General features: G+C 51.2%; 23 protein-coding genes and 2 long non-coding RNA genes across 69 annotated transcripts in view; 17 read left to right on the top strand and 8 right to left on the bottom strand.

Moving 5' to 3' along the window:
* CD37 (CD37 molecule) overlaps positions 1-2,922 on the top strand; it is a 5,534-nt gene extending 2,612 nt beyond the window's left edge. Inside the window, exons 6-8 of the mRNA XM_081273185.1 lie at positions 350-589; positions 1,117-1,200; positions 2,152-2,922. Of these exons, the coding sequence (XP_081129311.1) occupies positions 350-589; positions 1,117-1,200; positions 2,152-2,232 (405 nt within the window). The 3' untranslated portion in view covers positions 2,233-2,922. The remainder of the gene's footprint in view (positions 1-349; positions 590-1,116; positions 1,201-2,151) is intronic.
* TEAD2 (TEA domain transcription factor 2) lies at positions 2,699-17,376 on the bottom strand. Of its 6 annotated transcripts, none has more exons than XM_081273183.1 (13): positions 17,254-17,318; positions 15,352-15,589; positions 14,916-14,980; positions 14,422-14,484; positions 13,484-13,495; positions 13,147-13,254; positions 12,979-13,037; positions 10,600-10,664; positions 9,461-9,603; positions 6,718-6,891; positions 4,694-4,825; positions 3,916-4,068; positions 2,699-3,250 (listed from the first exon to the last, which is right to left on the bottom strand). In XM_081273183.1, exons 2-13 carry the CDS (start codon positions 15,581-15,583, stop codon positions 3,137-3,139), a joined length of 1,320 nt encoding a protein of 439 aa, XP_081129309.1. In that variant the 5' UTR covers positions 15,584-15,589; positions 17,254-17,318; the 3' UTR covers positions 2,699-3,136. The 6 variants fall into 6 exon arrangements, with proteins under 6 accessions (XP_081129309.1, XP_081129305.1, XP_081129304.1 ...); XM_081273179.1 differs by having other exon boundaries at positions 2,713-3,250; positions 4,655-4,825; positions 17,293-17,376; XM_081273178.1 differs by having other exon boundaries at positions 2,713-3,250; positions 4,655-4,825.
* A 51-nt stretch (positions 17,377-17,427) lies between these two features.
* On the top strand, positions 17,428-23,784 carry DKKL1 (dickkopf like acrosomal protein 1). Of its 2 annotated transcripts, none has more exons than XM_081274820.1 (5): positions 17,428-17,979; positions 19,009-19,180; positions 19,797-19,937; positions 20,060-20,149; positions 23,435-23,784. In XM_081274820.1, the coding sequence occupies exons 2-5, from the start codon at positions 19,028-19,030 to the stop codon at positions 23,735-23,737; spliced, it is 687 nt and encodes a 228-aa protein (XP_081130946.1). In that variant the 5' UTR covers positions 17,428-17,979; positions 19,009-19,027; the 3' UTR covers positions 23,738-23,784. The 2 variants fall into 2 exon arrangements, with proteins under 2 accessions (XP_081130946.1, XP_081130947.1); XM_081274821.1 differs by lacking the exon at positions 17,428-17,979 and adding an exon at positions 18,379-18,773.
* Positions 23,785-34,257: 10,473 nt separating this feature from the next.
* KASH5 (KASH domain containing 5) lies at positions 34,258-56,021 on the top strand (the record flags this gene model as incomplete). The annotated part of the gene is made up of 17 exons (XM_081273671.1): positions 34,258-34,345; positions 37,361-37,465; positions 37,916-38,102; positions 38,556-38,620; positions 39,734-39,800; positions 40,062-40,223; positions 40,790-40,907; positions 41,224-41,274; positions 46,749-46,826; positions 47,117-47,173; positions 47,458-47,517; positions 48,262-48,326; positions 48,488-48,575; positions 49,255-49,371; positions 55,517-55,581; positions 55,667-55,774; positions 55,877-56,021. The coding sequence occupies exons 1-17, from the start codon at positions 34,303-34,305 to the stop codon at positions 56,019-56,021; spliced, it is 1,581 nt and encodes a 526-aa protein (XP_081129797.1). The 5' UTR covers positions 34,258-34,302.
* Positions 56,022-59,725: 3,704 nt separating this feature from the next.
* Positions 59,726-60,522, bottom strand: PTH2 (parathyroid hormone 2; the record flags this gene model as incomplete). Its single annotated transcript, XM_081274226.1, has 2 exons — positions 59,726-59,900; positions 60,401-60,522. 2 exons carry the CDS (start codon positions 60,520-60,522, stop codon positions 59,726-59,728), a joined length of 297 nt encoding a protein of 98 aa, XP_081130352.1.
* A 2,475-nt stretch (positions 60,523-62,997) lies between these two features.
* GFY (golgi associated olfactory signaling regulator) lies at positions 62,998-65,974 on the top strand (the record flags this gene model as incomplete). Its single annotated transcript, XM_081273668.1, has 3 exons — positions 62,998-64,165; positions 65,179-65,352; positions 65,775-65,974. The coding sequence occupies 3 exons, from the start codon at positions 62,998-63,000 to the stop codon at positions 65,972-65,974; spliced, it is 1,542 nt and encodes a 513-aa protein (XP_081129794.1).
* A 398-nt stretch (positions 65,975-66,372) lies between these two features.
* On the bottom strand, positions 66,373-77,970 carry SLC17A7 (solute carrier family 17 member 7). 2 transcript variants are annotated; one of them, XM_081275662.1, is made up of 12 exons: positions 77,750-77,970; positions 72,400-72,652; positions 71,325-71,443; positions 70,970-71,084; positions 70,792-70,879; positions 70,505-70,591; positions 70,271-70,413; positions 69,522-69,671; positions 69,238-69,370; positions 68,487-68,597; positions 67,972-68,099; positions 66,373-67,755 (listed from the first exon to the last, which is right to left on the bottom strand). In XM_081275662.1, exons 2-12 carry the CDS (start codon positions 72,511-72,513, stop codon positions 67,462-67,464), a joined length of 1,482 nt encoding a protein of 493 aa, XP_081131788.1. In that variant the 5' UTR covers positions 72,514-72,652; positions 77,750-77,970; the 3' UTR covers positions 66,373-67,461. The 2 variants fall into 2 exon arrangements, with proteins under 2 accessions (XP_081131788.1, XP_081131787.1); XM_081275661.1 differs by lacking the exon at positions 77,750-77,970 and adding an exon at positions 76,852-77,736.
* A 2,229-nt stretch (positions 77,971-80,199) lies between these two features.
* Positions 80,200-85,544, bottom strand: PIH1D1 (PIH1 domain containing 1). Of its 5 annotated transcripts, none has more exons than XM_081273949.1 (10): positions 85,405-85,544; positions 84,498-84,591; positions 83,794-83,860; positions 83,148-83,327; positions 81,844-81,905; positions 81,676-81,757; positions 81,252-81,381; positions 80,960-81,035; positions 80,444-80,587; positions 80,200-80,323 (listed from the first exon to the last, which is right to left on the bottom strand). In XM_081273949.1, exons 2-10 carry the CDS (start codon positions 84,585-84,587, stop codon positions 80,282-80,284), a joined length of 873 nt encoding a protein of 290 aa, XP_081130075.1. In that variant the 5' UTR covers positions 84,588-84,591; positions 85,405-85,544; the 3' UTR covers positions 80,200-80,281. The 5 variants fall into 5 exon arrangements, with proteins under 5 accessions (XP_081130075.1, XP_081130077.1, XP_081130076.1 ...); XM_081273951.1 differs by having other exon boundaries at positions 84,498-84,604; positions 85,405-85,535; XM_081273950.1 differs by lacking the exon at positions 85,405-85,544 and adding an exon at positions 85,081-85,248.
* ALDH16A1 (aldehyde dehydrogenase 16 family member A1) lies at positions 85,437-97,674 on the top strand. Of its 6 annotated transcripts, none has more exons than XM_081273936.1 (17): positions 85,437-85,559; positions 89,721-89,823; positions 90,194-90,320; positions 90,857-91,035; positions 91,126-91,203; positions 91,368-91,549; positions 91,633-91,785; positions 92,112-92,297; positions 92,449-92,544; positions 92,748-92,884; positions 93,031-93,136; positions 93,233-93,363; positions 93,686-93,853; positions 94,034-94,235; positions 96,411-96,456; positions 96,818-96,940; positions 97,396-97,674. In XM_081273936.1, the coding sequence occupies exons 1-17, from the start codon at positions 85,470-85,472 to the stop codon at positions 97,485-97,487; spliced, it is 2,199 nt and encodes a 732-aa protein (XP_081130062.1). In that variant the 5' UTR covers positions 85,437-85,469; the 3' UTR covers positions 97,488-97,674. The 6 variants fall into 6 exon arrangements, with proteins under 6 accessions (XP_081130062.1, XP_081130060.1, XP_081130059.1 ...); XM_081273934.1 differs by having other exon boundaries at positions 96,788-96,940; XM_081273933.1 differs by having other exon boundaries at positions 96,411-96,596.
* A 3,128-nt stretch (positions 97,675-100,802) lies between these two features.
* FLT3LG (fms related receptor tyrosine kinase 3 ligand) lies at positions 100,803-110,193 on the top strand (the record flags this gene model as incomplete). Of its 7 annotated transcripts, none has more annotated exons than XM_081273947.1 (8): positions 100,803-101,472; positions 102,641-102,707; positions 103,162-103,272; positions 103,459-103,512; positions 103,812-103,955; positions 104,332-104,470; positions 106,949-107,121; positions 110,012-110,193. In XM_081273947.1, 7 exons carry the CDS (start codon positions 102,675-102,677, stop codon positions 110,168-110,170), a joined length of 813 nt encoding a protein of 270 aa, XP_081130073.1. In that variant the 3' UTR covers positions 110,171-110,193. The 7 variants fall into 7 exon arrangements, with proteins under 7 accessions (XP_081130073.1, XP_081130072.1, XP_081130070.1 ...); XM_081273946.1 differs by lacking the exon at positions 100,803-101,472 and adding an exon at positions 101,784-102,322; XM_081273943.1 differs by lacking the exon at positions 100,803-101,472 and adding an exon at positions 107,219-107,287 and having other exon boundaries at positions 102,477-102,707; positions 110,012-110,151.
* Positions 110,194-111,166: 973 nt separating this feature from the next.
* On the top strand, positions 111,167-114,899 carry RPL13A (ribosomal protein L13a). 2 transcript variants are annotated; one of them, XM_081274836.1, is made up of 8 exons: positions 111,167-111,250; positions 113,040-113,112; positions 113,375-113,440; positions 113,562-113,663; positions 113,858-113,943; positions 114,118-114,177; positions 114,522-114,644; positions 114,787-114,899. In XM_081274836.1, exons 1-8 carry the CDS (start codon positions 111,236-111,238, stop codon positions 114,871-114,873), a joined length of 612 nt encoding a protein of 203 aa, XP_081130962.1. In that variant the 5' UTR covers positions 111,167-111,235; the 3' UTR covers positions 114,874-114,899. The 2 variants fall into 2 exon arrangements, with proteins under 2 accessions (XP_081130962.1, XP_081130963.1); XM_081274837.1 differs by lacking the exon at positions 111,167-111,250 and adding an exon at positions 111,318-111,483.
* A 1,462-nt stretch (positions 114,900-116,361) lies between these two features.
* On the top strand, positions 116,362-119,003 carry RPS11 (ribosomal protein S11). Its single transcript, XM_081274819.1, has 5 exons — positions 116,362-116,505; positions 117,179-117,310; positions 117,497-117,572; positions 117,850-117,979; positions 118,826-119,003. Exons 1-5 carry the CDS (start codon positions 116,491-116,493, stop codon positions 118,947-118,949), a joined length of 477 nt encoding a protein of 158 aa, XP_081130945.1. The 5' UTR covers positions 116,362-116,490; the 3' UTR covers positions 118,950-119,003.
* Positions 119,004-126,516: 7,513 nt separating this feature from the next.
* On the top strand, positions 126,517-138,823 carry FCGRT (Fc gamma receptor and transporter). Of its 6 annotated transcripts, none has more exons than XM_081274885.1 (7): positions 126,517-126,564; positions 127,032-127,118; positions 127,521-127,772; positions 127,889-128,164; positions 136,991-137,260; positions 137,904-138,125; positions 138,313-138,823. In XM_081274885.1, the coding sequence occupies exons 2-7, from the start codon at positions 127,046-127,048 to the stop codon at positions 138,420-138,422; spliced, it is 1,203 nt and encodes a 400-aa protein (XP_081131011.1). In that variant the 5' UTR covers positions 126,517-126,564; positions 127,032-127,045; the 3' UTR covers positions 138,423-138,823. The 6 variants fall into 6 exon arrangements, with proteins under 6 accessions (XP_081131011.1, XP_081131012.1, XP_081131015.1 ...); XM_081274886.1 differs by lacking the exon at positions 126,517-126,564 and adding an exon at positions 126,570-126,703 and having other exon boundaries at positions 137,904-138,014; XM_081274890.1 differs by lacking the exon at positions 126,517-126,564 and adding an exon at positions 126,632-126,703.
* A 540-nt stretch (positions 138,824-139,363) lies between these two features.
* Positions 139,364-153,432, top strand: RCN3 (reticulocalbin 3). The gene is made up of 7 exons (XM_081274577.1): positions 139,364-139,502; positions 139,875-140,122; positions 142,947-143,149; positions 144,813-144,985; positions 150,152-150,212; positions 152,170-152,369; positions 152,919-153,432. Exons 2-7 carry the CDS (start codon positions 139,881-139,883, stop codon positions 153,024-153,026), a joined length of 987 nt encoding a protein of 328 aa, XP_081130703.1. The 5' UTR covers positions 139,364-139,502; positions 139,875-139,880; the 3' UTR covers positions 153,027-153,432.
* A 1,009-nt stretch (positions 153,433-154,441) lies between these two features.
* On the bottom strand, positions 154,442-157,366 carry LOC308637934. Its single transcript, XR_014019703.1, has 2 exons — positions 155,422-157,366; positions 154,442-155,172 (listed from the first exon to the last, which is right to left on the bottom strand). It is a non-coding gene; the product is annotated as an uncharacterized lncRNA (long non-coding RNA).
* Positions 157,367-160,429: 3,063 nt separating this feature from the next.
* NOSIP (nitric oxide synthase interacting protein) lies at positions 160,430-179,295 on the bottom strand. Of its 3 annotated transcripts, none has more exons than XM_081274877.1 (9): positions 179,189-179,295; positions 165,215-165,285; positions 164,573-164,678; positions 163,000-163,081; positions 161,501-161,660; positions 161,293-161,411; positions 161,003-161,190; positions 160,815-160,923; positions 160,430-160,541 (listed from the first exon to the last, which is right to left on the bottom strand). In XM_081274877.1, exons 2-9 carry the CDS (start codon positions 165,282-165,284, stop codon positions 160,470-160,472), a joined length of 906 nt encoding a protein of 301 aa, XP_081131003.1. In that variant the 5' UTR covers position 165,285; positions 179,189-179,295; the 3' UTR covers positions 160,430-160,469. The 3 variants fall into 3 exon arrangements, with proteins under 3 accessions (XP_081131003.1, XP_081131005.1, XP_081131004.1); XM_081274879.1 differs by lacking the exon at positions 179,189-179,295 and adding an exon at positions 178,803-178,865; XM_081274878.1 differs by lacking the exon at positions 179,189-179,295 and adding an exon at positions 173,746-173,825.
* PRRG2 (proline rich and Gla domain 2) lies at positions 179,211-185,668 on the top strand. 4 transcript variants are annotated; one of them, XM_081274883.1, is made up of 8 exons: positions 179,211-179,341; positions 180,105-180,159; positions 180,715-180,879; positions 181,179-181,360; positions 181,549-181,588; positions 183,541-183,688; positions 184,483-184,617; positions 184,944-185,668. In XM_081274883.1, the coding sequence occupies exons 3-8, from the start codon at positions 180,795-180,797 to the stop codon at positions 184,960-184,962; spliced, it is 609 nt and encodes a 202-aa protein (XP_081131009.1). In that variant the 5' UTR covers positions 179,211-179,341; positions 180,105-180,159; positions 180,715-180,794; the 3' UTR covers positions 184,963-185,668. The 4 variants fall into 4 exon arrangements, with proteins under 4 accessions (XP_081131009.1, XP_081131007.1, XP_081131006.1 ...); XM_081274881.1 differs by having other exon boundaries at positions 179,263-179,341; positions 180,783-180,879; XM_081274880.1 differs by lacking the exon at positions 179,211-179,341 and adding an exon at positions 179,549-179,598 and having other exon boundaries at positions 180,783-180,879.
* Positions 185,669-185,757: 89 nt separating this feature from the next.
* Positions 185,758-211,074, top strand: PRR12 (proline rich 12). Its single transcript, XM_081274871.1, has 14 exons — positions 185,758-186,325; positions 187,842-187,954; positions 188,955-189,116; positions 189,201-192,511; positions 192,979-193,645; positions 195,045-195,505; positions 202,250-202,366; positions 202,607-202,740; positions 203,024-203,508; positions 206,655-206,780; positions 206,903-207,000; positions 209,522-209,668; positions 209,760-209,855; positions 210,086-211,074. Exons 1-14 carry the CDS (start codon positions 186,240-186,242, stop codon positions 210,230-210,232), a joined length of 6,150 nt encoding a protein of 2,049 aa, XP_081130997.1. The 5' UTR covers positions 185,758-186,239; the 3' UTR covers positions 210,233-211,074.
* Positions 211,075-215,871: 4,797 nt separating this feature from the next.
* On the bottom strand, positions 215,872-219,734 carry RRAS (RAS related). The gene is made up of 6 exons (XM_081274884.1): positions 219,543-219,734; positions 217,586-217,673; positions 217,385-217,487; positions 217,184-217,292; positions 216,314-216,432; positions 215,872-216,240 (listed from the first exon to the last, which is right to left on the bottom strand). The coding sequence occupies exons 1-6, from the start codon at positions 219,693-219,695 to the stop codon at positions 216,156-216,158; spliced, it is 657 nt and encodes a 218-aa protein (XP_081131010.1). The 5' UTR covers positions 219,696-219,734; the 3' UTR covers positions 215,872-216,155.
* A 1,511-nt stretch (positions 219,735-221,245) lies between these two features.
* SCAF1 (SR-related CTD associated factor 1) lies at positions 221,246-236,099 on the top strand. Of its 4 annotated transcripts, none has more exons than XM_081274873.1 (11): positions 221,246-221,283; positions 223,911-224,024; positions 224,280-224,337; positions 225,050-225,144; positions 225,390-225,517; positions 225,613-225,728; positions 228,558-231,398; positions 232,122-232,204; positions 232,458-232,676; positions 235,249-235,377; positions 235,677-236,099. In XM_081274873.1, exons 2-11 carry the CDS (start codon positions 223,917-223,919, stop codon positions 235,866-235,868), a joined length of 3,969 nt encoding a protein of 1,322 aa, XP_081130999.1. In that variant the 5' UTR covers positions 221,246-221,283; positions 223,911-223,916; the 3' UTR covers positions 235,869-236,099. The 4 variants fall into 4 exon arrangements, with proteins under 4 accessions (XP_081130999.1, XP_081131001.1, XP_081131000.1 ...); XM_081274875.1 differs by having other exon boundaries at positions 221,263-221,283; positions 225,417-225,517; XM_081274874.1 differs by lacking the exon at positions 221,246-221,283 and adding an exon at positions 221,290-221,747 and having other exon boundaries at positions 225,417-225,517.
* Positions 236,100-237,121: 1,022 nt separating this feature from the next.
* On the bottom strand, positions 237,122-241,828 carry IRF3 (interferon regulatory factor 3). Of its 4 annotated transcripts, none has more exons than XM_081274149.1 (8): positions 241,671-241,828; positions 240,765-240,937; positions 239,621-239,792; positions 239,466-239,536; positions 239,127-239,316; positions 238,632-239,012; positions 237,641-237,756; positions 237,122-237,355 (listed from the first exon to the last, which is right to left on the bottom strand). In XM_081274149.1, exons 2-8 carry the CDS (start codon positions 240,927-240,929, stop codon positions 237,188-237,190), a joined length of 1,263 nt encoding a protein of 420 aa, XP_081130275.1. In that variant the 5' UTR covers positions 240,930-240,937; positions 241,671-241,828; the 3' UTR covers positions 237,122-237,187. The 4 variants fall into 4 exon arrangements, with proteins under 4 accessions (XP_081130275.1, XP_081130277.1, XP_081130278.1 ...); XM_081274151.1 differs by lacking the exon at positions 241,671-241,828 and adding an exon at positions 241,021-241,659; XM_081274152.1 differs by lacking the exon at positions 240,765-240,937 and having other exon boundaries at positions 241,671-241,826.
* Positions 241,829-241,937: 109 nt separating this feature from the next.
* Positions 241,938-248,026, top strand: BCL2L12 (BCL2 like 12). 2 transcript variants are annotated; one of them, XR_014019642.1, is made up of 8 exons: positions 241,938-242,094; positions 242,677-242,791; positions 242,993-243,135; positions 244,196-244,282; positions 244,368-244,459; positions 245,748-246,035; positions 246,705-246,811; positions 247,801-248,026. XR_014019642.1 is itself a non-coding variant. In XM_081274153.1 (7 exons), the coding sequence occupies exons 2-7, from the start codon at positions 242,685-242,687 to the stop codon at positions 247,849-247,851; spliced, it is 768 nt and encodes a 255-aa protein (XP_081130279.1). In that variant the 5' UTR covers positions 241,938-242,094; positions 242,677-242,684; the 3' UTR covers positions 247,852-248,026. The 2 variants fall into 2 exon arrangements, 1 of the variants encoding a protein (XP_081130279.1); XM_081274153.1 differs by lacking the exon at positions 246,705-246,811.
* A 3,306-nt stretch (positions 248,027-251,332) lies between these two features.
* Positions 251,333-261,873, top strand: PRMT1 (protein arginine methyltransferase 1). 4 transcript variants are annotated; one of them, XM_081273421.1, is made up of 11 exons: positions 251,384-251,484; positions 253,709-253,762; positions 254,314-254,415; positions 255,393-255,548; positions 255,692-255,755; positions 257,583-257,725; positions 258,297-258,384; positions 258,481-258,596; positions 259,426-259,576; positions 259,938-260,059; positions 261,560-261,873. In XM_081273421.1, exons 1-11 carry the CDS (start codon positions 251,449-251,451, stop codon positions 261,641-261,643), a joined length of 1,116 nt encoding a protein of 371 aa, XP_081129547.1. In that variant the 5' UTR covers positions 251,384-251,448; the 3' UTR covers positions 261,644-261,873. The 4 variants fall into 4 exon arrangements, with proteins under 4 accessions (XP_081129548.1, XP_081129547.1, XP_081129550.1 ...); XM_081273422.1 differs by lacking the exon at positions 253,709-253,762 and having other exon boundaries at positions 251,333-251,484; XM_081273424.1 differs by lacking the exons at positions 251,384-251,484; positions 253,709-253,762 and adding an exon at positions 253,988-254,068.
* LOC308637185 lies at positions 260,067-261,047 on the top strand. The gene is made up of 2 exons (XR_014019581.1): positions 260,067-260,315; positions 260,542-261,047. It is a non-coding gene; the product is annotated as an uncharacterized lncRNA (long non-coding RNA).
* Positions 261,874-263,625: 1,752 nt separating the features above from the next.
* The window catches only part of CPT1C (carnitine palmitoyltransferase 1C), a 22,666-nt gene continuing 16,058 nt past the window's right edge, over positions 263,626-270,233 (top strand). For both annotated transcript variants that reach the window (XM_081273419.1, XM_081273420.1), the window contains exons 1-4: positions 263,626-264,554; positions 265,049-265,093; positions 265,271-265,423; positions 269,194-269,333. In XM_081273419.1, the coding sequence (XP_081129545.1) occupies positions 265,283-265,423; positions 269,194-269,333 (281 nt within the window). In that variant the 5' untranslated portion in view covers positions 263,626-264,554; positions 265,049-265,093; positions 265,271-265,282. The remainder of the gene's footprint in view (positions 264,555-265,048; positions 265,094-265,270; positions 265,424-269,193; positions 269,334-270,233) is intronic.

Genomic DNA, 270,233 nt, shown 5'->3' with positions numbered 1-270,233 from the left:
AGTCCCAACAGCTCTGCATGACCCAGAGTTGGAACCTCTGACTCTAACAGATCCCAACCCTTGGAGAGACTCCACTCCCTAGATATGTAGCTCTGCACCCATCCACCTAACCCTGTGGGAGGCAGTCTTGCACCTCCGACCCAATCTCCGGTTCACAACGTGATGCTTTCTTCTAGCCCCAGGTCACCCCATGACTCACATCTCTCCTAGTTCTTAAGTGTCTCTCCTGGCCCTAGCCCTGGCTCCATCGCGGTCCCAGCCCAGCTCACCTTTCCCTGCCCTTCACGAACCACTCAGCTCCCTGCTCCCCGCCATGACCTGATATTCCTGACTGGTATCCCTCTCTCAGCTGCGCTGCTGCGGCTGGCATTCTCCCCAGGACTGGTTCCCGGTCCGCGTCCTGAGAGGCAACGGGTCGGAGGCGCACCGCGTGCCCTGCTCCTGCTACAACTCCTCGGAGGCAACCAACGACTCCGCAATCTTCGACAAGATTATCTTCCCCCAGCTCGGCCGGTTCGGACCGCGGGCACGACCCAGGCACAGTACAGACATCTGCGTGGTCCCTGCAAATGGCCACATCTACCGCGAGGTAAGAAAGGGTTGGAGGAGCTGTGGCTGTGGCTCAGCAGTAGAGTGCTTGCCTGGCACGTGCGAGGAGCCGGGTTCGATCCTCAGCACCACATAAAAATAAATAAATAAAATAAAGGTATTGTGTCCAACGACAACCAAAATATATATTATAATATATATAAAAGAAAGAAAGGGCCTGGAGCAGAACTCGACCAGACTGAACAGGTGGGGTGTGGCTTGGGGTGTCGCCTGAGGTGGGGGGCGAGAGAAGGGTGGGGCTTGAACGAACGGTACAACGGAGGGGCGGGAACCTCCAAAGGGGGCGGAGTCTGATGAAAGGGCGGGGCCTTAACACTGAGGTCAAGGGCGAGGAGACATTTGGGAGAGGTGAGGCGGCTGTACAGGAGCTGACTAGAGAATCCGAGCAACAGGAAAAAAAAAATGGATCGGTGTCTGAAAGGAGAAGGCCAAACTGTGGAGAATATTAGGGTTGGGCCTGAGGGCGAATCCTAGAAAGCTGCCTTTAACCTTCCCCTATACGTCCAGGGCTGCGCACAGAGCCTCCAGAAGTGGCTGCACAACAACCTCATCTCCATAGTGGGCATCTGTCTGGCCGTCGGTCTACTCGAGGTGATTTGGCTCCGCTCACACTCGCGATTGGCCCTAGTCTATAGACAGACCTACCTTTAACCCTAAATCCTCGGGTAACCTGGGAAGGACGCATGCGTCACGGAGTCCCGCCCCTCCTGGCTCTAGCGCTGCCGCCTCAGGATGGGAGGGGGCGGAGACCTAGCTTCGGTGATCCCTGATTGGCCGTAGCAGGAAAGCCTCCTGTTATTGGCCACACTATCGCTCCCCTTTCCTCGCAGGTGAGTGTGATGGTGCTGAGCTTACAGCTGCGGCGCAAAGCATCCCGCCGGGAGCCCGAGCCGCATATGGGTCCGGGTACTTCAAGCCCTCCGCCCTGCCTTAGTGCCGACAGCGGTGGCGGTCGCTGTGGCGTCCTCACCAGCAGCGGACGTACCGGTGCTTCGTGGGGTGGATGGGGCATGGCCGGTGCTTGCCCCAACTGGGGGGGAAAAGTCCCGCAGGGCAAGCTTCCCATGGCCCTGGGGCCCTGGCGGCTTTCGGATCAAGAGGAAGAGCAACCTGATACTGGGAGTTCTAGCGCAGAGGTGGAGGCTGAGGTGGACGTAGAAGCTGAAGTGGAGGGGGAAACAGATGAACCTCCAGAATAAAGGACCCTAGGCTTGCTTCCGACCTGACTCCTTCTGGGGCTCAACCCCGCCGCCTCCCCACCTGTTGCCACAGGGCTTCCCCTACTCAAGGTTCCTGGACTCATCACTGCTGTAGCTCAGCTTATCATTCTCTAGCTCTCAACTTACCCTCTTCTTCCTCTAGCCCCACCCATTTTCTACCTACCCCCCCCCCACACACACACACAAACACAGGAGCCTAGGAGCCTTATTTTCTTACCCTAACCCCACCCTCTGACTTTTCTGCTTCTAGGGCCAAAGTCACCCCTCACCCCCTTCACTGGAAGCCCTTTGTCATCTCTGATCGCGTCTCCTTTCTCCATAGCTCGGCTTCATGACGCTCTCGATATTCCTGTGCAGAAACCTGGACCACGTCTACTACAACCGGCTGGCTCGATACCGCTAGACCCCTCCCCAACCCCTTCAAGTGCCCTGGACTTGTAAATATTTGTTTCCCTTGAGCCCTCCACCTCCTCATTCCCTTGGGGACCCAGATGTCTGCCTGGCCACTACCACCACCTCCCCCGGGGGACCTGGGGCTTCCTGCCCCACACATGCTTCCTTTCCTTGACTCATCTGTTGGCCTACCACCTCCCACAAGATTATTTTTCACTCAAACCTCAAATAAATCCCCTGCATTTTGGTAAAATAGCCTTATTCTTTGTCAGAACACAAACCAAAACGCTTTGAATGGGGAAAGCAGCAATCTAACCCCAGGCTCACATAGAAGAAGGGAGATGAGATTAGAAAGACGCACCCCTCTCCTTACCCAGCTGCGAAAAAGTCACAGCCTAACACCCACATATAAATACTTCGTTATATTTTTTAAAAAACAAAATATTTTCAGGGCCCACCTGGCTCTGCACAAAAAGGTTAATCCTCAATTTGTGACATCACAGATCAGAAGGGGGGGCAGATATTTAGGGGAGGAGACAGCTGGAAAAAAGGAAGGAAGACAAGCCAATGTGGAACCAGGGCCTGCCAAAACATCCAGAAGAGAGTTAGAGGCCAGGAAACCAGTGGTGTACCTGGGGGTTGTCTTATTCCTGTCCCCAATCCCTGATGCTCAGGAGTTTCAGACACCCCCTGTGAGGTCCCAGTACTGGGGTCTATCTTCAGTCCTGGTTTGTTCAGCTCACCAAGCAGGTTTGGGGGTCCTTTCTAATAGGAGACAGTCCTCGTTGTTCAGGCCTCTGTGGTCAGCCCCTTTCCATCACAGCCCCCTTCCCAAATAAGAATCATGAAGAGAGCTGGAGGGTCCTTCCTAGGAGGAAGGTGTTCTGGGGCTGAGCCAACTGTGGGCTCCTTCTTCAGTCCCTGACCAGGCGGTAAATGTGGTGCTGGGCCCCACGCTCACTGGTGGAGACCTCGAAGACGTAGGCGGTGCAGAGCAGCAGTTCCTGGGTATCTCTGTTGGTCACCACCTGCCAGGGAGGCCAGGAGAATGGGCTTATGCTTAGAAGGATTCCTGGGGCCTTCCCAGGCTACCAGGGGACCCCCAGCAGGCCTCTTTACCACCTGCCAGTAAACCACATTATGTTCCCCCAAGTAAAAAGGTGCCCAATGGGTCAGGTTCCCTGGACAACAGGGACTGTCCCTAAGCTGAGGATCAGCAGTGGAGAGGCCTCGAATCCTACGATGTCATATTCCCCAGGTTTCAGAGATCTCCACCATGTCATAGGTAAAGAGAGTCACCAGTTGCCCCAGTCAACAGGTCTCTACCTCAGCACATCCCCCAAATTAAATGGACTCCCTTTAGCTCATGATCCCTGAGCCAGGATAGATTCCCTGGGAAACTGAGAATCACCTTGAGGTGTCCCCCATGTCAATTTCCCCAATGAGAGGGATCCTTCTATGTGAGAGTGCTGTAAAGTCCCCCATCACATCAGCTCCCTAGGGGAACAGAGCCTATGAGCTAAGGGTCATCTCTGGAGTCCCTATTGCCTCAATTTCCAGGATGAGGGTTCCCTCTGGAGCTCCCTCTGCATCAGTCCCCTGGGTAAAGGGATCCCCTAAGCTAAGGATCTGTGGAGAGCACTCTTCTCTACGTCAGGGCCCCTGTTCCAGCCAGACCCCACCCCCACGTCACCTGGAGGATGGTGAAGTTCTCAAGGACGCTGTTCATCATGTATCGCTCGGGCAGCTGCCGCAGCTTGTGCAAGAAATTCACCAGGTACTCGCACATAGGTGAGCGCAGCAGGCGGTACACGAAGCGCCCGTCCTCCAGCTGGGCCCGCTCTGTCTGAATGGGGGCAGGGAGTGGGGAGGACAGTGGCTAAGACACACACAGGGCACCTAGGAATGGAGCCCAGCATACCCCTCAGATTGCCACACTCACTCCCACCGCCGTCTCCCCTCCAGCAACCCACCCTCAGTGCCCAGAGACCAAGCACTGAACACTCAGTGTCTTCTGATACAGGATCTGAGCAGGCAAACCAGAAACCCCTCCACGTCCTCTGAACTCTCAACAACCTTATTGGACCTCCAAACCCTCCAAGACCCTTGCCCCATGATACTTACAAACTGTACTTGAAACCCCCAAGGTCCCAGCAAGCCCTAAATGTGACTTCTGAACCTCTTTGCCCTGCAAATTCTTCATATCCATAGAGTCTTTTGAATCTTACTGACAATCTTCACACCTTTCCACCCTCAAAATGCCCCCATCTGTGGCTTCCAAAGCCTGTGTTAGCTCCAAGCTCACACACTAAAACCCCCAGAGGCTGCGACTGCTCCCCACACCCCACACCCCACAAATGTCTGTGCCATCATGGCTCATGGTCTGTGTGGCACCCCCAGAGCGGAGATGGCGCCCACACCTCCAGCCTCACCTCCACCTTCTCCACCACCTGCTTGCCAAAGGAGCAGACCTTGGAGGAGCAGGTGAGGGTCATGTGCTCCAGGCTCTCGTACTGGCTGCTCACTCCATAGAAGCCACCGCTGCTGCCACCACTGCTGCCAGCCCCCGCCTCCTCACCACTTGGGCCCCAGTTCAGGTCCGCCTGGGAGATGGGGAAGCACAGGGTGAGTAGGAGGGGACATCTTTATAAACCCTGCCCCAGAGCCTGGTTTCCTGTTGCCCCTGTAGTTGTCCACCATCTTCCTCAGCTTTCAAAGTTCCCGTATCTCCATGAGCTGGTTTCTGGAGAAGACCCACCTATCCCATCAGTGTTGGAAAAGTCTGGGTCCTCAAAATGGTCCTGACACTCTCTCCCCAGTAGCCAAGGAATTCTGGAATTCATATTTTTCCCCTTGAAGCCCTAACATAAGAGTTCAGCCCCTTCCAAGGGCCCAGTTACTAAGGAGGCAGTTACCCCTAGCAACAGGTTGAGACCCAATGGCCTCCCTCAGAGCCCTTCACTACCTTGGTTGCTAAGGTAAATACTACTCCCTAGCAACAGGGCTGGACTCCTCTCCAGAACACTCTCCAGCACTTTCAGCTGGTGCTCCCAGGTAAGGCCCCCTGCGTCATCCCAGATGCCAAATGTGCAGACAGGTGGTCAAGTGTCATTAGACCAGGAGGGGCCTAATGAAGCCTGAGTCTGAGCCACCTCCTTGGGAGGTAGAGGATACCTCTCTTCTTCCTAACTTTAAGTTGTTAATACCTTGCCAGGTCAGTCTCCTCAAAAGCTTGACTCCATCCTCCATCCTGGCAACAGGACCCTGTGAAGCCAGGCAACACCCAAGCCCTTATCAGCAGGCTTCCTAAGTAGGTGTCTCTCCAGATCTGGGAGTTAGTGGGGCCTGTCTTAAGCCCTAGCAGTGCCCAAGATCTCTGCAGCACATACCTAGAGTCATCTTGGGCCTTCACACCACAAGCCAGAAAGCTTTAAAACCATAGTCAGTCATACCCAGCAAGACCAGGACAGCTCAAGGCCCCAGCAGACTTTCTCCTGAGAGACTAGATCCCTCCACCACCCTGGTTACCTCAGGAGTTAACATCCCCTTGACATTCAGAAAACATTTGTTGAGCCCCTGTAGTGTCAGTTATTGTACTGGACACCAAACCAAATAGGCCTAAAAAACACCCAAGATGGATCCTTAGTCACAATTATATACAGTCATCCCTTGGTTTCCATGGGTACTGGTTCCAGGATTCCCCATAGATTCCAAGGTCTGTAGACCCTGAAGTTCCTCATATAACCTACACACATGCTCCTGTATACTTTAAATCACTTCTAGGTGACTTATAACACCTCATACAATGTAAATGCTATGTAAATAGTTGTTATACTGTATTGTTTAGGAAATAATGACAAAAAAAAAAAAAAAAACCTGTACATGTTAGCACAAACACAACCTTCGTAGGCCTAACTACATTTTCTACCTGCAGCTTGATGTGAAATCCAGATACACCAAGGGCTGAGTATGCATAGCACCTGGTATCAGGTATAATAAACGTTCAATAAATGATTGTTAAATATAGAACTTTACAATGCCACTCCCCAGCTCCTTTAGTCACTTCCCCAGGGCAAGACATTCTCTAGCAATCTGGTGGAAACTAGCAAAGTCTCAGTCCCACCTATAGAGACCAGAATCCTCCACAACTCCATGGGCTAAGGGAGGTAGCTGTTCCTTAGCAACAAGGTTGGTGTGGTCAGGTGGGGCCTGGAGTGACCTGAACGTGGAAAGCCAATCCTAAGACACATTAGTCCCATGACTTGGGGTGGCAGCCTAGTGAGTTCTGGGGAGTCTCAAGTGCCTCCATCCCGCTCCAGGGGCTGGACTCCTCAGCATTCCTTCTTGCAACAGAGACTGACACTCAAGCCCGGAGGACTGACCCATAAGGCCCAGGCTGTCCTGAGAAGTCCTGAGACTCTTCCATCTAGCCAGTGGCCTTAGCTGGGATGTCACATGGTCTTTAAGCACTTTTGGTTTTGCTTCCAGAACTCACCCAGAACTTGACCAAGAAAAAGGCATGGGGAGGGCCTCGATCATACAGCTCCCGCAGACCACCCTTTTTCTCAGGAAATTTGTCGTAGATCTGCCGGACGTCCACACTCTCCAATGGCGGTGCTCCAGGACTGGGACAATGCTGACTGATGTGCACAAACAGGTGCCTCTGGTACTGAGGAGGGCCAACCGTGAGTGGGGGGTGGGGAGTGGGCTGGACTCCTGACCTCACTGCACGAGGCCATCCCACACTGTCACCATCCCCACAGCCCCTACCTGGTGCTCCACACTGTTCACTGGTACACTGTTCACACCCATCTGGCCCCAAAAGCACTCCCAGTTCCTGGGCCCCCAGCACGACCCCAGCCTCCGCTCTGAATTCCCAGTCTCCACCGTCTCCCCTCCATCTCATTCCTCACAGGGCTCTCCAGAGAGCACACCCTGGCCCTCTCCTATCCATAGTCCTTCCATGGCTTTCTAGTGCCTCCAGGAAAAACCCACAACCCAGCCCTGTGTACAACAAGTGCTCATGAACATTCAATGGATGGATAGGTGGTTGGATGGATGTATGGATGGGAATCCACATAACCCATATCCAAGACTCCCTATCTGTCCCCATTCTCATGATTTCTTAATTTCTCCTATCTTCTCCTCCAGTATAAATCTTCTGTCCATCTTTCCAGACCCAAGTTAATCAAATCTGCCTAACTCTGGAAGCCTCCTTTGATCACAGTCAGACAGGATCTCTCTACTCCCAACCTTTCCATGGTTCCCCAACTGCCCTTAAGAGGAAGCAAGCTGAAAACCAGCAGCACCCACCCATCCCCAGCCTCACCCCCTCCCCACTACTCTATTATTTGTTTCCCTGGAAATTCCATGCTCTGCCCATCTCTACGCTTGGAGCATCTAATGCTGCACATGGCAAACCCCTATGCAACCCTCAAAGCTCAATTCAATTACTGTCATCTCAGGAAGCCTTTGCTGACTCCCTGGGGAGAATTATTCCTCTGTATTTCCACAAAAACTCAGTTTCCTCAATGCCAGCACATACTCATTATTCAACAGACATGCATTGAGAAACCTGCTGTATGCAGACATTATTCTGTCCTGGCACTACAAGACAAAGTCTATGACCTCATGGATTTCACAGTTTACTGGCAGAGAAAGAAAACTTAAAAATCAGCCTACAATTAATGTAAATTTCAAGGAGCAATGTATGCTATGAAAATAAATCATAATAAAGAAGCTGAAAGTGATGGCACCTGAAATTTCCATCAAGTGGTTTGGGAAAGCCTATGAGAAAATAAACTGTCCTGAAGGTATGTGATTATGAGTCACGACGTGGTCTGAGGTTTGCAAATTCCAGACAACAGGAACAGCAGGTGCAAAACCCTTAAAGCAGGGGTGGGCCAGGTGTGTTCAAGAAAGAGCAAGCAGGTTGATATAGCTGGAGCAAACTAAACCAGTAAGAGAGGACAGGAGGTCCAAGCAGAGAGGGAATGGAAAGATACAGATGTCTTTTTTTTTTTTTTTTTTTGGTACCAGGGATTGAACTTAGGGGTACTTGACCACTGAGCCACACTCCAGCCCCCCCCTTTTTTTTTTTCCTTTTTTTGTATTTTATTTAGAGACAGGGTCTCACTGAGTTGCTTACCACCCCGCCCTGTTGCTGAGGCTGGCTTTTGAACTCACGATCCTCCTGTCTGTCTCCCTCCTGTCTGTCTCCCGTGCCGCTGGGATTACAGGTGCATGACACTGCACTAAGCAGGTGCAGATGTTTGTGGGCAACTGAACGGACTTTAATTTTTCCCTCAAGTGGCATGGAAAGATTTTAACCTAATCCAACTCAAGTTTTAGCAGCATCACCATTTACTGTGATTGGTGATTCCATTGGTGCTTGTGTGGTTATGGGTTCAAACTCCTTTTCACTGCACTAAACTACATTTCCCAGGTCCCTTTGCAGTTAGCTGGGACCGCATGATAAAGTATTAGCCAATGGGATGTAAGCAGACTTGATCAATGCCACATCCAAGCCAGAGGCAAAAAAAAAAAAAAAATACCAGAATAATCTTGCCTCTCTCCCTTCCTCCATCTGCTGGCCAGATGCAGAGAATCCAGCAAACGATTTTGAAGTCCTAGAAAATGGCAGAACCATAAAATGGAAGGAGCCTGGATCCCCAAATCACCATGTGGAAGATTCCTGCTGAACACCTACATTGAAATATGAGTAAAAAATGTTTATGGTGTTCAATGCCTGAAAGCTGAGAGTTGTTTCTTCTAACAGCCAGCCCATCCTGACTAGCACAGCATCCATCTTCATCCTATCCAAGGAGAAATCTGAGCCCCCAGCAATAAGATCTGCTTCTCCAGGTTCCTAATGTGTATCTCAAAACCTATCAAACAGCAGGAATTCAAATGTGTTTGGTGAATGAATGAATGGATAGATGGATGATGTCCTGGGGAGTTTCTCTGCTCTTCACAACCTGAGACCCCATGACCTTCCAGTTCCTTTATGCTAGTGGTTCTCAAAACGTGGTCTCTGGGACCAGCTGCCTCAATATCATCTGGGAGGTGGTTGGCGATGCAAATTCTCAAGCTTCTCATCTAGATCAGAAATTCTGGGGGTGGGGCTCAGCAGCCAGTTTCACACGCCCTCCATTCAGGGAAGCACCGCTCTATGCATTCCCTCCCCATCACCCTCAAGTTCCCAAATCCCCCAGTGACAATCCCAAAACCTCACTCACAGAGTCAACTGCATCGGGTGGTTCCACAAAGGCTGAGAACTCCACCAGCTGCAACCGGGCAGTGCCTAGAGCCCGAGCCTGCCAGGCTGGGGGTGATGGGGCAGGTGGAGGCAGGGGTGAGAGGGCTTGGGGAGGCTCGTACCCTAGAGAAAGAGAAGAAGAAACAATAAAAATGGCTAACATTTACTGACTGTCTCAGGCACTGTGCTCTCTTGCCTGCCTCCACTTAGAAGCTGAAAAAGCTAAATACTCACTTTCCCAGCCTCCCATGCAGCTAGAGGTGGCCATGTGACACAGTCCTGGCCAATGAGACGTTAGGGGAAATCTGCTGGGGGGCTTCTGGGAAGGAGTTTCTTCCTGAATAAAAAAGACAGAACTTTGGGAGGAGAAAGTTTTTGGCCCTGGCCAAGTCCTGCTTGAGAATGTGATGTCTGGGGTTAGAGAAGCCATCTAGCCACAGTAAGACAGAGGCCAAGGGAACTACAGAAATGCCAATCCTGATATTGTTGAGCTGCTGAACACAAAGGCAGCCCACCTGCAGAGTTGTTATGTGGAATCATTAAAGCCTTTACCATGTAAGGCACTAGTCGTTTGGATATTATATTACTTGCAGCCATAGGTATTGGACTTGCTCTTTCACCAGTTAATGTTGATGTTGAGGGTCACATCAACATGGACTTCTGAAAACCATCTTGGCTGCCAGGTGGGAAATGGAAGTGCCATTGAAGAAAGCAGATGGAAGTAGGTCCTGGTGCTACCCTAAGAACCCTTGGATCCAGCCATGCCTGAAGCCACAATTCTGGGCTATATGTTAATTGAAACCAGTAAATTCTTTTTCTCCACTCTATTCAGTTTTATTTGGGTTTCTTTCTCTTGCAACTGAAAGAATCTTGACTAATACACTTCCCAATGTCTTATAAACTAGCACGTGGCAGAACACGAACCCAGGATGTTTAGATACAGAAGCTGTGCTCCTAACCATTGCAAATTCTGCCACTTACCTTTTCAAAACACCCTGCCCCCGGCCAGACACCCTGCCTCGGTAAGAATGTGTCCCGAGACTAATGGAAGGTTGAAGGAGAGACCTGGGGTCAAAGGTAGAGAGGACACACAAGGAGAGGAAGATAACAGACTCTTACCTGGGAGGTCAGTAGATGGGGGAGTCAGTGACAAGGAGAACGGTGTCTGTGAGAATGGCTTCACGCTAAGGGACAAAGGAAGCCAGGGTCAGCAGAGTGGAGAGGTGCAGGGAGGCGGGGACTGCAGACCCTGCGCTAACAAATTACATGCATGGTCTCACTGAACACTCACACCCAATGAGGTAGGTGCAATTACTGCTCTTCTCATTTTGCAAATGAGGAAACTGAGGCACAGAGAGATCAATCAATCTGCTCAAAGCCACACAGCTAGGGTGCAGTGGAGCCTGGACTCAAACCCAGTGCCTTTCACAAAATGCCAGAAAGAGAAGAGAAAGCAGGTCTTAAGAGATGGGAGAAGACACAGAAGATGGAGAGTTTGGAGAAAGGACAGACTGAAGGGTGAGGAGTGTTGGAAGAAATGACTAGACATCCAGCCAAAGGCCAGGGTGGGAAGGCAGAGCCGTCCAGTGGAACTTTCTGTTTGATGGAAACGTTCCACGCAATGCAGTAGCCACTGGCCACATGTGACTGAGCAGCAACGTGGCCAGCGCACCTCAAGAACTGAATTTCCACATCATTTAATTTTAATGTAAATAGCCACCTACGGCTAATGGCCATAGGTTCAGACACAGCCCCAGAAGCCCAGAGGTAGCCCAGGAGAGAGGGTGGTGAGGAAATTTGGGAGTCAGAGGTCAGGAGAGAAGTCAAGGGTCAAAACACCAGAATCAGAAAGGAGCTCCAGGGACCTTCGGACCCCACCTCCCGGGCCCTCTGCCCCAGTCCTTGTCGTTTCAATTCTGAACGCTAAACTCCAATGTTCTGCTTGTTGACATGATTTTTTGTCATCAGGGTCATTACTCTAATGCTACCTTCTCAGAAAGGGCTTTCCTGACCCCTGTCTAAAACAGAGCTCTTGGGGCTGGTGGGTGGCTCAGTGCTGGAGCTCTTGCCCAGCAAGTGGGAGGCCCCCCCCCAAAATAAACAAAGTAAATAAAATAGAGCATGTGTACCCTGCTTTATTTCTCATAGTTATTCCTTTTCTTCTTATTAATTCTTGATTTTTACATGTTTACTGTCTATCTCCTCCCCTCCCCAACTATATAAGCTCCATGAAGATGAGGATTCGGTCTCCCTTGTTCACTGTGGAGTCTCAAAACTGAACACAGCACCAGGCACTTTATAGGTGCTCAGTAAATACCTGACTGGCCATTTGCTAAACACTGGCATCTCTCACTTCCTGGATCTCACCACTGTCCTACTTCAGGGCCTTGTCACATGCTCTTTTCTCTGCCTGAAATATTCCACCCCCCTTCTTTACCTGGTTAAGCCTTCCTCAGTCTTCAATGTTATCTCCTCAAAGAAATCCCCAGAACTTTCTCCTCCAACCTAGAAGCTCCCGTGGTTCTTCATAGCACTTCACACATCTCATTTCATGTTTTTATGTAGGTGATGATTTAATTAACATTCAGCACCCCAACACACACTTGAATATCGGCTCCATGAAAGCGGGGAGTCCAGCACTCAGTATGTGCTGGTGAACGGCCCCTCCTGTAATGGCTTCCCCACAAACCTGTGATTCCTTCAGCCCCAGGAACTTGTTCTGACATTCTCCTCTGTCCACAGTTTAATGTCTCCACTCCCAAACTGGATACCCCAGTCTGTCACCTAACCCTTTCTCTGCCAATACCCTCAACACTTCCCTGGGACCACACTGCCCTTCCAATACCCAGGCTGGGTCCACTGGTTCCTCTCTGGGATGGAAAATGCCCTTCCCATGAGTCTCTGGAACTCCCCTCACCAGTCCCAGCAGCCTCTGGACTTACAAGTGCCTTCCCATGAGCCTCTGGGGCCCAGACGATCCCTCTGGGAAGCTGTTTACTCATAATATCCTCCAGGCCAAAACCCACTCCTCTCGCAGGCTGCACGTCTCCAGACAGCCCCTCCAACTCAAGTCATCAGCCTCCTCCCTCTGTCCCAGCCTGACAGGGCCCATGGCATCCCTTCTCCTCTGGGCTCCTGCTGCCCCACCCCCTCCCCACTAGCCCAGCTCAGACCCGGTCCTGAGCACTTCCTATATGCAGGTTCTACGCTAAACATTATACACAGGTTAAACTCATTTATCCCAACAGGGTTAAATCCCAACAAGGGTGTGAGACAGGTATTGTTATTGCCCCCCATTTTAGAGATGAAGAAACTGAGGTTCTGAGCATTGAAATCACCTACCCAGGGGCCCACGAACAACAAGGAGCAGGACGAGGATTCACATCCAAATAGCTTGGCTCCAGAATTTGTGTTCAAAAGAGAGTTGGAAGGTGTAAGGTGGGGTCATAAATGTGGAGGGTGGGGGTCAGGTGCCAAGCCAGAACACAAAGTACTCACTCTGGAACATTCCAGGGTGGGCCAGAGCCCCCTGACCAAAACTGGAAAAGTTCAGTGGCCTAAAGAGACGACAAAGAAGGTGGGGGGGGGAGGGGTCAGGTGGTCCTCTGTTGGCAACTGCAAGCCCACCCCTCCAGCCCAACCCCCACAATTCCCAGCCTAGGCCACCTGAGGACCGGCAGGACCCAGTTTGGCCTGTAGGGAAGGTGCTGAGATGAGCTGGGCAGAGGACATGGTAGCCATCGTCTGGAAAGCCTTATCCTTAGAAACCTGGTCCTGGGGGGAAGTTGAAGGTCCATATTAATGGGGGACACCAGTCAACACTGCCAGGGGGGGACAATAATGAGGCGGGGCAAGGATGGGAGATACAGACCCAGGGAGTCAAGGCAAAGGGTCAAAGGAGGGTTAAGCCCTTTCCACAGCGCCCTCTACCCCTCCTGGTCTCCTTAGGGATGGGGCAGTTGTCTGGGGTAAGTGTATGTGGGAAATGGGCAGGGGCACTTACCACATTCAAGGCCTGCAAAGAAGTGAGGGAAGGTTCCACAGGAGGAAAGAAAACACCACTTAGGAAGGAAGCCTGGACTCCCCCACCTCCCTACCCTACCAGCCTGCCCAGCCCTGGCACCCTGAGCTGAGCAAGGGGGGAGTGATGGATGGATATGGATCAGCAAGCAGAGGTGGCCAGCCCTAGAGAGGAAAAGGACTTTCTGCGACCAGAATAAAAGACCCTAATGAGAGTTTCTAAGTCAAGAAAAAGCCGGAAATAGAGGTTTCCAGATGCCCAGGCAACAGGAAATGAGAATTACAGAGCCCCAGGGAATAGAAGGTTAAGTGTTTCCTAATCCCAAGCAGAACAGAGAGGGAACAGACACGGTATAGAAAAGGCCGGAAGCAAAGGTTTTAGACACAGAGAGAAAGGAAGGGAAAGCTTCCTGGTACAAAAAAGAAAAAACGAACAGGAAGTGATTATCTCCAAGTCTAAACGAAGAGGCAGAGAAGACCTCATACCCAGAGGGACAGAAAATGAGGGTCTCAGACTAAGAAGAAATAGGAAATCCAGAAGACAGAAAAAAAGAAAAAGAAAATGGATATGAAAATCTCCAACAGGAAATGAAGCTTTCTGAGCACAGAAAGAACAGCAGGCCCCATGGGGGCTGGAGATGGGGGGATGAACCAAAGGAGTCAAAGAGGAGGCCCTCAGAGCACAAGAGGGGAAAAGCAATGAGATCATCAGGAAGGGCCAAGAGCAGAGGGAAGAGGGACAACAGCACTAGCCTCTGGGGAGTCCGCACAGCCCTGCCTTCTTCCGAATCCCAAGCTCAGGCTCCTCCCTTTCTCAGGTCTCTCCCTACCCAGGGTCTCCGTACCCCCAGTCTTCTGGGTCTCCCTCCCCATCCCTCTGGGTCTCCATCTGCCCCTCAGGGTGTCTGCCTGGGCATTTACCTTCAGTTTGGACTGGATTTCCCTGGATTTCCTTCGAGCCAAAACCTGGATATGACTAGAGACCTGCAGGTATTGACGGAGAAGCAGACTGAGCTCACAACCACCCATCTCTGTCCATTCCCCCTTCCCTCCCTCAGGTGCCCCACAGAGCTGCCAGCACTTGAAGGGTGACAGGCAGACAGGTCATTTCTGCAGTGTTCAAACACGTGGTGCCCACAAGCTGTTTTTCCCAGGAACTCACTAACACCACTCATCTTTCCTGACCCAGCAAATCCAGGCTCCTGTTCTGTCTTCATCCTTCCCTCTTTTTCCTGGTCTCTCTGTCTGCTAGGAAACTGCTGCCAAGCAGATAGACCAGGCCTCCAGACATGCCAAGGACACAAGCAAAAACACATGAACCAGAGCCTCCTTTTGAGCCTGAATTAGCCCATACAAAGATGGCCCTAAAGGGACAAGCTGGCCCCAGACAGAAGCCCAGAAATGGGTTCTGAGACCTGTTTGCGAGTCCGGGTCTTCCCTGTTCTCAGCTTGATGTAGCGGGCAATCAGTTCATTCCGACCTGAAGAGTCAAATTAAAAAGAGTTAGACCATTAGGAGAACTTCCTGACAGAGTGAACACCAGGAAAGAAGAGAGTAGCAACAGTCCCCAAAGGGTTATAGCAAGCTGGGGGGCTGGTCTCCTCACTTCTATGGGGCCAGACTGCCTGGGAGTACATCCCATCCCTGCCACATACTAGCTCTGACCTTAGGCAAACATCTTGACCTTCCCAGGCCCGCTTCCTCACCTATGCAAATGGTGATGCTGGTTTCTAACTGAGAGTCACTGGGAGGGCACAATGCATGTTTACAGGGACAATGCTCAGAGCTCCATAAGTGTTGGCTACTGTTATTACTTTGTGGGGGTCAGGTCAAAAGACACTGCGAACTCACCATACATCTTGCCTTCATCAGACAGAATGATTTTCCGACGGCCACATGGCGGGTAGATGGCCAGGGCTTCCTGGAAGCTCTGCTCAATGTCTGGGCTCCAGACACCCTCTGCATCTGGGCCCCCGTCTCCCCCAGCCCCCTCGCTGCCGCCGGTGCCCTCTTCACTGCCTTCCTCACTGCCTGTCCAGCCGCTGCCATCGTCCAGGGGGGCCCCAGCCCGGGGTTCCCCCATTTGGGCCTGGAGGAACACAGAGCTCAGCGGCCTTCCTCCCACCCAAAGAGGCTTGCAGCTGTGAGGGCTAGGAGTCAGACCCCCGAGCCTGAGGGAGGAGAGCTGGGTCCTGAACCCCTCTCTGGGTCTGAGGGAGAAGGGCTAGGGGTAGGACTCCTAGGTCTGAGGGACAGGGACTGGGCCTGGACCCCTGGGTCTGAGGGAGGAGGGCTGAGGCCAGGACTCCTGGATCCTAGAGGAGAAAGGGGATAGATTTCTGGGGTAGCTTAGGAGAGCTGTTCTCCCCTGAGTTTCCAGAGGAACTTAGATTAAGATGAAGTTCGGAATACCCCAGAGTAATGCCAAGGGCCATGAAGGTTGAAACTCTGGGTGCAGATTACTGATTTTAAAGAGAGGAGCCGTGTTATTGTCGAAATGGAGAGTGGTGAAACCTTCTAGTCCCATCCAAGAACAGGTGCTAGGATGCCAGCGGCAGCTGCTAGAAGAGAAGGGGGAGGGGCATCGGCCCAAGGCAGGGTGTGCATAGACCCAGAGAGAGGGGGCAGAGACCAGAGTGAATGAGACACATCCAGAGAGAAGCGGACTGACATCCAGAGAGAGGAAGAGGAGGAGGAGGTCAGAGAGAGAGGCAGAGAGATCAAATGAGATAGGAACAGAGACTAGGCCGAAACTGATACGGAGGCCAGGAAGGAGCCACAGAACCACAGGCTGGGGGACGGGGAAGCCCACAGAACCACAGGCTGGGAGCCAAGGGCACCCACAGAACCACAGCCTGGGGGACAGGCCGCCTGGCCATCTGGAGTGCCAGAACAAAGGGCCCAGGCGTCCCCTCCCCCAGCTTCCCACAACCCCCGTCGGGGAGGGGCTGGCCAGTGAGGGCGCCTCCCCTCCGGCCCTCGGCCCCGCCTCCTCCCCTCCCCCCGCGCCGTGGGCTCAGATCCAATCCAAGTTCCCAGTGACTTTCCAGAGGCCGGGAACAGGGAAAACTTTTTCCAATACAGCCCGATCCCGCCTCCTTGGAGGCTCCACGTCTTTCCCAGGACCCCAGAGTCCCAGGTTCCCATCCCCCTCCTTCTTCGGACCCTGGACCCGGGGCGGAGGCAGACAAAGACCCCAAGCCGAGTCCAGTGGCGCTGCAGCATTCAGGACCCCTGTAGGCCAAAATCCCAGCCCAACCCTCCCCCATGTGGCCAGACAAAGGGACGGAGGAGCAGGGTAAGAAAGATACCCCCTAATTTACCGCTCCAGTCCACAAATCTCCGAAAAGACAAGAAAGAGCATCCAGGACTCCAGATAGTTTTTTCCTCTACCACCCAGGACCCTTCCTCTTTGGTAAGGGAGATCAGACGCCTATAAATCACACGAGCTCACCAGTTCGGTCAGAAATACGCAAGGGGTCTTTCTCGCTACAAAGGGACACCGCTCACACTCACGCACCGCACGCCCGTGCCTGGGTCCGCAGCTCTCAGCCACTCCCGCGCGCACACTCCCAGACCAGACCCGTCATCGACACCCTAACTCCCTCGAAAGTTCCAGCTCCACACTTGGGCTCGGTCACGAACGCAAACTCGGGCCCCCAGGCAAAAAGAGGGCGGCGAGCAGTTGCGAGACGGTCCCACAAACACACGCCTCACCTCATCACGCATAACTTCCCACCCCAACTCACACACCCCAAAGCAGGATCCCGACTCCCGCCGGCGCCTTCCTACCTCCCGGCCTGGGGCTGGGGAGCCGCGGGCGGGCGGGGCGCTGCAAGGGAGAAAGTTGCCGGGAGCTTTGTTTGGGAAAAGTGGGAGGGACCGGAGGGGGGGCGGGCCCGGGAGGCCGACTGCGGGAAGGGGAACTGTCGGTGACAGTTTGGGGAAGGATTTTTGCTCCGGGAGAGACGGAGTCTTTCTGGAAGCTGGGAGGAACTCGGGATTCGGATGGTTGGGCCCTAGGAGAGGAGGGGGATTGGGAATTTGTGCTCCTGGGTGTGAGGGGGGCGATTGGTTGGGAGCCGAGAAACCTGTGACTGAAGAAGGGGGCTGGGGCCGAGACTCCAGGGTCTGAGGGCGGAGGCACCGGGATCTGGACTTGTGGGTGCGATCGCGGAGAGGTCGAGTCCCGGGCTCCCCGGGTTTGTGTCGGAGATGTAGAAGTGATGTGAACACAAAAGAGTCGTATTGCTATCCCCAACTTTATTTTTGAAGACTAGTGTCATGGGATGGATTTTAATTGATTTCTTATGACAACACAGCATCTTTGTGACCTTACCAGAATTAAGAGTCGTGAGCAAGGCCCTCGGAATTTATTGGAGGTCCACAGAGGCGCACACTCCCCCATCCCCATGCACTAGTGGACGATGGCAGCTGACCCAGGACCCCGAGAGAGCCTCGGAGGCTAAGGGAAGAGAGGTAAGGTCCCTGACTCCTTAAAGATGCAGGGCTCAGTGTTCTAACTCACAAGACTAGAGGAGGATGGCTCCAGACCTTTGGGTCCTGAAGGAGAAGGGAGTTCGGGTTTAGGGTTCCTTGGAAGATGGAGTATAGGACTGTGTTTCTGAAGAAAACGGGGCTTTTTAAGTGGGACCGGAGAGGGGAAAAGAGAAGGGACACGTAGAAAGGCTCAGAAGTAGATATCGAACTGAAGAGTAAGGGAACTAGAAGAACCACTCAGACTCTGGAGTTTCCAGAGCACAAGGAACTTGAGAATGAAACAGCGCGGGAGCCAAATCTGAGGCGCTGAGGCGGGGCCCAGGTGCGGGGGCGTGGCTCGACGTTACGGGGCGTGGCCATCTGCGATTGGTAGAGGTCTCGGATGGGCGGGCCGGAATCAGAGAACACACACAGGGCCGAGGTGGACCGATAGGGGCGTGGTCCAATGAAAGAGGCGAGGCCCGGGAATGAGCGCGCAGCTCCAGGCTAAGGGGTGTGGTTAACAAAGAATGTGGGCGTGGCTCTGTCCTCAGGGGCGTGTCCCTGAAGCAAAGACCTGAGCTCTTGGGTGACGTCAGCAGGTGGGGGCGTGGTCAGACAATAGAGGGTGGCTACGGCTCGAGCGTGGGCTCGAGACCAGAACTGTTTGGATTTTAACAGTCGGTGGCCCGGAGTGGTCTGGTGACCGGAGTGGTCCTGGAGTCCAGTGGCCGGCCGGGCTGTGGTCTAGCATAAGGGCGGGGCCCAGAAGAAGGGGCGGGGCGTGGGCAAAGGTGAGGAATGAGAACCATGTATGAAGCAGAACCCAAAAGAGCTGGGTCCGGAAGGCGGGGTGACTAGGCCGGATGGAAGGGATGGGGGTAGAAGAAAAGGGGAGTAGGGGCTAATCGGCATGGTGTGGGGAGTTGCCTAGACAGGGACCGGGCAAGGGGCAGGAAAGAGGTGTCTTGGGCGGGTGATGAGTAGCCACTGCTGGGATGAGGGTTCTAACTCCTTCCCTTGCCATAGCCTCCTCTCCCATCCCGCAATGTGGCATCCGCTGATTCTGCTGCTGCTCCGGTCCGCCCTGGCGCCCCTCTCCTCTGCGGCCCCCATCCGCGAAACTGACTCCCAGGAGATATCCTCGGGTTTTCTAGGCCTCCAGAGCCTATTCCAAGGCTTCAGTCGACTTTTCCAGAAAGCAAGTGATGGCAAGGGTTGCTTGGAAGAAGTAGTGAAAGGTTTCAGGAAGACAGTGAGAGACAGGTCAGGGCCGGGCATGGGATCAGACCGGAAAAGACAAAGAGACAGGGCAACAAAAAATAGAACTAGAGGAAAAGTAACAGTCAAGGAAAATGGAAGATGAGACAGGAAAGAGAAAAAGGAAAGGAGAAAAAGGAGGAGGAAGAGGAGGAGAGGGGACAGGGACAGAGAGACAAATTGACAGGTGAGGATCAGGAATGGTAAAGCAATTGAACAGGGGGAGGTTGTGGCTCAGTGGAAGAGCGCTCGCCTGGCATGCTTGAGGCACTGGGTTCAATCCTCAGCACCACATAAAAATAAACAAACAAAATAAAGACATGCTGTCCATATACAACTACAAAAAAAAAACTTTATTAAAAAAAAAAGCAATTGAACAGAGTACAGACCAGACAAATGAAGCTGGTAAATGAAAGATTAGGTTCTAAGGATCAAAGCACCTAAAGGAAAGGTGATGGGAGGGACTGGGAAAGACCTCTAGGGCATCCTGGCAGGGCTGCAAATGCACTGGAGAGATGTGAGGTCCAACAGCTTACTGGTTACCCCTCTGGCATTAGGATGACCTGCTGCGGGGTCTGGACAGCCTCTTCTCTGCACCCATGGACTTCCGGGGCCTTCCCAGGAACTTCCACCAAGAAGAGAACCAGGAACGTCACCTAGGGAATAACACCCTCTCTAGTCACCTCCAGATCGATAAGGTGAGTATTCAGGAAAATCCCTGGCATCTCCCCATCATCCCTCCCTCTGCAGTACCTGTTGGGCGGGAGGGCAGAGGAGGAAAGTGGGTTTGCTTTCACTCTCTTAACTCATCCTCTCACAGGTAACTGACAATAAGACAGGAGAGGTGCTCATCTCTGAGAAGGTAGTGGCATCCATTGAACCCGAGGGGAGCCTGGAAGGTGACTGGAAGGTTAGTAGTACATGCCCTGTCCCTAAAGTGTCAAGTCCCCAACATTTTCTATAGTTTAGGAGGAGGGAGGAGGAGTTGATCCACCTCCTCTCTCTTTGTGGAACTACTTCTTTCTAGGCCTCAGCTTTGTAACCTGCCAACTCAGAAAATGAGATTTACTACCTCAGAATACACCCCCAACTATTTACTAAACTCCAGAGGGTTTTGTGAGCTCCAAGTGTTTTGAAAGTAAGCCAAATAGGATATTGTGGCACACCCCAGACTAAGGCAGGAGGACAGCAAGTTCAAGATCACTCTAGGCAACTTAGTAACACCCTGTCTCAAAACAAAAAAAAATTAAAAAGGGCTGAGGGTGTAGCTCCATAGTTAAGGGCCCTGGCTTTAATCCCCAGTACTGAAAAAAAGGAAGGGGGAAGACTGCTGTTGTAGTTCAGTGGTAGAGTGCTTACCTACCATGCATAAGACCCTGAGTTCAATTCCTAGCACTGAAAAAAATAAATCAATCAATCAAGAAGTGCTTTTGATTGCAAGAGCTTGGTAAGCTCACCCTTGTAAACTTCAAAATGTGTAAGTATTCTGAAATCCTCAGAATATTTTTTAAAATCTCAAAGTTCTTTGTCAACCTCTACCTTATAAACTGTAAGATGTGTTTTTTAATCCAGTTGCTTTATGAACTCCAAATACTTGTTGTACTTCACCTTTATAAACCTCTATGTGTGATTCTAATCCCAAAGTGCTTTGCAGTCATCAGAGTATATTTACCTAAAAGTTTTAAGAATCTCAAAGTGTTTGGTGTATCCATGGGGTTCCCACATTCTTATATAGTTGTTTTAAATTTTTCAAACTATAACAATTATATACTGCAAAAGAGCCAGTAGAGGGATTTTTTAAATATATTTTTTTTAGTTGTAGATGGACTCAATATCTTTTTTTTTTTTTTCAATATTTTTTAGTTCTCGGCAGACACAACATCTTTGTTGGTATGTGGTGCTGAGGATCGAACCCGGGCCGCACGCATGCCAGGCGAGCGCGCTACCGCTTGAGCCACATCCCCAGCCCCTCAATATCTTTATTTTATTTATTGATTTTTATGTGGGGCTGAGGATTGAACCCAGTGCCTCACACTTGCTAGGCAAGTGCTCTACTACTGAGCCAGAACCCCAGTTCTGGGATTTTTAAATGTCCCCAAACACAAAGAAATGATCAATGTTTTGAGGTGATAGATATACCAATAACAAGAAAAAAGTACAAACTGACAAAAAAATTTTTTGTTCTTGTTGTTTTTTAAATAGTATAGTCATTGTATTCCCTTTTCCATAGGCCAAAGTTTCTCAACCTCAGAGCCATTAGCATTTGGGGCAGGACAGTCCTTTACTGGGGGCGGGTGCTGACCTGGACACTGTAGGATTTTTTTTTTTGTGTGTGTGTGTGTGTGGTGCTGGGAATTGAACCCAGAACCTTGTGCTTGCAAGGCAAGCACTCTACCAACTGAGCTAAATCCCCAGCCTGGCACTATAGGATGTTTGACAGCATCCTGGCCTCCCATTGGAAGAAAGTAGCACTCCCAACCCCTCCAATTCTGACAACAAATGTTTCCTGATTTGGATTGAGAATACCTGGAGTAGATTCATAACTTGTTAACATTTTGTTGACATCTGGATACATCACCTCTAAATATATCAACAGAATCTACTAAGAAGAATACATTCTCCCTCAAGACCTAAGTACACACCTCAAATTTAATGTTGTTATCACTCTCTCTCTCTTTTTTTTTTTTTTTTTTTTTTTGTGTGTGTGTGTGGTGCTAGGGATTGAACTCAAGGGCACTCGACCACTGAGCCACATCCCTAGCCCTATTTTGTACTTTTTTTGGAGACAGGGTCTCACTGAGTTGCTTAGTACCTCGCCATTGCTGAGGCTGGCTTTGAACTCCCAATCCTCCTGCCTCAGTCTCCTGAGCCACTGGGATTACAGGCATGTACCACTGTGCCCAACTCCCAAACTGTTATCTCTTTGCTAGGACTGCCATAGCAAAGTGTACTACAAACTAGGTAGCTTAAACCGCAGAAATTTCTTGTCTCAAAGTTCTGGAGGTTGGGTATTCAAGATCAAGGTGTCAACAGAGATGGCTCCTCCTGAGGGCTGAATGAAGAAACATGGCTTCAGTGTTTCACTAGAAGTCTTTGGTGTTCCTTGGCTTATATATGCCTTGCCCCCCAATCTCTGTCTTCTCTTTGCCTGGCATCTTCCCATTGTGTCTTTCTATGACCAGATTTCCTTTTTTCAAGGAGTCATCATCCTAAGACCTCATCCTAATTAAATCTGCAATGACCCTTTTCACAAATAAGGTCACATTCTGAGGTATTGAAGGGTAGGATTTCAAAATATGATTTGGGAAGCTGGGCACAGTGGTGTGCGCCTATCATCCCAGCAGCTGGGGAGACTGAGACAGGAGGCTTATAAGTTCAAGGTCAGCCTTAGCAACTTAAAGAGGCTCCCAAGCTACTTAGTGAGACCCTGTCTCAAAATAAAAGATTAAAAAAGGATTGGAGAGGTAGCTCAGTAGCAAATTGCCTCTGAGTTAAATGCCCAGTATCTCCCCCCATCCCCTGCCAAAAAAAATATGTTTAGATAGATAAAAAGATATATACATATGTATATGTGTGTGAATTTGGTGAGAATAGACACCTCCTACAGGGCTTCTCAGACCTCCGTTTGTTACAGATGCAGACGCTGCACTGCTTGGGCAGGTCCAGATGGGGTGGAACTCACTAGTTTACATGACTCACAACAGCAGCCCGCACACTGAGTAGCAAAGACCAATAAACAAATCAGCCCATATTCCCATTTGCCACTTGACTTAAAGCTGCCCTTGAAATCTGGTTTCATTTTTGATCCAGGATTCAATCAAGGATGACACGTTGCATTTATGGCCATGCTTGTTTAGTAAGCCCAAAAGCTTTTAATCCCAAAGTGCTTTGTCCATTTCAAACTGCCTTCAAAACCTCTGAAAGTGCTTTGTAATCCCAAAAGGCATTATAAACTCCAAAGCACTCTGTTATACATCCCTTTTGAAACCCCTCAAAAATATATTTTCAGTCCCAAAATGTTCTATAAACCTGAGTATTTTTAATCCCCAAGTGTTTGCAAACCCAAGTGTGCAGTAAACCTCAAAGAAGCTTTTCAAAGTCCAAAGCACCCTATCAGCTGCATAGGGGGTGGACAATCCCATGGGGATTGATTGCCCTGGGTGTGCTATTTGGTTTCCTTGTTCTTCCTCCCCAGGTACCCAAGATGGAAAAGAAGGAAGCCCTGGTTCCCCTCCAGAAATTCATGGACAGCTTTCACCCAGAACCGCATCCCCGAGTATCCTTCTGGATCATGAAGCTGCCACGGAGGAGGTCCCACCAGGATGCCCAGGAGGGTCACTGGCTCAGTGAGAAGTGGCATCGCCTACAGGCCATCCGGGACGGGCTCCGAAGCCATGAGGAAGACCTGGAAGATGGGACCCAGGGCTCCTCCCACTCTAAGCTGCCTGCCCGCAAAACCCACTTCCTGTACATCCTCAGGCCCCCCCAGCAACTATAAGAGTGGGGACCGGAAACCCACACCAAATGGAAATAAAATTCTTCTTACATCAAGCAGCACTATTTCCTTTGGGGATCTGTCCCCAAGCCCTGGCCAACCAGACCACAATAGTTGCCCCCAGTCTGAGCCTGAGCACCATGTCCAGCTATTCTAGCTCTCACATAAGTCTCCAGTCTTGGTTTTCTCATTCATATTCTGTCTCCTGGTTGAGCAGCTCCATCCCCTGTGGTCCCATTTATCCACTCAGTCCCCTGGCCTGTTACCTCCAGCCTGCTCTGTCCTCCCAGCCCCTAACTCTCACTCCAGTTCTCTCTGTCCACTTAGTCCCTGAATTAGTTTCCTCTGGATGCCCTAACAAATGACAACCAATTCAATGACCCAAAGCCACACAAATGTTCTATTCATAGATCAATAGGTAGGAAATCCAGGATGGCTCAGCTAGCCCTCAGTCTTGAGTTTCAAAATCAAGGCATCAGCTGGCTGGGCCCTTGTAACGGGGCTCCGAGAAGAAGTTGCTTCCCACTCAGGTTTTTGGCAGAATTTAGTTAAGTCATGAGTGAGCTATGCCACTAATATAGACCAAACATATATTGTCTTTCCACAACGTCAGAATTTATGAAATAATAAGTTAACAGGGGCTGGGGTTGTAGCTCAGTGATAGAGCTCTTGCCTCACATGTGTGGAGCACTGGGTTCCATCTTCAGTACACATAAAAAATAAAGGTACTGTATCCATCTAAACTAAACATCAACTTTAGTTCACAAAAAATACTCATGGTTCCCTTGGTGTCATGGCCAAGGCAATTATGCATTCTTTTATTCCATTCCAAGCTTAATTTCTAATATCTGTAACTCTCAGGTCATACATCATACTTCACACAATGATGTGGATTACAGAAAGACTAAGGAAGGATTAAGGCAACCACAGGGTTACAGGATGCTGTGCCCAGAGCAGAGACTGACCCTAGCTATGAATGGAAAGAGTCATCCTAGGTGGTCAGACAAGGTTTTTTTTTTAATTTATTCTAATCAGTTATACTTGATAGAATGCTCTTCAATTCATTGTACATAAATAGAGCAGATTTTTTCACTTCTCTGCTTGTACCAAAGTAGGGTCACACCATTCGTGCAATCATACATGTACCTAGGTTAATTAATGATGACTGTCTCATTCCACCATCTTTCCTATCCCCATGCCCCCACCCCCCCTTCCCTTTCCCCAAACAAAGTTCTCCATTCATCCCATGCCATCCCCATTATGGATTAGCATCCACTTATCAGAGAAAACATTCAGCCTTTTTGTTGTTGTTGTTGTTGTTGTTGTTGTTTTGAGATTGGCTTACTTCACTGAGCATGATATCCTCTAACTCCATCCATTTACCTACAAATACCATAATTTTATTCTCTTTTATTGCTGAATGATACTCCATTGTGTATGTATACCACAGTTTCTTTTTTAAATATTTTTTAGTTTTAGGTGGACACAGTATATTTTTTAATATTTATTTTTTAGTTCTAGGTGGACACAATATATTTTGTTTTTATGTGGTGCTAAGGATAGAACCCAGTACCTCAAGCATTCTAGGCGAGCCCTATACCATTGAGCCACAACCCCAGCCCCACAGTTTCTTTATCCATTCATCTATTGAAGGGCATCTAGGTTGGTTCCACAGTTTAGCTATCGTGAATTGTACTGTTATGAACATTGATGTGGCTTCATCACTGTAGTATGCTGTTTTTAAGTCCTTTGGGTATAGACCAAAGAGTGGGATAGCTGGGTCAAATGGTGATTCCATTCCAAGTTTTCTAAGATTGGCAGCACCAATTTGCAGTCCCACCAGCATTGTATGAGTGTGGCTTTTCCCCCACATCCTTTCCAACACTTATTGTTGTTTGTATTCTTGATAACTGCCATTCTGACTGGAGTGAGATGAAATCTTAGAGTAGTTTTGATTTGCATTTCTCTAATTACTAGAGATATTGAACATTTTTTCATATATTGAGTTGATCAATTGTATATCTTCTTCTGTGAAGTGTCTGTTTAGCTCCTTAGCCCATTTATTGATTGGGTTGTTTGGGTTTTTTTTTTTTTTGGTGTTAAGGTTTTTGAATATATATATATATATATCTCCTAGAGATTAGTGATCAATCTGATGTGCATGTGGCAAAAATTTGCTCCCAAAATGTAGGCTCTCTGTTCACCTCATTGATTATTTCTTTTGCTGAGAAGAAGCTTCTTAGTTTAAATCCATCCCATTTATTGATTCTTGATTTTATTTCTTGTCCTTTAGAGGTCTTGGAAAGGAAGTTGGGGCTTAATCCAACATGATGAAGATTTGGGCCTACTTTTTCTTCTATCAGGCATAAGGTCTCTGGTCTAATCCCTAGGTCCTTGATCCACTTTTTGAGTTGAATTTTATGCATGGTGAAAGAGTTTAGAAGCTGGGTTGGACTCAGTGGTAGAGCACTTGCCTGGCAATGTGCGAGGCACTGGGTTCGATTCTCAGCACCACATATAAATAAGTGAACAAAATAAAGGCCCACCCAACATCTAAAAAAATTTTTTTTAATTTATTTAAAAAGATAGGGGTTTAGTTTCATTTTGCTACATGTGGCTTTCCAGTTTTCCCAGCACCATTTGTTGAAGAGGCTATTTGTTCTCCAATGTGTGTTTTTGGCTCCTTTGTCCATGATGAAATAATTGTGTTTATGTGGGTTTGACTCTGTCTTCTATTCTGTACTACTGGCTTACATGTCTATTTTGGTGCCAATACCATGTCATTTTTGTTACTAGAGCTTTGTAGTATAGTTTAAGGCCTAGTATTGTGATGCCCCCTCCTTCACTCTTCTTGTTAAGGATTGCTTTGGCTATTTGGGGGTCTCTTTTTTTTCCAAATGACTTTCATGATTGCTTTTTCTGTATCTATAAGGAATGACATACAAGGGTTTTAACCAAACAATTCAGCAGAGATGAAAAGGAAAGAATTCAAATGGATGGCAGTTACTACAATGTCAGCCTGAAGTGTTAGCTTGAAGTGAGGAGTCATGCATTACTGTCACCAGTAGCATAAACCTCTCTTGAGCTGAAACCCAGGGTCAGAGAGCTAGAGGTTCATCCATGTTGCAATTTTCTTGTACAAGATTCAAGACAAGTAAACAGGTGACAGGGTCAGGGTGCCACTGTGTCTATTCTTGGGATACACTTTATTTTATGGATCTTAAATGAGATGGTTATGTTTGATTAGGTTGACAAGCTATTGTCTGTTTTTTTTTACATGTGCTCATGATTTAATTTGGTAAGTTGACACGAGTTATCAAGTATTGTTTGTTTACTTGCATAAATAAGATGTAGAATCATGCTACCTTGGCACCTGTGGAGTTACTCAAAGTGGAGTAACTCATGGCACATTACTGCTTTATAAAATGGAGTAACTCTGTGTTAAGCACAGCCTGAAAACTGTTGTTTTTTTTTCTTTGTTGTTGTTATTGTTTGTACCGAGGTTTAAACCCAAGACTGCTTAACCACTCAGCCACATCCTCAGCCCTTTTTTATATTTTTATTTAGAGACAGGATCTCACTGAGTTGCTTAGGGCTTCGCTAAGTTGTTGAGGCTGGTCTTGATCCTCCTGCACTGCTGGGATTACAGCTGTGTGCCACCAAGCTCAGCCTGAAAACTACTGTTTGATAGACCATGGAATAACTCTCCACACTTGGGCTTCTGGGACTGAGACCTGCGTGTATTTTCACTGGTAGCTGGGTGTCACCTAACTGAGAAGAAGCCCTTCTCCAGTTCTGTCAGGCTTACCAACATCTCAGACCCGGCAATCCAATCTCATACTTGGAATCCCTCTCCCTTCCCCTCCTACCCTGTCTCTAGTATGCCTTCTCTTCCTCTTCCAGCAAGAGACAGTTCTCTGTTTTTAGGGCTCTTGGAATTGGACCTGGACACCATATTCCCAGGCTTTCAGGACTTAGAGGGCAGTCACCTTTGGAGGACCATTATTCTGCCTACCTCAGGTACTAACTGAGTTATCGTTCATCTCTTTCCTCTCATTCCCTGACTTTCATTTTACATACCAATTCCATCTGTGGCTTCTTGTTTCTCTCAGTATCCCTGTCTGTTTGGATATGATTTGTCCCCCAAGAGTTCACACTGGTTCCCAATGCGGCTGCATAAAGTGTCACCAGCTGGCTGGGCTGGCAAGTAAAAAAAAAAACACACAAACATAGAAATACCTTTTTTGGGGGTCAGGATGGCCATGAGACCTCTGCTCCCACGCTGGAGGGCAAGGGGAGCTAGGGAGGCAAGAGGCAAGAGAGCAAGCACAAACTGAAACTCCCTTCTTTATGGGAAAAAGCCATTTGGTAGAAAGTTCCTCCCAAATAAGGTGAGGGATTGGGTTTTGACAGGTGAAGTCTTGCTGGGTGATGTCTTGTGGTCAGCAGATTGATTGACATCTTAGAAAGCCACACCCATCTCAAGTGCTGTGTGGGATCACAGGCAGAGCAAGAGAAAAAGCACACATATGTCACACAGCCCAATCAGGCAGTAATGTCAGGCCAGTCCACTCATACACTCAAATGTGCATAGCTCACACACACAGCCCACGGATGGCTCGCAACAATAAAGAGGTGGTGGGCCTTTGAGAGATGGGACCTAATGGAAGATGATCAGGTCGTTTGGGCCACTGCCCTTGAAAGAGATTTAGTAGTTCACATGGACCCTCTTAGTTCTGCAAGACTGGGCTGTTGTTGAAAGAGTGAGGCTGGCTTCTCTCTACTCCCTGGCTTCCTGTCTCACCATGTGATGTTGCCCTCTTTAAATATATTCTGACCACGATGTGCTGCAGTGAAAGGGGCCCTTACCAGAACCATAGCCATGCAATTTGGACTTTTAGCCTCCAAAACTATGAGTTAAACAAAATTTTCTTTATTAAATACCCATACTTGGGTATATCTTTATTAAATACCCATGGGTATTTTGTTGGAGCCATGAAAAATAATACCTAACTCAGACTCCATCTCTGCTATGCCTGATGCCTCAGTCAAACCTGAAAGTCATGGGACCCTAACTCTGGAGGCCTGCCCACTTTGTCCTTCCCCAGAACATCTGCTCTACCCTGTGAGACTCCCCCACCATGGCCTACCATCCAGAAGGCAGATCTGGGTCTCCCAGTACCGAGTCCCACAGAGGACCCAGACACAACTTTCTCTATTGAAACCCAGTTTCAGGGTTGGATCACCCCACGGACAGATGGGCATACTCAGGAACCCAGGAATGCCCATGTATAAATAAAAGTGACCTTTTTTTGAAATTATATATTTGGTAATTCCAAAAAACATATCAATATGGTCCTCATGGGGAACATCAGAACTTGATGAAACGTTCACTTTCCCCATTCACCTCTGTGCCATTAACAAATATATATTCTGTTGATGTGTGTCTTTGATAAGTGTATTTGTTTGCTAGGGCTGCCAGAGCAAACCCATGGACTAGGTGTCCTAAAAAATTATATTCTGTTGTGGACCTAGAAGACCAAGATCAAGGACATTTGGTTGCTTCTGGGGTATCTCTACTTGGCTGTGTTCTCACTCTCTCCTCTTGTGGTCTCTTTTAGGTGTATATACGTGCCTGTGCCAAATTTTTTCCTCTTAGAGGGACACCAGTTAGATTGTATTAGGGTCTACCCTACGAAATTCATTTTATTTTAATTATTTCTTTAAAAACCTTATTTCTAAATACAGTTACCTGCTGAGGCTAGGGCTTTCAACATATGAATTTTAGGGGGTGGGCACTATAAAATTTGTAACAATAAATACTCTTGCATATTGTGTTTATGCCTTATTATGTGTGTATATTTAATCTACATCAGTGGTATTACATATCTCATTTGATGGGGCTTTTATTTTTCTCCCAGCACCATCTTCAAGATTCATCCTCAGGGCTGGGGATGTGGCTCAGTGGCAAAGAGTTTGCCTACCAAGCAAGAGACTCTGGATTTGATCTCTAGCATTATTTTTTAAAATTTTCTAGCATTATTTTAAAAAATTATTTATGTAGCACTGACATGACATCCATCCAATCCATGGCTGCATGAGACTCTGGGGCTAATCTTTGCCACATTTGACTTCTCCACCCTCTCAACGACAACGCTTTATTGGGTTATAGGATATGCCAAAGAAGAAGAAGCCAAAGTGGGTGCATGTGAGACTGGGAGAAGAGGATGCCCAACTCCCTATCCCTTTTGTAACTAACCCACTCCTGATAGAAGCCTTATTGAATGGTGGGGGCGGGCACGACCTAATGCCCTCCTAAAGTTTCCACTCAACACTGTTCATTGGGGATTACGTGTTCAAAACATAGCAACTGCCCTACATTTTCTTTTATTAACTTTAGGGTTTTACCCCTTGCATTTAGGACTTCATTAGCAACTAGTATCCACCTTATATTATTATGTTCTCTTGTGGCAGGGGCACAGGATTGGGGCAAACCTCAGTCCTTTTAGTGCTCAGGATCCTTAAAGGCCTAACTTAGACCAACTAGAGGAAGAAAGCAGTAAAGGATAAAGAGCAGAATACTCATCTCTCTTGGACTTTAATTCCTCCAAGAAAACCCCACAGGATGGCCCAGTCACATCAAAAACTGATCTCAGCATCTTACACTAGTCTATAAAAATCCCATTGAGCCATAACTTAAGATTTATCACTTTATGTATGTTACAACTATTCTAAAAACATTTTTTTCCAGATTTTACAAAATAAGCCTGATCTCAAAAGGGAAAGAAAAGGAGAAGAAAAACTGAAGGAATAAACAGAATGAATAATAGAATAATAATAAAGGGGCTGGGGTTGTGGCTCAGTGCTAGAATGCTTGCATTGCATGTGTGAGGCACTGGGTTTGATTCTCAGCACCACATATAAATAAGTGAATAAAATAAAGGTCCACCAATAACTAAAAAAAGAAGAAGAGAAAGCTAAGGGATTCCATATACTTGCATATATATTGAGAAACCACATGACATGTATTTTTATTGAACTCACGCAAGACCTCATGAGGTGGATATTTGTCCCAGTTTAGAGAAACTGAGGTTCAGAAAGGTAATGTCAACCATCAAGGTCACACAGCAATGGCACTAGGTTTGCCTGATTCATCATCTCACCTTTTTAACCACTGGACACACCACCTGCCCAAACAGGTTCCTTTCCAGGCCTTATAACAAAGCACCATCTGATATTCAAAATAATAACTACAAATTAACAAGATGTTCTATAAGCCTTTGATTAGCACCTTAACAAGTCATCATGATTTCCATTTCTGGTAAGAAAACTCAGAAAGGGTAAATCATTGTGTCAAGGTCACAGCTAGTAAGAGATGGAGCCAAAATTCAAACCAAGAATATCTGACTTCAGGCCCACTGCCTTATCATCACTTTCACTGCCCAGTAGTTAAGAGGCCTGAATTTCACTCATTCATTCATTCCAACAAAACTTTTTAAGCGCCTACAATAGGCCAGGCCTGTTATAGTTCCCAGTCTCCTCATGCACAGAACAGAACTAGGGGAGTAGGATCTGGGATGGTAGATACCCAAATAGATGAAACATGTCAGGAGGACCGAATACCACAGAGTAAGTGGACAGTGCAGCAGGAAAAGGGCTTTCTGAAGAAGTGACAGCTGGTCTGATGGTTGGATTAACAAGAGGATTCTTTCTCGGAGTCTAACCTAGCAAGGGGGCAGAGTGGATGGGACTGTGTGTGTTTGTGTGTTTGTGCACGCGCAGTGGTGGAGATAGAACCCAGGGCTTCATGCAGTCCACCACTGAACTACGTACCCAGTCCTTCGATGGGACATCTGTCTACCCATAAAATCTAAGGGTTTTTTTTTTTTTTTTGGTTCCCCCCCCAAAAAAGAGGAATAAATAGTTTAAGAAAGAAGCCTACAGGGACCTATTAATACAGCGTGACTGGAGTCATAAAAGGGCCCAGGAATGGACTGGGTTAAGGTGAGGCTAGACATCATTGTGACGGTGCAGGGCGACCAGGCACGGAATACAGGGCAAAAAGAGCCCGGCTTGTTGGCTATAAGAAATGGGGGATGGACACAGAATCCCTCAGTCCAACTCTCCGCTACTCGGCCCTATTTCACCAATGCTCAAGGCAGAAAGGGACACAGCAGAGCAAGCCACACAGCCACCTACCCTTCGCCCCACCCGCAACAGACCGCGGAGCAGTCGCGCGCCGCGGCCCTGGACACCCTTACGCATGCGCGCCCACAGCTTTACAGGTAACTGACTAGAGCGAGCCGGCGCCGGCCCGCGGTGTGCGCCTGCGTCTAGAGGAGTCCGGACGGGGCGGGGCTTAGACACCGCCCTTCTCGGAACCGCCCCGCCCCTTTGAGTTTCTGGCGGGAAAGCTGCACGCGCACTTCTCTCCCACCACGCGCAACTGCCGTTTGTCGTTCGTGGCCTCCAGCCGTGTCCCGAGACTGGGACACGACTCCAGGTACGCCCTGCGTGCAGCAAGGTTATCCAGAGTAACCCTTTCATAGTCCGCCTGAAATCCTGGCAAGGCTCCCCCAAACACAGGACAGGTTCCCCAATAACAGCACCTTCCGAATTCTGTTAAAAGACCTCTTGAAAGCCTGACCAAACCTCCTCAAGTGCTAAAAGGAACCCCCTAGGAAATATTGCTGGTGACCCCTGAAATCCTGTCAGAATCTTCTAGAAATTCTGGCAGACTTGTGAAATCCTGCAAATTCCCTCCCAAGACCCAGAAATCCAGTCAGAAATGCAGGGACTTCCCAGAAATCCAGAGCCCTCCCCCCCAAAAAAAAACATCCAATCAGAGACCCCATGAATTCCAGCCCAGACTTTCCTCTCCAGAATGCCTCCCGGGACCTCCTGCTGCCCTCCACCCAGGTCCCAGGCTTCCAGTGTATGGAGGACATGGCCTCCCTGCTCCCTCGGGAGCTTGTCCCCGGGCCCTGTGGAGCTCCAGGGCCTGTTGGTACACTTGCAGGGACATGGCCCTGGCCCCTTCTGCCCCCTCCAAAATTCCTGGAGAGGTCTCTCTGTAAAGACCCCTCATTTTCTAGAACCTTCTAAAAGCTTCGGAGAAGTGTGCAGTGCCGGATCGTGTCTGGAGCAGGGAGAGCAGGGTCTTGGGAGCACTTGGTGAGGAGAGAAGAGCAGAGCAGCTCAGGGGCGGACACAGCACCCTCCTCCCATCTTTGGCCTTGGCCCAGGGTGTCCCCTTCAGCCCCAGGGGCTCGTGGTGTGGTTTTAACTGCTAATGATGTCCCTTTTTCTCCTGAAAGTGTCCTGGAGTTCAGACTAATGGGTAGGTCAACTGGTTATATTAGAGGAGGGACAGCACTTTCAGGCACAGGGGAAAGAGTCCCTAGCTCTCAGGGACCTCTAAAGGCTCCTCAGGGGCCTGTGAGGCAGAGCTGGACTTGAACAAGGAGAAGGGTGGGGTGGGTCTGGGTCTCAGGGGACCAGGGGTCATACTGAGCTGGAACCTGGAGAGCAGCAGGTTCAGAGGACAATGCTGAGTTCCCATGGCCCATGGAGGGCAAGGGACCTGAGGTGGGCTAGTGAAAGAAATAGTGACAAAAAAGAGGCAAGGAGCTTCAGACACCTCTGTGTGTTTTTCCAGCCTGAAAGGCTGGGGCTTAATCTGGAGGCACTAGGGATCCATCAAAGGCTAGGAGCAGGAGAGAGACAGGGTCAAACTGTTTTGAAAGGACAGTGGTCCAAATACAGGATAAAATTGCAAGAATGTCAGCTGCTGGGGCCATCTGGGAGCCAGACGCAGCACCTCATTCAGCCAGAGGAGCAGAGACAGGAAGGCAAGAAGGGTGTCCCAGGCAAAGACCAGAGATGGGAACAGCCAGTCCAGTTTGAGGAGTAGTATATGGTTCAGAGTTGCTAGAAAATCAAGTGATTTGAGAAGTTGAAACAGCTGCCCAGGCCATGCAGGGCCTTTGTTGCCACATCCAACCAGGCAATATCCCCAGAGCGCGGGGAAGCTATGGAAGGACACTGAACAGGGAAGGGGGCAGGTCTCTTCTGGGACCCTATGGAGCTAGACTCGGCCCTATGGACAAGCCCAGGGAGAGGACATTGCAGGCCCAAGGCAGGGGTGTGGGAAAGAAGAGTCATTGGAAAAAAAGGATGGGGCTAGGGACTTGACAAGCTGGGGGAAGAGGGAAGGCCACATTATCTTCCTAGGGGGAGTAGTGGCTCCCACCCACTAGCGCCCCCATTTTGATCTCTGCTTACCCACTCCTCAGGCCCCCTTTGCCAGCCCGCACTTCCAATCCATAAAACAGGTCGGAGCAGGAGCTGTCAGGTTGAGGCGGGGGTGGAAACAGGTTCTGAGAGCCCAGAGGCCTGGAGCACAAGTGGGCGGGTAGATCCCCACCTAAGGGTGATAATCTGAGAAAACCATTCCCCTACTTGTCCTTCCAGGAGCTCTCTGGGCAGCTGGTCCCTTTCCCATCCCTTACAGTGATGGAGGGAGGCTGGTAGCTTCAGTAGCAGCTGTGGAGCGTCAGGAGTGGCCGATGGACCTGCCAGAGGGCCGGGCTGGTGGCCCCGCTACAGAAAGTAGGTGTTTGGGCCTTTGTTTTTCTTGGAGGAGGGAGAGAGAGCTGGGGGTGAATGGGCATCAGGCTGTGACTTGGACTCTTGGGAGACATGGCTTGGGTCGCTGAGCAGGCTGGGCAGGAAGAAGCGGTGGTGAATTAAATGCCTACTTTGTACAGGCCCTCCTATCTCACCTGCTCTGGGAAGGCTGAGCTGTGCAAGAGCAGAGATCTTTGCACATGCTGTGCCACTCACCAGGAGCACCCTTCCCCAGTTGCCCACATACTCACCCCTCCTCCAACTCAGGTTGATGCTGGGATGGCACCTCTTACTCTAGGTAAAGCAGCTACTCTGTCACTCTTTTCCCTTCCCTGCTTCCCTTATCTTCAGAGCACTGGCATCTGTTTGTCACCTGTTTAGTCTCTGTTTCTTCCCTAAAGCATGAGCTCCACAAGGCAGCGTCTGTTTTATTCATTTTAGTATTCCCAGTCCCCAGAGAGTGCTATCTCACATAAGTATCATGCCAGTAATATGTAATTTTTAGTTATATTAAAAGGAAAGGAAACAAGGGAAATGAATGGTAATAATAGATATTATTTAACCTTATATATTCAAACTAGTATCTTTTCTGCTTGTAACCAGTATTAATATGTACTGAGGTATTAAGTCTTCAGATCTAATGTATACTTTATACTAACAAAACTTCTCAATTCACACTCCACCCAGTTCAAGTGCTGAAGAGCCACATGTAGCAAGTGGCTGCCCTATCAATGGCATTGCCCTAGAGTAATGCCTGAAGCATAGTAGGAACTCAGTTACTGTTGCCAAGCGAATGGATGGATGCAGATGTCTGGGTGTGATAGCCTGCTTGGAAGGAAGCTTCTGGGTCACCCTCTCCGCTAACCAGGAGAGCTCAGTCTGACAGGAGAAACAGCAGCCTTCTTAGAGGCTCTCAGGCATCATAGAGCACAACCTTCAGCTTTTTTCCAAGGCCCCAGAACTGGACTCTGGCCCCAGTCAGAGAATCAGAGGCAGACACTAGGATGGAGGAACCCGAGCACAGGCTGATGGCCTAGTGACCACAAGCTAAACTTCGCCCACGCCAGCAGAGGGCGTGCGGCCACCAGGAACCATGAGCAAGAGCTGAGCCTCTGGGAGGCTCTGGAAGGAAAATGAGGGACACACCCAGAGATGGAGATGGAGAAAGCAGGTCCGGGAGGAAACAGAGATGCAACAGAAGAAGTAAAGAGAAGACTCAGGGAACAGAGTCACCAAGACATGGGAAGAGAAGTACAGAGATGGAGAGGCAGAAAAGAAAGTAGGGGCAAGGGACATGGAGACAAAGAGGGGGAACACTGGTAGTAGAGATTGTGGAAAAAATGGAGAGAAAACTAGAGAAGAGGTAAGGACAGAGAGACACTGAGGACAGAGATTAAGGAGAGAGAATAGAACAGAAATAGTGACATATTCCTTCAATGCCCTGCAGATGTGCTGGTCCTCAGAGACAGTATGATCTACCCAGCTTGGCTTTTCTTGGGCAGCAGATTTGGGCAGGCGAACTCACTGGGCCACAGAGTCCTTTTCTATAACATGGGGTGGACACTAAGGAAGAAACCAGACTGTAGTTAAAACCTTACCTTCCCTATCCCTGGGTCCCCCGTTTTCCTTTCCAAGGGCTGAACCCAGAAGAATAGGTTCAACCAGAGGGCATCAAATTTTTCCCACAACAAAGAAAAGTTAAGAGGGATGAGAAAGATGACTCCTGTTTTGGACAGGTGACCTTGGGTAAATTTCTAAGTACTCGGTGCCTCAATCCCTCATCTGTAAAGCAGGGCTAACATAGCAGCCTCCCCTGGTTCATGTGAAGCCCTCAGAAGAGGCCTGGCACCCACTAAATACTCAATAGATGTTCAATTCTATTTTTGAGTCTCTATCACATGCCAGGACCTCTGCCAGGCAGGGCCTTTCAAGATTTTGCTTCACTTTTTCTCTTGGAGGGAGGTAATATCACCCCCCCTTTTTCCAGAAGAAGCAACTGAGGCTTAGAGGGATCCTTGCCCCATTCAAACCTGAGCCCAGGTTACCCAATCCTGCAACCTGTGCTCAGTGAGCTGCTGACTCCAGGTGTCCGAGGCCAAGGCAGGGACCTGAAAAGTTACTTCCAGCCCTGAGAGAGAGGTTGAGCCCGTCCAGTGGTGCCTGGAGAAGAGAATCTCCTCATGTTGCGGAGCATATTTTGAGTTCCTGCTGTGTGAAGTCATGGTGAATACAGTAGTAGGCAAACAGACCCTGGGAAACAGACATCCACATGCTCTTCACATACACAGATCTAGCCCTCCTAGCCCTGGGAAAGGGGGTTGCTCTACCCATCCCCCACTTTACCATTGTGGAGACTGAGGCTGCAAAAGGAGAAGCCTCTTGTCCAGAGACACGCAGCCAGGCTCTGACCCCAGGTTGGTCTGACACCTGATGCAGGTCCTAACCATTCTGTCACTGCCCACCTTGCTGGAATTGTCCCACCCCTCCACATCTCAGAACTGTGTTATTGCCACCCTTGCCTGGGGATGCCAGGTGGAGAGAGACTTGGTCCCTGGGGCAGACTGGGAGACCGGAGATGCAGCAGGCAGGATCGATGCAGGCTGCCCGCGCTTTATTGGATTGTTCCTGGCTCCTGGGCCCCCTTCACACTCTGCTCCTCCCAGACTCCTCTCTTTGTCCTCCCGCCTCTTCCTCTGAGCTCAGCTTGGGAGGGTGGAGAAGAGAGGAGGCTAGGGTGATCTCAGAGCTTGTTATCTGGGCTCCTGACACATGGGATACACAGAGTTTCTGGCCTGAAAGAGAAGACACACATGGCAGGGATGGGGAGAGTTATTCAAAGACCCTCATGTTGCCTCCCCACCCAAAGCTACCAGCCCCAGCCCCAGGCAGCTCCCAGTGAACTCCCTCCCCTCTGTGGAGCCCAGGGACCTAGGACCTGGTGTCACCCTCTTTCCTTTGGTCCTCTGACTGGTGGGTTGGGCCCTCTTGTCTCCTCAGTGTACCTCTGGGAGCAGCCTGAGGAGGTGAGCCCAGGACCATTGCTCAGCTTAGAGGAGCAGATACTCAACTCCACGTTTGAAGCTTGTGACCCTCAGAGGACAGGTGGGAGAGGCAGGTTGGGGGTTTGGGGAGCAGAGGGAGAGGATGGGGGTCTGGGAACTGGAGCCATAGAGAGAGGACAGGGCTACAGCTTCTTGGAGTAAATGGGTGACTCCGTGAATAAAGGAATGGCGGCCTTTCAGAATGAGAACTGGGGCCCTTGACAGAAGAGGGGTGGGATTTCTGGTGTCTAGTGGGGAAGGAGGCAGCCACAATGCCTGGAGAGGTACACAGTACTGCCCTTGACTTGATCCTCTTTGGCCCACTCTGTGAGGTGGGGTGACTAGGTTTCATTTCCAGGTGGAAAATTTGACAGAGAGGAAGGGACTTGCCCAAGGTGTCTCCACCAAGCTATGGGACAGGAATGCCACAAACCTAGCCAGTGACATCCTGTTCCCAAGCCACTGCCTGGCCTCACCCACCCAATCTCTGTCATGGTATGCTCTGTCCCAGGCACCGTGGCTGTGACCCACGTGCTGGCGTACCTGGAGGCTGTGACAGGCCAGGGCCCCCAGGATTCTCGCCTCCAAACATTGGCCCGAAGCCTGGACCCCAAAGGGGAGGGCCCTGGGGCCACTGTGGACTTGGACACCTTCCTAGTTGTCATGCGGAACTGGATTGCTGCCTGTCAGCTGCGTGGGTGAGTCGCTGCATGGCCAACCCCCTCCTTTGAGAAGTCCTAAAAGCCAACCTCATACCTGGTTTTGCAGCTCGCATCTGCAGACCCGGGGACCTACTGTGGTTGGAATAAGACTGAGGAAGAGAAAAAGCGAAGAGATGGGGTGGGGGGGCCTGAGGACAAAACGCCTGGGATAAAGAGGCATGGGGGGGGACAGAAATAAAAGGGGGCTGAAGATATGGGGAGTGCTTTGGGGGGCTGACAGAGGTCCCCCATCCCTTCACCAAACCCAGTCCCTGCCCCTCCTGCTCTTCCATCTGGCCCTGGGTAGTCACCATCTGGCCTCACCTTCCTTCCCACAGTGCCTCTCTCACCTGACCTGTCCCCTCCTCCCACCCACAATCCCCCTGCAGTGACAGGTCAGGATTGTGGGTTGGCTGCAGGGGGGCCCTAAGCCTCATCCCTTTGATACAGGGGATTAGAGCTTGGAGAGGAGACCGCCTTGGAGGGAGCCCTGACCTCCCAGCAACTGCCATCTGGTGAGATTGCTATATATAGAATGAAGCAGGCAGGTCCAGGGTCAGCCAGTGGGGGGACTTCCCATGGGGCAGAGCAAGAGATAAGGTACAACCAAGCAAGGACCTTTGTTCCAGCCTGGAGCTGTGAGTTTGGCTTTCTAGGTGTCTCTGTGACTGCCCCCTGCCCACCGCCCACCATCCTCACTTTAACTTTTGGGTTTTTTTCCCTCCCCCTTGGGGATTATTTCTAACCCCTCTCCCCAAACTAGCCCTATTACAGAGGCCTACAAGGCCCTGCCTACTTCCTCTTCACACCCTTGTGGCCGAAGGCCCACTTGCCTCGGGAAGCCAAGGAATGCCCCAGGCCCACCTCCCGGCTCCCCACCAGCTCACCAGCCTGCAGGCCTTTCCCTCCTAGCCAGTCCTGCTCACCTGGTGAGGCCCCTTCCTTGTTGTTGGTTGGTTGGTTTGCTCACCATCCTGTGCCCAGGATCTCACAGCTAGGTGGCTGTCTGCTAAAAAGTGGCCATGTGATATTTCTCTCTCTCTCTCTCTCTCTCACACACACACACACACACACACAAAATGCAGTTTTCTTGATATTATCTCAGACCTCCTTCTTCAGCCTTGGAGCCATGGAAAGATTATGAGCTGAGGAGAGACAGGTGAACTCTGGGCCAGTAGGGGAAGGACAGGAGGAGGAGACCAGAGGCCAGGAGGTTAGGGAGGACACGGGGCAGGGGGCAGCAGGGGACAGAGAGCAGGAGTGGAGCAGAGAATCAGGGTACAGGGATGGACCTGGGTTCAGGTTGAGGAGGAGGGGGGAGCCAGGTAAGCTCAGGGGCTCTTGGATGGCATGGGAACTGGGAAGAGGAACAGGTTTGGGGAAGTTGATGTACTGCCCAGTGTTGGGCATAAGGAATAGGAAAGTGGGGCTATTCAGAAGATCCAGTCTGAGCTCAAAGTAGATGAAGAGCAGTTCTTCATGATGGGGGTAACTAAAGCCCTGGGAGCTCAAAAGATCACCCAGAGTGAAGGGAGCAGCAGAGGAGCAGTCAGAGAAAGGGCGAGCCCGGAGCCCTGGGGCACACTGACATTTAAGATGGAGTCCAGTACCCTCTTGTCTCCCTCCAGGATTCCCAGAAGCTGAGGAGCCAGCCAACCTGGAGAGCTTTGGAGGCGAAGACACCAGACCCGAGATGTACCTATTGTCAGACCCCTCCCTGCTTCTCCCACCCCAGCCCTGTTTTCTCCTGCCTGCCCAGGTCAGGGTAGGGATTGGGGTCCTCTGGGTCATGGGCGAGGCACACAGGCCTGTTGATAGCTTAGAAAGAGCACAAGAGTCTCACTCCTGTTTCTGTTTCAACAGAAGAGCCCTGTCTCCCCACCACCAGAACCTCTACTGACCTGGGAAAGGAGGCAGGGACTCTGGCAGTGACCACAGCCCCTTTGCTACCGCCAGGCCTGCCACAGCTGACCTTCTGAGCAGCCTGGAGGACCTGGAACTCAGTAACCGGCGTCTGGCTGGGGAGAATGCCAAACTACAGCGCAGCGTGGAGACAGCCGAGGAGGGGTCGGCGCGCCTCACGGAGGAGATCTTGGCCCTGCGCAGGCAGCTTCGCAGGTGGCTGTGACCCTACTCTGCCTCTGTCTTCTCGCAACCCCAGCCTCTCTCTCTGCTCTCCTGCTTAGTGACTTTGACTCTGCACCTGTCCATTTCTTCTTCCCCCTCTGTCTGTATCTTTCTCCCTTGTTTCTCTCTGAGTCATGTCTCCCAACCTGTCTGTTCTAGTCTGCCTGTCTTTCCCTCTGGGTTCAGACTTCTCTCTTTATTCCTCTCCAGCTCTCTCTGACTCTCCATATCTTTGGTTTTTTCCTTTCTCTGTGTTCCTCGTGCCTCATGTCTGTCACAGTCCCAGTGTTTTAGTCTCCTACTCTCTGTAGGTCTCTGTCCCACCTCTTCAGTCTTTTAAGTTGAAACTGGATCTCTGTCCCACCCTTATCTCTTGGTCTCTGTCCTTTCTTCTTTCTGGGTCTTTGTCCTGCACCCTCTATCTCTGCCTCCCCACCTCTAGGTCTCTGTACTCGCCACTCCAGCCTGAGACTTCTCTGTGGCTGCTGTCTGAGTGGATCTATCTGCATTTCTGCCTTCCTCTCTTCTTGTGGCTCCTCTGCCCCTGCACTGCTCAGTACCCAGCAGGCTCTGCAGTTTGCCAAGGCAGTGGATGAGGAGCTGGAAGACCTGAAGTCTCTGGCCAAAAGCCTGGAAGAGAAGAATCGCGGCCTTCTGGCCCAGGCCCGGCAGACGGTGGGTGCTGGCCCTGGCAGACAAAAGATGCCCTGCCTCTTCTCTCCTTCCTGGAGTGAGAGCAACAGAGCCTAGCAGTGAAGTGGGACGGGGCGAGGTCACCTGGTTTCCTCTTTCACTCCAGGTCTTACAGTTCCCAGACTTTCTCAGGCCTACCTACCACCATTCTCTTGATAATGGCGACATTTGGAGCTATTCTCCCAGCCCTGTGCCTCAATGACCCCAGGCCCTGATGTGTTCCCTGGGTGGGAAAAGGGTACTATGAGAGCAAGGAGACTGGAACTGAAGCCTTCCTCCTCTCTCTGGGGTTGGTCAGGAAAAAGAGCAGCAGTACCTGGTGGCGGAGGTGGAGACTCTGCAGGAGGAGGTAAGCTGAGGCCCGTATCGCCCCTTCTTCCCCAGTCCTCAAGGGCTTCCTAGCTCTAACCCTGCCTCCTCTAACACCCTAGCAGCCTAAGTTCAAACTAAAGCCTACAGAGGGAGACCTCAGCATCCCAATGATTTGTGAATATCCCTGAGATCATTGATGACAAGAGCTTGGAGCACAGGGCCAGTGCCTGTGTTCACAGTAAAGCCACATTCATAATAAGCATGTGCCATTCCCTCCCCTCTTGTCATCTCACTGTCTTCGTCTGTACAATGAGCAAAATAGTGGCATCTCCCTTGGGTTGTGTGAGATTTAAACCAGAACATAACTTGGAAAGTTTCAGACACAAGGTAGGACACACAGGAAATGCTCCCTAAGAGTTAGTATGTATTAGCATTTTTTATGGTAAAAAGAACAGATTTTGCCAGGTATGGTGGTGTGCATACCTGTAATCCCAGCTACTCAGAAAGCTAACGCAAGAGGTTCACAAGTTCAAGGCCAGCCAGGGCAACTTAGCAAGATCCTGTATCAAAATAAAATGTAAAAGGCTGGGGATTTAGCTCAGTGGTAGAGCACTGAGTCCTGGGTTCCATCCCCAGTAATATGAGAGAAAAAAGAAGAACAGACTTTGAAAGGTTTTGAAGTGAGTCTTGAATGTAGACCCCATCTTTACCAATGACACAAGAGGCAGACTTTCAGTGTGTGGCTTTTCCTTTCCAAGCTTTAGTTTTTTGTTTTTGCTGTACTAGGAATGGAACCCAGGGCCTTATGCAAGCTAGGCAAACTCTTTACCATTGAGCTACACCCCAGCCCCCAAGCCTTAGTTTTATTCTCCAAGACCAAGGAGGAGGATTATCTGTTCAGTAGGGTGGTTGAAAAGATTAAATTTTGCCCATTGCCTACCATATCATATGAAGTTCAGTCTAATTCTAGCTCCATTCCATCTGAAACAGGAAACATCATCTTAGTTCATTGTGGGTCTATCTAGTTCTCTTAGGAAGAAGCGCATGCATCAATTGATGAAACTCATCACTACTGCCTCCACTCCCCTGACCAAGGTAGCATCCAAGTTGCAGGCGATCCACACAGGGTCTCCAGGAAGCAGAAGGTCCTCAATGTCTGTCCCCTCTGCTGTTCACAAGATCAGTGATCTTCATTCCATCTGTTTCTCGGCCTTTGTCACCACTACATCCATGGGGAGGCCTGCCTGGCCTTCAGATCTCTGGACTTAACGGTCCTAGCTGCAACTCCTGGCAGGATCCTTATCAGGGCTGGGTCTCTCACTTGGCCATTTCTCAACTCTTTGAGGGCCACAGAGAAGGTTTGGCCACTTCTCTGTGAAAGCCCACAGGGATTTCATTGGGGCCTCTCCCTCCATTCCCGACACAGCCATCTCTACTCTATCATTCCTACCCCTTCATGATTCTAAGACTGAGCTGAGAAGGGGACACAGGGCCTCTCAGATCTCCAGACTCTCCAACAGTTCTGTGGTCTACTGCATACGTCCTGTTTGCTCCTCACGGGTAGCTCAGGGCTTAGGGATGATGGCTCAGGGCTTAGGAATGGTTCTGGCCCACTTTCAGTCTACTGCTATGTGTTCTCACTCTCCTGCACCCTATTGCAGCTCTAAGGATCTCTGCCTAGTCTGAGCACATCATGTATTTCTCCCAAATCTCTTTGTCCAACATCTGGTTTATGACTTTCACACTGAAATCCAAAATTTTTCTACTCTTCTGTGGCTTTTCCTTGAAAAATCTCCCCGATGGAGCAGTGAGATCTCACAGCAGGATGGCTGCTGCAGTGTGAGGCACGAGTGTAGACAGGATATGACGAGTTCTTGCAGAACATTTTTTTAAGAATGAGGAAAAAGTTTTCCCTGGAAGAACCTCCTTCCTCACAGCTCATTGGCATCCAACAATTATAGCCAACAGCTCCCCGATATAATATGGCCACCGATGGGTTCATGATATTCCAAGGAAGAGAATATCAAAGAAATTGCAACTTCAATTTGAAGGACATGCATTTCCTTCACCAAACCCATGGCTGGGCATGGTGGCACACACCTGTAGTCCCAGGTACTTGGGGGGCTGAGGCATGAGGATCACAAGTTTGAGGCCAGCTTGGACAATTTAGTGAGATCCTATCTCAAAATAAAATAAAGGGGCTGGAATGCAGCTCAGTGGTGGAGTATTTGCTTAGTGTGTGTGATGCCCTGGGTTCAGTCCCCTGTATGGGGCTGGGGTGGGGGTGGCTTTTAAGGAGGTGGTCTCTAGGTTGGTTTGGTGACTCACTGGGCTTTTTTGTCTGCTTATGGCTTCATTAACACAAATGACTACAAGAGCTCCCAGCCTCTTGTTCTCATTCAAAGCAGGACCAGGAGGTGCCAAAAAATACCCCTCTGATGGCTTTTTCCTTCATCAGAAGAAAAAGCTTCTCTAGAAGCCCTTTGCCCCATGCCTCACTCCTCACCCCCAGCACACTTCTCCTATCTGCCAGCTAGAACTGGATCACAGGGAGGGTCAGAAAATCCTCAGCCTCTCGCTAGGCTGGAGGCAAACAAGAAAGGATAAGAATGACTGCTACGTTTGATAACCAGCCATATCCCCCAGATCTGCCAAGATTTCCTTCTTCTTCATCCTCAAGTCTGAGGCTGGCACTCTTCTTGACAGAGTGAATCCTTGATAAAAGCAAAAGGAACAAGAAGGGTGAATGGCAGCCAGTGGTCTCTAACCCCCCACCCCCACATCTCCCCCCCCACCTTAAGGCCCATTGCCAGATCAAGTGCCTTGAGCAGTGCTGGGGACATCCTAGGCGCTCGATAAACTAGAGCTATTCTTGGTTCCTTCCCCTTGCCCACAGCTGCCTAGCGAGCATCTATAGATTGAGTTCTCAAGTTACAGAGGATAATGCTGGAGTAACAAGACACTCAGAGCTCTGAAGCTCTGGGCAGCCTTCCTTTGGAGGACCCACAGAGCCAGCTTAGTTTACTGCAGAAGGAGGCAGGAGCAAATGAGTAACCAGGCTCCCTGCAGAGTGGCTCAGGATCTGGCCTGCAAATCCCCAACCAGGTGGACAGATGTTGACACAGCACTCCTGGCCTGTCCTTCCTCAGTCCTTCACCTGGCAGCCCAGGCCTGCTGAGACAGCGAGGGCGGCTGATGGAGGACATGGAGCCTGGCTGGCTGGAGAGAGAGAGGAACTTGCCTGTGTCCCCTGGGGCACCAGGAGTGCTTTGGGTGAAAGGGAGTTCTGAAATGCCTCTGTGCCGCCTGATATGCATTTCCAGGGAAACTTGGGAGGCTGTTGGTGCCTAAAGACTTAAGACTGGAACTTGAGTCTGGCGTGGGCTGCCCTCTCCTGGCCTTGGTTTCTTCCCAGATAACTCCCTTTGTCCCTGAGGACAATCCAAGCACTGCTGCCTCAGGAGGCCTCTGGCTCTGTTCCCACTTTCAGGCCCTGGGCCTCTTCAGAACCCCTGGTGCATTAGCATCATCTACTCTGAGCTCCTTATGGCCAAGGTGAAACTGATTCTCTCTGTGCCCTGTTCTCCCTCAGAGATGCATCTGACTCAGAGGATTTAGAATCACACAGACTGAGGTTTGAGTCCATTTTTCCTCCACATAAACTTGGCCAAGTTTCAGTGACTCTACCTCCCATATCTTCCATAAAAGAAGGAATAGTTAGGACAGTCAGACATGGCATTTCTCCTGAAGGGTATAGTGTGGGGTGTACAGCACCACCTGTGACTTCTTCTTATGAAAGCACAGAACAAGAGTTTGAAAAACCCCAACATGGTGTTGCACACCTGTAACCCCAGAGGCTCAGGAGAGTGAGGCAAGAGGATATCAAATTCAAAGCCAGCCTCAGCAACTTAGTGAGACCCTGTCTCTAAATAAAAAATAAAAAGGGCTGGGATGTGGCTCAGTGGTTAAGTGCCCCTGAGTTCAATCCCTGGTACCAAAAAAAGTCTGGACAGAGTCCTGAGTATACCGACCTGCTTAAATAATGACAGGGGTATTTGGTGAGTATCACCATAGAGAGCAAGAATGATATTGGCCAAATGCAAATGTACCAACTCTACAGGGCAGATGACCTGGTTTCTTCCACAGATGAAGGACCTATAAAGTACCAGGGAGAGATAATTGTTACATTAAAAGAAATGAAATGTTTCAGTTGATGGTAGGCCTTGTTTGGATCCTCATTCAAACCAACCATTAAAGACATTTGGGAGACAACCAAAATGAAAACAGCGAACACTGAGTATGAGATGATACTATAAATTACTGCTAATTTGGGAGAGGGTAATAATGGCATTGTGATTTTACTAAAAGAAATAAGTCCTCAAGTAGGAGATAAATGCCGGAATGGCTGTGGTAAAATAATATGATGCCTGGGGTTTGCTTTACATCTAGTTTAAACTCTAAAGAAAGGGAATAAAACTGGGAAAATGAATATAATAATTGGAACTGGATGATAGATAATATGGATAATTGTGCTTTGTTACACAATTCTTGTGTGTGTTTAAAAAATTGTGCCAGGCTGAGTGCAGTGGCACATGCTCGTAATCCCAGTGTCTTGGGAGGCTGAGACAGGAGGATGCCTGAGTTCAAAGCCAGACTCTGCAATGGTGAGGCACTAAGCAACTCAGTGAGACCCTGTCTCTAAATAAAATACAAAATAGGGCTGGGGATATGGTCCAGTGCCCCTGAGTTCAATCCCCGGTACCCCCCCCCAAAAAAAATTGTGCCAGGCACAGTAGCACATACCTGTAACCCTACATACTCAGGAGGCTGAAGCAGCAGGATCTCACTCAAGTTCAAGACAAGCCTGGGCAACTGTCTCAGAATTTTTTAAAAAATTGTAAAAGGTCTGGGGATATAATTCAATGATAGAGCACTTGTGTAGCAAGTAAGTGCAAGGCCCTAGATTCAGCCCCCAACCAAAAAAAAAAAATATAGTACAAAGGTAAAAGTTTATATATCATATAATTTTTAAAAACCTGGTAAATATTATTTAATAAATAGATACGTAAATGTTAACATTTATCCAACATGTGGCACATGCCAGGTGCAGATAACACTATTCTAAATGATTTGTTCCCACTAATGTTCATCAACATGTGTTGGCGTGAATTACTACCTGGGACAAGTTGCTCAATCCCTCTGTGCCCAAGTTGCCTTTATCTTTAAAACAGAGGATAATTAGTACATTAACATATGCAAAGTGCTAAGTGTTAGAAAGTTTTATTAACCCATTTAACCCTCACAGCAATCCCATGAAGTAAGTCCTGTTTATCTCTCTTTTTATTGATGGGAAGCCACACACAGAGAAGATATAGCTGAGGTCTCACTAGGATGGCTGAAGGAATTAAAGGGACTAAATTTATATAAAGTGCTTAGGATGCACATCGAGTATTTATCAGATGTCAGCTGTTAGTGTCATGAATGTGACTGGTGGGCTCTTCCTTCCTCCAGAATGGGAAGCTACTGGCTGAGCGGGATGGAGTGAGGAGGAGGAGTGAGGAGCTGGCCACAGAGAAGGATGCTTTGAAGGTGCAGCCCCTCCCTGGTGCCCGGGAACTTCCCACCCTTTCTGGGGCCATTTTCACCACCACCAGTTAGAGCCACTGAGACCTGCTCAGAGCAGGGGTCTTCCATCAAGATCAAGCTCTCAGGTTCCCAGGGCCACCCAGACAGCTGGGCTGAAATTCCCTGCAGTGCAGCTGATGCTCAGGAATTGGGCATTTGAGGAAAGAGCCCTGGGAGAGTGGGGCAGGCCAGAGGAGGGAAGGCCAAGGGGAACCAGGGAGGCCAGAGAGATGGACAGGCTCCTTCCTTGGCAGCGGCAGCTCTATGAGTATGAACGCCTCATTTGCCAACGAGACGCCATCCTGTCTGAGGTGAGGGGGCTGGGGAGGGAAATGGACTTGCCTTCCACGTACACCTGCTGTTCTCTGCCCCTAGTCTGGCAAGAAAAGTACCTGGATCTGATTCCTGGATACAGAAACCAGAGGGGTCGGAGGGTTTCCCCAGGTCATAAGTGTGACTCCACAGGATCTAGAAGCTCTTTTCCCTAGTGTTCTACTTGGGCCCTAGCTCTACCCCCTGAACCCCAGCTGGACCCCAATGCCAGCAGCCCTGGTCTGGGGAGCGCCCAGTCTCAGTCAGCTTTGGGCTTTCCCAGCGTACTCGCCACACGGAGAGCTTGGCCAAGACTTTGGAGGAGTACAGAATGACCACGCAGGTAGCCACTGCCTTCTGTCCACCTTGGCTCTCTTCACCTCCATCATTTCTGAAATTTTGCTGCCTCTCCTTCCCGTGCCTCTTTCTGTCTTCATGGATCTTTTTTCAAGTCTGCACATCTGGTTTCTTTCATCCGTGCTGCATGACTGTGGCTGTCTTCTCTTTCCATCTCTTTTTCTTTGCACTTTTTCTCTTTTCCTTCCTCCCTCACTCTGTATCTCTCGGTTTCATTCTCTGTGGTGTCTTCCCCAGCATCTCCCCCATTTCTGTGTCTCTGCTTGGGCTCGCTGGAGTTCTTGTCTCTGAGGCTGGGTCAAGGCTACCAGTCTTCTCTGGGCAACTCTGGTCTCTGGTCTCACACCCTGTGTTTCTCTCTGAGTCTTTCACCATCTGTGTCTCCCACTTTTCCATGTCTCTGCTTCTGCTTTCCTTCTCTTAAATTTCCTGGCTGTTTTACGTTCTTGGTTCCTCTTGCTTTCTGCCTCTCTCTGATTTTTTTTTTTTCTTTTAATGGTGCTGGGTATTGGACCCAGGGCCTTGTGCATGCAAGGCAAGCACTCTACCAACTGAGCTACATCCCCAGCCCTTCTCTGAATTCTTGTTTCTCTCTGCTTTCTTTTCCCTGGTCCTTTGGTGGTATTTGTCTGGGGAAGTGAAGGGGACACAGAAGAGGAGCCCAGTGCATGTTGGAGCGGGTGGATCAAAGTGGCGAGATAGGTATCACCATGTTCCACCTCCCTCACAGGAACTGAGACTGGAAATCTCACACCTGGAGGAACAGCTGAATCACACCAGTGAGGGACCAGAAGAGTGAGTGGCATGTTGGAAGTGGGAGGAGGCAGGAAGGAACCCAAAGGCAGGGACACCCTGGCCTCCAGCTGAAGGTGGGCAGGGCAGAGACCCCAGGCAGGCTTACTGACAGTTGCAGACAGGCCAGGAGATAGCCTTCCTGTGCCTGTCTGTGTGGCCAGGTTACTGGAAGAGGCCCAGGCAAGAAGAGCAGGCTGGACGACGCTGGTGCCCACATCACTGGGCTTGGAGATTGAGGCCATTTGTCAGGTGAGCCTAGTACCCTTGAAATATCCTGAGGGGGGCTGGGGATGTGGCTCAAGCGGTAGCGCGTGTTGATCGCCTGGCATGCATGCGGCTCGGGTTCGATCCTCAGCACCACATTCAAAGTTGTTGTGTCCACCAAAAAAAAAAACCCTAAAAAATAAATATTAAAATTCTCTCTCTCTCTCTCTCTCTCTCTCTCTCTCTCTCTTTTAAAAAAAAAAAAAAAGAGAAGAAAAAAGAAATATCCTGAGGGCCACCAAGACAGAAACTCCAAATGTCTCCCCACTTGACTCTCACACCTGGCCCAGCCTAGGGCTTCAGAACCCCGGCAATTGGCTGCCAAAGAGACTCCCAATCCTCTCAAACTCTCTCTGTGTCTCAGATCCCAGCCCCAGAGCCATTGCCAGTGCCAGGCCCAGCCTGACCCAGCACTGGCCATCTCTATCCTGTCTGCCCCCCATGGCCATCTATTCCTTAACTATCACTAACCCAGTCCCCAGCACCAAACCCTTTCCTATTCTTCCTTCCATGCCCTCCCAACCTCAGCTCCATACCAGGCCTTTTCCACCTCCCATCCTATTCCCAGCCCCACACTAAGCCCATCTGCAGCTCCATCTCTAACCTTATCTTGTGCCTTAGTGTGACCCTCTCTGACTCTGAAACAACTTCCTCACTGAAACAGGAAATGGCAGGTTCTGATCTCTCCAGTCCTCTGTGTGGAGTATGGCAGTGGGAGGAGGTCATCAATGAGCCCCAGGAGGAAACTGAATTTTTATCTGAAATCCTAGCTGGGGCACAGGTGAGCAGGGAAGGGTATCTGAGACCACAAGAGTCTAGGAACTGGAAAAGGGGAGAACAACTCCATGGGCCACTCACTTTGGCTCCTCCTTTTACTTGTTTCCCATTCAATGAACAAATGTTTATTGAGGATCTGCTGTATGCTGGATATCCAGCCACAAGCCAAACATGACCCCATCCCTGCCCTCCAGGGATTGCCTGCTGTCATGGGAGACACCAGTGAACAAAGTGAACATATGACTGGGCTGTGGCTTTTGGTGTTTTCTTTTTTCAGAAAACACTGTCAGGAATCACCTTACTTAATTCTGTAGGAAGATAAGTAAGTTGTATATCCTGTGACCATAAGGATACATTAAGCATTTGTGTTTTTTGTTTTTTTTTTCCAGTACTGGGGATCAAAACCAGGGTTTTGCACATGTGGGCAAGTGCTACCATGGAACTACCTCCCCAGCCCTTTTTCTTTGTTTTGAGGGGGGTGGGGGCGGCGGGGGCAGCAGGGGGGGGTCTCACTCAGTTGCTTAAGCTGACCTTGAACTTGAGATTTTTCTGCCTCAGCTTCCAGAGTAGCTGGAATTACAGGTGTGTCCATCATGCCCAGCAAGCATTTATGTTTTGAAGAGGAGACACTTTTTTTTTTTAATTTTGACTCAGAATCTGGCTAATTTGCTTAGGGACTCGATAAATTGCTGAGGCTGGCTTTGGACTTCTGATCCTCCTGCCTCAGCCTCCTGAGCTGCTGGGATTACAGGTGTGAGCCACCATGCCCAGCCAGGAGGCATTTTTAAGAAAAGTTTAGCAAGCTCACTATTAGATCTTGACCTCAGAAATAATCATTGTCTTCTAACCCCCATAATTATCTGAACAATATTTCAATATCATTTGAAAGAACTGAGTTAAGTTTTCCTCAGTGTCCACAACCTAAAAAGGGGGTGTTAATCAATTCATGACAAAATAATTTTTTTATTAAAATATTCAGTAAACTTGAGTCTAGCTCAGTGATGAAGCACTTACCTAATACACATGAGACCCTGGGTTTGATCCTCACCCAGCATTGCAAATGAAAAAAAATATTCCCAGCTCTATAAAAAATACTGGATTTTCTTGCTGGGCACAGTGGCGCACACCTGTAATTCCAGCAGCTCAGGAGGCTGAGGCAGGAAAATTGTGAGTTCAAAGCCAGCCTCAGCAACAGCAAGGCGCTGAGCAACTCAGTGAGACCCTGTCCCTAAATGAAATACAAAATAAGGCTGGGGATGTGGCTCAGTGGTCTAGTGCCCTGAGTTAAATCACCCCCCCCCCAAAAAAAATGTATTTTCTTAAAAACTCTACCACTTCAAACCTTCTCACTATCCTTAAGGAGAAATTTGTTCCTCTGGTCACTTTTTCCCTGGGTTGAGAGGCCTGTCATCTCTCTTTACACCAGTGCTTTTCACTTAGCTCTCTTGCACCTCTGTGAGGTGGGCATTCTCAGACCTCATCCTAGAATTCATGAGAAAATGAGGCTCAGAGAAAGATCACAGGTCCAGTCTCAGCCTCTTGGGGCAGAGCCACAGCCCTCAAAGGAAATGAAGGTTAGATTGGACTTCTGGTTTGAGCTCTCAGGTGCTCCTGAGTGAGAGGCCTGAGAGGGGGAAGGCTGATCCAGGCCTCAGGGTGCCACTGGGCTGGGCCAGGACACACAGCTGGGTCACTCAGGTCCAGGCCCTTCTATGCTGAAGGCCTGATAGAGCATGCAGATGGGCCACTCCAGTGCAGGACAGGGGTGCTCAGAGAAGGAGTGTCTGGGAGATGGGGATGGGGGTCAAAGGGAAACTGACATGAGAACTTATTTTGAGAAAAGATGCTAAGTTGTTCAAGGAATGAGGCCTTCCTGGGAACAGCCGGTGCAAGGCCTTGGAGCGTAAGACCAGTACTAACTTGGGAGCACAGGGCAGCTGTGGGGGAGTACAGGGTAGCTAGAGGGGAGTACAGGGTAGCTGGCGGGGAGTTCAAGGGATGAGGCTGGGAAGTTAATGAAAGGAACCTGACCAAGCTACAAGATTGGACTTTTTTCCATAAAATCACAAAATAGCTGTGAGCGAGGAGGTACTGGATCAGCTCTGAGCATAGAAAGAACCGTCTGGGACCAACCAGAGGCAGTAAGGCCAGGGAGGAGGCTGGGGCAAGGAGGATGGAGCCTGTGTCAGGGCAGGATCCTAGAGATGGAGAAAAAGGGACAGAGAGTTAGGGTAAAGGGACAGGGCTGGGGACAGATGGGCTACAGAGAGAGGGTCATGATGAGAAAAGAGAAGGAAAGACACTGAGCTTATCTTGTGACCGTGAAGTGACATCTTGAGGGACAACAGGGCTATCAGAGGCAGTTGGGTACACAAGGCCAGAGGCAATGTATTTAGAAAACAGTGTCAGGTTGGCAGTTGAGGTCATAGGCAACAATGAGATGTCTGTGGAGAAAATGGAGGTCCCTGGGTCCTGAGGGAGAGTAGATGGGGCCACCCAAGACTGGGAACCAGGGAGGAGAAGGGAGTTGGGAACTCTGACCTCCTTGTGGACCCAGGTGAGAGTGAGAGATTTTGGAGGTGTCCCAGGGATTTAGAGGACCTGGTTTACTGGGTCCTACAGCAAAAGGAGCCTTAGCAGAATCAGTAACAATGGCATTTTTGGCTTCTGCCCCTGGAGAGATAACAGAGTCATCACTAAGTGGGGAAGAAGAGGAGAGCTTAGAAGACAGTGGTCAGTTCATGGTCAGGTTGCAGCCAGGAGAGCCATTGTATATGGGGTCTGGGACGTGGGGAGAGTGGGCATGGCATAGGATGGGTGTGACTGACCCTCAGGGATGAGCATCTGAGTGAGAAGGGTCAGGGGAGAGCTGGCCTTTTTTGTTGTTTGTGGTGCTCTGGGGATTGAACCCAGGGCCTTGGGCATGCAAGGTAAGCACTCTACCAACTGAGCTATGTCCCCAGCCCTAGAGCTGACTTTTTTGTTTGCACAGAGCAACCCCGAGGGAGAGACAGCACATCTTGAAGAAGGAACAAAGGCGCCATTGCTGCGGTAAGAAGCTTGTTCCCCATTGAGTCTTCCCTCTGCCTCTGGGCGATGTCCCATCCATGGATGTTCACAGTGGGGACATGCCCCTCCGCTCACTCAGTCATGTCTTTGCTGAGGGGACCCTGAGGCCTGTGGACTAGAAGATGAGTCAGTCCTCCGTGCCTCTGGGTCTTGGGAAGACAGACCCTGACCCAGACAGTTCCAGAAGATTCGCACCTGACTCTGCCAGCAGGGAGGCTTCTTGAGGATGTGATGCTTGAGTGGGCCCTGGAGGACTGGATCAGTCAGTCCTGGAGACATTTAGACAGGAAGACACAATTGTCAGACAGAAAGGACAGCTCAGTGTCTCAGTCATTCTCTCCCTGAACACACCTTTCATGAGGCCTCCAGGGAACCCAGATCAGGCCCTTGGAGAGTTCCCAGTGAATTGTGAGATCATGTGGGGTTCTGGTGAGTTTCTGGCTGTATTCCTGAATTCCAGCCCTGCGAGTCCAGGCCTCTGAGCATGAAGAAAGCACTAGATGTCTGAACCTACCCTGGAGCCCCTGGTTTCTTGTGGTGCCTCCTCTTGCCCCTCCCCTCTTTCAGGCTCCTGCTGCAGCAACTAATGAGGCTGCCTGCCATGGCCTCTAATTGGACTTGTCTGGGAAGAGCTGAGATTGGGCGGGCTAGGGGCTCTGGAGCTGTGACCTCCACCTGCGTCATCAGGAATAGAGAGAAGAAGGGGCTGAGCAGTGGGGTGGGGGCGGGGGTGCTGATGCCATCTGCATTTCCGGAGTCGGGGAGCTGTGTGACCACAGATTGGGAAGCTGGGAGTGAGGGGGTAGTAAATACTGTGGCCTCAAAGGTAGCCAAAGTTGAGGGTTTGACTCCAAGAGAGGATAGAGATGAAACTGCCTGGGTCTCAGTAGATCAGAGCTCCGTCTGATGGAGCAGGGCTGGGCCTACAAGCTTAGGTCCTGTATTGGGTGGGAGTTGAGGAAACAACTACAACCCTGAGAATGCTGGTGGTAATGGTGCTGCAGGGCTGGATCCCAGGCCTCAGTGAAGGTGTGGACATCTGTGGAGCAAGGTCTCTGGAGCAATCAGCCTGGGTAGCTTGAGTCCCCAAAGAAGCATTGCAGGGACTCAGGTACCTGTGACCCAAGAAGGAGCAGAGGCAGGGAGTTTATACAACCTAAGAGAAATGACCTGGAGTGGGGCAGAGTTCAAATAGTTGGATTCTAGGGACAGGGGGATCTAAGCTGAAGTCCCAGTCCTCAGAGACCCAGGAATTCTGAGGCCTCCTTTGGAAATGGCACAAGCCACTGGGAATCAAGAGGGCATCTGCATGTGCCCTGGGTCTGAGAGAGCCAAGCTTTAGTTCCTGGCTGGGAGATAAAGGAAAAGTAGCAGCTGAGAAAGTGAATTGAGCAAAGAGGCCCCCTTACCCTTGGGGGGGGACACAAAAGATTTGATGAAAATTCCCCTGCAGGGCACCCCCAGGGCCATCCATGGGCACTCTGTGTGAAGACCCTGCTTTGAAAGCTACCTTCCAGCCCCACCACAGGCACACGGGGAGGGTGTTTACAGTGACTTTGTTGTCAACTCAGGTTGTCCAGAAGAGAGGAAGAGGAAGAAGCGGAGAGCTTGGTCACGGTAGGCAGTCCCAGCCCCACTCCCAGCCCCCAGAGGCTGACTTGTCAGCTTCTCCTCGGCCCCACCCCACACCCCCATTCCTCAGGAGCACAGAGAAAAATCATTTGGTCAAGAGATAACAAGGTCCTCACTGTAGCTAATGAGAGCAGATGGTGAGGTAGCGGGGAGACCAGGAACCCAGTGGGCGGCCAGAATGTTCCCAGGAGATCCCCCAACCACACGCACAGGGCTGTAGCCACCACACCATGGCCTCACAGACGAGGCTACACCCCCACATTACATAAATGCATACGTACATGCACCCACACACTGAGTGCCCCCCTCCCCAGCCAGCCTCAGAACTCCCTCCAGGGTGCAGCACCCTGTAGTGAAGGAGCCCCACACTCTGGCTCCTTCGCTCCTCACAGTGTAGGGCAAGGTGGATGCACAAGCCTGACTCAGGCAAAGGAAGGGAAAGAAATGGTGAGAAGAGGGAAGGCAGTCACAGTCCAGACCGAGGAATCCAGAGCTGGACTGGAGTTTGCTTGGTCAAATGTCTGGCCGTGTCCGGATACTTGGGATTCCAGGGTCCAAACTGGCCACAATGGTTGTCCTTGAGGAAGCTTAGCTCTGAGCAGCCCTGTCCCAAAATCCACCTTCTCCATGCCTCCCCAGAGGCAGGCCCCACCCCAGCATCCCCACAGCTAACACAGCAATGACCTCACCTAGCTCTCATGGTTAAGGACCACATGGTAAAAGGCCCCGCTCCATGCCTGGCCCAGTAGCCAGTAGTAGTGAGGATAGCAATTGGAATTAGTATTCTGGTTTTATTGGTTTATTTCTGTCATTGTCATCGTCTATGGAGCAAAGGGGTTGGGGGTGGGCAGGCCAGACCTATAGAGAGGAGTTCCTTCCAGGGAGACGAGGGGGATAAGGTAGCAAAGTGGGCTGGACCTGGCCCTTGGAGGAGTCTTTTGGGGCTTTACTCCTAAAGCACCTGCTGATCCTGGCATCAGCAAGAAGACTGTCCCAATCAAGGAGTGTCCATGCTGTTATTGGCCCAACAGAGGCAGGGGCACCTGTGGAGGCCTTCTGCCCTCATGGGCCTTAGAAATTTCCAAAATCAGATGGGGAGATTGAGAAGATAATATTGAACCGCTCCCACAGTTATCGATTAAGCGCTCTCTGGACCAGTCTCTGTTCTGAGCCCTGCCCACTTGCATTCACTCATTTAGTCTCCATGGTAAGCCTATGATGTAGGGGCTGTCATCGTCCCTGACCAGCAGGAGGGGAAAGCAAAGCATGGAGAGGCATGGTACTTGCCAAGGAACACACAATAAGAGCTGGTGCAACTGGGAACCCACCCTGGCAGGGTGTCCCAGAGAAGCAGCTGCACTAGCTCGTGTGCTCCACCAGTGGGCTGACCCAGGGCCTCTCCCACTCAAGGACCCAGTGCCTCAGCCTTGTCTCCTTTATCCTCCCAGACTGATACCCCGATCCCTCTGGGAGACCCTCACCCTGAAAACATCCCAGGAATCCCTCCTGAAAGGTAATGGGACCCATGGTGACAGGAAAGGAACTTGGGGGACAGACAAAAAGCTCAGCAGTGATTCCCTTCCCTTTTGTTTTCCCAGCAGCTCTGTTGAGTCAGAGTTCCAGCAAGCCCTGGTGCCTGTGGTGAAAGAGCTGGTCCCAGTCAGGAGGCCCTGGTGCCAATGCTGCCTGCACCCCCAGCGACTCAGGTGTGCCCTCGAGGCATTTCCAGAAGCGGGGAGATGGTCAGACATTGCAGAGACCATGGCTCCACTAGGACCCACTCTAAGCCCTTTCTTCTTCCCCACCAGGGTCACTCAGCACCCGCTGGTCCCAGCCCCGATCCTGGGCCTGCTGCTACTGCTGCTGCTGCTCTCAGTCCTGCTGCTGGGCCAGTCCCAGCCCCCCACCTGGCCCCACCTGCAGCTCTGCTACCTGCAGCCCCCACCAGTGTGAGGCAGGGCTGATCCTGCTTTCCTTCCCCGGGGAGCAATGTCTAGTTCCATTGCTCCCTCAGGGAGCTTTCTCCTGTTCCCTATATTGTTATGCCACTGTTATTTGGGATCACCCAGAGCTAGTACATAGGGATCCACATCCCATCTTGAGTTTTTATGTGAAGTCTCCTGGTTTTCTACTGTTGGTGACTCTGTTTCTTAATAATAGCAAAACACACCCAGCAATGGCTTCAGTACTAAAAATTATTTCCTCACCAAACAAGTCTGGAGGAAGGCAAGCAGCCACGGGCTCACAGCTGAGTCACAGCAGCCCCAGACCAGGGTCTCCGGGATTCTCTTGGCCCTTCCCTCATGCTCAGAAGATGGCAGTTGTTGTAGCTTCCTACATCACATCTGCAGGGGGAAGGAGAAGTGTCCTTGCTTTTCATAACAGGGAGCCGCCGCCTCTCTAGAGTCACCCACAGTCTTGTGTTGAAGTCTCATTAGCCACCCGTTTCTCAGGACCATCCCTTGCTGCAAGGCAGGCTGGGAGACCTGGGGCTCTGAGCACCTTTCCTGGGGCTGGACATGTTGCTGCCCAAACTCAATCTGTTAGCAAGGGTACATATGGGGAACACAAATAAATACCTGCCACAGCAACTCATTCAAATTATTGAAAAACACTGCATGGCATGGACCATAAAACAGGCTTAGTGGTCACCTATAGACCTCTAGTTTGTAACCTCTGAGGTTCTAGCCCCAAGCATTGCCAGGCAGCCTTGAAGGGGCTCCTGGACACTTCCCTGATCCCCCTTTCCTTCTTGCACTGTCCTAACATCAGAGTCTTAACTCTGTCCTGTCATCACCCCATGGGTAGGAGCCTGGGTTGGCCAAGTCCTAACTGCATCCTAGGTCAGTAATGGGCAATCTTCTGTCTCCTACAAAACCTCTCACCCTTGTTGATATTTACCATCTTCATTGCTTTGATACATTATAATGCTATAAGCCCCTTCCCACCCTAACAACTTTAGTACATGGACTGAGTACTGGACACACAGTAGGTGCCAGTAATATATTTTGGGAGGAACAGGGGAATATATGGAGACTAATAACCTCCCCCCCCCAAAATATATCACGGGACACCTACTCTGTGTCCAGCACACAGTCTTGGTACTGAAGTTATACAGGGAATTCTTCCCAGATAACTGACATTCTTTGGTCTTGAAAGATAGGTTCTGACTGGTTACAGTGATCAGGGGAGGGTGTCACTGACAGAGGTAACAGTCTGAGTAAAGAATAGGTGGTAGAAGAGAGACCAGTGTGTGTGGAAAGAGGCAGGCAGCATCCGTTTGCTGGGATTTATTTATTTTTTATTTTTGGTACTGGGGATTAAAAAAAAAAAGATTTGCAGCCAGGGAAGGATTTGAAGCTGCTGCAGTATAGTGGAAAATAAAGAAGTGGGAAAGAACCCATGAAGGGCTTTGAACCCGACCTGAACTTCATTTCCAAGTGCCTGTGAAAGGGCATGAGCAAGGGAAAGCAGAACCCACTCGGGAGAACTACCTGCCAGGGTCTGGAGAGGGGATGAATGAAGGGGTATGGCTGCAGGCAGGGAGGTGGGAGGAGTTGAGCTGTGGTCCATCTAGGAGAGAATGAGACCTGAGCTGGGCTGGGCAGGTGGATGAAGAGGCAGGGAAGAGCAGAGAGAGGCAGGGCAGGAGGCATGGGGCTGGAAACTGAAAGGCTGTGAAGGAGGGTAAAGAGAGAAGGACCAAGGACAGCATCCAGGGTCTGGTCCAGGCCTGGTGGACAGTTGGGTCATTCCTAAGACAGGGAAAACCTTTGAGGAGTAGTGGGTTTGGGGAAAGAGCTCATTTGGTGCCTGGACCCTTGTGCCCTCAGTCCTGAGCTCCTGGTCTGGAGGAGGAGTCCAAATGTGATAGTAATCAAATCTGGGGATGGCTGAGTTTTCCTGGGAGTGGAGTGGAGAGGGAAAGAATTCCAGGTACTATTTTGTGAAAAGGCCTTTATTGCTAGGCAAGGGATCCAGGAGAAATTAGAGCATGGGAAGAGCCCACACAGGTACCCAACTGCCAGGCTCTCCAACAAACAGGAGTTTTCTTGCCAGGTCATAAGATTAAAAGAGTAAATACATGTGCAGCACTTAGAATGAGTGCCTGGCATCCTGGCCCTGTGGGGTACACCTGTAACCCCAGGGAGGGGCGGCTAAGGCAGAATCCCAAATTCAAGGTCAGCTGTGGCAATTTAGATTCAATATTTTAAAAGGACTGGGGTGTAGCTCAGTGGTAGAGCACTGGAGGTCCTGGGTTTGATTATCAGTAAGTGGGGAGTTGCTGGCATGCAGCAACTGCAGTTTAACATTTTAACCCATTTCCTCTTGAGAGTAGTAGGGAGTCTAGACTTTAGAAACTGTGCAGTTTAGATTCCAGTTAACCTTCTGTCTCTTACTAGCTCTGACAACTTGGGGAAATTGCTCCTTTCAGTCTTGTTTCTTTATTTGTAAAATTAGGCCAACTTAGGCTGGGGGATGTAGCTCAGTGATATAGCGCTTGTCTAGAATGCATGAAACCAGGGGGGTTGGGGTGTCAACACCGGACCCTTGGTTTTTCGGTTGACTCAGATAAGCATAGTCCCGCCCCCACAGCCCGAGTAAGGGCCAATTGGGACTCCGACCGCCTCCCGGAAAGGCGAGTTTCCACAAATCTGACAGCCCCGCCCCTCTTCCTGCACGCCAACTCTCGGCTCCACCCTCTTCTTAGGCCAACCAGAGCCCGGTCCGCACGAGCTGTCTCGGCCCCTCCCCGCACCCGGCGCGGGTTCGGTGAGCTCCGCTAGCAGCCAGGAGTGAGTTGTCGGGTCTCGATCGAGGGGCGGAGCTGGAGGACGGTCAGGCCTCTGGGGGAGAGGTGGATTTTGGTTGTTTCTCCTTCACCTGGACCCAGGGGGTCTTCCCCATCCCCTATCCAACCCACCCGGAGACTGGTCCGGATAGTTTCCCAAGAAGGTCGCAATTCAGAAATCCAGAAGAAACTACTGGGAGCTGCTGCGAGAGGCAGCTAATTAATGACACTTTTCTAATAAAAGCGTTTTTCTGCGTGTCAGGCTGTGTTGAAGGTTTTGGGGGGGATTTCATTTGATCCCAATGACAGATGAGGAAAAGGAGGTGCACAGAGCTTAAACCCTTCCCAATGACTCAAAGCTAGTTTCAGGGGAGTCTGGGCTCAGATGCCAGAGTCCGCGTTCTTTCCTCCGCGCCCAGGGAGAAGCCTAGAGGTGACCAGAGAGGGAAAGTGCGAAATTGAGAGAAAATAAGCGCTGAAGGAGAGAAATGGAGACCCGAAGGAAAAGGAAGTCCTGAAAAGTAGAGCAGAGACAACGCGGAGAGGGTGATTAAGAAGGAAGATGAGTTTGAGAGGCAGAAAGAAGAGAAGAGAGAAGAGGCGGAGGTCTGCACAAGGGTGGGAAAGCAGGAGGGTGAGCAGGCGGGGACAGACACCCAGAGAGGAGAGAGACCCAGAGAAGGAGGCAGAGGGGACTGAGCTAGACACCCGAGTGGCCGACTCAGTGCTGCCCGCGCGCTCTCACGCACACGCGCACACACACACACACACACACACACACACACACACACTCGGGTGGCGCTGGAAGAAGGCACAGGCGCGAGCTCGCCGCAGAGTCTTTATTAATGTGGGGTGGGCGGGGCGCTCAGGGCGCGTCCAGCAGCAGCAGCTTGTGCATGTACGAGTTCAGCCAGTGGCGGCGCTCGAGGGCGGCCAACAGCCTCGCGCGCTCTCGGAAGGCCGCGTCGTCCGCCAGCGCCAGACTCCGCCGCAACAGTGGGGTGACTGGACCCCACGAGGCCCGGCCGGGGGTGCGGAGACTGTAGGGAGACGGAAGGACCCATTACCTGAGGCCAGGCCCCCGCCCATTGCAGGCGGTCCTTCCTGCGGTCTAACTCGAAGCTCCAATACTGCACCGTGGTCTCCCTCCCCGCCCCTGTCCCCTCTCCTCTCAGTCGGTGTCTCTGTTTCTGTGTATCTGTCCCCCGCCACCCCTCCCCAGGTCGGAAGCACTCTTAGAATCCAGACCGAGTCCCACGCACTTGTCGCACTTGTCGGGCTCCAGCGCTCAGCGCACTACCTGGCAAAATAGAACCCAATAAGCGTTGCTCCAAGAAGGAATCCGCTTCCGCACCGAGTCTCTCTACACCTTTCTCGGCCTTTGGAATCTCTTTCTCTTGCTGATTCTCGGTCCGCCCTCCCCTAACATCCCCTCCGCCCCTTCAGGCCAGTCTCTGTCCTCTCTCTGGGTTTCTTCGCCCGCTCCTGGGGTCTCTCCGCACGCCTCGGGTTCCCACCCCTCGCAGGACCTCGCACCTACCTGAAGATCCCGGCAGGAGGCAGGGCCACACCTGAGGCAGTGCGGGTGCCCCAGGGCACAAGCAGGAACAGCAGCAGCAGCAGCCGCACCCTGGGGCTCCTGGTCACCTGGCGGGTCTCCATCACCTGCGGAGGAGAGAGAAGGAAGAGCTCCTACGGTCTAACCCGGACCAGAACCCCGGACCCCATCCTCCCTCCACCCCAACAACCTCCTGCAGGTCCCCTACCGCTCAGTGGGCTTGGGCAACGACGCCGTAGCCCCCTTATATCTTTTCCACGGCCCCCGGCGGGAGTGACGCAGGCCGGGCTGGGGGCGCTCGGTCAATTCCCCCCACAGGCTCATTAGGAGCCGCCTGCGATAATGAGGAGCCCGGGGTGGGGGCCTGGCCGCTTCCTTGGCGGCCACCAACTAATTGGGACCAGAAGCTGAGACCTGAGAAGAGGAAGGGGGAGAGACAGAGACACAGAGGTGGGCACAGGGTGGGTGTGTCAGAGGGATAAAAATAGAGACTGCAGAGGGACCATAGGAGCAGAAATCAGAGACACAGAAAGAGCCAGGGAAAACAAGAGAGAGGAGGAGAAACAGACAAATGGGAGAAACTGTCACAGGAAGGAAGGACAAAGAGGGTGACCAAGCAAGGGAAGGAGAGGAAGAAAGGAAGCAGCAGAGGAAGAGAGGCACAGGCAGGAAACGAGAGAGACAGAGCCAGGCCCCTGTGGAAGGTGGAGGGAAAATGCTCCCAGAGAGAAGGGAAGGAAACATAGCAGTAGAGGGGCACAAGTTCAGAGACCCCCCCAGGGGAGAGAGCAGACAGGGAGCAGGCCCCACAGTAGCGGGGAGGGCCGAGGCTGGAAGTACCAAAGGGCTTCACATGGGACATGAGCATCTGAATCCCAGTTCCCCAGAGAGGACATATACAGAGCTTGGATTCTATGGTCTACGATTGGATGGGACAGGGACCCTATTTCCTGACTTTGGGAAGGAATTGCTGGGGACCTGGATTCCTGAATCTGGGGAAGGAGGGAGCTGGAGGTCTGCATTCCTGGGTCTGATAGGAAGGAGATGGGAGCCCTGTCCCAGCGGGTTCAGGTAGGAAGGTACCAGGACCTAAATCCTTGGCTTTTGGGGGGTGGGCAAGGCAGAGAGCCAGACCCTTGGTTTCAAAGGGAAGGTAGTTTGGGTCACATCCTCTCCACATCACTCAGTCACTAACTCCCTTCTCCACTCAAAGGACACAAAAGAACTATGTCCTTTATCTCTGTCCCTTTAAGAACCTGAGTGCTGTTGCTAGGTTCCCAGGATCCCTGGGGAGGGGGTCAGGTGCGTCACTGTGCACCTCTGGGACCCTAGCTCCTGCTGCCCCACCCAGAGTCATTCTGCAGCACTGACAGGTCTTTGCATCTAGCTCTGCTCACCTGCTGTTATCTTGGACACCGTTGAGCAGGTAAGAGACCCCAAGTGACCCTGTCCCATCCAGGCATCTGCTGCCTCCACCTGCACCTGACCACAGAACAATGCATCTCTGCTCAGACCAGCCCCTGAAGTGTGGACATCCTAGCTCCATCCTTGATAAACAGGGAGACCCAAAGCTCCTGCCCCAAAGCTCCCCCTGACCCAGCTGAGGAGTCCAGTCCTCCAGAGCCTATTTCTGGAGGGCCCAGGACTCAGGGCTCCCAAACTCCTTCTAACTGGGCCCAAGAGTTCCAGACCCCTATGTCCTTTCTCCCCCTATTCTCCAGCCCTGCAAGTCTTACTCTCTCAAATGTCTAGCATTTAAACATTCAATCTTTTATTTCTTTATTTATTTTGATACCAGGGATTGAACCCAAGGATGCTTAACCACTGAGCCACATCCTCAGCCATTTTTATTTTTTTGAGACAGTCTCACTAGGTTGCTTAGGGCCTCCCTAAATTACTGAGACTGGCTTTGAACCTGCAATCCTCCTGCCTCAAGCTCCCAAATCTCTGGGATTACAGGTGTGTGCCACCATTCCCGGCTTGAACTTCCAGTCTTCTAATCTCTGGAAAGAACCAGGGATTTTTTTTTTTTCAAGAGGTACAGTTTGTTTATTTTAGTTACCATAGACAGAACCAGGGATTTAAACGTTAGCGCCCTCACCCTGCAGTATCCAGGATCCTGAGCCCCCCTCTCTCAGATCCCAGATTCCAGCCCAAAAGCTGTTTCTTGGGTTCCATGTAAACAATTGTTGAGTCAAGGAGCTCTGGAGGGTTTGTCCCCTGGGAGATCTCACACCCACCATAGTTAAAGTGCAGGATGTAATGGGGCTTAGAGAGGTGTCATGTTTTTCCAATTTTCTGGGACCTCTTAGAGAAACAGGTAAGGAAATTAACCACCACCCCCAAGAAGCCCAGCGCCTCTGTCTTCCTTAGCGACGGCGGCGCTTACAGCCCTACAGCCTTTGGGGAGCTGCAATGGGGTTCTGCTCCTTTCCCTGGCACCAAACAGGGCCCTAGAGGGACCTGGTCCACTTGGGAGCCAGTAGAAGTGGCCTCTGGGAGTGGGTGGGGCTTAGGAGGCTTCGACCTTAACCCCTTCCTTCCTGCTCCTCCAACAGCTACAGGCATCTCCCAGAGCTATGAAATCTTTCAACCCGATCCTCTTCCTCCTCGTCTTCCTCCTGGCCCAGCTGGGTTCCAAGGCCGCCCCCTCAGCCTCTCCACCTCTTGACTCTGACTTTAAGGGGATGGACCATCCCTCTGAGACCTCCCCTGGTGCTTCTGAAAATTCCACTAAAGACTGGCCTAACCCAGAATTCCCTGGGACTGTTTATCCCGAGCCCTCTGAGACCCCTAATACCGTTTCTCCTGAGACCTCCCCCTTCCATGTCACTGAGACTCTCAATCTTCACCTCCAAGAAACTTCATACCCCAAGTCCCCTGAGACCCCTAAGCCTGAATTATACACAACCTCAGTGTCAGCTCCCCTGGATACCCCCAAAACTAACCCCTTCAAAGTGACAGAAACTTCTGAGACTCCCAAACCTGACCCGACTGGAAATCCACACCCAGGATCCCCTGAGACCCCCAAACTTAATTTCTCAGAAACTTCACACCCAGAATTTCCTGAGATCGCAAACACTGACCCTATACAGACTTCACACCAAGAATTCCCAGAGAACCCTCAACTTAACACCACTGAAGTCTCACATGCTAAAACCCCTGAGGCCCCAAATCCTGATGCCACCAAGGCCCCTGATCCCAAATCTCTAGAAACCCAGGACACTGATACCACTGAGATCCCAAAGGCTGAATTTCCTGAAACAAGCCATCCTGACCCTACTGAAACCCCCCATCCAGAGTCCCTTGTGATCTACGCCAGCCCTACTGACATTCCTCAAACAGACTCCCCCCCAACCCACTACCAAGATGCAACAGAGATCTCTATGACCTCTGAGCCTGAAACCTCCACTAGTCTTCACCCAGAAACGCTTATGGCCCTGGAGGATGAAGTCACTGCCTTAAATGGACTGCACCTGAACCCCCCAGCAGAGACCCATACAGCCCCACAGCCTGACCTCTCTAAACTGCCCACCTCAGATTCTCCAGGGACCAGTGAGCTGAAGGCCCCTCAGGACTCTGGCCCTAAAGGGCCGGACACTCCTCCTCCCTCAGCCAGGATCGCAGGTCCCCCAGTTTCTCAAGAGCTCCCCAATCAGCAGGCCCCTGCAACACCCCGACCTCAGAGACGCAGCCGAGGTGACAGAGTCAACACTATCATTGTGGTGGAGCGAGTGAAAGAGACCGGTGAGGGGCTGGGCCTGGACCCCCGAGTCTGAGGGAGGAGGCTGGGCCTGGACCCTGGGTCTGAGGGAGGAGGGCTGGGGCTGGACCCCCGAGACTGAGGGAGGAGGCTGGGTCTGGACCCCCGGGTCTGAGGGAGGAGGCTGGGGCTGGACCCTGGGTCTGAGGGAGGAGGCTGGACCTGGACCCCTGGGTCTGAGGGAGGAGGCTGGGACTGGACCCTGGGTCTGAGGGAGGAGGTTGGACCTGGACCCCTGGGTCTGAGGGAGGAGGCTGGGCCTGGACCCCTGGGTCTGAGGGAGGAGGCTGGGCCTGGACCCCTGGGTCTGAGGGAGGAGATCTGGGCTGAACCTCTGGGTCTGAGGGAGGAGGCTGGGCCTGGACCCTGGGTCTGAGGGAGGAGGCTGGGCCTGGACCCTGGGTCTGAGGGAGGAGGCTGGGCCTGGACCCTGGGTCTGAGGGAGGAGGCTGGGCCTGGACCCTGGGTCTGAGGGAGGAGGCTGGGTCTGGACCCCTGGGTCTGAGGGAGGAGATCTGGGCTGAACCTCTGGGTCTGAGGGAGGAGGCTGGGCCTGGACCCTGGGTCTGGGGGAGGAGGCTGGGCCTGGACCCTGGGTCTGAGGGAGGAGGCTGGGCCTGGACCCTGGGTCTGAGGGAGGAGGCTGGGCCTGGACCCTGGGTCTGAGGGAGGAGGCTGGGCCTGGACCCCTGGGTCTGAGGGAGGGGGCTGGGCCTGGACCCTGGGTCTGAGGGAGGAGGCTGGGCCTGGACCCTGGGTCTGAGGGAGGAGGCTGGGTCTGGACCCCTGGGTCTGAGGGAGGAGATCTGGGCTGAACCTCTGGGTCTGAGGGAGGAGGCTGGGCCTGGACCCTGGGTCTGGGGGAGGAGGCTGGGCCTGGACCCTGGGTCTGAGGGAGGAGGCTGGGCCTGGACCCTGGGTCTGGGGGAGGAGGCTGGGCCTGGACCCTGGGTCTGGGAGGAAGAAACTAGATTGGATTGCCCCTCTCCTGCTTCAGGCGTGACTCTGGTGGGACGCCCACGTGGCGCGACAGGAGGGGCCCTGTGCCTGTTCTTTGCGGGGACGGGGCTGCTGATCGGCATCTTCCTGCTGCTGTGGTGTCTCTACCGCCGGGTGGCCCAACAGCGGCCCTTCGCACACCACCGGCTCCCCGACGGCGGGGATGAGCCAGGTGAGTCCTGCTTTCCCTGGAAGGTCTGCACGTTTCCTTAACCTGCTGGGCGCTTTAGGGCGCCCTGCCAAAAAATGCAGGACCCCATTCAAGACCAATAAAAGCCCCCTCCCAGGCCACGTCCTGCCCTCTAGTTATCTGAAGTTTCACAAACACACCCCAGGTCCTCCCCAAGGCAGTTGGCACCGGCCGCTCCCGGGGCTCTGCAGCGGCCTTGATTTCCCCGCCCCGGTCAAGGCCCCGCCCCTTCCCGCGGAACCACACCCCCTCCAGGTGCCCTCAACCTTTTCTTTAAAACCCAGTTCCAAGGGATGGTCGGAATCTCTCCCATCTCCTCATTGTCCCGAGGCCCAAGAGACCGACAGGCCCCGGTCGCCAGACCCCGTCCTCCTGGGGATGACCCCTCCCCTTTGCTTTCACAGTTTTGCATTTGGACACCCCAAAGGACCCCTACGACCTCTACTTTTATGCGCCGGATGCCTGGGTCCCTTCACACATCGCCACCAAGCAGCCCCCTCCCACACCCCCACTACCACCCAAGCTGCCCCCGCCGCCACGCGGGGGTCGGCCCCAGCGCCTGGAGTCGCTGTCCCCGGCCACGCTCCCCAACAACTTCGTGTGAACCCCTTCCGGGCCCTCTCGGACCCGTGCGTTGCTAAGGGGAGGGAGAACCCAGAGGTCCTGTCCTCCTGGAAGGCTTGGCTGCTTAGTGGAGCTCCCCAGTAGAGGATCCGAGAAACAGAAACCGCTTTCGCTGATCTGAGAATTGGGCTGAGGCCCAATAAACCAGGTGTTCCCACAGCTTGAGACCTCCAACCTGCGTTCTGGGCGCCAGGGGCAGGGGTCAGAGTTGGCTGTGACTGGGGAAGAAGGGAGCAGGTTAGTGGCTGGTACTTTGGGATCTGAGAAGGGGGTACCTGGATCTGAGGGTGGAGGACTGAGGCCTGCACCCCTGGGTCTGAGGGAGGAGGGCTGAGGGTCAGAATTCCTGTGATCTTACAACCCAAGACAACTGAGTCTGTACACCAAAGCATTTTATTGGAGTGGGGCAGGGCAGGATTTACAATCACAGAGACAGACACCAAGACACGACCCTGCCCCAGGAAAAACACTCCTTTCCCCAGTCCCACTCCCTTTCCTGGGATTCTGTGACTTCTCCTACATATGTTCCCCAAATTCTAAACTGAAAGAGGGGTATCTGAGAGGGGAAGGATCCCAGACTTTAAGTCATTTAGCCCCTGAGGGACACAACAAATGGCCACTGAGAAACTTTGGATAGTCTGATACCACCCAGGAGAATAAAGTGCAAGGAATTGGGGGAAGTGGGAGCATCTTGAAACCACCATGGGGAAGTTCAATGGTGGTGGTTTCAAACCATTGAATTAATAGACTAGAGCAGCCACTATTTAGACCTGAAAACTGTATCAGAAAAAGTGCACGGGGGAGGGGAGGAAGGCATGTTGTTAAAACTGCCATTTTGGTTGTTTCCCTGGACGTTGTGCAAAGCTAGGGAGAAGGTTGGTGAATTTGGTGCATCAGCAGAATCTGCTGGTGGTAGGGGGGAGGGGGAGGGGTTGAAACCGCCGTTTTTCCCTCAGAAACGCTGGTGAGAATGAATCCCTGGAATGGCGGGGATGGGGAATTGGTAAACCAGCCTAGGAAATGCAGAAGAGTAAGGAGAGATTTGGAAATTCTAGAGGAGGACCTTGAACTTTTCTGGGGAGGGGAACTGAGGAATCTCAGGGATTAACCTGAGAGTCTCTGGGGTTAAAGGAAAGGAGGGGGTGCCTCAAAACCACAAGAGTAAGAGATTGAACTGTCGGTTCAAATAAATCCCTGAAAGGAGAGATTTGAAACCACTGAGGCAGAACAAGTAGAGAAGGGAAACTTCAAGGGGAATTGGGTATTCTTGAAACTGCCAGTCTGCAGCTTCACTCCCCCTGAGAGGCAGTTGGGAAGGAAAGAGGTTTTGACAGCACTGGGGATAAGGGAAAGTGCCTCTTAGGCCTGGCAGGACAGAGAGGAGTGGGGTTCCTTGACACTGCCACTCAGGCCAGAGATGTATGAAGTGGAGGTCCTGGAAACTGCCATTCAGTGGGAGGCACATGGTCAGTAGTCCCGGACAGGGGGTGGGGGCCTGGGAGGCTGAACCGTGCTGTGGGTTGCCCCATAGGAAGGAGGGGGAGCAGGGGGTGCTCCGGGGGGCTCCGCTTCATCCTCCATTTCACTTTCATCACTGCCAGCCAGCTGGTCATGACCAACGAACCCACACTTCTCTTCACTCATCTCTTCGGGCTCTGCCCATGGCTGCTTCTCTCCAGAGGCAAAGACCCCATAGAAGATGACACCCCCATAGTGCACCAGGGAGGCAATTAGGAACACGTACTGCCACTCCTCCCGAGTCTGTATGTGGGACAACAGAGGATCAGGTCAAGTAAGAGGACAGACAGACAGGGGTAGAGCGTGGACAAGGTGGGGGCTTTGGGGGGATAAGCAAAGAAAGGGAGGCTGAGGTTCTGAGAGCAGAAAGGGCAAGCAGTGGAGCCCAGGTGACACACGTGGTCAAGAAACAGCCAGGCATACATCTGGAGGGCAAGGGAGCCAGGTCTGCACACTGACCTTGTGCTTAGTCATGGCACCCACGATGATAGGGCACACCATGCCTGACAACGTGCCCACGCCGTTGGAAATGCCCATGAGGATGCTGGCATAGCGCGGAGCGATGTCCAGGTGGTTTACGTTGAACCCTGGCATGGAGGCAAGCCACCAGGCTTCACACCAGGGACTCCCACGGGATGTCCCTGACCCCCAGGGCAACTTCCTCTTTTTTTATGGGGGGGAGGATACCGGGGAATTGAACCCAGGAATCACTTATTCACTGAGCCACATCCCCAGCCCATTTCATTTTCATTTTGAGACAGGGTCTCCATAAATTGCTTAGGGCCTCTTTAGTTGCTGAGGCTGGCTTTGAACTTTATTTTCCTGCCTCAGCCTCTGGAGCCACTGAACCCCCCCTCACACACACACACACTTTTTAGTCCACCTTTTGTAAGGCAGGAAAGTCCATTTCTGAGCCAGGAAGCTCCCTATATGTCTGACCAACACCCCACAAGCTGTGGATCTGCGGTTCTCACCAGAGATGGCGAAGCCACTGAAGCCCACCGCAAGGACCAGGAAGGAGATGGCCACACCTTTGGAGTGCGAGTAGCCGACCACCAACAGCAGCGTGGCTTCCATGCCAAAGCCTAAGGAGGGCCGTGTCTCCTGAGTGCCCCCCAAGGCCGGGTACAGGCTGCCCCAGACCCCCTGCCCAGACCGGTTCCAATCCCAATCTTTCTCTGTTCATCCCAGATGGGTGACCTCTGTACTGGGCCCAGGATTTTTCTCTCATTCCTCCAGACCCAGGAGCAGGCCCCTGGTTTCCCAAGACCAGCCTTTGCCACAGTCCCCTAAGTAAGCCACACCCGGAAGCTGCAAGATCTGAACCACATTTGTGCACCTTCATGCCCTCCCTCTGTCACCGCCCCCCAACACACACACACACACACACACACACTCAGTAGACAGCATGCCCCCTGCAGATCCCTGCCACTCATAGCCCCTAATGTCCTGCTCTGCCCAGTCACTTGAAGGCCCACCCTTTCATACCCATCTTGGTCTCCAACACCCGCCTTGCTCTTACACGCTTGGCCTCTGAGACTGGTGCATGAGAATCTGTTCCCCGCAGGCCTGCCTTCATCCCTCCAACCCCGCTATGCCAACCCCGCGCTGTGGCATTAACCGCTCCTTTGACTACGCCTTTAGGCCACGCCCATCACAGGACACCCACTCATTGCATTTGCCAAACACCTCTCTGCTCCGCGGGGGAGGTCCCAGACCACTCACCCCCGCAGTTCATCAACTTGCGCACGTTGGTGGTGGACATGATGCGGCGGCTCCGCAGGAAGTCTGCAATCTGACCCCCGATGGGCACGATGATAGTCATGACCAGATGGGGCAGCGCTGACACCAGGCCCACCTGCAGGAGCAGGTGTTGGGGTGCCGTCAGAGATTGCTGATTCGCTGTCTCTGCCTGCAGATGCTCCACCGGCTTCTCCCTGCCTGGGAATCCCTCTCTCACCCCCCCACCCCCCCACCCCCACCGCCGCCCGCCCTCCTCCTGGGCCTACCTTGCTGATCTCAAAGCCAAACACTTCTTCAAAGTACGCGGGCTGGGAGATGAGGAGCAAGTAGAATGTCCAACTGCGGCAGAAGTTAGCCACGATGATGGCATAGACTGGCATAGATGTGAAAAAGCGCCTCCAGGGTGTGTTAAATTTCTGGGGGTTGGGGAATGGGAGAGGCCGCTAAGATGGAGACAGAGCTAGGTGCTTCTCCGTGTCCCTCCAGTGACCCCACTATAGTCACGTAGAGATCCGTGGATCCTGAACTCACTGAAGCGTCTAGGGATCTAAGGGCACTGGTCATCCTATTTCCCCATGGGGACCCCAAGGGATTTCAACCTCACCACAATATTTCAGGGATGAAGGGGTGGATCCTGGCTCTCCTGTGGCCTCTCAGGTTCTCAGGTGCAGCCCTATGAGACCCTCAGGGACCCATATACATTGAGCCCAGGAGTTTCTCTATTGGTCACACCCCCTAAATCTAAATTCATCCACCCCAAGGACTAGCAAACTCCCCACCTTCGGATCCTCCTCCGGCTGCTTTGAACCCCACCTCACTAGCAGTTCCAATTCCACCCACCTCCCGACCTAACCCCGCCCCCAGCACCTGCTAATCCCGTCCTCCAGGGAGCGTAATGGGCTCCTAGATTCTAGTTTTTGTGTTCCAGTCCTGTCTCCTCAAGTCTACAGGGACCCGCCGTCACGTCACGTTGGAGCCCAGACATCCCTCCCGCCCGCCCAGCTTGGCCCCGGACCGTAAGAGGGTTCATGAGTTTGGCGCTCTCGCCGATGGCGTCCTCGATGTACTTGCGCTCCTCCTCGGAGATGCTGGGGTGCAGTGCAGGGGACTCATAGGAGACAAGCAACCAGAACAGATACCAGAAGATCCCGAAGCTGCCTGAAGGGGGTCAGGAGGGCATGGGAACGGGGTGACGACAGGCCCCGCTCCGCCCCAGAGCCACCTGGAACCAGGCGTCGGGGGCCCTCACCGTAGACGTAGAAAACAGAGCTCCATCCCGAATACTGCACCAAGACCCCGGCCAGGGGCATCGCGACCACCGCCCCAGCATAGGAACCTAAGGAAGAGGACGCTGGCTAGAAAACTGGCTCATCTTCCCTGGGCTCACAAAGTGGACCCTCGGACCTCGCCTTTCTGGGACCCCAAGGGATTTCAACCCTTAAATATCGCAACTTAAAATAGCGGAAAGTCTGAAGGAAAGACCACACCCCTTCTCCCTCGGATGCAGGAATTGGGTCCTCAGCTCCTTTCTCTCACCGCAAAAGGCTGTCGTTGCCAGGCGACTCCGTTCTAAGGGAGGGGCCCATTTGCTCCAGATCCCGTGGCAGGCAGGGTAGGTGACCCCCTAGGTAGGAAAAAAAAAAAAAAAAAAACAAGGTCAATGAGAAGAGGCAGAGTCGGATAGGGGGCGGGGTCGTATGAGGCTGGGCTTTACCTCTACCAACCCCTGCAGGATCCTCACGAAGATGACACAGCCATAGTGGACGCGGGCAGCTGAAGGGATCAGCATGTTTAGAGTGGAGGTAGCCACAATGGCAAAACCGAAAACCCTGATGGGAAGGGTGGGAGAGAAAGATTTCTAGGATGCCCTCCCCGCCCACACCAGGCTAGGCCCTATGTTCACTAGAATCCCAGGTCCCACCCATTCCGTGATTCCCACCTTCCACGATTACAAGCCCTGCCCCAAACTCAGGCTCCTCCCATTTCCCTGGAGGCAGATCCCCAAGTTCAAGACACACTAACTCCTCTCAACTGTAGTTTCCAGCCACCTTGAGTCCCCACCACCATACCTGTTGGCTGCGAATTTTTGGCAGATAAATCCTCCAGGAATCTGAGTGACAATGTAGCCCCAGAAAAAGGAGCCGTGTATGAGGCCGACAGTCTCTGGATCCCAGCTGAACTGGGCTTTCTGCGGGCCAAAAGGCACATCAAACCAGCCGCCCTGCCCCAGGCCCTGCCCTCCACCAATCACCGTCTACAGAATTAGCCCCTTGGCCAATCAGCCGCAAGGATACCCTCCCACCCCCAAACACATGCCAATCAAATATCAGACCATCTTCTGTCAGTCGACTAATCGCTATTCACGTTGCAAGGACGAGTACTACCACCTTAATAACGGGCCCATTGCTGCCTAGAATGTTCCTTCCGCCTGCTTTCCTACCTCAGTACCCTTCCCTGAATGTTCCAGGGCCCATAGCATGCGTGTGTCTCTCTATTCATCTTATAACCCGTTTGTGGGATGACCTGGTTACGGTTTGGGCAGGGACAAGGAGCTGCTAAATTAGGCATGGTCCTGATTGGAAGGAAACAAAAGGAGGGCCTCTGGTAGGTAGTCCACAATCCAAACCAGGATTTTTCCCTGCTAAGGCAGGGGCATGGCCTCTACTATAATGAACTTAAAATAGTGGAAAGTCTGAGTCGGGGCGAGGTTTTAGGACAGCCAGAGCAGATGGGACAGAACTTAGGGGGCAGCGGGACTTCAGAAAATACAGGATCAAGTTTAGGGAGGAATTTGAGATAGGCCTGGGATTAAGTAGATGTGAGCCAGGAACATGAGCGTGGGGCACAGGTGTGAACAAAATTACTGGTAGGTACGAAATGGAAAAGAGATAACACATAGGGGACCTAATGGTGGGACAGAGTCTATTTTTTGCAATCAGGGACCCAAAGGGGGGCAGAGCTTCATTTAGATCTGGGCGGAGCTTAGGAAGTGGAGAGACCAGAAGCCAGATTAGAGCTAAGGAGTGAAACAGTCCAAGGCACTGAGGCTGTGGTTGGGAGGGGCGTGGCCTGGACCGAGTGTAAGCGAATGTGACATCATCCGGGTGTGGGCAAGGTTAACACCCGGGCTCGGTCCTGAGCTACCTGCACCACCACGTGACCCCCGCGGTGGGTCGTGCTGTTGTTGACCATGGAGACGATGGCCACGCCCAGGTTGCAGCGGATGCCAAAGCTGATGCAAAAGCCCAGACCGCTCATGATGGCGATAATGTAGCGGCGAGGGAGGCCAAAACAGGTGCAGTCCACAACTGGCGGGTCCCGGGTCTGCGTTGTCACCGGGCGCCCATCAGCACTCAGCTCCAGTGTCTCAGCACCTTCCTGTCGCTTCTCCAGAAGGCTTTAGGGCAACAAGAGTCAAAGACTCAGAAGTCCTCACCCACCGCCCCCAACTCCCTGTGACATAGGAGTCCAGTGCAAAGGCTCCTGCTTTTGAGAACCAGAATTCTAAGCCCTCACCCCCTTCTTTGCTAGGAGTCCAAGTCCCTGGATCTCTTATCTCCTCATGATCCAGGAATCTGGTCCCCATCCATCTCCCTTTAACCAGGAAATGGGATCCCCAACCCTCCCCTCCCTCAGGCTCAGGCATGAAGATTCTTGCCCTGTTAACCTCCAATGCTGACATCTCTCTCAACTCAGGACTTCTAGACCAAAGATCCCTTTGAGATCCAAGAGACTATGTCCCCAACACCCACTCCAGGGCCCAAATACTCTCCCAGCCCCCTCTTCCAGACCTCAGTCTATTTAAGGAAGCAGAGGTGCCAAGGAGAAACCTCAGCAAAGGTGTCAAAAGAACAGATGCTTCCCAGCTACCCCTGCCCTCCCCCGTGGCGTGCCCTTCCCTGCTTCCAGGCCCCAGGTGTGGGGCTGACACCCAGCTGACTCCACCACTGCCACCAGAATCCCATTGCCCGGAACAAGGGGGTAGGGAGAAGGCCAGCAGGCCCAGGAATCAGGCAGCCCAGCCTGGGCATCCCTGGGGGACCTGGAGTTCAGACTGTCAGCCTAGGGCATAGGGAGGGGGAATGGCGGGTGGTGTCCTGGCAGGGGACAGATGGCCCTGGTAGGGAGATTGGCTCATTCCCCAGCGTGATTCTCGCCCCCGCCCATTCTGGATCCAGGATTGAGTCTGTGATGATGGATAGGGCACTTGGAGGGCCGCCTCAAACCCAGAGAGAGGCTGCAGGGAAAAAAGAGATGCCTTGAGATAGGTGGGGAAGACCCAAAAGGAGCGGAATAGAGAGAGCCAGGTCAGAAACACAGGAGGAGGGAGAGAGAGGGAGAGTGTGGAGGATACAGAGAGGGAGAGTGTGGAGGACACACACCCCGAGAGAGGGGCATAGAAACCCAGAGAGAGTGAGACAGAGGCCCAGAGAGAGGAGGCAGAGAGCCAGAGAGGAGGACAGATAAACAGGGAGGGAGCAGGACAGAGACCCAGAGAGGGAGGCAGAGACCCAGAGAGATAAGAACCGAACTCAGGACAGAGGACATGGATGCCGAGGGAGGGGACAGACACTCCAAATGTTGAAAGATGGAGAAGCTAGGAGACACAGGCGAGGCAGGCTGGGGACTGATGTGTGAGGTGTGGCCCCTCTCTGAGGCGGGTAAGCAGCCAGGGTATCGGGCTGGATCCCAGGAAGGGGCTAGAACAGATGGAGGCGAGGGAGACTGGGACGGGGGAGGAAAGAACAGCCAGACGGTCTGGGGGGAGGGAAGTGGAAGAGATGAGAAAACACAGCCATGCTCCCATCCTGGAACTTAAGGAGTTGGGGAGGGGCGGGTAAGAACAGGAGAGGTTAGAAAGAGGGAAGAGTGGACAGACCTGGGGGGAAGAGGACTGAGACCCAGAGAGAGGAGACAGAGATCTGAGACAGGTGGAACTGGAACCCCTAGAGTGAATAATATGCAGGGACTCCCCTCAGGTACCCCCTGTCAGAACATGTCACCCAATGAGACTAGGTCTTGACCCATCTGGATATCAGATATTTGACCCTGAAATCCAAGATGTGATTGCAGCTCCTGAAATGTGATATTCATGGTGTATATTGTGAGATATCAGATCTCAAACCAAGATTTTATAATTGGGGGTCTCAGTATTCCACATCTATAAAATGGGGGCAAGATTAGCAAGTTACTAAAGAGGAACTGACAAGGTGATGGTAACTGTTTAGAAGACCAGCAACGCAGACAATAGAACAGAGAGGGAAGAGTCTGGGTGGAGATCCCCCTCCTGTCTCTCTGGGTGTCTGTCCTCCACACATTCCCCTCTTTGGAGAGATGCCTCGACCTCAGGCATGGGGACTCAGCAATGAGGAGAAGCAACATTTAAGAGGTAGTTGACCAAAATGGAGAGGAGGTCTCAATTGCCCTTTCTCAGGAATGCACACTCTCTGTCTCCTTACGTCCTTTTGCTTTTCTCTTCCCATTGTACAACAAGGAAAGTGAGGTCCAGAAAGCAGAATCAAGGTCATCACAAGAATAGCAATAGCAACGGGGGCTGGAGATGTGGCTCAGTGGTTAAGCATCCCTGGGTTCAATCCCCCACCAAAAAAAAAAAAAAAAATAGCAATGGGGCCTGGTCCTTCTTGGCCCTCATCTCCTTAGCTTTGCTCCAGCCAGTGTCTGACTCTCAGAAAGGAGGTATTCTGGCTCCTCTCTCCCTGCATTCCCCTTCCTCCCATGTCCTTGTCCCAAGTCTCTCTGGGTACTGTCTGTTTCCTGGCCCGAGAGTCCTCCACCCACTCTAGCATCACTCATCTCGAGGAAAATCTGCAGCTTCTGTACCAGGCTGAGGAGGGAGACTAGACTGATCTGGGTTCAAATGACAGGTCTTGTACTCAGCCATTGACACCCCCACTCCCAAGTGAACCTAGAGGATGACATGGGATGTTGGGTTGGAAGAGGCATTCTCCCCTCTTCTCCAGCCTTCAAAGGGGACCCTGGGCTTTGGATGCAAATGCTCTTCTCTGCACCAACTAACTCCTTGCTCAGTGTCCTGGCCTGAGCTCTGAACTCTGGGGTCTCTGGGGACCGAGGAAGCAGTTCAGAGAGGTGAGGGTAAGGCAGAGATCGACTGGGAGAAACCCAGACACAGATGAGGAACTGAGAAGCACAGACTGAGGGAGGGGGCCTAAGGAGCACATCCCTCCTGCTGCCGCCCCCCCAGCCCCCTCCACCAGCACATCTCTCTCGCTCTCCTGACTTCGCACTGATGTATTTTGAGAAACTCGTGAAAGGAGGCGAGAAAAAGGGTGGGGAGGGGATGGAAAACTGGGAAAAAGAAGGAGTGAAGTGCTCTCAGCTCCCCCTCTACACCCCCCCAACACTGCGCCATCCCCCTGCCTCCTCCCTCTGTCCAGCCTTATTCCTGTCTCTCATGTTACTAAAGGGTGGGGTAACTTTGGAGCTAGGAGGTGATCTGCAGCAAGCAGGACTAATGTCAGACTTAGAAAGGACTTGAATGGCGTAGTGAGATGAACTGAGGATCAACCAAAGGTGGCATTGGGGCTGTGGGTCAAGGGCACAGGGTCTGAGGGCATGGGGGCAGAGGCACAGTGTTGAGGAGGCTGTCTCCTCCCTGCACTGTGGCCAGGTATTTTTAGGCTTCTCCGCAGCTGAGTAATTTCTCTGACTTGGAGCCAGAGCTGGGGTTGGGTGAGAGACTGCAGGGGATGTGTCCATACTACCCTGAGGGACACCCAGGCCACTGGAGTCACCACCCTGGATGTGAGGAAGTCCCTCTCAGCTCTAGCCTGTATCCTTTGGGAAGTCTGTCCTACCCCAGAAGCCTAATTTTTTGGACTGCAACTGCCTTCTCCCCCAGGGACCCAGGACACCCTGGCCTCTGCACCCCCCAGCTTAACCCCCCTCAAGGACAAGGACCTGTGGGCCCCAATCCGCTTTAGCTTCAGATTAAACTCCCCGAGAGACAGAAAGTGAGAAAGACACAGAAAGATGGAGATACCCAGGGTGGGGAAATACAACTCAGAGAGGCAGGAAGCAGAGATCCAGATAAAGAGGGGACAGAATCCCAAAGAAGGTGGTACCATAGATTCAGTGAAGAGGAAAGACCCAGAGTCAGGTCCAGAGTCAGGAGTTTATAATAGAGACCTACTGACAGCAATGGTCAGAGAAGAGCCGGAGGAGCAAGCCCTGGGACTGGGATGGAGATTAAAAAAAAAAAAAAAAAAAAAAGAGGGGACAGGAACCCAGAGATAAATGTGAAGAGACCCAGAGAGACTGGTACAGAGACCCTCGGAAACAGAACAGTGACCCTGAGCAAGGGAGATGTACAGTCCCCGAGAAAGAGCAGCGCCCAGGGTGCCGTGAGGTGTAGAAAGAAATGAATGAGGTAATGGACAGACTGGACCGGGAGAAGGGAGCTTTTGGAAACTAAGCGAGAAAACTGGACAGATGGGAGGACCCCCGACACACCACCCTAGGGTATTGCCTTGTCTGTTTGTCCTGCTACCAGGTGGGAATGAGCATTCTCCTGGGACCCTCACACTCTTCCCCTCCCAAGACCTCCACCAGGCTCACCGGTGCAGCTTCCCGAGGGCGCGACCCGCTAGCTTCCGAAACTCTTCCTGGCGGAACTCCATGGTGACTGCCCCTGATGCCGGTGCCCCCACCGATCCCCCCCGCCCGCGGGCCCGGGCGGCCGCGTCCGGGCTCCCGGGGTCCGCCCCGGCCCGGCCGGCCCCGCAGCTCCGCTCGGGGGGAAGGAGGCTGCGAGTGCCGGCTGCCTGGGGGCTGTCACAGGACTCAGCACCGGGGGCGGGGCGGGGCAGGGGCGCAGAGAGGCCCCGCCTCGGCACACGCTAGATCCCGCCCCTTATATTTCAGGCACGCCCCTTTCCCAGCCCTCCCACCCTCGGTCTCCGCCTGTCCATTCCAAGACTGCTCCTCTAATTTCTGAACTCACTCGGAATTACATCGCCCCCCAAGATGCCTCCCGCGTTTCACCCTCCCTGGGTCCTTCCACCCAGATTTTCTCTCCGCTTCTGAATTCTCTTCCCCATCCTAGATTTGGCTCCCCACTTCAGCGCCCCCCGAGTTCCCTCCTGCACTTTCATCCCCTGGATTCCATCCTTCCACTCCCGTCCCTAACTGCTTCTGTAGCCCACTTCCACCTCGCCCCGAATTCTGGCCCCCACTCAATTCACTCCCATCCCGCCCCATCTCCGGGTCCAGCGTTCTCATACAGACGTCGTTTTCCTCTCCTTTAGGGAATTCTCTCTCTCAGTTCCCGCCCCTTCATCTATTCACACATTGTCCCCTCCAGTTTCACTCCACCCAATTTCTTCATCCTTGGGTTCCATTCCTCCCCCCCCCCCAATCCCGCAGCCTCTCAGTTCTACTTCTCCGCTCGCCTCGACCCTCTCCCAGTTCCTTCTCTCCCCGAGTTTCATTCCACCCTCTGAATTTCATTCCTTACTGTTATATCCGCCCCCATTGCCCGTAGAGACCTCCGAGGTTCTCTCCCTACTCGGTGTTCTCTCCCCACGCCCCTGGAATGGCTGCGCTTTGGGCTCCGTCCTAGCTCCCTGGGATCTACTCCGCTCCTTAGGTGGTGTCCTCACGGGTTGAACGCGGGCTCCGCCTGTGTCCCCGCCCCCTAGGTACCCCCGCCCTCAGAGTTCTCTCCCTGCCCTCAGGGATCTGTCCCCTTCCCCCGAGCCTGTCCTCCCGTGGGGTCTGTCTCGCCCTGAGTTCTGCTTTGGCCCGGGACTGTCCCCGCCCTCTGAGTTCTGCCTCCACCCCTGGATTCCAGCCCCGCCCCTGACAGTTCTCCAGCCCAGCCCCTCTGGGCTGAGTATACATCCAGATCCAGGCTCCAGCTGGGTGCTCCTTTCCCCACCGCCTCCCCGCATCGGGTCGCAAATGCATTTGAGATTAAATTTTCAAGATGCGGCCAGCCAAGAGGTGAGAGGAGCAGACGGCGCGGCGGGCGGGCGCCGACAAGCCGGGAAACCACCGACCACCGTGTCCTCTGGCCTCCAGGAGGGACTGGCTGGGTCTCTGGTTCTCACAGTTTTGTCTGTGCTTGACAAACTCCCGGATCCCCGGGAGAAGACTGAGTCGGAACTCCTGGGTCCGGGGAGAAGCGGCGAAGCCATTCAGACGCGCCACCCTGTGGTAGCGAGTCCGGGGCTGGGAGCGGAGGCGGCGGCCGGGGCTCGCGGCCAGGTGTGAGGGAGGAGCAGATGGTGCAGGGGAGGGAGTGGGAAGGGGGCCCCCGTCGCTGCCAAATCCTGGCCCTCGCCGGAACCATCACCATGGAGACCAAGGAAAGAGGAAAGGACGCAGCTCCACACTTTTTCCAGAGGTAGGAATGAGTTCCTCGGCTGCTGAGGGAGGGTCCCCATCCGAACTACAAGTCCCAGAGGCCGCTGGACCTCAGGAGAGTTCCATCTGACCCCATTTCTGCTGGGGAAGGGCAGTTGGGAGATGTAGTCCTTGGAGCCAAACTGATGAGGGTGCGTTGCGCCCTCTGGTGGACACAGCAGCCACATTCGCTTATTCACTCTGGGGCCACAGACCTATCTGAGGGCTACTCCCTCCAGCCCCAGCTCACTTGGTTCCCGCCACACTGGCCTCCTCCCTATTCTTCCAAAATTTACCAATGAGGTTCCTCCTCTTATTTATCCTCCTAGTGTTTACTATGGAAGCAGAGTGTTGGTAGTAATTCATTAACAAACACTGAGTTCCTACTAAGAATCAGGCATTGTCCCACTGAGAATTCAACTCAGCCAGGGAAGATCAAAGTATAAAATCTGAAAAAAAGTTTCAGGCAATGTTCCAGAAAAAGGATGTGGGTGGCTAGGATGTAGCTCAGTGGTGCTGGATGAGCTTAGCATTCCAGTGGCCCTGGGTTCAATCCCCAGCACCAAAAAGGGGCCTCTGGGACAATGCATGTGTGGGAGGGTGGAGTGGAGAGCACATCTCCAACACAGGAAACAGCACTTGCAAAGTCAGGAGGCAGAGGACAACCTGATGGCTTGAAGTCTCAGAGTTTGGTGTAATTGTGATATGGAGCAGGGTTCCAGGAATGGGAAGCCCTCAGGTGAGGGGCAGGAGGCACTAGAGACAGTGTGATTGCCAACAGCCAACAGCCTTTTCTCTACATTTGGGTGCACGGGGAGAAATTCTGGTCAGGAAGTGCCCCCTTGAATGCATAACCACTGCTTGGGAGCTGAAGAGAACTGAAAACTGGCTGATGAACTGGAGGATGCTAAGTGGAAGTAACACAGAAGCCAAGAGAAGGTGGGAATAAAGGGTGTGGCCACTATCAGTGTGCCTGGGTCCCAATAAGAAGAGATCATATGGAGGCAGGAAGCGGGCCAGGCCACACAGAGCCTTGACTACTAAGGAGCCTGGACCTTCTCCTGGGGGCTCTGGGGAGCCAGAGGGCTGTGAACCAGAAAAGAACAGGGTCAGCTCAAGACGAATGAAGAGAAAGAGAGAACAGGAGGCTGGGAAGGGGTCCATGGGAAGAGGATGAGGCCTGAGCTGGGGTGGGGACTCTGGGACTCCAATCCAACGTCCCTCTTCTCTCCCGGCTTTGTGTGTGTGTGTGTGTGTGTGTGTGTGTGTGGTGCTGGGATTGAATCCAGGGCCTTGTACATTCGAGGCAAGCACTCTACCAACTGAGCTATGAGCCAGCCCCCTTTTTTTCTTTTTTGGTACTAGGGATTGAACCCAGGGGTGCTTAACCACTGAGCCACATCCCCAGCCCTTTTTTTTTCATATTTTATTAAAGACATGGTCTTGCTGAGTTGCTAAGTGCCTTGATAAGTTGCTGAGACTGCCTCAAGATCCTCCTGCCTCAGCCTCCCGAGCGGCCCTCCCATTCTTCACCCCACATATACCTAGCCAGAGACAGAACAAAGGCAAATATCTTTTTATTTCAAGCTAGAGAAGCCACCGGCCTTTTCTCTACATTTGGATGCACGGGGAGAAATTCTGGTCAGGAAGGCACTGACAGAAGGGGCATGGCCACCATAAGTTGCTGAGAGAGTAAAAAGAATGAGGACTCAGGACCTGGAAGTCAGCCCTAGCCCCTTCTCCCTCAGACCCAAGGGTCCAGGCACCCCATGTCCCAGCTTCCTCAATCCCCTCCCCCAGGTACCTTTCTCTTCCGGTGAAAGGCTGCCTTGCTCTCCTCAGAGTTGATCCGCAAGGGGATATAAGCATCCAGGTGATACAGCTGCTGAGGGCCCCCCATCACCAGGCGGTTCTCCCCGATCTCCAACGACAGCCCCAGGGCTCCATCCTGCAGATGTGGTGTAATCAGCTCACCCTCTCCAGCAATGGGACCATAATAACAAGGCCCCAAAACAGCAGCCTCACATATTGGGAAACTACATTTAAAGGGCCACAGCATGTCTGAGGCCCTGGTTTTAATTCTGAGTACATACATCTCTCTCTGTCTCTCTCTTTCTCTCTCTCTCTCTCTCACACACACACACACACACACACACACACACACCTATCTCCCAGAAAAAAGGCAAAAGACAGTAATTAAGGAATTCCCTCGGGCATCCTCAAGGGAGCAGCAGAAGGCAGGCCTATTGGCCTCCTGGCACACTTACACAGGGCTGGCAGTGCGCATCACCCCACCATTCCAGAGTAGCTCTGCACTCACCAGTTTGGGGAGGTCAATTTCAGCCAAGAGGAGGTCAGGCGCTTCCAGCCAAAGGTTCAGGTGAGGTTTCTCAGGGCTGTGGAAGAGCCAGGTCCAGAACTGAGGACAGCTGCCAGGCCTCTGTCAGCACCGGTGCCTGGCCTGGCTGCTGTTCCCCGTCTGCCTCCACCAGGCCCTGCTGCCACAGGATCCCCAGGCAAGAGCACCAGGGCAGAGCCCAGTGTGGGGAAGGAGGACCAAAAGAGGGGTTCGGCGGTGGAGGGGAGTCTTGAGGGGATCCGCGAAGGCCCACCCTTCCTCAGCTGGCCGGGAGCTGGGTGTATATAGGTTCCCCAGCTCCTGGATCCGAGGACGCTGCTGGGAGCGGATGTTCTGCTGCGAGATGGAGCCCATGAAAGTCCGATTCTTCAACATGCGCCATTCTGAGGGTGGATTGTAGAGTGAAAAATCACTGGGTCCCTTTGCTCTCTCAGGAGGTCCAGCCCAGCTGACGGCAGGGCCAGAGAAGCTCCGCCCCCTCCCTGGAGGCCTGGGTTCAGCCCACCCTTCCCAGCATGCACCAATAAAGCCCACCCCAGATGTTCCAGGCCCTGCACCCATCTGAATGCCCTGGGCTAGCTCCACCCCCTCCCTGGCCTCCAGAACCAAGCTAATCTCTCCCAAGGGTAGCACTCTGGGCTCCATTCCTTTCCCAAGGCCCGGGCCTCGACCCTCACCTGGATTCAGCTGCAAGCCATATTTGTCCTCAAGGCCCTCCCTGGCGATGGTAACCACGAGCTCCCGCAAGAAATCGCTGTTCTACATTGAGAAAGAGAAGAGTTGCAGTAGGGCTGAGGGCTGGAAGGAGAGGCCCCTACCCAGGCCTTACCCACAATTCCACCAACCTGCATCCTCCTGTAGAAGTCACTGTTGACAGCCACATCGTAAGCGGTACAGCCCTGGCCTTCTGCAGGGAGAGAAAGTGGATGAGATTCCTCCAGCCCCCCAGAGTAACCCCACAGCCCAGGCACAGGCAAAGAAACACCAACCAGGGATAGCAGCCACAGGGACCAAAGACAGAGACATCAGGGAGTGACAGTTCAACACACAGTCCAGTGGACTCTCAAACTGGTGTCCAGTCTTCTAGCCTCTCACCACTGGTTCCAAAGATCATGTCCCCAGGGCAGACCCTGCCCTTCCCCAGCTTACAGCCCTCAAGTCAAGGTCTGAGGCCTCCTGCCTGGTTTTGCGTGGCAGGCCCTGTGCTGTGTATCCCTCCAACCTCTAGGGAGAAGCTTATTCCTCCTCAGTAACCTCAGCCTTTTCAACTTCTTTCATTCTTGATTACTAGCCAGTGAAATTTAATCATTCTATCTCCAGCACCTCTAAAATCCTGTCCCTTCAAATCTTATATCAAGAAGCCTCCCTCCAGGCCACCGAAGAGTCCCTTAGGGCTGCATCTCCTCCAAAGCAGCCCAAATCACGCCACATTGAAATAACATCCATCCCTGGGCACAGTGGCGCCTGCCTGTAATCCCAATGGTTTGGGAGGCTGAGACAGGAGATCTCGAGTTCAAAGCCAGCCTCTAGGGAGGTGCTGAGCAACTAAGTGAGACCCTGTCTTTAAATAAAAAATACAAAATACAAAATAGGGCCGGGGATATGGCTCAGTGGTTGAGTGCTCCTGAGTTCAATCCCAGGTACCTAAATAAATAAATAAATAAATAAATAACACCCATGCCCTCTGCCTGTAGCCATGACTGGGAGTTTCTCAAGGGTGAGATCTGGGTGTGATAAGTCCCATTCCTCTGGCACTGCCCAAAGCTTAGTCCCGGGCTTCTGGAGACACATGTGAATTGCAGAAAAAGATACAGAGGCAGAAACAGAGACAAGACAGAGGTGGAGATAAGGGAGAAGGGCAGAGGAAAAACCACAGACAAAAGAGTGAAAGCTGGCCTGGGACTAAGGCCAGAGAATGAGCTGATGAGTGTAGAGCCCTCTGCCCACCCCTCCCCTCTCTGGGCGGGGCAGGAGCACCAGTCTGACAAGGTGGGCAGAACCAGATCTCCTCAGGAGACTAGGGATGTGCCACCCACAAAAGTACTGGGGAGCAGATTTCTAGGGAAAAGGATCCTGGGTCCTGGATCTTGGGTTTTAGGGAAGAAGGGACTTAAGAGGCCAGACTCCTAGGTCCTCTGAGGGCACTGACTTGCATCTAGTTCAGCATGTGGCTCTCCCAGACTCATGGGGATGCGAAACCCAGCCTGGTCCTCCTCCAGCATTTGAAGCAGCTCGTCCTCGGTCACGTCAGCCGGAGGTGGGATGGAGGGAGAGTGACAGATGTTGATGAAAACCTTCCCTTCTGAAGAGTTGGTCTTTATGCAGAAACCTGTGGGAGTGGGTTTGTCCTGACCATCTGTCTCTGCACAGCCTCAGTCTCCATCCACCCTTTTGCTGGGTCTGTTTCCCCTTCTGCGGGGGCTCTTTATTCTTTTTCTGGATCTGTTCCCCTTCTCCTTCCTAAGACCCCTGACCCTCTTGCTGAGTCTCTGTCCTCCTTCCACTGTGCTCTCCATCCTCCATCAGCTCTCTCTGGGTCACCAGCCCTAGTGACTTCCCTGGGCATCAGACACAAACACCAAGCCTTTATATTCTAGTGTTTTGCTTCTTTTTGTTCTTTACCCAGCTCCCTGTGGTTCAGATGGGGATGCTAGCCAAGCTCTCTACCACTCAACTACATCCCCACCCCTTCTTTCCTCCTTCTTCTGTCCCCTGGCCTCAGAATCTATACTTGTTCTCTCTGGGTCTCAGTTTCTCTCTGAGACTCTTCCTCTCTGGGTTTCTGTTTTTCTCACCAGCCTGAGGTTGGATCTGTGTAGATTCTGATCTGGTTGTCTGCGCTTGATGGAGTTCTTTGGAAGCCTGTGGAGAAAACAGTCTTCAGGCTTGGAGTCTGTATAATCAGATCCCTCATTTATTCCTTAAATATTTATAGAGGGTTTTTTTAATTTTATTTTTTTAGTGCTGGGGATGGAACTCAGGCCTTTTGCAAGCTAGGCAAAAACTTTATCACTGAGCTTACATCCCCAGCCCTATAGCAATTCTTATATATGAGAGTTATAGTTGGCACAAAAGCCGGGCCTGATGGTAGACACCTGTGATCCCAGTAGCTGGGGAGAGTGAAGCAGGAGGATCACGAATTCAAAGCCAGCCTCAGCAAAAGAGAAGTGCTAAACAACTTAATGAGACACTGTCCCTAAATAAGTACACAATAGGGCTGGGGATGTGGCTCAGTGTCCTGTGCCCTGAGTTCAATCCCCGGCACCCCGCCCCCAAATTAGACATTCTACCTCCTCCTCCTCCTCTTCCTTCAAGTACACAAAGAACAACCCCAAACCCATTCCTATCATTTCTTGGAACCTAGCAAACTTTAAGCCAAGCAACTACAATTCCCATAGACCTGTTAGCCCCGTAGTGCATCCCGGGAACTGTACTCCCATCTCTGAGCACCAAAACATGTCCCAGTTCACAGGGACCCAGAAGTCCAGTCAGTCCGCACCTGCAGCAGCAGCTCCTCGAACCGCGCCGTCTCATCATCCATCGTCTCTGTCTCGCTTAGCTCTGGCACCAGCAGCTTCGAGTCCGCCATGGCCCTAGGAAGGAAACCTAGGTATCCTCAGTACCTTCGACGTGGCGAGCTTTTCCCAGGATCCGAACTCTGGAGCCTACTTCCTGCCCCTCAGTCGACTACCTACTCACTATTCTACCTACTTTTCTATTCGAAAACCTAAGAAACTGGCCTGAGGCAACAATTTCATTCTAAATCAGACACGGTCCTGAAATCCTTTGGGAACCAGTATTCCAGGACGCACTCTCGATCCTACTTGCCAAGAGTATGTGAACGGAAGCCATACTTCCCATCCTTTGTAGCCGAGCAACCAGAGTTAGCCACACTTCCGACTACCCCAACGCTCATTCACCAAGCAGGCAACCTTTAAATCACGGGCCAAGTCTGCAGCCACGCCTCTCCCCACAACCAATCAAAAATATGTCCTCAGGACGATGTCCAAATGCCACCCTCCCACCTTTGCCTAACAACCACTGTTGACCAGACGACAGCGCCTTCAGGGTTAGCCACACACCAGATCCGAATCTCTAGCACATGTATTTGGAACGAAAAGCTGCACTTCCTATCTCCAATGCAAAAAAGGGGCGGGAAGACACATCACTACGCGCCACCCTTCTAAACCCGGAGCCCTAGTGTTGGCAGGACACCCTCATTTCCGGTCTCCACCGCCTCCAGGCTTGCGCTCACATGTTCCAAACTACATTTCCCAGCGCCAGCCTGTAGGCGGGGTCACCTGCCCCCAAGGCCGGAGGTAATGGACGGGACACGCCCCATCCCGTAGCCCCGCCCCTTCTCGTTGGTCCCGCCCTATTGGAGGGGGCGGTGCCGCCCTTCGGACCTTCAGGTTCCTTCTTTTGGCCAGAGCGGCCAGCAGTTCTTCGCGGAAGACGGTGCGGGTAGGCGATGGCTGAGACGCGCGCAGAGCTCCGCGCGCACGAGATCTTCACTACGCTGGAATACGGACCGGTGCCCGAGAGCTACGCATGCGCAACGGTGAGGACTTATGGCCGGCACTGCCCACTGCCTTCCCCTGACCTCGCGGCCGCGTCTTCCGCGCAAACTCCCGTGATCCACCGCGGCCGCAACGCAGCTCCGCCCCTTTCGGCTCCCGGGATTCCCGCCACTGCCTAGTACCCGGCGGCTGCTGCTGCAGATCCCTAGTGGTTCCTGTGCTCCACCGTCCTTAACTCCCTGTGGTGAATCCTCAGGTCCCCTCCTTAGCATCTCTGTGTAGCTCGCTTGATCACCTGGAGACCTGCAGGACCTGCGCGGCGTCTCCGTGCCTCCTTAGAGGCTCGAAGGAGCTCGGCTCTTTAGATACTTCAGAACTTCCCGTAATTGACTGCAGCCCCAGACTTCCTCCGAGGGCTCCCGTGATCTCTCTGGCTCTCAAAATACTCCAGGAGGTCCCATGATGCCTCAGGGCCCCTTAAGTTCCTCTTGAGGCCCCTGTACCCCCGGGTTTCCTCAGAACTTCCTAGGACTCTCGTGATCCCTCAGGGATCCTCCTGGACTTCCCGTGGATAATTAGAGCACCTGGAATTTTCTGTAATCCCAAAAGTAACGCAGAATTCCCTCATGGGGCTCCCTTGATCTTGCAGAGTCCTCCAAGGTATGGGGAGCCCAGACTTTAAGGAGGAGAGCAGGAGTCTGGGGGGTCTGGAGAGGAGGGGTCAGCATCAGGCTTGTCTTCAATAGGGGTCCTCACTGCTCCTCCAGGTGATAACAGCTGAGATGGGAAGGAATAAGATTACATGAAAACGTGCAGGAGCCCCACACATCCCAAAAAGAAACATTGATATTGTCTCGTGAGCATTGCTTCTAGAGTGCTGGGCAGGAGCATGCCCACTTTCAAGATCATTCCAGGAAGCCCCAGAGCTCTGGCTTCCTGCTGTGGGTACAGGTTTGGAAGATTGAGAGGGCAAGGACTTGTCCTGGCATCTGGTCAAATGGCTGGGTGACTGACTGTCCCTGCATGGCGAATCCAGGAGGAGCAAAACTGGAGGAAAGACTATGAGTTGATGGTGCCATGTGAGAGCCCTGGAGTCCGCCAAAGCTGTGTGCCAGAGTCCAGTGCTACTTGGGCCTGTACTTCAGGACAGAAAGAGATAATTGAACTGTAGGAGGGACTGGAAGTATCACTGTATAGATTCAGATAAGAGGATCTGGGACAAAGTACAGAGAACCCCCACACTTGGAGGCTGGTTAGAAATAGGATGTCCTGAAACAGCAATAATGGTATAATAGCTGATGTTTATTGGGTACTTTCTGAAGTGCCAGCCTCTATGCAAAACGTGATCTCATTTAACCCCTAGAACAATTGCGAGATTATTGTCATATTTTTAGTAACAGCGCCCAGAGTTGAAGAGAGAACTAATCTTGCCCATAGTCCACCGGGCTTAAAAGAAGTGAAGATCTGAACTTGAACCCATGGTTTCTCCCCCACCAGCAAAGTTTCCAACCTTTGCTGTGCGCCAGACTCAACAAATGTTTTCTCTTTGGCCTGAGCTTCCTTTTTTGAAAATGTCCATTACTGGCCAATTATTTCCATGTAAACATCTGGTGTTCCAGCTTGTCTTGAAAAAAAATTCCAAAATTCGGCAACCTTTGGCTCCACTACCCTGACAAAAATCATCTGGGACCAATTGCCACTGTCATAAATTAAATAGGTTGTAAGCTCTTAGTCTCCAGCAGGCCCTCTTCTATGTACTTGATCTGCCAGACATTATGGACATTCTTCTGGGTTTTTTCTTTTGGGGAGAAATTTTCCATAGAGTAATAGGCACTCATGAACTCCACTGACCCATCTCTCCACTTGAGCAGTGATCAACACTTCATCCGATGTTGATTCCTTTTATCTCTTTATTCATTTTTTTTCTTTTTAGAGTAAACAAATCCCAGATGTCAGGTTATGTCATGTTTCCTGTACTTTTTTATTTTCTTTCTTTTTTTTTTCTTTTTTGGTACCAGAGATTGATTGAAACCAGGGCACTTAAACATTGAGCACATCCCAAGTCCCTTTTTGTATTTTATTTAGAGACAGTGTCTCTGAGTTGTTTATGACCAAACTAAGTTGCTGAGGTTGGCTTTGAACTCACAATCCTCCTGCCTCAGCCTCCCCGGCTGCTGGGATTACAGGCATGTGCCACTGTGCATGGCTACCATACATTTTTTAAATCTATTTCTAACAGATAAGGACTTATTTTGTTATATAATCATGCCATTATCACATTTCACAGCATTAACATTCTTTAATATCTAATGCCTAGTTCATGCTCACATATCCCTGACTTTCAAAAATGCCTCTTTCCCCTGTGGGCATTTGTGTTCGTAACCTTGGGTGCAGGGTAATGTGTTAAGAGGGTGCTAAGAGAAGAGTTTGTAGGAAAAAAGTCAGAAGTATGCATTGGATTTAGCGACCCAGAACACATGAAGGGTGAGATCCAGTGAAGGCCAGGGTTAGAGTAGCATTGCTGGGCATGAATTGTGTGTAGTTCCTTTGTTCTTCACCACAGCCTTGTGAGAAAGGCACTTCGATCTGCCCCTGTTCCAGGGCCTTAACAGAGGCAAAGAGTAGTATTATAACCCCCTGGTTAAGGTTGCATATCAGGAAGTATCGGAGCCAGCACTGAAACTCATGCTGACATCCAAATTCCCCTGGGCAACCTGTGTGTGTCACACCGAGTGCTCAGGTGGACACTTCACAGCCAAATAGGCTGCACAAGGCAGATCAACATCAGGCTCGTCTTCACTAGGGGTCCTCACTACTCCTCCAGGTGATAACAGCTGAGATGGGAAGGAATAAGATCACATGAATAGGTGCAGGAGCCCCACATCCCAAAAAGAAACAGATATTGATATCGTCTCGTGAGCATTGCTAGAATGCTAGTCAGGAACATACCCACTTGCAAGATCACTCCAGGAAGCACCAGAGCTCTGGTTTCCTGCTGGATATTTATGGTATATTTCCAGTCTTCCTAGACCAGGTGCAGTGGGCCAGTCTGGGGTCACTATCTCCTAGCTGAATTTTGTCAGGTTTCCAAGGAAACAAAATTAACCTGAGGTCATTTCTTCATGGATGAGAAAAGATTTTTATTAATTTTTTGTTCAAAGTCTTCATGTCATTAAAAGTCCAAAGGACATCCTTCCTGTGTCACTGGGAATGTAAAATGGCACAGATGCTGTAGAAAACAGCACTGTTAAGCATGGAATTGCCATGTGACCCAGCAATTCCCCTCTATAGCTACGTGTACCCCAGAAGATCAAAGACATATATTCAAACAGTTTTGCACATGCGTGCTCACAGCAGCATTACTCATGAACCAAAAGACTAAAGCACTGTGAATGCCCATCTACTGATGAATGGATTAAAAAAAAAAACTGTTTGTCCATACAGTGGACTAGTATTTTACCTTAAGAAGAAATGAAGTCCTGATGCGTTCTGCAATGTGGATAAACTGAAAACACGCTAAGTGAAAGAAACCAGATGCAAAAGGATCACATCATATGATCATATTTATAGGAAGTGCTCAGAATAGGCAAATCCACAGAGACAAAAGGAAGATTAGTTGTTGTAAGCGGAAAGGGGGAAATGGAAAGTGTGTGTTCTGAGAATAGGTTTCCTTTTGGGTGATGAGAGTATTCTAGAAGCTAGACACAGTGGCACACACATGTAAAACCAGCTACTCAGGAGGCTGAAGGTCACAAGTTGGAGGCCAGCCTTGGCAACTTAGGAGGGGCTGGGGCTGGGAATGTAACTCAGCTGTAAAGAGCTTGTCTAACAGGTGCAAGGCCCTGAGTTCCATCTCTAGTACCACAAAAAAAGGAAGAAAATGTTTTACAACCAGAGAGAGATGATGATTGCACAGGCTACTTTTTAAAATTACTAAAATAGTAAATTTTATGTATATTTTACCACACACACACACACACACACACAAAAAAAAAAAAAAAAAAGATAACAGGGGTGGGGTGGGGCTGGTAGTGTAGCTCAATAGAAGATCATGGGCCCTGGGTTTGGTCCCCAGTGCCAAAAAAAGAAACAAGAAGAAACTGATGGACTGAGGATACAAGTGTCTCTTCCCAGAGGACTCAGGGTGGAGACTGAGCTGCTCCAGTATGGTCACAGTCCCTTTCCAAACTCTCTTCCCCTAGGCCTGGCTGGATACTCAGGACCGGTGCTTGGGCCACTATGTCAATGGGAAGTGGTTAAAACCTGTGCATGGGGACATAGTGCCATGGTGGGACCCCATCTCAGGTAGGAGATGTCCCCTGGTCATTAGGGGAAGGAGAGACCTTTGTGCCTTCCCAGCTCTTTGCTTAGGGCCAGAGGGCAGGGAGTAAGCGGGGAGGGGCTGCTATCTGGTTCCTCCTGGTGGTAATCCTGCTAACTGTGGTTCCAAGTCCCTACAAAGGCTCTTTGAAGTTGCTTTCTACTAAAGTCCCTTCCTTGCCTGTGGGAGATGATCAGAGCAAAGACCAGTGACAAAACAAGCCCAAAGGGAAGCTGGGGACCAGCTTCACTGCCCGAGACCTTCCCAGGCTCCAGGCGTCTTAACTTCTGTCAGTTCTCACACAAACGCCCCACATCTCTGCTCCCATCTCCGTACCCCAACTTTTCTCCCCAGGAGAGAAGTTGGCCACTTGCCTCCAGGCACAGAAGGAGGATGTGGCTGCAGCAGTGGAAGCAGCTAGGAACTCCTTCCTGAGCTGGAGCAAGCTCCCTGGAGCTGCGCGTGCCCAGCACCTGACCAGGTGATATAGTTGAGGTGTGGCCCGGGAGGTGGGGAGGAACTGCATCCCCCGGCATCCACTGGGGACTGGAAATGGCTACTCCGTTTCCCAGTCTCCCACTGAATTGATTGGCAGCTGAGTCTCATATTCCCAGCGTGCATTTGGGTCTTTAGTGGGCACAACATCCATTTCCCACCATTCACTGGTAGGCACAAAGCCTCTGTTTCACAGAATGTACTTGGGGTTCATCATGCCCCCATTTCTCAGCAGTTCATTGGGGTTGTTCTCCAGCACGCATTGGGGGCAGTTAGGAACAAAGATGCCATTTCCTAAAATACAGTTGAGATTAGAGAACAAGAGTTAAGTTCCCAATATGTTTTTGGGGGGCACTGGTGGCCAAGACCCTTCCACAGCACTCTCAGGGTTTGAGAATTTCCCCAACTGCATTTCCCATAAATCTTGGGTGCCCTCTGCCTCTGGTAAATTGTGAGGGTCCCCAGAGGCTCGTGGGCATCCATGTTGTCCGGGGTTGGACCTTCCCCATACTTCCTCCCCAGGCTGGCCAAGATGATTCAGAAGCACCAGCGGCTGCTGTGGACCCTGGAGTCCCTGGCGACTGGGCGGGCCATTCGCGAGGTTCGGGATGGGGATGTCCCACTGGCCCAGCAGCTGCTGCAGTTCCACGCAGTCCAGGCATACACCCAGGAGGAGGCGCTGGCAGGCTGGGAGCCTGTGGGTGAGAACCCGGATCCCTGCACCAGTCCCCGCCTCCTGCGTGACACAGTGTGCTGGATCAGTCCTCTCATTAATTCTCTTTTCCTTGCAGGCGTTGTTGGCCTCATCTTGCCACCCAAGTTCTCCTTCCTTGAGATGATGTGGAGGATTTGCCCTGCCCTGGCCATGGGTAAATGATGAGCTGGGGTCCCAGCTCTTAGATCTGAGAGCGGAGGAGATTGGGGGTCTGGACTCCTGGGTCTGAGGAAGGAGGGCTGGGGCCTGGACTCCTGGGTTTGAGGGAGGAGGACTGAGGGCTAGATTTCAGTGTCCTAGAGTTGTCCCCTTCCTCAGGCTGCACTGTGGTGGCCCTTGTGCCCCTGGCTTCTCCAACACCCCTCCTCCTGGCCCAGCTGGCAGGGGAGCTAGGATCCTTCCCGGGGATAATCAACGTGATCAGTGGCCCTGCCTCCCTGGGGCCTGCTCTGGCCTCCTGGCCTGGAGTCCAGAAGGTGGCCTTCTGTGGAGCCATTGAGGTATCTTCAGGGTTGGAAGTGGGGTGGGACAGGCTGGGGCCTGGAGTGTCCTGCCCCAGCTGAAGCCTGCAGGGGTCCCTCAGGAAGGACGTGCCCTGCGACGGACGCTGGCAGGTGAGGGGGCTGAGCTGGGCCTGGCGCTGGGCACAGAGTCACTGCTGCTGCTGACAGACTCGGCGGACGTGGACTCAGCTGTGGAGGGTGTTGTGGATGCAGCCTGGTCTGACCGCAGCCCGGTGAGATCTGTGCACTCGTGTCTCCAACATCCTGGGGGACCGCTGTGTCTCTGCAGACCTGGGGGTTTAAGTCTCTGTTCACTTTGTTGGTTCCTTGGGTCTAAAAATGCTGTTTTTTTTTAAAAGAACTCTCTTCATTTTTCTGAGTGTCCATGTTCCTACTTTTCCATCCTCTGACTTCACTCTTAAGATCATCACTTTTCTGTACTCTTGCCCTGGGTTTGGTCCTCACCACTTCTCCATGACCCTCCTCCTCCCTCAGGCCCAGCCCCCTGTGCCCTCCAGTCTTCCCTATGTGGGCCCTGACCACGCCCATCTCCTATCAGGGGGGCCTCAGGCTCCTTGTGCAGGAGTCTGTGTGGGATGAAACCATGAAGAGGCTCCAGGTACGCATGGGCCGGCTTCGAGGTGGCCAAGAGGTGGATGGGGCCGTGGACATGGGGGTCAAGGAGCCTACTGCGTATATCCTGGCCCGGAACTATGTGGAGGAGGCCCGGAAGCAGGGCGCACAGGTTAGCTCTGGGACATCCGTTGTGGTACTGAGGTGGAGGAGCCTGGAGACTGAACTCCTGGGTCTGAGGGAGAAAGATGCGGGGCCTGGACCCCTGGGTCTGAGGGAGGAGGGCCTGTGCTGACTTCCAGGTCTATTTCTCTCCTTCTTAGGTGTTCCAGGCTAGTGAAATGCCCTCAGTTAGCCCATTCTGTCCCCCAACCTTGATCACTGGTCTTCCCCCTGCCTCCCCATGTGCCCAAGCAGAGGTGAGTCCCTAGGGTGCCTGGAGTCCTGTTCCATCCACTGTCCTCAGCCAGTCCTAGGCAGCAGCATTCTACCTGCAGAAACCCTGGGGGGACCTGGGACCTGGGTCTGGGGGCTGCTGCCTGCTGTAGGCTTATCCCCTGATGGGTGGGGTGATCAAAGGGGGCATTTGCCCAGCCACTGAGCTTCCTGACACCCCTTTCAGGTGCCATGGCCTCTGGTCATGGCCTCCGCTTTCCGCACAGCCAAGGAGGCCTTGGCCATAGTCAATGGGACGCCCCGCGGAGGCAGCGCCAGTGTGTGGAGTGAGAGGCTAGGGCTGGCGCTGGAGCTGGGCTATGGGTCAGTACTGACACTGTCCACCGGGGCACAAAGGGCAGCCTGCGAGCATGGTCCAAGCACCTCTTCTCCTCCATCTGCTGTCTCCCTTCCCTCTGGGCCTCTTCCTCCCCACTTCCTGTTTTTTGATATCTCCATCTCCACTGCAGGCTCCAGATGGGCACAGTGTGGATCAATGCCCATGGCCTTCGAGACCCTGCAGTGCCCACAGGCGGCTGCAAGGAGAGTGGGTCTTCCTGGCACGGGGGCCTGGATGTGAGTGTCTGTCCTCTGGTCACCACCCCTACGTCACTTTAATGCCTACTCTCACCTGTGTCCATCTTGCACCTGCTGATACCACCCCTCTCCTAGGGTCTGTATGAGTATCTGCGGCCCTCAGGGACCCCTGCCCGCGTGCCCTTCCTTTGTGAGAATCTGAACTATGACACCTTTGGCCTTGCTGTGCCCCCAGCCCTGCCAGCTGGTCCAGAAATGGGGCCCAGGTGAGCCATTCCAGGGCTCAGTGGTGTGGGGAAGAAGGGGAAAGTTCCATCAGACTCCGCCAGCCAAGGGTGGGAGGGCTGGAAGGAGGCCTGTTCGTGGCACTCCTGGGTCCCCAGGTCCTGAGCTGCCTTCTGGGTCTTAGTGCCTCACTCCCTGGGCCTGGTGAGTCTCAGTCCTGCCTGACAACGGTCTGTGCTGGTTCACAAGAGCAGAAGTTGAAAGTCCCCCAGAGGCTCATAGGAGCTGGGGTGGTCTGTGCAGCGGGGTAGAGCCTGGGGTCTGAGCAGACCCAGGACCCCCTCATGCTTCACTGGCACACAGCCCAGCACCTCCCTATGGACTCTTCGTGGGAGGCCGTTTCCAAGCCCCTGGGTCCCGGAGCTCCAGGCCTATCCAGGATTCTTCTGGCAACCTCCATGGCTATGTGGCTGAGGGTGGGGCCAAGGATGTCCGGGATGCTGTGGAGGCCGCTCACCAGGCTGCCCCTGGGTAAGAGGACTCACATGGGAAGCTTTGGGCCATGGGGTGGCAGGGGTGGTCATATGGGACCCCCAATAGGTGGTGGACCCTGGGGCCTGGATCCCCAGGGTGGGGGCTGCAGACAGAGGTGGGTGTCTGGAAAGCACTCGGACCAGGACACTACTCCCAGTGTGCATTGTCCGCCCACAGCTGGGCAGGCCAGTCGCCAGGAGCCCGGGCGGCCCTACTGTGGGCTCTGGCAGCTGCACTGGAACGCCGGGTCCCCACCCTGGCGTCGAGGCTGGAGAGGCAGGGAGTGGAGCTCAAGGCAGCCAAGGCGGAGGTGGAGCTGAGCATTCAGCGACTTCGGACATGGGGAGCCCAGGCCCAGGCCCAGGGCCACACCCTGCAGGTGAGAGGGGTCTGTGGACAGAGCCGGCAGCCAGGCGGAGGGTCAGGGCAAAGGCTGTGGAATGAGCCGGGTTTGGGTTCAGGCCCAACTCCACCCCCTCCCAGCTGCGTGGTCATCAGCAAGTGGCGTCACGTCTCAGCACCTGTTTCCTCATCTGTGTAATGGGCATCCGGCCACCCCCCAGAGTAGTTGTCTAGATCATGGTCATTGATGCATTACTGACCAAATCCCCATTTAGCAGATGTGACCATGACGGCTTTTCTATCTTTCCTTTCTTTTTTAATTGCTGGTACTCGGGATCAAACCCGGGCTCATGCCTGCTAGGCAAGCAGCTCTACCACTGAGCCACATCCCCAGTCTATAATGACTTTTTTTTTTTTTTTTTGACAAAAGAGAATAGAAGATAGGAAATAATGCACTTCACAGAATATTGTCTCCTGGGATTTTTGTTTTATTTATATACACATATTATTTGGTTAAATATATGTACGGGCTTAGGCAGGCATGGTGGCATGCACTTATAATCCCAGTGACTCTGGAGACCAGGGCAGGAGGATTACAAGTTCAAGGTCAGCCTCAGCAATTTAACAAGATCCTACCTCAAAATAAAAATAAAGAGCAGTGGGGATGTAGCTTAGTGTTAAAGTGCCCCTAGATTCAATCCTGGACACACACACACACACACAGTTACACTCACACACTTACACTCACACACAGGTTTGATGTGAATGAATCATGGACCAGTGTCCCGGGGCACCACTGGAGTGCTCAGGAATAAGGCTGATAGAAGGATGGCGAGCCCCTTGACCTGTCCCCATGTCCTCCTCCGTAAGTAGCATGCAGTTGGACAGTTTTACAGTTGTGATCAGTCTCATGCATTTGTGAAAACTAACTGAGTTAAGCGATCAGTGCCTGACAGACATCCAAGGACTCCAAAGATGTCTCCTCATGGCCGGCCAGTGGGCACGGGAAAAGACCCTGAGGTGGAGCCCTGCCTAGGCACTGATGACACCTGGGTTCCAGCACTGGAAAGGGCGGGGGGAGGAAGTCAGGTATGGTGGCACTTGTCTGTGATCCCAACTGCTTGGGAAACTAAGGCAGAAGGATTGCTTCAGCCCGGGAGTTCAAGGCCAGCCTGGGCTACACAGTAAGACCCCCACCTTAAAACAAAGAAAAAGTAATTCCTGGGTTTTAACCCAGGAAATGAGAGCATATACCCATACAAAGATTTATGCACAGATATTCATCATAATAATGTTCACCACTATCTCACTTTCTTTTTTTTTTTTTTAAGAGAGAGTGAGAGAGGAGAGAGAGTGAGAGAGAGAGAGAATTTTTTAATATTTATTTTTTAGTTCTCGGCGGACACAACATCTTTGTTGGTATGTGGTGCTGAGGATCGAACCCGGGCCGCACGCATGCCAGACGAGCGCGCTACCGCTTGAGCTACATCCCCCAGCCCATGTTCACCACTATCTATAAAAACCTAGCATGCTGCAGGTCCTGAGTTCCATTGCCCACACAGAAAAAAAAAAAATTTAAAAAAAGCAAATAATACTACAGTGCAAACAGTAGGACTCCATGGCTATACTAGTCTAGGATATAAAAACTAATCTCTAAGGGTAGAAGGCAGATCAGTGATTGGCTGGGGACATGGAGGGCTCATATAGGGTAGCAGGTGGCAGGTGGGGATTAAGAGGCACAGGAATAGGGGAGAGTTCAGGGAAGAGTTCATATGCATACTGCCAAAACTTGTCAAATTGTACCCTTTACAGTGTGTAGTTTGGCAAATGTCAATTATATTCAGTAAAGCTTTTGCAAAACACACACACACACACACACACACACAAATCAGCCCACAGGCTGGGTTCTCAGCTCTCTGCACACATTAACTCATTTTATCCTAATAACAAATCTGTAAGGTTGGCACCGTTATTATTTTGAAGGTAGGCCACAGGCTCAGAGAGGTTAAGTAACTTGTCCAACATAGCTGGTGAGTGGCTGTCTGGCTCTGGAGTTCTGTACCCTACACCATCACGTGGCCATATAATATTGGGGTTTCTATGGAAAAGCAAAGATGGGGATGTGAAGAAGAAAGGGGCAGGTGACAGAGAAGCCTATGGGAGATCAGTCGGGCTCCCCTGCCACACCCTTGACCTAACCCCTGTCCCTCAGGTAGCAGGGCTGAGAGGCCCTGTGCTCCGGCTTCGCGAGCCACTAGGTGTGCTGGCCATCGTGTGCCCTGACGAGCTGCCCCTGCTTGCCTTTGTGTCGCTGCTGGCCCCTGCCCTGGCCCATGGCAACACTGTAGTCTTGGTGCCTAGTGGGACCTGTCCCCTGCTTGCCCTGGAGGTCTGCCAGGTACAGTCTCACCTGCCTATGCATTTTCCTGACGCTCCCCCCAGGTCTGCAGGAGCTCTGCTGTCTTCCCACCCTCTTTGGTAACCATAGTAACCCCAGTCCCAGCATCCCAGCCTAAGCCGGTGCATTCCTCCCCGAGCCCAACAGCCACTCCCCATGCACACTCCTGACCCAACCCCACTCCCCCCTAGCCCTGGGTGGCCCACTTTCTCACCCCCTAGGATATGGCCACCCTGTTCCCTGCTGGCCTCGTGAACGTGGTGACAGGAAATCGGGACCACCTGACCCGCTGCCTGGCCTTGCACCAGGACATTCAGGCCCTGTGGTACTTCGGATCTGCTCAGGTACCCTTCTGGAAGCACCGCCCCCACGCCCTGAGCACTCCTGTTGTTAAAGGCAACGAGGGTTAGTGGTTTGTCCCTTTAGAACCCTGGTTGGTAAGAAAGAGGATCTCCTTAGCAACAAAGACATTGGTTGACCTGTTGCTAAGGATCACACCCTGGCAATAGAGTCAGGTCCAAAGTCTACCCTCTTAAACATCCCTTTGGCAACCAATGGGAACTCCCAGTCCACGGGGCCTGGAGCTCATTCCTTTGAGCGTGGGCGTTGAAGAAGAGGAAATTCCCGAGCCACAGGGTCAACCTCTTTCCCTCAGCATCTGGAGGGGTTGTTTGCTAGGAGCCAAGCATCCAGCTAGGTCAAACCTTGAGGTCTCTCCAAAGAATCCTCATTGCTAAGGAAGCAGCTGCTTAGCAACCAAGCCTCTGGCAGTGCTAATCCTATCCTGTCCCCATCCCAGGGCTCCCAGTTTGTGGAGTGGGCCTCAGCAGGAAACCTCAAGCCTGTGTGGGTGAACAGAGGCTGCCCGCGGGCCTGGGATCAGGAGGCTGAGGGGGCAGGCCCAGAGCTGGCGCTGCGGGCAGCACGGACGAAGGCCCTGTGGCTGCCCATGGGGGACTGATGTGTGAGTGCCATGCACCCCACCTCAAATGCAGAAGAGATGGATTCCAGCAGATGCTAGATGCCTGGAACGTTCCTCTCGTGGTTCCTGGGTCCCTCAATAAACTGTCTGACCTGACCTGCTGTGTTTCTGAGGGAGGAGGGGATAGCAACTCTGATTTGTATGAACCCCTCCAGTTCAGCATCACAGTGGGTGGCTCCAGAACAACACAGCACTTGTGAGACAGATAAAGGGGACTCTGAGAGCCCCCATGCAGGGCAGTCTGAGGGGGCAAAAGGAGGAGTCAGAGGGAAGTCCCTGGAAGGCTCTGTTCCCGTGGGTGGTGTCAGGGTCCTTCCCGTTAGGTCTCCCATTGCTTACCCTGGCCAGAGCCAAGTGTGCAAGCAGGTCTGAACCACAGCGTCTCACGACAGGGAAATCTAATTGGCCAGCCTGAGCCAGGGATCTGCCTCCGTCCAGGCTCTCCAGCCAGCAGATCAATGTGCCAGTTGCCACCTCAGGTCAGGCATGTTCAGGGCACCGGGGGAGGCAAGTGCCAACAACGAGGCAGCACCAGCCGCCCAGAGCCCATGTGCTTGTGACAGAGGTGTGTGAGCTTCCTGTCACTGCTGCCACAAATTCCCACAAACTTTGGGGTTTAAAAAGAATGACAAAACGTTATCTCACAGGCAGCACGTGGTGGTGCACACCTGTAATCCCAGTGGCTCTGGAGGCTGAGGCAGGAGGATCGCAAGTGTAAAGCCAGCCTCAGCAAAATCGAGGCGCTAAGCAACTCAGTGAGACCCTGTCTCTAAATACAAAATAGGGCTGGGGCTCAGTGGTCGAGTGCCCCTGAGTTCAATCCCTGGATACAAAAAAAAAAAAAAAAGTCACCTCACAGTTCTGGAGGTTAGACTGCAATGAGCTTTGGTGAGCTGAAGTCAAGCCACAGGCTGCGGTGGTGCTTTCTGCAGGCTCTGGGGGACATGTCTTGTAGCTTTCCAGCTTGTCCAGGCCACCAACAGCCCTTGGCTCATGCCCCCTTCCTCCGCCTGCAGAGCCAGCAGTGGCTGACATCGCTCCTGGTTCACACTGACACCTTTTCTTTTGACACACTTCTGACTGGTTCTTCCTCTGTCATTTCTAACGACTCTTGTAATGACATTGGGTCCACCTGGATTGTCCAGGTCATCTCCCCATCTCAGGATCCTTAATCACCTCTGCCAAGTCTCTTTTGCCACATGGGAGCCAGAGGCACTACAGATTAGGATGTGGACATCCTTGGGGGCCGTGGCTCTGCCTGCCACAGGACAAGAGAGAAGAGGTCAATTATCATGAAAAGGTGGCTCCCTGGGCTACATGAGAAGGGAGAGGAAGAGAGCAGGGAAGAGAAATGTTGCTGGGCACAGTGGACCAGGCTTTGCTGCAGTGGGAGTCACTGTGTGTTCTAGGGCCACAGAGCTCCTTTCGCTCACGTTGCCTGTCCATCAAGGATTGCAGGGGGGGGGGCGGCTGGGGCTCAGCGGTAGAGTACTCGCCTAGCACGTGCGAGACCCTGGGTTCGATCCTCAGCACCACGTATGAATAAATAAATAAATAAATAAATAAATAAAGATTTTGTGTCCAACTACAACTAAAAAAATATTTAAAAAAAAAGGATTGGCAGGGTCCCTCTGCCCTGGGAGTCAGCCAGGGAACTTGGCTGAGAGAGGCTGGTTTACTCCACTCTCTGTTGCTATCCCTGAATGAACCCAGGGGTACTTAACCACCAAGCCACATCCCCAGCCCTTTTTATTTTTTGTTTTGAGACAGGATCTGGCTAAGCTACTTAGGGCCTAAGTTGCTGAAGCTGGCTTTCAACTTGTGATCCTCCTGCCTCAGCCTCCAGAGTCACTGGGATTATAGGCATGTGCCAGACTGGTAATTTGCAAAGAATAAAGGCTCATGGTTCTGGAAGCCGGGAGGAACTGCACCTGTGGAGGACATCAGCAGGAGGCAGAGGACATGGCATGGCGAGGCGGTGCTGGCCTGCTAGAGAGCTCGCTTTCAGAGCAAAGCCACTTCCTCCGTAACCTGTCCTCCATTAATTAATGAATGGATTAATGTCCTCATAACCCAGTCATCCCCCGCAAAGGTCACACCTCTAAATGCCATTAACATGAATTTGGGGATTAAATTTCCAATCTGAAATTTGGGTAATGCAATCAAGTCATCGCAGAGGCCCCTACAGTGCACCTCTCACCATCACTGTCCACTCCCAGCCTGGGCAGCATCCACCCAGAGGGGCCTGGCACTCTCACTCTCAGTAGTCAGCCAAGCAAGCCACACGACCCAGCCTGAGTTCCACGGGGCGGGTAGGCCCTGTCAGCACCAGAGCACCCAGGGAGGAGCTGGGCACCTTGGAGAGAAGAAATGGGGGAAGGCTGCTCATATCAGGGCCTTCTTATTCATTCATTCTAGGGATTGGACCCAGGGTTGCTCTACCACTGAGCTACATCCCCAGCCCTTTGTATTTTGAGACAGTGTCTTGCTAAGTTGCTGAGGCTGGCCTCAAACTTGCCATCCTCCTGCCTCAGCCTCCTCACTGGGATTATAAATGTTTGCCACCACATCCAGCTAGTGCCTTCGTTTTAAAGGCACATAATATATCTGCAATGAAATCATCATTTCTGGGTCAACTTACTCAGAGTCTGCCAACTTCATCAGGGCAAGAACTGTACCTTTCATGCAGAGCCACATCCCCAGCACTGAGCTGGCAGCACCGTGGGTACTCAGCATTGTAGTACCACAGCACCAGGTGTGTGCTCCGTTCTCAGAGTGGGGCCCCGCCCCACAGGGTAAGGCTCAGTCCTAAACAAGCCTCTCCCCCAGACATCCACAAGCCACCTGTACTTCTGACCCACTGACTACAAATCCAGGGCTCTCATGACCTCTTCAGGTTCGAGAACTCTGGAAAGTGCTATACTCACAATCACAGTGTCATTAGAAAGAATACAGACCAGACTGGGCGCAGTGGCGCACCCCTGTAATCCCAGAGGCTGGGAGGCTGGGGCAGGAGGATCAAGAGTTCAAAGCCAGCCTCAGCAACAGTGAGGCGCTAAGCAACTCAATGAGACCCTGTCTTTAAATGAAATACAAAATAGGGCTGGGTTGTGGCTCAGTGGTTGAATGCCTCTGAGTACCAAAAAAAAAAAAAAAAAAAAAAAAAAAATCATGAACACTGAGGGCTGGCTGTACCAAACCCTCATCCCCCAGGGAATCAGAGCAAATATCAATCACCTTCCTGGTGTACTGTGCTCACCAATAACAAGAGCCTCAAAAATTTTTTTTAAATATTTATTTTTTAGTTTTAGATGGCACAATATCTTTATTTTACGTTTATGTGGTGCTGGGGATCAAACCTAGTGCCTCATGCATGGTGGGCAAGCACTCTACCACTGAGCCACAACCCCAGCCCCCAAAATCCAAAATTGTTACCCAAGCTTCCTCTGGTAGACAGGTCCCCAACACTTCCCAGAGTTTCGCAAGTCTAGCTCAAATCCCCAGCTCTCTAATCACATAATTGGTCTTTCTAGTATGACCAGCCTCCCTCAGTATAAACTCAGGCAAGTCAAGGTGGCAACCATGAATAACAATGACACTCCTAATACCTGGGAAATTCCAAGGTTTTATCTCCCAGGAACCAGCAGCAAGAGCCAGACACAGTCTCTATAATTCAGCAATGGTGAAGAAGGGAAGAGGTCAGGATCCGTTTGTGAGATCATTCAGCCTATATCTGTGGAGCAGCTGCTAGGGCCAAACAGTTCTAGAAACTCAGAAGGGGTAAAACAGATATCCTACTGAGGACCTCCTGGAGCCCATGTCCCCTGAAAAAAAACAACCATGAAGATCAGAAAGCCACATGGTGCGTTAGAAGGTGACAAGTATGAAGTAGGGGTGAGTAGGAATGCTGGGGGATGGGGCGGTTTAAAAAAGGGGTGTGTGGAGAAGTGCGATTTTTAAAGGGTGTGGGCAAGCCCCTGCCTGTGAGTTAAGCAAACACCTGACTGAGATGGGGGTGCACCACATAGGTGTCTGGGGCGAGGCCAAAACAGCCAGTGCAAAGGCCTCAGGCAGGAGTCTGCCCACCTCGCACACAGCAAGGAGGGCTGGTGTTGGAGAGGGACAGGAGGCGAGGTCAGAGGGGAGATGGGACCAGATCCTGCAGTTCCATGTGGACCATTGTTCTGAATGAGGGGAGCCACAGGGAGCTGACAGGTCTGCATGGACTTCTTTTGACTGCTTGGAGAGCCACTAGAGTCTCTGGGGCGGAAGCAGGGAGCCTAGTGAGTGGTGTCCCAGGCCGGAGGTGGTAGCAGGACCCAGATAATGGCAGTTGCAGTGGTGAGAATTGGTAGAATTCCGGCTACATTTTGAAGGTGTAGCCAATCCATTTGTTGATGGGCCTGCCATTATGCAGTGAAAGGCGCAGAGGCGTCCAAGTGGACTCCAAGGCTTTGGGCCTGAGAGCCTGGAGGGATGGAACTGCCATCTACCTTGGGGCGTTGAAGAAGATTTTTGGGTGAGGAAGGAGGTTTCAGGGTGGCCTGCGCCTGGCTTGGTGTGCCTTGGGCTCGGCGCCTTGCACGCCGTCTAGGCGAAGGCGCCACTTGTCACCACCAGGGGGCGCCCTCTGCCTCGACCCGATTCCACCCCTGCTCGCGGTCTCCCCCCAAAATTTCCTTTCACTTTCGGTCTCTGGCTGTCACCCAGCTTAGCCCTTCCACACCCAGCTGGGGCAAGCCTAGTGCGTGAGGAGAATGGGACTCCAGGTCCCCGAGGGGCGGGGCTGGGGTCCCCGTTCCTGCGGCTGAGGGAGCATGGCATGGGGAACCCCGTTCCCGGGTCCCTGACCTGAGGAGGGTTTCGGGGACCGGACGTCGGGGTTCTTGGAAGGGGAGATGAGTTTTCAGTGTAACTGGGGCTCACGCAGGAAGCCTGGGGGAGTAGGAGGCGGAAACTTAGCCACATCAAGGGCAGGAGGGAGGGGCGGGGAGGCGAAGGGGCGGGCGAGAAAGGGGCTGAGGGGTGCGTGTCCGAGACCAGCTCTTCTGTCCCTTCCAAGACCCGGCCACAGGCATGAGGGGCTCTCGGCAGAGATGATAGTGCTGGCGCCAGCCTGGAGCCCAATTGTGCGTATACCTGGGAGGAGGGGAGCACCAGGTCAAGATGGGCGAGCTGAAGGGGAGGTGGGGAGGAGTTGGGGGAGGTGGACAGGTGTAGTAGGTGGCAGAGGTGGGGAGATGGACAGAGGTGTGAGGTCATGGGCAGAGGTGGGGAGATGGACAGAGGTGTGAGGTCATGGGCAGAGGTGGGGAGATGGACAGAGGCGGGGAAAGAGGTAGGGAGGGGAGAGATGTGGAGGGAGGTGGAGATGGAGAGAGATGAGACAGGATGGATGAAAGTGGCCAGTTTCGGTTTTGGACAAGAGACAGGAGTAGGCCATGTTGGGGAGAGATGGGGACACATCAGACAAGATGCAGGGGAGAGAAGGGACGGGAAGATCTGGAATGAGACCTGAGAAGGGGACAGACAAGAGAGGGTGGGGGAGGTGGAGGGGCGCTGACTGGCCCGTGGCCCCCGTAGTCCTCACTGCTGCTGCTGCTGCTGCTGAGCCCTGGCCTCTGGGGGACCCCCGACTGCTCCTTCAAGCACAGCCCCATCACATCCACTTTTGCAGCCACCATCCGCAAGCTGGTGAGCCTTCCTGGCTGGTCCCCTCCCCTGGGTCCCTGCTTGAGCTCAAAGTTCTGTGACTGGGTATCTGTCATCTCTTTCCCTTGGTCTCTGCCCCTTGCCCCAGGTCTCTGCCTTCCATCTCTGAGTCTCCATAGTTCTGTTTCTCTAGCTCTCAGCCAGGCCTAACCCTCTTTTCTCCTGCAGTCTGACTACCTGCTTCACGATTACCCAGTCACTGTGGCCTCCAACCTGCAGGACGTGAGTCATAGGTGGGATGGGCCTGGGACAGAGGTGGGGACCAGATGCAAGATTCTCCACCCTGCAGGGGCCAGACTAGTGAGCCAAGAGCCTCCCTCTCCCTCAGACCCAGGGGTCCAGCCCCAGCCTCCTCCCTCAGACTCAGGGGTCCAGGCCTAGCCTCCTCCTTGAGACCCAGAGGTCCAGGCCCAGCCTCCTCCCTCAGACCCAGGGGTCCAGCCCCAGCCTCCTCCCTCAGACCCAGGGGTCCAGGCCCAGCCTCCTCCCTCAGATTGAGGGTATGGCCTGTCCCTCCCCAGGAAGAACTCTGCAAGGCGCTGTGGCAGCTGGTACTGGCTCAGCGCTGGATGGAGCAACTCAAAACTGTGGCCGGGTCTCAGATGAAAATCCTCCTGGAGGACGTCAACACTGAAATACACTTTGTCACCTTATGTGCCTTCCAGGTCAGCCCTGAGCTGGGGGATGAATGAGGGGAGGGTGCCTCCCAGGCACCGCAAGTGAAGCTCCGGAGCCTCACTGGGAATTCTTTTGGCAGCAGAGCCCCAAGGGAGAATGTCCCTGAGGTCCCCAGGGACACTGCTGCTGGGTACCAGAAGATGGTGAAGGGCTCCACAATTGGGCCCAGGTTTCTTAGGCCCCGATGAGAGGGGCAGCTAAGGGGTCATGTCCCCTTGCCACCAGGGAGTCTGGGGGTCTCAACTCTGAGATTCAGGCCTTGTTGGGTTCATTGCTGGATGTTGCCGGCAGGGAAAGCCCTGGGCTGGCTGGCTGGAGATGCTGGGGCCATGTGGCCGTGACATCTCCCTCCCCTGCTCCCAGCCCCTCCCCAGCTGCCTTCGCTTCGTCCAGACCAACATCTCCCACCTCCTGCAGGACACCCTCGAGCAGCTGGTGGCTCTGAAGCCCTGGATCACCCGCCGGAATTTCTCTCGGTGCCTGGAGCTGCAGTGCCAGCCCGGTAACGGCTCCCAGTCCCTGAAGCCCACTGGTACCCTCCTGTCCCTCCTGCTCAGGGTGTCCCAGAGGGCCCTTGCTCCCCACTGCTACGACCTGGAGCAAGTTCATTCCCCTTTCTGCTTCAGTTTACCCATCTTTGAGAAGGAAGCTGTAGTCCCTGCCTGTGTGTTTAAGAAACCCTGACCACAGACACAGGCAGTCACTTATTTAAGTTTTAAATTCTTGGCTGCCATGTGGGGGGAAAAAAGATGGATTCATTTTTTCCTCAGGATTTTAATTTTTTTTTTTTTTTGGTACTGGGGATTGAATTCAGGGGCACTTGACCACTGAGCCACATCCCCAGCCCTATTTTGTGTTTTATTTAGAGACAGGGTCTCACTGAGTTGCTTAGTGCCTTGCCATTGCTGAGGCTGGCTTGGAACTCTTGATCCTCCTGCCACAACCTCCCAAACTGCTAGGATTACAGGCACGCACCATCATGTCCAACTCAATGTTTCTTAATTCTTAGCAAGTTAATAGTTGTTTTATTTATTTTAAAAAATCTTTATTTATTTTATTTATGTATTTATTATTTTTATGTGGTGCTGAGGATGGAACCCAGCGCCTCACATATGCTAGGCAAGCGCTCTACCGCTGAGCTACAAACACAGCCCCCGAGTTGTTTTATTTTTAAGCTTTTTTTCCTTTGGGAATAATCATAGAAAAACTGCAAAGACATTAAGGCGATCCCCTGCCCTCCATGCCCAGCCTCTCCAGTTTACATTTGCTTGTTAATTAACTAATAGAACAAAATTAAAACCAGGAAATTGACATTGGTCCAATCCACAGAGTTTATTCGGATTTTACTACTTATTTATACACACTTGAGTGTGTATATGAGTTTGTGAGCGCTGCCATGACAAAGCCCCACAGAGTGACTTAAACCACAGATGACCCAGTGCTGGAAGCCAGAAGTCCAAGATCTGCTGTCACCAGGGCCTGTGAGAGTAAATCTGCTCCAGGACTCTTTTGGCTGGTAGATGGCTGGCTTCTTCATGGTCGTTATGCTCTCTGACACATATATATGTATATATATATTTTAAATATTTTTCATTGTAGATGGACACATACCTTAATTTTATTTATTTATTTTTATATGGTGCTGAGGAGCAAACCCAGTGCCTCACACATGCTAGGGAAGTGCTCTACCACTGAGCCACATCCCCAATGTAGGATTCTATTAAGATATCAATAATTTAATATTTTTATTTAATGCAATATCCCCCCAAACTCTATTCAGTGTTTAAAAAAAATTATTTAGTGATTCAGGTGCTGCAATCCCAGCTTCTCCAGAAGCTAAGGCAGGAGGATCGCAGGTCAAGGCCAGCCTGGGTAAATCAGTGCAACTCTATCTGAATACATAAATAAATAAATCGGGCCAGGGTAGGGCGGTGGCACAGCGCTTGCTGGCATGTGCATGGCCCTGGGCTTCATCTACACTACTGCCAAAAACAACCCAAGTAACTCAAGTAACTGCAGCTCAGGGTTGACACACTAATCCGGGAAACCGTTGATAAACACCCAACACACAAATAAACAAGAAAGTAGCTCACTGTCATCAAATTAAAACAAGATGATAGAATCCTGAGCTGGGTGGTGGTTGGAAATTACTGGAAGTTGGGAACAAAGGAATAGCCAGTGCCAAAGACCCTGGGGCAGAAATCTGCCTGTGTTTAGGGGACATCAGGGAGGCCTGTGAGACTGAAGCTGAGTGGGTAGGAGGGAAGCTGAAGGTACAGAGAGGAAAAAAGTGCCAGATTTGCAGAGCCCCAGGGACACCATAGGTTCATATATTGTATATCACTGGTCGTGTTTATTTATTTACCTGCAGTATGGGGGATTGAACCCAGCACTTTGTGCATGCTGAGCAAGCGCTCTACCACTGAATTACACTCCAGCCTTTTTATTTTTTGAGACAAGGTCCCCCTGAGTTGCTGAAGCTGGCCTCCAACTTGTGTCCTCATGCCCCATCCTCCTAAATCTCTAGGATTACAGGCCTATGCCACTGTGCCCAGCTCTGTTACTGTTTTATTATCTAAATGTCCATTCATTCACATACTTAAATCATAGGTTCTGGTGGTAAATCACCCAGATAAGGTTCCTGCTCCCCGGGGACAGGGGATGGGGGTGGGGTCTCAGGACTGGGAAATGACAGGTACAGAACCACTGGAAACATTTGAGTTTAAGTATGAAATAAAATATAACCTAAGAGCCAGGTTCTCGCCTAAGCACGCTGTGTATATACCCTCATGATTTTGTGTCAATCTTGTGAGGTAAGTACAATGATTATCCGTCCTCATTTCTCTGGGGATGAGGCAGCTGCCTGCGGTCAGGGAGGGGAGGCTGGCGCCCACTGAGGTCCCACAGCTGGCCCCAGCAGGACTCCTGCTTTCCCTGACACAACCCTTCTCCTTGTTCACTGAGTCCCCTCTCTCCTCAGACTCCCCCACCCTGCCGCCCCCAAGGAGTCCCCGGGCCCTGGGGGCAACAGCACTGCCAGCCCCTCAGTCCCACCTGCTGTTCCTGCTGCTGCTGCTGCCCGTGGCCCTCCCACCACTGGCCGCTCTCTTGTGCCTACGCTGGAGAAGGGTGAATGGCCGCCCTGCCCCGCAGGTGAGGAACAGATGAGGGGGGTGCAGAGAGATGGGAAGGGAAGGGGGGGCTGGAGGCTCTGCCTGCCTACCTGAGGCTGACCCTGTGGGGCCCACAGGTGCCCCCTGCCTCCAGTCCCCAGGGTGTGCTGCTTGTGGAGTGCTGACCCAGCTGGGGCCTCGTCTTGGTGAGTTCTTCTTCATGCTGTGGGGCCGGGATGTCAGGCCAGGGACTCTGGACTTAGACTGGAGGGGTGGGGGTGTCCTGGAAGCCACAGGAGGGTTGTGGGCGGAAGAGTGGCAGGGCCGGTGCTAGGTGCTGAAAGACTCCTAGGGGCCCAGGAGGACCTGTAGAAGAAGAGACAGGAGGCCAAGGAGGAGGCCAGCAAGGGTCCACAGAGAGAGGCCAAGGCCTGGGTTCAGGGCAGAACGATGGAGGGAGAGTGGGGGGGCAGGGAATCAGGGGAGGGGGTCAAGAAGCACAAGACTGGACTGAGCAGCTTGGTGGAGGAGCTGACACAGATGCCCTCAGGTCTGGCCCAGTGACGGGGTAGCCAGTGGGGAACCGAGGGGGAAGCAAGATCAGGAGGAGACAGTGATTCAGGGGGTACCTGAGGGAATGAGGACCCTGGGAGATACTGGGTGCTGGAGTTTGCATGCCAGGACCGAGTGTCCTTCTGGGGCAGGAATGGCGTGGCCCTGTAGGTGGGGGGACTGCCTTTGCTCAGTCCTTCAGGTGTTTCAGGAAGTTCAACTAGCCCCAGGGCAGCAGGGAACCAAGGGAAACCCAGGAGGGAGGAGAGAATCTGGAAACAGGTGTGGGGAGAGGAGGCAGGGGTAGCAGGAGGGAGGCCTAGAGGGACCTAGGGGAAATAGTACTCAGCAATCACTCTGGCACAGGCCTGGGGCTGGACCTCTCTACAGATGAACTCACTTCATTGAGAAGTGCTAATATGAGCCCCACTTCATATAGGCTGAAACCAAGGCATAGAAAGGCAAGTTAATTTTCCAGAAGTCACACAGCTTGCGAGTGACAACCAAGATTTGATCCCAGGCTGCCTGCCCCCACCCCCCACCCCCAGCACCTTGAGCATGCTGGACAAATACTGCACCTTGGAGCTTCACCCCAGCCCTCAGCCTGCCCTAATCTAACACAAACCCTTCACTGGTCTACCTGGGTTCCCTTTCCTTACAAGAGTCTCTAAAAATAGTGCTTTCCATCATAGGACTGTCACAAGGCTAAGTGAAGTGACACAAGGAAAGGCCCTCAGAGAAACACTGCCAAGTGGAAATACAATGAAGCCACATGTGATTTTCAATTCCCTAGTCCTCACGTCAAAAAAAAAAAAAGGGGGGGGGGGAAGCAGCAGGTAACTTTAGACAGCACAGAGGCACACGCCTGTAATCCCAACAATTCAGGAGGCTGAAGGAGGATTGAACATTTGAGACCAACCTCAACCAATTAGCAAGACCCTGTCTCAAAAATAAAATAAAAGGGGCTGGGGTTGTGGCTCAGTGATACAGCACTTGCCTAGCATGTGTGAGGCACTGGGTTTGATCATCAGCACTGCATAAAAAAATAAATAAAATAAAGGTATTATGTCCATCTACAACTAAAAATATTTTTTAAATAAAATAAAAGGGCTGGGGATCTAACTCAGAGGTAGCACACCCCTGGGTTGAATCCTCAGTACCACAAACACACACACACATACAAAAAAAAAAGGTAACTTGAAATACTTTTTTTAAAAATATATTTTTTTAGTTGTAGGTGGACACAATGCTTTTATTTTTACTTATCTTTATGTGGTGCTGAGGATCGAACCCAGTGCCTCACCTGCACTAGGTGAGCACACTACCACTAAGCCATAAGCCACAACCCCAGCCCTTGAAATTCTTTAAATATTATGTTTTACTTTTTTTTTTTTAAAGAGAGTGAGAGAGGGGGAGAGAGAATTTTTTTTTTATAGAGAGTGAGAGAGGAGAGAGAGAGAGAGAGAGAGAGAGAGAGAATTTTTAATATTTATTTTTTAGTTCTCGGCGGACACAACATCTTTTTTTGTATGTGGTACTGAGGATCGAACCCGGGCCACACGCACACCAGGCGAGCGCGGCCGCTTGAGCCACATCCCCAGCCCGAGAATTTTTTTAATATTTATTTTTTAGTTATCGGCGGACACAACATCTTTGTTTGTATGTGGTGCTGAGGATCGAACCTGGGCCGCAGGCATGCCAGGCGAGCGCGCTACCGCTTGAGCCACATCCCCAGCCCCTATGTTTTACTTTACCTGTTGTATCCAAACTATAGTCAATGAAATACTTTACTCTCTTTTTGCATATTTCAGAATCAGTGTGTATACATCATGTCTAAAGTCAGATGACATTTTTCTTTTGTGTATGCACAAAAGAATGTATGCAGGGCTGGAACCCCGGGCCTGCACACCCAAGGCAAGGGTCCACCACTGAGTTACAAAGTGACACATTTTTATCAGAACCGCTGGATCTGCATTTAACATTCAGGAGCTTTGCACTTGCAGAGCTTTGCACTTTGCACTTGTTTTCTTACTCTCTCAATAACTATATTATTAATTTCTTAAATTTAATAAAAATTGGATGAAATTTAAAAAAAAATGCCTGAGTTGCCCCATAGTCACATTTGAAGTGCTCAGTAGTCACACGTGGCTGGTGGCTAACCAGCTGGAGAGCAGGGATGGAGACCATTTCCACCATTGCACAAGAGTTTTTCTTAGACAGTGATGTCCTTAGACAGATGCCTGCTGCTCACTGGGAACAGAGTTGTTTGGGGCAGTCTGTGTGCTGCCTGGAGCTAAGTATTTTCTTTCCCTCTCCTCTGTCCATGGATCCTCAAATAACCCAAGACGACGACATATTTATCATCCCATTTTACACAGGACACTGAGGCCCAGCAAGAGGAGTCACCTATCAGAGGACACACGCCCAGTACACAGAGGAAGGCGGCTACAGACTGGTCCCTTCCTAGGCACCATTGCCCCTCAGGATGGAGGGTACGCCAGAACTCAGCCCTCTGTATAAAGCCCTTGTCCCCATGAACTTGTATATAAATCATTATTTTCTACCAGTTCTGGTTGGACTTGTCTGTGGTTGGGACGGGTTATGAATGGGATGGCATAGGGCTTGAGTCTTGTTTAGCTAATGCAATGTTTCTGTTCAAGCCTCTTGGGGCCCAGAGCCTGTACTAGGCAATTCTAAGACCCAGATGTGAGGCAAAACCAGCCCAGGGCTCTGGCGCGCCGGGTCTTTGGAGGAGTCCCAGGGCACCCCAGAGCCGGGGCAAGATGACACACACTTGAATAAAGGGAGCACAGACAGTGTGGGATCCCCCAGGAGGCATCTGGCCCAGGCTGGGATAGATGGGGAGGCTCTCTGGAGGAAAGGACTCATGAGCCCAAAGGCACTGGGATCATGCCAAGACAGATTCTGCAGTGAGCGTGAGCGGAAGAGCAGGGAGGGCATCCCAAGCAAGAGAGACGGCAGAAGCAAAGGCCAAGAGTCTGGAAAGCGAAAAGCTGCTTTGGGATCCGCAGCAGATTGGTGCAGCCCCGGCATCTGGAAGTCATTTCTTCATCATCCACCTCCACCTGTTTCACAAAGGCGGATGCCGGGGCCCAGATAAGTGCAGCAGTTCGTCCTGCTCACCACGAGGCCTACCAGGCATCAAATCCACATCCCCTAACCTAGACTGAGCGCCTAAGAGCTGCCCAGGCGGATCTGCTTGCCCCCTGCAGGCCATCACGTAACCTGCAACCCTCAGTCGCCTGATGGAGTAACAGCGACAAGTCGAGTGGAGTAGATCAGCAGCCCCTCAAAAAGATGGCTGCCGAGCCTCGACAGCCCCACCCGACAGAACCGCCTCACGACCCACGTGATCTCTAGCCCCTCACAGGCATGGCCGCCTGAGGTCCGATCGGATTGGTCAGTCAGAAGACCGCCCGCCTTCCCCCTAGGGCATCTCTGCGCACGCGTACAGCACTTTAGCCAATGAGAAGACAGAAACTTCTCCGCTCCGCCAGTGTAGCGTTGCTGCCTCCGCCCTTGCGGCAAGGGATAAGAAACCCTGCGCCAACACTTCCTTCTTTCCCAGGCGGCTGCCGAAGATGGCGGAGGGGCAGGTTCGGTGTCTGCGCGGCTGGGGTGGTGTGGGGTCGCGTGGGATCCAGTCGGGAACAGAGTTGGGTCCAGTATTCCCTTCTACATACGTTGTGAAGCTTCAGATCAGCAGTTAACAAAAAGGAGCTGGTTTTAGTGGGTAATCCGTAGGGATGTAGGAGAAACCGCGGCTGTTTTAAGGTCGAGGAGTGGCTAAAAGGCGGCAGTTTATTCCTTCTCAAGGCGAAGGGTGATGGTGAGAGTTTGTTTTACGGTTACGCCTTCCTTGTCTTAATCTTGGGTAGTGGGTGGGAGCCCTTGGCGTCAGGTCTTTGTTCAGACCCCGGCCATGGGGAACACGCGGCGGTCTGACTGATGTCGGGCGATGGGAACCTGAGGCTGGGCCAAAATGGAGGCCACTGCCGTTGTGCCCAAGGCCTGAACTGCTCCAGCCTGATTCGGGATCAAGGTTTCCTACAGCTTGTGGCATTTCAATGCGAAGTTCCCTTATGCAGTAGGTTGAGAAAACTCGCCTTCCGAGTGTTCAGGAATTGCTTTATTTTCCCCCTTGATTTGGGGTTGCTGGAAGTAGAGGGCTGTTAACAGTTCCACAGCTATAGGACAAACTATCGTGCCCCAAATATCCCCCAGGCCCTCAGGGAACACCGTAGAAACTTAGCTCTGTGTTTTCTGTTGAACGTGTACCCAAGAGGGTGGACCTTGGGGCTGGGGCTGTAGTCTAATGGCAGAGCGCTTGCCTAGCATGTGTGAGGCATAATTAGAGGATGGGGGGGGCTGGGGTTGTGGCACAGCGGTGGAGCACTAGCCTGGCATGTACAGGGCCCTGGGTTCCATCCTCAGCACCACATAAAAATAAGTAAAATGGAGGTATTGCATCCAACTACAACTAAAAAAAAAAAAAAAAAGAGGATGGCCCTGGAGAGGATTTCCTTGTGAATTTCTTCCTGTATGTCTGTGGTGTTTGGGCTCATTCCCAGGTAGGTAGAACTAGGCAAGTGGTAAGAGTCATCAAGCGTATGTGTACCTGTGAACAGCAGTGTGCGCTGGTTTTGCCTGTTTATTGGCAATAGTCTTGAGGCAGATGCTATCCTCATTTTTCAGGTGAGTTGTAGATTTTGGGCCAAGGTCACATTGTAGGGAAGTCTAGCTTAGGCTTAGATTTGATGCCACCTGCACTGCTTTCCAATAACTACACAAGTATGTATAACAACCATTATTTTATACTGTCACATTAGTACATTATGGTGTGCTTTATTAATGTTGATGGCTTCTATTCTCGATGAGGAAGCTGAGGACCCAGGGATGCAGATCCAGCAAGGGCTTTTGACAATACTTGCTAAGATCAGGGGTAGCATGCCTGTAGTACCCAGGACTGCTTGAACCCAGGGTTTTGAAGTCAGCCTGGGCAACATAATGAGAAACTGTCTCAGACTAAAAAAAAAGTCCATGGTTAAAAATTGCATTTTACATCTTAAGGAGAGTTGGGTTATTAGAAGCCTGCAGTTTGACAAAGGTGACAACAAATTTTGTATCTGTATGAGCCAAGGACAGGAGTTGCCAGGTTTGGGTCAATCCAAAATGCAGTCTTAGGAAGGGAGAAAGGAGTTCCTTGGTGTCTTGTCCTGCCTGGTGATGCTGGATCAACATTTTGCTTCCCCTTGGTCTACTAACCCAAGTCTTGGTTCTGAGCTGGAAGAGGCCCCCAGGGGCAAGGTGAACTGGAAAAGAGTGGTTTCTTGAGGTGGGAGAGTAAAGCTGTCAAGTTTTCTCATCCCTTCCTTGTCTCCACAGGTCCTAGTGCTCGATGGTCGAGGCCATCTCCTGGGCCGCCTGGCAGCCATTGTGGCCAAACAGGTACTGCTGGGTAAGTCTGCTCACAGTCCTCCCTGCCTTTAGTTCCACTCGCAGGTCAGTGATGAGCAACAATCACCATCTTTCGTTTGAGTCTCACGACTGTGAGATCAACCCCATGCACCGCTCTGAGACTTGCCAGCCAAACTCTTCCCTCCCTGGCTCAGATTTTAATATGAACCCAGCTCTGCCAATTGTGTGCAAGGGAGGATCCCTCTCCCTGTATTCTGCCCTTCATAACCCTTCCCCTTCTTGAATGCCTCAACTCTCTTTAGGCCGCAAGGTGGTGGTTGTGCGCTGTGAGGGCATCAACATTTCTGGAAATTTCTACAGAAACAAGTGTGAGTTAAAACCCGTGATCATAGAGGGGTTAAGGTTTTTTGCTACAACTTGAGGGTTTGGTTGGGAACTGTTAGGTCTTGTCATAGACAAGGCAAGCCTCATATTCTCCCCTTCCCTCAGTGAAGTACCTGGCCTTCCTCCGCAAGAGGATGAATACCAACCCATCCCGAGGCCCGTACCACTTCCGGGCCCCCAGTCGCATCTTCTGGAGGACTGTACGAGGTGAGCTGGACCTGGGGCTGTGGGTGGTGGCAGCAGGCAGCCAGTGATGAGGACGTCTCCCACTCGTGTTCGAGTTCCCCAACCATGAGATGACTCCACATGCACTACCATCTGAGGCCGCCCCATGCCTGCCCTGGTGGGGAAGGGTGGACATCCTCTAAGCTCCACTGAGGTCTGGCATCCTTATGCCATAGGCATGCTGCCCCACAAGACCAAACGAGGCCAGGCTGCCCTGGACCGCCTCAAGGTGTTTGATGGGATTCCACCACCCTACGACAAGGTGAGCCACACCAAGCCCCCAGCACTGTGTCGTGCATCCAGCGTCCATGATGTTACACAATTACCTACATTGTTTGAGCCTCATGAAAACATAACTGGCTGAGACGCCTACTGCAGCCAGCCTCCTTTGCCTAGTGTCTCTGCACTAGGTCTTTAAGCCCCTCTCCTCCAACAGAAAAAGCGGATGGTGGTTCCTGCTGCCCTGAAGGTTGTGCGACTGAAGCCAACAAGAAAGGTGAGCTCCAGGTTGGACAGCTCTAACTTGGTTTTATGGTCTGCTGGGATGAACCTGAGGTTCAAGACTGGCAAATGATGTTTTTTCTCACGATGGTCTGCGGATGCCACTGTGTGCAGTGCCGAGAACGCTAAAGGCTTAGCTGATGCCAGGAGCAGGGAGCCTTTACATAGGATATGTGTGTCGCCTTTTCATGTGGGCTTGCTGGGGACTGAATTATTCCCTTCCCATGATTCTCTAGGACAGTTACTCCCCTTGTGACCACCATGGCCTCAGTCCAGGCTCTTTAGGTTAAGAGGACTCCCATGTCTCCATGTCCTTAAAAACTTTCTCTGCCCCTCTAGTTTGCCTACCTGGGGCGCCTGGCTCATGAGGTCGGCTGGAAGTACCAGGCAGTGACAGCCACCCTGGAGGAGAAGAGAAAGGAGAAAGCCAAGATCCATTACCGGAAGAAAAAACAGCTTATGGTGAGGGCAGGGGTTGCCCTGGAGGGGACTGTGCTTGTGGGTGGGCCAGGCTGGCAAGGTCTTGCCCTAGAAGGTCTGCCTTCATCCCAGCCTGAGGTGGAGAACCAGCTCCTAAAACCATTGTGTGTTTTTTACCCCACAGAGGCTACGAAAACAGGCAGAAAAGAATGTGGAGAAGAAAATTAACAAGTTCACAGAGGTCCTCAGGATCAATGGACTCCTGGTCTGAGCCCAATAAAGACTGTTTATGCCTCATGTGTGGCCTGGCCTGCCCTTCCTCCATCGCCACCCTGGGATATGGGGGACCCAGGACAGCTCTCTGGGTTTCACAGGCAGCTTGGGACCTGGAAAGCTGACACAGAGAAGGGCCTAGCCTTGGTCTCTGCTTCTGTTTCAGAAGGTTTCTTAAGAGTTGTATGGTCAGAATTCATGACCTGCTTATTCAGAAATTTTTAAAAAATGATAGAACTACCAGTTACTTGCAGTATTTAAAAAAAATGAGCTGGAACACTAAGGGGGGTCTCCTTGGCTACAGGGGCACCCACCTGTCTTAACCATGTGGCCATCCTATACTCTGTAGCTGACAGAATGGGAGAGTACCTGCTGAATTGGGCCAAGTTTTAGAGGTGCAAAGACTGGAAAATGCACTGCCCCTTTCCTTAACTCTGTTTTGTGATCAAAAGCAAATAAATTATTTTTGAAGAAACGTGGCGTCTTTGCATATGTCCACTGTGGAGGTGGGCCCTCAGCAAAAGAGGCTTCACGCAGGCCACACTTTACACAAAAACCTAGTTTCCTCCTGGGACGCCCTGCAGTGTCCTAATAACCTGAAGCTGTCCCTTTCTAGCTCAACTGCAAAGTATGTGATTGCCACAGTGCCCCCTACTGCCTGACTCCAGGGGTCAAAGCACCACAGCAAGTGAATTGGTTATTAATATTAAATAAGCACGTTAGGCCTCATCTGACACCTAAAAATAAATGTGCTGGCTCTGCCAGCGTGAACCCCTGAGGGCATTGGGCCTGCCTGGGTAGCCCTTTACCCATTTCAACAGTCACCAGCACCCACAACTGTGTGTGTGATGTTGGGAATTGAACCCAGGACCCCACCATGCCGGGCGAGCGCTTTGCCACCGGACAGCCTAATGAAATACAACTCAAATATTCTGGTTCTCAGTCGCAAAAGTCACATTTCAAATGCTACTGCCCACCGAGTTAGAAGCGCAGGTATGCAATAGTTCCACAATCGCGGTAAGTTCTATTAGCGCCATCTTACACAGAAACAGCAACAGAATGGCTCCAAATCACCGTCTGGAAGTGAAACCCACCACTGCCGGGTAACTTTTTCATTCAACTTCTAAAAGATCCGGCAGCTTCCGCCCCTCGCAAAGATGGCGCCGCCGCAATGCTTCTAGGAACGGCAGGGCGCCTGTCCCATAAAAAGATGGTCGCATCACCTCTGGTTTGAAGCCTAACCGAACACAGCCACGCGGTCCCCAAATCCCACGTGAACCTACACCTCAGGGAAATGACGGCTTCCCCACGACTCTCGCGATAACACAAATCAAGCCAATCTGAACTAACGCTCCCGGAGCAATGAGAGCCTGAAACTCTCGCGAGATAGTATGCACACTTCCCGCCCCTGAGTCTTTCACCATCATGGCCGCGCACTTGCAATTTCCGATGCACATGCTTGGTTAAAGCCGCCTGTCAATCAGAGTCGCTCTCGAGGCACCGCCCAAAGCCGTGTGACCCTGCCCTTTTCGTCACTTCCTCTACAGCCCCTGCGCAATCAATAAGGAAACCCGGACGCTTCCGTCGCTCTCTTTTTTTTCAGGCAGCCGGGAAGATGGCGGACATTCAGGTGTGTTCTCTGGGCTGGCGCCGAATCTGCGGGGCTCGCTCTCAGCCAAAGGGGCGGGCCTGGGAGGCCAGGGCCTTGCGCCCCCGTTTGGGGTTATTCAGGGCGTCCCCGATTTCCTAGGGATGAATTAAGGTGGGCCATATACGTTTGCTTTAAGCTTAGATATCAGCTCCCTAAATCTTGCTGGCTCTTCACATTAATACAGATTCAAGCGTTTTAGGAGCCATTATCCAAAAGCCCAAGGGTTAAGAAATGATGTTTGCGGCCTGAGTCTTAAGGGCGAGTTCGGGGAGCCGTCGTTTGGTAGCTAAATTTGAACCCTCTTCGATTAAATAAGGAGTGAATGGATTTGTGTGTTTAAAAATAATTATTGCTGAAAGGTGCCCAGGGTGTTAGAGGTATGTTCCTGGAGATTAAATTCAGCTGGCAGTGGGAGGTGTTCTAGAGCAGGCAAGCTGAAGTTACCTTGGGCTTAGAGACGTCTTTGAATTGTAGGTACATGGTGGTTGGCTGTGTTCTAGAAGATATTTCAGGGACACTGGTCCTCTGGGGCTGGCCTGTGGGGAGTAAATACTGTAGAGGATGGATCTGGATGTTTGGGGGAAGGTCTTCAGGCCAGAAATCCATCTGCTCCAAGCTTGCAAAGTCACCAGCTTCCTTTTTATCCCTGTAGACAGAGCGTGCCTACCAAAAGCAACCGACCATCTTTCAAAACAAGAAGAGGGTCCTGCTGGGAGAAACTGGGAAGGAGAAACTCCCTCGATACTACAAAAATATCGGTCTGGGCTTCAAGACACCAAAAGAGGTGGGGGGAACTCCCAGAAGAAAATGAGACTCCCTTGCCCCTGCCCACGTGCCTGTCAGGGTTGCCCTGCCTACTTCTCAGTGGCAACCCTCTGGGCTGCTGGGAATTGTAGTTTGGGTCCCTGAGGTCGCACGCTCAGTCCTCTTTTGTCCAAAGCTCACTCCTTTCTTTTCCTTATCTCTTCAGGCCATTGAGGGCACCTACATTGACAAGAAGTGCCCTTTCACTGGTAACGTTTCCATCCGGGGGCGGATCCTGTCTGGTGAGTGGAGAATTCTGGGGGTCTGAACTATTGGAATGAAGGGGCTTGGGGCCTAGATTCCTGGTTTCAGGGCACTGGCAGATGATGTCTGTTTTCACGATGGTCTTCAGATACCCACCACGGGTACTGCTGAAAAGCCACTTGGCAAAGCTGATGCCAGAAGCAGGGGACCCACCCTATTCGGCAATTTCTGATTCCCAGCATGCCCTGGGCAACCCTTGATTCCCTTTCCTATGAGGGCTGACTGATCTATGATTTATCTGTTTCCTCTGCCCAGGTGTGGTGACCAAGATGAAGATGCAAAGGACCATTGTGATCCGCCGGGACTATCTCCACTACATTCGCAAATACAATCGCTTTGAGAAGCGCCACAAGAATATGTCTGTGCACCTGTCCCCCTGCTTCAGGTGAGCATGGTGGTCCCTTAGGGAGCAGCTAGCCGGGGTTACATTTATGTTAGAATGAAGTGCTTTTTCTTTCCTTTTTTCGTGGGTTGGTACCAGGGATTGAACTCAGGGGCATCTCACCACTGAGCACATCCCCAGCCCTATTTTGTATTTTATTTAGAGACAGGGTCTCGCTGAGTTGCTTAGCGCCTCACTTTTGCCGAGGCTGCCTTTGAATTCAAAATTCTTCTGCCTCAGCCTCCAGAGCCCCTGGGATTACAGGTGTGCGCCACCTTACCTGGCTTGAAGTACTTTTTCACAGAACATGTTTTGTATATGTCTTACCCGTGTTAGAGACTTAGTGTTCAGAGATCAACACGGGTAAGGTCCTCCCCCAGAGAGCACCTTGGAGCAGGAAGGACACCAGACCAGTGGAGAGAGATGATGGGCAGTGGGATAGTAGCTCATAAGGGAGGGTCCTCTGGAAGAATGACTTGGGAACAAAGCGGGGGTTACTTGACAGGAGGGCTGGTCGCCACTGACTCTGGCAGTGTTGGACTTGGCTCAGGTGCCCATAGGATCCTCCATCCACTGGGGGATGCCACTGGCCAATCCTGGGAGCCTCCCTTTGTTCTTTGTGAAATGGAGATTTCAGTTGATGGAGACCACAGGCATGCTGCCCCACAAGACCAAGCGAGGCCAGGCTGTCCTGGGTGTCTAGGGGGCAGGTTGAATGGCAGCCGGAGCTGGAATGGGGTTACATTAACCAGCGTGGAACACCTTCAACCTGGTGATGGGGACAGAGGGTTTCCTTTAGAGGTCTGCTGAGGTAACCTTCTGAGGACATGCTCCTGCCTGTTCCCACAGGGACGTCCAGATTGGTGACATCGTCACAGTTGGCGAGTGCAGGCCTTTGAGCAAGACGGTGCGCTTCAATGTACTCAAGGTCACCAAGGCAGCTGGCACCAAGAAGCAGTTCCAGAAGTTCTAAGACTGGATGCCTGCCCACCCTCCAAAGCAAAATAAACTTATTTTGTAATTCACAGTCCAGGCTTGGGATTTCTGTGCCCTCAGCAGAGGGAAGGATTGCCTTTGGGGCTGAGGATGGGCACACCTCTTTGCTGCCCTTATCTCTGGATGTAGACAGTGCCACCTAAATTGAGATGCTGCCCTTCCTGTTTGGGTCCCTGTCACCTCTAGGTGTTAGGTACCTGATTTCCCATCCCCCAGTCTCTGGAGAGGAAGTAAGGGAGGGTGGGGAATCTGGCCTGGACTCATTGGCCTTGGTGAGGAGGCAAAGGGGAAGCAGCCGCCCTCTGTTGTGGAGGCTTAGGGGGCCCACTGTCTGAACTGTGAGAGTCTGGCCTTCCACTTGGGCCTCCAGTCTTCCTGACAGCCAACAAGGGGCCCTGTGAGCCCTCACCCCAACCACACACAAGCCCAGGTGAACACCAGGCCCACATGAGGAAACAAACCTGGGAGAGGGCGAGTCCTGTGCTTGGAGTCCCAGTGAGTAGGCTTCAGGGTACATGGTCTGATGGTGGCCAAGTAGGGCTGACCTGGAGCCCAGCTTTACAATGCTAGGGTTCAGGTGCAGGAATGGGGCTCTGGAAGCCCTAGTAAAGAGACCAACTGGGAAGAGCTGCAGAGTCAGGAGAGGAGTAGAGACTGCCGAGAATGGTAATGGGGAAAGACAAGGTCACACAGCCACCTTTGAGAAGGGCGTCCTTGATCCTCTGCTGCAGAGGTGCAGAGGCTCAGTGGGACAGGCTGCAAGGGCAGAAGGGGACTACAGAAGCAGCTGGAGAGACGGACCTTGAGCATCCCACAGGTGCACAGGCAGCAGGTCTGTAAAACAGCTGCTTGGAAATACTAAAGGACAGCGCAGAAAGCAAAGATGGGGCCAGGAAGAGACCTGCCACAGCCGGAGGGAGATGCTGAGCTGCCCCACTGCCTTCATCCATTGGGCCTGCTGGTGCCGGGGTCCACAGGTCCCTGACCCCCAGACCTGTACCAGGGTCTAAGGCGCAGCACTGGTACAAGGGTTGGGAGACAGGGCCTTGAGGAAAGGAGTTGCTGCTGCCTCCAGGGACGCCGCACCCAATGGGCCCAGCTTCTGCCTTTTACCCAAGCCGGGGAGGGCGGGGGTTCCTGCCAGAGGAAGTGGGCTCCCATCAGAGGGCAGGAAGGGGTAGGGACAGGTCAGGGGGGCACCGCCCGAGCTGCAGAGCCTGCCCTGCTGTGCTAGGTGGGGAGAGACCCAGCAGGAGAGACAGGGGCACAGACCTACAGAGGGGTCCTCAGACCCAGAGGGAGAAGACGGCCTGATGCAGCCAGAGGGGGGCAGGGGTAGGGACAGAGACCCAGAGGGATCTGAGGCCTCTCAGAGGTGCGGCCCCCTCCGGCCACAGGTGCTTCCGTTCCGGGTGGGGCAGCTGTGTTTACAACAACAGCCCGCTCCTCTGTTTCCTCCCAGCAGTCGTTGGGGCGTCTCCTTGGCACCCCATCACATCAGGTTACCTGGACTGCAGGCTGGAGCCAGACCTGCTGTGTCTGCCGGGACTGGTGGGTTGCGAAGATCAAGGATAAAGACCCTGGGGACCCCTCCACAGTTCTTTCACCCAAGGACTGGCCTTACTCAGAATCATGTGACACAGGCCCAGGTCCTTGTCACAGCCTGAGCACATCCCCTCCCTCTGCTCTCCCACTGTGACCTGAGCCCCTGCACCAACCCTTCCTCTGCTGTTCCCAGCCACCTTCGCAGAGGCTCCCTCTCTGCCTCTGGCTTCAACTTTAATTTCCACCAATCTAATTCTATTTGGCAGAACCTCTAGCCCTGGGGTCACCCTGCCCTGCCTTATTGTCCTGTGTAGACAAGTGAAGCCTCATTCTCACTAATTTTATCATACAAATCCTGATATTGCATATTTCCCTGTGGTGAGCTGTCTTGTTGCCTGCTGGATGTGAGCTCCAGGTGGGCAGGAGTCTGCATCCCCATCGGAGGTGCTCCAAAATGTGTTGTCACAGAATGGATGGATGGAGTTCAGTCCAGTTCTCATGCTCACTGGGTGCACTTGACCCCTAGGCTTCAGGATGATGGAAACCAAAAGTGCTGAACATGAGAAGGAGCCCCCAAAATTCAGGCCTGCTGGGTCTTGAGCTTACTAGTGGTGTGACCTTGAACAAGTGACCTGCCCCAATCATGGAGCCTTAGTTTCCCAATCTGTAAAGTGGGTTCTTGCCTCCCCACCCCAATGGAGAGATGCTACATGCTTTCATGTGATCACAGACTAGAACCAGTTCTAGTGACACTCAGGGCAATAATTATGCCAGAGCCCTGAGCCTATTGTCAGAGAAAGGCTCCATGCAACAGCAAACCCATGTCCTTTTTTTGGTACCAGGGATTGAACCCAGGGGTATTTAACCACTAAGCCACAACCCCAATTCTTTTTGTTTTATTTTTGAGACAGGGTCTCCATAAGTTGCTTAGGGCCTCGCTAAGTTGCTGAGGCTGTCTTTGAACTTGAGATCTTTCTGCCTTACCTCCCAAGCCGCTGGGATTACAGGTGTACACCACTGCACCCAGAAAGACCAGGTCCTTTTGAGCAAGCAGAAGGACAAGAGTCTGGCAGGTAGCCCTAGTTGTAGAATCCTGGGACTATTAGAGCAAGACCTGGTGGTATGTCACAGGATGATGCAATATTCTCTCACACGCTGGTTACAGGAGATCCCAGTTGCACTGCCATTTTGCAGAGAGATTACCTCCAGACAGGTTTTGGTTTATATTGGGGATTGAACCCAGGTGCACTTTACCACTGAGCTAGGTCCCAGCCCTTTTTTATTTTGAGACAGGGTCTAGCTAAATTGCCAATGCTGGCCTTGAATTTATGATCTTCCTACTTCAACCTCCCAAGTCGCTGGAATTCCAGACTTTTGCCATCATGCCCAGATTCCAGGCAGGGTTTTGAAGCAGGGTCCTGGGTTTGCAATGACAGCAGGCTTCAGGAGCACTACTGGAAACAGGGCAGTTCTTGCTGTTTCATACTATGTGAAGCCCTGGATTCAGCCCAGAGGCCACTGGGATAGTATGTTACTACAGCAGGACCTCAGAAGCTTACAGCAAGCCCTGTGGATATTACATGATGGCAATACCCAGATTATAATTGGCCCATCAAGTCCCTTATATAAAACAGCATAGACAGGTACAGTGGCACATGCCTGTCATCCCAGCTATTCTGGAGGCTGTGGCAGGAGGATGGTAAGTTCAAGGCCAGCCTGGGTAACTTAACAAGACTGTCTCAAAATAAAATAAATAAAAGGGCATATTTTTTACATACAACTTTTTGCACATTCTCCTATGTACTTGAAACCGCCTCTAGATGTCTTATAATGCCCAATACAATGCAAATGCTATACAAGCAGTTGTTATACTGTGTCATTTAGAGAATAATGAGAAGAAAGTCTATATGGCTGAGGATGTAGCTCAGAGATAGAGTGCTTGTCCAGCATGTGCAGGGGACTGAGGAGGAAGGAAGAGAGGGAGGAAGGAAGGAGGAGAGGGTGGGAGGGAGGGAGAAAGGGAGGGAAGAAAAGAATCTGTTAGAATCTGTACAGGTTCAATACAGATGTAGTTTTTTTTTTTCCCCAAAAAATTACTTTTGATTCAAGGATAGTTGAATCTACAGGTAAAGTAGTAAATAATTTGTGTAGTCGGGACCTGAGATCATTTTACTGAGATCTCCAAGTAGAGGACAGGGAGATCAAACTGGGGTGGGTTCTGTGTGTGTGAGCTACATTCCCAGCCTTCATTGAGTTACTAATGCTGGTCTTGAACTTGTGATCCTCCTGCCTCAGCCTCCCCAGCCCCTGGGATCACAGGTGCGTCTGTCTGTGTTTGAGCAGCCCTGTGACTGTTTTGGCCTTGCTCTGAGCCACCTTCGGCAAAGTCCTGGAGTAGGTCCTGGCTCTATGACATAAATGAGATCCACAGATCGTTTGTGGGTTATATAGATTCTGCTATCAGGATCTAGCAGGAAAGCAAAGGCATTCTAGAGAAATTTTAGGGGCATATCAAACCAAGCCGGAATCATTCATTACTGCCTTGATTCATTCTACGAATATTTATTGTTCAGGCTCCAAGGGATGGATTCAAGAGGGAGCAAGACGAATCCAGGGCTTGGTCCCCAATCTAGCAGTACCCCTGGTGATCTTGATAGCAGCCTGGCCATCAGTTACCACTGATGCCCTACTATGTTCCCCAGGTTCAGACTTTGACTCCCTAAAGCCTCTCAAATGAGACAGGCATAATTATTTTCCCCATTTTTCAGAGGAAAAAACAAGGCTCAGAGAGGAAACCCGGAAGGGTCAGATTTGGTTTAGAGCTCCGGTTAATGGCCTCGTGAGGCCAGTGGGGGGCACTACTGTGCAGGTGCAGAGGAAGAGCAGATGTTCCCATGGCTCTTGGTAACAGCTCAGAGCTGCCTGGAACTGTTCATAGAACATACACCCCGCGGGTGGGCTGGCTCCAGGGACAGCTCACCACGCAGTTGTGAGATCCAAAGAGATCCATGCTTGGTGCAATGCCCAGGTAGAACCTCCTTGAATTCAAAACGAAGGGCCCCACATTTTCATTTTGCTCTATGCTCTGCAAATTGTGTAGATGATGCTACCATAAGGACTTTCCACTATATTAGAGTGGGTCCCTGGGGACAGGATCCCAGCAGGATCCTGGAGAGTCCCTGTGAATGTCTAAGGGTGTTCTACTACAGCCCGGGGACATGCCCCTAGGAAGGGGACCCAGTGTGCATCAAGGAGGTTGCAGGCCTTTTTCTGTTGTGGCAGGCAGGAGGGAAGGACCTTACGTGGAATATTAGGGGAGACCCTGGGAGAGTTTAGCTAGAGGCCATTATAAGGAGCAGAAGAACATCCGGTTTTGCCAGCAGGCCAGCAGAAAGGACAGCAGATCAGAATGGGGACATTACAGCAGGGGCAAGGAGGGCATCCTAGATGACTGGGGTGGGCTGGATAATGGCTCCAAAGTCATCCCTGCCCTAATCCCCAAAAACCTATGGTTACATGATTGTACATGGTGAACGGGACTTTGCATGTGTGGCCATGCTAAGGTCCTCCCTCCCTCTCCCTCTCTCTCTCTCTCTCTCTCTGAGATAGGGTCTCACTATGTTGCCTAGATATCACTGGCCTCAAGTGATCCTCCTGCGTCAGTCTTCCAACTAGTGAGAATACAGGTGTCCCCTCACACCCAGCTCCAGAGCACTGACAGGACACAATGGCCATTAGAATAGATTCCCAGGGGTATTGAAGTGACATGGGACATTATCAGGACCCAGAACACCTGGAGCTGTATACAAAAATGGGTAAACCAGGACCTCAAGGACAGAGGAGTAAAATGATCTGCAACCACTGGGAAGCCCAGGACAGTGTCTCAGGATCACAGGAGGAACCTGGGGGAGCCCAGGGCTGGTTGTCATGGCGGGGGAGGGGAATTGAACCCAGTGGCACTCTACCATTGGGCTATATCCCCAGCCCTTTTGAGATTTTATTTCATTTTATTTTATTTTTTGAGTCAGGGTCCCACTAATTGCTCAGGCTGGCCTTGAATTTGGACTCTTCCTGCCTCTGCCTGCAGAGTGGCTTTTGCCAAGCTGCTTCGGGTGTTCTGACAGGGCTCTGGAAGTATAAAAGGAAGATTCAGTGTACCTAAAGGGACACCAGAGGCATACGGTAGGACACCAGGCCCTTTTTAGCAGGATCTCACACCCCTTTAGGGACTGAGGGAATAGCAACGTAGCTAGATGGAGAGGCAGGAGAGCGGATGGCCAGGAATTTTTAAGAGGCCTCTTGCTGGGTAGGTCATGGTACAGTGGTTTCAACTGTGTCTATTTGTCTGTCTGTTCTATCTACCTACCTTCCTACCAATCAATCATCCATCTGTCTATCCACCTGCACATCCATCTACCTACCTATTTTTCTATCTATATACACATCCACCTACCTATGGCCAGTCTCTCTGTTTATTTTCTGGTAATTGAACTGGGAATTGAACCTAGGGGTTCTTTAACACTGAGTTATATCTCCTGCCCCCACTTTTAATTTTGAGACTGTCTTGCTAAGTTGTTTAGGGTCTAAGTTGCTGAGGTTGGCCTCAAACTCACGATCCTCCTGCCTCAGCCTCCCAAGTTGCTGGGATTATGGGTATGTAACACTGTACCTGGCTTTGTCTCTATTTCTAACTGTCTTTTCTTGGGAGGTTCTGGAAAAATCTGGTAATAGAGCAAACCGACGAGTAAAGAGTGAATTTGGGGAGCCCCACTCACTTTTCGGCAGACATGAAAGGGATGAGAATAAACTCTATAGCAAGAAGACGGTACCCAGAGTGGTCCTAGAGCAAAGAGCAGCTGCAATTTTACTGGGGCCCAGAAATAATTTACCAACATCTGGGGTGAGCCGGGCATGGTGGTGCACGTCTGTAATCCCAGCAACTCAGGAGGCTGAAGCAGGAGGATCTCAAGTTTGAAACCAGCCTCAGCAACTTAGTGTGGTCCTAAGCAATTTAGGGAGACCCCATCTCTAAATAAAAAATAAAGAGGGCTGGGGATGTGGCTCAGTGGTTAAGTACCCCTGAGTTTAATCCCCAGTACCAAAACAACAACAAAAAAACCGGTGGTGATGTGTCCACTCCACAGGACATTGGTATAAGGCTCTTAAAGGCCCTTACTCCCGGTCTCATTGTGCTAAATAAAGCAGAGGAATGAGATTATTAGAAGACCAGACCCATGGAGTTATAAGTGGTCAGCACAGCAGGGTACTGGCCATGATGGCCTATCCTGAAACCATCTCATGGGCCATGAAGCATCTTAGGGGGCCACAGGGATGTTCTCTTAGGGCTCACGAAATATCTAGATGAGTTCTGGGGTGTGCTAAAGTGGGATATAAAGCTGGGCACAACGGCCATACCTGTAATCCCAGCAACTAGGGAGGATGAGGCAGGAAGATCAAAAGTTTGAGGGCAGCCTCAGCAACTTAGTGAGGCCCTAAGCAGCTTAGCAAGACCCTGTCTCAAAATAAAAAATAAAAAGGGCTGGGGATGTGGCTTAGTGGTAAGGTGCCTCTGGGTTCATTCCCTAGTAGCATAAACAAAACAAAAAGTGGTGGGCTGGGGCTGGGGCTCAGTGGTAAAGTGCTCACCTAGCATGCAGGAGGCACCGGGTTCAATCCTCAGCACCACATAAATGTAGGATATAGTGTCCGCCTAAAACTTAAGAATAAATGTCTTTTTAAAAAGTCACTTAAAAAAAAGTGGTATATGGAGTGTCTGCCACACTAGGAGCTTGTTGCAGGACCTCAGAATATGTAAGTGGGGCAACTGGCTATGCAAGCAAGGCCCTCTGAGGGCCATGGATGGCTCTGAGAACTTTCCAGGAGTCTTGGCAAGACCCTGGACGTAAGTGCCCAGGCTACAAGTGTTGGGTTTCATTCCCAGCTGTCTGAGCTTGCTAAGTGGCTGACACCCTCAAAATAAAGCACAGGCAGCAACGGAGAAAGAGGGAAAAAAAAAGTTTCCAGAGAGGCTGGGCCTAGGGCCTGGGGTGTGTCTTGCAGCTGGGGGGTGGGGTTGGATCTTCTGGGAGTCAGGGAGCCAGCTCCGGACAGGATGTGAGAGAGGAACTGGGGTCTCCAGTCACGGGAGGCAGCCAGAACTGCAGGCAGGAAGAGAACCAGGCGGCAGTGAGCAAATGGGGCCCAGCAGGAGGGCCAAGGAGGGCTGGGGCCTGGGCTCCCGGGTCTGAGGGAGGAGGGCTGGGCTCCCGGGTCTGAGGGAACAGGGGACCGGCAGATCTCCAAGAAATGAATCTCAGGCTATCCAGGTTCTGTAATTAATTAACCAAACCAGATCAAATTAGGGGGTGAAAGTTCATTGAGGAGGAGGGCATTGTTATCCTGGACAGGCCCCCAAACCCTCCAGGGCTCCGGGTCTTGGCCTTGCCCGCGGGTTCCTGGGGAGGAAGGGGCGGGGTGGGGGGCCCAAGGAATCACACGCCCCCTCCCGCCCCAGGTCGCCCTCTCAGCATGGGGGTGCCCTGGCCTCAGCCCTGGGCACTCGGTCTCCTGCTCTTCCTCCTTCCTCAGACCTGGGGTGCAGGTGAGGGGCCGCTGGGGCTGGGCCGCACTGGGGGAGGCAGGGAGGAAGGAGGTCCCTGGCGGGAAGAGAGGCCAAGGAAGGGAAATCCGAGTTCTCACTAGAAGCCCCTCCCTGGGCCTCCCTCCGTTTCCACGTTGTTTACCACTTTCACCTTCCTGGTGCTCTGTCCCTGGAAGCCACCGGTCCCCCTCTCTCTGGGTCTCTGCCCCCTCCCCCGACTCTGTTTCTTTCTGCTTCTCTGTCTCTTCCCACCTTGGGGTCTTTGCCACTCTCCCTGGGCCTCTGTCTCTGGTCTCTCTGTCCCCACTCTCTGAGTCAGTCCCCTCCCCTCAGGGCCGCTCTCCAGGCTCCAATTTAGTCCCTTGTCCCCTGGATTCTCTTCACCTTTGCCTCTCTCCACAGAGAATCATCTGTCCCTACTGTACCACCTCACGGCTGTGTCCTCCCCTGCCCCGGGGACTCCTGCCTTCTGGGTGTCAGGTTGGCTGGGTCCCCAGCAGTACCTGAGCTACAGCAGCCTGAGGGCTGAGGCTGAGCCCTATGGGGCTTGGGTCTGGGAAAACCAGGTGTCGTGGTATTGGGAGAAAGAGACCACAGACCTGAGAAACAAGGAGAAGCTCTTCCTGGACGCTCTCACAGCCCTGGGGAGAGAAGGTGGGGTCTGACCCCCGGATCTGAGGGAGGAGGGCTGGGGTCTGGACTCCTGGGTCTGAGGGAGGAGGGCTGCCCCTTGCTTCTGAGTCCTGCTTACCTATGTGTGGGCACCCCAGGATCCTACACCCTGCAGGGCCTGTTGGGTTGTGAACTAGGCCCTGACAACGTTTCGGTGCCTACCGCCATGTTTGCCCTGAATGGTGAGGAATTCATGAGGTTCGACCCCAAGAACGGGAACTGGACTGGGGACTGGCCAGAGGTCCAGACCATCAGTGAGAAGTGGATGCAGCAAGCTGAGGCGGTCAGGAAGGAGAGGACGTTCCTGCTCAACTCCTGCCCCCAGCGGCTGCTGGGACACCTAGAGAGGGGCCGTGTAAACCTGGAGTGGAAGGGTGAGCCGCCTCCCAGTCTCTGGTTTAGACCATCCTCTCCACCGACGTGTCCCTTGACCTTCTCCCTACGGTGTCCCCACACATGCCCAGAGGGTCTTTCTCCATCTAGAGCTGCCCTGCCTGTCTCTCTATGGCCCTCCCGTGTCTCCCCAGCACCCCAGGACAAAGTCCCAGTTGCTTTGCCTTCTTGTCCTCAGCAGGTCTCTCCCGCCGCCAGTTCCTACCTGCCCACCGGCAGGCACGCGGCGGCCACGCCCCTCACAGCACCTGGCCACGCCCCTCACAGCACCTGGCCACGCCCCTGCGCTGCTGCGCTCCAGTGGTCAAGCAGCACCTGTCCGCGAGCCCCTTCCTGCCCGGTCCACATTTCCCGCCCTCCTGGTTCTTCGAGGTCCCCACAGGATGCTGCCTCCTCTGAAAAGTCCTCCCTCAACTCTGTTTCCTCTCCAAAGGGTCCCAGACCCCCATCTGTTCAAAAAATGTTGGCTAAATGCGTTTTCGGAGCCGAGCGCTGTTCGGGGCAAAGAGAAAAGTGGGGTCATGTGTTTGCTTCCGAGGCCCTGGGCTGCTGAACAAGACCCGTGTCTGGTAGAAGGTTGTAGAAAGTTCATTCTAGGTGCCAGAAAGGAAAAGTAAGAAAGTAAGGACCGACAAGTAGTTTCTCTTTGGTTTTTTTTTTTTTTTGGTACTGGGGATTGAACCCAGGAGCTTTGAACTTTACCATTTACCACTGAGCCACATCCCCAACCTTTTTTTTTTTAATATAATATAATATATATATATATATATATATATATATATATACACACACACATTTTTTATATACATTTTCATATATACATTTTTTTTAAGATTTTTTTTTAGTTGTTGATAGACCTTTATTTATTTACATGTGGTGCTGAGAATCAAACCCAGTGCCTCACACATGCCAGGCAAGTGCCCTATCACTGAGCTCCAGCCCCAGCCCCCCAACCTTTTTTGTTTTAAAATGGGGTCTCACTAAGTTGCTTAGGGCCTTGCTAAATTTCTGAGGCTGGCCTTGAACTTGTAGACCTCCTGCCTCAGCCTCCAAGTCACTGAGATCACAGGCATACACCACCAGGCCTTGCACTGGCCCTTTTTTTATTTCTTATTTTGAGACAGGGTTTTGCCAAATTGCATAGGCTGGCCTTGAACTTGTCATCCTGCTGCCTAAGCTTCTCTAGTAGATGGGATTACAGGTATGTGCCACTGTGCTTGGCTGTAAATGTTTTTTAAAATTTGAATCAGGAACCACCAGAGGTCCATGCATTGTATTGAGTTGCTTCATCTCCTTTTTTTTTTTTTTTTTGTACCAGGGATTAAATTCAGTGGCATTCGACCACTGAGCCACCTTCCCAGCCCTCTTTTGTATTTTATTTAGAGACAGGGTCTCACTGAGTTGCTTAGTGCCTCCCTGTGGCTGATGTGATCCTTCTGCCTCAGCCTCTGAGCTTCTGGGATTACTGGCCTGTGCCACCACATGGCTTTTCAGTGTCTTTTTCTTACTGCTGAGTTTTGAGAATTCTTTGTATATTTTGGATACAATTCTTTATCTGATAGATTGTAAGTATTTCCTTCAGTTTGTGGCTTGTCTTTTTTTCATTTTTTAAAAATATATTCTTCTTTTTTGGGGGGGCGGTATTGAGGATTGAACTCAGGGGCACTCAGCCACTGAGCTTCATCCCCAGCCCTATTTTGTAAACACTGAGTTGCTTAGCCATGCTGGCTTTGAACTTGAGATCCTCCTGCCTCAGCCTCCCAAGCTGCTGGGATTACAGGCGTGTGCCACTGTGGCCCGGCTTAAAATATATTCTTAGTTGTAAATGGAAACAATGCCTTTATTTTATTCATTTATTTTTATGTGGTGCCTGGGATTGAACCCAATGCCTCTGGCATTCTAGGTAATGAGGGCCACAGCCCTCTTTTTTCTTTCTTGTAATGATATATTTTACTTCTCCTTTTCCTTTTTTTTTTTTTAAAGAGAGAGTGAGAGTGAGAGAGAGAGAGAGAGAGAGAGAGAGAGAGAGAGAGAGAATTTTTAATATTTATTTTTTAGTTTTTGGCGGACACAACATCTTTGTTGGTATGTGGTGCTGAGGATCAAACCCAGGCCACACGCATGCCAGGCAAGCGCGCTACCACTTGAGCCACATCCCCAGCCCCTCCTTTTTTTTTTTTTTTATACTGGGAATTGAACCCAGGGCATTCTACCACTGGGCCACATCCATAGCCTATTATTATTATTATATTTTGAGGCAGGGTCTTGCTAAGTTGCTTAGGGCCTTGCTAAATTACTGAGGCTGGCCTCAAACTTGCAATCCTCCTTCCTCAGCTTCCGGAGTCACTGTGATTACAGATGTTCTCCACCATGCTCAGCAGAAGATCTTATTTTTATTTTTTATTTTTTTGTGGGGCTGGGGATTGAACCCCGGGCCTGTGCATGAGAGGTGAGCACTCTACCAACTGAGCTATATCCCCAGCCCAGAAGATCTTCATTTTAATGAAGTCCAGCTTATGAGCTTTTCCTTTCATGGATTGTACTTTTTGTGATGTACCTTGGAAGTCATTGCCAAGCCCAAGATCACCTAGATCTTCTATATTACCCCTGGGACTTTTATAGTTTTGCATTTAACATTTACGGTTTATATTTGGGACATACTTTATGGTCCAACTTCAGTTAATTTTGTGATCCTGGGTGTCTTTGAATTTTCTGGTTTCCCTATCTCTCTTTTTTTCTTTCCTAGCAATATTGCTTTAAAGGAAGTCAGTTATTTGTCCTGTTGGTTCCACCCAGGCTGGATTTTGCTGTTTGCATTTCTGTGATGTTGCTGAGCATGGTTCTCCTTCTGTTCTGTGAAGTGGTAGCCCAAGTGCAGGCTCTGTCAGGTTCTGGTTTGATTCTGCAGACGTGCCCAGGCTTAGTGTCATGCAGATCGTTGGCTCAGGTGCTGTTGTGAAGTTCTCTGTTGGTTTTCTCCCAGTGATTTCAGCAGCCACCATGGCTGACCGTGATGCTGATCCCTTATTTCATAAGGCGGTACAAAGGGGTAGTGTATTTTTGATATGGATAACTTGAGAAATACCAGAGACAGGATTGCTGAAATAACAGAAATTCATTTTCTCAAGTTCTAGAGTCTAGAAAAAGATGAAGGTTTCTTCCATAGCTTCCAAATGTCCATTTCCTCCCTGTCTCCTCACATTATGATTTTGCCTCTATGTGTTTATGTCCTAATCCCTAATCTCCCCTTTTTTTTTGTGTGTGTGTGTATGTATGTGTGTGTGGTGCTGGGGATTGAACTCAGGGCCTTGTGCATGCAAGGCAAGCACTCTACCAACTGAGCTATATCCCCAGCCCCTAATCTCTTTTTTTCTTTTTGTACCGGGGATTGAACACACTGAGTCACATCCCCAGCTCTACCCCTATTTTGTATTTTTTAAAATTTTTATTTAGAGACAGGGTTTCACTAAGTTGCTAGGGCCTTGCTAAGTTGCTGAGGCTGGCTTTGAACTTTCAATCCTCCTGCCTTAGCCTCCTGAACCACTTGGATTATTGGTATGTACACCATGAACAGTTAAAATAAATAAAACTTCAGTCAGGGGCTGGGATGGTAGCTCAGTGATAGAGCACTGACCTGGCATGTGTGAGGCGCTGGATTAGATTCTCAACACCACATATAAATAAGTAAAATAAAGGTCAATTGGCAACGTAAAAAGAAGAAGAAGAAGAAAAGAAAAAACCCCAAAGTTCAGCCAGGCACAATGATGCATACCTGTAATTCCAGTGGCTCCTCAGGCTGAGGCAGGAGGATCACAAGTTTAAAGCCATCCTCAGCAATTTAGCAAGGCCCTAATCAACTTAGGGAGACCCTGTCTCTAAACAAAAAATGAAAAAGACTGGGGATGTGGCAGTACTGGGGATTGAACCTAAGGGTGCTCTACCACCGAGGAGCTGTATCCCTAGCCCTAGCTCTTTTTGTTTTTTATTTTGATACAGGGTCTCACTAAATTGCCCAGGCTGACCTTGAATTTAGGATCCTCCTGCCTCAGCCTCCTGAGTCCCTGGGATTACAGGTGTGCACCACTGCACCCAACTAGGAATTCCTTCTTTTTTCAGGTCAAATATGAATTCATTGTATGCACAGAATGTATTGGCCACACTTTACCCATTCATCTATTATTGGATATTTAGGTTGTTTCCACCTCTTGGTGGTTGTAAATAATTCTGCAGTGAACATAGGAGTTCAGATACCTCTTAGGGATCCTGCTTTCAACTCTGCTGGACAAACACCAGAAGTGGGAATGCTGGATCATGGGCTAGGCTACTTTCAACTCCTTTAGGAAACTCCATGGTGTCTGCACCACTTTACATTCCCACTAACCCAAAGGTTCCAATTTCCCCACATCCCTGCCAACATTTGTTATTATTGTTTGTTTGTTCATTTATTTATTTGTGTTTGATTGATGGCCATCCATTATTAAGTGTGAGGTAAAATGTCACTGTGCTTTTCGTTTCTATTCCGTTGGATACTTTTTTATATACCTGTTGGCTATTTGTATTCCATCTTTGGGGGAAATGTCTATTCAAGTCCTTTGCCTAGTTTTATTTTATTTTTTTGTTGTTGCCGGTTTTTTTTTTTTTTTGGGGGGGGGGATACTGCAGATTGAACCCAGGAGTGCTTAACCACTGAGCCACATCCCCAGTCCCTTTTTAATATTTTGTTTAGAGACAGGGTCTTGTGGAGTTGCTTAGGGCCTTGCTAAGTTGCTGAGGCTGGTTTTGAACTTGAGATCCTCCTGCCTCAGCCTCCTGAGCCACTGGGGTTACAGGCATGCACCACCGCACCTGGCTGTTGTTGCTTTTTTTAAAAATATTTTTTTAGATGTGCATGGACCTTTATTTTATAAATTTATTTATTTATTTATTTTTAAAGAGAGAGAGAGAGAATTTTTTAAAAAATATTTATTTTATTAGGTGTAGATGGACACAACACAATGCCTTTATTTTTATGTGGTGCTGAGGATCGAACCCTGGCCGCACGCATGCCAGACAAGTGCGCTACTGCTTGAGCCACATCCCCAGCCCTATAAATTTATTTATATGCGGCGCTGAAAATCAAACCCAGTGCTTCACACATGCCAGGCAAGTGCGCTACTGCTGAGCCATAGCCCCAGCCCTTAAATCTTTATTTAAATATTTATTTTTTGGTTGTAGTTGGCACAATACCATATATATATATATATATAGTTGTAGATGGGCACAATGCACTTATTTATTTTTTTAATGTGGTGTTGAGGATTGAACCCAGTACTTCACTTGTGCTAGGCAAGCACTCTGCTACTGAGCCACATCCCCAGCCCTATTTTGTATTTTATTTGGAGACAGGGTCTCACTGAGTTGCTTAGTGCCCGCTTTTGCTGAGGTTGGCTTTAAACTTGGGATCTTCCTGTCTCAGCCTCCCGAGCGTCTGGGATTACAGGCATGTGCCACCATGCCCAGCAATCTTAAATCTTAATCTTAATTAGAATATGATGAAAGGTAAGGGGCAGGTTATAGAAATTATATCACCCACAAAACTGTTCACTGAAACCACTACTCAGGGGTTTTGTTTGTTTGCTTTGTTTTGTTTTTGCTAAGCAAAACCAAAGGCCAGACATATTTTCCGTGCTTGAACTTAGCCCAAGTTGTAAATATTTTACCTTAGAAGCAAAAGGGGTGTGGCAGGGGGTATAACACCCAGGACAATACATATTTGCTGGAAAACAACGGTAAACACAAGATCGGACACAGAACTGCTGATGACCACAGCCTGGTCCCTTCCAGCTGACCTTACTGGGCAGCAAATTCTGCCAACTCACTGGAAAAGCAAGTCTGGGAGAGAAACACTGTGTGGCTTCCCACTTTGCAAGAGTGCTGAGTTTGTTTTCTGCTGAGCACCTATAACCAAGATCCCAACCAAGATCTGAGACTGCTGAGATCCACCCTTGCTGGAGGGAACTCCCAAAGCAACACCCAGCCCTGGCAGGCGGCTCAAATCCCTTTTATCCATTTTTCAATTTTTAACTTTTTTTTTTTTGCGGGGGGGGGGGGGGGGGGGAGGGGGAGGGGGGAGAGGTATTACTGAAGATGGAACCCAGGGCCTCATGCATGCTCTACTTCCAGGCTACACCTCCAGTCCCATTTTGCCCATTTTTTACTGGATTTGTTGTTGTTGCTATTGTAGGAATTCCTTGTATATTTTGGAAATTAACCTCTTATCAAATAGATGGTTCACAAATATTTTCTGCTGTTCCATAGATGACCTTTTCACTGGATGGTTCCCTTTTCAGTTTGGTAGTCCCCTTGTCTAGTTTTGCCTTGCTGCTTGGGTTTTCAGGGTCATAGCCAGCATATCTAGGAACTCATTGTCTGTGTTACGGAGGCTTTCTCCTACGTTTTCTTCTAGAATATATATATATATATATATATATATTTTTTTTTTTTTTTTTTTTTTTAATGCTGTAGATGGAGTCCAGGGCCTGCATATGCTAGGCAAGCATTCAACCATTGAGCCTCCAGCACCCTGAAAGGTGTTAATGGTATTAAATTTTATCAAATAACCATTTACTTTTTTTCCCCTTTATTTTGTTAAAGCGGTCAATCATATTGACTGATGTTTTTCCATGTCAAATGGACCTTACGTTCCTGGAATAAATTTCACTTAATCATGATGTATTGTTCCTTAATAAATCACTGGATTATATCTGCTAATATTATATTTAAGGATTTTTAGACACTAGCAGTAAATTCCCTTTCTTACAGTGTCCTTGTGAAGGTGTTACCAAGATTGTGCTGGCCTTGGGCTGGGGATGTCTAACCTGTTTGACCTCTAATGCTCTACCACTGAGCCTGGAGGGAGATTCCCCAGTACTTAAAAAAAAAAAAAAAAAGATTAAAGACTGTGCTCTGGCTTCATAAGATCTACTGGAAAATGTTTCTTCTTTTGCTGTTCTCTGGAAGAGTTTGTGCAAGAGTAGCAGTGTTTGAGCTGGGTGTTGGTGGCACACACCTGTAATTGCAGTGACTCAGGATGTGAGGCAGGAGGATCACAAATTTGTGGCCAGCCTGGGAAACTTAGTGAGACCCTGTCTCAAAAAATAAAAAGGGCTGGGGATGTTTCTCAGTGGTATATTCCCCTGGGTTCAATCTCAGTATGGGGGGAAGTTTTGTGAATTCTTCCTTCATTGCTTTGAAGAATAAATCACTAATTCGTGTCATCTTAACCTAGATTTCCTTTCCTTTTTTTTTTTTTTTTTTGGTGGGGAGTGGGGTGCCGGGGATTGAACCCAGATGCATTTAACCACTGAGCCACATCCTTAGCACCCTTTTTTTTTCTTCTTTTGAGACAGGGTCTAAGTTGCTGAGGTCCTCACTAAGATGCTTAGGCTAACTTTGAATTTGTGATCCTCCTTCCTCAGCTTCCCAAGGTGCTGGGATTACAGGCATTTGCCACTAGGCCTGTCTTTTCTTTCCTTCTTTCTTTCTTTTTTACTTTTTATTTTTATGGTGCTGGGGATGGAGCACCTCTAGTGCTCTACCACTGAGCTATACTCCAACCCTGGACCTTGAATTTTATTCACTGAAAATATAAAAATATAGATGGGGGCTGGGGTTGTAGCTCAGTGGTAAAGTACTCGCCTAGCACATGCGAGGCCCTGGGTTCAATCCTTAGCACCACATAAAAATAAATAAATAAAATAAAGACATGGTGTCCAAACTACAACTAAAAGAATAAATGTTAAAAAAATAGACTAAAACTTAAAAAAATCTAATATATATTTTTAGTTGTTTATGGACTTTTTAAAATTCATATGCAGTGCTGAGAATTGAACCCAGGGCCTCACACATGCTAGTCAAGCACTGTACCACTGAGCCACAACCCCAGCCCTAGACTAAAACCTTTTTTTGACGGGACTACTTAAGTTTTTAATTTCTTCTTGTGTTAGTTTTAGAAGGTTGTGTTTTTCAGGAATATGTGCAGTTAATTTGAATTTTCAGATGTGTTTGTGGGAAGTTTTTCATAATATCCTCTTACTCTCTTTTTAGTGGCTTAAGAGTATGTATCGGGCTGGGGATGTGGCTCAAGCGGTAGCGCGTTCGCCTGGCATGCGCACAGCCTGGGTTCGATCCTCAGCACCACATACCAACAAAGATGTTGTGTCTGCCGAGAACTAAAAACTAAATATTAAAAAAATTTCTCTCTCTCTCTCTCTCTCTCTCTCTCTCTCTCTCTCTCTCTCTCCTCTCTCACTCTCTCTTTAAAAAAAAAAAAAAAGAATATGTCTCATGTTCCTTCATCTGACACTTTCATAGCCTATGTCCCTTTCCTAGATTTTTTAATGGTGCTGGGGGTTGAACCCAGGACCTCATGTATGCCAGGCAAAGGCTGTACCACTGAGCCATGTTCCCAGCCCTCTCTTCCATTTACACACATTTTGTCTGTGTGCCTTGATTGAGCTCCATGAAGATGATGTCTGTTGTCTGGTTCACTGCTTTGTCCCCAGTGCTTTGAATGGTGTTGGGCACCTGATTCACTTCCACTGCAGGGAAGAAAGGATGAGAGGTGGAGTTTTGAGGCCAGAGCTCTTAGGGTGGGAGGGGTGGGTCTCTGTAGCCCTGGAAGGGCCCTCCCCTTTGGCCACTCTTCTCCATGCTGGTCACAGTACAGGGCAAAGGAATGGAGGGCTCTCCCCTTCTGCCCAGCCCTGCACTGCACCTGGCTCTGGGGCCCCAGGCTGGGCCTCAGGCATGCCCCTGTGTTTCTGCAGAGCCACCATCCATGCGCTTGAAGGCCCGGCCCAGCAGCCCTGGCTTTTCCGTGCTCACCTGCAGTGCCTTCTCCTTCTACCCTCCGGAGCTGCAGCTTAGGTTCCTGAGGAATGGGCTGGCAGCTGGCTCTGGAGAGGGCGGCTTTGGTCCCAATGGGGATGGCTCCTTCCATGCCTGGTCATCACTCATCGTCAAAAGTGGCGATGAGCATCACTACCGCTGCATTGTGCAGCATGCGGGGCTGGCACAGCCCCTCACCGTGGAACTGGGTGAGGTCCCACTGAGTGACAGTCCTCCCTATTTCTGTTGCCCTGTGACCTTCCAGAGTCTGGCCTTCCTTCTTAGTCTGACTGCATTGTGCCTGCTAATGCCTGTTGTCCCCAAGTCTGACTGCCTTCTATTCTGCTGCCCCTGGCCTTATGGACTTTGATCACCTGTTAACCACTGCAGCCAGTCATCCTGAATCTGGCCATCTTCCATCCTGCTCTGCTGGTCTTCATAGTCTAATCATTTGTATTCTAGCTATGCCAATCCTTACCAAGACTGATCATGTACTGCCTTGCTGCCCACCCTGCTGCAGCTGGGCCCTCATCAGTGTGACAGCCCTTTCTCAATATGTTTTTTTTTTTGGTGCTGGGGATTGAACCCAGGGCCTTGTCCATCAAGGCAAGCACTCTACCAACTAAGCGAGGTCCCCAGCCCCTTGCTATGTTCTTAATCCAACCTGAGAACATTCTACTCAAACCCAGGGCATCACCTCTCTGATCTTTCCTCAGCCCACCCTGACCCCCAGACACTTGGTGCTGGGGGGAATCTTGGGGGTTGGGAGGAACAAGGACCCCCCAGTTCCATGCCCTGACTACCAGGGGCTGGAGGGTCTTTTCGACATCTCACAGCATTCTCTGGCTGCAGAGTCGCCAGCCAAGTCCTCGGTGCCTGTGGTCGGAATCATCATTGGCTTCTTGCTGCTTCTGGCTGCAGGAGGAGCTCTGCTGTGGAGGAGGATGAGGAATGGGCTGCCAGGTGTGGGCCACGAAGAGGAAGAGCCTCGGAAAGAGGACAGAGACCTCAGAAGAGAGGAGGACACTGACCTGGGAGGACAGAGACTTAGGGAGGGACAGAGGCCAGAGAGGGGTGTGGACACAGAATGGCTGGGAGGGGATGACAGAAGCCCAAGGAGGGGGGAAGGGGCAGGAGAGGGAGGAGAGAGTGACCCAGAGATAAGACAGAGACAGAGAGATATGCTCATGAGAGAGGGGTGGTCAGAGACCCACAGGGTCTGAGAGATTCTCTGACAACTCCCCATTTCCTCTCTGCTTAGCCCCTTGGATCTCTTTCCGTGGGGACGACGTGGGAGCCCTCCTGCCCACTCCAGGCCTGCCCGAGGATGCGGACTGTCAAGATATAAATTCATTCCCAGCAACTGCTTGACCACCCCCACTCTGGTTGCTGATAGCCAATATTGGCATGTCTCTTTTGTGCTGAGACCTCCTGGAATCCTGGCATCTCTGAGCCTCCAGAAGGAGTCCTGGGCCCTCTGTTCTCCCTCTGGACCCCTTCTCCTGTGGTCTGCCTCAGTTTCCCCTTCTAATGTATATGGCTCTTTTCCACCTCCACATACAACATGAGTTTGAGCCCTAATCAGCCGTGCTCTCAATCATTTTCAGGTTTCAAGCAAGGGAGGTCAAGGAGTGGGTGGGGGAGTGGATGGGGTGAGCCCAGTGCTGGATCTCTCCTGCTCCTGCGGCTGACATGTTGCTTAGTGGAATCTCGCAGTTTCACCTACGGAATCGTGTAATTCTCATGAATAAATTTCACAAATATTAGTGGAATGCCTACATTGTGCCAGGCATTTTAAAAATTCTTGGCTGGAATCTGACCTCAATTTTTCTTGGTGGAGCAGAAAAGAATTGCGCCCTGTTCCACAGAAGGGAATGCCTCCTCCAGACCCCGGTTCTGCTCTTACCACTTGGACGAAGGGAAAGGGAGAAAAACACACCTCTTTTGTTTTTGGTGGGGATTGAACTCAGGGGCACGGGACCACATCCCAGCCCTATTGTGAGTTTTATTTAGAGACGGGGTCTCGCTGAGTTGCTCAGCGCCTCGCCGTAGCTGAAGCTGGCTTTGAGCTCGCGATCCCCCTGCCTCAGCCTCCCTGGCTGCTGGGACTACCGCGCCGCCTAAACCTCTCTCTTTTGAGGCCCGCTCGAGGTGGTCGCCCGGCGCCCCGACGCCTGCCGGGAGTTGTAGTTCTCCCCCGCCGCGTCGCTCCGGCGTGGCCCACCCAGCCTTCCCCCGTCGCCCAGTTGTCTTTTGTGGACGTGGCGAGGGGCTGCGGCGGCGCTCCCCGCGCTCACTGACCCCGCCCCCGGGACCCTCGCGCGCGCTCATTGGGCGGAGGGCGGGGCCTCTGCGCTCCCGGGGCGGGGCCTAACTGGAGAGTCGCCAAATTGGGCATCTTTGGAAGAAGGCACTGCGGAGTGTGGCGAGCGAAGGGAATCTGGCAACCGGGTAAAGGATGGGTTTGGGGGGCTCGGGTCAAGCGCAAGGGTCCCAGTCGAAACCCTTGGGGAGCCTCCCTGATCCTCCCTGGCCAACACTGTATCCTGCTCTTTGCGTGGGACGTGCGCCACGTCTCCTCCTGAACCCACCCTCGGCTCCGGAATCCTTCTGGGACTCTTTCAGAAGATCTGGGCTTCACAGATGGAGTTACCTCTGAGTATCCTGCCCTTTCCCCCATCACCAGCCCTTCTTGAGCCAAAACATTTTGTAGTCAACTCCCATCTCTCTGTCCTGACCTAAGCAATCCCCTCCCTCCTCCGTCTGTCCCCTTTCTGTTTTCGTTCCTATGTTCCCTGACTCCTGGCCTCTGTCACTCCCCAGGGACAGATGATGTGGCAACTATCATTTCTGCTGCTTCTATTGCTGCTGAGGCGCGGGGCACTGGGGAAGCCGTCCCCTGACGCTGGCCCTCATGGCCAGGGGAGGGTGCACCAGGCGGCCCCTCTGAGCGAGGCCCCTCATGATGATGCCCACGGAAACTTCCAGTATGATCACGAGGCTTTCCTCGGACGGGAAGTGGCCAAGGAATTCGACCAGCTCAGCCCAGAGGAGAGCCAAGCTCGTCTGGGGTAGGAGAGAGATTTGGGGGTGGGAGTATTCAGAGGTGGGGGTTTGGGGGAAGAGATGATATCATTTATGAGGGGATAGAGGCAGGGGACTGGGAAAGAGATGGCATGGACTGGATAGGACTTTGGTTCTTTATGAGAATCCAAGAATAAAGTTCTACTTCTCCTCCTGGAGAAAACCACATGTAAATATTGAGGCCTCAAGCCAGGCGCAGTGGTGCATGCCTGTAATCCCAGTGACTCGGCAGGGTGAGGCAGGAGGATGAAGGGTTCAAACCCAGCTTTAGCAAAAGCGAGGCCCTAACTAACTCAGTGAGATCCTGTCGCTAATGAAATATAAAAAAGGGATGGGGATGTGGCTCAATGGCTGAGTGCCCCTGGGTTCAATCCCTAGTACAAAAAAATAAAATAAATAAAATAAAAAATAAGAAGCCTCAAGATATGACCTTTGAGGGCAGCAAAATCTGGAGTCCAATTCTACCCCCACATGACTCTGTCTCTTTGTCGCAGATACCTCCCTTTCTTGAGCCTCGGTTCCCTGTTTTGTAAATGGGTCACCAGTTCACTGTGTCAGGGATCCACAGGGAAAATAAGATTTGGTGCAGATGGAGCCCAACTGGGGGAGGAGGATGGCTGAGCCCTGAGTTTCAGGGTGAGTTAGGTTGAATGGGGTCGTGTCTAATCTTTGTGTTGGGGAGATAAGGTCAGAGTGGCTCTGCGGACGCGAAGACTATGCAACCATTCCCCACTCTGAGTGTGTATTCTGATGATGCTCATTCAGCCCATAGATGTTTATTGAGCACCTATCATGTTCTGCATGATAAAGTCACAGCAGTGAACAAATCAGACAAAACCCACTGCCCATGTGAAGTTTACATTGTAGTGAGGGAGACAATAATAATCCAATAAGTATAAAATGCATCAAATAGAGAGAAATGCATCAGAGAAAAATAAAGCAAGGGAGGGAGGAGTGTGGAGGGGAAAGTTGGTGGAGGGAGAGGGTTGCAATTTTAAACAGGGGAGTGGGAGGAGTGGGAGGAGTGGGAGGGGGGCCTCAATGAGAAAGCAATATCTCTGACCCATGTGAGTATCTGGAGGAGTAGCATTCTAGGCAGAGGGAATAGTAAGTGCATGGGCCCTGAAACTGCAGTGGGCCTGGTATGTTTGAGGAACAGTGAGGCCCATGTGGCTGGAAACAGTGAGCAATGGGGAGAGGAAGAGGGCAAAGAGGGAACAGAGGGGTCATATCCTGCTGGGCCTTTTGGATCATAGTGACAAGCTAAGCTGTTCCATGAATGAAATGAGAACCATAGAAGGCTCTGAGCAGAGGGAAGAGGTGAGCTGACTTAACAGAATTCCTCCAGCTGTTAGTGGGAAGAGACTCTAGGGAAGCAAGAAGCCGGAAGCCCGGCAAGGAAGCAATTGCAACAATCCAAGCAGGAGACATGGTGATGGTGGCTAGATGAAGGTGGAGACCTAAGTGACCCGGGCAGGTGTGCAGGCTGGAAAATTGTGAGTGGATGGGAATGGGTGAAGAGTAGTGAGGCTGGGCACTGCAGTGCACACCTGTAATCCCAGCGAGTGGGGAGGCTGAGGCAGGAGGACTGTAAGTACAAAGTCAGCCTCAGTCACTTAGGGAGGCCCTAAGCAACTCAGTGAAAACCTGTTTCTAAATAAAATATAAAAAGGGGCTAAGGATGTGGCTCAGTGGTTAAGCACCCCTGGGTTCAATACCTAGTATCAAATTATAATAATAATAACAATAATAACAACAACAACAGTGGCAGGACACCACACTTCGCACAGCACTAACTACAATGCCAAGCACTTTCAAGGTGCTGTACATAGTTTAATTTAGTTAATCCTTAAGTCACTCTGTCGAGTTGGTATTGTTATTTAGCTCCTTTTTACAGCGGGTTAAGTGAAGCACAGAGGGGAAGTCAGTTGCCCAAGGCCACCGAGCTGGCAAGAAGAGGAGGTACGATTCGGGCCTAGAATGCCTGACTGTGGACCCAGAGGCATCTGGACTTTCAGAGCAGAATGTGAGTTCCAAGGACAGGGCCGGCCCTGATGGACCCTGGCAGAGACAGCCTGGCGCCTGCGGGGAACTGCAACTCCAGGAGGGCTGGGTGGTTGACCAGGACTGCAGCAGGGTCCCCAGGAGAGAGGGGAGGGGCTACAGAGTCGTCAGAAGAAGCCTAAAATGCCACCTAAAGTGGCCTGACATGCGACCGGGAGGCGCACTGCAGGCCAGCAGAACATGGAAAAGCAAGAGTTGCGGGGTTGCTTGTGAAAGACTCAGAGTGGAGCTGAAGGGAGAGGGACCTGAAATTGACCCGTGCAGCCAAGGGGAAGGGGCAGGACCTGAGACGGCGAGGGCTGGGGTTTCAGAGCCAGTCCTGGGACCGGTGCTGGGGCTTCAGAGCCAGTCCCGGGACCGGTGCCCCGCGGGCTAGGGGAGAATGGGATCCAGGCTCCTGCACCCCGCCCCACCTCGGTTCCGAGAGGTTGGAGCTGGTGCAGGGTGTGGGGTGAGGCCCCAGTGCAGGGCGTGGCGCTGAATCGTGCTGGGTCCTTTCACGCGACCCCAATTGGAAAGGGGAAGACTGGCCTCTGGGGGCGGCATCTTGGTCGAGAGGCGGGACCTGTGGCAAGCGCGGTCCCAAGTAACAAGTGTCCCTCCTGGATTCGCCCGCAGATGGTGGGCTGCATTTTCAGCTCTGCATGGGGGCGGGGTTCTATCTCGCTGGGGGCGTGGCTTTGTGCATGGGGCGGGGCCTGAGATGGGCGGGCCCAAGACTGACATGTGCTCCTCCCTGACCTGCAGGCGGATCGTGGATCGCATGGACCGCGCTGGGGACGGGGACGGCTGGGTGTCGCTGGCCGAGCTTCGCTCGTGGATAGCGCACACGCAGCAGCGACATATACGCGACTCGGTGAGCGCGGCCTGGGACACGTACGACACGGACCGCGACGGGCGTGTGGGTTGGGAGGAGCTGCGCAACGCCACCTATGGCCACTACGCGCCCGGTACGCGGCGAGACTCCCCACAGCACACTGTGACCCTGACCATCTTGACTCTTCGTCTTGAGGACCCTTAGCCCATTACAAAGAATTCCTACCTTTGCCCCGATCCACTTTTAGGACCCGTCACTCCTGAAACTCCCTATTTCGACCTGTTGCTTTTCTGATTTCTGTTGGTTTTTCTGATTTCCACACCTCTATGACCCCGTGACTGGCGACTTTACATCTCTGGCCAGGGACACCTGCTTCGTTTTCCTGATCCCTGACCTGTGACTTCATCCTAAAACTCTCAAAGCTATTTGCCCTGACCCCTGACTCGTAGTTTTTCCTCTCTGTTCCAACACCCTAGCCCCAGGCCCCTCAGGGCTCTTACTTTCTCCCTCCTGCCTCAGGGCCTCACCCCTTTCACTGCTGCCCGCTGCTCCAGGGGGGCTTTCCACACTGAGAGCTGACTCTGGCCCTTTCCTCCTCAAGGATCCCGTGGGTCCCAAGGAGACTGTCACAGGTCCTGCCTGGCCTTTCTAACTCTACAGCTTTTTTTTTTTTTTTTTTTTTTTGATATATATATATTTTAGTTGTAGATGGTTACAATACCTTTGTTTTATTTATTTTTATGGCGCTGAGACTCAAATCCAGCGCCTTGCTTGTGTGAGGCAAACGCTGAGCCACAACCCCAGCCCCTCTCCAGCTTTTTTTTTTTTTTAATATTTTTTAGTTACCAACGGACCTTTATTTTATTTATTGATATGTGGTGCTGAGAATCAAACCCAGTGCCTCACACATGCTAGAAAAGCGCTCTGCCACTGAGCCACAACCCCAGTCCCCAGCTTTTTTTTGGGGGGGGGTACCAGGGATTGAACTCAGGGGCACTGACCACTGAGCCACTCCCCCAGCCCTATTGTCTCACGGAGTTGCTTAGCGCCTCACTTTTGCTGAGGCTGGCTTTGAACTCTGGATCCTTCTGCCTCAGCCTCTTGAGCTGCTGAGGTTACAAGCCTGTGCCACCCCGCTGGCCCCAGCTTTGTTTTTTATTTTTAAAAACTTTTTTTTTTGTGTGTGGTGCTGGAGATTATTATGCATGTGAGGCAAGCCTTCTACCAACTGAGCTATATCCCCAGCCCTATTTTTTTTTTTTTTGCATTTTTCTGCCCCAATGGATCATGTGTGGTTTCCTCCACCTCACCAACACTCAGACCTCTACACTCTGCACATACCGTTCCCTCTGAAATGCCCATTTTCCTCCTCTGTCAAGGAACCTAAGTTAGTACAACTTATAACATCAGAGCAGGACTTTGGGGCCAAATGGCTGAGTGTCAACTCAAAGTCCACTGTTCCTGCTTGCAGGCCCTTGGGGCAAGTTATTCCTTTCTTTGGGACTCAATTTTCTCACTCAGGAAGTGAGAATAAATGGAAGAACCCACTTTATTTGCTTTTTGGAGGATTAAATGTAATACTGTAGGTAAAGAGTTTACCATAAAATAAATAAGCTTTCACTTAGCTAATATAGAGAGTATATTATAAATGTATATAATAATTTTATATGTAAATATATATAAATTATTGATATATATTAATTCTTTTGACTCCCATGGAAGTCTTCTCGTCCCCTGAGTTGGGTCTCCTTTGTCTCTTCCTAAGCTGTCTCTCATAGAGCTCTGTCCTTGTCCAGGGGAAGAATTTCATGATGTAGAGGATGCGGAGACCTATAAGAAGATGCTGGCTCGGGATGAGCGACGTTTCCGGGTGGCTGACCAGGATGGGGACTCCATGGCCACTCGCGAGGAGCTGACAGCCTTCCTACACCCAGAGGAGTTTCCTCACATGCGGGACATCGTGATCGCTGTGAGTGAGGGTGGGAGGAATCCACTCCCTGCCTCAGACCCACGGTGTGACCCCAGGTCCCGCCTCCCGGACTTACCTGGGGCAGACAGATAGTCACCTTGGTTCCCTGCATCTTCCCCAGGAAACCCAGGCCATGAACATATCAGAGGAAGGTAACACTTCCCATTTCAACTTCCCGATCGATGCCCAGTGTCTAATCTCTCCTTGCCAGACCTTTGTATGCTCACATTTGGGATCCAGGTCCCCAGCCTGCCCTCAGACTCTGAGACAACTCTTGCTAGTCCCTGTAATTTACAATTTCTTACAAGTTTTTGCCAAAACCTGGTCTATCATATAGCGAAAGGACTCCTCTCTCCCTTCTACTGAGGATTGAACCCAGGGGCACATTAACACTAAGCTACATCCCCAGCCCTTTTTATTTCTTATTTTATTTATTTATTTATTTTTTCTAAATTGGGAAGCCACATTTTTTTTTTAAGAGAGAGTGAGAGAGAGAGAGAGAGAGAGAGAGAGAGAATTTTTAATATTTATTTTTTAGTTCTCGGCGGACACAACATCTTTGTTGGTATGTGGTGCTGAGGATCGAACCTGGGCCGCACGCATGCCAGGCGAGCGCCCTACTGCTTGAGCCACATCCCCAGCCCTTTATTTCTTATTTAGAGACAGGGTCTTGTTAAGTTGCCCAGGCTGACCTCAAACTTGTATTACTACTGTCTCAGACTCCCGAGTCTCTGGGATTACCACTGTACCCAGCAAGATTTTTTTTTTTCTTATTATTAAAAAGTAGGGCTGGGAATCCCAGAGGCTAAGGCAGGAGGACTACAAGGTCAAAACCAGCCTCAGCAACTGAGCAAGATCCTGTCTCAAAATAGAAAATAAAAAAGGCTGGGGATGTGGCTCACTGGTTAACAACCACTAGGTTCAACCTCTGGTACCCACTACCCCCTGCCAGTGGGAGAGTGCTTGCCTAGCAGGCATCCCTCGGCTCTATCTCAGTACTGGACAAAAATAAAAGACTTAATATTTCATAACCTATTTCAGAACAGTTTTAGGTTCATGGTGGAACTGAGTGGAACAGAGTGCTATGGGGTTTCTAATGTGTCCCTGCCCCACCCCATGGAGCCTCCCTGACTATCAACATCCCCTACCAGATGGTACATGCCTTGCAGTTGATGATACTACATCCATATATATATATCACTGTCTCCCAGAATCCATAGTTTAATTAGGGCTCACTCTTAGTGGAAGAAATTTTTACTCATGTTCACCATACTTTTCACCATTTTCCGGTATTTTAAAAATCTTCTCAAATATTTCTCAAATAAGTAACATATGTATGTGGTTAAATGCCCAAAAGATACAAAAAAGATGAGTAATCTCTTCCCCTCGCCTGTTTCCCCATCACGACCTCCCAGTCCCATCCGCATAAGTAACCCCTTTCTTGTGTCCCCATTCTCAATGCTTCTCCAAGGAACTATGGAAAGGTGATTAGAACAGGGACTCTGGGGCCAGATGGCCTGGGTTCAGATCCTGGCCCTGCAAGCTGCACAACTGTGTGACCTTAGGCAAGTTACTTGACTTCCCTGGAACTTAATGTCCTCATTTGTAAAATGGTGGTGCTAATAAGGGACCCAAAATCAAAGGTTGTCATTGGGACTAGATGAGTCAGTAGAGGTAAAACTATAAAATTGGCCTGTGGTAAACACACCTCATACTTTTACCAACAGAATCACTTTTTGTATGTGTGGTGCTAGGACTAGAGTAAGTGCTCTACCACTAAGCCACACCTCCAGGCAACTATGATTTTTTATTATGATTATTATTTTTATATCAGAAACATGCATATCTTCTCTTTTTTAAAAATATTTTTTAGGTGTTAATGGACCTTTATTTTATTTATTGATACATGGTGCTGAGAATTGAACCCCGTGCTTCACACATGCTAGGCAAGCACTCTGCCACTGAGCCACAACCCCACCCTTTTTTGGGGGGGATGATACTAGGGATTGAATTCAGGGTCACTCGACCACTGAGCCACATCCCCAGCCCTATTTTGTATTTTATTTAGAGACAGGGTCTCACTGAATAGCTTAGTGCCTCACTTTTGCTGAGGCTGAGGCTGGCTTTGAACTTGTGATCCTCCTATCTTAGTGGGTGGGGGGGAGGATTACAGGGCTGTGCCACTGCATCCGGCCCTTCTCTTCTTTTTTTTTTTTTTTTTTTTTTTTTTTTTTTTTGGTGATGCTGGGGATCTAACCCAGGGCCTTGTGCATGCAAGGCAAGCACTCTACCAACTGAGCTATATCTCCACCCTCTGGCCCTTCTTTATCTCCCTTTTTATATAATTATTAGCACACTCTATTATGTTTCCCCCATATTCTGTTTTTTCACTTAACAATGTATTTTCTTAAAAAAAATACATCTTTGAGTGTTGTCACGTCTCATGACTAAAACACTCAGGGTCACTCCAGGTGAACTGGGCTGCACGAAATAATCACACAGGGACAGAGAAATACCTTTTTCTTTGGGTCTTGTGTCGGCTCCTCTGACCATAGGGGTCCATGGAAAGAAAGAGAGAGAGAGAGAGAAAGAGAAGAGAGAGCGCGAGAGAGCGCTGACCCCTTTTATTGGGGAGAAGCCATTCCAGTGAGGCAAGGGGTGAGGTTTCAGGGGATTGAGTCTAGCTTCCTGATGTCTGCTGTCAGCAGATTGACTGACATCTAGGGAGGCCACGCCCATCTCATGACTGTGTGGGGATCCAGTCAGAGCAAGCAAAAAGACCAGAGCAAGCCCCCAAACAGAGAGGCAACATGGGTCCAGGCCACTTTGAGCGCTCAACGCCCATCACTCACACACACACAGCCCATGGCTGGCTTTTGCCACATCTCCACATTCTCATCACTTAAGGCCAAGGGGCACTGGGTTCCTATGTGGCAGCTCCCGACAGAGGGTGTTCTGTATACACTTATGAGAAACGGTCCAATCCTCTTTTTCTTTTAGTTGTATATGGATGCAAGATCTTTACATTTTATTCATTTATTTATTTTTTAAACGTAGTGTTGAGGATTGAACCCAGGGCCTCAAGCATGCGAGGCAAGTGCTCTACCACTGAGCCACAACCCAGCTCCTGGTCTAATCCTTTTTGTAGCTACATAGTATTCCTGCAGCTGTGCTGTAATTTGCTTAACGGGATCTGTTGCAAGGCCACTGGGCTTGGTTCTGGTTGCTGCTGTTACACAGAAAGCAGAATAACCTTGAACAAACGGCTCACTGTTACACACATCAGTAGAAATACCTGTACTGCTGGCATGAAACTTTTGGGTCAATGAAGATGTGAATATGTAGCCATATTTATTGAACGTTATTTGTTCAGCTTCACAACAGCCCTTGGAGGTGGGGCTTCTGGTTCAGAGATATATGCTGAGGCCCAGAGAGGAGAGGTGGCATCTTGCTGCCCAGGGACATTGGCCAGCCTAGTCTGATCCACAGACTCCCCATCCCATAAAGCCCAACCTCCTTCTCTTACAGCAGATAATATTGCAATGTCCCTTTATCCTCCCAAGTTTACATCATTTGAGAAATGTTACCTGAGCATGTCCTACAGCAGACACCCTTCTAACCCCTGCCACCTTGATTTAACCATCATGGCAATCCATGCAGCTGGGCTGTCGTTTTTGTTTTATAGCTAAGGATAGCGAGGCACAGAAAGGTAAGGTGACTTGGCTGATAGCACCCAGATGAGAAATGATACGACTTGGATTCAAATGCAGAATCCATTGTCTAAAGCAGGGGTCAGCAAACGATAGCTCTCAGTTGAAATCTGGCCCATAGCCTGTTTTTGCAAATAAGGTTTTATTGTAACACAGCGATAGGCATTTACTTCCCTAGTGTGTGTGACTGATTTCAGAGTGCAAGTGCAGAGTCGAATCATCACAACAGAAACTGTGCAATATGAATAAAACAGAACTGCTGACTGTCTGACCTTTTACATAAAAAGTGCCTAAATTGTGGTCTAAACTGATTTCTGTCTGCTTTTATGTTTATGGACAATGTTACCTACTACACACTGGATTTCAAAACATGAATATCAGCTGCAACTTTACTGTAGAATAAAAACTAAAAGAATATCATTCACAATAAATAATAGGGATTTCACTATGTTAGTGTTGTAGATTTATCAGATTTAGAAACCATACAGGACAACTGGGTGTGGTGGCGCACATTGTAATCCCAGCGGCTCAGGCAGAGGGATAGCAAGTTCAAAGCCAGCCTCAGCAACTTACCAAGGCCCTAAGCAACTCAGTGAGACCCTGTCTCTAAATAAAACACAAAATAGGGCTGGGGATGTGGCTCAGTGGTCGAGTGCCCCTGAATTCAATCCCCAGTACCCTCCCCATCAAAAAAGTATTTTCCATACAATATTTTATCTTAGTAAAAGTATATATCCCCTACAACATTTGGGACATATTTATACTGAGCAACAATTTGCTTATTTGAAATACAGATAGAACTCATCCTGTAATATAAGTATACCCCAAATATTGGGTGGAAATTATACTAAAGAATTATATGTTGTTCTTCTGGAATTCAACTGTAATTGGTGTGCTGTATTTTATCTGTCCATTCTAAATTTTTAGTTGAAACTTAACTGCTCAGAGACATGGGGTGTCAGATGTCTGCACTATCTTATAATAAACTAATTTGAATGTAAAAGTGGGGAACAGAAGCTGTTTAGTTCAACAAGTCCAGAAAAAGCAGAGTAGAGATGTTGCGGGTGCATCAGAACAGCCCATAAGTGCGCTGTGCCTGTAGATAAAGCAGACTGAGGGTCTGGGTTCTGCTAAGGTGAAGGGGTCTCTGCCTTACGCATGTGTTGGTGGGGCGTGAGAGAGTGGTTAGGGAGGCAGACATGAACCTACATAGTGCTGGACATTGGGGTCCCCTGGTTCTTGCCCACTAAGTGCAGGTCGTGGCTACACCATCATGAACCCCAGAAAGTTCCTAAATTTCCTACATGCCCCCCACTATTGCAGCTGCTCCATTGCTTGCCCCACAGCCATCCCAGAGCCAATTTCCCCAAGAGAACTTCACATCCGGACCCCAGGTTCCAGCCACCCTTGGGAGACGGGTGCACTGAGCTCCCGCCCGATTCCTCTTTCTTTCTAGGAAACCTTGGAAGACCTGGACAAGAACAAAGATGGCTATGTGCAAGTGGAGGAGTACATTGGTGAGTGGAACCCATTTCTGTGGTGCGCCTGTCCTTCCTGTGCGTGGTGGCACCAGGTACATACTGTCTGTAGGAGAGCAGCCGCCCTCTGAAGTGGAGACGAGGACATTGCTTCAGTTCCTGCTTCACCTGGCGTTTACCCAGCACCTTCTGTTAAATTATTTATTTAATTCTGGTACTGGGGATTAAATTCAGGGTGCTCTATCATTTAGCCACATCCCCAGCTCTTTTATGTTTTGAGACAGGGTCTAGGTTGCTGAGGGTGGCCTCAAACTTTCAATCCTCCTGCCTCAGCCTCCTGAGTCTCTGGCTGGTGTATTACTTTGGCTCCATTGTAAAGTAGAGCCATTATAAGTTGGACTTCATCTCCCCTGACCGAGATCACCTCCTTATCAGAGGTGGGCAGGACTTGAGTGGGGGCAGGCGGCCCCAAATTTCCATCCTGATGCCCAGGCTGGGCCGCTTCCCTTCCCTGGGGGCTCCAGGGACCCATGGGTGGGCAGGACCCCAAGATCCCCCAAAGAAATGTAACTGCTCAAAGGTGCAAGGAAGCGAATGAGGGAAGAGGACTGAGCTCACACCTGACCCCCTGGGGATGGAGTCAGGGAAGATGGGGGAAGCTGGGTGTCAGCTGTGAGCCTCCTGCTACTCCCCACCTGCCACCTTCCAGCCCCACGACTGTCACTGAGCCCCATAATGGCTCTATGCCTTGGTCTCCTCATCTATAAATAGGGGTGATACAGCCCCCGCCATGTGTACCCACACATGTGAGTTAACTCATGAGCAGGTCTTGGCCACGGACACATGGGCTGGGAAACGCTGGCTTCTGTCAGGGTGATCAGCCTGGGTTTCCTCTTGGGGTGACAAAAGCATTCTGGAATTAGACAGAAGTCTGGTTTCACAGCATTGTGAATGTACTAAATGTCAGTAATGGGAAATTTTGTTATATGTTTTCTTTTTTCTTTTTTTGGTGCTGGGGATTGAACCCAAGGCCCTGTACATGCAAGGCGAGTACTCTACCAACTGAGCTACATCCCCAGCCCCTATTTTTTTTTTTTTTAACCACAATTAAGAGCTACACACAACTCCCACCACTGTGATCATTTCCTATAGGAAAGAATCAAAGCTGGCCTGGAGCAGTGGTGCAGGCATATAATCCCAGCGACTTGGGAGGCTGAAGCAGGAGCATTGCAAGTTCAAAGCCAGTCTCAGTAATAACAAGGCACTAAGCAACTCAGTGAGACCCTGTCTCTAAATAAAATATAAAATAGGTCTGAGGATGTGGCTCAGTGGTTGAGTGCCCCTGAGTTCAATCCCTGTACCCCCCCCCAAAAAAAAAGAATCAAAGTTGAGCACGGTGGCACACACTTATAATCCAGCAGTTTGGGAGGCTGAGGCAGGAGTATTGCAAGCTTGAGGCCAGCCTCAGCAATGTAGCAAGACTCTGTCTCAAAATAACAAATGAAAAGGGCTTGGGGTGTAGCTCAGTAGTTGAATGCCTCTGGGTTCCAGCCCCAATAAGTGCAAAAGGGAGGAGGAGGAGGAGGAGGAGGAGGAGGAGGAATTGAAGCCAATGAGAGACTCCTACGAGGACAAATTAGAGCCAGCCAGACTGTTCTGAGGGAAGGTTCTAGTATTTCCTCTTTTCTGGCCTTCTTTCTCCCTCCTCAAAGGTCTGCTCTGTGCCAGGCTCTGGGCCACCCAACTCACAGTATCATGTGTGCATTAACCAGATCTGTCATTCAGTCAATTAAGCAAATCAATTTCATATGCTACATAGTGATCGCCTGGAAGTCGGGTTTGTTACTAATTCCAGTTAAGCAGAAGGAAAACTAAGAGTGAAGTGAGTTGCCCCAGGTCGTGGGCCGGGAAGTGTCAGAGCCACGGTTGGATCCCAGGCCTGCTGGGCCCCCAGAGCTGCCCCTGACCTCACCGGTTCTCTCTGTCCTGGTCCCAGCCGATCTGTACTCGGAGGAGCCTGGCGAGGAGGAGCCGGCCTGGGTGCAGACAGAGCGGCAGCAGTTCCGGGACTTCCGGGATCTCAACAAGGACGGGCGGCTGGATGGCAACGAGGTCGGTCACTGGGTGCTGCCACCCTCCCAGGACCAGCCACTGGTGGAGGCCAACCACCTGCTGCATGAGAGCGACACAGACAAGGTGTGCCGTGGGGCAAGGCAGGCGCTCGGGAGGGTGTTGGGCTGCTGTGTGGCCATGGGCCCGACCTGGGCAGTGGAGGGATAAAGACAGAGGGACAGAAGCTGGGTGCAGTGGCCCTCGCCTGTGATCCCAGCCTCTCAGGAGGCTGAGGCAGGAGGACTGCAGGTTCAAGGCCAGCCAGCCTTGGCAATTTAGTGAGACCCTGTCTCAAAAAAAAAAAAAAAAAAAAAAAAAAAAACCTGGTGATAGAGTCAGCGACAGAGCAGCCTGGGTCCACTCCTCAGTGCTGCAAAAGACAAAAGGAAAGTAGGAAAAGAAGGGAAAAAAGAAAGGAGGAAAGGAAGGAAAAGCGGCGGGGATGTCACTCAGTGAGAGCACCCTGGGCGCAATCCCAGTTCCAGAAAAAAAAAAAAAAAGACGGATGGAGATCCAGCGGGAGAGGGGATAGAGATGGGGGAAGGGACACAGACCTGAGGGACATACTTAGACGCAGGCAGGGGTCCCACAAGCAGAGCAGTTGTCCCTGCTGACCTCTGACCCTCCCTCCAGGACGGGCGTCTGAGCAAAGCCGAGATCCTGGGCAACTGGAACATGTTCGTGGGCAGCCAGGCCACCAACTACGGGGAGGATCTGACCCGGCATCACGATGAGCTCTGAGGCCCAGCATGCCCACTCCAGCCCATGGTCCCACCCGGTGACCTGAGGAGGGGCCGCAGCGGCCAGCCCCCTCCCAATGCAGCCCTGCAGGATGCGGACTTATCCCCATGGCCCCTGGCCCCTGGGCTCTCAGGGATCCACCTGTGTCAGCTCCTCTCCCCAAGATACCTGGGGCCCGCCCGTCCCACCCAGGGGCTCTCTATTTCTCACCGGCAGAATCTTCCAGCCCAGATCCAGGGGCCCTCCCCTCCGGTTTGGTTTCCAAGAACCTCCTCTAACTGCCCCAGCCCCAAATCTGAGCCTCGACCACAATACAGAAACTCACCAGGGCCTCCCTGGGCCCCGCACTGCCCAGAGGACGCCTCCCCTCTGCAGGGAGGCAATAAAATCCAGCCCTGGGACCTTGTCTGTGTGTCCGTCTCTCTGAGCAGCTGTGATCGGCAGGGGAGCATGCCGGATCTGGGGGTTCAGGCAGGAGGGGACAAAACACTTGAAGGAAGGGTGCTGGTGTTGGTGGGGCTTGAGGGTGTTTGTGAGATGAATAATAAAACAAGCAGCCTGGACCCTGCAGCCCGCACAAGCCAGCCAGGAAGCCCTGTCCTGGGGGAGGAAGGAGATACATCAGCATCAAGTATTGTTCAGAGTGAGAGACGCTATAAAGCAGGGTAAGCAGCGAGCTACTGTGACTGGGAAAGGCCTCAGTGGTGAGCAGGGTGAGGGCACAGGGAAAGACAAGTTCCAAGGCCCTGAGGCAGGAGTGGGCCTGGTGTGTCTGAGCATCAGCAGGGGGCGGGGGGCGCAGCTGGAAATGAAAGGGCAGGAGGGGAAGGGCAGGAGGCCATGGCAGAAAGGGGCTGGCTGTGGTCAGGTCGTGGTGCTACATACTTGGTAGAATCTGAAAGAGAGACCCAGAGGAGGCAGGGACAGAATTTACTCTGACATGAGAGCCACTGGAGGGACCTGAACTGAGGAGGGTAATAAACTGACGTGGGTTAAACCAGGAACTTCTGCTGGACCCTAACCTGCCCTATCACTGGGATGTAGAAGCAGGATGCCGAAGAGAACGCGCTGTGGGGTTCCAATTTTAGGACACTTGAGAACAGGAAAAAAAGAGTTTAGGGGTTAGAGGTCGGGTTGGGGCCCCCCCTGGGTGTGGAGGGGTCAAAATGAGCCTGAAGGTTATTTCTGGGGGGCTGGGAAGTAGCCAATCCTTAATGCATGTGCTGCTTCCCAGTGTTGTTAAGCCTAAATGGATTTTTTTTAAGAGAGAGAGATTTTTTTTTAAAACTTTATTTATTTATTTATTTTTAAAGAGAGTGAGAGAGGAGAGAGAGAGAGAGAGAGAGAGAGAGAGAGAGAGAGAGAGAGAGAATTTCTTAATATTTATTTTTTAGTTCTCGGCGGACACAACATCCTTGTTGGTATGTGGTGCTGAGGATCAAACCCGGGCGGCACGCATGCCAGGCGAGCGTGCTACCGCTTGAGCCACATCCCCAGCCCCTAAATGGGTTTTTAAAATAATAAATAATATTAGCTTATCAATTTTAACAATGTATCACAGTAATGCAAGACACAACACTACGGAGCCTGGAATGAAGCTGAGTGTAGAGCACTTGCCTACCATGCATGACACCCTCAATTTGATCCCCAGCACTACAAAAAATAATAATAATTAATGATGATGGTGGTGATGGAAACATGGTAGGGTGAAGGGATAAATGTGAACTCTGGACTTTCCAGTATTTATTTTTTTTCCCAGTGCTGGGAACCAAACCCAGGGTCTCATGCATATCAGGCAAGGGCTCCACCACTGAGCTACACCCGAGTCCCACCACTGATTTGTTTTTTATTAACTTGAAACAGGTCTAAAAATTTTGGCTTATTAATTTAAAAAAAATGCTAAAAAATTAAGAAAACATCCCTTTTAAGGGATTCAAGACCCCTAGACCTATCCCCTAAATTTGTCCCTTGGGAAAATGATGGAAATAACCAGAGTTATACAAAAATACAGACCAAAACATAGAAAACTGACATCTTAGGAACATGAAGCCGGTTGCCGTGGTGAATGCTTGTAATCCCAGAGACTCAGAAGGCTGAGGCAGGAGGATGCCAAGTGTGGGGCCAGCTTTAGCAACTCAGGAAGACCCTGTCTCAAAATAAAAAATAAAAATGTCTGAGGATGTTCCATCCTCAGCACCACATAAAACAGCACCCCTGGGTTCAATCCCCAATACCTAAAACAAAAACAAACCAAAAAACAAATGGAAGTAAAAAAGGGCCCAGGAATGAAACTCAGTAGTAGAGGCTGGCCTAGTATGTGAAAGGCAGACACTGAAAAAAACAGAATATTCGAGGTACCCCCCTTTCTAGTACCCTTCCAGATTTACATGCTTACCTTCTTGTCGCTTACTTCTTCCAACTAGGACTGTGGATTTCCCCCTGGTGTTTCAGCCACCACTCAAGACACAGGCTAGAACCCGCCCCAGGATAAATATACACTGCACAAAGTGGGGTGCAGTGGCTGCAGCCTGTAATAACATTGACTCAGGAGGCTGAGGCAGAAAGAGCGCAAGTTCAAGGCCAGCCTCAGCAATTTAGAGAGGCCCTCAGCAGCTTAGCAAGGCCCTGTCTCTAAATAAAAAATAAAAAGGGCTGGGGATGTGGCTCAGTGCTAAGTGCCCAGAGGTCAATCCCCAGTCAGTACTAAAAATAAATAAATTAACGGCTGTACAAATGAGAAACTCCCTCTGAGCCTTTCCTTTTCCTGAGTGTCAAGTCCCCTTAAGCTCCTGACTGCTTTTATCCATTTTCCATTACTTTTAGGAAATGTTTTATGTTTTATCCAGTTTTTCATAGTGATTTGGGCGAGTTTTGGAATTTGAATCCAAATATTGTCTGACTCCTGGCTTTTAATTACGATGACATTCTGCCCCCTAGTGGCTGGAGGTAGAGAACTGGTTTATGTGCATTAAGGGCGTATTTGTAGATCTCTGGGGCTTCAGGGACATGGCACCACAAGTTTGAGAACTTTTTTTTTTTTTTTTAATCACAGTAATACTCTCACACAACAACAACATTACTCGTACAGAACCACTTGTGATGGAATTCTGCTCAGTATCTTGTCGCCTTAATGTCTCCCTGTAGAAGTGCTTTTGCTTAAAAAAGAAACAAAACTTGCTGGGTGTCATGGAAAAACCGTTGAGATTTGGGAGGATGAGGCAGGAGGATGGTAAATTCAAGGCCAGCCTCAGCAATTTACCAAGACCCTGTCTAAAAATAAAAACTAAAGAAGATTGGGGATGTAGCTTTGTGGTAGAGTGCCCCTGGGTTCCCAGTACAAAAACCCAAACAAACAAACAAAACACTTTTGCATGTTTATTTATTTAGTAGTGCTCCTTACAGGCAGACAATGGTTTTGCAGTTCTGAGGATTGAATCTAAGGTCTGGAGCATGCCAGGCAAGTGCTGTAATATGGAGATAATATATCCCCAGCCTTTTTAATTTTGAGACAGGGTCTCCCAAAGGTGTAGAGACTAGCCTCAAATTTTTGATCCTCCTATCTCAGCCTCCTGAGTTGCTGGGATTACAGGTGTGCACCACAGTGCCTGGCTTATCCTAATTTTTTTTTTTTTTTACAACATAATTTTGCCTGTGGTTTCTTCTTTTCATTGTTATATACAGCTGTGAAACCCATTCTACTATTGATAAACCTTGGGGTTATTTCTAACTTGGGGATATTACAAATGAAGCTGCTATGAACATTCAGGTTCCTGTCTGTGTAGATTTTAGGTATGTGTGTAGGAGGCAGGTTGCTGGACCAGAGAGTGGGCGTATCTTTAGCTTCAATAGATATTGCCAATTGTTTCCCTGGTTTGCACACCCACCAGGGTGGTAGAAGCTTCCAGTTCCTCCACATTCTCACCAACACTTATCGGGAGGAAAGTTTGAACAGTCTCTTTTGCTTTTAGTTCTATTGTTGGTGACCTCTACATCTCCAGATCAGCAGCTCCAGTCCCCAGTCCCCAGCCAGTTCAGTGATGCTGGGAGGGGAGGAGCCAACTGGAGATCTGATTTAGTTTTTAAAGATGAGATAATATTCACACACCGTAAAACAAACTATTTGAAGTGTGTAATTCAGTTGTTTTTATTAAGTTGACAAGGTTGTGTGGCCATCACAGGACAATTTTCAGAATAATTTCTCCCATTTTTTTTTTCCAGTTTTCGGCGGACACATCTTTATTTGTATGTGGTGCTGAGGATCGAACCTGGGCCGCACGCATGCCAGGCAAGCGCTGCTACAGCGCGCTACCACTTGAGCCACATCCCCAGCCCCTCTCCCATTTTTTTTTTAAATAATTATTTATTTATTAGTTCTCAGCGGACACAACATCTTTGTTGGTATGTGGTGCTGAGGATCGAACCCGGGCCGCACGCATGCCAGGCGGGCGCGCTACCGCTTGAGCCACATCCCCAGCCCCCTCTCCCATTATTTAAAATCTTTTTTTTTTTTTTTTTTTTGGTACTGGGGATTGAACCCAGAGATGCCCTACCACCAAGCTACACCCCAGCCCTTTTCTTTTCAAATTTCTTGAGACAGGGTGTTGCTGGGATTTCAGCTGTGTGCTGCTGCACCAGGCCCATTTAAAATATCTTTCCAGAACTGTGATTGTGGCTCAGTGGTGAAGCGCTCGCCTAGCACATGTGAGGCACTGGGTTCCATCCTCAGCACCACATAAAACTAAAAAAGTAAAATAAAGGTATTGTGTCCATCTACAACTAAAAATAAAATAAAACCAAAGTCTCTTTACAAGTAATTCTAAGTGTCTTGATGCAGCAGGAGCCATCAGTGGCACCCTGCACACCACCAGTGCGTTTGGTTCTTGCTCTGAACTTGAGACTGAAATCTGCCCAGAAAAGGATTTGTCTCATTTCAAATCCTCTGAGCCTGCTGAGTCTGTGGTCCTACTCCTGCTTCCTTTCCTGGTTACCTTTGAAACATTGCACCAGAGATTAGAAGCCCCTTTTTTGAAGTGAGGACCTTGACCCACCGTCCTTCCCTAAAGTCAGAGGCTGTGGGGTAAAAGGACACTTGATGAAAACTGGAAGTCTATGTGGAGCAGGGTGGTAGTGGTTGCCTGCACCACACTTTAACAGGATCAGGGTCCTTTATTTATTTATTTTTTTTTTTTAAATTTTTTTAAAGAGAGAGTGAGAGAGGAGAGAGAGAATTTTTTTTTTTTTAGAGAGAATTTTTAATATTTATTTTTTAGTTCTCGGCGGACACAACATCTTTGTTGGTATGTGGTGCTGAGGATCGAACCCGGGCTGCATGCATGCCAGGCGAGCGCGCTACCGCTTGAGCCACATCCCCAGCCCAGGGTCCTTTATTTTTAACAGGGAATTAAATCCTGGGGAGCTTAACCACTGAGCCACATTCCCCAGCCCTTTTTGTATTTTATTTAGACACAGGGTCTGGCTGAGTTGCTCAGGGCCTTGCTACATTGCTGAGGCTGGCTTTGAACTCATGATCCTCCTGCCTAACCCTCCGGAGCTGCTGGGATCACAGCGCGCACCACTGGGCCTGGCTAGCATTGGGGTTCTGGAGGGGCTCTGAGAAAACTGACAGGGCTCGGGTAGTTGAGGGGCAGACAGGGGTTGGTGATGATCAGGGAAAGGGGATGATGGGACACACTCTGGGTTTAAAGGGATGGGGCTGGAGCTTGCTGGGGTGCTGGAGCAGGAACTGAGGGGGATTTCTGAGGGGCTGGGGGCACAAAGGATGGGGGAAAGTTGCGAATTGAGCTAGGTCTGGGGTGGTCTCTGGAAGCAGCTGGCCTCTGGGGCACTTGGCTTGTCACTCGCTTGAGCAGTGTGCCTCTGGGCACATGCCTTCTCAGCTTCTGTGGCCTGTTCTGAGATGAGCAGATGCACTCCTCTCCCTGGACTACGTAAATCAGGGTTCCAATGGGACTCGACTGAGAGGCCCAGTTCCATGGCAGGAACTGAGCCAGTTTCCAGGGGCTGGGGCCCCAGGAGTCAGGAGTGAGGGCCCTCAGGGACCTAGAGGTTCTGAAGTGTCGATGGGTGCAAACAGCAGGCCTGGGTAGCAGCCCAGGGTGCAAGGATAACACCACTGCCCTCCTGCTAAAACCTTTTCCTGAAGATGCACTGCCCCTGTCCTTCATAGGCCAAGCCTTGACCAAACAGCAGTCAAGGACACTCCCTTGGTTTCAGATGGCATCCTGGTCCTGTGAATCGTGTAAGGACACTGGAGTGATAAAGACCATTTGCTGAAGTGGAAAGTAGGCTGTTCACCAAACAGACTGTGCTTTGCCCTCTTGCCTGGTTGACAACCTGGGAGACTGGAAGCACAAGACCCAGGTACTGCTCTGAGGCAGGAATGTTCTTTAACTTTATAAAAATTTCACTTGACTGCATGTTCCAGTTTCCATACTACTCAGGGATCACTTTTGTTAATGTTCCCAAAAACAAAGCTTTAAGGGTCACAGCCCTCCTGGGCCAAGCCTGAACTCCACCAGGCCAGGTCCATGACTCTGCTCACCTCCACCCTCTCCCTTTTCCTCCCCCGCCCCCTTCAACCTGCACAGTACTTCACTGCCTCTGGGCCTTTGCACTTGCGGTTTCCTCTTCCTTCCAATCCTTCAGCAGTCAAGTGTGAGGGAGGGTGTGGTCAGGCCACATTTTCTAGACTGAAGGACGGGCCCTCTTACAGGGCCTTGGCTCCTTTGAACGTCAACACACTTCACTCAGGAAGGCTCTTCCTGCACATCGCATGTGCTTTAAACCTGTCAGAAGCTGGGACAGGGGTGGTGTATTGACAAAGGACCCAAGGAATTTCTTTTTTTTTTTTTAATATTTATTTATGTATTTATTTTTAGTTTTTTTTTTTTTTCCGGCGACACAACATCTTTGTATACGGTGCTGAGGATCAAACCCGGGCTGCACGCATGCCAGGCGAGCGCGCTACCGCTTCAGCCACATCCCCAGCCCCCCAAGGGGTTTCTATTGGACTTACTAAAGTGGTGCCCTCACATGGTCCCAGTTCAGACTCTGACTTCTGGCCATCTCCACTGATTTTAATGCTATGCTTTTGCATCCAATTCAGAATTTGCTGTTTGTGGTACTGGAGATTGAACTCAGTTAGAACTGAGCTACATCCCCAGCCCTTTTTATTAAGACAGGGCACTAGTTGCCAAAGCTGGCCTTGAACTTACGATCCTCTTGCCTCAGCCTCCTGAGTAGCTGGGATTATAACTACAGCAGGTATCAGTGCTTAGTAAGTCATTGTGACAAAACATTCCACATTCTCAGCCTGCATTTTCCAGGTCGCAGGCGGCCTGCTTCCTCGGGTACCCCCCTTTGATGCAAATGAAGACCACGTGTCCAAGTGCACCCAGCGCTTTATTAGGTTTCCCACCCGGGCTAGGCCTGCATCACAGGCCGGGACTTCTCGGCCTGCAGCTTCACTCCGGAGCCCGCGAATCCTGTGCCACCCTGAAAAAGGTGGGGAGAAGGATCAGATGGAGGTGGCCCAGGCGCCAGGTGGCACTGGGGTTCCAAAATCGATCAAGGTGAAGTACAGCCAGCAGGGAGATTGGGCGTGGGAGAGCCAAGCACCCAGGAGCCTGGCTGAAGAACACAGGTGGGTGGAGTTGGGACCTAGGGAGACTGGGCAGAGTTCCAAGGGAGGGAGGGGTGTGTGGAAAGGCAAGAGGCGGGGCCTGGGAAGAAGGGGAAGGGGAGTGGAAGAGGGGGCTGTCAGCTCACCCGCTGGAGCACAATGATGTCGCGCTCGGTAAGCTTGTCACCATTCACTGGGTCCACCATGTCCTTCCGAATCAGCTTCTCCACACACTCAAGGGTGACCACTGCCCCACTGCAAGGAAGGTGCATAGGTCAGCCCAAGAGCCACGCCCCTGAAGCCCACTCTACTTCCTCCCAGTCAGGAGACTCACGAGGGCCTCAGCACGGCGCACGGTGTGGCATTGCTCAAGCTGTCACGGGTCACTGCGCACACGTAGCGCTCGCTGCGCGTGATGAGCCCCACGCGGTCCACCGAGTCATCGAGTGGTGTGAAACGCACAGGCGTCAGGTCCGACATGCGCAGAGGCTTCCCTGACATGGGGCAGGTCACGATTCGCGACTGCAGGGATGGAGGCAGGCAGCGTTAGCAGGGGCCTGGTGGCAGGATGACAAGGAGCCTGCGAGGATAGGTGGGGACCTCCGCAACACTGAGGGAGCTCACTGGCTTCTCCAGTTTGGTGGCCTTGGCCTCGGGAGTCAGCGACGGGATCCAGAAGCTGGGTAGCGCTTTGTCCTTGTCTTTGCTGGGGGGACCCACGCTGGGCCCAGGTTGGGTATCATCTGTGGGGGAGGGAGAGGCTCGGATGGGTACCGTGGGAAGCACTAGGCCTGTGGGGCCCCTACCCATTTGCAAGCCCACTTCCTGTCACCTGGGCCAGTCCCTGCGATGACCTTAGAAGTGAAAGGGTTGAGGGGCCGGCTCACGATGGCTGCCTCCTTCTCCAGGAAGCCGCGGACTTGGTCCTGGGCTGCTGCTCGCTGCAGCTTTTTCTGCTCCTCTCGCTTTGCGCCTCTCTGCTTCTCGTAGGCCTAGAGACCAGAAGGGAGTGAACCAAGCATCAAGTATTCACAGGCCACCCAGGGGAGTAGGGGTCCCCTTCATAGTAGGTAAACTGAGACCCACATAGTGACCACTCTGGCAGAGGTTAGCCACTGCCCCAGTGCACCTTTCCCAGGCTGTCCTGTACTGCACATGGCCCAACACTTGCTTGTCCCTCCCCTACTGTGGGATAATTAGGTCATTTCCCACTTGGCCAGTTTGGGGCTTAGTGTTGTCTTTGTCCCTTGATGGCAGAGTGGTCAATGGTCAAGCCTGGCTAGAGCTTGAATGCTGGGGCTCAAACCCCATCTTTGTCACCCTGTGGCCTGCCGTGACCTCTCCAGGCTTCAAGCCTGTTTTCCTTCTTGTTTTTGGTACTGTAGACTGAACCTGGGGTGCTCTATCATTGAGCTACATCCCCAGCCTTTTTTTTTTTAACTGTGAAACAAGGTCTCACTAAGTTGTCCAGGCTGGCCTTGAACTTGTGGTCCTCTGCCTCAGTCTCCAGAATCACTGCGATTACAAGGATGGTGCCTGGTGCTAGCAGCGCTTCCAATATGGTCACCGTAAGGGAAAACCTGGTCAGGAACAGGGCTGTGTGGGGGGACATGGGTGTGGAGGGAGCCATGTGAGACAGAAAGTTCCACAAGGGGACCGGAAATGTAGCTCAGTGGTACTGTGTACGTACAGCATCAACCTGACTCTCAGAAAACGAGGCGGGGGAGGAAGGGTACAGACCCACCATGCCTCAACTATGGTGATAAAAGGACCCCTCCCACCACCAAGTGGCTCTGTCCATGGAAGGCTGGCCCTGGCTCTCTGCTCTGAGGATTTGCATCTGTTTTCACCCCCCATGCACTCTGCAGGCTCCTCTGATGGCCCTGTCCACCTGTTTTACAGATGATGAAACCCAGGCCCACAGTGAAAAGGTGACATCCACCCACTTAGCAAGTTTTCACTAAGCACCCACAGCCTCAATGGGGACAAACTTGCTCTTTACCCCTGGAGCCTGAGTCTAGTAGGGGATATCAGCACACACGAGAAAGCACATGTAAATCTGCAGCTATAACTAAAGAAGAGGTGACCAGGTCAGACCCAGAAGGCCCGGGACCAGGGGAAGGTTAGAGTCAGCTGTGTCTGGGATTTAAATCTGGAGAGTGGGAGGTTTTCACCAGGAGGGGGAGGGGCATAGCATACTGAGCAGCAGGACAGCACAGGCAGTGGCCCTGGGGGAAGGAACTGAGACCAGACGGCCCAGAGTGGCTCTGCCATGAGCCCAGAGTCAATAACACCCACCCACCTGTTTCCCTTTCTCCCCATCCCCAACACCTTCATTTGCCGGGCGATCTCCTTCTTCTGGTGCAGAATGTACTCCAGGATCGCCTCCCGCTCATACAGGTAGCCATCTGGGCTGCAGAGAGAAGGAGGATGAGAGTCCAGGGACCTGGCCTAGTCATATGGCCAAGGCCCAATAAGCACCCATCCAACATTAATTCCCTGCCCTGTTGGTATAGTATTTGGCTCAGTTCAGCTCTCTGAGATAAATTCTCTCTTTTTTTTTTTTTAATGGTACTGGGGATTGGCCTTAGGGCTTCGAGCACTGAGCTATGTCCCCAGTCCTTTTTATTTTTATTTTGAGAAGGGGTCTTGTTAATTTTCCCAGGCTGGCCTTGAACTTGTGATCCTCCTTCCTCAGCCTATGTAAGCGCTGGGATTATGGTTGTGCCCCACTTCTGAGGTAAATTCTTTTTTTTTTTTAAAACATTTATTTTTTAGTATTTGGCGGACACAACATCTTTGTTTGTATGTGGTGCTGAGGATCGAACCCGGGCTGCACGCACGCCAGGCGAGCGTGCTACCACTTGAGCCACATCCCCAGCCCGAGAGAGAATTTTTTTAATATTTATTTATTTTTTTTAGTTCTCGGCGGACACAACATCTTTGTCTGTATGTGGTATTGAGGATCGAACCCGGGCAGCACGCACGCCAGGCGAGCATGCTACCGCTTGAGCCACATCCCCAGCCCCTGAGGTAAATTCTTACACTAGTCCATGCTACTGATTCTCGTGGCTTTGGAGCATGCTGTAGCTTGGAGGGGAAAGTCTTGTGCCATCGAGGGTGAACCCGGCAGGCCTGGGCTGCCCAGACCTTCTGTATTCCAAAGAAAGGACTGGTCTTTGACAGGTTCCTGGGAGCTTCTCTAAGCTCCTATAATGTCCTACCTGATAAGGGTGTCTTTATTTATCTGGTGACGGTGGGCCATGGGGTGTCATCTTGACCTTCAGAGTGGCTGGAGGCCAAGGTCTGCCAGCTGGCCATCAGCCATGTCTGTGCAACCAACTGCCAATCAAAACCCTGGACACCAAGGCCAGGGGAGCTTCCTTGGTTGGTGATGCCCCAAGTGTCATCACACACAGCTCACAGGAGGATTAGCATTGGCCACCCGACTTGCACAGGATGCGCGCAAGCTCTGTCTGGACACCCCAGGTGCCTATTCCTATTGCTCATGGTAGTCTGCCGCCTTTCACCATAATGAACTGTCACTGCGGATCTGACAGGTTTGATGAGTTCTGTTAGTTCCTTTAGGGAATAACTGAACCTAAAGGTGGCCTTGGAACCCTGAGCAACGATCGACTCTCATTATCTTTGTCAGAACCTGTTGCCTTGCTGAAGCCACTGCCTTGCTGCCTGTACCAGAGCCCTTCTCGTGGCCAGGCAGTGGTCAAGGTCATAAATACATGAAACAGGACCAGGATCACGCCCATGCCTCACATGAGGACACTGGGGCGCTGAGAGGCTACGGGGCTCGCCCAGGGCACCCTGGCCGTGTGAGCAGCTAGACCCACGCGTGAAGCCCCCTCTGCCTGGTTCCCTTACCCTCCCACCCTTGTCCCCAGCTCACGTCACCACAGGATCATGGCAGGGCTGCAGAGACAGGCAGCAGCAGTCAAAGTCCTTCACAGCGTCCCGGCTCAGTCGAATGTTCTGGGTCCCATAGCCCGACGCCGCTGGGGATAGATTTGGACAGTGATGGAGAGGCAGAGACAAGAGACATGCGCCTCCCCAGTGCCAGAGGAGAGAGCGCCACCAGAGAGCCTGGGGGCAGGCAGGAGTGAGCCAAACAGGCCCGGCACCTCCATCCTGGGCTGAAAGGTGGTCAAGAGCTGATGTCAGCATTGGGCTGCGGCTGTACAGCCTGTGGGAAAGTGCTGGTTCCCAGAGGTGAGACAGGCCCCATGGCTGACAGCTTGCACTGAGTCCCATGCTGTGCCGTAACCCAGTGCCTGCACTGCTGCGTCCAACCCTCTTGGACAGGCCATAACAGGTGCCTAACATAAGCTTCTCACAACTGAAGACTGGGAGGAATGCATAAATCCTGTGAGTGCCTCCAGGGACACTGGGCCAGGGAGGCTGTCACTCATGTCGTCATGACCATCAAGTGCCTGGTGTGGGGGGAAGGGCGCTCGCAGGATGCTCAGTGGCAAAATCAGGGGCGCAGACTGAGAAGGTGACTTTGAGACACTGCAGGCCCCCAGCTCAGTACCTGTGTCCTTCTTCTTCTCATGGTAGGTGTAGACGGCCCCCGCTGTGCAGTTCTTGCCATGCCGTGTCATCCTGGGGAGGAAGGGACAGTAGTAAGGCTGTGCTGACTGGATGCTGCTCACACTCAGGCCTTTGTGGCCCTCAGAGCTGATCTCCCCCTTGGATGGGAAAGCTGGTACATACGGTCACAGTGCCTCCTCCAGGAAGCCCACCCACACTCACCTGAACTCACCCTAACATAACCTTTAATGACAAAAGAATTATTTGTTTGGAGGTGGGAAGAGGTGCAGACCAGGTGGCCTAGCTGTGCCATTCACATTTTTAAAAAAGACATCAACTGGGTGCAGTGCATACACTTTGAACCCAGCTACTTGGAAGGCTGAGGCAGAAGAATAACAAGCTGAAGGCCAGCCTCAGCCTCAGCAACAGAGTGGCACCCTGTCTCAAAATAAAAAATAAAGACAGACACCAAGGTAGACTTCACTTCAGTCTAAGTAGGTAAGGGGCCCATTGCTGGTAAGCCCCTGTGGCTCCATAAGCCCACTCCACCTGCCTCCCACTCCCATCTTTATGGACTCAATTGTGGCCAAGGCACTAGTCTCAGCGCTTGGCCCCATTACTGTCCACCAGTCCACTAGCCAGTGATGAATGGATGGAGGATGATGGGTCTGAGAGCAGCTCGGAGTGGGGCTCTGCCTGAGGAAGACGGTGCTGAGCACCTCTTCACGTGCTCAGTGATGACGGGCTACATATAAAGAAATGTCTATTCAAATCCTTTGTCCATTTTTATATCAGGCTACTTGCCTTTTTTATTGCTGAATTATAAGATTTCTTGACATACATGCTGAATATAAGTCCTTTGTCAGCTCTGATTTACAAATATTTTCTCTATTATGTTGTTTTTTCAGTTTCTTTTTTTAAAATATTTTTCAGTTGTAGATGAACACACAGTACCTTTATTTATTTTCATGTGGTGCTGAGGATCGAACTCAGTGCCTCACACATGTGAGGCAAGTGCTTTACCACTGAGCCACAACACAGGCCCTGCTTTTTCAGTTTCTTGATGGTGTGTGACAAAAACTTTTTTTTTTTTTTAACTATACTGGAGATGGAACCCAGAAAGGCACCCTACCCTCAAGCTATACTCCCAGCAGCCCCCCCTTTTTTTATTCTGAGACAAGTTCTAAGTTGCTCAGTTTGACTTTGAATTTGCAATCCTCTTGCCTCAGTCTCTAGAGTCACTGGAATTACAAGCATGTGCCACTGTGCCTGGCAAGTTTTTAATTTTTATGAAGAACAACTACCTAATTTTTTATTTGTTGCTTATGTTTTTGGTGGTGTATTTAAGAAGATGCTGCATGAGCCAAGATTATGCAGTTTATTCCTATATGTTCTTCCAGGAGTTTATAGACTTAGCTTTTACACTTAGGTTTCTGTTCTGTTTTCAGTTAATTTTTAATATAGTGTGAGGTAGGGAACCCATTTTTTAGTCTTAGGTGAACACAGTATCTTTATTGCTATGTGGTGCTGAGGAGTGAACCCAGTGCCTCATGGCGAGCACTCTACCACTGAGCCACAAACCCAGCATTCCGCCACCCCTAACCCATTTTTTTTTTTAAGATGAACTCCCCTGAAGCCCACAGGCTTTAGCAGGATTCCCTGCTTAGTAAATAGCTAAACGAGCCAGTTCAGCAGCCTACATGTTCTTTTAACCCTTAAAAGGATTTTAAAAAATTATATTCCTATCTCACCCATCTTTAAGTTACCATCTAAAAATTCTCCTGCTGGGCATAGTGGTGAATACCTATAATCCCATCAGCTCGGGAGGCTGAGGCAGGATCCCAAGTTCAAAGCCAGACTCGGCAACTTAGAGGAGGCCCACAGAAACTTAGCATGAGCCTGTCTCAAAATAAAAAATAAAAAAGGAGCTGGGCTCAGTGGTGCAGGCTTGTAATCTCAGTGACTTTGGAGGCTGAGGCAGGAGGATTGTGAGTTCGAAGCCAGCCTCAGCAAAAAGCAAGGCACTAAGCAACTCAGTGAGACCCTGTCTCTAAGTAAAATACAAAATAGGGCTAGGCATGTGGCTCAGTGGTTGAATGACCTTGAGTTCAATCTCTGGTTCCAAAAATAAAAAGGGCTGGGGATTTGGCTCAGTGGTCAAGTGCCCTTGGGTTCAATTTTTGGTAAGCCCCACAAAATAAATAAATAAAACTAAAAATTCTCCTAAGGGTGGGTTTGTGGCTCAGTGGTAGAGCACTTGCCTTGCACATGTGAGGCTGTGGGTTTATTCCCCAGCACCACATAAAAATAAATGATCAAAAAAATAAACAAACAAAATAAATGTAGTGTGTCCATCTACAACTAAAAAAATATATACATATTAAAAAAAATTCTCCTAAGGTTAGTTACAAATAATACAGTTTCCAGTTTACAATTTAAATCCTGACATTTTAGGGCTGGAGATGTAGCTTTATGGCAGAGTGCTTGCCTAGGATGTGCCACGCCCTGAGTTAAACTCCCAATACCCCCCAAACAATAAAATAATGGGGCTGGGGATGTGGCTCAAGCGGTAGCGCGCTCACCTGGCACGCGTGCGGCCCGGGTTCGATCCTCAGCACCACATACCAACAAAGATGTTGTGTCCGCCGAGAACTAAAAAATAAATATTAAAAATTCTCTCTCTCTCTCTCTCTCCCTCCCTCCTCTCTCACACTCTCTTTAAAAATAAAATAAAATAAAATAAAACAAACCAAACAAAAAGGGCCATCTGCCCCGCTTTTTGTTAAAAGAAATTAGCATCTTGACATTTGAATATAATGTTGTATTGCCTTTTAAATGTAGCTGAATCTAAACACCTTAATGATTTGATACACACATACATCATTCATTTGAAAAATGCAAGAAAAAGCTGCTTTATAAAAGGAAATATTTACATGTCCTATTTTTCTCTTTCAACTTGCATTTTTTTTTAATTAAGACAGCTTTTGTAGAAGATTGAACTCAAGGTCTAACATTTTTCTCTTTTTTTTCTTTTACAGAGAGAGAGAGAGAGAGAGAGAGAGAGAGAAAGAGAATTTTAATATTTATTTTTTAGTTTTCGGCGGACACAACATCTTTGTTTGTATGTGGTGCTGAGGATCGAACCCGGGCCGCACGCATGCCAGGTGAGCGCGCTACCGCTTGAGCTACATCCCCAGCCCTCAACTTGCATTTTTAATCCCACTTCTTTCCCTGTCACTCACTTTAACCCAAAGTTATATATCTATGTGCTCAAAAATATTTTAGTGATTACCCTGTTATTTCTCTGCAACACAAAATATGAATAGGAGCTGAATATAGCAGCACACACCTGTAATCCCAGAAACTCTGAACACTGAGGCAGGAGGACTGCAAGTTCAAGGCCAGTCTCAGCAACGTAGTGAGACCCTGTCTCAAAATTTAAAAATCAAGCCAGGTATGGTGGTACATACCTGTAATTCCAACAGTTCAGGAGGCTGAGGCAAGAGGATTGTAAGTTCAAAGCCAGCCTCAGCAATTAAGCGATGCTCTAAGCAACTTAGTGAGACCCTGTCTCAAAATAAAATATAAAAAGGGCTGTGGAAGGGCTGGGGTTGTAGCTCAGTGGCAGAGCACTTGCCTAGCATGCGTGAGGCACAGGGTTCGATCATCAGCAGCACCACAAAAAAATAAAAATAAACAAATAAAATAAGGTATTGTGTCCATCTACAACTAAAAAAAATATTGGAAAAAAAAAGGGCTGGGGGGCTGGAGAGCTGAGATTGTGGCTCAGCAGTAGAATACTTGCCTAGCACGTGCGAGGTACTGAGTTCGATCCTCAGCACCACATAAAAATAAATTAATGAAGTAAGGGTATTGTATCCAACTACAACTAAAAAAAAATTTAAAAAAGGACTGGGGATGTGGTTCAGTAGAAGAGCACCCCTGGGGCTCAGTCTCTACTGCGGGAGTGGGGAAACAGAAAATTTATTTTTATTCACATGATCCTTAGGTTCTCAGTCAAAATATTCTTCTACCCAGGTGTAGAGGCACATGCCTGTAATTCCAGTGACTTGGGAGGCTGAGGCAGGAGGATCACCAGTTAAAAGCCAGCCTCAGCAATTTAGCAAGGCCCTAAGCAGCTCAGTGAGACCCTGCCTCTAAATAAAATACAAAATAGAGCTGGGATGTGGCTCAGAGGTCGAGCACCCCTGAATTCAATCCATGGTACCCCCCAAACAAAACGAAACAAAAGGGGTGGAGAGGCTATAGGTCAGTGGCAGAGGGCTTGCCTAGCACGTTTGGGGCAATAGGTTCCATCCTTAGCACAACATAAATATAAACAAAGGCATGCTGTCCATCTACAACAACAAAAATAAATAAGGGGAGGAAAAAGGATGGGTTGGGGATGTGGCTCAGTTAGCTCGGTGATAAACTGCCCCTGGATTCCATTCCAAGTATCAAAAAAGAAAGAAAGAAAAGAAAAAGAAGAAACAAAATTTCTTCCAGATCAGTAGTTCTCTAAGTGTGGTCTTAAGACCCCTGTGGGCCCTCAAGACATTCCTAGGGAGTCTGAGAGGCAAAATTCTTATCATAATAGCATCAAGACATTATTTGCCTTTTTCATTCTCATTCTCTTGAGAGTAGTACAGTGGAATTTTCCAGAAGCTATGTGAGGTATGATACTGCAATACTTCCCTGCTGTGGGGAGAGCAGACTGGTACAACCACTTTGAAAATGAAATGTCAATGCCTACTAATGTCAAACATATGCCACCCTACAAGCTACCAACGCCTCTCCTACTTCCCTACAGAAGAGCATCCGTCTCCCACAAGACACATCCTAGAGTGCATTATTTGGAACTGCTGATAAACTAGAAAATACCCAAATGCCTGAGCATATGGATTAAAGGAGCTGGGGCACAATCACATAATGGGAACACCCAGCAATGACAGCAAACAACCTACTGTCAGGCTGAATCTCATAAATACCATGTGGGTGAGAGAAGCCAGACACAAAAGAAAATTTATTATATGATTCCATGTATATGGAGTTCAACAACTCACAAAAGTAATTATGGGCTGGATGTGGTGGCTAAGGCAGGAGGATCGTAAGTTCAATGCCAGCCTCATCAACTTGGTGAGGCCCGAAGCAACTTAGTAAGACCCTGTCTCAAAATAAAAAATAAAAAGGGCTGAGGATGAGACTCAGTGATAAAGCACCCTTGGGTTCAATCCCTAGTACCAAAAACAAAGTAATGTTGTCTTTAGAAACTAGGTTCCTTTGGGGAGCGGAAGTGGCTGGGAGGGGCCTCCAGGCAGCCCTATGAAAGCTTGCTCTCTTTCTAGATTTGGCTGCAGGTGGCATGGGTGTGTTCACTTTGAAAAGCCACTGACTATATGGTTGTTTTCTATTCTTCCTTGTATTTGTTCTAGAAAGAAATTAACTGGGGCTGGGGATGTGGCTCAAGCGGTAGCGCGCTTGCCTGGCATGCGTGCGGCCCGGGTTCGATCCTCAGCACCACATACCAACAAAGATGTTGTGTCCGTGAGAACTAAAAAATAAATATTAAAAATTCTCTCTCTCTCTCTCCTCTCTCACTCTCTCTCTTAAAAAAAAATAAATAAAGTCTACTATTAAAAAAAAAAAAGAAATTAACTGGGGGTGCGGGGGACCCTGGTCCTCTCCAGGGGCCCATCAAGCATGTTCTGGTTCTGCACTGTGGCTACCATGTTGTCCTAATATGATGCTCCCCCTTGATTTAACACCTGTGGATAGACTTGAGCATGTGCAACACATAGCCTTGTATCTAATGTCATCTAGGATGCATGCAAGGTTACATTTAGGATAAATTCTATCTATCCATCTATCTACCACCTACCTACTTACCTTTGTGGTACCAAGGATTGAACTCAGGAATGCTTTACCACTGAGTAACATCCCCAGACCTTTTTATTTTTTTAATTTTGAGGCAGGGTTTCACTAAACTGCTAAGCCTGGCCTCAAATTTATGATCCTCCTGCCTCATGCCTAGCTCATTTAGGATAAATTCTTAAAAGTGGAGTCATAGGCTCAAAAGGCATGTACATTTAACATTTGATGATCGTTTGTTGCTGGTGTGCCTCAGGAGTAGAGGACTTGCCCATCAGGTGGGAGGCCCGAGTTCTATCCCCAGAACCATAAACAAATAAATGAACTGGCCCATCACTCTCCATGCAGACTGACAGGCTAACTCGCCTCCAACGACCTCAACCTCGCAGTTCCACTGACCTCGAGGCTCCACCACTGGATTTCCTGTGAACACCCCCAAGCTGTGCCCTGTCGGTGTAAATTATACTATGGAAAATGTGGCATCCAGGACAGACAAGAAGACACTGTAATGCCTCCAATCCACAAGGGACTCATCTGGAATAGTCAGTCCTACTATAATGCCATGTTCTTTCACAGCAATATGCAAAACTTGCAGTGCAAATCATGGGGTGCATAGAGGATATGGGGTGTGGCACGGCACTTGTAAACTGTCCAGGATGCTGAAAGACACAGGAGGCTAAAAAGACAGAGGTGAGTGGTTTTACGGGCATGAAAATGGTTAATAAATCCATACCCACTCCAAAAAACATGGCACTTGACCTTGACAAAGGCATGTGGTTTTCCATGGAAACAGGCATCGAAGGGGACATCCTATGAGCTGTTATGAGGTCGTGGAAGAGGGTTCTCTGAAACCTGATGGAAAGTTCTATTACAGCTGTGGATGGATGTGGTTCCTAACATATGTAGGGAACGGAGGTAGTGGTAGATGTTTCTGGAAAACGCATTATGTGTGCTTTGTGTATTCCTACACTCTTGTTTCCTCTGTATGTAGTGTTCTGAATCCACCTAATCTCTTTCTCATGGATGCATGGAAGCAAATGTGAATTTTTTTTTTATGCTCAAATTGCTCCTAATATACCAACTGCATTGGAATAAGTTCATGTTTTTAAAATATTTGTTATAGAAAAACTGACTATACATGGAACTCCAGCAAACTGACAGGCAAAAAATCAGCTACCTCACCAGAAAAATAAGCAAAGATATGAAGAGGCAGAAAGAAGTCAAAAGCCCAAAAAGCAGATGAGGAGATGCTCATGTAAACTCCAAGGAGCTGCTGTTTCCCACCTACCAGCAGGCAGCTAAGACAGGCTTGGTGGGGCTGGGGGGGTGGGTCACAGGACTGCTGGGCGGCGAGTGGCAGCACGGATAGGCCAGCCATCCCCAGATACTGCTGCTGCTGCTGCTTTGGCACACACTTCGGCTCTCGGGCACGTATGTCCCAAAGACATTCAAGCTACCCACAGGGGAGCAGATAAAAGGCTGTTCACAGCACCGCTGTTTACCCTGGAGGGGAGTTGAAGGCCACTGAATGTCCTTCCCTGAGAGAATGGATAGTGAAATGCAGTGACTGACCATCAGGGGGACTGGCCTGCCTTGAACTGCAACCATCAACCACCAAGTGTAGGCCCAAGAACACTGACCAGCAAAAGGCTCCACACTACACAGCCTTTCACATTCCAATCGGAATCACCAGGCTCTCCTGGCTGCAGAGCTCTCTCCCCCCTACCTACGTTTGTTCAGAAGGCAAGTTTTGTTTTTAGCAACATTTACATAGACGCAGACCCTCATAGTTTGTGTTTATGACAAATGGGTGTGTCTTCTAACCCCTACTCCAATCATCTCTCTTACCCCAGAAAGGGTCCTTCTGGGTCACTGTGCCCTCAAGGCCACCATGGTGTTACTTGCAGAACTGACCTTGACAGAACCCCCAACTTGCCCCAGCCCTTTCCAAATTGCTCCTAATATACCAACTGCATTGGAATAAGTTCATGTTTTTAAAATATTTGTTATAGAAAAACTGACTATACTGACTATACAAGCCAGGCCTCTCCTCTGACTTCCTAGGCCCTAAGCCTCCCAGTAAGTGGCCAGCACCTGCCACCTCCCCTTGCTTATGTGCCACCCACTCCCCAGGCCCAGCCCCCTGGCTTCCACCCCAGTCCCCCAACTGCCACTCATGAAGGTCGTGTTGACCTCATGGACAAATTCCCCGCTCTATTCTTAGTTGTCAACTGCCTTGAGCCTCTGTGGTATTTGGCACTGGGCACCCTGCTTTCCCAGAGATGAGCTGGCTGGGTATTATGTGGCCAGGAACAGAGGTTTCCGTGTGGATGGGGTATGTTCCCTCCATGAGTAGGAGGACCTGAGAGAGGAGCCTTTTTAACTTTCATGGTTGGTATGAGAATGAACACCAGGGACAGGCTTGACCCCTGAACACATGTCAACCCTTCAAGTCCCTGCTGTCATCAATTATCTAACCTCAACCAACCGTCAAACAGGTCCCATCAGCATCTCCACTTTGCCAATGGGCCACCCGAGCCTTAGAAGGGGAACCATTTGCCTAGGTCAGTAGTTCTCAAAGTAAGGCTCAGGGACCCCAAGGCCCCTAAGATATTTTCAGGGAATCCACAAAACTACTTTTTCATATTACTAAACATTATTTACCTTTATTCTCCTTATTCTCTCACACCTATACAGCAGAGTTTTCTGGAGGCTGTGAGCTATATAAGAATGTTGTTGCTCCGGTGGCTAACTGAAGGTGCTGTGTGCATTCTGTCTTGGGTTTTAAAGGTCTTTTTTCTTCCTTCCCCCCAGGATTGGGGATTGAACCCAGGGGTACTCTATCACTGAGTCACCTCCCCAGCCCCTTGTATTTTTTATTTACAGATGGAGCCTTGCTAAGTTGTCCAGGTTGGCCTCGAACTTGTGATCTTTCTGCCTTAGCCTCCAGAGTAAAAAAAGTTCTTTTCTTATGCCAATGGAAAGAAACCAGGCACAAAAGGTCATATAGTGTACAATTTCACTGACAAGGAGTATCTAGAATAAGCCAAGTCAAAGAGACAGAAGGTGGATCAGTGGCACCACAGGCTGGGGGGTAAGGAGAGGAATGCAGAGTGACTGCTGGTAGGCACAGGGTTTATTTTGGGGGTGATGTAAATGTTCTGGAAACAGATAGGGGTATACAATACAGCCAATATACTAAAACCCATTGAACTGTTCATTTTTTTTGGTACCAAGTGTTTTATCAGAGACACCCACTGAGCCACATCTTCAACCCTTTTTATATTTTTTAATTTTTTTAAGTTGTAGATGGACACAATACATTCATCTATCTATCTATCTATCTATCTATCTATCTATCTATCTATCTAGTGCTGAGGATCAAACCCAGGGCCTCACACATGCCAGGCAAGTGCTCTGACCCTGAGCCATAACCCGAGCCCCAAGCCCTTTTTATTAAGACAGGGTCTTGCTGAATTGCTTAGGACCTCACTAAGTTGCTGAGGCTGGCTGCAAACCTGTACTCTTCCTATGTGGGCCTGCTGAGTCACTGGGATTACAGGTGTGTGCCACCATGCCCAACACAGGGTATGCACTCCAGCACCAACAACTTTTAAAAGTATCTATTTTATTTTATTTTCTGATGTGGCAAATATTGGTTGATACAACTCACATAACATGAAGCTCTTAGAAGTCCTTCATGATTCTGAAGTTCCTGAGATAAAAAAGGGAGAGACTCCCTGGCCAAGGGTAGACAGGGCTGCCAGGCAGCAGGGCAGGATTTAGGGGAAACTCCAGAAACTGAGTTTCCACTCCTACATTCTTTTGTCTCCTCAGTCAGGCCAATTTCAAAATAGAAAACAGAACTACTGCCATCTGCTGTCACCAACATTTCAGAGGAAACAGCCAAAAGAGCAGGACCCACAATAACATCAATTATTATGTAGCATCGCCCCCACTTTACAGGAAGGCCACAGGCACACAGAAGCCACCAGCTGGGAAATGGCAGAGCTGGGATTCAAACCCCAGGCTCTGGGGCTGCCAACCCCCCCCCTTTTAATATTTATTTTTTAGCTATAGCTGGACACAATACCTTTACTCCATTCATTTATTTTTATATAGTGCTGAGGATCGAACCCAGGTCCCCCCAGCACGTGCTAGGCGAGCGTTCTACCGCTGAGCCACAATCTCAGCCCTGGGGCTGCCCTCTTAACCAGGTACAGGCCACCAGGAGGTCCCATTCTAAAAATAAAGGCCAATCTATTTCTTCCTTCAAGATCCAGGGTATATTCTACTCTTTCAGCACTACTAATTCAGATGCTAAATTTTCACTGGAGATACTAAATTTTTTTTTTTTTGGGGGGGGGGCAGGAGGTAGGGGTGGTAACCAGGGATTGAACCCAGGTGCTCTTAACCACTGAGCCACATCGTTAACGTTTTTATTATTTATTTTTTTATTTTTATTTTTTATTATTATTTTTGGTACTAGGGATTGAATTCAGGGACACTCACCACTGAGCCACATCCCCAGCCTTTTTTTGTATTTTATTTAGAGACAGGGTCTCACTGAGCTACTTAGCACCTGGCTTTTGCTGAGGCTGGCTTTGAACTCCTCCTGCCTCAGCCTCCTGAGCTGGGATTACAGGCCTGCACCATTGTGCCTAGCTTTTAGTTTTTATTTTGAGACAGGGTCTTGCTAAGTTGCTTAGGGCCTTGCTAAGTTGCTGAGGCTGGCTTTGAACTTGTGATCCTCCTGCCTCATACTCTGAGCCACTGGGAACACAGGTGTGTACCACTGCACCCAGTTTCAGTAAATGACCTACATTTAGATTTCATAAAATTGAATTGCAAACATTGATTCCCACACCCTGATTGTTCCATACTTAAAAGTTTTTCAATAATTGAACCAAATATTGGTGTTTAGATTCTGAAGAGTTTTTTTGTTTGTTTTTAAATATTTTGTTTTAGTTGTAGTTGGACACAATACCTTTATTTTATTTTTATGTGGTGCTGAGGATTGAACCCAGAGCCCCGGACATGCTAGCACTCTACTGCTGAGCCACAACCCCAGCCCCTAAAATTTAGCTCACTGGTCAAAGTAGCTACATATCAAAATGCTCCAGTCTCTTAGGACCTAGTGGCTGTTGTACTGGCCACCATGAACAGCACGGTGCTAAGACAGAACTTCTTAACAATATGCCCACAATATACAACATGGTACTAATTTCTTAACATCATGCTTGGCCAGCTGGTGTTTGAATTACCCTGATTATCTCCTAACCGTCTTTTCCTGAAAAGAATGTCTAACCAGTGGCTCTTTAATGGTGGGGTCAGAAGTCCTTCAAGAACCTAAAAAATACTATATACTTTCTCCCAAGAATGTTGTAGACCAAATAGGTGTTCTGGTGCACGCCTATAAATCCCAGCTACTCTGGAGGCTGGGGCAGGATGACAAATTTGAGGCCAGCCTGGGGAACTTAGCAAGAGTGTCTTAAAATAAAAAATACAAAGGGCTGGTGATGCTCTCAGTGGTAGAGCACCCCTGAATTCAGTCTTCCATGCCCAAAAAAGAAAGTTTATAAAGACAAAAGACAAGTCAGTTTTAAAATGGGCAAAGGGGGCTGGGCTTGTAACTCAGTAGTAGAACACTTGCCTAGCCTGTGTGAGACACTGGGTTCCATCCTCAACACCACATAAAAATTAATAAAACATAGGTATCATATCCATCTACAACTAAAATATATTTAAAAACAATTTTTTTAGTTGTTAATAGGCCTTTTATTTTTTTTTTATTTATTTGTATGTGGTGCTGAGAATTGGACCCAGTGCCTCACGCATGCTAGGCAAGCACGCTACTACTGAGCTGCAACTCTAGCTCCTAAAAAATATTAAAAGAAAAAATAAATAAAATGGACAAAGGATTAGAACAGACATTTCTCCAAAGAAGATCACAATGGCCAATAACACACATGAAAAGATTTTAATATCATTAGTCATTAAGCAATTACAATAAAAACCACACTGAGATACCAATTTACACCCCGTTAGGATGAGTACAGCATGACCAAAATGACAGTAATAGGTGTTGGTGAGAATATGGAAATTGGAACCCTCACAAATCACCATGGGAATGAAAAGGGGTGCAGCCACTTTGCAAGTTCCTCAAACCCTTAAACGGTCAGTATTTACCCAGCAATTCCACTTCTAACAGAGGGGAAAATGTATGTCCACATAAAAACTTGCACAAAAAAATTCTGACAGCATCATTATTCATAATAGCCCCAAAGAGGAAACTCTCTGTCAACTGATGGAGACAATGTGGTCTATCCTTTACAGTGAAATATTATTCAACCATAAAAAGAATGAAGTACTGCTATATGTTACAACACTGGAGAACCTTGAAACAGATGCCAGGTAAAAGAAACCCACAGAACACATATTGTATGCATTTAAGTGAAATATGCAGATTAGACAAATCCATAGAGATAGAATGGAGATTAGCAGCTGCCTAAGGCAGAGGTGGGGGTGGAGTGGAAAGAACTGGGAGAAAATGTGGAATGAGATTTCTTTTGGGGATGATGAAAATATTATAAAAGTGATAATAGTGACAGTTGCACAACTCTGAACATGCTAAAAACCACTGAACTGTGTACATGTTAAATGGGTGAACTGTGTTACATTAATGATATTCCACTAAGGCTGATTAAAAAAAAAAAAACAAAAACAGATGGTTGGCTGGATTTGAGTTGGCCCTACAGACTGTAGTTAGCTGACGATTAGATGGTGGAACTAGTGAAATGAAACTCAAGAAGCAAAAAGAGCCAGATGTGGGACTGGGGTTGTGGCTCAGCAGTAGAGCATGCTAGCCTCCCACATGAGGGGGCCCTGGGTTCGATCCTCAGCATCACATAAAAATAAACAAACGCAATAGAGGTATTGTGTCCAACTACAACTAAAAAAAGAAAGAGCCAGGCGATGTGGTGCACCCCTGTAATCACAGCGACTGGGGAAGCTAGGGCAGAAGGATGGCAAGTTGGAAGCCAGCCTCAGCAACTTAGTAAGACCCTGTTTCAAAATGAAACGTGATGTAGTTCAGCGGTAGAGCATCCCTGGGTTCAGTCCTCAGTACAAAATAATAATAAAAGTAATAAAATAAAATATAAAAATAAAAAGAAATGAATAAAAAAAAAAAAAACCCAAATTCTGATGGTGAGATGATGGTGAGATGGTGAGATGGTGTTTCAGTTTCTTAAATGAACCCATTACACCAAGGGGGTAAAAAACCCAAAACGGTGGAGCGAAGAGGGGGCTGGCTGTTCTACATTTGAGAGACTTAAGCCTGACAAGGTGGCCCACACTGTAATCCCAGCTACGGGAAAGGCTGAGGCCGGAGATTTGCAAGTTCAAGGCCACTTTCCACAATTTAGGAGACCCTGTCTCAAAATAAACACTAAAAGGGCTAGGGGTGTGGCTCAGTGGTAGAGCACCGCAAAAACAAAATGAAAAAAAAAAAAAAAAAGGTCTGGGAGACTAGTTCGGCAGTAGAGCGCCCGTGGATTCAGTATTGGGGCGGGGGAATCTTGAACATTCTCATAACAAAATATTAATACAGATCCTTCAAGGTCCAAATTCACACCGAATCGACAGCACAGTTAGGATGCAAACCAAGGACTGTCTGATCCCAAAGCTCCACAAAAGAAAAAGTTAACCCCTACACCAACCTCGAGAGGGAAGAGACTGTCACAGGGGTACAGAGAAGGCAACCGCAGGTGGACTGCACAATCCACTACTGCCCGCTCGCCCTCCTCATCCTAGTGAGGCCTCCTTCCTCGACTCCCACTTCTCAGAGCCCCGGGAATCCTAGCTCCTCCTTCCACTGGGACCTCCGACCCATCGCCAACAACCGCCAAACTGCCCGAGTGAGAGCTGGCTACTTCCAGAGGATGCTGGGAGATGTAGTTCAGCCTCCAGCTTGGCTCGTCGGGAGAGCTCGAGTTATGACAGCGAATCGAGAATTCGAAATATTGCCCCTGTCTCCCTCAGAAACCCAGGGAGATAGTCCGAGAAGGACCGCAGCAACATTATCCCTCCAACTCCTAGAACTCACCTCACAAACGACGCCTCCTCGCCGAGTCGCTCCAACTGTGCCCCTACACCGGAAAGAAGTGCTGTTTTCTCACTCTGTTCCACCTACTTCCGCCCGGCCGCAGATACCGGAAGTAAAGGTGCCCCTAGTGGCGGGGGTGCCTCTACTGGCTGGGTAAGTCCTTTCTTTTTTCTCTTCCTCCCTCCGGAAACCTGAGAGACAACTCGAAGGTTCCGGTTAGTGAAACTGGCGCGACTATGGCGAACGCTTTGTATATACTAGGCATTTCCTACAGCTGACGATTTCCTATTTTAATTCCAATGCTTTTGAAACTCTCCAAGCCAGATTTCAAGGACTAACCACCTCTCCTTGAGATTGGGATGCCTACATCCCCAAATATAGTATTTATTTTTCATGCTACAGCTTAACAGGTAGAGAAGTAAGAACACCTCTGTTCCCATTTTATAGATATAGCAATAAAGAAATCGTAAGTCAAAGCCATTGAAGTCATTCTCAGAAAATAGTGATTTATTGCGGTATCACCCGACTATACCAGGGACCAAGACATATCGTTTCTGTCAATTCTAGGTATCTGGAGAACCAAACATTTATTTCTCTAGCTCAGCCAGGCAGGTTCCCACCAGCTAGCCGACCCCTAAGGGGTCGGGAGTCGGGGGTGGGGGTGTGGGAGGAGTCGATGCAAACCCAGTCCCCTAAATGCCCAAGGGTATTGGGGAGGTCTCTAAGGAGCTCTGGCCCTTAGGCCCTTTGTCCTAAGGTCCCTTTAAATACTTTGTCCCTAACCTGAGTCCCGCCCAGGGCAGGTAATTGCAAGCCCCGCCTCTCTGCTAGAAACCGAGTCTGGTTACCGGGAACCAAGTACCCCTTCTCCCTCCCCCCTCCCCTCTCCCCTACCCCTTTTCACCTCTGGCTACAGCTGGCTGAAGAGATCCCGATTAAGGAGGAGGGGCAGTGCTCACAGGTCTGGGCAGGTAAGTGAATATTCCTAGAGGCAGAACCTGGTTTGAAGACCCTGGTTTTCTTGCTCTCCACCACTTTGAGGCCCAGAAATTTGGGACCCCCAGACCCAGGAGTCCAGAGCCCCTGTTTTCTCATGCCCTCTAACTCCAAAATACAGAACCCTTCCACTCCTGTAGTCTTTGATCTCTGTGAGTGGATGTGGCAATGGGCAAAGGGAAGTGTAGGTGGAAATTGCCAAGAAAGACGGAACTGATCACCACCGGACCTGTTTATGAGCAACTACTACTGTTTATGAGCAGCACCAGTGTTGGGTGCTGGAGACACAGTGGAGGACAAGCACTCCTGTGCTTATCTCTAGAGGAACTCGGCCTTCCTCCAAACACTGGCTCTGACATTTGCAAACTGTATGACTATGGGTGTTATTTTACCTCTCTGGGCCTTGGTTTGCTCATCTATAAAATGGGATAATAATAGGACTGCTTTGAGAATTAAAATGAGTTGATAGAGGTCTGCAGAATGCGGGCTAGCTAAGTGCCAGTTCTTACTTTCATGCATGACGAGTCCAGGAAGAGAAATCCTGCCTCATTCCCCAGGGACTGAGGCACCTGTCATCTATACTGTACTTTGTTCCAAGTGTCCACAAAATATGAAGGGCCACCCTTCCCTGCTGCTGCTCTGTATGGGATTGACAACCTGCCTGGATAACTCACCCAATGGAAAGCAAGACCAAAGTGAGTACTGGGGGAAGAAGCTGTGTGCAGAGGCCGGACCCAGGAACCCTGCTGCTGGTCCACTCTTCCTTGCCCCGAATGGAAAACCAGCCCGTCTTACCTCAAACCCAGGCGTCAAAGCCCCTTCCCAGTCCCTTCTCCCAGAAGACCTCATCTTATGTCTGCAGCTCTAGGGACTCTCTATTTTTCTTTTTCTTTCTTATTTCTTCCTTTCTTCTTCTCTGGGGCTCAAACTCAGTGCCTCACATGTGCACGGCCGCACCCTACCACTGGGCCCTATGCTCTTCTCATGTCTTTAGGACCAGACTTCTTCTTGGGTTCCACAGAGGCCCAGAGTTTCCTGGGCAGCCACAGGCGGATTCCAAGAGCCAATCACTGGGACTTTGAGCTGTTCACACCAGCGAACCTGGAGCGGGAGTGTAATGAGGAAAAGTGTTCCTGGGAAGAGGCCAGGGAGTACTTTGAGGACAATACTCTGACGGTGAGGGCTGGGGGTGAAGGGGACTGGAGTTTGGGGCCCTCTGTCTTCTCCATGGTGGAGGTGGGAGATCCTGGCCCTCAACTTCCTCCTCCTGTGGGTCTTATCAAGGTGGACTCGTTTTGGGGTGTTGTGGATCCCCCACTTGATTTGCTGTCTTCCCTCCTTCTTCTCCACCCCTACCCCTCAAGGACCGCTTTTGGGAGAGTTACATCTACAATGGCAAAGGAGGTGAGTTCCGGCTGAAACTTTTTGTTCCAGGCAGCCCCTTCCCGTGGAAGCCAAAGTAATGGGAAATTAGGCAAAAGAATCAGCTGCCCTCACCCTTATTAAGGAGACCCCTCCCTTGACACTGTAGCCCCTGTCTGAGACTCACCACACATACCCTATTAGCTTTCAGGGGAGGCCCCATGTCTCCAGGAAAGGGAACATGCCATGGAGGGAAGAGCTTAGCCCTGGAGCTCATCAGAGGGGCAAGTGCACTGAGCCCCAGCCCCTTTGGGGTTTGCTGGTTACTGGGGGGGGGGGCTGCTCCTTAGCAACATGGGCAGAGCAGGAGGCTTGGCCATCCTTACCTGTCCAGTTTACCCACCCCCGGCCCCTTTTCTGAGTTCTAAGGCCCCATCTTGGCTGCAGCTGTTGCTAAGGGGGGCTGCTCCTTAGCAACGGGGCCTGGTCAGGCCAGACTGAGGAAGCCTGAAGCACTACCTGGCTGGCTTCCCCTCCCCCACAGCCCCAGCCCAGCTTCAGTGGCCTGGTTGCTAAGGCGGCCTTCTCCCTAGCAACTGCGCCTAGCTGGAGGACCCAAGGCTTCCTGCCCACTGGAGGATCCCCCTCTGGGTACCAGATGCCCCACCCCCTGATGGCCTGGTTGCTAAGGTGAATGCACCTTAGCAACAGGCCCTAGGCCTGGGCTGGAGTCCTCACATTGGAGCCTGGTTGCTAGGGGAGGTAACTCCTTTGCTACTGTACTAGGGAGGTCTAGTGGTTCCTTGAATCTACCTGAAACCTGCTTGAATTGGAAGGACCTGCCTTCTCAGTGCAGGGTTTTCTTAAGGAAGTCAAAAAGTCCCAGTGATTTAGTTTGAAGGAAGCCCCTCCAGCCCCCACTGTCAATAAAACTGCCCCCAGAAGTAAGTGCCAGCAAAGCCTCACAAAAGAGGTCTCCCTGTGCTCCCTCAGATTAGCAACAGGTCCATGTGAGTTTTGGACACATAATTATTAGGAGGTGTTCCCTAAATTTCTCTATGAAGTGAACGCTTCCTAGCTGTCTGGTAAACTCGGAAACCTTCCTGTAGATTTTGTTCTTCCTTTAGAGTTGAGGCCTTACTTCTCGGTGGCCTGGTTGGTAGAAGGGGTTGCATTCCAGAGCAGGCAGAATTGCCAGATAAAATATAGGAACCCCACCTCCCCCCGACTCCCGTGCTTCCTGCAACAGTTAAATTTAAACTTAAGATATACAATGAATAGTTTTAAAAGTATAAGTGTATCCTAAATACTGCATTGGATATTCTTTTTTTAAAAATTATTTTTTAGTTTTAGGTGGACACAATATCTTTATTTTATTTTTTTATGTGGTGCTGAGAATTGCACCCAGTGCCTCAAGTGCTACCACTTGAGCCACATCCCCAGCCCCTGGATATTCTTTTTTTTTTTTTTAATATTTATTTTTGAGTTGTAGTTGGACACAATAACTTTATTTTATTCCTTTTTATGTAGTGCTGGGGATGGAACCAAGGGTCTTGAACGTGCTCTACCACTGAGCTACACCCCAGCCCATTGGGTAGTCTTATACTGAAACTTATCTGTTGTGTATCTGAATTTCACATTTAACTGGGTGTCCTATATTATTATTGGCTAAATCTGGCAATGCTCAGTGTAGGGGCCTCTTAAAGCCACCTGAGCTCTGTACTCTATCTTCAATGTGTCAACTGCTCACTGAACAGATGGATCATATAGGAGGTTGTGCTCTGACTCTTGGGGACCAGGACACCCCATATCCAAGCAGGGTCTATGTTGTCATAGGGATTTAACTCCCCTTTTTTTAAATCCCAGATGAAGTTATCACAGGCTTTTATGCATTTGAGCTCACAGAGTGTTCACAACCTGTGAAGTAGGGGTGGGGCGATTTGGATATTGGAGTGGATGGCAGTCTCTGAAGCAGTGGCTCCCTCTATCCACAGGACATGGACGAGTGGACGTAGCAGGCCTGGCGGTGGGGCTGACCTCCGGCATCCTGATAATTGTCTTGGCTGGCCTGGGAGTCTTTTGGTATCTGCATTACCGACAGAGCCAGGGCAGGAGCCAAAGTCAGCAATCTTCTTCCCAAGAGTAAGGGGGCTTCAGGAGGGAGGGGCCAGGGGAAGAGAACAGGGGACAGAGAGAGATTTGACCTAAGGAGTTGGGGGCAGGATGGCACTGATAATAGAAACGTAGAGACAGGCACTTGGAGAACGTGTCTGTCAGCTGGCTTGGATCTAGTTCGGGCAGCTGTCAGGCTAGTAGTAGGAGTTCTGTCAACATTTGCTGCCTGCCTATCTTTGGGTACCAGGTTTCTGTGAGATTATCACTCCAATATTGTACGTGATGAGACTGTTTTTGTGCAGCTTGTGAGCCATGGTTGTCTATGGCATGTCAGTTTCCATGGTGACAGGGTACAGCATGTGTGGTGTGTGTTGTAAGTTGTCTAGGTGTGTCTTTCTCACTAGCAGGGTCTCAGAGGATGTCTAAGTGTCCTAAGTTGTAGAAGTATACTGGGTTTTGGGGGGGCGTTTAGGATGAGTTATCTGGGAAATTTGTGATCCAGTGTCTCTCTGCATCTGCCGAGTTCTGTTTCTGTGTGTGTCTACCTACCTACCTCTCTGCAGGCAGTTTCTCTATTACTCTGCCTGTATCTGGTGTATGTTTCAGTGTCTGAATGACAGCCTGCATCTGTGGTTTTGGATTTGTGTCTGCTTGTCCATGTACACCTGTTCAGGAGCTTTTCTGCATGTAGGGATAGGCTGAAGGTGACCCTCCTTTCCTCTGGTCAATCTTTCTTCCACCTCTGTCCCCCTGTGTTTCCTAGTCTGTTTCCTCTCTATCCTGTAGGTTCCTCCTGCTAACTGCACCTTTTCTGTCCCCAGGGCCCGACTCATCAGCCCTCTGAGCCCTCCAACGCCCCTACCTGTACCTCCACTCCTACCCCCAGGCCTCCCCACCTACGAGCAGGCGCTAGCAGCCTCTGGTGTGCACGACGCACCTCCACCCCCTTACTCAAGGTACAGGGAGGGCTTCTATCAAGGGGCGGGGCGATGAGGGGGAGGGCACTGTCGAAGGAGGGGCGTAGGTCTAGGGGCGGGACTTGGAATTTGGGGCTTATCACCGGGGGCAGGGCTTGGAGTGCGGGGGTGGGGCTGCATGCAATTGTCTGTAGGGGCGTGGCCCAGCGTTGTGAGAGAGTAGTATTATAAGGGGGTGGGGCTTATGCCCAGAGGGTCAGGGATTGGCTGAGAAGCCAAGGGCGGATCGGTGTGGTCTCGGTTGCGGGGGTGTGGGGTGGGGACAGCCGGATCCTTGACTCTCCTCCTTGCCCCTCCCCTTGTAGCCTCCGGAGGCCTCTCTGAAGATCTGCTACAGAGTCCCGGCTGCCCGAGTTGTGCCCCTGATTCACACCGGATTCCGGAAGTCCCCAGGCCTCTTAGATTCTGGAGTTGAGCTTGGGGGTTGGAGGGATTAGGGGTCGTTCGACCCGAGGCCTATCCCATCACACGTGTTTCCGCCGCTTACGGATACACGCACGTCCCCGGCCGACGTGTTGAGGAGTCAAGGACCTTGCCCCTTGCGTGCCCCCAGGCTCTCCTGACTTGGGGCAGTCGACCAGTCCCGCCCTCGGTGTAGGCAAGCGCGCGTGGAAACTCAGACCCAGTCCGACAGGCCGGGTGTGTGGTCTTGCGTGTGTATCAACCTTCTCCCTCGGATGCCACAGGGCACGCACACGCGGAGAGCCCCGCCCGTGCACCCTCGAGTCTTAAGGTAGACTCGGTGCGCGCACAGGGACGCCTCGTAATCCAGAGAAAGGGTAGGGGGATATATTTGCAAGTGTGGTCGGCGGGGACAGGCTCGTGTTGTATCGGGAAACCGGACTTGAACTGTTCCCCTGGATAAAAACCCTTTGGAAAGGAAATTTTAAAAGGATGAAACAATAAAAAATAAAAATCTCATGAACTGAACCACGTTCCCGGGCGCATCTGCGCGCGGTGGAGCTGATTTTCTGTACAAACGCTGTGCCCTACACCCCCAGGCTCTGCTAGCGCTCAGTCGCTCAGTCTCTCCCTCTCTCTCTCTTTTTTTTTTTTTTTTTGCATTTGCACGGGATTGTGGGAGGAAGCGGAGCGCAGCCAGACACCCCGCCGCCCGCCCCCCTTCCCCTCCCCCCTCCCCCAGCCGCCTTGTGCAAAGATGGCTGCACCGTGAGCGCAGAGGAGGAGGAGGCGGCGGCGGCGGCGGCGAGAGAGCGAGCACCCAGCGCCTGCACCCACCCTGGGGCCGCCCGGGACGCCCCCTCCCGAGCGTGCTCCCCCTCTTCTCTCTTGCAAGCGCCGGGGCAAAGGCGGAGACAGCGGGGTCCCTCCCCCCCTTTCCCTCCTCCAGGGGGAACCCCCCTTCCCCCCTTCTTGGCTGAGCGGCTGCACCCTCTCCCTTGCCCGCCCCTCGGTCCCTGCCCCCTCCCTCCCCCGCCCGGGGCCTTCCCGGGCCTTCGGCGGCTGCAAAGAAAAAAAGAGAGCGAGAGAAAAGGGGGAAAAAAAAAGCAGCGGAGGGAGCGGCGGCGGAGGAGAGCGCGCGCGCGCCCCCTCCTTTCCCCCTCCCTCCCCCTCCCCCCAATTTCCACCGCGGCCAATTCATGGACAGGAACTACCCCAGCGCCGGCTTCGGGGACCCGCTCGGCGCCGGGGCGGGATGGAGTTACGAGAGGTCAGCGAAAGCTAGGTAAGGAGCTGAGGGTGGCCTGGAGAAAGGGGCCAAGGGGTGGGGGCCGGCCCGGCCAGGCCCGCCCGGCGACGCGTGCATTGCAAACTCCCCTCTGGCTTGCGAGGGAGCGGCCTTCTTCGGTTTGTAACAACGCCGCCGCCCCAGTTTGCAAATTGCAAACTCCGCTAAAGCCAGCTCTGGCTTGCAAAGGGAGAAATGCAGCGGGAAAATAGGGGTGCAAAACAATTTCAGATGGGAAGGCCTTCAGAAGGTGGGAGGGACTGGCGAAGCAAGGCCTGGGCTTCCCCCCATCCTTGGATTCCCAGCTTGCTGACCCCTCCCCCCCTGGCGCCCCTGGCTCTGCTCTTGCAAAGGTGGAAGGAAAGGAGAATTAAAACGCAGACCTGGGGGTCACGCACCCCCTCCTAGGTCCTATTGTTCCGGGATTGAGTGAGGCTGAACCACTCGGGCCCTCCCCCCAAGAAATTCCGCGCGCAGAGTGGGCATGGGGCCCCGCCCCCTTCTTAAGCTAGGGTTCTGTGTGTGTAGGGGGGGGTCTGGCACTTGGGACACGCCCCCTTTAACTCCCCACCCCCAGAGGCAGAGAATCCTAGTTGATGGCCATGAGTGTGTTTGCCTTCTTGAGTCTCGGCCTCAGATAGGGGGCCGTTGCATGCACAGTAGAATGTTTGCCGGGTGTATGTTTGTGTGTGGGAACATGAGTCCTGAGAGTGCGTGGCTGGCAGTGTGTTCACCTGTGAATCTCTCCCTTTCCTGCTGCTTTTCAGTGTTGTACCCTCACTCTTCACCTGTCCCGAACCCTTCCTCCCCATACCTGGGTTTCCCAGTGTGTCAGAATTTCTCGTGTGTGACTCCTCCGTCTGAACCTTTTCTTCCCCATTTGCCCGCCCACATACCTGGCTTTGCATGGGCCCATGCATTTGAACCTTAACCCCTGAGGATGGACGGTATTCGTGTTCACACTTGTACCTGTTACTTTCTCCATTCCTGTCCCCTCCCCACCCCCAACTCCTGCCTTATTGAGAACAATCTACCTCCGCTTCCGACTTGGTTTGCAAAACCCCATGAAGTTCAGGGGCTATGCCATTCCAGTGAAGTTGTCCATGTGCACTTCTGCAGTTGGCTCCACTGTCTGTGTTACCTTCACACTTGTGTGTGTGTGTGTGTGTGTGTGTAGCAGGGGGTCTTGGTAGAAGGAATACACCTTTTATATTTTCAACTCGGGAAGCTTCCTCCGACTTGCACTCTCTTCTCTTGTTTGTCTCTGTGTGCCTGCCTGTGGAAATGTGAGACTATCCGAGCTTTATTTATTGAGGATCTAGAGTGAGGGCCATTTTTGTGGGTCTTTAATTGGCAGCCCAGTTTCCCTGTCTTCTTCCTTTAGAGCCCAGGGTTCCTTGGGATAACCCCCTCATCAGCTGGAAGATTCCCCCAAACTCCCCGGGGATTTCCTGAGCTCCCTTCTCAGAAGGCAGCTTGGGAGGACATTCTGACATTTCCCCCTTCTCCTCAGCTTGGTCTATGGCAGCTCCAGGACCTCGCACCCCGAGACGGACATCTTACACCGCCAGGCCTATGCGGCCCCCCACCCACTGCAAAGCTATGCCACCAACCACCACCCGGCAGGTACGGCCCCATCCCGCCCGGCTTAGCCTGGCCCTCCCTCGGAGACAGCTGGTTGGCTGCTGAAAGTTCCGCCCATCCTAATTGGCCGTGCCCTGTGTCGTGGCCCTCCCCTTGCTGGCTCTCCTCTCATTGGTTGAGTGTGAGGCTGCTGGTTGCTGCTTAATTTCACGCCGGATTCGTTTGCCCTGTCTCTCTGGTCCCACCCCTTTTGCTCAATTGGCCGGGTCTTTTCAGCCCCCAAATCCCACCTTCTCTTCCAGGCTTTTCCGCCTCTCTCTAGCTTACCCCAACCCTCTCCCTCAGGGTTCATCCCATTAGCTCCCTTGCCCTCTGAATTCTTCCTGATTCTCTTTCCTGATTGCCTCCAATTATTTGGCTCTCCCTCTTTTTACTTAGATTTGCCCACTGCTTATACTCCCCCTTTGGCCTTGCCTCCAACGGTTCTGATTAGCTTTCTTGCTTTGATCCTGACATATCCCCCCCCCCTTTCCCCAAATGTACCAGCAAAGAGACTGTGCGTCCACTTTGACCTCTGACCTTCCTGATGGGCTCCTTCCTGCTCTTCCTCCCCATCTGTTTTTTCCCTGGATCCTGCTACCTTGACTTAACCCCTTTTCACTTTTTTTTTTTTTTAGATCTTTCTGTGACTCCTGTTGTCTGTATTCTCTCCTTCCTTACTAGAATTGCCCACATCTTCTGTCCGCACCCCCTTACTGAGGATTCTGCCCTTTCATCCTGGTCTCCTTCACTTTGGGATTTTTTCTACTCTTTTAAAACTATTGCTTCCCACCTGGGCTCTCTGCACATGCTTGGATTGCACCTGTTCCTCCTTTACTTTCTCTTTTTCCCTCCCTTTGGCCATCTCAACTTCATTCTGCCTTTTTGTCCTCTTTGGACTTGCCCCACCCATTTCCCTAACTCCACTTAGTTTGACTATTTGTCTTCCTTGACCCCGCCTGGCCTCCCACCTGCCTGACTCTGCCCTCCTGTCCCTGGCCAGGCCTCTCTGGACTCTTCGACACTGGCCTCCACCATGCAGGCTCAGCAGGGCCCGACGCCTCCGTCATGAACCTCATTTCCGCCCTGGAGTCCCGGGGCCCCCAGCCAGGCCCCTCTGCCTCCTCTCTCCTCTCCCAGTTCCGTAGTCCTTCCTGGCAAACAGGTAAGCACAGTGCTGCCCCTGGAGGGTTAGGGTGGGGCTGGCTTGTGGTCTGCTCTGACCTCCCGTCTTCTCCATCATCCCTAGCCATGCACACACCAGGCCCCACGGAACTCTTCATCTCGGGTGCCCTACCGGCTTCCAGCACCTTTCCGTCCTCCTCTGCCCTGTCTGCCTACCAGCACCCAGCTTCCTTCGGCAGCCGTCCCTTTCCAGTACCCTCGTCCCTCAGCCTCCAGGACCCCCCATTCAGTCCTCCTGCTAATGGGCTCCTGTCCCCTCATGATGTGCTGCACCTGAAGCCTTCACAGGCACCCACGGTACCCTCCTCGTTGGGCTTTGAGCGCCTGGCAGGAGGCGGCGTTCTGGGGCCTGCTGGCCTTGGCCCGGCCCAGACTCCCCCTTACCGCCCTGGACCCCCAGATCCACCCCCACCTCCCCGCCACCTCCCCACTCAGTTCAATCTACTGGCTTCTTCTTCCGCTGCTGCCGCTGCTGCCGAACAGTCCTCCCCCCAGCTCTACAACTTCTCGGGTGCTGCCCCAGGCCCACCGCCCCCTGAGCGGGCCCTGCCCCGCCAGGACACCGTCATAAAGCACTACCAGCGGCCAGCCAGTGCCCAGCCCCCACCGCCTCCGCCACCAGCCCATGCCCTCCAGCACTACCTGAGCTGTGGGGGCAGCTACCCCTCCATGGGCCACCGGGCTAACTTGGCCTGCAGCCCCTTGGGCGGTGGGGAGCCCTCCCCGGGCTCTGGTGAACCCAGCAAGGCTGGTCCCAGTGGAGCCACGGCTGGAACGTCAGGTCGGGCCACGGGCCCTGAGGCAGCTGGGGGTGGTGGGGCCGGAGGTGGTGGTGGAGGTTATCGCCCCATCATTCAGTCGCCGGGTTATAAGACAGGCAAAGGTGGTTATGGAGCAGCTGCTGGGGGTGCCACCAGACCCCCACCACCTCGCTCTACTGCCACACCCAAGTGTCAGAGCCTGGGTGGTCCGGCAGCAGCCTATGCCACTGGGAAGACCTCTGGGGCAGGTGGGGCTGGGGGCCAGGCCTATTCTCCTGGTCAGCCCCAAGGGCTCCTGGGACCACAGGCCTATGGGCAGGGGTTTGGAGGGGGTCAAGCACAGGACTTGAGCAAAGGACCCAGCTACTCAGGGGGTCCCCCACAGCCTCCTGGTGGCCCACCACCTCCTGGTCTAGCCACATGTCAGAGCTACTCTCCAGATCAGCTGCAGGGGCAGCTCTATGGGGTGCAGGGAGAGCCTTACCCAGGCCCAGCTGCCCACTCCCAAGGGCTGCCCACAGCCAGCCCCTCGCTCAGCTACAGTACTGGCCATTCCCCGGCACTCTCAGGCCATGGAGGTGGCTGGGGACCCGGCTCCCTGGGAGGTGGTGGGGAGGCCAGCCCGTCCCACATCATCCGTCCTCTTCAGTCACCGCCAGCTACTGGCCGCCCGCCTGGAGTCGGCTCTCCAGGAGCCCCTGGCAAATACCTGAGCTCAGTCTTGGCCTCTGCCCCGTTCCTGGCGCCCCCAGGAGCTGGTAACTATGCAGCTGGAGCAGGTGGCTACAAGGGCAAGGGCGATGGCTCTGAGCTGCTGGCAGGCCCTGGTGGGCCTCCAGCTGAGCGCACTGAGGATGAGGAATTCCTTATCCAGCACCTTCTGCAGGCACCCAGCCCACCTCGGACCTCGGGGGCAGATGGCTTAGTGGGCGAGGATGGGGCAGCAGATGCCTCCAAGGGACTTGGGGGTAGTGGCGGGGCCGGGGGAACGCCAGGCACACCCTATGAGTTGGCCAAGGAAGACCCCCAGAGGTACCACTTGCAGAGTGTTATTCGAACCAGTGCCAGCCTGGATGAAGGTGCCACGGCAGCCCTGGAGTTGGGCCTGGGGAGGCTGAAAGAGAAGAAGAAAGGGCCAGAACGGGCTGGCGAGACCCCTGAGGGACTGGCCACCTCAGTTGTCCACTATGGGGCAGGTGCCAAGGAGCTGGGGGCCTTCTTGCAGAAAAGTCCACCACCCCCACCTCCCACTGCCCAGCCCGCCCAGCCCAACCCCCATGGCCTCCTGCTGGAGGCTGGAGGCCCTGACCTCCCGCTGGTGCTGCCTCCACCTCCACCACAATTGCTCCCTTCTGTCCTCAGCCATGCCCCTAGCCCCTCTCCTAGCGCCTCCAAAGTTGGTGTCCACCTTCTTGAGCCAACCACCCGTGATGGGGCACCCCAGCCGCCACCACCCCCGCCTCCACCACCCATGCCCCTCCAGCTCGAGGCCCACCTCCGAAGCCATGGCCTGGAGCCTGCAGCCCCCAGCCCCCGTCTCCGACCAGAGGAAAGCCTAGAACCTCCAGGTGCCATGCAAGAATTGCTTGGGGCTCTGGAGCCACTGCCCCCAGGGCCTGGAGACACTGGTGTGGGCCCACCTAACTCCGAGGGCAAGGATCCTGCAGGTGCCTACCGAAGCCCCAGCCCACAAGGCACCAAGGCCCCACGCTTCGTACCGCTCACCTCCATCTGCTTCCCTGACTCCTTGCTCCAGGACGAGGAGCGCAGCTTCTTCCCCACCATGGAGGAGATGTTTGGCGGAGGGGCAGCAGATGACTATGGCAAGGCTGGGCAGCCAGAGGACGAGGGTGATCCCAAGGCTGGTGCTGGCCCACCTCCAGGCCCCCCTGCCTATGACCCCTATGGGCCCTACTGCCCTGGTCGGGCATCTGGAGCTGGGCCTGAGACGCCGGGCCTAGGCCTGGACCCCAACAAGCCACCAGAGCTGCCCTCCACAGTCAACGCTGAGCCGCTGGGCCTGATCCAGAGTGGGCCACACCAGGCGCCACCCCCACCCCCGCCTCCCCCTCCACCGCCTCCACCACCTGCCTCGGAGCCCAAGGGTGGCCTCACCTCGCCCATCTTCTGCTCAACCAAGCCAAAGAAGCTGCTCAAGACGTCCTCCTTCCACCTGCTGCGACGCCGTGACCCACCCTTCCAGACGCCCAAGAAGCTGTACGCCCAGGAGTATGAGTTTGAGGCCGACGAGGACAAGGCCGATGTGCCTGCAGACATTCGCCTCAATCCCCGGCGCCTGCCTGACCTAGTTTCCAGCTGTCGCTCCCGGCCAGCCCTGTCACCCCTGGGTGACATCGACTTCTGCCCACCTAACCCAGGCCCTGATGGCCCCCGGCGCCGAGGCCGCAAGCCCACCAAGGCGAAGCGCGATGGTCCTCCCCGGCCCCGGGGAAGGCCCCGGATCCGCCCACTGGAGGTCCCCACCACCACTGGGCCAGCCTCAGCCTCCACACCTAGTGATGGGGCCAAGAAACCCCGGGGCAGGGGCCGTGGCAGGGGCAGAAAAGCCGAGGAGGGGGGGGGCACCCGGCTGGAGCCCCTGAAGCCACTTAAGGTGAGGGGAACTTAGTCTTGTAGGGGCTGAGGATGGGATGTGTGAGTCGTAGAGATAGGGAAGGGTTGGGGTCGTGTTATTGATGTAGGCACTAGGGACATAGGTCAGGCTGAGGAATGTGATTCCAGTATTGCAGCAGTGGTGAAATCCAAGAATGACGTGTGGTCTAGCAGAAATGGGCGATTAGGCTTGGGTGCTTGGGTTCTTGACGGTGAAGGATGAGCAGTCCAGCATCCTATATTCTGTTCTTATGGGAAGAGGATGTGGGTACCTGAGCTGGCTGGTAGCAAGGAGAGATCAGTGAGTGTTTGGAGGGAAGAACTGCAGCCCCAAGCTTGAGAAGGGTCTTCAGGGCTCAGTGCTCGCCCGCTGCAGGCTGAGTCTGGGAAGTTGGATTTCTGGTTCTGAGGTGAGGGGGCTGGGGCCAGGACCCCTGGGCTCTGACTTCCCACTGTCCCCGTGTCTAGATCAAGTTGTCTGTGCCCAAGGCTGGTGAAGGGCTGGGAGCCTCGTCAGGTGATGCCATGTCGGGTGTGGACCACAACAGCCTGGACTCCAGCCTGACCCGGGAGAAGATCGAGGCCAAGATCAAAGAGGTAGAGGAGAAGCAGCCAGAGATGAAGTCAGGCTTCATGGCCTCCTTCCTGGACTTCCTCAAGTCAGGCAAGCGCCACCCGCCACTGTACCAAGCAGGCCTGACACCCCCGCTCAGTCCCCCCAAGAGTGTGCCACCTTCTGTGCCAGCCCGAGGCCTGCAGCCCCAGACGCCCGCTGCACCCACTGTGCCACACCCTCCACCTGCTGGCGCCTTCGGGCTGGGGGGTGCACTGGAGGCTGCGGAGAGTGAGGGGCTGGGGCTGGGCTGCCCTTCGCCCTGCAAGCGGCTGGACGAGGAGCTGAAGCGGAACCTTGAGACGCTGCCCTCTTTCTCCTCGGATGAGGAAGACTCCGTGGCCAAGAACCGGGACCTACAGGAGAGCATCTCGTCAGCCATCTCTGCCCTTGATGACCCACCCCTTGCTGGGCCTAAGGACACTTCTACCCCAGAGGGGCCGCCCTTGACCACTGCATCTGCAGTCCCAGGGCCACCCCCTCTCCCCGGGCTCCCCAGTACCAACAGCAATGGCACACCTGGTGAGCTCCAAGAAGGTCGTCTGGGGGTGGAGCAGGTGTTTTAGGTTATTATGGTCACCAGATACAGTTGTTCAGGTTATAGACGGTTTAAGGGGTTTCGCTGTAGGTGGTGTAGGACGTAGCAGTGGTATTGTGCTTGGAGGTGCTAAGTGGACTAATGGGTCCCAATCCGGGCCCTGGAGAATGCTGGGGTCAGGGCAGGTTATAACTTATGGGGACAGGTTTTGAAGCTAGTGGGGAACATGGGGTTTGAGAGGATCTCTAAAGAGCAGTGATGTGCAGTAAAGGACAGCAGGGTGTGTGGAGCAGAGGGACTTGGAGACAGGTAGGTCTCGTGGGCATAGGGTTCTGTCTGGGGTAAGCTATAAACAAACTACAGGACTTTAGTGGGAACAGAGGCATGAGAGGGGGGCATTAAAGGGGCTTGGAGGGTCAGGAGTGTCAGGGAATCAAGAGATTTGTGGGGGGGCTTGTAGAAAGATGGGGAGTAGAATGAGAGGGTGAGGCAGAACAGAAGTGTCTGGGGAAACATGGGAAGTACCAGAGAGTTCTAAGCAGAGGGAAAATATCAAAGTCTGGAGAGCCTTGGAAGGGCTGAGAAGGGCACAGCATTGAAGAAGTGGCAGTTTTAGGGGTTGGAAACTCCTCAGAGTTAGGAACCGTTAAAACACCTGTGGGGCTCAAAGAAATAGCATCAGGAAGGAAGATCAATGTCGGTCCCCCGGTTGGAGAATACCCTGGGGAAGACAGGGAAGGGCCCAGTGAAAGACAAGACCCAGAGATTGGCTTCAGAGAAGGACCAGGCACAGTGGCACATGCCTGTAATCCCATGACTTGGAGGCTGAGGCAGGAGGATGGCAGAGTCCGAGGCCAGCCTGTCTCAAAATAAGTAAAAAAGACTGGGATAGAGCACCCCTGGACTCAATCCCCAGTACTAGGGGGGGAGAAACCTGGGTATTGTGATGTAGGCCTTTAATCTCAGTGGCTCAGGAGGCTGAGGCAGGAGGATCCTGAGCTCAAAGCCAGCCTCAGAAACTTAGCAAGGCCCTAAGCAACTCAGCAAGACCCTGTCTCAAAATAAAATATAACAAAAAGGGCTGGGAATGTGGCTAAGTGGTTAAGTACCCCTGGGTTCAATCCCTGGTATCGAAGAAAAAAAGCCAGACAAAGGCTTCGAGGACTCAAGAGATGATTGAGGACTGAAAAAGGCGGTAGGGATGGGAGCCTAACTTCCAGGGCTCTGTGTAGCTACTGGAACTGGGAAAGGGTCCCCCTTCTGCTGGTGTGGCAGAGGGCTTCTGGGAGCCTTAGTCCTATTAGTGCATGAAGGAATGTTTAAGATAAGAGAAGCCTCACAGACAGTGAATGGCATCCAGAGCTGATGTCCTTCTCTCCCCAGAACCCCCGTTGCTGGAGGAGAAACCCCCACCCTCGCCGCCTCCTGCCCCAGCGCCTCAGCCTCAGCCTCAGCCTCCACTACCCCCACCACCGCCTCCGCCAGCACCAGCCCTGCCCTCACCACCCCCACTGGTGGCCCCTGTGGCCAGCTCGCCGCCTCCAACGCAGCCACCCCCTCCACCAGCCCTGCCCTCGCCACCACCGCCTCCGCCACCACCAGCCCCGCCAGTTGTCCCCCCGCCAGTTGCTCCCCCACCAGTTGCCCCTCCTGAGGAACCTGCTGCCCCGTCCCCCGAGGACCCCGAGCCACCGGACGCTCGGCCCCTGCACCTGGCCAAGAAGCAGGAGACGGCAGCTGTGTGTGGGGAGACTGACGAGGAGGCTGGCGAGAGCGGTGGGGAGGGCATCTTCAGGGAGCGGGACGAGTTTGTCATCCGTGCTGAGGACATCCCTTCACTCAAGGTGAGTCCCGGCCCCCCAAAACTGGGCCTGATGGATTTGGTCATTTGGAGTATTCACAGAGCACCTGCTGGGTGACAGTCTCATCTCAGGGACTGCAGGTGTAGTTATGGCTGAGACACACTTGCCAGGGCCCCCTCGAATTCATGATCTCCCTAGAGGTGGACAGCATGTTCTGGGGGCGCCATGGTGCCCCCGAGAGGGTACTAGTGTATGTGTACGTGTTACCAAAACCCAAGATTTAAAACGATCACTAATGCTTATCCCAGTGTGCAGTGGGTGCTGGGGGCGCAGAGAGGAGCAAAGGCTCTGCTCTTGGGGCCTGAGAATATAACAGGAGTAGCGGAGAGGATGCTATTCATGGTCCCTGATGCTTCTCTTGTCCTTAAACACCCCCTCCTGCGCAAATGTGAGCAACCTGACATACGACCCATCAAAGGAACAGCTGTTGGTTTGGAGTGCGCGCTGTGCATCAGGCGGGATCTGAGGTGCTTGTGGAGACCCACCCTTCGCCACTCTAGTTACTCTAGAGCAGGGGTTGGCTACCTGGGGGCCTAATCCAGCCTGCTGCCTGTTTTTACAAATAAAGTTTTATTGGCACACGCTCACGTCTGTTCACTGACATGTCATCTCTGGCTGTTTTCCCTGTATAGTGGCAGCGTAGAGCTGGTCCACAAAGCCAAACATATTTTCTTTTTGCATTGTTACCGAAAAGGTTGCAGACTTTGCTGTGTATGGTTTGTGGGCATGTAGAGTTGGATCAGAGGATTTACATGATAGGTGCCAGATGAGGGTGGTGATGTTGAGGCCAACGTAGTGCTTGCTTTGCACAGGGCATGAGAAGGAACCCTAGCTCAGTAGGTCAGTGGGCTGCTGTCACCCTTATGGTGGCACCAAAGAACAAGGCCATTCTCCTCATCGGTCACCGTCATTGAGTGTGTATCCTCAATGGAGCAGCATCAGTGTTTGGTCCTTGACGTGTTGTTTTGTTGAATTGAGTTTGGGTGTTGGTTCTTCCCAAACACAGATGGAAAGATTATGGTGTGAAGTAATTATAAGAATAAGAACTATTACTGCATTTTCTTCATGAGTGTTTTGTGAGGTGAGCTGAACCTATTTTTTTTTTTTAGATGTTCAACTTATTTTATTCATTTATTTATATGCAGTGCTGAGAATTGAACCCAGGGCCTCAGGCATGTTAGGCAAGTGCTCTACCACAGAGCCCCAACCCCAGCCCTGAAGCTATTTTTATTCTATATTGTTGTTGATCTGTTTTATTGAGGGAAAAGTATTCGCTTCCAGCATCACTTTCTGGCCTGTCCCATTTCCACTCTGCTTTCTGCCCCCAACTCCCACCCTGTCAGTCCCAGGGATCATATCCTTCCATCTGTATTCTATCTCCAGCATAATTTTGACACATTTGTAAGAGATGTACAAGTTATAAAGGAAAATGCTTTCAGGAGTGCCCGTGACCCCACTACCAGAACATTCTCTATGCCTCCAGTCTCAGGCGTCCCTCCTTGGCCCATCTTCCCATGTCTCCAGGCTCGTACTTAGTGCTCTGTGTATATTATCTCAATTTGTTATCACAGTTTCTGAGACTGACAGACAGGTGAGGAAGACTTGAAACAAGCAGCAGCCATAGGAATGCCACCAACTCTTTTACTTTTTATTTTTTTTTTGGTGCTAGGGATGGAAGCCAGGGGCGCTAAACCACTGAGCCACATCTCCAGCGCTGTTTTGTATTTTATTAGAGACATGGTCCCGCTGTATTGCTGAGGGTCTTGCTAAGTTTCCGAGGCCAGCTTTGAACTCCCGATCCTCCTGCCTCAGCCTCCTGAGTCCCTGAGATTCCTGCTGTGCGCTGCTGCACTGGGCCATGTTTTATCTTTCTAATTGTTCTTCCTTATAGAGACTGTTATCCTCAAATTTTCAAAGGAGGAAATTGAAGATCAGACAGGTCAAGTCCTTCCTACTAAGGGTTACTATTCCCATTTTATAGGAAAGGCAGCCGAGGCTCAGAGAGACAAAGTAGCTTCCCAGGTGGATTTTGCAGCTGGAGATCCACACCCAGCCTTGCCAGCCCAGGAGCCCCTGCACTCAGCCCCAGCTGTGCACCTGGTCTGTTCTGATCAAAAGGTGGTAACAGTGGCCAGGGGGTGTCATAGCTGGCCCTGGGCCAGATGAGTGTGACCCTGGGGTGAGGCTCACACCATCCCCATTTCACAGATGAGGAAGCTCACCAACACACAGTGGGAGTCTCTCCGCTGGCAGGTGCCTACATGGGATTGGGGCCAGGGCCATCTGACACCACTTCCCAGCTGGTGTGGAGCAGGGGAAGGGGCCAGGCGAGGACTCAGATGCTTAAAATACAACTGGAAGTGTGCATTGTGGTGGGGGGCACAGAGCCACAAGCCTGAGCCCTGTGGCAGGCACCCGGGTTCATGCCTGGCCCTGGAGACAGGGCCAGCTGGCAGCGTGTTTAGGATCCCAACTTTGCTGTTGACCTGACTTAAAAGAATCTCAGCCACTTCCCAGCTGGGCTTCTGTCCATCTTCCTGAGCCTCAGTTTCCTCATCATGGCCAATCACGTCAGCACCTCTCTCATACTTTTTAGGGACCAGAGGATCAGGGCTTGCCGTTCTCCGACCGTGGGTGACCTGCCAAGGTGTTTGAATGTTTGCTGTTACTCCCCTTGGGGACCCTGGGCAGGCCTGAGTGGGGCTTGGCAAGTGTTTCCTGTGAAGGGCCAGATGACATTGCAGGCTTCTCAGGCCACATACAGCCTTTGCGATGGCCTCTGTGACGTTCTTCTTTGTGACTCTCTGCTGTGGCTGTTGGTGGTGGTTTTTACAGTCCTTTAAAATAGTACAAACCACTCTGAATAGCTCCGTGGTGAGAGAGCTCTCCTGGACTCTGGTTGCAGTTCCCCAGTACCACAAAAACATGAAAACAAAGCTTGTTTCAGAACAACAACCCAAGAGAAGAATCTTGAGAACTGTGTATGTGATTTTAAACTTTCTTATCCCCACACTTACAAAAAAATTAAAACAGTCAAAATTAGCCACAGGAATATATTTTACTTAACCTAAATATCTAAAATATCATTTCAACCTGTAATTGATACAGAAACTTTTGGGGGAGGGGTGGTATTGGGGATGGAACTCAGGACCTTGTGTGTGTTTGACAAGTGCTCTACCACTAAGCAATATCCTCAGACCCCAGCAACTTGATTAATGACATTTTAATATGATTAAATGAGGTATTAAGGCAAAAATAAGCTGGGTGTGGTGCACAAGCCTGTAATCTCAGCAACTCTTGGGAGGCTGAGGCAGGAAGATCACAAGTTCAAAGCCAGCCTCAGCTAAGCAACTCAGTGAGACCCTATCTCTAAATAAAATACAAAATCGGGCTGGGGGTGTGGCTCAGTGCTTAAGCACTTCTAGATTCAATCTCCAGTATCTATCAATCAATCATTCAATAAAATAGCTAAGTTGATTTACTTTCTTTTTTTGTGTACTGGGTCCATTTCATGCTCGTAGAACATCATTTTTTCCAGGGCTGAAAAGCTGTGTAGGGGGCGGGGCTATTGAAAGACAGTAGGCTAGTCGGCTCTCTGTCAGTGTCTCTTCTGTAGAATGAGAATGATGTTAATTCCCAGTGCTTGGGAATGTTTTGAAGATGAAGCAGAATGCAATACTCCAAGGATGTAAAGTGGAGAAGGGTGTGAGCCAACCTAGAGGTAGTAAGTAACCTGTGCAAAGTCCCTGTGCTATCAGGAAGCATGGCATGTTTGTGATGTGCAAGCATCAAGTGGCTGGACCGTGAGTGCTGAGTCTGCGAAGGGGCCGGATCCTGTAGGACTCAGGGTATTGTGTTTAGATTGATGGTCGTTGTTGAAGGCCTTAGCTTCTGCTGCTAGTGCCCCTGGACAGCAGGGAGGTAGAGAGGTGACTGGAGAGGTGTCCAGGCTGAGATGGCCATCTGTCTATAGCTGTGTCCTGTAATTCCTGTGATTGACTTCCCTGTTGATGGGATGTTGTAGCTTTATTTTTTTCCCCTTCAAGATGGGTCTAACTGTGTTGCCCAGGGTAGCCTCAAACCCCAGGGTTCAAGCAGTCCTCCTGCTTCAGCCTCCAGAGTAGCTGGGACTACAGGCATACCACCAGACCAGCTAAGCTTTCTTTTTAATAGGGTGTCTGGAGGGGCTGGGGATATAGCTCAGTTAGTAGAGTGCTTGTTTTGCATGTACGAAGCCCTGGGTTCGATCCCCAACACCACAAAAAAAAAAAAAAAAAAAGAAAGAAATTGGTGCTTTTAGCTCAGTCGCATATAATCCTGGCTTAATTTATCATAGCTCAGATTCTCAAGAAAGAATCTGATTGGTCCTGCTCAGTATTTGGGGCCAAGATAGGGTTAGTGACCTGCCCATCTGTTGACTGCCCCTGGTCAGATCCCCAATCAGCTGTGGCTTCCATTGTGTAGGGTTGTGGACAGGGCAGCTTCCCTAGTGACTGAAAGTGGGTGTGGCCAGTGTTATGATTGACATGATGAGAGACTGGAAGGGAGGAGCTTGGTACTGACTGGCCTTGATTGGGGAATGGGCAAAGATGATGCCAGGGTATGGTCTGATGGCCAGGTGGGGTCCTGGGAGGAAGAGCAATGTGGGGAAAGACAGAGCCTTGTCCACTGTGGTGAACTGAGGGGACCCACCTCAGCTAGTCAGCAGATTTCTCAGAGGATGCAGAAAGGGAGAAGGTGGAGCCTGAACAGGAGGTATTCCCCCTAGCTCTGATGACTTCCTAGAAGATTCTTGAGAACTAGAACAGGAAGTATCATGAATATGATACTTAAGTCTGGGACTTATCTGCTGAGCTTTAAAGGGTTGGGATAGCCTGTTGGGCAGGGTGCAGGAGAAGGGAGAAGACACTGAGGTAAACTCTTTTGCCAGGCTAAGGGATCTGCATTTGGGGGCCCTACACAGCTTTCCAGCAAGACAGGATGCGGTTCTTCATCTTTGAGCCTCTGACCTGGCCCCTGAGGTCACTGAAAGGGAGGAATAGGAACCCTGTGGTATTTTGGAAAAAAGGATTTGGTTAGGGTGCCTGTATTCCTGTCTCTTTGGCCTCAGCCCTATATGAGACGCCAGCCTTTCTGAACCCCTCCTATCAGATTATTAGTCGCACCCCCGTTGTTTTACTTTTCGTGTGTGTGTGTGTGTGTGTGTGTGTGTATTTAATTTGAATCACTAGTATTGTTCAATCAATCTTTCTCTCTCTTTCTGTCTTCATAAACCCTTCTTTGCACTCCTGGCTAATGATCCAAGAGTCAAAAAATTGAGAATTGAGAGTGTGAAAGCAAATTGCCCAAAACTAAGCATAGATAGCCATTACCTGGCATTCAGGACCCCACACCGGAGCTGGTACCCATGGCAGACATCACTAATAGATCCTAGCACTTGCTACTGGTGAATGCGAAGCTCAAGGCAGCCATGACTAATCAATTGTAGTATCATCTGAATTTTGTTGATCGCTTGACTTGGATTCTTTGCATGTAGAGATTGCCCTTCATTCATCACTGGGTTGTCATAATGCCCAGGGTACATTTCCTGCTCTGTTCTTATTCTTACTTGTATTATTAGTCGTTTTTTTCTAGACCAAGCCCTTGCAGGAGACATGTTCCTTCCAGGGACTCACATAGGCATCACCTCTTCCAGGGAACATTCTTGGATTCAGATTAATTTGAGGCCCTTCCTCCAGGGTCTGCCGTGTTGGGGAAATCGGCATTAGCACATTTTACTGCGTGTGCCTCCTCTACTGTTCCCTTGGATGCCCAGGGTCAGATGCTTAGTCTGACCCACATCCTTTGGCACTGGGCAGGGGGTCTGACTGTTTGTGTGGGGCAGAGAACAGGCAGGACAGAAGGGGAGCCCTTCTATTCCTGTGTTCTCCCTGTTGTGGATGGGTGGATGAAGTGGGCTCAGTAACTTGTCACCTGTTTTTTCTTGGCATAATCCACAGACCACCCTGTTTGTTTATTTGCTTGTCTCTGTGTCAATGAAGGACACACAGAAGGCTTTGTTGGTAGCTTAGTCCCTTCAGGCTACTGTACCAAAATGCCCTAGACTAGATGGCTTATAAACTACAAATTGATTTCTCACAGTTCTGGATGCTGGAAGTCTGAGGTCAAGGTGCCAGCATCTTTGGTGTGGTGGCTTCTTGGTTCCTTGCTGTGTCCTCAGCTTTGCTTCCTTTGGAAGCAAAGCTGCTTCCAAAGGCCCCAAACCCTAACACCACCACAGTGGTGATGAGGTATCCATGTGTGAATTTGGGGGGACAGGAGGATTCAGTTCATGACAGTGGGTCTCATTCATTGCTGAAACCCTGTTACCAGCTAGGGTTTGTGTCTGTCCAATGGTGGGTGGATGCTCAGGGCTTGTCAGTACTTTAAGTCACACAGGAAGCTTTGTACTCTCATACCGGAAAGCTAGAATAACTCAAGTCCTTTGGCAAAAGAATAAACAGCCTGATCAGGAATTATCAGCTGGGCAGTGGGAAATCAGGGCCAGATTTGAGTGCAACCCAGGGCTGGGGGCCTCGTGGGGCCAAGGGCTACTTGTCAGTAGGTGGTTTGTGCTTGAGGACTCTACTTTTCTTTAAGGGGATAGTGAGGGAGGCCAGGGGGCATGGATGGGAACAAGAGGTATGGGAGCAGGGGCTGACCCTGCCTGTCTCCCCTCCCTTTCAGCTGGCACTGCAGACAGGGCGTGAGCCCCCACCCATCTGGAGAGTCCAGAAGGCGCTTCTACAGAAATTCACTCCGGAGATCAAGGACGGCCAGAGGCAGTTTTGTGCTACCAGCAATGTAAGCCTGCAGAGAGGAATAAGGACTTGGGGGCCCCAGGGGGATGCCTGTTACCAAAATCCCCCTCATGCTCGACTCTGACCCAACCTGGCTCTGAGGTGCATCTGGAAGGAAGTCTTCAACTCCCGGCAGGCTGCAGACAGCTGGCTGCCTTGGTGTCCCTGGGCAGGGTGGGAGCCTGGGTGGCGGTTGCCTGGCTAGTGTAGATACGCTTTGTCATGTGCCTCTTTCCCTCCTTAGTATTTGGGGTATTTTGGTGATGCGAAAAACCGGTACCAGCGCCTCTATGTAAAGTTTCTGGAAAATGTCAACAAGAAGGATTACGTGAGGGTGTGTGCTCGGAAACCCTGGCACCGGCCCCCGGTGCCAGTCAGGTACTTACAGTGGGGAACAGAGGCAGGTGGCAGGCAGCTCCCATGTGCCTGGAGATGGGGCACTTGAGAGAGGGAAATAGGGGCAGGGGGTGGAGACAGAGGGAGGAGACAGATCCAGGGAGTGGGGTATGGAGAGCCATATAGGGAGACAGGCAGAGAGGGGTCAGAGACCCAGCATGAGGAGAGGTGGCATTTGGAGAGCCGTGGTCCAGGTGGGGATTTCCACGGAGAATTGGGGTTTCTTGGGGGCTGCTGACTGTAGTCCTTCTCTGAACTCTTCCAGGCGCTCCGGGCAGGCCAAGGGCCCTGCATCGGCAGGGGGCAGCTCTGCACCTCCGCCCAAGACCCCAGCACCACCTCCCAAACCTGAGACCCCTGAGAAGACGACATCCGAGAAGCCCCCAGAGCAGATGCCTGAGTCAGCTGTGCCCGAGTCCCCCGCCCCTGAGAAGCCGTCCCCACCACGACCTGTGGAGAAGGAGAAGGAGAAGGAGAAGGAGAAGGAGAAGGTGACACGAGGGGAGCGGCCATCACGAGGCGAGCGGGCCACCGGTGGGCGACAGGCACGGCCAGAGCGGAGCCTCGCCACAGGACAGCCTACCACCTCCCGGCTGCCCAAGGCACGGCCCACCAAGGTGAAGGCCGAGCCACCCCCTAAGAAGAGGAAGAAGTGGCTGAAGGAGGCCGTGGGCAACGCCTCGGCGGGTGGGGGCCCACCAGGCAGCTCCTCCGACTCGGAGTCATCCCCCGGAGCTCCTAGCGAGGACGGTGAGGCCCCCAGCGGCTGCAGGCCCAGGGAGTGGTGCGGGCAAGGGCCTCAGGCCTTCAGAAGGAGGCAGGGCTGAGTGTTGACCAGAGGCCTCCAGGTAGCCTCAGCAAGACGGGAACAGTAATAAACTACAGATAAGGCAAAAGCCAACCATCCCATGCCTCCCAGCTGCATGAGCGGCTGTTCTCTGAGAACATGCCTCATGTTACCTGCTTCCCATTGACAGCTGCCCTGAGAGGTGGATACTGGGGGCCCCAATGCAGACGAGGAATGTGAGGCACCAAAAGGGTGCGCGCAGCCTGGATTGGGTCCTACCTGAGTTGCATGCAGATGGCAGTGCCCCAGGCTGGGTTCCTTGACACAAAAGTGCTCCTTTGGCTCAGTGTAGGCAGATCCCCAGGGCTGAGGAGGACATGGGACCAGCCTCTATCCTGGGGCTCAGAGATGATGGTGTTTCCTGTGACTCACTGGGTGACCCTAAGGAAGGGGCATAACCTCTTTGTGCCTTGGTGATCTTGCCTATAAAATGGGTTAATCAATAGAGCTTGAAGAAGAATGCTTGCCCAGAGGAGGCACCTGATGGGAGCCCCATGTCTGCCTGGTGCACCACTGTGTTCCTAGGGCTTAGAAGTCTGGTTCACGATGACAGTAGCGACAACCGTACTAACATGCGGGGGGGGGGGGGGGGGCGGGGGGCGGTGTACATATGTATATATACGTAAAGTAAAAGTAACAGCTTAGTGGTACTGAATGCTCAGTGCACTCAGGGTTCCCCTGGAGCGTTTACAGGTCGGCTTTATTTTTTATCTTTACATAAAACCTGTTGAGATAGGTACTTTCTAATTATCTTCATTTTACTGCTTGTGAGGCTGAGGCAGAAGGATTGCAAGTTCCAAGTCAGCCTCAGCAACTTAATGAGACCTAATCTCAAAAAATAAAAAGGGCTGGGGCTCTAGCTCAGTGGTAGAGTGCCCTTGTGTTCAGTCCCCAGTACTGGGGGAAAAATAATTCATTGTAAAGCTGAGGATATTGAAGCACTGAGAGGTTACATGACTTACCCAAGGCCACACACTGTTAGATGTACTACAGAGGTAGTTGTTATCAACAGAGGTTAGAAATACAGCAGGTTGAGTAAAGAGATGTAGAATTCCCTTCCATGAAAGCCCTGATATAGCAGAAGATTCATGGAAAATAAAAACCTCCTTCTCAAGGTTGTTTGGCCCTTTCCCACAACTTTGCATTAAGCTCAAGCCCTGATTTTTCCCCGTGGCAGCCCCAAACCTCCCCCAAACCCTTAGATTCTCTGAGTTCGTTCTCCTGGTTTCCTTCTGTCTGTACTTGCCTCAAACCCATGATCAGAGGTGGCCCAGCAGTCCTGCAAGTGAAGTCCTGCCAGTAGGAAGGGGCACTAGGGCATGGGAATGGCGTGGCCTTTTAAACAACTGCCAGGTCTGGGTGTAGCTGGCACTGTCATTTCACATCCTATTGGCAAGAGCGGGGTCATGTGACCACATGAAGCTGCCAGAGGGAGCCTGGGAGATGTAGTTTCTTAGCTTGGTAGACTGTTCCACTAAGAAATCAGTGGTCTTTCCTTCTCTTGACTCTAAATTTTCTTTTCTATTTTTTTAATTTGTGAGGGGGATATGTTGGGAATTGACTTTACCACCACACTGCATTCCCATTTTTGAAATTTCCAGACAAGTTCTTGCTCAATTGCTGAGGATCTCACTAAGTTGCTGATGATGGCCTCAAACTTGGGATCCTTCTGCCTCAGCCTCCCAGGTTGCTGGCATTACAGGCGTGCACCACTGTGCCCTACTTCATTCTGTCTTTTCTTTAAAAAGCAGGTCCATCGATCCGATTCATACACTATGTCAATCCCCTTGGTTCTTATTGAATACCTCTGACTTGACCATTCCCACAACTTTGCATTAAGCTCAAGCCCTGTTTTTTCCCCTTGGCAACCCTACAGACTTCCCCAAAACCCTTAGGTCCTCTGAGTTCCTTGTCCTGGTTTCCCTGTGGTAGGGACAGCCAAGCTACACAGTCGCAGTCACAAGGCTAGATCATTCTGGAAGCCATCTTCACCTCTTAACCACTGCTCACCCTCACAGTTGGACAGTCTGCAGCCCGCTCCTTTTGCTGTGACTGACTCTAATCTCCATTCATTCCTGCAGCCCCAGCCCAGTTTAGCCTCATCTCCCACCCTGGCCTTGATGCCAGCTTGATCTCTGAATCCTGTCCCCACAGTCTGGCTTGACCACTGTCCTTTTGTGTGGTCTACTGGGCTAGATTGCAGCTTCAGTCCCCATGGGGCCTCAGACGGGATTTTCTTTCTTTCTGTTTTTAATTTTTTTTTTTACACAATACCTTATTTTATTTATTTTTATGTGGTGCTGAGGATCAAACCCAGCACCTTGCACGTGCTAGATGAGTGCTCTACTATTGAGCCACAAACCCAGCCCCATCAGAGGGGATTTTCTATATGTATTGCTATCCCTCCTCTGCTCACAGGTCTCTGTGGCTCCCTAGTACCTACCAGAAGAAGCCCTTTCCCTTTCTGCCTCATGTTGGAGAACTGTGGTGTGGCCTGCACTCACCTGTGCAGGCTCCACACCTGTTGCCTCCCTCAGTCTTGGGCCTTACGATGTGATCTCTCTGACTCGATTCACTGTTTTAGAAACCAGCTTTGCTGTTTCTTTAGGCTTAATTGAAGCCACACTGAAAATGCTTTTGCTTGTCCCTCAAGACTCAGCTCTTGGGCGGGCATGGTGGCTTACACCTGTAATCTCAGCAACTCGAGAGGCTGAGGCAGGAGGACTGCAAGTGCGAGGCCAATCTCTTCAACTTAGCAAGACCCTGGCTTAAAATAAAAGGACTAGGGATGTAGTGCAGTGGTAAAGCACCCCTGGGTTCATTCCCCAGTACCAAAAAACCAAAATAACAGAAAAATCCCTTCAACACTCATGTGACTGAAGCCTTGCTGCCTACCCAGGCGGGGTGTAAAGCTCCTCTGAGCTCCTTGTGGTGCCTCTGATTCCACCAGCAGACTTGGATTGCTCTCCTGATCCTCAGTGTTGTATTTGCCACACAGATGGCATCAGGCAAAGGTAGACTAGTGAGCCTACATCCCATTTTCCCCCAGAGCGGGCTATACCAGGGCGTCTACTGAAGACTCGGGCGATGCGCGAGATGTACCGGAGCTACGTGGAGATGTTGGTGAGCACAGCCCTCGACCCGGACATGATCCAGGCCCTGGAAGACACGCATGGTGAGCTGGGTCTGACGGAAGAGGGCTGGGGCCTGGACTCCTATCTGAGGGAGGAGGCAATCTGGGGACCCCAGCCCCTTTGCATTGGGCTGTGGCTCTCTTGACACCACCTCGTCTTACAGACGAGCTGTACCTGCCACCCATGCGGAAGATTGATGGCCTCCTGAATGAGCACAAGAAAAAAGTCCTGAAGCGGCTGTCACTGAGCCCCGCCCTGCAGGTGCTTAGGGCCCCACGTAGGGGGTATTTGCAGCCCAGGGGGCAGGCATGGAGGAGACCTGTGGGGGGACTATTAGAAGGGAATCTCTTCCCTGGGCTTAGCTGGGAGAAAAGCTGAGGGCAGGACTATCAGAAGAGGTACCTGGATTCCAAGCAGGCCTGGAGGCCGGATAGAGGTGGGCTGGAGGCCTTGGAGGGTGCGGGGTTGGGAATCTCAGCAGAGCACAGTAAGGGAGGACGAGCTCAGAAACACGGCCTGCACCCAAGGCTGGCGCTAGAGCAGCTGATCCCTGGGCTTCTCAGTAACCATAATGTAGGCGCTCAGAATTCTAGGCTTCACTGTGCGGTCATCTGTGTAATTTCCCTTCCGGAGTGGCCTCAGGTGCGTTAGGGCAGCTCTGAGAACACCGAGATCCAGGGTTAGTCCCTCTCTGAGGATTCCGGGTGGGGTGTTAGTCTGGCACTAAGAATATTAGGTTGAGGGGCTGGGGTTGTGGCTCAGTGGTAGAGTACTCGCCTTACACGTGCAAGGCCCTGGGTTCGATCCTCAGCACCACATAAAAATAATAAATAAATAAATAAATAATAAAGTTAAAAAAAAAAAAAGAATATTAGGTTGACTCCAGAGTTCTGGGATAGAATGTTAATCTGGCTTTAAAAATACTGGGACAGTGTCTGTGTGACTCTGAGAATTCTGGAGTGGAATGTTAGGCTGACTTGGAGATATACAATGGGATGTTAGTCTGACTCAGAAAATGTGATAAAGAGTTGGTCTGGTCCTGAGATTTGTGGGTAGGATGTTCATTTTGCTCAGGATTCTGGATGGTACATTAGGATGACTGTGAATTTGGGAATGAGTATATTAAGAATTTTATATGGGGGCTGGGGATGTGGCTCAAGCGGTAGCACGCTTGTCTGGCATGCGTGCGGCCCGGGTTCGAGCCTCAGCACCACATACCAACAAAGATGTTGTGTCCGCCGATAACTAAAAAAATAAATAAATATTAAAAAAAAAAAAGAATTTTATATGGTAAATCCCAGTGACTCAGGAGGCTGAGGCAGGAGGTCCATGAGTTCAAAGCTAGCCTCAGCAACTTAGGCCCCAGGCAACTCAGCGAGACCTTGTCTCTAAATAATAAAAGAGGATAGGGGATATGGCTCAGTAGTTAAGCACCCTTGGGTTCAATTCCTGGTACAAATAATAATAATAATAATAATAATAATAATAATAATAATAATAATTTTATATGTTAAATTATCAGTGCTGGTTTTGAAAATTCTCAGATGAGTGTTAGGTAGCTTGGAGAATTAGATTTTGACAATTTTATAGGATGTCAGTCTAGACTATGAATTTTAAGGTTCACTGTTACTCTGGTAGTGAGGATTCTGGGTGGTGTGTTATGCTTGGCTCATGCTATAGTTGCATCCCAATAAACCTAGCTTAAATTGGAAATCTCGTAAGTCGAAAATGAATTTAATTACCTCACCTTCTGAACTCCCAGCTGAGCAACACAGCAAGCTGTGTGGTTTCGGCTGTTTCATGTCACAGTTGTAGTGACTGACTGAGAGCTGCAGCTCACCATCCCTGCCTAGCATCTCTAGAAAGGATCAGACCACATAATGCTACCCTGGGAAAGCATCCAAATGCAGATCCAAAGTTGAGTTTCTACTGAGTGTCTATTGTTTTCATACCACTGTAATGTGAAAAAGATCATAAGTCTAAACATCACAAGTTGGGATCTGTCTATACAGAGTATTAGGATAGGTCTGAGAATGATGGGGTGGAACGTTAGCCTGGTTTTAGAATTCGGGGATTCAGCCAGGTGCAGTGGCACATGTCTGCAATCCCAGCGACTCGGGAGGCTGAGGCAGGAGAATGTTGAGTTTAAAGCCAGCTTCCGCAACTTAGGCCATGAGCAACTTAGTAAGACCCTATCTCAAAATAAAAAATAAAAAAGGCTAGGGATGTGGCTCAGTGGTTAAGTGCCCCTGGGTTCAGTCCCCAGTAACAAAAGAAAAAAAAATTGAGATAGGGTCTTGCTCAAACTTGTCATCATCTTGTCTAAGCCACCATGCCTGGCTCCTACACCAAATTCAGAATCAGTTTAAAACTCCAGAGAACTCAGGGATAGTTGTAGGCTGGTGATGGGAAATTGGGGTAAAACATTAGGGTGACCTTGAGAATCCTTGGATTTGATCTTAGTTTGCCCCTGATGCTTCTGGGTAGGATATTGGTCTGGTTCTGAGAATCCTAGAATAGATGGTAAAGCTGTTGCTAAGAATTCTGGGTAGAACTTGGTACCTCTGAATTTCTGGGATGGGCCAGAAATCACAGTGTGAGCGTCACTGGATAGGCCCAGGCATTTCTGTCCTTTGAAGAGACCCAGACCCTGGCATGTGTCTTTCAGTCTATAGTCTAGGGGAAACTGAGGCACTCAATGACTGGGGATCTGAGACCTGGGTGTTGGGTTGGGTATGTAGATCTAGAGAGGTGGCCCACTGACCCCCTTGGCTTCCCATAGGATGCCCTGCACACGTTCCCACAGCTGCAAGTAGAGCAGAGTGGGGAGGGCTCCCCCGAGGAAGGGGCGGTGCGACTGCGGCCTGCTGGGGAACCCTACAACCGCAAGACGCTCAGCAAGCTCAAGAGGAGTGTGGTCCGAGCCCAGGTGGGGAGTCAGGCTGGAAGGGGGCTGGGTGGGTGGGGAGCCAGTGCAGAGCAGACCAGAGGGTCTGAGGCTTCTCTACCCCTCCATCCAGGAGTTCAAGGTTGAACTGGAGAAATCGGGATACTACACACTCTACCATTCACTCCACCACTATAAATACCACACCTTCCTGCGCTGCCGAGACCAGGTGAGCCTCTTCCCCACAGCACCTGTCACCCTGGGAGTCCCACATTCGTGACCTCCTCTCTGGACCCAGGAGGCCAGACCCCAGCCCTCCTCACTCAGACCCACAGGACCTGAGTCCCCAAGTCCCATTTGTCTTGGGCTTAAGAATCCAGCTGCCAGCCCCTCCTCTTTAGAACACTGATACTGAGACCCCAGCCCCTCCCTCCCAGCTTCGTGTTTAACCCCCTGCAGACCCTGGCCATCGAGGGCGGCGCAGAGGACCTGGGCCAGGAGGAGGTGGTCCAGCAGTGCATGCGGAACCAGCCATGGCTGGAGCAGCTCTTTGACTCCTTCAGTGATCTGCTGGCCCAAGCACAGGCCCACAGCCGCTGCGGGTGACCCCACCCCACTTGGGGGGGCACCTCCTCCATGAACCGAGAATTGGGACAGAACTGTGTCCTCAGGAGCTAACTCCTGGGCTCCGTTGCTGCCAGGATGGGGGGGGGTCGCTGGTCAGGGTGTGTCCATGCTGCCCCCCCCCTCCCCCTGGGCAGGGTTCAGAGTTTGACTACCCCCTCTCCCGAGCCCTCTCTACTCCCTCCCCATTCCTCCCACTGTTCGGTGTACAGAGAAATTATTTATATATATGTATAAATGTCTATTTAGTAACGGTTTCCCTCCCCCCTGTCCCAATCCCCTGCCTCCATGGCCATAGCCCTGCCCCCTCCACCTTGTACATAATGTATAGGAAAAGTCTATGTATGGTTGAGGGGGGGCGGGGTGGCTTCAGAGAGCTGGGGGAACCCCTCCCTCCCAAGCCCCCCATATAGGCCAAGATCTTTGCTAAAGGCCATCCCTCCCCAGGGCATTCAGCGACGGGTGGGAGGGGGAAAACGCATCTTGTTAATTATTTTTAATCTTATTTATTGTACATACCTGGGGCAGGGTGGGGCTGGGGAGGTGGGGGGGGAGAATGTCCCCACCCTCTACCCCTCCCACTCCTTTTCTACAGCAATTTGTCTGTGTCTGTCCCCCACCCACAGCCCCCTCCCATTGTCGTCTGGATGTGGTTCTATTTTTTAATGGGTCCCTCTTCCCTTCCTCTGCCCTCTCTGTCCTGGCCTCCCTCCCCTCCCCCACCATCCCTAGTCTCTTGCTCTTTCTTGGGCTTCTGTACAACTCACCTTGTATACACTGTGTACACACAACCAGCCAAACAAAACCCAACGGCAAACACTTTACTGTAGGCTGGAATGTCTCTATCCTGCGACGTTTTGGGTGGCACAGGGTCTGGAACAGGGCTTTTCAAGAATTCTGGGAGGTAAATGGTGAGGTTGGTGTGTTAGGTGTGGGCTGTGTACCAAACCACCCCAGTATGACATCTAATGGCTTCAAACAGCAAACACTAATCGTCTTCAATTCCCCAGGATCAGGAGTTTGGGGCCTAGTCCCTACTGGCCTAGGGTCTGTCATGAAGACACAGTCGAATGTTGGTCAGGGTGGCAGCCCTCTGAAGGCTTTTAGCTGCAGCATCCACTTGCAGGGTGACTGTGGCTGGAGTTCTCATTTCCTTGCCATTGAGCCCCCATCGTGGAGCTACTTGAGCATTCTTACAACATGGCGGCTGATGTTCCCACAGAAGGAGTGATCCAAGAGAGAGCCGGAGGAGGCCACTAGATTCTAAACTCCTAATCTCAGATATCATATCCCAACACTTTGGCTATACTCTGCTAGAGTAGTCTTGAGATTCAGCATATGTATACTCAATGAGAGGGGAATTAAACTTCACTTTTTCTTTTTTAAACTCGTTTTTTTTTTTTTTACTTTCTGGTACTGGGGATTGGACCCAGGGCTGCTTTACCTCTGAACTATAAATCTAACACTTTTTATTTTTTTATTTTGAGATAGGGTCTCCCTAAATTGTTGAGGCTGGCTTTTTAAAAAAATTTTTTTATTTTTTTAGTTGTAGTTTGACATAATACCTTTATTTGACTTACTTATTTTTATGAGATGCTGAGGATTGAACCCAGGGCCTCGAACATGCTGGGTGAGTGCCCTACTACTGAGCCACAACCCCAGCCCCAGGAGAAAACACCGTTTTGAAGGGGAAAGTACATGAATTTTTTTTCTTCCTTCCTTCTTTTTGGTACTGGAGACTTACCACAGGGCATTTTACTACTTAGCTACAGCCTCAACCCTTTTTATTGTTTATTTTGAGACAGGATCTTGCTAAGTTTAGGGTCTGAGTTGCTGAGGCTCGCCTGGAATTTGTGATCTTTCTGTCTCAGCCTCCCCAGCTGCTGGAATTACAGGTATACACCACCATGCCCAGCTGTGAATTCAGGTTTTTTTTTTTGGTGCTGGGGATTGAACCCAGGGCCTTGTGCATTCGAGACAAGCACTCTATCAACTGAGCTGTATCCCCAGCCCTAAAAATGTATTTTTAAGTTACTACAGTGACTTCAGGAACTAGCAAACTTTTTCTTACTTTCTAATTTGAGGATGACTCTGTTTCAGAACTCTTAAACACCAAGGTCCCAGGGTGGGCTTGCAATTTCTAGAGATTGGCCTACATTTGTGGATGAAGTCCTGCATTGTTAAACCTTGCTATTCAAAGTATAGCCATTACTTTGGTGTCCCCAAAAAGCTGATGGAGATGAAGGCTCAGATCTACTGTGTCAGAACCAGCTCCTCATTTTGTTTTTAATGGTGCTATTGCTGGAGATCAAACCTGGGCCTCACGATGGCTAGGCAAGTACTCTTCATTTGGCCACACCCCATACCCAGGATTGACCCCAGGGGTGCTTTGCCACTGAGCCATATCCCCAGCCCTTTGTATTTTGAGACAGGGCCTCACTTAATTGCTAAGGCTGACCTCAAATTCACATATTTGGCTCCACGTCTTTTTTTTTATCCTGGTACTACAGATTGAAACCTAGGACCTCTACAATGGAGCTGTAGTCCCAGCCCTTTTGGTTCTCTTAATTTTTTTTTTTTTTAATATTTTGAGACAAGGTCTCAGTAAATTGCCCAGGCTTACATAAAAAATTTGTGATCTTCTTGCCTCAGCCTCCCTAGTCACTGGGATTATAATCATGTGCCACCATGCTCAGCCAGAATCCACTTTTAAATAAAATCCTAGCTGGATGCAATGGCACATTACCGTAATCTCTGCTACTTGGCAGATGAGGCATGAGGATGGCAAGTTCCTGGCCAACCTGGGCAACATAAAGACAGGAATGTCAAGAATTTTTAAATCAACTGGCAGTACTGTAGAACCCAGTCTACAAAGTAGTGAACAGGCTGTCATTCTATTGTCATTTTCAATTCAGACCACAGGGGTTCCAGACATGTTCTGAGGCAGGGTGGAGACATCAATGTCCTAGGTTCCCTTCCAAATGAACTGAGGAAGAACTCTTGCAGTTCTAGAACCTTGGTGTTGTCTAGGTAATCACATTGCAGATTTCAGAACGTGGGTCTTCAGAATGCAGGATGGACAGCAGCATTCAAGAACTGCAATGGGAGAGTCACTGATGGACCATGAACTTCCTAGAGAATCACTGAGGACTGAGGGTGGACTACTGGTGTCCTTGAACTGTGGCCTTTAGCATGTGAAAGTGCAGCCACTGATGGCAAGTGACACACTTCAGTTTCTGGATTAGGCTCTCAAATGGGCCAAAGGCACCAGGATTAGCATTGTCCAGAGATCAGACATAGTGGACGGAGTATCTTGAAGGTGATTGATGGGGCAAGGATCATTTATTCCTTTAGCAGTAGCAAAACATTCGCTGGCCTTTGGAACCCAACTGCCCAAATTTGAATACTGGCTGCCGCCAAGCAAGTTGGCTAACAGCTCCCATCCTCAACTTTGTTTTGTGTAAAATGGGATACTGTCACTGGGAAGATGAAGTGCTTTGAAGTACCTAGGATGGTGCACAGCTCCTGCTCTCCATGGCAGGAGAACCCAGGAGGCTTGGCAGAGGTCTAGACATGACAAAAAGAAAAGGCAGGCAGGAAAGATGAATAAGGACAAGGACATCAAAATGGGAGAGACTTAAAAATCATTGTCAGGGTTCGCCAAAATGCATGGGAGGGCAGGAACCTTACAGAGGAACTCAGCACCAACACATGCCTAGGGACATACCAGCCTGTTCAGTATTGTCTCAAGTTTTTAGAATGGCATTAACCATGAACCTTCCAAAAATGGCCTGCCAGTTGTCTTTTTTTTTTTTTTTTTTTTTGAACCTTTATCTGGCCACAAACAGGAACTTGTCACCTTCTCAATGTGTATCTTGGTCCTGTAAGAAGGTGGGTGTCTGGAAGGAATTCAACAACACAGGAAAGATTCAGATCTACTGGGGAGTGTCAATAATGGTACCCTGGGGGAAAGAAGTTGGCAAAGGACCCCCAACTAGGGCTGAGGTAGAAGTGTCAGACCTTGTCTGGAAACTGAGAAATGTTTCCTCCTGTAGTTCACATTCCCCCACCCAGCAGGGGTGGGCCCCTTCTTAGAGAGGCGGGGAATGAACCTAGCACAATACAGCTGAGCCACGCTTAGTCCCAGGGCGGAAGGTTGAATACAGGCCAAGGATTCTGTGATAATGAAACCCGGAAAGGGATATTCACTAATCAGTGTTCTAATCTGGAATACAGAGGGACATTCATGGTTCTGGGGCAGAACAGAGAACAGTGAGCCATGGTCATCAAACATGAGCACTTAGTGTGGACCAGGTACCGAGATCCTTCCCGCTTTGTGATCATCTCAGCCTTTCACCCACCCTGCAGAGCAGCTATGTGATCACCCCCCTTTCATAGAGGATCCTGAGCTGGATTTGTTGTTTTTGGTAGTGCTGGAACCCAGGGCCTCACTTGCTAGGCAAGCACTCCAATAGCGGGCTTCATCTCCAGCCAGAGCTGGATTTGAATGCAGGGAGCCTGGCCCCTGAGGCTGTGCCAGGCTATACTGTATCTGTACCACAAGGCAGGTTCTGCATTGGGAATGAGCTATTTAGAGATCAGGGACCAGGGCAACAGGTTGCTGACTAATGGCAGGTGGCAGGAGAAGGCCTAAGTTCTAGGGCAGGTGGACATCTCGGAGGTTTCTGGCCTGTTATAATCTGTAGGTGTTGGGGTTCAAAGATTTTCAGTCAGAGATGGTTGGGAGGTGGGTGGCTGGTGGTCTCTTGGCTCCAGCCTTCCAAGTCAGCAAATCTGGGGCAGGATTGAGGGTCTTAGATTGGATGTGGTGATCAAGACACAGATTAGCTTTAGATTTACAAATCTGAAGACCACTTGCTTAGTCTGACCTAAAGACATTCTGTATTTCCACCTCCTGTCCCCCACAGACCAAAAGAGGCTCAGATGGGGTGTTCCACATGAGTCCCAAGATGGACTCAGGGCTTAGATTCAGACGTCAAACCCATTGGGAACTTTCTGGAACTGAAAACTTGCCTGATATCATTCTGACCACCTGTCTGCCTTGCTCTTCCAGCCAAAAGACCTTTCTCAATATAGACTGTGCCACCATTTGTAGTATTTGCCTGTTTCCAAGGTCTTGGAACGTTGTAGAACAGTACTGTCCAGTAAAGCTTTCTGTCCCTGGTCCCTCCTCACTCTACCTGCCTTTCTGGTTTCTTTCTGATAGGGATGTACATTTGCTCCATCCCATAACAGGATACTAATTAGGTGTGATTATTGAACTCTTAAAATATTGCTGGTGTTCCTGATTTTTGGTCTTAAGTTAAATAGCTCCATGTAGCTTCTGGCCACCCTACTGAATAGTGCAGTTCTAGAACTTTCCAAAGACATTAAAGTTTAGACATTAAACTTCATCCTAACAAAATGCCCACCCAAACAGTAAAGGCTGGGCTCAAGCTGTTGAAGGGAAGTGAGGTCTGTATACCTGGCTCAGTTTATTCCCATCCTTTCCCAAGAAATGGGTTCTAGACCCCATGACAGTTCTAGATGGGGCAAGGCTTTAGAGTAGGGCACTGAAAGTATGCCCTGAATTCACCATTTCCCTTTTAGAAACCACCTCCTGACATTGGCAGTGACGTTTATTTTTCTGGGGGTGGGGAGTTATATACAGCAGTGACCCTGGAACCCCTCACCCCACCAGGGGCTTGGGTGGGGAAAAGAGGTGTTGGCAAAAGGCACACAGTGGCGTTGGCCCAGAGGAGGCTGGGAAATAAGGGTAAAAGGTGTAGTGTGTCCTGGGAGACCCAGAGGAGGAAACTGAGGCTTGGCCAGGGCCTCAGGCTACACAGCAAGGTGCAAGGCAGCTGGTCCCGACAGCTTGTGCTGGTCACTTCTCCTACCCTGGCTACAGCAGGACACAGGGGCAGCCCCCATCCTTCTTCCTGGGGGCGCTGGGAGGGCTGGGTGGGAGCTCTTGTTCCTGGTATTTCCTGTGGGAAGCAGTTGTTGAGTCTGGGCTGGAGGGGATGGAGACCAGGGTGACAGGAAGGGAACTCAGTTTACCTGACAGCCCGCACCAGCTGCTCGAAAGCCTCATCTACGTTGAGACGCAGTTTGGCTGATGCCTCAAAGTAGGCCACATGGTGGGAGGCGCTGAAAGTAGATGCTTCAGATCGGGGGACCTGGTGGGGATGGTTATGGACACGAATCAGGTTCTCATGCTCAGGGTGACCCCAGCTGGGGAAGCTATAATTGAGGTAACCTTCGGTGGCTCAAGGGGAAAGTTGCAGAAAGATCCTGGGTGGATGTTGAGGGAGTTGGTGCCATGCAAGTGAGGAATCGGGAGGTTTCATGGACGTTTTAGGTAACTAGCGATCAAGTTAGGTAACTAGCAGCCAGGAAGGGTGTGGGTTGGGGGTGTTGCTCAGTGGTAGAGTGCTTGCCTGTCATGTGTGAAGCCCTGGGTTCCAGTCTCACCTTACATGCCCGGGGGTAGGGCATGTAAGGTGTTCTTAGCAGAGGCCACAGGCCAAGCTCCCCCTAAAACTGGAAATCCCACGGAATTTGGTGGAAAAACTGGGGAGCTATGGGAGGGCTTAGGCCAGTGGGAGGTCTATGTAAGGGGAGAAGGAGAGACTGTGGGGAGAGGCTAGGTGGGAAAAGAGGAGGCAAGGGGCAGAGATTCAGGTCTCAGAGGTGTGCATGGGGGTGGTGCCCTTTGCCCCATCCATCCATCTGTCCTGGGGATGTCTGTGTGCTAAGCCCTCTGGTGAATGATGCTGGCGATCCAGATGGTCCCACTTGGGAATAACACATCCAAATGAGAAGCGTGGCATGGGAGGGAGCAGAGATGCAGGAGTACGAGGAGGATGCTGTACTGGATGGAGCCTCCCAACCCCATTTGGGGTCCCCAGGGAAGGCGGCATCCCAAACCTGGCGCTGTGTCTCCAGATCTGCCTTATTCCCAACCAGCACAATGGGGAAGTCATCACGGTCCTTGACTCGGAGGATCTGAGTGAAGAGTTTGCCCACTTCGTTGAAACTGGGAGAGAAGTGGGAGAATGAAGTCCAGCCCAGGTGGTGCCCCCCATTCCCCCGACTTCCCATACTAATCGGCCACTGGTCACCTCTCACCTTTGCCGGTCGTTAATGGCAAACACCAGCAGGAAACCATGGCCAGCCCGCATATACTGCTCCCGCATGGCCCCAAATTCCTCCTGGCCCGCGGTGTCCAGGACTGAAGAGATGGAGGAGTACCATGGGAACGAGGCTCCCCCAACCAACCCCAATGAGCCCCTGGTGACATGCCTCCCACCCATTCCCAGCCGCCCTCACTGTCCAGCCGGGCTGGGATGCCATCCACGGTGCAGATCTTCGTGTAGGAGTCCTCGATGGTGGGGTCATAGTCAGACACGAAGTAGGACTGGAGGGGCGGGGAAAGGCCACTGTTACTTCTGTGTCCCTACAGGATGTCCTGTCCCTGGTCCCTCCTCACTCTACCTGCTTCTCTGGTCTCTCTCTCTCTCTCCCTCTGTCTCTCTCTCTCTATCCTTTCTGTCTCTAGGTCTCTACTTCTCTGCTGCCTTCTCTTTGGGTATCTCAGCCGCTCCCTGTTCCAGTCTCTTTCTCTGCATCTCTTCTTGTCCTCTGTGCTATGAAGTACATCTTTCATATCATGATTACATCTTGGCTGTGTGATATTGAACAAACTGCTTCCCCTCTCTGAGCCTGTTTCCTAATTTGAAAAATGAGCTTAAGAATAAAGAATAGCAGTACACTCATTCAGCATTAGAAACTCAGGGGAAATCTCTATTAGATACTTAACATGTCCTTAGGCAAACAGTAAGCAGTTACTAGGAGCTGTTGTTCAGAGAAGCTGTCTGTCTTCTCTCTCTCCCTCCTCTTCTTCCCCCTCCCTCTCTCCTCCTCCTCTTTCTCCTCCCCTTCCCCTCCTCCTCAAGCGGCCTCCAGCGTCTCCTCCCAGGGGAAGGTCCCGGTTCCAATCCGGCTGTGGAGAGGCTGCCCCACCCTCAGCCCCAGCCCCGCCCTTCCTGCCTGGGTCCTGCTGCCTCCAGCCAGGCCTTGGGCCAGCTCTGGTCTGCCCCTGGGTGCAAGAGGCTTAGGGTTGGGGCCTTCCTCTGCATGGGTGGGGCTCACCCAACGCGCTTGCTGTGGGTGGGATGTCTCTGGAGGGGTCTGCAACCCTGGGGCCTCTCCAGTAGCACCTAGGGACATACACCTTTCAAGGGTTTTGCTGAGGTGGGAAGGGTTTCCCATGGGATTGTGGTAGAGGTTTCCTGGGCAGGAGATGGTTTTCAGGAGAGGTGTGATTTGGAGGCTGGGAGTCTAAAGGCTGCATTCTATCTGCTGGAGGTGTGCTTGGGGTAGGGACCAGGTCCTGGGTGGGGCTGTGGCTCTGAGGGGGATTAGGGGCGTGTCTTCAGAGCACATCAGAGAAGCTCAGGCTGGAGAACTGAGGGCCAGCCCTGAGGAGGAGGTTTGCTGGCACTTGGAAGGTTTGTCATAGACTAGTCTTCCAGCCCTTGTGATGCATTTATGGGGCCAAACTCCCAAGGAGCAGGTCTTTCTGGAAGTGTGAAGAATCTTGGGCTTCTTGCATGGAGTTTCTAAGACAGGCTTAAGGAGTTGGAGTGGAGGAGGACTGGACATGGGGGAGTGGAGGTCTGGCAAATGGGGGATTGCCAGATCTTGGGGTCTTGGGAATTTTCAAGAACGGCTAAGGGACAGGATCACTTGGGTCTGAGGGGAAATCCTCTCTGAGCAATGGTTAGAGGGTGCCCGTCTCAAGACTGGGTGATTCCAGAAGAACCTCAGGGCCAAGGTCTGGGCAAATTTCTAGATGCTGGGGGAGATCCCAGAAGGGGGCAAGATTCCCATTGGGGGAATCTTAAAGGTGCTGGACACAGCTGTTCTCCCTGTGAGCCTCTGAGGGGAAATAGGGTACAGGGCAGAGGGTGTGGAGAACCCTTGGGCGTGCACAGGATCTGAATGAGGCTACTGCTCTCTATTTAAGGTGCTCTCAGGAGGTACTCAGAGCCAGGTCAGCAGAGAAGCGGGAGGGCTGGTGGGTCTCGGGATGTATTAGAAGTCCCGAGTGCAGGGTGTGGAGGCCCTGGGGGAGCTTAGAGTCGCAACCTGAGGGGATCTTTTAAGATTAGAGGGTCTTATAGGAAGGTCTCAGTGATGGGTCAAGGGGACACAGAAATCTCAGGGAGCCCCCAAAGGTTGAGGTCTGGGTCTCGGGGACCCCTCCCGGGTGAGGGCCCACTACCTGGATGAACTGGATGGTCAGTGCGCTCTTGCCCACGCCGCCGCCGCCCACGACCACCAGCTTGTGTGTCTCGCTGGGCGGGGGGTCCCCGGGTCCCGGCCCCCCGCCCCGGGGCCGCCCCCGCCCAGTCCCGGACGCCGCCCCGCTGCTCATGTCGCCACCGCTGCTGCCGCCTCTGCTACAGCCAAGGGGGAAACCGGGCGGGACTCAGGGTCGGGCTACGCTAATGAGGCTACTGCATAATCATGAGCTCTGGCAGCAAGGACTCCCGTCTCAGGACACTTAAGGAGGAGGCAAGACCAGTGAAAAGGAGGAGCTATGTTAATAAGGGCAGGAGAACGAAGTTTGCTGCAAGGGGGAATTCCGAGTGGGGCGTGGTTATGCTAATATAATTTTGTGCTTACCCCACTCAGTAGCGCCACGCGCTCTCAGCGGGCGGGCCGTCGGTGGGCGTGTTTATGCTAATAAGAGCTCGTTTTTCTGATAGATTGGAGGGAAGCTCGTTCGGGGTGGGGCTATGCAAATAAGGATCTAGTGACAGCTTCTCTGAGAACCATCCTCCGGGTCTCATTCTGGTAGGCGGGGCTTGCCGACTCGCGCGCATCCGTATATAGGGCGTTTAAAGTAAGAAGCGGGTCTCGAAGAGAAGCTCCACCTCCATCCTGGGATCCTAGCCAAGCTCTGTACTCGAGAGTCTCAGCTAGAAGCCGGAATCTCCGCCCGCTTAGGGACCCAGGCTTCCGGTTCCCGCTGTCCTAGCCAAACGGAAGACAGACTGGGAGGGGAGAAGGGGCCCTGGAGGGAAACTGCAGAGTAACGGGACAGGGAGGGGCCGTGAGATCACTGCATTCCTGATCCATGAGCCAGCTAACCCAAGTCGGGACGCCCGGGTCATGAAGGGCCTGGGGCCAAGATTTGTGGGACTTCGAAGGGGAAGCTGAAGGCCCAACACTGGGTTCTTTGGAGAAAATAAGGCTGGAGACGGACTCCTGGGAGGGAGGGAACTGCGGGCCTGTTGGAGGCTGGGAGCCCTGAATTCTGTGTGAGGGAACCCGAACTCTTGTGTTCGTATCAAATGTGAGCCTGATACCTGGAATAGTCTGAAGGGGGTAAGGCCGAAGCTCCTGACTTGGATTTGAGAAAGGAGGACTGATTCCTGAAGAAGGAAAATCCTGCTGTGAAATAATTAAGAATTCCGACTTTTCCATCCCAAGTGAGGAGGCGGAAGAGTCCAGCTCCTTGGTTCTAAATTTAGAGGGGGTATTGCGGGATCTGGATTCTACGATCTCTAGAATGTGGGCGGGGCGACTTCCAGCCAATACTGCTCACTCGGCCGAACTACAATTCCCTCGCCTCTGTTCTGCTGAGCAATATTTTACGCCACTTCCGATTCCGCCGTCCTTTCCCCGCGCGCGCAGGGGACTGTGGGGCCTCACCGCGAGCCACAGCAACTCCGCCCACTTCACCTCTCACCCCCTTGCTGTCCCCGCGCGACGGTGGCGGTACGCGGACTACGCATCCCGGCGTGCATCGCGCGTACCCCGCTCCATGTGCCCCATCGCCTGCTGGGAAACCGAGTCCGGTTTTCTTCCTGCCCGCCTTCAGGGCACCGTGCTCGGTACTTGAAATCCCGGCAAGCTCGGCGGCGCTTTAGCTCCGCCCCCTACCCCCTTTGCTCTCGAGCCCCGCCCCGTCCCGCCCCGCCCCGCGCTGGGGCCGGAGCCGCAGCCCGAGCGGCGGGGTAAGATGGCGGCGGCGGTCCGGGCCGCGGGGCTCGGGCCTATTGGGGTGGGCGGGGCGGAGTCGGGTTGCTAGTTGTCCCGGGGTACTCCCCGTCACGCCACGGGGCCTGGAGGGCTTAGCGGCGTAGTCTCGAACCCGGCTGTGGTGGCGAAGCCTGGCGCGGAGCAGGGGGCCTTCTCAGGGCCCCTGGACGCGTCTGTGGGTACCAGGGGGCGTCTACGGGGTGTCCCTGAGAGGACTGGGGGCGTCCGTAGGGCTTCGACCGGGCCTAGGGCCTGCTCTCCGTCATATACCTGACTTGGGTAGTGTCTGTAGGCACTGTAGCTCGTCTTTATAGGCAGACCGGAGGATAGGGTCTGCTGAGTGTTTTGGGGCCATCTTGAGATCTTGAGCTGTGTCCCAGGGGTGAAGGAGGTCTGCAAGAGCTGAGGAGTATCTGCAAAGCCACCTACAGCACCTGGGGTATGTCTGTTAGGACTGGCAAGTGTCTACATGGGCTGGTCTGCGGATGGGGCTGATCTACATAGGTCTGACTATTTATCATGCTTGGAAGAACTCTGAGGGTAGAAAAGTCGCTTAAGGCCACCTCAGGAATGAAATTTGTTCCCCTCCCACCCCCACCAGGGATAGAAGGGAAATATTGTGGTGTATTAAGAATCTTGGATGGGTCTCCAAGTATCTGATCTGGGTGACAGGAGCCTGGGGGCAGTTAGAAGGACCTGGAACCATCTAGGGTGGCTTTGATGGAATTGCAAGAATCCAATTTCTATGCTTGAAGCAAACTCAAATGCCTTTGGGGGCCAGATAAACATGTGGAGAATAATGCAAAATAGAGTGTTGGATATTTTGCCCAGCTCAAATGTACTTGCCTTTCAGAAAGTAATTCACATGAAAATTGCTTAAAATTTTTGCATTGTCCTGGAGCTGTAAAGAAAGTTAGAATTAGTCCATGAAAGTCTGAGAGGGTCTGTAAGGTCTTCTACACTTACCCAGCACAGTGCTTTTCAAACTCTTTTAACCTTAATTGGCAGTGCATAACAACATATGTATGTAACTAATATGCAAGATCCATGAATTGATATTTCCACTTACTACTTGTGAAGCACTGTGAAGAATTTTTGTTATGTTCTATTTACTTTTTGTAACAAGCTATTTGTGATGTACTAAACTGCTCCCGAACTCTAGTTTGAGAACTACAGTTATCTGCAGAACCTTCTAATGTCTGAAAGATTTAAGGAGCTGAGAGCATGACTCAAGAGTAATATGCTGCAGAGGGTTTGTGGGTCTTCAAGTCTGTAGGCAGGAGATCTTGGATATGTGACTATTCTAGGTAGCATGTGCTTCCTAGGAGGTGCTGGAGAGCAGCAATGGGGCTGGGAACTGTCCACAAGACTAGGGGTATTGAATGTTGGCTAGAGAAACTGGGATACAGTATAACAGGGCAAGATGTGTCTGTGAGGGGTTAGAGAAGAGGCAGACTTTTAGAGTACTGTGAGGTTAAATATGTGAATGGAAGATTGGGCACAGCTTGAAAAATCTATAGTAAGTCAGAGACCAGTGCTGAGGTCTTTTCTTCACAGATTTATAGCAGAGGAAGTGGGGGAGACAGATGTAGGGGAAAACTGGACATTAAGAACTAATGATATAATTACTATTAATGTGTATTGAGCACTTTGGATGTGCTAATGAGTCTGTGGCTTTTAATTCTCACAGCTATTCTCTGAGATAGATGCTACTATTTTGCCATTTACAGATAAGCACAGAGAGTATGGCTTAGGGATTTTGAAGCTTTCTAGGAATTTTGACATTGGGTATTGTTTTCTGAGCATCGGATTTGTCAGTTATGACAAAGCTCACAGCTGTAATGTTCATATTTTCTGAAGTTCTAATCAGGACATCTGCCAGTCTAAAGGATGCTCTTTTAGCTGCTTAACTGGCACTGTAATCTTAAGAATTTCTGTGGCATTGCCAGTGCTTTGGCCATGCTTCACAGGATAGGCAACAAGGTAACAGGCAAGTGCCTCCATGAGACTAGGGGAAAGCATGCCTTTCTTTAGCAGTTTTGCTTTAAAAGTGGCATTACAGATTTTGAAGACTAATCTCACGGCCCCATTTTTTTAATATATAAATAAAAATTCTTTGGTCCCTCACCATCAAGGATTATTGATGCCCTGTGAAGCTGTGTGGTACCTGGCATTGGATGATGTCTAGTACACTTGTATATTATCAGTTTGGGAAAGGTGGGTTTATGGGACTGTGGAACACACTGTTTGAAATCACAACACACAAAAAAAGTCTGTGTTAGTCCTATGAGGGTAAGGAGTGAGGTCTTGAAGTTTGGATAGGATGTTGGGGAGCCATGGGAACTAGGAAGCAAGATCTTGAAATAGGTGACCGAGGAGACCTGTTGACAGGTGAAAGCCAGGAAAAGAAAGAATTGCTCTAGTCCATGTGTGTATGCACTCTCCCAAGGACAGGATAGACTGGGATAAAGTAAAGGAGGAGGGATGCCGAAGAGGATGCTGATGGAGGCACTGTTGGAGGCCCTTGAGGTCTTCACATCCATCCTCTGCTTTCATCCCCTTCCCTGGCCTCCACTCCACACTGTTGCCCCTTGACCACCAGGTGACCATGGAGGAAGAAGATGAGTCTCGAGGAAAGACAGAGGAGTCAGGCGAGGATCGGGGTGATGGTCCACCTGATAGAGACCCCACACTTTCTCCTTCTGCCTTTATTCTGGTGAGGCTGCTGGACTCCTGGAGCTGAGGGAGGAGGAAGTGCTGGGAGTCCAGATTCCAGGGCCCTGTCTTCAGGGCCTATGGGGAGGAGACCAGGGTTCCTTGGGGCTAGGTGCAGGAGGGTGTGAACTCCTGCTTGGTGGTAGGGGTGTCTGGAATGTTTTGTCTCCCAAGCAGCAGAGGTTGCAGAGGGTAGTTTACCTGACACCTCTGACTCTTGGTTTTTCCACCCCCCACCCACCCCCTTTTTCCCCAGCGGGCCATTCAGCAGGCTGTGGGAAGCTCCCTGCAGGGGGATCTGCCGAATGATAAAGGTATGGTGGGTTCTGGTTCTTTTCAGCCTCACCTTCTCTGCATTCTTTATCCTTATATCATTTGGATAAGCTTTTCCTGGGACTACTGGGTACCATCCTTGTGCTAGGCACAGGGAGCCAAAGATAGGCTGGACCTCATAGCTGCCTTTGAGGGGCCCACAGTCCAGAGCAGGGGAGAGACAGTCACAGCCTAGAGGTAGCCCGATGCACTATGAGAAGGCAGGAGAGCTCCCCAAACTAGCATGGAGGGAGAGGGTCAGCAAGGCTTCCTAGGAGGGTAACAGGTATGCTGGGTCTTGATGAATGTATCAGAGTTGTCTGATTGGAGGGAAGCCTATTAGGCAAGGGGGCAGCAGGTATGTGGCACAAGGGCATGGCATTGAGGGACTGGCTGTGGTTCCTTGGGGCTAGGTGCAGGAGGGTGTGAGCAGGGTGGTAGGATATTAGGGGGAACAGGAGAAGTCTGTGGAGACTGGGTTGCAGCAGGGGCTGAACATCAAGCTGAAGCATGTGGACTTCATCCTGTGAGCATGAGGAGAACAACTGGGTGAATGAGAAGCCCCAGAAGAGGCTGTTGGGAAGCCCTCCAGGGCCTGAGTTGGGAGGTGATGCATGGTTCCATTGTCAAGCACTAGAACAGGCCCCCCCCCACCCCCAGGAGGTCTTTGTGACTAGTTCTGTCTCCAATCCCCATGCAAATCTCTTTTTCTAGATGGTTCTCGATGTCATGGCCTTCGATGGAGGCGCTGCCGGAGCCCACGGTCAGAGCCCCGTCCCGAGGAGTCAGGGGGAACTGACACGGCTACTGTGAGTAAGAGGGGCTGGGTACCTTCACTCCTGGTTTTGGAGGAATGGGGAAGGCAACCAGTCTCCTGGATCTGGGGTCCTGATAGAGGACGACAAGAAGTTCTGGGGGCTTGATCTCTGGGTCTTAATTTCTGATAGCAGGCAGCATAAGGGAATAGGTATGACCCTGAGTTTTCTTGGGGTCTCAGTGTCTGGGTTCCTGAGAGCTTAGGGACTGGGGATATAATACTTGTGAGTTCTCACAGCATGGAGCCCCTCCTGGCCTACTCCAGGTGTTGGACATGGCTGCAGACAGCTTCTTCACGGGGCTAGTAAGCATCCTGGATCCTCCGGATACCTGGGTTCCCAGCCGCTTAGATCTACGGCCTGGCGAGTGAGTAATTGGGCCATTGGGCTGTTGGAATGGGGATCGCCCTGATCTGAGAGCTGCAGCATCCCTGAGGCTCAACTACTCCTTCCGCCTTGCAGAAGCGAGGACATGCTGGAGCTGGTGGCTGAGGTCCGAATTGGGGACAGGGATCCTATCCCCCTATCTGTGCCCAGCCTGCTGCCCCGTCTCAGGGCCTGGAGGACAGGCAAAACGGGTATGTGAGATGGGACAGAGATGGGCAGGTGGTCTTGGAGTTATGTGGGAGTCAGCTGTTTTTAGTAACAGTAGTAGTGATAATCATGTCATTTAGACAAAAATACTTAACTTTTTTCATGTGGGATTGCAGTAAAAGATATGTGTACACACAGGAATATGTAAAATAAAAATGGATGCTGTAGGGATGGACTGAGTAGGAGCAATGAGCACATGTGAAACCCTTGGTGTCTAGTGCTAACTATTGGTGTCACTACATTGAGAACTCCTCTCCCCAGGAGGGGAACTCAAGAGTCTCCGTCCTTCAGAGGAGTGAACAGTGAGCAAGTGAGAAGGCACTTGATCCACGTCACAGCCAGGTGCTTAGTAGTGGACCCAGGCCTTCAGCTAAGGTGGGCCTGAGTCTAAAGTCCACACTTTTTATTTCTACAGTGTGTACTGTGCAAGTAAGAATCTGCTCCCTAACCTTGCACATGGCAGTAGACCCCCATGAGTAGTTTAAACCAGTGCTTCTCCAACTTGAGCCTACATCTGAGATACTTAGTAATATGGACATCACTCGGCCCAGGGATTCTGATTTTGCAGTCTGAGGGGGAGTCTGGGAATTTGCTTTTTTAACAACATGCTGCTGATCCCTGGGGCTCCTATTAGTTTAGACTTCACTTCTGCATGCACACACATGTTCAAGGAGGTAGAGAGGGGAAGACGGTGCATTTGGCTCAGACGTGGCATCATATCAGCCGTGACACCAGTTCCTTTAATGAATGTGGCTTATATACCCCCTGTGCCAGGTTACATTTAGACACATGGTGCCTAGGCCCATGTCATTCTTGTGGGCCCATAAGTGTGCTTTGAAATTTCTCTTAAAATCAGAGGTTGTAGAGGATAAGTAAACAACGGTAGGGCAGCTTTCCAATAAACCTTCATTCCAGAAACAGGCAAAATACTGTATTTGATGCCTGGACCTTAAGAGTGACATAGAAGTATCCAAGACCTAATAGTTATTTTTAGGGGGCTCTGAGTTATATTTCATCTTTTACTTATTTTTTGTGGTGTTAGGGATCTAAGCCAGGAACTTGTGAATGCTAGGCAAGTGATCTTTGACTGAGCTATACTCTCAGCCTCTGTTTTTTTGAGATAAGATTCTCACTGTGTTGCCCAGGCTCACCTGAAATTCCTTGGTCCAAGCAATCCTCCTGCCTCAGCCTCCCCAGTAGGTAGAACTAACTATAGGTGTGTGCCACAGTGCCTAGCCCCACCCCTATTTTTTAATTCCAGTTGGCTTTTTGTCTTTCCTTTGAAAAATACTAAAACTTCAGGAAAAAGAACAAAATCATCATAATCCTGTCCTGTTATAGAGGTTATTTGAGAAAGTGTCATTCTTTGTTTCTGAATTACTGTAGTCTCTCAACTGTGTTGTGCTGAAGGTGGTGGTAACGACAAGGGCAAACAGGTGCTCATACTCTCCAGGTCCTCTTTGGGCACTAGGTGCCATCACCACTCCCTGAATCCTGCTGTCACCTGTGCGGGGTGAACACAGGTTTGCCTGCTTCCTTATTCTCCAGGCACCTCAGCAGCTGACAGCCTATGAGCTAGACTTAGTACCTGTCTTTCCCTCTCCCCTCTCTAGCATAAGCTCCCAGAAAGCCGGGATTATTATCTGTTTTGCTCACTGCTTTTTATCCCTAGTAACTGGAACAGAGCCTGGCACAAATAGGGGATTGGTAAAAATGTGTTGAATAAATGAACCAAGTTCCATTTTGTAGATGAGGAAACTGAGGCAGACAGCTTGAGCCATTGTCCATGGTCACATTACTGGTGAGGACAGGAATCTTGATCTGAATACAAGGTGGCTCTAGAGCTGCCCTTGTAAGCCCCTTGCTTTCCTGGTACTGTCCTCACCTGACCATGTTGATGCCCTTGACAAGGCAGGGACCTGGTGGTGTGGATGAGAGAACAGCCCCCATGTGCAGATACGTACATCTGAATCTAGGCCCAGCTCTTCACTTTTGGCACAGCCTATTAACTGTCTCCACTTGTGTGACATTTGACATCCAGAGTGTAGTGCTTAGTGCAGAGGGGTCTTAGAAAGGTGAACTAAGGAAGTGATCTGCAAAGCATGTGCCTGGCCCAGATGAAGGAGCCAATTCTAGTCATTGCTATTAGTGGTGTCTTTGAGTCGGAAGCAAGTGTGGCCCTTTGGGTGGGGCTCATGTCAGAGTGGAGAGCTTGGGAGGACTTCAGCTGTCTAGGCACGTGAGGTCTGCAACCTCCTTGGTTTGGACCACCATTTCACCTTCTCAGCTTCATATTTGTCTCCACAAAAATGGGGTAGACTCCCACAGCAGGCAGTTGGCATCACAAGCCAGGGCTTGCTTTGGCTTTGGAGGTGGACTTGGGTTTGAACCCTGGCTTTCCTGCTCCAGCCTCTTTCTGCTGTGATGGTGTCACCACTATTGGTCAAGATGGTTCCTAGGCTTCAAGGGCCAGTGTGTGATGCTGTTCCAGCCTGAGAGTGCAGGCTTGAGGGCCCTATTGACTGGGCTTGCACCCTGGTTGGTTCCTGCTCTCTATTGCCTGCCTGTGGGAATGATACTCAGCTCTCTCCTTCAAATGCCTCCCATGCCCCCAAGGGTCATGTACTTTTGGAGTAGGATTAGGAGCATTCTCTAGATGGCACCCACGAAAAGCACTTGAGTAGCAGCTGGTTGTGCAGTGAGTGTCAGTGGGAGGGCCAGTGATGGGCACAGACCTCCCTGCAGGCCCCTCCACCGCGCGACAGGAAGGAATACCCCTGACATTGTCTCTTGTCTGCCCTATTCCTTTGCAGTTTCTCCACAGTCTCACTCTTCTCAACCCACCTGTGCCCGCCACCTCCTCACCCTGGGCACAGGAGATGGGGGCCCTGCTCCACCCCCTGCCCCCTCCTCTGCCTCCTCTTCACCATCCCCTTCTCCCTCTTCATCCTCCCCTTCCCCTCCTCCTCCTCCTCCCCCACCTGCCCCCCCAGCTCCTCCTGCCCCCCGATTTGACATCTATGACCCCTTCCACCCCACCGATGAGGCCTATTCCCCACCACCTGCTCCAGAGCAAAAGTATGATCCCTTTGAGCCCACTGGCTCCAACCCCAGCTCATCAGCTGGGACTCCCTCACCTGAGGAGGAGGAGGAGGAGGAAGAGGAAGAGGAGGAAGAGGAGGAGGAGGAAGAGGAGGAGGAGGAAGGCTTGTCCCAGAGCATCAGCCGCATCTCTGAGACCCTGGCAGGCATCTATGATGATAATAGCCTGAGCCAGGACTTCCCAGGTGATGAGAGTCCCCACCCGGACCCACAGCCCCCACAGCCAACTCCAGCCCCTGGAACACCACCCCAAGCGGACTCCACGAGAGCAGATGGAGCCACCCGACGGCGTGTCTTTGTGGTAGGGACAGAGGCAGAGGCCTGTCGGGAAGGCAAGGTCTCTGTGGAGGTTGTGACAGCTGGTGGAGCTGTTCTCCCTCCACCACTATTGCCACCTGCCGATTCAGAGATTGAGGAGGGTGAGATCGTCCAGCCAGAGGAAGAGCCCAGGGTGGCGCTCTCCCTCTTCCGGGCCAGTGGCAGGGCCCCCCGGCCTCCTCCGGCCTCCACGGTCACCCCTGCAACCCAGCCCCTGCCCCAACCTCCTGCTCCTCGGGCCCCTGAGGGGGATGACTTCTTGTCTCTGCACGCGGAGTCCGATGGCGAGGGAGCTCTACAGGTGGACCTAGGGGAGCCCGCCCCCGCGCCACCTGCTGCCGACACGCGCTGGGGCGGACTGGACCTCCGCCGCAAAATCCTGACCCAGAGGCGGGAGCGCTACCGCCAGCGCTCGCCCTCCCCGACTACCGCCACTGCGACCGCTGCCTCCGCCGTGGGCCCACCCACTCGCAAGAAGTCCAGGCGGGAGCGCAAGCGCAGCGGGGGCGAGGCGAAGGAGGCAACCTCATCCTCCTCTGGCACCCAGCCTGCCCCACCGGCACCGGCCTCCCCCTGGGACTCCAAGAAGCACCGCTCTCGGGACCGCAAGCCAGGGTCCCACACCTCATCGTCTGCCCGCCGCCGCTCCCGGTCCCGCTCTGCCCGTCGCCGCTCGCGCAGCTCAGACCGCCGCCGCGGGGGTAGCCGCAGGTCACGGTCCCGGGAGAAACGACGGAGACGGCGGCGCTCAGCCTCTCCGCCCCCGGCCACTTCCTCGTCGTCATCGTCCAGGCGTGAGCGGCATCGAGGCAAGCACCGGGATGGTGGCGGCAGCAAGAAGAAGAAGAAGCGCTCACGTTCCCGGGGTGAAAAGCGGTCTGGGGATGGAGGCGAGAAGGTCCCGGTGCCCACCCAGCAGCCCTCAGGCTCCACTTCGGCAAGCGGAGATCGGGACAGCCGCCGCCGGGGGGCCGTGCCGCCTTCTATCCAGGACCTCACGGACCATGATCTCTTCGCCATCAAGCGGACCATCACTGTGGGCCGGCTTGACAAGTCCGACCCCCGAGGACCCTCACCGGCCCCAGCCTCATCACCCAAGCGTGAGGTCCTGTACGACTCAGAGGGACTGAGTGGGGAAGAGCGGGGTGGCAAGAGCAGTGAGAAGGACCGTCGGCGCTCAGGGGCTGCCTCCTCATCTTCCTCTTCCCGGGAGAAGGGCTCTCGGCGGAAGGCTCTTGATGGGGGGGACCGGGATCGGGACAGGGACAGAGACAGGGAGAGGGACAGGTCGTCTAAGAAGGCCCGGCCTCCCAAGGAGTCAGCACCTTCCTCAGGGCCCCCACCAAAGCCTCTGGTCAGCAGTGGCTCAGGCTCCTCCTCCTCCTCCTCCTCCTGTTCCTCCCGGAAAGTGAAGCTGCAGTCCAAGGTGGCAGTTCTGATACGGGAAGGTGTCAGCAGCACCACCCCAGCTAAGGATGCTGCATCTGGTGGCCTGGGCTCCATCGGAGTCAAGTTCAGCCGTGACCGGGAGAGTCGCTCCCCCTTCCTCAAGCCTGATGAGCGGGCTCCCACAGAGGTAGCCAAAGCTGCTCCAGGCAGCACCAAGCCCAAAAAGACCAAGGTCAAGGCCAAGGCTGGGGCCAAGAAAGCCAAGGGGACCAAGGGAAAGACCAAGCCATCCAAGACCAGGAAAAAGATCCGCAGTGGAGGCAGCAGTGGCGGCAGTGGGGGCCCTGTGTCACTGAAGAAATCCAAGGCAGATAGTTGTAGTCAAGCAGCTGGAACCAAGGGGGCAGAGGAGACTTCCTGGTCTGGGGAGGAGCGAACAGCCAAGGCCCCTAGCACCCCGCCCCCCAAGGCAGCCCCTCCACCCCCTGCACTCACTCCAGACTCACAGACTGTGGATAGTAGCTGTAAGACTCCTGAGGTCTCCTTCTTGCCTGAAGAGGCTACTGAAGAGGCTGGGGTTCGAGGTGGGGCAGAGGAGGAGGAGGAGGAAGAAGAAGAGGAGGAGGAAGAGGAGGAGGAGGAGGAGCAACAGCCTGCAACCACCACAGCCACCAGCACAGCTGCAGCTGCCCCTAGCACTGCTCCCAGTGCAGGGTCCACAGCTGGAGACTCAGGGGCAGAGGATGGGCCAGCAACTCGTGTCTCCCAGCTGCCCACACTGCCCCCGCCCATGCCCTGGAACCTACCGGCTGGTGTGGACTGCACCACCAGTGGCGTCCTGGCCTGTGAGTGTTCAGCTGGCAAGGGTGGGGTGGTGTGCAGATGAGAAAGGTTCAAGAATAGGAACTGGTGGGTACATGTTTAAAGGCAAAAGGGATACCCTGGGAGGGGTAGGAATGTAGGGACATCGGCTGGTGGTTGAGGACCCATCAGGGTCTTTCCAGAGGCATCTAAGTGTCAGGGCATTCTGGGAGAGAGCAGGGCAAATAGGAACAGATGGCAGCCAGCACAGACTGGAGGAGCCATTGGATCTGGGGTTTCCCTAGAGCCAGACTAGGATAGAAGAATCAGAAAAGATGGTTTGAACAGGGCACTATGTCCCTTAGGGGATGGCAGTTGACTCTGCCAGATTGCAGAGTTAAGGGGAGAGGCTGGGACTCCATGAGTGGAAGGTAGGGGTGGGTAGGAGGACATAGTCTCAGTCTCCCACCATCTTGTCAATTGGTAACCATGGTATCATATTCTCCCTAATCATGCACACACACTTAAGTCCTAAGAACATTCAGGGTAAGGGGTGATTTTTTTATTTTTATGTTTTTTTTTTTTTTTTTCTTTTTGAGGGTGGATTCTCTTAGTGGCAGAGGCCCCTTTTTCCTGTTCTAAGTATGTGAAGCCTTATGGCTTACGGGCCAAGGGTGGGAGAAAGTAGCAGGTGGCTAGGTGAGGTTCACCATCTCCTCTCCTGTCATCTCCTGATGTCCATGTCATTACCTCTGCACCTCCTACAGTGACTGCACTTCTCTTCAAGATGGAAGAAGCCAACCTTGCAAGCCGAGCGAAGGCCCAGGAGCTGATCCAGGCCACCAACCAGGTGGGCTTCCCTAGGGAAGAGTCCCCACAGACCTTTCCTTTGTCCATTGCCTCTGGTTAGGAGAAGAACTACAACTCCCAGCAGGCCTTGGGGCAAGGTATTGGCCAGAAGAGGACCCTGTTGCCCTAGATGTGTTGGAAAATCAGGGTGGGAACAGTGAGGGTATAAGTTCCTTTTTCCCTTCCACCTCCCTTTACTCTTTGCTCATCTTGTGCAACTCTCCCTGCCTCCCACCCGCCACCTTTTCCCACAGATCCTCAGCCACCGGAAACCACCCTCAGGTTTGGGGGTGGCCCCAGCTCCTGTGCCCACTTCTCTGGGTCTACCACCTGGCCCCTCCAGCTACCTGCTTCCTGGCAGTCTCCCCCTGGGGGGCTGTGGCTCTACCCCACCCACCCCCACTGGGCTGGCCGCTGCATCTGACAAGAGAGAGGGCAGCAGCAGCTCCGAGGGACGAGGGGACACAGATAAGGTGAGCTGGGCCCTGGAGAAGTGTATTAATCAGTTATTAAATAATAAGAAACTAAATTTCCACTAGAATGGATGAATGGGAAAGGGGGCTGGCAGGTTTTTAAAGAAAATTGTATGTGTGTGTGTGATATATGTATATGTATATATATATATCACATTAATAGCACATTATGAATATGTGTGTGTATGTAAATATACCCACATGTACACATTCACACACAGACAAGTCTGCCACTCAGTTACTTGTTGTTCTCTTGCCCTCCTTCTCTTTGTAAGTGGGAGGGGGTTATTTTCAAAAGAAGTCAAGAAAATGTTCCCAGATAAAGGGAAGAGGAATGGCTGCCAGGCAAATACAGACATGGGTTTTTCAGTTCCTACACTTGGGGCTCAGAAGCTATTTACCGCTAGGTCAGGTCTAGCTGCATGTCTTTCTCATCCAATAACCCTGCCTACCCTTACCTGTCTAGTAGAGGTAAGGGTAGGGGCTATGGTGTAGCTGGTCTTGTCCATGGCATGTGCTATGTGCTGTGGTGCTGGGACAGTAGGTCTGTCCTCTCCTGTCTTCTGTTTTCACATTTGAGATGGGAGGAACATTCTCTTTCTTTTGACTTTATCTCTTTAGAAACCCACTTTCTGTTGGGCTGGGAAAACCTGAGAAGTCCTTCAATAGAGCTCCCCAGCAGCTCATTAGTTTGCATCCTTGTGGCCATGTCATCCAAGATGTTGCCCCACTGTAGCCATCTATCCCTTCTCTTCCCAGGATCCTTTGCCTGCTCCCATGTGTTTTGGTCCTGGGGCAGAGGCAAGAGTTATCTGGATCGGGAAAGGGACCTCCCTGGTGGTGTTGCTAAGGGATTGTCTCTTGTGCTTGGCCTCTGCTGAACAAAATTTGTTCCCCTTTTGGCAATTCCCAGCGACTTTTGCAAATATTTCACTGAGGCAGGGGTGCCACTGTTTCAGCTCTGCTGTATAGACTTCTAGCCTGCTGGCAAGGGCAGAGCCTCATAGAAGAGGCTCAACATTCTCTCCTGTTCTCTAATAATCCAGCTCCCTTTGAGTCCATGCTGTGTCTAGCCTGTGCTGTGTTCTCAGTGAACGTCACCTTAGTCCTTCCCATAGGTACTGCGGCATTTTACAGACAAGCTACAGAGTTTGGTTGCCTACAGGAGTGGTAGACCAGTACTCCAGTGCCAGTGTGCCATCTATACAACCTGAGTTCAGCCACATACCCCTGCCCTCCAAACACACACTCTGTGCTTCTTGCCAGAATGCTGGCTCCCCCAAGTGCCCCACCATCTTGCCATCAATCAGGAGTGGGTAGGGTTATGAAAACCCAATGGGACTCACCACCACCTTGCTGAAGATCTTGTGACATTTTCATACCACAGCCCTAAAACGTTTAATTAAAAGTGGTTGGCTGGGGGCTGGAGCTCAGCGGTAGAGCACTTGCCCCACACTTGTGAGGTACTGGGTTTGATCCTCAGCACCATATAAAAAATAAATAAAATAATAAATAAATAAATATATTAAATATTTATTTTAATTTATAGATGGACACATATCTTTATTTTATTTTTATGTAGTGCCGAGGATCAAACTCAGTGCCTCACACGTGCTAGGCGAGTGTTCTACCTCTGAGCCACAATCCCAGCCCCAAGATATATATTTAAAAAAAAAAAAAAACCTAGGAAAAGTCATGTATATTTAAAAAAAAGAAAAGGTGGGCTGGGGATGTGGCTCAAGCGGTAGCGCGCTCGCCTGGCATGCGTGCGGCCCGGGTTCGATCCTCAGCACCACATACCAACAAAGATGTTGTGTCCGCCGAGAACTAAAAAATAAATATTAAAATTAAAAAAAAAAAAAAAAGGTTTGGCTGGGTGCAGTGGTGCATGCCTATAATCCCAACGGCTCAGGAGGCTGAGACAGGAGGATCATGAATTCAAAGCCAGCCTTAGGGCTGGAGTTGTAGCTCAGTGGTAGAGCACTTACTTGCCTTACATGTGTGAGGCACTGGGTTCTATCCTCAGCACCACGTAAAAATAAATAAATAAAAGATATTGTGCCCATCTACAACTAAAAAAATATTTTAAAAAAAAGCCAGCCTCACCAAAAGTGAGGTGCTAAGCAACTCGGACCCTTTCTCTAAATAAAATACAAAATAGGAATGAGGATGTGGCTCAGTGGTTGAGTGCCCCTGAGTTCAATCCCCAGCACCATCCCCACAAATTTTTTTTTTTTTTCTGGTTGTAATTGGTTGGCTAACATTTATCTCCCCACTGGACTGTGAGGGAGGGGATACATGTGTCCTGTTATGGCCAGGCCTGGGACAGCTTAGGGTCCAGTGTAGAGATGCCCAGTGGGCTAGTATGCCTGGCAAGGAGAATACAAGGCAGACCCTAAACAGGACTTCTACTTCCTAGTTCTTCTGTGCAGTGGGCCAGTGTGGTTGGGCCTAGCTAGATGGTCAAGGAGGCTAAGCTGGCATGCAGAGGTGAGTGGAGGCCTGGAGGTTCCACAGGCATTCATTTGGGCCTTGCTGTCCCTTTTCTCCCACCCTGTCACCAATGCACCAGTATCTGAAGAAGCTGCACACACAGGAGCGGGCAGTGGAAGAGGTGAAGCTCGCCATCAAGCCGTACTATCAGAAGAAGGACATTACCAAGGAGGAATATAAGGACATCCTGAGGAAGGCTGTCCACAAGGTGGGGTGCACAGGGGGACAGGTGCTGCAACGAGATCTGTCAGACTGATGTATGCACGTGGGGAGATGGGAATGAGGGGGTGGTTTTGCAGGTGAGGAGGATGACAGGATTTCCTCAGGGCCACCTGGGCTCATTTTGGCAATTGGGGAACCCGTTGTTAGCAGGTCCAAGTGTGGGCATTGGTCTAGTCATTGGGGGAGTGGCTCCCATCCCAGGCCCAAACTGTGCTGCTCAGTAGTTCCAGGTGAAGGGGGCTGCAGGGGGCTGGCCGTGACTCCAGGTGCCCCCTGGCTTCCCAGATCTGCCACAGCAAAAGCGGTGAGATCAACCCGGTGAAGGTGAGCAACCTGGTACGGGCCTACGTCCAGCGCTACCGCTACTTCCGCAAACACGGCCGCAAGCCTGGGGATCCTCCAGGGCCCCCCCGGCCGCCCAAGGATCCAGGGCCCCCTGACAAGGGTGGCCCAGGCCTACCCCTCCCTCCTCTCTGAGACCCCCCTTCCCACCACAGCCACTCTTTCTACCCTTCGCCTCTTTGAGATTCTGGACATATTTATGGCTCCATCTCCCTCCTTCCCTCCCCCGTCAGTGGGATGATTGGGGGAGGGTTGCTGCAGGGAAGAGGAGAGCCCCTGCCCTGCCCAGCTTCTGCCCATCTCCCTTGCCCCAAGCCTGTCCCCATTGCCTCTCCCTTCTGTTCGTGTCCCTCCCCCAATTTCATTAAAGATTTCATGAAATGTTATCCCCATCCCCATCATTTTAGCTTTTTTTTCCCCCAGAGACAAATTAAGAGAGTTAGGGAGGGATACTCAGGAGTCTTGGCCTATGTGTGAGTGTAGGAAGCAGAGACCAGACTATGTGACCTAGGGCAAGGGCATGGCCCTCTCTGGGCCTCAGTTTCCCTTTCTGTAAAGTGGGTATTGTGGGATTATACAAGTCACAAGCAGGTGAAGCATTTAGCATAATACCTAAAAGTTGTTGATCAAAAGTGGTGGTGATAGGAAGGAGGGTCTAGACATGTCACCAATGTCTTCTGAGCTAAGGGCACCAGGGTGCTTTTTTGGCTCCCTTGGATTTGTCCCCAAATGCAGGATCTTTGCCCCATCGTGTTGAATTTTCTTTTCAGTGGCCATTTTAGGCTGGGGTGATTTAATCCTCTCTCCTGAGAGGGAGACTGAGGCATAAAGTAGGTAGGCCAAATGGTGAGTTGGCTGCTCCTGTCATTCCCCTTTCCCAGAAAAGCAGCCCAGCTAGGAGGAGTGGAAGGACCCAGGGTCACTGGGACACACAGGTTTCAGAGACTCCAGGGGTAGGTGCTGAGCCCCTTCACAGTTTTCCATTCTGGCTCTCAACAAAGGGGAGCCCTAGGCCCATAAAGAAGGGACATCTGCCCAAACTGTTCATAGGCAACACAGGGCCTTTGGGTGTCCTTCATAGAGTATAGGCTCGGAGATGGCCCTGGAATCTGACCCAGTCTGTTTCTCACTTTGTGACCTTTGTCTCTCCAAACTTCAGTGTCTTGGTTTGTAAAATGGGGGTGACTGTCATCTCTTTATCAGGTCCCTAGTAAGAAACAAAGAGGTAATTGAGAGTCAGCTGTCCCCTGCATGGTGCCTGGTCTCCACACATTGAGCATCTTAGTTATGATAACTGCACAGAAAAGTAAACTGAGACCCCAGCAGGAATAACAACCAGCCGAAGGTCAGGGCTGCTCTGGGACATCCAACACCAGAAACACAAGTGATGGCTGTAGCAGGAAAATGGTTTATTGGTCAAAGTGAAGAGTCAGGGTTCAGGCCTCCCCAGTGACCTAGAAATCCATATCCTCAACCAGGTCCTGTAGGTAGGCCTTGTACTGGTCGGAGGTGAGGGAGAGGGGGTGGCTGTTGGAAATGTGTAGGTCTATGGTATTCTCCAGTGAGGAGGCGCCCCCTGATCGGGCCATGTCCAACAGGGCCCTGAGGCATGTGGGTACCACCTGTGGGATCAGGGGAGAAAGAAGTCAGTGAAAACACCCAACCACTAGACTTCCACTAGGACTTGTCTATCAACTTCTATAGGATCTGGGAAGTTCAAAACAGGCTGTGGGGGTGAAGCCAAGCAAAGGATACCCAGAAACTCCTGGGGATGAGGAACTGGTGATGGCAGGGGCACTTAAACAGGAGTTTCTCATAGGGGATTCTGCAAGCTATAGTTCTTGGGAGTACCCTCTTCTCTTTGTAAGACCACCACTCCCAGCCCCAGGAACACAGAATCCAGGCACCTTGACCATCACAAGCCTCTTCACCCATGGCTTGTCTTGCGGCCATGACTCCCCTATGCAGAACCACAGGGTGTATCGTGGTGACCGTCTGCTTCCTTCCATGAAGGAAATCAGATCTGAAGATTCAGAATCCTAATTAGGAAAGGAAAAAAGACCCACTATCCACCCAACCGTGCTCAACCCAAGTAATAACCCCACCACCTTCCTGACCCAAGACCATCTGCCACCGTGACAAGGGGCTGTCAGAGTAGGGACAGTCCCTGCAATGTTAAAATTAAGTGTTCTCCCTCCACTCCCATCAGGGTAGTGCTGGAAGATTGCCCCACCCTCACCCCACCCTGGTACCCCAGGATTCAGGAGGGGAACTAGTCCCAGAGCATGGGAGTCTATGTCCCCAAGGATACTGTGTGGAGTAGAAGGTGTTGACTGCTCCTTAATCCCCAAATTATGCTGTCCAATACGTAGCCAGCCACCTTGACTATAATATTTTAATTGTTTAATTTAAAATGAAATATAAGATTCCTCAGTTGTACTTGGCTCATTTAAGTGCTCAAAACTCACGTGTGGCTAGTGGATACCATACTGGACAGCACAAAAACAGTTCATTTCCATCACTGTAGAAAGTTATATTGCAGAGTGAAGTCCTAATGGCTTTCTCTTTCCTGTTTATCTGTTTTGTTGTGGTGGTGCTGGGGATTGCCTCAGTATGCTGGGCAAGCTCTCCTCACTGAGGTACACTCCCAGCCCTACCATTGTTTTGTGTGTGCACTATAATGATGATGATGAAAACGGCAGCTAATCTCCTGAACACCTTCTGTGTTTTGGGCCCTGTGCCTTAAACCAGCTCTGGCAATCAGTCCTTGGCCTTGACAAAGCAGACCCGATCTTTGCCCCAGTGTGCAGAGCAGCAAGGTCTGAAATTAATCCCAAACTGTCTGACCCCAGAGCCTTCAACCACCATGCCCAGCTGCTTTCCATTCAGGGGACTTACCTGCCACAAAGGGCCCCAAGTTGAACACAACTCCATCGTTGTCCTTGGGGACTTCACCATCATGCCCATGCCCATTGTCAGGGAACAGCTCCTCGCCCACAGCCCAGTATGCATGGCAGTGCCCCAGCCGCCGGGCCCAGAGTCTCTGCCCTGACCGCCAGAGTGCCAGTCCCCCTCCTAGGCAGCTTAGTACACGTTTCACATAGCCCACCACTCCTCTGTCTGTCAGGGAAACCCCAGGGTCTGGCAATGTTATTGGCTGCCCAGGTAGTGTCCTGTCCCCAGCTTCTGAGCCCACTAGCCGTAGTCCCCCTGGGCAGAAGATGGTCTTCTGGAAGACTTGGCGGCCCCGGTAGAAGGCAGTCACTTCATACTCCCACTCTGAGCAGCAGCAGCAGCAGCAGCAGCAGCGGAGGACAGAAAGGGGAGAGATGGAGAGGTGGTGAGTGCCCACGGCCCCTGCCACAGCCCCTACCACCCCCAGCTGGTACTCACGTTCTTCAGGTACCAACAGTCGCTTTAGTGGGTTTTCAGGAGGTGCCAGGTTTGGACAGGGTATGGGGTTTTCCAAGTTGGGGCTCAACAAGAGCTGAGAGCAGTGCTCAGGGACCACACCCAAACCTGGGGGGCCCGTATCTGGGACTGGGGCCAAGATCATGTCATTGAGTAACTCCAAGATGTCTTCCTGGAGGAAAAAAGAAGTGGATATTTCAATCGCCTTTTCTTGGACATGCAGGGGGTGGGCTGGAGAGGAGGAATGGAAGCCTGGGAGGGAGAAGGGTCTGGGGGGCAGAGCAAGAGAATAAGGGGCAAGAGGATTGGGTGCATTCTTACCTGGGTGTCTGAGGTACTGCCTCCACCACTGGTGTCTGGAGAGGTATCAACCTGGGAAAAGTCCCCAGTTCCTGTGGAGAAAGGGAGTGAGTAGAAGAGGGAGCGAAAGACCCTCCAGATCCCAGCCCACCATGAAAAGCCGGACTTTGACACACCTGTGCTCACAAACTCATAGATCTTATGAGGGTCGTGGGGGTCCTTGCTCCGATCCTCAGCTAAACGCAACACTTCCTTCCGATTCAGGGCAGACCGAAAATTCCTCTTCCAGGTCGGCAGGTCAGGTTTATCCTTCCCAGGAGTGTAGGCACCACTGGCCTCCGCCCAGGCCTAGGGCACCAGTGGAATCAGGGTAGTGAGGAGGATGACTTAGACCCCCACCTTTAGGTTTCTACCCCTGCCTCCTCCAGTCCTAACACCTCCCCCCACAATAAATTCCAATTCCCTAAGGTTCCATCCCCAAATTCTCTGACCCCCAAGCTTCTCTCTCATCCCCACATATATCTCCTGATTCCAGCTTTCAGCTTAAAAAACCTTGACTTTCTACGCCAGTCTTTTAGGTCCTACTGGCTGTCTAACTTGACCTTCACTCCCCCAGGGTACCTCTGCGATAACACGGACACTTCACAATCTTTTTATTGGTGTATATTAATTATACAGAATAGTAGGTTTCATTGTGGCACATCCCCTTACCTTCTCATAACCCCCACACCACCCCCAGGGCGCTGGGGATTGAACCCAAGGCTCGGCATGCCAGGCAAGCGCTCTACCGTGGAGCTATATCCCCAGCCTTTTTTGTTTTCTGAGAGAGGGTCTCCCTAAATTGCCCAGGCTGGCCTCAACCTGCAATCTTCCCTCAACCTGCCAAATCACTGGGATTACAGGCGTGCCACCACGGCACCCTTTCCCTTCACATTCTTAATGATTTACCACCACTAGTGTGTCAATTTGGTGGTTATAACCCCGTCTTTAGAGCTCCAAGTCTCACGTCTAATATTTCAAGAATTCTGTAACTGAAAGCCCCATCCCCAGTGATCTCTCAACTTGCAGGATGCACTTCCTTAAAGCTCTAATCCCACTTTCCCAGTTCTATTCCCAGAACCTGGCTGGCCTGTTCCATTATTGCTCGCTCTTCACCATCAGACAACCGAGCCTGCTGGTCCCGCCCCTCCCTTCCAACTCCACCCACCATCATTAGCACTACCCGCCCCCGCCGGGAGTTATCTCCGCCTTCTCAGTCGCCCCCTCAGCCTTAAGGCCGGGTGCAGAGCTCTCGGTTTCCAGCGCCCCTGGTGCATGCACCTGAAAGATGCCGAAGTCTTCCTGCTGCGCGTCCTGTCGAAGGCCGTGCTTCCAGGGTATGCGGAAGCGCTTGCGGCTCTCGTCCAGCCAGGCCACACCCTCCAGCTGCCCCAGGTCCAGCTGCGACACCAGCCAGGGCAAGATTCGCGGCTTTTGGGTTCCCATGGTCAGGCCTGCGCGCGACAAGGCAGCTCCTGGGCGCGGGCAGCCTCCCGGACCCACCTCCCTCTCACGGGCCACGGTGCAGGCCCTTTACCTGTCTTCTTGGAGTACAAAGAGGAGATCGCTTCCTATCCTTCCATCCTCCAGAAGGCTCCCTTTTTCACCAAGGACTCGCTCCCATTATCAGTGTAGACCCATTTTCCTTCCCAAGCGTGCAGCTGCTCTGACCCAATTCGGCCAGCGTCGACCCTTCTCTTTTCTATTGTAAACCCCTTCCTCACCAATATCATCCAAAGCAGGTTCCCCAACTTTTAGGGTGCAGCTCTCCTTCGCTAGTTATTTCAGTACAGATGTTACTCCTGCATTGACTCCAGTCTAGACCCCCTTCCTCAATTACCCCACAGAAAATACCCCTCTCCATTTCCAGCGCAGAGACTCCATCCAATTCCCCCAATCTGCCTCTATCCTTCAGGGCTCACCAAACACTTTCTGGAGTGGACTCTCTTCTATTTGCAGAATCCACCCTTTTCTCCCCTATGTTCCCCCAGTGTAGATGCCTCCTCTCCTCTTCCCTCGCTGCTTTTTCTAATTTTTCCATAGCAGATTTTCAACGTCAGCCATTTAGGTCCTTCTTTGTCCCATTCTCCCCAGAGTATTCAGCCTTCCTCTCCTACTATCACTCCTTTCTCGTTCCTCACTACAGAAGACCACCAATTCTTTCCCTAGCTCTTCCGCGTTACGTACCGCGGAAGGATCGGAGCGTTCGGGTTGCTGCGGTGTAGTTCTTAGACTCCAAGCTGCGCACCCCTCTTTCTGTCAGCTAAGTTTCCAAGCGCAGGAACTTTCTTTTTTATCGATTTCTTGAGATAAAAACAACTATCATTCTTTGGGTAAGAGACCCAAAAGTCAAAGGGGCGGTCCGACTAACCGAGGCAGTACACCTCATGCCCTTTTTCGGTTTTCCGGAAAAAGGCATTCTGGGAACGCGATATGCAAATTAGGCGGAGATTCAGCGCCCCGCCCCTTCAACGTTGGGGCAGTTACCAAATCGACTCAGTGCGCAGGCGCGGGAAAGTTGAACTACTAAAAGTTTGTGTGTAACGTCCCTTCGGAGGCGGGGGCGGGGACGGGGACGGGGACGGCGACGGCCGCTGGAGGCCGGAACCAGGTAAGCAGGGTTTGTCAAGGACTGGGGTGAGAAGGCAAGAGGAGCGGACAGGGATTCAGGAGCGGACGCGCCAGTCTCTCTCCTCCGACATCCAAGTGCTTGTGGGTCCCCGAGATTCCAGCCTCGGGCAATTGGAACTACTACTCCCAGCAGGCTGTGCGGCGGACAGCGCGGAACGCTTGCTACTAAGCCTGCTGGGATTGGTAGTACCCGATCCTCCAATTGCTTCAGAAGCTTAGTGTATGCCTCATTCAGTATACAGGAGTCAGAGCTCTAAACCCCCTTTTTCTTCGGGGCTCCAGAATTCCAAGTCCCTAGACACTTCCTTTCTTAGATCCAAGAATCTAGGCCCCCAGCCACTTCCTTTCCCAGGGTAAAAGAGTCAGGCTTCATCCCTCTTCTCCCTCTGGGGCTCCAAGATCTCAACTCTCCTAGAGGACCCAGGAGTCCAGACCCCCAGCACCCTCCTCCCTTTGGAGATTCATGAGTCATGACCTCCTTTTCATTTAAGACTAGAAGTTTGGGTCTGAGCCTCCACTTCCCGGTGAACCTTGAGTCACTCTCTAGTTCTCTCTCACACAGGTGCCTCCATGGCAGGCTCAGAGGAGCTGGGGCTCCGGGAGGACACGCTGAGGGTTCTAGCTGCCTTCCTCAGGCGGGGTGAGGCTTCTGGGTCCCCCATCCCAACCCCACCCAGGTAAGAGGAGTTGCCGTCCTTACCCAGGGCCTGCATTTGGTTTGAGGACCTCTGTAACTCTTGTGCCTGGTCTCAGCCCTGTCTCTTCACGTCTGGCTCTATTCCCTGTTCCTGAGGTTGCAAGGAGATGTCCTTTGTAGGAGAAAGGAGACCTGCTTGCAGGAGATCTCTGGGATCACTCTCTCAGGTCCTCCTTCCTAGAAGCCCTGCCCAAGAGGAGCCAACAGACTTCCTGAGTCGCCTTCGAAGATGTCTTCCGTGTCCGTTGAGGCGCGGAGCTGCTCCCTCTGATTCCCCCCGGCCTTGCTCTCTGCCCCTCCGCCCCTGTTATGGTTCAGAGCCTGGTAAGAGATTGCCCCATATCACCTGTGAAAGAGACACAGCCAAAAGCCTTGGTTCCTAAAGTGTAGATAGGATAAGGTACTAGTTTGAGATTACTCAACTAAGAGGGAAGTGTGTGGGATTTCTAGTACCAACCCTAACCATCCTGTCCTCCCCCAACTCCCAGCTGTATTTTTGTGAATTCAGTGGAACTTTTGGTCCCTTTCTAGCTAGTTATTATCCTCCTTCCATGCATCCTTCTCTGATTACTAGGAAAGCTCCTTTTGTAGCTACAAATATCCTTAATAGAGAGGCAGGAGACCTGGTTTTCAATTACAACTTCCTGGCTATTAGGTTGTATGATTAGGAAAAGTAATTTCTCCTCTCTGCTGTTCAGTTTTTCCAGTGGCAGAGTCAGAATGGGGTAGGGGGTCATTGGACTTGAATAGGAGTGACCAATAGATTGTTTTACATAGGTGAGCCTGGATACACTAGTAATGGCAGCTGGGAGTACTAGCATGAATAGGAATTTGCAGCTAGGAAGATGAGTGTTGTAATTAATTGATGATGTCTGAACTGGGGAAGGGATAGGGTAATAATATCAAGAATGCCATATATGTCCTTTCCTTGGATGGAGTAATCTTCAAAGTTTAGAGCAGGTCTGACATTCTAAGTTCAGTTGGAGGACATGGTAAAGTAGTAAGTATAAGAATTTTGGCATCTATTATCAAGTTTTCTCACTGAGCCTCATTTTTCCCCATTATAAAGTTAAAAATCATTAGCCTGGAACAGTGGTGCATGCCTGTATTCTTAGCAGCTTGGGAGGCTGAAGCAGAAGGATTGCAATTTCAAGGTCAGCCTCAACAACTTAGTAAGACCCTCAGCAATTTAGCAAGAACCTGTCTCAAGATAAATAAAAAAGAACTGGGGATGTAGCTCAGTGGTAAAGTGCCCCCTGAATTCAATCATCATTGCCTCCCCAAAAAGAAGGAAATCATTCCTAACTGACAAGGTAGTCAAAAGAAGAGAATCCATAAATTTCCAATGTCCTGGAGTTCCAGAGTCATTGACTTTTTACTTCAGGTCCAGCTACTCCAGACTTCTATGCCCTGGTGGCCCAGCGGCTGGAACAGCTGGTCCAAGAGAAACTGAGATCTCCCCCTAGCCCAGGTGAGGTACAGAGAAGCCCTGGAGAAGGATGATGGTGGGAGGACAGCCAGGGTTCTTCCCCGAATTGAATTCTCTTCTGTCCCAGAGTTACAGGGTCCGCCAACCACAGAGAAGGAAGTCCTGCTGCGAAAGCTGGTGACCTTGCTGGAAGAAGAGGCAGAGGTCATCAACCAGAAGGTGATAGGCCTTTTTTTGTGTGTGCCTTAATAAGGACAGGAGTTGTGGGATGATGGGACACTGGGATCAGAAGTTAGATCTGCATTTTCTTTGGATGGTCAGGTCAGGTAGAGTGGGACAGGGGAAGGGTTGAATGACAGTGGTTTTCATTGGCTGTTAGAAAGGCATTGCCTAAATGCAGGGGATGTGGCCATCAGAAACATGATTCAGGAGAGCCAGGCTTAGTGGTACCTTCCTCAATTCTAGTGCTTCAGGATGCTAAAACAGGAAAATCACAAATTTGAGACCAGCCTCAGCAACTTAGTAAGCTCAAGTACCCTTGTGAAACCCTGTCTCAAAATAAAAGGACTGGAGATGTTGGTTCAGTGATTAAGCACCTCAGGGTTCAATCCCCTGTTACCCTCCCCCTCCCCCCAAAAAAGAAACAAATAAAACAAGGAAACATCATCTAGGAGATTTGGGCCAGGTTGGGGAAGTAAGAGAAAGAGCATGTGCACATTAATCTAAAATCTGATTTAGCTGGGCATGGTGGTGGACACCTGTAATCCCAGCAACTTGGGAGGTTGAAGACAGAGGATCATATGTTCAAAACCAGCTTTAGTAACTTAGCCAGAACCTATCTGAAAATTAAAAATTAAAGAAAAAAAAAAAAGCCAGAGATTTGGCTCAGTGGTTAAGCACTGCTGGTTTAATCCCTGGTGGTGGAGGTGGTGGTAGTGGTGGTGAGGGAGTGGTGCTGCTGCTACTGCTGCTACTACCTCCACCAATAATAACAATAATATCTGATTCAGTACAGTAGGAATATGGTGTAGAATGTGGGGGGAAATGGACAGCTGGAGGGGATGTGGCTTGTGATTGTGTCCTGGAATCTGATTGGCTTGAGAGCCTGGGCAATTTATATGGTTCTGTAACATTAATTATATGGCAGAGGGTGAGAGAAGTTTTTGTAGACCATAGCCTGGCCCACAGGACTCTAGAGAAAGATTGCTGAGGTGTGACTAAAACGTTAGCCTTCTGGAAACCCCTAAAGTAGGACTTCACTCTGACTGGCTGTTAAGAACTAGGCAGGGTGTGGCTTAGATTCTTAGATTCTGATCTGCTTCTTGGGAGCAGTTTGGTCCAAACCATATTATCTGGCTTATGATTGGTTTATATGATGGATGGGGCTGTAGCTTAGTGTTAGCATCTAGAACTGGCCCAAATTAGTAAACCACCGCCCCAGCCCCATGTTGGCTAACTGTAGAATGCACTAAGGCCTTCCCTGCCTCTTCCCTTCTGCATCCCACAGTTGGCCTCGGACCCAGCCCTGCGCCGCAAGCTGGCCCGCCTGTCTGCAGGCTCTTTCGCCCGCCTAGTGGAGCTCTTCTCTAGCCGGGAGGGCAGCCCTTGCCCTAGCCGCACAAGCCCCTCGTTTCCATGCCCTGGGCCCCCGCCACCTTCCCCGGAGCCCCTGGCTCGCCTGGCTCTGGCCATGGAGCTAAGCCGGCGTGTGGCTCGACTTGGGGGCACCCTGGCTGGACTCAGTGTGGAGCACGTGCACAGCTTCGCGCCCTGGATCCAGGCCCAAGGGGGATGGGTGAGCCACCAAAGTCTCTCTGGGCTTAACTTTACCCAATTGTAATGTAATGGGGGAGGGTATATTGGGTTGCTTGAGACTGCACAGCTCCTAGCTCTACCATTATTTCATACAATGTTTTTTGAGCAGCTTCTGTACACCAGGCACTGTGGTGATGAGCGCAGATGCTATGCCTGGCTTAAACCACTGATGCGGTTGTGTGATTATGTGGTTACCATCTGTCTCTCCAGTGGTGCCTGTCTGAATGCCCTTCCCTGGAGAACCCCTCCCCTGCCTGGCTTTCCTGCTCCTAATAGTGTGCTCCCATATCATCCCCAGTGAGGCCTGTCTTAGTTCTCATTTATTTATTCATTTTTTATTTATTTAATTTTATTTTTTGTGGGCTGGAAGTTGAACACAGTGCCTCATGCATGCTAGGCAAGTGCTGTACCACTGAGCCACATCCCCACCCTATGACCTGCATTTAAAATCACAGCTACCTCCCCTCATCCCTAGTCTTCTTCCCCCTTTGTGTCTTGACTTGTCCTTCCACAGCACTCAGCACCTTTAACACATACTGGAATGGATTTGCATGTACTTTCTTCTAGATTTTTGTCTGTTGTCTTCCCCTCTCTCTCTAACATATCTGTTTCAGAGGGCCAGGACTCTTAACCTTATATTTGCTCACAGATTTATCTCCAGTGCTGTCTTAGAATGGGTTTGGGGTCTGGCATGTTGGCAGTGTGATCTTGTCAGCTGTCCCCATCTGCTTGAGCACCAGTATGCCCCCTGGATCAGTAAGCATCATCTCAGTTACTTGTCTTGTGGGTCACTATGGTGATTCAGTGGGAGAAGGACTGCCAGTCTCAGTTTGCTTCCCAGAATGGCAAGAGCTAGTCGGGTGTGTTTCAGGAGCCCGGACAGGAGGCCTTTAGGGCTAGAGCAGAGTGGGCAAGTGAGAGACGGCAAGAGATGAGAGCAGGAGGTACAGCCAGACCCTGCCTGGCCTGTGGTCACTGTGAGAACTTGGATTTTGACTCATAGAGATCCACGGACTCAGTGGAGCCAGGAATCTGGTTTCCTTGTTAATCGGCTCCCTCTGTTGGCTGATGGGGAGACAGACCATAGGTACCTGAGAGAAATAAGAAGCCCAAGGAGATGAGAGCTGACAGGTTTTGCTAATGGGCTGGATGTGGGGACTAGGCCAAAGATGCTGGCCTGAGGTGCAGTAGGACTATCTTGGAGATTTGTGAGTTCCGTGATGGGAAGGTGAACAGAGGGGCAGGCAGCAAGCTTAGGGACGAGTTGGGGATGATCAGAAGTCCATGTAAGAGGTCTTTCAGACCTCAGGCAGATTCCAAGGGCACTGGATATAAGTGTTGAGATCAGCAATGACGTTTGCTTATTTTTAAAATTGGGTTTGTTTGTTTGTTTGTTTTCCACAGGATCAATAACAGGTAAGCTTGAGTGCGGTCATGTATTAGACCTAGTATTTCAAAGGAATGATCCCACTTAAACCCCACAAAAACCTCATGGGGTTTTGTCATTATCCTGTTTTATGGGGCCAGTAGGAAAAGTCCCTCATGCAGGCGATTGGGATCAGCACAAAGCCACAGCTCTTAATCATTAAAATCTCAGGATTCTGCCCACCCTCTTCTGGGTGTATGTCCCCCTCCTTTGGGTCCTTGCCATCCCCTATCTATCATTTCACTGTGCTGATGTGCCTGCTTTAGGGAGTAGAGGCCACCTTCCTTGCTCACAGGACTCTGCCACTGTTCCCCTCCAGGAGGGCATCCTAGCTGTTTCACCTGTGGACTTGAACTTACCCTTGGACTGAGATCTTCCTCAAAAGCTGCTACAAGATTGGACCTCATGCCCCTACCCTCTTCGTTTGCTTTTTCAAGCTTTCTTCTTCCACTCAGGGCTGTGGGGGTGGTGGCTGCCTTACCTGTTTATACCAAAAAGAATTTGTTTGAAAACTTTTCATATTAAAAACTTTTACAAGTATCAAATGGCTGTTCATTCACTGAAGAACTAAAGTTTCTTTCTTTTCTTTTTTTTCCCATGAGCCTCACTCATGCTAGGCAAGCAGTCTTCCACTTAGCTACATCCTCAGCCCTACAGCCCTAAAGTTCTAAGTAGGAGACATTTGGTTTAGAGACCTCTGTGGTTCATAAATTGAGGAAAGAGCCCATTTATTCTTTCTAGAAAGTATTTATTTAGAACATTGATAGGAACCTATTGTCAGGACAAGCAACATATTTGAGGATATTTGTAAATATGATTCCAGTGAATTACATTTTTTCTCTTATTGCACAGTTTATCTATTCCAGCCAGTCCTGCATTGACAGTCATGGAGTTTTTCCAGCTGGTTCCAGAAGAAAGTTACACAGAACATCTAGGGCACCCTCCTCTGATCTTTCTCCTTCTACCTTTGAGTCTTGTTCCTGGTTTCTCCTCACTGATTTGGCCACTAGCAGCTTCTCTCCTTTTTATGACCATATCCCCCTTCACAGAATGTTTGTGAGTGCATAAGAAGATCCTATACAGTTGATTCTTGATATTCACAGATGTTTCCTGTGTTTGCAAATTTACCTACTTGCTAAAATTTATGTGTAATCCCAGAGTTAACAGAATGCTTTTGTGGTCCTCCAGGAGCATACTTATACAGGGCTGCAAAAAATTTGAGTTGCCTGGTGTGCACATTCCCAGCTGAGGTGCTCTTGTGTCAACTCTCAAACTGGAAACAAACATCCTTGATCAATTTATTTATTTTTATTTTTAGGTGGTGCTAGCAATCAAACCATATGCCAAGCACATATTTTTCCACTGAGCTATGCCCCTAGCCCTTCTTGTCAGTTTAATTGTGCTGTTTTTCCAATTTCTCTACTTTTTGTTGCTGATTTTGCTAAAGCTTTTTTTAAATATTTTTAACAGTGAATGGATGTGATAATGAGGTTATTTATTTTTATTTGGTGTTGAAGGTTGAACCCTGTGCCTCACATATGCTACACAAGCGCTCTACCACTGAGCTGCAACCCCAGCCCTGCTAAAGCTTTTTTGTTTTTGTTTTTATTTTGTCTTGAGGCAGGGTCTCACTGAGCTGCCCATTCAGCTGGCCTTGATCCTGTGATCTTCCTATTTGTGAACTTCTGAAAAAGTGGGATTATAGGCCATGCACCCACCATATTCAGCTTCATTCTCTTTTTTAGGGTAGAGGGATACTTGGAATTTAACCCAACCCAGCAATACTTCCATGGCTGAGCTACATCCCCAGTCCTTTTATTTTGAGACAGAGTCTCACTAAGTTGCTGAGAGTCTTGAAAATTGCTGAGGCTGTGCCCAAACTTACCATTCTCCTGCCTCAGCCTCCTGAGTCATTGGGATTGCAGGTGTGTGCCAGCAGGCCCAACTTCAGCTATGTTCTAAGTCACTTTACCTCTCTGTGCCTTATTTCCTCATCTGTGAAATGGATGGAATAATAAAACCTGCCTCAGTAGGTTGCTGAGGGTGATTACATGTGTTAGTTCAACTCTTTGAAGAATGTCCAGCACCCAGTAAGCACTCTCGGCATGAGCCATATTTATTGACCTTAGATAACAGAGCTTGTCTTGAAGGACAAGAGTTAGTTTCCCAAAGAAAAGGGGCCTATATATTGGTACAGATATATGTATGTGCTGTGGTCCCACAAAACGGGGATGGTATCAGTAAGGCAGCAGTGATTGGGGGATGTTTGAAGCCAAAAGAGGAAGGGGCCGCAAACACCCAGCTAAAGGGATGAAAATTTACCTGGGGGTGCTTGGGAGTCTCGAGAAGGTCTTGAGAAAAGGAGGGGTGGTGTCAGCTCTGGGGACATGAAGTTAGGTGGGGGAGACCAGAGGCAGAGAGGCCAGGTGGAGCCTGGTGATACAAGAGGGGAAGGAGAGGCGGGGCTGGGAACTGAGAGATTGTAGGAAGTAATAGCCCACTGATCTAAGTGACTGGGAGGGAAGTGGAGTTGTTCCGATTTGGGGCAGGGAAGAAAAGCTGTGAGGGAAGTAACAGTGGAGGGATGTCAAAAAGCTACTAAAGAAGTCATTTTGAGCTGAGTAGGTGGCACACACCTGTAATCCCAGTGACTCAGGAGGCTGAGGCAGGAGAATTGCAGATTGAAAGATTAATTGTGGCAATTTACGGAAGCCCTAGGCAATTTAATGAGACCCTAAGCAACTCAGCGAAGCTCTGTCTCAAAAACAAAAAATAATAAGGACTGGGGTTGTGGCTCAGTGGTTATGCGCCTCTGGGTTCAATCCTTGGTACCAAACAGTAACAACAAAGTCATATTGGAAATCTGTGCTAGGAGTTTTCCAGGAAGGAAGCATGCCAGGGAGTATAGCCTGTGCAGAGGCCTAGCTCAACAAAAAGGGCTCATTCTGGAACTGGACAAAAGTTTGAACTCGGGACACTGGTGCATAAGGAGGCGTGAGAGGCAGGGTTCACGAAGTCAGCCTTTTAAGTCGTTTTCATTCAACTAGCACTTTTTTCTGCGCATCGAGAAAAGCTTCCCGGAGAAGTGGGGGTCTGAACTGTACTCAGAGGTATAGGAATTGACCAGACAAAGGGAGGTGGGTGTTCCCTGCAAGGGGAGGGTCTAGGCAAAGGCCAAGCGGCTAGAGAGGAGGTGATGGGTTTTTAAAACTTGGAAGGTAAGCGGTGGGCTTGGGTTTAATTGCATTGACGTCTTATTCCCGTTCCCGAAATGTTTTGGGGCACCTGACAAGGCCTCCTTCGCTTTTGGCCTTTCAGTACTTCAGTTTTTCCCCCTAGGTGAATGTGCACAAGGCCCTTGTTCTCCCTGGACGGCGAGGATCCGCCAAATGGACGATGAGTGACAGTTTCTTTGAGCCAATTGCTGGTGCCTAAAGACCTCTCTTCTCTCCTGGTGAACCAATTGCCATGTTCTTCTTGAGGCCAGCAGCTAGGGGAGGGCTGGTCAAAGACTTCCTAACGTCACCTTTTCGTAAACCAATAGCAGTGCTCAAGAGGCGGGTCGTTTTGGCTACGGACAGTTCTGTTTCCAGACGTCCGCTCAGCGCGGAGCCCGCTGGGAAGCTTTGAGGCGGTGCTGCAGGGAGAAGGGGCGGGAGTTTCTGGTTATCTTTGCCCAACCACCAGAAGGGCTTCTTGAAATAGACAGGTAGTTTTGCCCATCCCAGTCCTCTTCAGGGGGCGGGGCTGTGAACGCTGAGCTGGGTGGGCCCCTGACCTTTGATGGGCATCTTCTTCAACGAATTGCTAGGCGGCATTTTCAGATGAGCCGCCTCCATTACCAATGAGACTTTCTGGCGGGGTTGCGGTGGGCGGGCCGTGGACCCTCCGGTATAAGGCGGTCCCGGGGGAGTGAGGAGAAAGGGGGGGGTCTCGGCGGCCGGAGGAGGAGTAGTTGCGGGTGAAGATGGCGGCAGCCGAGGCCGCGAACTGCATCATGGAGGTGAGTGCCTGGAGTATCGCTGGGGGCGGGAGAAGGTTTGGGGTCGGTGTTTTATGCCTCCGTTGTGGGGAAGGGGCCCTGAATCGGCGAATTGGGACTGAAGGTCTCCAACCTTACTGAGGGGGCGCCGCATGCCCTAGATTCGGGGATATCGTTTGAGGTAGGGGGTTTCTTAGGTCTCAGGGGCTTCCAGCACCCTGCCGAAGTTAGGGGATCCTTCCCCCTCCCACGTGGAGAAGGGCTGGGGGCGCTTCCGGCCGAGCCCCCACGTGGCCGCGGCGCGGTGGGTGGGGAGGGGGTGTGCCGATCCCGGTGGCCCGGCGGGCTCCACGTGCAGGACAAAGGCCCCGCCCCCGGCCGGGGGAGGGGCGCCCGAGGGGGGGGCGGGAAGGAGGCTGCGACCCTCTATCTTAAGTCCCCAGTCCTCCCCCATAGGGACCGGACTCTCACCTTGGACCAGAATTTATCTGGGGCCCTTCACGACGTAGGGAGTCTCTTGGGAGAGGCAGTGCTTCTCGACCCTCCGAAACCCCCTTCCTGGGTCTGGGGGCTTCTGCTGGGGCATCGGTCCATGTTTCATGTACCCTGCTGTGGGATGGAAGGAAGAAGAATTAGTCCCCCGCCCCTCCCCTTTTCTTTTCCTGGATTCTCCCCATTCTGGGGCTCTAGGAGCTGGGGGGGATGGGGCATGCCCCTGTGACCTCCCTTTGGGTGGTGGTGGGGCATCTAGACAGTGGAGATTCTTCCCGATAAGTGCCTTGCACCCCCTTGTGGCCATTTCTGAGTATGTGGGAGGGACATCTTTTTCATGGGGCGTGGCCCAAAGCCCACCTTCTGTTTGGAGCCCTCTCGGATGGGCAGAGGAAGGGAAGGAATTGTGGTGGGTTATAGACTGCAGGCTTTGCCTTCTCTTGGAGACCTTTCTCTCCCTGTGGCTTTTGTGAGGGTAGGACCTCCCACTTCCAAAATCCGGTGGGGGTCCTGAGCCTGAAACCTGAAATGGTTTCCAGTGAGGTTTGCTTCTTGTGCAGCCCTATGGGGGAGGGTCCAGTATTGTGTTTCAATCTGTCTTGGGCCCGGTTGTAGGTTGTCTGACGGTGATATTGGTGGTGTTGAGAAATGGGCCCCAGGGAGAAATCCCCTTAGCAGCCACTCTTATAGGCTTCTTACTGCCTTGGGAGAATTGGAGAAGGGGCTTGGAGCTCCTAGGTTCATGGCCGGTGACTTGGCCTTTCTTGAAGTTTTAGTTGGTGGTCACATCCAAAAAGACATAATCCAATGGGATTTTGTCCTTCTACCCCTTACCTTGTAGCATTCTCTGGATGGGGAGGTCAGTTCTTGAGATACATGCCACATGCCAATGGGGGTAGCTCCCAGGGGTGGTCACTCTTTGAGTGCCCACCCATTCGTTGTCCTCCCCACCCCCACGGGTCTAGAGGCCATATGGATACAGGAAATATTCAGAGATTGATTTTTAATCTTAGCCCCACACCTGACTTCAGGGCCTGGAGTGGGTGTGTGAATGAAGGAGATGGGCTCTGATTTCCCAAGGCACATTCTGGAGCCCTGTCATTTCCCATTCCCTGGGATGCAGCCTTCCTAGGAGGGGGTAATGAGTGAGGAAACAGGTTGGCTGGCTTACTTTAGGCCTCCAGAATCTAAGGCAGGAGCCAGAGTCTGGGGTACCAGCTGTGGTGGGGGTGCCTAAGTACCACACCTCTTTTCTGGAATACTCTCAGATAAGAGACTGGTTTGCAGAGGTGGCAGGGGCCCAGAGTGCATTCCCTGCCAGACCCCTCCCTCCAGCTATTCCTGGCACCCAGGATGGGGGTGTGTGTCAGGAAGTGTCACTTAATCTGGGGGGATTAGGTGATGAGGGGGGAGCGACAGCTGGCTGTGTCCATGTGCCTGGTTGTGCCAGTTCCTCTGGACTGGATGGTGGGGTACATGTTCAGCTGCCTGGCCAGAGAGGGGCAACATGGGGGTGGGCCGCCATCTCTCCAGCCACAGCTGGGATAGGAGACCCCCTTACTTCTCCTTCCATCTCTCCCATCCCTTCCTGAATACAGTCCTGCCTCTTAGCTTGCTCCCTCTGCCACCACTCCCCATGAAGGAAAAGCAAAATTGCAGGAAACCCACTTCCCTAAAGAGCCTGGTCCCCTGGCCCGGCCCTCTCCCAGCCACTCCCAGTAGCTAATCCTTTCTCCCTGTTACTCTCTCCTAGAATTTTGTAGCCACCTTGGCTAATGGGATGAGCCTCCAGCCGCCTCTTGAAGAAGTAAATATCCTTTTGTGAGACCCTTTCCCACCTCCACATAAATATATCTTGTCACACGTCTGGCCCTTCCCAGAGGTCTAACTGTGATCCCTCTTGCTTCAAACCAATTTATTCCATGCCCACAAAACACTTAGTACAAACCCCTCCAGGTGCTTCCCAGCTGGCCCCCCCAATACTGTGGCTACTTCCTTAACTCCGTCTCCAGTCCCCCTTTGCCCTTCCCTGTGTCTGCCCCAGTTCTGCCTTCCCTTCCCCTCCCCAGCTGTGGGCTGAGCTAGAAACAGGGGCAGAGAGTCTGGAGAGATGGTAGGCGTGGCTGAGGTATTGGGGTACTCCCCTGGATGGTGCTCTGGGGTGGGTCCTAGAAGTGGAAAATGGGGTTGTTAGGTTTGGGGATTCCTGGGGAGGAAAAATGGCAGGCGGGGGCTGTAGGGTTGTCCTGGTATGACTGGGGATTCTATATTACTCTTCTGGGAAAAGCAGGGACCCAGAGGTTTAAGAGGCTGTGGTGAGCCCAGATTTAACCCATGCTCCTATCTGCCCTCTCCCAGGTTTCCTGTGGTCAGGCAGAAAGCAGTGAGAAGCCCAATGCTGAGGATATGACGTCCAAAGACTACTACTTTGACTCATACGCCCACTTTGGCATCCATGAGGTGAGTGTGGACTGCTCCTAAGGCTGATGAATCTTTAGGGGATTTTGGGGAGGGGTAGAAGTTAATTTTTCATGCATGCACACTCCCACCCTTGGCATCCTGCCATCCCTCTACCTCTCTACTGTGCCTGCAAGGCCCACAACAGCAGTCGGCCCACAACACGGGTCGCCTCGCCCATCCCGACCCATCCGTTGCCTTGGAGACCTAGGTTAGCCAGGCTCTCTGCAGGCCGCTTTCCAGCAGCTGGGATGGGAATGCGCATGCGTATGGAGACCTCAGCTGGAGGTCAGGGCCTCTGCCGCCCTCTAGTGACTAGCAGTGGAGCTGTGCCCCAACTGCTCCTACCCTGCCGGTTTCTAGTCCCTTTCCTTTGAGACCGAAGTTCTCAAATACAGCTGAGGTGGCATTCTAACGAATGCCCATTCCCTTCTGCAGCCTTTTGTAAAATTTATAGTTGGGGACTAAGTGTATAGTTCGGTGGTAGAGTGCTTCCCTAGCATGTATGAGGCCCTGGGTTCCATACCCAGCACTGCAAAAAATAAGTAAAATTGTACTAAAATATACTTAACATAAAATTATTGCTTTTTAAGCATACAGTTTTACTGAGGAATTATATATTTATTTTAGGTGTAGCTGGACATCCAGTATCTTGATTTCATTTTTATGTGGTGCTGAGGATCAAACCCAAGGCCTCACACATGCTAGGTGAGCGCTCTACCACTGAGCCACAACCCCAGCCCTACTGAGGAATTTTCAAAGCTTTGGATCACTGGGGCTTAGGTGACAATGCTAGAATCTGGGAGTTTCTCCATTATATCTGATTTTACAAGTAGAGAAACAGGTGCATAGAAGGGAAATGATTTCTTCAGGAGGTCTAAGGTCTGGTCCTGTGTACTTGTCAGTGTGTTGGAGGCCAGGGCACTGTTTTCCAACTGTGGGTGTGGACCGCTTAACAACTTTGTATCCCCCATCCCCAGGAGATGCTGAAGGATGAGGTACGCACCCTCACATACCGAAACTCCATGTTTCACAACCGGCATCTCTTTAAGGACAAAGTGGTCCTGGATGTGGGCTCGGGCACAGGAATCCTCTGCATGTTTGCTGCCAAAGCCGGAGCCCGAAAGGTCATTGGGGTGAGTCTTCTAGGTCACTGGGTGGGTCTGGGCCTGGGGGGTTGGAGAGGGGGCCCATGGGAGTTCAGGGACTGGATGGAGGGGGATGGGGACCAAGGATGGGACTGGGGGGGTCTCACCCTCCCTTCTTCCTGGGCCTTCAGATCGAGTGTTCCAGTATCTCTGATTATGCTGTGAAGATCGTCAAAGCCAACAAGTTAGACCATGGTGAGCCCAGGAAGAGAATGGGTTTGTGGGGATGGAGTGGGAGATTTCAGCTTCCCCATGGCCCTCAGGAAAGAAGTGGCTGTTTCTTACCTGTGGTTTTCTTGGCTGCCAGCAGCCTGAGAATCTGTTTCAAAGTTGCAAGGTTGAGGCTTCATTCTTGAGTTTGTTATTTTTTTGTTTTTTATTTGTTTGGGGTTGGGGAATACTGAGGAACAAACCCAGAGGCAGTTTACCACTGAACCACATCCCAGCCCTTTTTATATTTTTGAGACAGAGTCTAGCTAAGTTGCTGAGGCTGGCCTTGAACTAGGATTCCTCCTGCTTCAGCCTCCCAAGTTGCTGCACTCTTTGTCTGGCTCTAGCACTTCATTCTTAAAATTAGGGCAGAAAGTGATTTCTAAATAGAGTCATGGGGCCCACGGTGAAAAGTCTCCCTTGTGCCCCTCAGTTGTCTCTGAGTTTATTAATACTTCCTTCCAGAGAACTCTACACTTATAAGCAGACATTCATATAAATGCTTTTGCATTTACCTGCATAGTTTTTACACAAATAGCATTTCCCACTCCAGTACTGGGAATTAAACTCAGGAGTGTTTTACCACTGAGCTACACACCAGCCCTTTTTATTTATTTTGAGATAGGGTCTTGCTGAGGCCGGCCTTAAACTTCAAATCTTTCTGCCTCAGCCTTCCAAGTAACTGGGATGACAGCACATACCACCATTCCTGGCCACAAATAGCATTTCATACAAGTCTGTTCCTTTTTGGGGTTTTGTGTGTGTGTTTTTCCTGCTTATTGTGTAGTTTAACAGGTTGTTGAGCATTTCTTTATGACAGCTACTCTTATCCACATGTATCTCAGTTGTTGTTGTTGTGGGGTTTTTTTTATATTTATTTTTTAGGTGTAGATGGACACAACACAATACCTTTATTTTTATGTGGTGTTGAGGATCAAACCCGGGTTCCGCCCGTGCTAGGCGAGTGTGCTCTACTGCTGAGCCACAATCCCAGCCCCCTCAGTTTTTTTTAATCAGTCTCTTATGGGCATTTAAGCCTCTCTGAACATTTTTTGCCCCTCAGCACATACTGTTGTTTCACACCCAAACTAGTGTTTGTGGGGAATCAGTTTATAAAAGTAGAATTCTTGGGTTAAAATATGAGTTAGTGTGTTGGATTGACACTGCCAAATGCCTTGGCGTTCCTACCAGCAGAGACACGGGGTGGGGACATGAGAAGATGGTAGGTTTTCCAGATGTGTAGCCTTCTGGGAACTGGAGTGATGGGTGGTTTTGTTTTGTTTGTTTTTGTAGTATTGGAGATTGAACCCAGGGTTGGCACATGCTAGGCAAGCATTCTGCCATGAGCTACATCACAGCTCTTGGGTTTTTGGGGTGAGGGGTTAAGAGACTATTGTAATGCACCCATAAAGTGCCTATCACTCAGCTTGTAAGTATTCTTCCATGTAAGGCAAGTCCCCACTGATTCCTTACTTGATACCCAGGCCATATAAAATTTTTATTCCTGCCTCAAAAATGTCCAGAGTGTTTGAGTTGTAACTCAGTGGTAGAGTATTTATTTAGTATGTGCAAGGGCCTGGATTCGGCAATGCAAAATAAAAGAACAAAAAAATTCAGAGTAATATATGAATTTGAATATAGTTAAGATGCTGTGGTTCTGCTAAGGTTTTTGAAGATTTCCCAAGCTAGCCCCCAGCCCTTTGTCTTGAAGGCAAGGGCTGCCCCAGTGGGGTCCCAGGCTCTAGACCTCTGGGGGGAGGGGCATGGGCTGGTCTCCCTGGGGTTTATTGTGGTCACCTCTTTACCCTGCAGTGGTAACCATCATCAAGGGGAAGGTGGAAGAGGTGGAGTTGCCTGTGGAAAAGGTGGACATCATCATTAGCGAGTGGATGGGCTATTGCCTCTTCTACGAGTCCATGCTCAACACAGTGCTCTACGCCCGTGACAAGTGGCTGGTGAGGCCTAGGGGGGGCAGGGTGATGCAGGTCCTACAGGCTGGTGTCCAGGGAGAAAATCCAAACCACGCAAGTCTTTCCAATAGAGGATTGCATACAAGGGTTGATTGCATATGTGTTGGAAAGCACAAAATAGTGTGACAATGACAGGGAGGAAAGAGCATCAGGACAAAGTTAGTACTCAGAAGAAACCATGGCAGGGCAAAGGAATAGGGTGATCCCAGGCAAAGCAGGAGAGGAGCAGAGAGCAGAAGAAGGTGAGATTGGAGGAGAGGGATGGGAGGGTGGTACGTATCTTACAGAGCCTTTTTGGGTCCCCATGAGAGTTTGCTTTTCCTCTTGGAGGGTCTGGGAGGGTTCTGAGGATCGCTTGGGTGCTCTGGGCACCCTCTTATGACCCTATCGGAATAACCTCGGGATGAGGGTGGCAGTAAGGGCAACTGAGGACTCCAGGTGGGAGGTGACAGGCTCAGAGCAGGGTGGGAGCACAGGGTGGGCGGAGACACTAAAAGAGGAGGGTCTGGGGCAACGCACAGCCCCCACCCTTCATGTTTACTCCACCCCTCTGCAGGCTCCTGATGGTCTCATCTTCCCAGACCGGGCCACATTATATGTGACAGCCATCGAGGACCGACAGTACAAAGACTACAAGATCCACTGTGAGCTCGGGGCCAAGGAGCTGGTGGGGTGGGTGGGGTGAGGCCTAGGGCCTGGGCTTCCGCATGCTCACCCTTTTTCCCCACCTGCCTCCCCAGGGTGGGAGAACGTGTATGGCTTTGACATGTCCTGCATCAAAGATGTAGCCATCAAGGAGCCCCTAGTGGATGTGGTGGACCCTAAGCAGCTGGTCACTAATGCCTGCCTCATAAAGGTAGGGGGGTGTCTCCCGGTGTTGAAACCAAAGAAGGGGCCATCACCTGACCATCAGCCTGGGATCTCTGAGCCTGTCTGACCTGTCCACCAAGGTGGTGCTAGAGGCTCAGAGAAGCCACTTCATCTGTTATAAATTTTTGAGCCCTGCTGTGAGCCAGGCAGATGCCGGGGGCCTCAAACAGCACTGCATTGCGGGCCGTCCCTCCCTAGGCAGCTAGAACACAGCACATGGGGAACACAGGAAGCTCAGGGCCATGAGTGAGCTGAGACCGCACAGTGAACCAGAGAGGAAATACCAGGATTGCACTGGACATGATGCAGGCAGAGCCAGTGGCAGGAGGGGCTGACGTAGACTAGGAGGATGCTTATTAAAGGATCGAGGCAGGGACCCCACCAGCCAGCCCCTGAGAACAATGGGACTCTCAGAGTGTCCTAAGCAGGGGTTTGATGTGATTAGATGGTCACTGTCTTCAAAGGGTTGTATTGGCCGTGGCAGAGTGAGGGCAAAAGCAGTGGGCCAGTAAGGAGGCTGCCACAGCTGAGGGGTGGCGGCGTCTGGGCAGGTAGTGTCAAGGGGATGTGTGGGTTATGGGCAGAGTTGGAGTCTGGATGTGGGAGAGACAGGGGCGAGGAATCTGACAGATGCTCCAAAGTTTTGTGTTTGGCTGCTGGACTGGATGGTGGGAACAGGAACAGGCAGGATGAGCAATAAGTGCACCCAGACCAGAGTCTACCTAGGAAGATCAGTGGGGGCTAAAAGGATCCCAAGGCGCAGTCCCAGGGGCATGGCGCTGAGCAGGCTGGAGCTCACAGGGCCTATCACACAGGAGGTGGACATCTACACTGTGAAGGTGGAAGACCTGACCTTCACCTCCCCCTTCTGCCTGCAAGTGAAGCGGAACGACTATGTGCACGCCCTGGTGGCCTACTTCAACATCGAGTTCACCCGCTGCCACAAGAGGACCGGCTTCTCCACTAGTGAGAGCCCATGGTGGCGGGGGCAGGCGGGTGGTCCCCAGCCAGCCTTGAGGTTTATGTTGATAGAAGTGTGCAGAGGGAACCCTTAGCCCCCATTCCAATGCTGGCTCTGCCACCCAGTGGCCATGTGGCTTAGGAGTGACCTGGGTGTTGTGTCCCCCTTTCCTTATCCACAAAATACAGACAACAGTCCATGTGTTCAAGGTTTGGTGGGGATAAAGTGGTTCCTGGCCAGTGCTGACCAGTCAGCATGCAGTTTTCTGTCACGGGGTGCGTGTTCAAGCAGAGGCCAAGGCTCCAGGATGGGAACAGGCAGCAGGCCAAGGTTGGCCACATGTAGCTGACCCACCTCCGCCCCCAGGCCCTGAGTCCCCGTATACGCACTGGAAGCAGACGGTGTTCTACATGGAGGACTACCTTACAGTGAAGACGGGCGAGGAGATCTTCGGCACCATTGGCATGAGGCCCAATGCCAAGAACAATGTGAGGCTTGCGGGAGCTGCTGGGGGTGGGTCCCTATGCCCCTGAGCCCGTCTCTATAAAGCCAGGTCCTGGTGACCGAGCCTTGATCAGGTTGAGGCCCCGTTCTTGAAAAGGGAGAGATTGATATTGTATACCCCAGATGGAGGTGGCCTCTGTCAAGCTGGGTGTGGGGTCAAGGTGACCTGAGGTAGAGCTGCCAGGGCTTGCTGTCCAGTGGTCACCATTGGGGTGTGGGGTACAAGAGAGAAGATTTGGGGTTTTTCTTTCTCCCTTTTTCCTTCTGAGCGTATGGCAAGATGGAGCCATCAGCTGAGACTTGGGGCTGGAGACAGGTGTAGGGCACCATTGGGAGGCCCAGCATGGCCATTCTGAAGCTGGAAGATGCCAAGTGGGTGGGAGGATGAAGGTTCTAGAATTTGGAGATGGAAGAGTGGTCAGGGCTGGATGTGTCCATCCAGGGCTATAGTGCATGAGGCTGGGAGCTCCTATGGTAGTGACAGTGATCTGGGAGCAGTCCAAGGTCACACCACTTTGTAAGTCAATAATGTAAAACAGCCATGCTCCCTGGGGAGGTTAGGTGCTGCCCTTCATCCCCCAGAAGATACATGTCACAGTGTGAAGACAGTTTTGGTTGTCACTAGAGAAGTGCTACTGGCATCTCATGGGTAGAGACCAGGGATGTAGCTGAGAATCCCACAGTATTTGGGACAGTCCTCACAACAAATCTGGCCCTAAATTGCAGTGGTGCCCAGATGGAGAACCAAGATTAAAGTGATGGATACACAAAGAGTCATTTGGACCATTGGTGACTTTGTCCCAGACATGCCAGACATGCCAGCTGGGGGTGGGTGGGGCCTTCCAGGAAGCTTGGGGGAAGGGAAAGTGGTGGCAGTGGTTGGAACCATCAGGTTTTCTGGAGGGCCTGGTGCAATGGCGGATGCCTGTAATCCCAGCCTCTCTGGAGGCTTTTAAAGAATTTTTTTTTTTTTTTTAAAGAAAGAGGGAGAATGAGAGAGAGAGAGAGAATTTTTTAATATTTATTTTCCAGTTCTCAGCGGACATAACATCTTTTCTTTTGTATGTGGTGCTGAGGATCGAACCCAGGCCGCACGCATGCCAGGCGAGCGCGCTACCGCTGGAGCCACATCTCCAGCCCCAAATTCTCCTTATTAAAAAGGAAAAAATAACTTGCTGATGGGATTGGATGGGTGGGAGAAAGTGTGATTCAGGTGACCTGCAGTTTCTAAGCTCTGGCAGATTTGACTGGGAACTTTGTGGGCTTGGAGATGTCATGTGGAACTGTCACTTGAGTTGGGACACATGTTGGAGCTGGGACTCAGTTGGAGTCACCTGCATGGAAGTGGGCTAAAAGGATCCCATAGGGAGGGTACACAAGGCAGCCTGCTGAGGACTGGGGACAGGAATGTGCCAGGTCTGCATCCTGCACCTCATAGTTGGGCTCTACCTGCCCTGCCCCTCACAGCCTCCCTCTCCCCACAGCGTGACCTGGACTTCACCATTGACCTGGACTTCAAAGGACAGCTGTGTGAGCTGTCCTGCTCCACCGACTACCGGATGCGCTGAGGCGACACTCGGCTTTCTCCTGCCCTCGCCGGGCCGGCCCTGCACAGGCCCAGGGGCTGCGGCGTTCTTAGGCGGTTTTGGGGTCCCCCTTCTCTCCCTCCCTCCTGCAGAAGGGGGTTTTAGGGGCCTGGGCTGGGGGGATGGGGAGGGCACATCGTGACTGTGTTTTTTCATAACTTATGTTTTTATATGGTTGCATTTACGCCAATAAATCCTCAGCTGGGACCTGGTGTGGTGTCCTGGGCAGAGTGGGTTGGGGTTCTCTTCACAGGTGCTGAGGTGGAAGCCTGAGCAGCTGAGAGGAGGGAGATTTGATGCCTGGGACTCTGCCCCCATCCTCTTGTCTATAGGCTAGAAGCTTCTGTCTCTTGGGCTCTCTGCCCTCCAGAGTTCTCCTAGGGTCTGTGTCCCAACTCTTCTCTGTTGTCTCTTGGGGCTGGCACTGGGCAGGGCTTCTGTTCTAGTTTTGCTGGGCTGAGGGTGGGGTTGGATTCCCAGCACAGCTGGGCCCTTAGGCTTCCCAGAACCCTGCCCCACCCTCTCAGCACCACATTGTCACTCCGGGCTGTTTTTTCCTGTCCAGGACCCTCCAAGGCCAGGCCTGGCAGGGTTGACTGGAAACAAGTGGGCCCAGCCTTCTCCACCCGGGTAAACTGAGTCAAGAGGGCGGGGGGGGGGTGTTCCTTGGCAGGGGATGTGCCCCTTCTTCCTTCACCAACTCTGCTTGGAGCTTGGGTTTGGGGAGTTACTCTCCACGACGTCACCAGCAGGACTTACCCACTTGACAGAGATGGAACTTCCTTCTCATAGCTCCCCATTTTGCCTCACTGTGGTCGTGGACTCTACACCAGCCCTTCCACTGCATGTCATTCAGAATCGCTCTCCCCACCCCTGCTGTCCACCCCACCTGGATGACCAGGGCATTTTAGCAATTTCTACCGCCCTGGCTACACGTGCTTAGGTGCAGCAGGTGCCCCAGACCTGCAGATACGGCCCCAGTTAACACCTAAGTCCTTTTCCCGGGTTATGCCAGGGCCAGACGCCTCTTTTCCCACGTTGCTGGTCTTCTGCTCTGCAATTTCGCCCAGATTCTAGGATCCTTCCGCTGCGTGCATTAGGCAGCTCCTTGAAAGTGATGAGAGTGAAGTCAATTCCCACTCGCCTCCTCCATTTTCCGGGAATTGCGTGCCGCTGTCACTATTTGCAGGTGTCAGCTGCCCCGCCCCACTTTCCTGGCGTATTAAGAGGGTCTAAGGGGCGTAGCATGGCTCTGCACACTCAGGGGTCCGGGTGGAGTCCTGCCCCTCTAGCGCGGGGTGCCACTTGGCTTTAGTCTTCTCTGGGAAGTGGGGACCCGCCCTGATTTCACACTCTACAGTGGGCGCTCGGGAAGGGGCCTCCACGCCGCTTAATCCAGTTTACCAGACTGACCTGCTCCCCACCGCGATGACCGCCCACATCCTCATGCTGTTGCTCCTCACCTCTGCTCTAGGGGACTCCGCAGGCAGGTGAGAAAGGCCAGTAGCATCCCGGACCGGGAGGGAAGGAGACCACGAGGGGTGTGCACCCTCTTCCAGTCGGCTTTCCTCTTCCGCCGGCTGGGTAGGCGATCTGTAAGCGCGCCCCGCTTACTCTCGGAGTTGTGGGTGCCCCTCTGCACACCATTTCTGAAGTGGGTTCTGCTTGAGCCCGCTCTTCTACGCTCCCTCCCCAGGCGGCTCTGGCACCTGGTACCCCAGCACCGCGGCCGCCTCTGCTCCCTGGGCACATGTCAGACGCACCGCCTGCCGGAGATTATATACTGGCTGCGCTCTGCCTCCACCAAGGAGTCCTCAGGGAAGGCTGGCCGCAAGCCCCAGGACCCCCATAGCTATGGGCGCCGCCGGCGCGAGGCAGGAGCCCTGCTTCATCCCCAGGACCCAGGCCGTCAGCAAGGGGGCCAGGACAGTGCCCAGCTTATGGGGTGACCTCAGCACTTCTCTGCTCCTGCCCTGGCTTCAGTGTGTCCGCCTGTGTAGGAAGGCTACTGTCCCCAAGTTTCTTCTCCCCTTGGGGTCGTCTTCCCCAGCCTCTCTCCAGACTGCGACTGGGCTGTACCCAGAACCAGCCTGGACAGAACACTAACGTCCAGAGCTTAATAAACCAAAGAGTTTCATGTTTGTCTTTGCTTGTCTGTGCCCATTTTATCCTCTCAATCTGGGCCGGGTTTCTAATACTCTATGTTCCTTTTCCCTAACGGAAGTCCCTCATACTGTGTAACTTGAATCCAATCCGTTGTAGCGCCTTCTTTGTGCCAAATCAACCCATACATCTCTTCGTGGTTGTGTGGGTAGTTTTGGGGGACCCACCGGACCCCAAGCATCTCCTCCCTCTTATCACGCTGTACCCAGAGGTGGGTTGAAAGTTCTAAGCCAAGCCTCGTCTTCGAAGAGAAAGCAAAGTAAAACTCCTAGTCCATAGGACCAAGTTTAAGAACCCCAGGCTCCGAGCAAAAAAGCCGAATAAAGAAGGCCAAACTGTGGCGAATCGGGCTGGGCAGAAGGAAATTGAGGCCTGGGTACCCAACGGAGGAAGGGGATTGGACCTTATTTTTTGAAGGGGGCGGAGATAGAACGCGGAGGGAGTGGAACGGGGCGGAGACCGGAGGCCGAGCGCCGAAGTGGGCGGGATGAAATCTGGGACCTGAATACCCGGCTGGGCACACGCGAGGCCGAAATCGTGGTTTCTGGGTGTCGGGTGGTCCTGGGGTTGGGCAGGATTCCGGAGAACGACGGTCACCAAGTCGTGTACTTGTCGCACGCGGACTGGACATATGCCAGCAGAAGACTTGAGCTCTGAGCACAAAATCGGTGGGGCAGGGGATGTTCTCGATCTTGATCCCCAGGATCTGATTGAAGACCCCTGACTTAGCGTAAGTATGGAACCGAAGGGGCCGAGCTCCTCTGGGGGCTGGAGGCCGGCGTCCTGGCTTGGGCGTGCGGGCTTCTCCATCCCTTGCCCTCAATGCTCTCCTCCGCTCGCGGCCTCAGCATCCCTGGTTGCGAGGCATGCGCAGTAAGGTTCTTCCCTCCTCGTTCCCCTCCAGTCCCTGGAGGGGGAAGGGACGCTGGGTCTCCCGGCAGCTGATGAATTTATAGACCCTGCCCACCCCTTTGGAGTGGGGAGCGGAAATGGGGTGGACCGTGTCAACGTCCGGCAGGTGTTCGTTTCATATGAACCTAAAACTACCCTGGACCAGTTTCCCTCTCCCACCCCCGGTCTCGGAGTCTTACTGGGGGCGGGGGACAGTGCCCTAGCTCTGCATTCTCTGCAGAGCAACTAAAGGTGTTAGTGTGAGCGATCCTTCCCTCTTCTCTATGCGTTCACAGAGGTTCTCAATTGACGTCCCTCCCCCAACATCTTTAGGTCTCCATCCAGGACCCTCAAGACCTCTCAGGTGCTTAGGAAAAGGTGAGCAGTCCTATTTCCCAGGGTTAGCTGAAAGAAGGGGCTGGGGGCCTGTAGGCCTGGGGAAGAAGACATTTGGGTTTGGACCCTGGGTCTTAGGGAGGAGGCTTAAAGCCTGGACCCCTGGGTCTAGGGAGGAGGGATTGAGGATCCAGAGAATGACTTTTTGCCCTCCCCCAGGTCCCGTGTGACATGGCTGAGGCCCACCAGGCTGTGAATTTCATGCCCTCGCTGACTTCGGACAAGGGTGAAGTGGAGCTCAGTGGCCCTATGTGGCAGGAGATCTACCTCTCTGGCCTGCGCTCTTGGAAGAGGCATCTCTTGAGATTCTGGGTGAGGAAGGCTGCTGGCTGGTTTCCTTCTGGGCATCCAATTTCTTGTCTCCCAGATGCCCAAGGCCCCCTTCTGGGTTCCTGTCCTCCCCTTCTGGGAACCTGGATGTCCACTTCAAGCACCCCTTCAGCCATTTCTCCGTAGCTGGTCTCCTTCTGGCACGCCCAGCCTTACCTACTGAGGACCCCTGTTCACCTGTCCTTACTTCCTGGATCCCATCACCACCCCACCCTTCCCCACAGAGTCCCCTGGCATCTCCACAACTTCTCTCTTCCTAATTGTTTTTATTTTTGTAGCTGGAGGTGGAACCCGAGCCTTACACATGCTAGGCAAGTGTTAGGCTCCACTGCTGAGCCATACCCCAGTCCAGTCCCCCTCTCTTATGGCACACTTGTCACCTTTCCCTGTCCTCTCCAGCCTCCAGACAAGGTGCTCCTCATTCCAGAGCCCTTTTAAGATCTTGGCTGGCACACACCTCAATCCTGAAGGCCCATCCTTTCCCCCAGCCCTTGCCTAGTGGGCCTGAGTGCCACTTCCTCTGATCCTAAAGCCCCACTAGCCCTCTGGCATGAACCTCTAAAGGCCTGGGCCCTGCACTCCTTCACTCCCCACTCTGCTATCTACCCCAGTGCTGGAAATAATTCTGACTCCCTGCCTCTACTGGTGGCCAGTGTCTGCCAGAACCTGGATGGCCAGTTCTAGAAGTCTAGTACCATTGGTGTTCGGGGGTGCTGATGTTCATTCAGGGGGCATCCCAGAAGGATCTCCAGAAGCTGGGATGTTTGGACAGGATAGGCTGGATTGCATCTCTGTGGCTGTACTGGTTGTTAAATGGAGAGGTATCTGTTCTAGCTAAATCCCCAGAGAGTCCCCTTAGCCCTTCCCTGACCCCTGCGCCCCTGGCCAACCTAGCAACGATGGCCATGTGTTCCCTAGAGTTAGATACACACACACACACACACACACACACACGCACATATACAGATAGACAAGTCACCCCTCTGTGTCCTTGTATTCTGCATCCACAGATGCGAAATTATTACAAAAAAATTGCACCTCTACTGAACATGTATAGGCTTTTTTTGTCATTATTCCATGAAGAATAGGCTACACTGACTATTTACATAGCATTTCCATCGAATTAGGAATTACAAGTCATCTAGAGATACTGTGAAGTCTACAGGCAGATGTATGAAGGTTATATGCAAGTACCAGGCATTTTATATAAAGGACTTGAGCATCTGGGGATTTTGGCATCATTGGAGGTCCAAAAAATATCAAAAGGAAACAGCATATAATAATGTACAGAGGGGCTGGGGATGTGGCTCCAGTGGTAGCGCGCTCGCCTGGCATGCGTGCGGCCCGGGTTCCATCCTCAGCACCACATACCAACAAAGATGTTGTGTCCACCGAGAACTAAAAAATAAAATATTAAAATTCTAAAAAAAATGTACAGAAAGATGCACATATTTTAAAGTGGGCTTTCTTTACATTTTGGTAACACCCATGCAACTCTGCCAATCAGGATGGAATTGCCACCATTCTAGAATGGTCTTCTGCAGTCACATCCCCAGCTGCCTGCAAGGCAACTACTATTCAGATTTCTGTCTTATAGATTGACTTTTGCCTGGTGCCAGTGTCTCCCCAGAACCTCGGTCACTGGTTCTAGCAGTCTAGTACCATCTGTGTTCAGAGTCCCTCTGCTCCCAGGCTGAGCGGTGGGGGAGGGGGTGCTGAAGTTCATTCAGGGGGCAGCCCAGAAGGATCTCCAGAAGCTGGGAAGTTTGGTGCAGTGCTGGTGTCACACTGTAAACTATTTAGACTGCTGCCCTGCATTCGACCTGAGTCCCTTTTCAGCATCAGTGTCCCCTCTGCCCAGTTCCCCCCAACACCCTTACATTGGTTGCCATCCCTTAGCTACCTCTGTCCCCTGATGGTTACTTAGAACTCTCATGTCCTTCATCTTCCACTGTAGGACCCCACAAGACACTGCAGAGCTGCAGCTCCTGTTGGTCCCAATGAATGGCCCGTGCCTCAGCTCACCAGAGCAACAGTTCTACAAACTTATCACTGAGCCTCACTTTCTTCATTCATGAAATGGGACTGTGACAGTCCCTGACCCCAGGGATTGTTGTAAACACTGTGTTTGGCACAGCGCTTGGCTTACTGAAGTGACCATTTCAGTTTCAATGTGTGTGTGTGTGTGTATGTGTGAGTGTGAGTGACATGGGGATTAAACCCAGTGGTACTCTACCAATGGGCCACATTCCCACCCCTTTATATTTTGGGACAGGTTCTCAGTAAGTTGCCAAGTCCCTGGAAGCACAGGGATCTTGTCCCTGTGCCTGGCTCTCTAGATTACTTTAAATACCTAATATAATGTGATGCTGTGAAAATAGCTGTTACACCATATTGTTTTGGGAGTAAGGAAAAGAAAAAGGAGTCTGTATATATTCAATAAAGATGTGATTTTTTTCTAATATTTTTGATCTGTGGTTGGTGGAACCCACAAATGTGGAACCCACAGATTCAGAGGACTGGATACATAACTTCACAGGGTTGTTCAGAGGAATTAAAGAGTTAATAATGGGGGGTTGGAGTTGTGGCTCAGTAGTAGAGCCCTCATCTAGCACGTGCAAGGCCCTGGGTTCGATCCTCAGCACCACATAAAAATAAAATAAAGGTATTGTGTCCAACTAAAATAAAATATTTTTTTAAAAAAAGAGTTAACAATGGGGCCGGGGATGTGGCTCAGTGGTGGAGTGCTGGTCTAGCATGCACAAGGCCCTGAGTTCCATTCCCAGCACTGCAAAATGAATGAATGAATGAATGAATGAATGAATAATAGTTAATCCTTGTAATCGATCCATAGAAGGTAGTAAGTACTCACTAAAGGTTAGTGGTCCTGGGGCTGGGGCCGTAGCTCATTGGCAGAGTACTTGCCTTGCATGTGTAAGGCATTGGGTTCGATCCTCAGCACCACATAAAATAAATAAGATAAAGGCATGCTGTCCGTCTACAACTACAAAAAAAAAAAAAAAAAAAGGTTAGTGATCCCACCAGGTGTGGAGGTGCATGCCTGTAATCCCCGTGGCTTGGGAGGCTATGGCAGGATCGCAAGTTCAAAGCCAGCTTCAACAGCGGCAAGGCACTAAGCAACTCAGGGAGACCCTGTCTCTAAATAAAATACAAAAAACGATGTGGCTTTGTGGTTAGGCAACCTTGGTTTCAATCCCCAGTACAAAAAAAAAAAAAAAATAGGAATGTGGCTCAGTGGTCAAGTGCCCTTGAGTTCAATCCATGGTACCAGCACCACCACCCCCCAAAAAAGAAGTTTGTGCTCCTTCCATGCTTTCCTGGGAGTCTAGTTAATCAGCAGAGTTGTCACTCATTCCTCATTTGCCCCATGACCAGATAGTTCTAGAAATTCTAGAAGGTATCCTAAGCTCCAGACCTGCCTCTGTACAGGGATCTGTTTACTCTTTTGATGGTTTACCTTTGAGGTCTTGCCTTAGGGAATCCTTCTCCAGAGACTTCCTTGACGCCCACAGTCCCAGTAACCTGCCACCATGGGGCTCCTTTTTCTTGTCCTACTGCCACAAGCACTCACTTGGTCCAGATTTACCTCCCCAACCCAGGACCCAGGTCTTCGTTCCCTGGCTGGATCCTAAGCACCCAGCCCAGGGCCTGACAAATATCTGAGAATGTGGCAAAGCAGGTGCTCACAAGAGTGGACAGGTAATGGAACAGACGCCCTTTCCTCCCCACAGAATGACTTTCTCACGGGTGTGTTCCCTGCCACCCCCCTCAGCTGGCTCTTCCTCTTCAGTGCCATCCAGCTTGCCTGGTTCCTGCAGCTTGATCCTTCTCTAGGATTGATGGAGAAGATTAAAGAACTGCTGCCAGACTGGTGAGGTTCCCCCCTTCATCCCAGTAACCTCCTCAGTCCTTCTCCTTCTACCATAAGTTTTTCTGTCATTATGGTGTGCCTGCCAGAGAAAAGTAACCTGAAACTTTGGGTCAGATTCCTAAAGGTACAGCATCAGGCAAAAGAGGTGACTTCTTCTCTTCTCTGCATATTTTCTTTCTGGCTCTTTTTGTTAAAAGGGATGGTGACAAACTAGAAAATGTCCAGACATGGTTATATATACTAATAGAATTATGAGCTTGGTCAGTCTCTGGTTATGTAGTCTTAGTCAAGAGAACTCATGCCCAACTGTAATCCCAGTGACTTGGAGGCTGAAGCAGGAGGGTTGGAAGTTTGAGACCAACCTCAGCAATTTAGTGAGTCCCTAGGCAACTTAGTGAGACCCTGTCTCAAAATTTAAAAATATTTTTTTACTTTGATATAAAATAAAAATGTGAAAATAAAAAAGATGTTTTGCCACTGATATGGCTCAGTGGCAAAACATCCATGGGTATAATCCCCAGTATCAAAAAAAAAAAAAGAGAGAGAGAGAGAGAGAAACTTCACTATTCTCTGTTTTCAAGGTCAAGATTGTCATCTATAAAATAGAGATTATAATTAATTCTTTTTTTCTTTAAATTTAATCACCTGAAGTTCTTTTTTTAAATATATTTTTTTGGACTGGGATTGTGGCTTAGTGGTAGAGCACTCACCTCGCATGGGCGGGACTCAGGTTCAATCCTCAGCACCACATAAAAAAAATAAAGGCATTGTGTTGTGTCCATCTACACCTAAAAATTAAAAAAAAAAATAAGATAAAATATATTTGGGTGGGGGCTGGGGATATCGCTCAGTTGGTAGAGTGCTTGCCTTGCATGCACAAGGCCCTGGGTTCAATCCCCA

Source organism: Spermophilus citellus (genome assembly GCF_964194105.1).
Source record: "Spermophilus citellus genome assembly, chromosome: 18".
Lineage (NCBI taxonomy): Eukaryota > Metazoa > Chordata > Mammalia > Rodentia > Sciuridae > Spermophilus > Spermophilus citellus.
The sequence above is the reverse complement of the archived record's forward strand: the minus strand, read 5'-3'. Positions and strand labels throughout refer to the sequence as shown.

What these genes read in the sequence shown, in the direction of transcription:
- TEAD2 (XM_081273179.1), bottom strand. Translation starts at nt 15,583, where the DNA reads ATGGGGGAACCCCGGGCTGGGGCCCCCCTGGACGATGGCAGCGGCTGG. An exon ending in CCCATCTACTGACCTCCCAG is followed by an intron (nt 9,604 to 10,599) that starts GTAAGAGTCTGT and finishes CTCTTTCTCTAG; the next exon opens with GGTACGAGCCTCCCCAAGCC. An exon ending in CACCCGATGCAGTTGACTCT is followed by an intron (nt 6,892 to 9,460) that starts GTGAGTGAGGTT and finishes GGCCCTCCTCAG; the next exon opens with TACCAGAGGCACCTGTTTGT.
- DKKL1 (XM_081274820.1), top strand. Translation starts at nt 19,028, where the DNA reads ATGTGGCATCCGCTGATTCTGCTGCTGCTCCGGTCCGCCCTGGCGCCC. An exon ending in TCAGTCGACTTTTCCAGAAA is followed by an intron (nt 19,181 to 19,796) that starts GCAAGTGATGGC and finishes CTCTGGCATTAG; the next exon opens with GATGACCTGCTGCGGGGTCT. An exon ending in GTCACCTCCAGATCGATAAG is followed by an intron (nt 19,938 to 20,059) that starts GTGAGTATTCAG and finishes ATCCTCTCACAG; the next exon opens with GTAACTGACAATAAGACAGG.
- SLC17A7 (XM_081275661.1), bottom strand. Translation starts at nt 76,913, where the DNA reads ATGGAGTTCCGCCAGGAAGAGTTTCGGAAGCTAGCGGGTCGCGCCCTC. An exon ending in TCCTGCAGGGGTTGGTAGAG is followed by an intron (nt 70,880 to 70,969) that starts GTAAAGCCCAGC and finishes TTTCCTACCTAG; the next exon opens with GGGGTCACCTACCCTGCCTG. An exon ending in CAGTGGCTTCGCCATCTCTG is followed by an intron (nt 68,100 to 68,486) that starts GTGAGAACCGCA and finishes CCTCCATGCCAG; the next exon opens with GGTTCAACGTAAACCACCTG.
- PIH1D1 (XM_081273949.1), bottom strand. Translation starts at nt 84,587, where the DNA reads ATGGCGGACTCGAAGCTGCTGGTGCCAGAGCTAAGCGAGACAGAGACG. An exon ending in TCGAGGAGCTGCTGCTGCAG is followed by an intron (nt 83,861 to 84,497) that starts GTGCGGACTGAC and finishes TTTTCTCCACAG; the next exon opens with GCTTCCAAAGAACTCCATCA. An exon ending in TGGCTTGCAGCTGAATCCAG is followed by an intron (nt 81,382 to 81,675) that starts GTGAGGGTCGAG and finishes ATCCACCCTCAG; the next exon opens with AATGGCGCATGTTGAAGAAT.
- ALDH16A1 (XM_081273933.1), top strand. Translation starts at nt 85,470, where the DNA reads ATGGCTGAGACGCGCGCAGAGCTCCGCGCGCACGAGATCTTCACTACG. An exon ending in TTGCCCTGCCCTGGCCATGG is followed by an intron (nt 91,204 to 91,367) that starts GTAAATGATGAG and finishes CCCCTTCCTCAG; the next exon opens with GCTGCACTGTGGTGGCCCTT. An exon ending in CCTTCTGTGGAGCCATTGAG is followed by an intron (nt 91,550 to 91,632) that starts GTATCTTCAGGG and finishes GGGGTCCCTCAG; the next exon opens with GAAGGACGTGCCCTGCGACG.
- RPL13A (XM_081274836.1), top strand. An exon ending in GGCCAAACAGGTACTGCTGG is followed by an intron (nt 113,113 to 113,374) that starts GTAAGTCTGCTC and finishes AACTCTCTTTAG; the next exon opens with GCCGCAAGGTGGTGGTTGTG. An exon ending in AAATTTCTACAGAAACAAGT is followed by an intron (nt 113,441 to 113,561) that starts GTGAGTTAAAAC and finishes CCCTTCCCTCAG; the next exon opens with TGAAGTACCTGGCCTTCCTC.
- RPS11 (XM_081274819.1), top strand. An exon ending in CCGGGGGCGGATCCTGTCTG is followed by an intron (nt 117,573 to 117,849) that starts GTGAGTGGAGAA and finishes TCCTCTGCCCAG; the next exon opens with GTGTGGTGACCAAGATGAAG. An exon ending in CACCTGTCCCCCTGCTTCAG is followed by an intron (nt 117,980 to 118,825) that starts GTGAGCATGGTG and finishes CTGTTCCCACAG; the next exon opens with GGACGTCCAGATTGGTGACA.
- FCGRT (XM_081274885.1), top strand. Translation starts at nt 127,046, where the DNA reads ATGGGGGTGCCCTGGCCTCAGCCCTGGGCACTCGGTCTCCTGCTCTTC. An exon ending in GCCCCTCACCGTGGAACTGG is followed by an intron (nt 137,261 to 137,903) that starts GTGAGGTCCCAC and finishes CTCTGGCTGCAG; the next exon opens with AGTCGCCAGCCAAGTCCTCG. An exon ending in GGGACAGAGGCCAGAGAGGG is followed by an intron (nt 138,126 to 138,312) that starts GTGTGGACACAG and finishes CTCTCTGCTTAG; the next exon opens with CCCCTTGGATCTCTTTCCGT.
- RCN3 (XM_081274577.1), top strand. Translation starts at nt 139,881, where the DNA reads ATGATGTGGCAACTATCATTTCTGCTGCTTCTATTGCTGCTGAGGCGC. An exon ending in TGCGGGACATCGTGATCGCT is followed by an intron (nt 144,986 to 150,151) that starts GTGAGTGAGGGT and finishes CTTTCTTTCTAG; the next exon opens with GAAACCTTGGAAGACCTGGA. An exon ending in ATGAGAGCGACACAGACAAG is followed by an intron (nt 152,370 to 152,918) that starts GTGTGCCGTGGG and finishes CCCTCCCTCCAG; the next exon opens with GACGGGCGTCTGAGCAAAGC.
- NOSIP (XM_081274877.1), bottom strand. Translation starts at nt 165,284, where the DNA reads ATGACACGGCATGGCAAGAACTGCACAGCGGGGGCCGTCTACACCTAC. An exon ending in AGATCGCCCGGCAAATGAAG is followed by an intron (nt 161,661 to 162,999) that starts GTGTTGGGGATG and finishes TCTGGTCTCTAG; the next exon opens with GCCTACGAGAAGCAGAGAGG. An exon ending in ACATCATTGTGCTCCAGCGG is followed by an intron (nt 160,542 to 160,814) that starts GTGAGCTGACAG and finishes CACCTTTTTCAG; the next exon opens with GGTGGCACAGGATTCGCGGG.
- PRRG2 (XM_081274880.1), top strand. An exon ending in CAATGGAAAGCAAGACCAAA is followed by an intron (nt 180,880 to 181,178) that starts GTGAGTACTGGG and finishes TCATGTCTTTAG; the next exon opens with GACCAGACTTCTTCTTGGGT. An exon ending in TTGAGGACAATACTCTGACG is followed by an intron (nt 181,361 to 181,548) that starts GTGAGGGCTGGG and finishes CTACCCCTCAAG; the next exon opens with GACCGCTTTTGGGAGAGTTA.
- PRR12 (XM_081274871.1), top strand. Translation starts at nt 186,240, where the DNA reads ATGGACAGGAACTACCCCAGCGCCGGCTTCGGGGACCCGCTCGGCGCC. An exon ending in AGTTTTGTGCTACCAGCAAT is followed by an intron (nt 202,367 to 202,606) that starts GTAAGCCTGCAG and finishes TTCCCTCCTTAG; the next exon opens with TATTTGGGGTATTTTGGTGA. An exon ending in CACTGAGCCCCGCCCTGCAG is followed by an intron (nt 207,001 to 209,521) that starts GTGCTTAGGGCC and finishes GGCTTCCCATAG; the next exon opens with GATGCCCTGCACACGTTCCC.
- RRAS (XM_081274884.1), bottom strand. Translation starts at nt 219,695, where the DNA reads ATGAGCAGCGGGGCGGCGTCCGGGACTGGGCGGGGGCGGCCCCGGGGC. An exon ending in TGACCATCCAGTTCATCCAG is followed by an intron (nt 217,674 to 219,542) that starts GTAGTGGGCCCT and finishes CCGCCCCTCCAG; the next exon opens with TCCTACTTCGTGTCTGACTA. An exon ending in ATCTGGAGACACAGCGCCAG is followed by an intron (nt 216,433 to 217,183) that starts GTTTGGGATGCC and finishes CATCCCCACCAG; the next exon opens with GTCCCCCGATCTGAAGCATC.
- SCAF1 (XM_081274873.1), top strand. Translation starts at nt 223,917, where the DNA reads ATGGAGGAAGAAGATGAGTCTCGAGGAAAGACAGAGGAGTCAGGCGAG. An exon ending in TTAGATCTACGGCCTGGCGA is followed by an intron (nt 225,518 to 225,612) that starts GTGAGTAATTGG and finishes TCCGCCTTGCAG; the next exon opens with AAGCGAGGACATGCTGGAGC. An exon ending in CTGGAGGACAGGCAAAACGG is followed by an intron (nt 225,729 to 228,557) that starts GTATGTGAGATG and finishes ATTCCTTTGCAG; the next exon opens with TTTCTCCACAGTCTCACTCT.
- IRF3 (XM_081274149.1), bottom strand. Translation starts at nt 240,929, where the DNA reads ATGGGAACCCAAAAGCCGCGAATCTTGCCCTGGCTGGTGTCGCAGCTG. An exon ending in AAGACTTCGGCATCTTTCAG is followed by an intron (nt 239,793 to 240,764) that starts GTGCATGCACCA and finishes CTGGTGCCCTAG; the next exon opens with GCCTGGGCGGAGGCCAGTGG. An exon ending in AGAGGCTTGTGATGGTCAAG is followed by an intron (nt 237,356 to 237,640) that starts GTGCCTGGATTC and finishes CTGATCCCACAG; the next exon opens with GTGGTACCCACATGCCTCAG.
- BCL2L12 (XM_081274153.1), top strand. Translation starts at nt 242,685, where the DNA reads ATGGCAGGCTCAGAGGAGCTGGGGCTCCGGGAGGACACGCTGAGGGTT. An exon ending in GAGATCTCCCCCTAGCCCAG is followed by an intron (nt 244,283 to 244,367) that starts GTGAGGTACAGA and finishes CTTCTGTCCCAG; the next exon opens with AGTTACAGGGTCCGCCAACC. An exon ending in TCCAGGCCCAAGGGGGATGG is followed by an intron (nt 246,036 to 247,800) that starts GTGAGCCACCAA and finishes GTTCCCCTCCAG; the next exon opens with GAGGGCATCCTAGCTGTTTC.
- PRMT1 (XM_081273421.1), top strand. Translation starts at nt 251,449, where the DNA reads ATGGCGGCAGCCGAGGCCGCGAACTGCATCATGGAG. An exon ending in CCGCGAACTGCATCATGGAG is followed by an intron (nt 251,485 to 253,708) that starts GTGAGTGCCTGG and finishes ACTCTCTCCTAG; the next exon opens with AATTTTGTAGCCACCTTGGC. An exon ending in GAGCCCGAAAGGTCATTGGG is followed by an intron (nt 255,549 to 255,691) that starts GTGAGTCTTCTA and finishes CTGGGCCTTCAG; the next exon opens with ATCGAGTGTTCCAGTATCTC.